Below are 259,199 nucleotides of genomic sequence, written 5' to 3'. Positions count from 1 at the left end.
CACTCACTGCCCACCCACTTCAACTCTAAGCTTAGAGGGACCATGTTTCCAAACCTCAAATCAGGAAAACCAGGCCTGACAGTATTTGAAACCAGGAATTTAGGTTCCAGAAGGATTTGTGCCCTTTGGTCTGCACTTGGGTTTATAATATCCTCCTTCTGCATTTTGCTCAACCCAGTTTGCCCGTTTACAGCTTTCCTTACGGTGATTACATTGATTCCTAAGTACCCCTAGGTATTTAGAAAACTCACCAAAACTCACCGGCAGACCTTCAAGTTAGCTCGCCTGGTGATTTGGTGGTTCTATTCTGAAGCTTGCCCATGTCTCCATTTCCCTGTTCTGTTGTCCTTTCTGGAGTCTGCTAGACTAGGAGCACAGGAGGGGTGGATAGCTGAGTAAGGTCAGGATTGTCCCCAAGGGGAGAGCCTTCGGGTGCTGGGCAGGGCAGGGGAAGCCTGGATTCTAACTGCAGATCTGCTTCTCATCAATGGTGTGTCCTTGGGCAGGTCACTTCTCTCTGGTCTCACTTTAAATGAAGGAGTGTGGGGGATGGCACAGGCCCAAGTGATTGACATCTTGCGACTCAAGCGCTCCGTGAGTCGTGGAATGTGAGAATTTACCCGCATACTCTGCTTCTCCTGCAGTTTGGGGATAAACTGTCTGGCTCCTATCTAAGGCAGACACCTTCACTGGCCTCTAGATCCCATCCCCTCCCTCCAGCAAAGCTCTCTCCTCTCTCCTGTATCATCTGTATTTCCCTGTTTGCTAAATCACCACAGCATATAAATGTATTTAAACATGCTACAATTCCACCCATCTTGAAAAGAGTCTCTCCTGGGACGCCTGGGTGATTCAGTTGGTTGAGCATCCAGCTCTTGATTTCAGCACAGGAGAAACCCTCCGTGGGTCATGAGTTCGAGCCCCTGCACCATCACGTTGATAGTGCAGAGCCTGCTTGGAATTCTCGCTCTCCTTTCTGCCCCTCCTCTGCTCTCCCCTACACGCACACTCTCTCTCAAAATAAATAAATACACATTAAAAAAAAAAAGTTTCTTCTGACTCTACTTCCCCTCTAGCTTATCTCTCTCAAACTCTTTTTTTTCTTTTTTCTTAAGTTTATTTATTTTGACAGACAGAGAGCATGAGCAGGGAAGGGCAGAGAGAGAGAGAGAATCCCAAGCAGGCTCCGCACTCGAACTCCCAAACGGTGAGATCATGACCTGAGCCAAAACCAAGAGTTGGCAGCTAACCGACCGAGCCACCCAGGCACCCCTCTCAAACTCATTTCGATCACTGCACACCTCTACCCAAACTGCTCTTTGTTAAGGTCAGCAATCCTCCCCACCCCCGCCCTTGTGGTTAATCCTAAAGGTCATCGTTAGTCTTCATCTTACTTGACCCACCGAGGATCAGCTGACCACTTCTTCTCCTTTTAACACTTGTTTCTCTTGGCTTCCGAGACACTGCATTTTCTTGGCCATTCTTTAGGGTGGGTTCTTTCCATCTCTTTCACCTCTACACGTTGGAGGGTCCTGGGGCTCAATCCTTGTATCTGTACCCAATCTTCACCAATCCATTTGGTGATCTCATTCAGTCTCATGTTAAATGCCATGGGGCTTAGCCTAGGTTCCTCTAGAAGCAGAACCTTCATAAAAGGTTTGCATGCAGGTAGTTTATATGGGAATGAAATTCCAGAGAGCAGAAATGAGGGACAGGGTGACAGAAACAGAGAAGAAAGGATAAACCAATTCAAGTGCATTATTGAGCACTAATGAGTGACAACCACTATGGGATACTGACGCTTTTCTCCACACAACCTTCTAAGGAGATTCAGAACCGGCTGTTAAGGGATAAAAAGGGATCCACATTTATCCACCAGCTTCTCTTCAACATTGGTTGAGGGCGGCCCCATGAGTGTCAACTCCCCCATCAACTCAACTCTCTGGGTTATACATAATATGGCGGTGCTGAGTGAGTTTCCATGATTGTCCTACAGCCAACTTTGTACCGGAAGCAAGAAATACACAGAGAGGCAGGGGTGAGGCACGGTCAGTTTGTACCCATTGCAAATCTGGCCAATACCAACTGCACGACATCAAGCTGGGAGAAGAAGATAAGGCCAAGAGAATTTAAGGAAGTGTCTGATACATCATCTATACCTAGACGGCCCTCACCTTTATCTCTCTAGCCTGGACCTCCCCCTTAAACTCCAGACTCATGTCTCCACTGCTTACTCCAAACTTGCACTTGATTGTCTCCTCAAAACCTGCTCCAGTTGTAGTCTCCGCCATCTTCATTAATGGCAACTCTTATCTTCACAGATGTTCCTTCCTTCCAAGGCAAAGACCTTGGAGACATGCTTGAGTCAGCACTACATACAATCCATCAGTAAATTATGCTGGCTTTACGTTCAAGATATATTCAAAATCTGACCACTTCTTATTTATTTATTCACTTATTTACTTATTTATTTAAATGTTTACTTATTTCTGACAGAGAGAGAGAGAGACACAGAGAGAGAATGAGCAGGGGAGGGGCAGAGAGAGAGAGGGAGACAACAGAATCCAAAGCAGGCTCCAGGCTCTGAGCCGTCAGCACAGAGTCTGATGTGGGACTCCAGCTCATGAACTGTGAGATCGTGACCTGAGCCGGAAGTCAGATGTTTAACCGACCGAGCTACCCGGGCGCCCCCAAACTCTGACCACTTCTAACCTCTGCTCCTTGTCCAAGCCACACCACCAGCCCTGGACTGGACTGCTAGCAACTATCTGCTAACCAGTCTCCCTGATTACTCGCTTATCCGCTTATTGTCTATTCTCCACCCCAGCTAGTGAGCCTTTTTAAATACAAGTCAGATAATGTCCCTTCTGGGCATTTCCTTTCCCCCTCCCTGCTTTATATTTCTCCTTCACCCTTATCGCTATCTGACATAATATATATACTTCATGTATTTACGTATTTACTTTGTCTATTGTTTCTCCTTTTACTAGAATAACAGCAAGAATTTTTGTCTATTTCATCCCCAGTACCTAGAACGGTGCCTGGTGCCTGGGGGGAACACGATAAATATTTGTTGACTAGAGACCATCTAGTTCAAGTCCATGCACTTTACAGATGAGAAAACTGTAGCCCAGAGATATGACCGTGCTAATTATACTGCTCACCTTTTTTGTTTTTGGTTTTGTTTTTTTGCAAGGCTTTCTTGACACCTTGCAAGTTCGGAATACTTTGTCTCCATTTTCAGCAACATTACCTGTTAGTTATTATTATGGATGTTGGCCCTCTAGCCAGTCTGAATAGCAGTTTGTAGTCAGGCTCAAATGTACCTCCACAAAATCACTAGAGAACAATTCCAGGGCATTGGAAGCTTAAGTAATCCAAGATCATACAGTATAAAGACAGCAAGCAACAATGCAGGGAATTCAAGGTGAGGAAAGTCTCTGGGGTGTTTTCAGAAGTGCAACATTGAGATCCCTGAAGCAGAAAGTGCGTATTTCAGGTTGGGTAGCAGCAGAAGTAAGGAGACAAAATTACTCATTCCAAGGTGCCTGGGTGGCTCCTTCAGTTAAGCATCAGACTTCGGCTCAGGTCATGATCTCACAGTTGGTGAGTTTGAGTCCTGTGTGGGGCTCTGTGCTTACAGCTCAGAGCCTGGAGCCTGCTTTGGATTCTGTCTCCCTCTTTCTGCCTTTCCCCTACCCTCACTCTGTCTCTCTCTCTCTCTCTCAAAAATAAACATTAAACATGAAAAAAAAATTACTATCCCTAATTCACAGCATTCTCTGCCCTCATTTCAGCAGAGTGGGATGGCAAGTGTGGGATGACTTTGGGTTTGACCTAGGCGGTTAGTTCTACTCAGCTATGTTCTAGCTGTGTGACTTGGGCAAGTTACTTAACCTCTCTGAACCAAGGTTCTTTCATGAGGAAGATGATACCTACCCCCATTGAGATGGGAGCATTGCATGAAATAACATTAAAAAGTGCTTAGTAGAGAGACACAGACAAGCAATTAGTAGTATTAAGGTTATCACTGTGACTCTTTGACCAGAATCATAAGAATACGTGTCTGGACCAATCAGGAATAAAGTTGTGACCAGTTTAGAGGGCTGTAGTAAGGAAAGTTAAGATTCAGGGGCAGATAATGGAGGACGTGGCACATGTTGGGAGTCTTGGCACTGTGACATTACTAGAGGATCTTGACCAGGGAACACACAGCACTCGGTGCCTGTGATGAAGAAAACCTGACATCCAGAAGACCGATGGGAAGGAACAGCCTTCCATCACCTAGCCCTGTCGCAGGTGCCTGTACATCTTGCATCACTGCTCTTTCCTCGTCCTGTTGCAGTGACCTGTTTCAGGTCTCTGTGTCTCCTGGAAGGTCAGGACAAAGTCATCCCTACCCTCAGAGCTTGGCACAGGGCCTGGCACATAGTAGGGCTCCATGAGCATTTGTTCTAGTCTTAATAATCTAGACTGACTGCTCTGGTGATAATTCCAGTGTGTGATGATGGCAGCCTGGGTAGGGACCGTGACAGTGAGAATGGGCAGGGTCAAATCATAGAAAGCTGGGGGAGAGGCAGCAATTGTTACAATTCTTTGTATTTTATTTTTTAATATTTTATTTATGAGAGAGAGAGAGAGAGAGAGAGAGAGAGCTAGCACAAGCAGGAGAGAGGCAGAGAAAGGGAGACACAGAATCCGAAGCAGGCTCCAGGCTCCGAGCTGTCAGCACAAAACCTGACGTGGGGCTCGAACCCACGAACTACGAGATCACAACCGGAGCCGAAGTCAGATGCTTAACCAACTGAGCCACCCAGGCGCACTGCAATTCTTTTTACATAGAAAATCAAGAAGACATGCAATCCAGGCTAAGAGGGTGTTTATTTTTTTTAATATTAAAAAAAATGTTTATCAGGGGACGTCTGGGTGGCTCAGTCGGTTAAGCATCTGACTTCGGCTCAGGTCGTGATATCGCACTTTGTGCGTTTGAGCCTCGCATCAGGCTCTGTGCTGACAGCTCGGAGCCTGGAGCCTGCTTTGGATTCTGTGTCTCCCTCTCTCTCTGCCCCTCCCCTGCTCTCTCTTGCTCTCCCTCTCTCTCTCGCTCTCAAAAATAAATAAACATTAAGAAATATAAAAATAAATAAATAAAACGTTTATTTATTTATTTTTTTTTTGAAAGGGCAGGGAAGGGGCAAGAGGGAGACAGAGAATCCCAAGCAGGCTCCGTGCTGACAGCACAGAGCCTGATGCGTGCCTCAAACTCAAGAACCGTGAGATAATGACCTGAGCCAAAGTCAACTGAGCCACCCAGGTGCCCCGGAGCTAAGAAGGCATTTATAAGTTGAACCCAAGTTCCACCATCCAGTAGCTGGTTGCGACTGGATCTGTCATTTGCCCTCTGTGAGACTCCTTTTATCTAGTAAATAGGGATAATGCCTGCCCCACCTGCCAGCATTGTAAGGATCCAAAGATTGTGGATATCTAAATGATCTGTAAACTGTCAAGTGTTTTTAGAAGGTAAAGCGGTGTGAGTAACATGCTTATGATTAACTCCCCATCCTATTCTGTTCAATTCTTCATTTAAAATTATGAGGAGACTGTCTTTGAAGGTTCAAGCTAAGTCACTTCACAAACAGAAGAAGCAAAGACCTCAGGTGAGGAGGTTTTCCGGCTTTAGGTAAAGTAAAGGATGGGTGAGTGGTTGGTCTACAGCTCCCAGGCAACAGAGAATAGCAGGAAAGAATATCTGAGCCAGTCCTCCAGCCCCCAGGTGAGGAAGGTCCCACCTCCTCAGAGATCTCCCCTTGCCGCTTTAGGAAGCCACCACCACTGTTCCACCCCCCTACCAGGTACTGGGACTGCCCATCCGAATATTAAATTAGAAATTACTATCATCACAACTAGAGCAGAGATAAGAAAGACATCCATTTGGTTTTAAGAGATTATTTTTAAGTAATCTGTACACCCAACGTGGGGCTCGAACTCACCATTCCGAGATCAAGAGTCACACGCTGCACCAACTGACTCAGCCAGGACCCCCAAGAAAGGCATTCTCTTAAAGGGCTCAGTGGCTCCAGGAGACGAGGTCGTACTAGATTGAAGGAATTTCGGCATACATTAAAACTGCAAGTTCTCAGGCCCCACCCCAAACCTACTGAATCCCGATCTGTATTTAACAAGATTCCCAGGTGATTCCTGTGCAGAATGCAATTGTAAAGCATCTGTGAAAGGGAGGGTCAAAGGCAAGGAAAAGGAAGAGTTACAAAGGCTCAAGCTGACCATGCATATCGGAACACTGGGCAGAGAGAAGGGGGTCTTGGCCAACAGACTGGGAATATTAAGGTCCCACGGGCAAGGTCATCCCTACCGTGGAGGTGGGTGAGCCTGGGTACCCAGCCTAATGCCCTTAAGCTTTCAAGTCATCTGACCCCTCCTTGCAATAAACCCGTACTCCCCAAACGCTACTCCAGTTACCACTTGGCTTCTGCTTATAGCACATGACGCACCAGGCATATTGACGCAAAGATTCACATCCACCCGACAGACATTTTTCTAGTTGAAAGTAAACACCTGGCATTTTTACTTGATACACGAATCAAAAAGTCAGATGAGGGCCAACGTCTGGATTCGGATAAAGGAACATGGGTCATAATTAGAAAGCCCTGTCCTGAAACAGCCCAGCCAGCCAGGAGGCCTTCAGCAAGAACTCTCATCTCCATCCCTCCTCAACCCCAGAACGTCTACCTGTGTCACATCATTTGGCTCAGCTATTCCTCTAGCATCACATTTCTCAATTTTGCACTACCAACTGGTAAGTTCCCTGAGGGCAACCAAAGGCCGCAATTGAAAACAAACTTGAAAGGATCAGTAGCATGGGTGCCTTAAGCTTTAGCCCAGAAAGGAAAGGAAGTGCCTGTGATGAAACCACAATGTCTCGTTGGGGGGGGGGGGGGGCGGGGGGGAGGACTTCACGGAGGTTTTGATACTGGGGGAAAAAAACAAAAAACAAAAAAACCTAAAAAACCCAAAACCCAAAACCAAAAACAAACACACACCAAAAAACAGGAAGCAGAGTACATGTGGACGGATTAGGGAATGGCTAGGCACACGACGGCATTTGTATACACTGTATGCGTGTATTCAACGCTGTGCTTTGCAACCACCGTGCGCTTAGATTGTGTGTAGTAATCTGGAAAATACTCATGATATACATTCTGGGACCATCAGGGTCCCAGCAGGAAACAGATGGCACAATCAAAATTGGGAACTTTGAAGAGAGTTTAATAAAGGAACTGTTTGCAACAGTGTGAGCAGCATTTGGAAAAGCAACAGAGAAGAGGGCTGTTTCCACTTGCAGGCTGGGCCTGAAGGGCTAAGTGGGGCCCTATCGGAACATGGAGAGAGAACTACATGGAGGAAGGCCTAGAGGGTCACCAACCAGGACCTGCGGCCTTTAATGGAGGGACTCAGCTAGTCTGCAGTGACCTGGAAGGGAGGGAGGTGGGGTAGAAATATCTCTCAAACCCAACCGGAAGCCAAGGAGGCAAAGGAGCACATGGCAGCCTGCGGGAGTCCAGAGCAGGGTGAAGGCAGTTGGTGCGAAAACCTGTAGGAGCAAACAGAAGATACCCAGCACCATGAATTTACCGGGGAGGGAAAACAATCCACAAGGCTGAATTGTAGGTACAGTACAGAGATGTTAAAACTGTGTATACGGACGAGGGGCGCCTGGGGGACTTAGTTGGTTAAGCACCTGACTCTTGATTTCAGCTCAGGTCATGATCTCAGGCGTGGTGAGATCGAGCCCCGTGTTGAGCTCCAAGCTCCAATCCGTGCTTAAGAGTCTTTCTCTGCCCCTCCCCCATTTGCTCCCCCTCCCTCTCTTTCTCAAAATAAATAAATAAACACTGAAAAAATGTTTAAGGGGGCACCTGGGTGGCTCAGTCAGTTGAGCATCCAGCTTCAGCTCAGGTCACGATCTCACAATTTGTGAGATCGAGTCCCGCGTGGGGCTGGCTGCCCTCAGCACAGAGCCTGCTTCAGATCCTCTGTCCCTCTCTCTCTGCCCTTTCTCTGCTTGAGCTCTCTCTCTCTCTCAAAAATAAGTAAGTCTTGGGACGCTGGGTGGCTCAGTCGGTTGAGTGTCCGACTTCAGCTCAGGTCACCATCTCGTGGTTTGTGAGTTTGAGCCCCGCGTCAGGCTCTGTGCAGACAGCTTGGAGCCTGGAGCCTGCTTTGGATTCTGTGTCTACCTCTCTCTCTGCCCCTCCCCTGCTCATACTGTCTCTGTCTCTCAGAAATGAATAAACTTAAATAAATAAATAAATAAATAAATAAATAAATCTTTAAAAATGCATAAATAAAAATTAAAAAAATTTTAAAGACTATATACATACATATGAAAAGAGCTCAAAGGGAAGTCTACCCAAAAGGCAGTCGTTCTTGTACGAAGGCACTAGGGACTGGACTGGGATTTTGGTAAAATGGAGGGTTGTTGACTTTCAATTATTGATAACGTGGCCACGCTACTTTTCTAATAAAACACAATCAATGAAGCGAGTTGAAGAAAAGCATATGGGGGGGGGGGGGTGAGCGGAGCAGGCAGCCTCTTGAGGCACCTTCTTGTATCCTTCCAATCGCTTCATTGTACAAAAGGGAGAAATGACTTGTTCAAAGTCATAAAGCAGGTTCACGCCGAGCTGGGAGTTTGGATTCCACTCCCCGTAAACCCCGTTTCCAAACTGTCCTTACCTCTCCATTCATCTCCATGCCGCCCCTCCCCACTCCCCCCTCCTCAATTCTCCCCTCCCCCTTCTCTTCGGCAAATCCTGGAGCTACTCCGACTTGAAGCCGCTAAACACCCTCACACCCTTAATCTCACTGTCTGAATGATAAATCCTGCAGGACAGCTCATTCCATTCAAGCCCTTCACACTCCCCTTTGAGTAGCTGGGTGGTCTCTTCCGCCGAAGCAGGGGCGGCTTGCTCTTCCTTCCACTTAGCATTCCCCCAGGAGTCGAGGACTTCCCGGGAGCCAGGCCTTCGCCTCCAAAACAATATCCAGATACGCCTCGGCCCTCCCAACCCCCTTTCAGGGCCAGACCATAAAATAAAGCCGCGTGGGCCTTGCACCCCTGGACAGAATCCTTTGTCTGGGTTGGAAACAGCCTGAAAAGATGAAAGAGACTTCCACTCTGACCTCTTCACCTCTTGTTATCTTGTGCCCACTCCCTTTAGACTCTCTGAAGCAGACGGCAGCCTTTTCCCATGGTCGCTGGGGTTAACAACGTCTTAGCAGCTAGCGGAGAAAGGAATGTGAGGAATGTACCTGCCTAAGGGGCGATTATTTTCATCAAGGACAGGCTGAAATGGATAATGAGGTCAAAAACAAACGCCATCTCTTTCTCAAAGGACTCTGTAAAGAGAGGCTATTAGATATAGTTCATTAGTTAGGGGGGTGGGGGGGGGGGTTAGAGAGCTACTTTTTAGACCTGCTACTTGAAGAGAGAGGAAGGCATTTTGCCAAGTTTAGATTCTTTCCAAGTCAGCAGGGGGCTAAGTTTAGAGGCAGATTCAAGCCTTTATACACCCGTGTTTGCGTTTCATTCAGGTACAGGCAACAAGTGACAGCCTGGACTCAAAGGAAAGATCTGCAAAAAAGAATGTATCATAAGGATACAAGTGGGGTCCACGGTAAAAAAAAAAAAAAAAACAACAACAAAAAAACAAAAACAAAAACCGAATCCCCCCCAAATCCAATTTGGAAAACTGGATGAGCCAGGGTTTATATATAAAAATATATTTACCATGTGTTAGCGTCCTTTTACAACATCCCCTTTTCACGATCATCAAGCGTCACCGGAATTCAGGCCCTAACTCCCCACCCTGCACCCCTAGACTTGTTCATGACTTGTAAACCGGAAACTTCTCAAGCCCTTTCCCTTCCGACCAATCCTGCATCCAACAGACTCCTCTTCAACTGCGTGGATCTGTGCCCTCAAAAACTTTCGCTGCTCACCAAGGCGCAACGTGAAAAGGTATGTGCTAGCCTAGAGTCCCGGCAGAAGACACTCTCCCTTCTCTTTTTCTTGAGTATCACCTAAAATCAAGTTTAAGCTCCAGATGGCATCTAAAGCTCTCCAAAATCGGAGCCTACTTAACTTTCAATTTGTAACACACACACTCCCCCCCATGACACCCCCACCACACACATATTTAAAGGACCACTTTCCAGTAATATTCCCATCTTTGTGAGCATGATCTCAGGGCAAATGCCTTGGGCAGCAACAGTGTGTTCGATAAAGTCTCCGTATGTTTCAGTTCTTCTTTGGGGTTAATTCTCTCATGGAAAAAAAAAAAACCAATAAACGGAACTTCAGGCTTGGTTCAATTCACACACACGATCACTTGCTGGAACACTGTGGGGAGGTAAAGGCCAAGGCCAAATGGGTGACCTCCCAGAGTGCCCCGTCAGACAGGAGGAGGCCTGAACACGAACGTACAAACACACACGTGAGAAAAAGGCTCATGCCTCCAAAACAAAAATCTGCAAAGAAAAGGAGAAAGAAGCAATTGGGAAAAGAACAGCACAGGTGCTCTTTAACCTGGGGTAGTATCTTCCCAGCTCCCTAGGCCTCAGTTTTCTCACCTATAAAAGGTGTTAAGACCTACCTCTTAGGGTTGTTGTACTTAAAACACGAGATGTGAGTAAAGCACTTAGAGTGCCTGGCACAGTTCTATAAATGTTAGGTCTGATGGTGATGATGATGATGATGATGATATAGACTGACACCTGCCAAAGTTCTTCTTTGCATTAAAAAAAAAAAAAAAAAAAAAGACTGCTTTCTGTGGAATGTTCTGGACTCCAAGTTCCCTGATCAGGCTGTGCTCACTCAGGCTTTGTACCTTTGCCCCAGCTCTTCTCTGGGTTTGGAATGTACTCTCCCCTCCTCCTATCTCTGGTTCAAAGGACACCTACCCAGCCCAGCAGAACGAATTCTTCCTTCCACTAAGGGACCATAGCTCTCTGATGGCATGTCTCACATTGTAGAATGGCTTGCTTCTACGTTGGTCTCCAGAGTTAGAATATTAACTTCTAACCCCATTATTAGCTTTGGAATTCTCAGTGTCCAACACAATCCCAGATCTAACTCGCCCATATGGGTGTTCAGTAAGTACCTTTGGAAGGAATGAGTAAAGAATGAACAAAGGAATGGCTGTACCTGCATGGTTTCATGCCAGATCCCGCCCCCCCCCCCCAGCCTCTCCATCGTCAGACCCTCGCCGACACCTGTTTGAGAAAGTCGCTACTTCCAGAGGCTCCCTGGAACCTACCAGGGTATTATTACATTTTCAGCTGTGGCCTCCACCCACCTTGTGTGACCTGCTGACCAGCTGGAGATGCCACAGGGAGCATGACTCAGGGTGGCCAAAAGATAGTTTACTCCCCAAACTACAGAATTCAGTTACAGGATAGTGCCCAAACTGCTGCTTTAGGAAATGTGTGCAAATCGATCTGTGTAACGTACTTTATCAACACTGACAATTTGGTGGGCTTGCATTCTCTTTAGCTCCTAGGAAGCTCAGAGGAACAAAATGATAACTGATTACTTTCTACTTTTGTCCAGTAGTCATGAAAGACACAGACGATCCCGGTTTTTCTCCTTAATTCCAAGTTTTCATCAAATTCGAGGGTACGTAGAGTCTGTGGTCTTGGAATAGGACAAAGATATTGGGTCCTCACAGGGATAAAGCCAGTGACCTCCATCTCCTTGGCACCTCTTACGTCCAAGTGAACTTAATGGGCGACAGCCACAGCTTCAGGCCTGCTGGAGGCGTAATGCAGGGCGGTGATACTAAGGTGATATAAGAAATGAAGCCTGGTCTCCAGTTAGATTTCAGTCACTGTAGGAATTTACCCCTTATAAACTATGGGAATATGCAGGTATGGACATTTCTGAACCTTGGCTTTCTTCATCTACCTAACAGGGATGATCACCTAAATCAGAGGACAAAGGTAGGAGGATTAAATGTGACGGTGAGTGATATATCACGCAGTGAGTGACTCCTTAATAAAAGGTAGTGGAGGGGCGCCTGGGTGGCTCAGCCAGTTGAGTGTCCGACTTCAGCTCAGGTCATGATCTCATGGCTTGTGAGTTCGAGCCCCGAGTCAGGCTCTGTGCTGACAGCACGGAGCCTGGGGCCCGCTTCGGATTCTGTGTCTCCCTCTCTCTCTGCCCCTACCCTGCTCATGCTGTCTCTCTCTGTCTCAAAATAAATAAACTTAAAAAAAAAAAATTTTAAAGGTAGTGGAAAGCTAGGCATATAAGCTGGAGTGACAGAGGTCCAGTAAACAAGCAGAAATTAGGGAACGTGTACACGTGTGGGTGGGAAGGGAAGGGAAAGGGGAAATGGCTGCTCTAGGGTAAATGTTAGTGTCCGGGACAAGGGCGGGGGAAGGGACTGAAGTGAACAGGTGGGTATCAAAGGTAATGCAATCATCTATCCCAAAGTCTGGAAGTTACCTGGTCATCTAATGGCCCCCATCTACCTAGCCATGTATCCTGTCTTGTCCTGGGCCCTGCTCTGCTGGATTCACTAGGATCCCTCAGGGAGCCTCAGAGAGCCGCTCAATTATGATTTTACATCTTAAGTTCTTTTTTTTTTTAATGTTTATTTATTTATTTTGAGAGAAAGAGTGTGTATGTGCGGGCAAGAGAGAGTGGGGGAGGGGCAGAGAGAGAGGGAGAGAGAGAATCCCAAGTGGGCTCCACGCTGTCAGTGCAGAGCCCGATGCAGGGCTCAATCTCATGAACCACGAGGTCATGACCTAAGCCGAAACCAAGTCGGACGCTTAATTAGCTGAGCCCCCCAGGCGCCCCTTACATTTTAAGATCTTGAAGGAAATCTTGGACATCATTAAATCCCACCACACCATTCTATCAGTGAGGGAACCAAGGCCCAAGGTCATCATTCTGGTCCTACCTATGCCACCCATGCGCTGTGAGGTCTTTGGGCAGGTCCCTTTCTGAGCCTGCAGTAAATGTAGGCTCTGTAGGGGCGCCTGGGTGGCGCAGTCGGTTAAGCGTCCGACTTCAGCCAGGTCACAATCTCGCGGTCCGTGAGTTCGAGCCCCGCGTCAGGCTCTGGGCTGATGGCTCAGAGCCTGGAGCCTGTTTCCGATTCTGTGTCTCCCTCTCTCTCTGCCCCTCCCCCGTTCATGCTCTGTCTCTCTCTGTCCCAAAAATAAATAAAAACGTTGAAAAAAATTAAAAAAAAAAATGTAGGCTCTGTAAAATGAGGGGTCTGGAGTATTTAGAGATCTAAGTTCCCTCCAAGTGACTTCTGCTGTATTAAAATAATGGTTCTTTCTACCACTCTCAAGTTTAGGCATTAGATTCCTCACTCCCTGAGCGCCCCCCTCCCCCAAACACACACCCAGCTCACACACAAAGTCAAGCAAAGACATGTTTGGATACCTTTTGAGCTCCCTTAATTCTAATCGAGGGCTAGTTTTCACCGAGGGTGAGGACAAGAAGAGAGTGGTCACATAGAAGAAAGTGCTGGAGGCTGATGGCTCCTGGGCGCCCGCCCAGTGTGCCCAGCCCCTGAGATCCTGCCCCTGCAGGCTAAGAGCTGGCAGCGCAGCGGGGATAAATAAGGCCAGCGGTCACCCTTACATGGCCGTCCCCAAGGCTGCCCGGAATCCCTGGGATTACGCAGACTTCTGGAGGGCTTGGAGCAGGTGCCCATCACCTGTTGCGGCCACAAGTGTGCCTGGGCTTCTGCAGCCTCCGTCTTGTGACTGAGGGATTTTTACGTGGAAGCTCCGAGCTCACAAAAAAAGAAAATGCCTCCCTGATGTCACACAGTTGCTGCCAATTCATCAGCTCGAGCTAAAGGTCAGAGAGGGGGAAGCCACTGCTCCAGGGTCCTGTGGCTGCTCCCTCAGATGGGGCTTCCCTTCCAGCAGGCTTCCCGCCAGCCTCCCAGGCTGGGCCAGCGGGGGAAGCCAAGCCGAGAGCTGTTTGCATTTCCAGGGCGTGCACAGAGGCAGTCCTCCCGAGGCTTAGCTGCTCCTGCCCTTTGCAGACATGAACCAGTTCACCCTCCCGGCCCTCGCCTGCCACCGCTCTCTTCTGCAGTCAGGGCACACCTCGGACCCTTCCTTGAAACAGTGCTGTCCCAAGGGTCCTTCCCTGGGATGGCTTCAAGAGTAAAACCAGATCGCACAGAACCTCTTTTGGTATTTTAATGACTAAATGCAGGGCTCAAAGAGCAAAGAGGAGGAGTCCCACTGCTTAGGATGGCAGGCTGCTTCCGCGGCCTCCCAGGAGTGGTATATTTGCAACTTATTTAACCTCTCTGAGCCTGCTTCCTGACCTGGAAAATAAGAATACTTAGCTCATAGTGTTTTCCTGAGAATTCAACGTGGAGCTCTGGTCTGGGGCCTGGCATGTTGTAAGTGCTCAATAAACATCAGCTTGGAACCAACACACACAGCAGTAACTGGACAAGTTACTTAATCCCTGAGTCTCCGTTTCCTCATCCAATGGGGATAAGCATATGTAACTGACAGGGTCGCTGCGAAGATTCAGTGAGAACAAATATTAAGCAATTCACACAGCACCTAGCACCGGAAAAATAAATGGCAGCTGCTGGGACTGACCTGTCCATCAATCAAACTGTGATCTGTAGGGAAGGCCTGATGTATTAACACCTTCTCAAAGCCTGACACAGTCCTTGGACCCCTACAAACCATAATACAGAGTTAAAAATGGGACACGTAAAAAAAAATACATATTTGGGGCGCCTAGGTGGCTCAGTCAGTTGAACATCAGACTCTTGGTTTCGACTCAGGCCATGATCTCACGGTTCGTGGGATGGAGCCCTGCGTAGGGCTCTGTGCTGACAGCGCTGAGCCTGCTTGGGGTTCTCTCTCACCCCCTCTCGCTGCCTCTCCCCTGCCTGTTTGTGTGTGCACGCTCTCTCTCAAAAGTAAATAAACAAAAACTTTGGGTTAAAAAAAAGAAAGTAAAACTACGAAAAAATAAATAATAAATTTAAAAACATGTATATGGTTCAAACATGGGCGCAGGAAAAAAAAAAAAAAAACGGGTAGTGTTTAGAGTTTTGCCTCTTCGGGAAAACTGTTTTCAGTTGCGGCCTACGTTTCCAGGAGAAGAGACAGATGATAAGCTTTGACGGGCAGAAGAGAGGACCAAGTGGGAGACAATAGATGGAAAGTGAAGGGGCATCAGGGAGGAGGAGGAGGCTAACTTATTACTGAGTCATAAGGGAGCAGTGGACTTCTCTAGAATTGGAAGGGACGACAGGCTGGCTCTCTACTTCAAATGTAAAGAACACACCGGGCAAGACAATGACAACAACCATCACCTGCGCAGAGTGGCTCACGTGCTCGCCCAGCGCCGACTGCGTTTCTCCCTCCCCGGCACCCTTGGTGCCCCCCACACTCAGACTTCTGTGTCAGCGACTGACTGAAGGCCGCCTCCTTCTAACCACTCTGCGGCCAACCCTGCCTCTCCTTCCTCCCTGGCCTCTCCCATCCTTCACTTCTGGCACAGGGATATACTTGATGAGGCTTCTCTTCTGGGTTCCTCGTTCCCTCTCTGTATGCTCTCACAGTGACCCAAACAGGGGAGCCCTGGCAGCCTCTTCCCACGGTCCTTCCTCTTACCCTTAAGACAAAGGCGTTCAAGGCTCTTTGTTTTAGATTTCCAAGGGGTATTAGTATTTTAATGACAAGCCCGAGAGAGTCGACATAAATATATCACATTCTGTAAACATTTCTTAAGCCTATGCCCAATTACCAGGCACTACTCTAAGCCCCTTCCACTTTCTCACAACTACCCTAGCAGCTTCCCAGAGGCTTTAGCTGTGAAACCTCGGAGAGTCACCGTGTGTGACCCGCCACGGCCTCTTGCCCTTCAAATCCGGGCAATGACCAAGTGTCGTGAGATTTTTCTTCTGTCTCCCACACATGCTTCTCCCTTGTGGTTTCCACTGGGCACCTCACCTCAGCCCTTCCTAGTCTGTCATTTGTACCTTATTCATGGAGGCCCCTGCCTCCAGAGCCTGAATCTTCCTCCTTCCTCACATTATCCAACCCCCCAACTTCAAGTTCTTCCATGGCTTCCCCCCAGATTTCATTCAGTGTCCTTTGTAACCCCGCCCTAACTCTCCGGAGTGAGATGTATTCATAGAGCCTCCCCCCTTATCATGACAGGGGGTTCGGGGAAGGAAGGAGAAGGGGGTCCCAGTGTCGGTCTGACGAGAGGGCCGTGCACCCAGGAGGGATTAGTGCAATGTGGCTGGGGCAAAAATCTGAATCATAGTCAATGAGGGCAGCCAAATTCCTATCTGGGAAATCAGGGCAGTCTGAAGGGTGAGGCCAAGCCGTAAACAGAATGAGTAATGAGGTCAGAAGCTGGAGGGGACCAGAATCATGTCTAGATGCAGTTCAAGGAAACGGAAATGGTACAGGACTGAGGCTGTGAATTGAATTATAAGAAGGTATGCTGCTCCACACGGGGATGGGGGTGGGAGGAGCAGCCCTCGAAATCTCCCTTCCCTCTGGCTTTGCTCTTTGGGTTTTCGTGCGCGTGTAAACACCCTGCCCTCCCTGCGGCGGCAGTTTCACACGCTTCCCCTGCCCCCAGCACTGCCAAGTTGTCCAAGGTTGTGTGGCAGCGGATGTGGAAACGGAGCCACATCTCCCACCTGACAGGGGATGGGCTGGGGAAGTAAGCTTAAAGTTGTGTTCGTCGGTTGGCAAATTCCCTCACATCTCCCTGTCTCAGATTCCTCATCTGTAAAGCAAGGACAATAATAACACCACTTCATAATAGCGTTACATAATAATAACACTCGTATGAGGATTAGCCAAGCAAATATTTGTAAAACGCTTAGAACAGTGCTTGGCACATGGTAAATGCTGTCTAAGTGTTAGTTAAATAAAAATAAGGTGTGCAGCTGGTAAATAGGGCCAGTACTCAAAGTCAGTTCTAATTTTAACATTCGAGTCCTTAGATCCTCCACTAAGGTCAACAGCAGGTTATGATGGACTAAGCTGACTATAGGACTTTCAAAAATTAATTTTCATGTCAACTAAGAATAGAAAACATGCTGTTGGCTTATTTTACTTGGGCACAAAGGAAATATTGCTTGATTTATCTCCCTTACCTGTTCTTAGGAAGCCACTAAGAAATCCAGAAGGGCCAGTTTCAAATAGTAGTTCCTATTCCCAAATGTCATAAACCTTAAAAAAAAAAAAAAAAAAAAGTCAAACTTGGGGAATCACTGTGAATGTCAGGAAGGAATAGCAGAGGGATGCCTGGCTGGCTCAGTCAGTGGAGCGTGCGACTCTTGTTCTCGGGGTTGTGAGTTCTGGCCCCACGCTGGGTGCAGAGATTACTTAAAAATACAATCTTGGGGCACCTAGCTGGCTCAGTCGGTTAAGCTTGTGAGTTCGGCTCAGGTCATGATCTCACGGTTTGTGAGTTCGAGCTCCACATCAGGCTCTGTGCGGCTCTGTGCGGACAGCTCAGGGCCTAGAGCCTTTTTTGGATTCTGCGTCTTCCTCTCTCCCTACCCCTCCCCCACTCGTGCTCTGTCTCTCTCTCTCTCTAAAGTAAATAAAACATTAAAGAAAAATTTTTTCAATTCTTAAAAAAAAAAAAGGAACAGTATAGATTAGGGAAGCTCAGTTTGGTCTGGCAAGGGTCAAGGCTAAAGAGAGCAGGTAACACAGAGGAAGACACACCATATTTATTTTCCAAAACTGTTGAGGGAGGTGTTTGGAAAAGAGGGAGAATGTGTGTTCGGTTTGTAAAATGATAAAAAAATGGACTGAGTGTAGTGTTCTTTTTTTTTTTTTTCAACGTTTATTTATTTTTGGGACAGAGAGAGACAGAGCATGAACGGGGGAGGGGCAGAGAGAGAGGGAGACACAGAATCGGAAACAGGCTTCAGGCTCTGAGCCATCAGCCCAGAGCCTGACGCGGGGCTCGAACTCACAGAATCGGAAACAGGCTTCAGGCTCTGAGCCATCAGCCCAGAGCCTGACGCGGGGCTCGAACTCACGGACCGCGAGATCGTGACCTGGGGAAATCGGACGCTTAACCGACTGTGCCACCCAGGCGCCCCGGTGTTCTTTAGCTCAGTAGCAATTCAAAAAAGATAGTGCCCAAGCCTGCTTGCTCTTAGCAGTCTATCAACCAGAAATCTTTATTAACTGAGCCTCTCATGCGACTGCAATATGGCACTAATAGATGTCTGAAAATGGTGACCCCAGTAGGCTGCAAAATCCTAAACAGCTTTCTGAAACAAGAGAAAAAAAAAGATTAAATGAAGCTTGCTTTGTGACAAGTGTATTTTATTATATTCTAATTCTTCCCAAACATGCAATGTTTTTGTCATCTGTAGTACGGGGTGATTTATAGGCCATCTAATAACTTTCTACTCGTCGTATTATCAGAACAATACGTTGCCTGATTAAGGTTGGTAGCAGGCTTTCATAAATATTCTTTTTCTCTAAACGCGCTTTCCAAATTGCTTGCTTCCGGGTTCCCACCCCCTTGTCCTTCCTGCCTGTCTCGACTAGCACTTGATCCGACGGTCCTCCACTTTCTCGATTCTTCCCTGAAAGAGGTATCCCTGGCCTCGGTAACCACCTACCCTGCCTTGCACACTTTCACACTGGGGTGGAGGGTTTGGGGTGGGTGCTCTCTTTCAACAAGGAGGGACACCAGCCTGGGGAGGATTTAAGAAATAAGCCCAACTCTTGGGAGGTAAGGCCTCGGAAAGCGAGGCAGCGACAGCTGGGTGGCGTGGAGCACGTGGCTAGACTAGCCCAGAAACCGAGCTGCAAGGGACCGCCCCGGGGACGCCCGAGAGCCAAAGCAGAGCCCGGCTCGTGGCCGCAGGGCCCCGGATCCCTCACCCACGTAGGAGGTTCTCCCGCCTTTTCTAACGACCTTCCCATTCCTCTTGCCCCCCTCCGGAGCCCGCAGTCCAGGCTCTGCATACCACCGGGGTTAGACGCAAATAAAAACCCCATACATGGACTCCCCTCTCAGGTCACACAGCATTTGCTTACCGACCCAGACCGAAGATGGCCCCGGCTCCCACCTCCCTTCCCCACCACCGAATCTCTGCTTGTAAACACCGGTCACTTAGTAACACCCTCAATCAGACGCCTCTGGGCTATTATGCATCACCGACTAACCTTAAACCAACTGCATCTTCACAGGCCTCCCCCCAGAAGAGAGGAAATTCCACAGCTCTGAGGTGATGTGAAACGTGTTCAGCACGCCCCGGCTCTCTTTCTTTCTCACTCGCCCCAGCCAGTTCCCAAACTGGGTTTCCCTGGCCCCCCTGGAAGCGGCCTTCCCCAGGCCCCCTCTCCACCCCCCCACTTCTTTCCCTCGCCATTTAACACCCTGTAACCTGATAGGCTGGAAATGCAGCCTCTTTGATCTCCCATTTCCCACATCCTGAAAGTCCTTAGAGAAGGAGCCCACCCAGATAAAGGAATTCCAAGTATGTCCATCCCCCTCCCCCTTTAGCTCCATTCACAAAGCAGATTACTAAAGGCTCGGGGCTCCGGGGAGGCCCCGCTCCCCTCCCCACCCCAGGGCCCCAGCACCGCCCCTCCCCCTCCAAGAGTTTATTCATTCCAAGCCCTCACTCTTCACCCCCGCAAAAACCTAAGTCCACATGCCTGGAACCAAAAATTAACTTTTCCCTGGACTCTGATCCTAAGGGAAGCTTTCAAACTTCGCTCTGATTGGGACTGTCAGGACTGGTGCCTACCATTCATCTGTCCCCTCGCATTTCTAGATAAGAAGGCTTAGGGAAAATGTGTCATTGGACCAGGGGGAAAAGATACAAATGTTACATGTGATGTTTCAAGAGGACAGGCTCCTGTCTTTGAGAAAGATCACAGACTGTTCTAACCCAGACACATTTCCTTCCAACAGAAATTGTTTGGAGGCCAGAGGAAAAGACGCTTTATTTTATTTGAGGGGATAGGCAGAGAATGGGTGTGTGTGTGTGTGTGTGTGTGTGTGTGTGTGTGTGTGTGTCTGGGGAGGGAGGTTCTGGTAACATTTTTGTTAAGGAATTTCTTGAGTCCAAATATCCTATGCTAGTTTCCTTACCCAGAAATCAGTGGTTATAAAACATGCCCTCACCTCCGTTCTTTAGCGGCCCTGTCCTGAGTTGTCACAGACAGGGAAACAGAGGGCAGGGACAGCCTCTCTGACCTCAACCTCAAAGGTTAGGAAGTACCCCCCAAGCATCTCTTTTCCTTAAGGATGATAAACTATCTTATCCGTCCTTCAGGGAGGGTGGGAAAGATATTTGAATCTGTACCAGGTCTGGGATAATCAGGTTTCTCAGTTTACCAGCCACGGTGTGAAACAGGATTCCTGGGTCCGAGAATGCTCCCCAGTCCTGATACAACAGAGTATATTTAATAGATTCTAAACCACATGGTCTTTGCGACTCAGGATAGCTAACTCGCTCAGTGCACTAGCATTGCACCGAAACTATGTTAAAATCTAGGCACAGGCGTTGGGTCATGCATTCTAGTAGATCTAATTATTACCCAAGGAGTCTCATGGAATCGCAAGAAGAATTCAAGAGTCTGACCTGGGAGTTGCAGTAATGATGATAAGACCTAACAACAGACTGTGGCAGAACAGCCACATGGCGGCTCCTCAGATCACCCCTATGGTGCCGAGGAGAAATCTGTACTGTAACTCAGCTCCAGCACTGGCCCACGTTTGCAGTCCTGAAATAAGGCAGCGTGCTGCCGGTATCCAGCTGGTAACGGGCTCCTACACGGGCTCGGCTTCCTTAGACAACAGCAGCACAAAGGGATGCGCCTGATGCCTGCAGCTAGGAGCAAGTATTACTCTGTGAGTCTCGGTTTCCTTATCTGTGAAGTACTAATCCAAGGCTGCACCTGGGAGCTGGCTAGAAATGCAGACTCTCAGGTCCCACCCCAACCTACTTCGTTTGAACGAGATCCCCAGGTGATTCCCAGGCACGTGACAATTTGAGATGCTCTGGCCTAGACTCAGGATCTCTAAGGTCCTCTTTCTAGTTCTGAAATTGTCCAGACTCATTAAGTGGTTTCCAGGGAAGTTTTTCTTCTCTGCTAAATGGTTTTTCTTCTTTCTTACGCCTCCTCTTGCTGTCTCCCCTGCCAAGGAACTCAAGTTTCAGTAGGCATCCGATTTGCATGAGGAGCTTATTCAAAATGCAGATTCCTGAACCCCATCAACAAACCGTGACTAGGAATGGGGCGGGGCCAGAGAATATGCATTTCAGCCAGTTTCCTCCAGGTGGTTCTACAGATTATGGTTCCCAGATTACATTCGTTTCTTCAACTTAAAAAAAAAATTTTTTTTTTAATGTTTATTTATTTTGAGAGAGGGAAAGAGAGAGAGAGAAGGATGGATGGCAAGTGAAGGAAGGGCAGGGAGAGAGGCGAGAGAGAATCCTAAGCAGGCTCTGTGCCATGAGCACAAGAGCGCGATGCAGGGCTTGACCCCACGAACCGTGAGATCACGACCTAAGCCAATATCAGGAGTCGGATGCTTAATCGACTGAGCCACCCAGGTGCCCCTCTTCAACTTCTTATTATGGAAAATTTCAAACACAAAACATAGCCAAAATAGTAATAATGAGCCATCATGTTTCAAAATTATCAACTCAAGGTCAATTTTGTTTCACTCGGATAGTATTTTTGAAGAATGTTTGTTTGCATCTCGACCTTCCCAGTCATCTCAGTTTGTTTGCTTGTCTATTTATTTATTTGTTTGCTTTTAAATAAACTCTACGCCCAACATGGGACTCAAACTCACGACCCTGACCGCAAGGTCAAGAGTCATATACTCTACCTGCTAAGCCAGCCAGGTGCCCCTGCTTGCAGTCTTTTATTTATTTATTTATTATTTATTTTTTAACCTTTATTTATTTTTGAGACAGAGAGAGACAGAGCATGAACGGGGGAGGGTCAGAGAGAGGGAGACACAGAATCCGAAACAGGCTCCAGGCTCCGAGCTGTCAGCACAGAGCCCGACGCGGGGCTCGAACTCACGGACCTGAGCCGAAGTCGGCCGCTTAACCGACTGAGCCACCCAGGCGTCCCATGCTTGCAGTCTTTTAAACCTCAGCTTGTTCTTGAGGGCAAGAGTTATGTCATACTGTCTTGGAGTCCCCAGTATCTGCCACTGTGCGGGGCACATACAGGCACTCAGATAATGTGTACAATAGTACATTAAAAAGAACTTCCAAGTAAAACCTAAATTATCATCTACCTGGATGGTTTCAGATGGAGGTAAACGGGATTATCCGATCCCCCATTTTTTCAATGTTTTTGCCTGTGATGTCTTCTTCAGTTAGAGAAATTAAGGCATCACAATGCATCTTACCAAGGGAAATAAGTGGTGGAGAGTTTCCAAAAGTCCTTGTTTACATCTCTTTCCTTTTGGTTTCAACATTTTGTAAATGGTTTTGTGTTTGTGTGTGTGCGCGGTAAGAGCAAAGGTAGGAAAATAGCTCTGGGGAATGAGGATATCATCTCAGGGCCTGTTTTACTCTTTAACCTGGTAATAAATCTCTTAAAGTTCCTGAGGTATTCAGAATATCCTGTACACGGCGAGGTCTTCCCACAGTGGTGAAAGGAATTCAGGTTTACTAAGTGGACACAGCGATGAGATCCCAAAGGCACAATCTTGCCCTTTTCGACTGTTTGCTAATTATGAAGGCTAAATCTGAGAACTCTCGGATGGGTATGCTAAATAATAGGAGGGAGAGTGCGGGAAGAGGCAGGACCCAACTGAGAAAAGAACTCTGCAGTTCCAAAACTCAGCACAACAATCAAGGGATAAAGCGGTAATTAGGCCTGATTATCATGCAAGGCAGCCCCGGTTAAATTGGAATGTAGCCGGAGAGACGAAAGGCTGGATGGAGAGTTTGCTATGCTGGAGACATGCTTTGATGTCTGCAGGGAAGGTTGTGTTTCATTCAGCCATCCAACCAACCAAAAAAATGTTGCAGGAGCCCCATGAAACCTTCTGAAATGCAGCATACGGCAAGCTGAAGTGCAGAGCAAGTGGCCGGGTCTGAGTTCTCCTCGCGAGTGTGTGTGTGTGTGTGTGTGTGTGTGTGTGTGCGCGCGCGCGCGCGCGTGTGTGTACTTACATCCTGCTTTTCTCAGATTTACTGCTCCAGCCTCTTGGATATGTCATTAGACAGGAAAAGAGAGGAGGAGGACACGCTCCAACTATTAACTCACCATCCTTGGCTTGGCACATTCTCATGACAAGGGAGAATGTGTCTAAGCTTGGGACAGCCGTTTCACCTGCTGTGGGGAGAAAGCAAAGGAAATAGAGGTAAATTATTCTGTGTGTCCTGGAGAGACCCTGAACTATAGCGATAGATGCAGATAGAGTCGTCTGAGGCTGCCGGCTACCGCAGCTTTTACACCAATTGATGTAGGAAGAAGAAAATGAGCCAAGAAAGTAGGTTAATCTCCCAGAGAAACACAAAATAGGTAGCGAGTACCATTTTTACACCTTTCACTTTTTAATTGCTTCCAACCCAGAGCTGTGAAGCACAAGGAATTCCTTTTGTGTCCTTACTTTACCTTCTAGGGGTATCCCCGATGTAATGTATTGGTTTTGTTCCGGAGCGAATTGCTCTGCTAGGCGCACTCCCCAAACCAACCCCACGATTTCCATTTCCAGGCAGAGGATTTTCAGTACCACTTGGTATCAGGAGACAATCAACTTTTTATTAAATCACTGACAGGACAACAATAGTCAGGTTTGGGGCACCTGGGTGGCTCAGTGGGTTAAGCGTCTGACTCCGTTTCAACTCAGGTCATGATCTGACTGTTCCGTGGGTTGGAGCCCTGTGTTGGGTTCTGAGCTGGTGGTGCGGAGCCTGCTGGGGATTCTCTCTCTCCCTCTCTCCCTGCCCCTCTCATTCTCCCGCTGCCTCTCTCTCCCTCTCAAAATAAGTAAATAAACTTTTAACAACAAACAAAAAAACAATAGGTTTGTGGTAAGATGTCATCATGTCATTGTTTTACTTAAACACTGGGTGTTCACCAGAGGAAGCAGGATAATGCAGCCTTGATTTTGTATTAAGACAGTCCTTGAAAATACAATCTTCCATGGGAGACCAAATGCAATTTCTAGTTGTCAGAGATTACCAGAATAAGACCCTCTCACCACTATGCGATACCGTCCGGACACACACTTCAGTACTTTTCAAAGGGATGAAGTAGCTTCAAAGCTGATCCAGTTATCCTGAAGGGAACCCAAAGAGCATGTGTTATATATCCAACACATTGCTTCTTGGGTTTGCCTCAAATTTTTCCTCTGCTTTTGCAATAGACGATCCACGGAATCAGCAATTTTGGCTGTTTCTTCTGTACCCTAGCTTATTCTTAAAAATTGTATAAAATAATAATGATGTGTATTTACCATATAGGAAAGAAACCACGGAATAACTACAGGTGCAAACCTATTACATCTATCGCTACTGCTATTGCTGCTATACTATAGAAATTATGTGAGTGAGGAATGATACTTTGTTGTAACAGGCTGTTCCTTCCCCCCCACCCTCAACCCCCCGAACAGTCACTTGATTTAGGAGAAACTCTACTGCCGCCCCCTCTATAAAATTCCCTGAAATTACTCTTGTAGTGTGCAGCATAAATTTAGGATAAATAAATTGCACAAGAATGAAAATACCCTTTCAGCTATCTTATTTCGTATAATAAATGAGAATGAATTGTGGAGTTTTGTTTTTACTCAGCATAAAAAAAAGAGGGTACAGGGAGGAAGAAAGAGTCTTAGCAGCTGTTTTTTTTTTTTTTTTTTAAATAAGAAAATAGCATTCCCCAGAATTTCCAGTAAAACCCTTAAGATTTAGGCAGTTCATCCCTAAAGTATGTGTGGGATGCTGGGAGCTCCCTGGCTTTTCCAGACAACCCCCCCTCCCCCCCCCCAAAAAAACACCCCACAAAAAAACAAAAGCAGATGGGCTGCATCTGAACGAATCAAACTCCCCAGGGGCCGGAGCTCTCTGCTCTAAATGCTAATAGAGTGAGTAATCAGAAACCTACATTTGGTAAATTATTTATCTTATCTCTGGAACTCTGCAAAGCTTAGAAGACAGCAACTTCTGTAGAAAGATGTTGTTGGTCCAGAACTGCAGCTGAAATTTGTACTTTTACTAGAAAAGGGAAAAGTTCAGAGTCCAGTGTGGCTCATGAAGCAATACTTTTTTTTTTTTTTTTTTTTTTTTTTTTAATGACCAAAGGCAAAGCCAAGGAAAACTGACATCACAGTTCTGTGGAACAGGTCTGGTTCATGTTTTGTCTAATGGGTCTTACGTTCCATCTGTATTAGGGTAATGGCAAAGCAACCCAATAGATAATAAGGATCCCTGAAGAGCCGGGAGTAGGTTCCCGCACTCCCCATCTCCACCTTTCCTCGCAGAGGGCAGCCAGCCAGAGTAACTAACTCGAAGCAGCGGGTCTGAGAAACTTGAGCTTCCTGCATCAGAATCACCTGGAGGGCTTTTCAAACTGATTGCCAGGCCTGCCCACCCCCCCACCAGAATCTCTGATTCCGTTGGCTTTGCTGGGGTGGGGCCTGATTATTTGCATTTCCGCATTTCTGAACACTTCTCCGGGTGCTGCTGTTGGAGGCTCAGAGCTCATACTTGGAGGAGCAGTGGCCTGAAGGGGAGCGGGGGTCTTTCTGCCATCTGGTTTGCTTTCTGTAGAATCTAAGCTCCCTTCCTCAAGTGAGATACATAGACTTGCAAGTGTAAAGGCCTGTATGTAACTGGGATTTTGACAGTGGAATTAGCCCCAGTAAACTATCTTAGCCCGTTCACTTATTTTACAAAATAGATTAACTTGATCAATCAATTCCATCCACAATTAACATTATACTGATGGCATATATACTCGCTTTGTGTCCGATGGTCCCAAGCACTGTGGGATTCAATACAATTGAGCAAATAAAAAAGGCTTCACTTGAATACATATGGTTGTATAATTCACATTCATATTTATAAACACATTAAATGTTTTCTTTTGTCTCTGTATACAACTTCAATAGTTCGTCCACATTGTGAACTGGATTCCGATGGACTGAACTGTGCAATCAGAAAAACGCAAAGGATTCCTCTGCTTTTGCTTCTTTCCTTCAACAACAAATATATTTGGAGCACATATTATATGTATGGATAACATGTAACAAAAATATAATACAGGGTGTTGCCCCTAAGGGGAGAGGAGACCAAATGCTACAAACCACATGGGTTAAAGGAATTCCCCACCAAGCGTGGTGGCCAGGTAATGCTTTTACAGAAGGAGGCACTTGAGCTGGGTCTGTTCAAAATCCTTCTGTGGCTTTCAATCACCCTTCAGATAAAATTCATACAGAACAGCACACACAACCCTGTGATCCCCTATGGTTACCTGTACAATTGGATTTGCCTCTACTTCTGTTACATCCCAGGGGCCATACTCTGCAGCAAGGTAGAAGTTTGTGATAATGTGGGGCACCCAGCTGGCTCAGGCAGAAGATCACACCACTCTTGCTCTTGGGGTCATGAGTTGGAGACCTCTGTTGGGTGTAAAAAGCCTGTGATGATTTGAATGTCAGATGAGACAATTAACCCTCTCCCAAGCACTCTACTGCTTTGTAAAAATTAGGGGCAGACCAAAGAGCTCTTTGGGTGGAGTGTTTCATTTTATTTTATTTTTTATTTCTAACATGTCTTTATTCTCGAGAGACAGAGTGCGGATGGGGGAGGGGCAGAGAGAGAGGGAGACCCAGGATCCGAAGCAGGCTCCAGGCTCTGAGCCATCAGCACAGAGCCCGATGCAGGGCTCGAACCCATGAACCACGAGATCATGACCTGAGCTGAAGTCGGACACTTAACAGACTGAGCCGCCAAGCGCCCCTGGGTGGAGCGTTTTAGGGGGTGACTGGAAATGACTGTCTCAGGACCCTTTGTACTTCGCTTCAATCAGCAATCAGTCGTGTACACAATGAGTTTCACCACCCTTACTTTGTGCGCTTTTTGTGACAGCACAGATCCAACTGAAAAATAACCATTTTTCTTTAACCTTGTAATGCAACCTTTACTTCTGTTTTAGGCTTGTAAAATTTTGGACCCTACTTACAGGGATACGGTGGGGTTTTTTCCTCTCATGCAAATTAGTGACTCTAGGTGTTTACACATGCTGTTCCTTCTTGCTGAAATTTGAATTTCCCTATCCTGTCCTTTGACTGGTTGATTCCTGTCTTCCTATTTATGTTTCAAAACCCACATCAGGTGCTACCTCCTCTCTGAAGATCCTTGACCCTGGAGATCGGATTTAGAGGGTACCATAACTTTCTTTGCACACTATGTCCTAACTCCAGTCACTGTAGATTAAGTGTTTGACTATGTGAGAGGTGTTTATTAAATGTTTGCGAAGAAACGAGCCCAAATGGAGAGAGGCGGTGTGTAAGCAAAGAGAGATGGGAAAAGGCAAGTCTCACTCTGGGGACAGCAAGTTCTATCCTGCCCTTACCGTCTCCTCACATCATAGAGGAAAAAAAAGACACGCAATTATGAGAAGAAGACCTCAGGACAGTTGGGTCTTAGTTTCCTCATCTGTAACACTGGGGTCATGACAGGACCTGTCTCATGGAGTGCTTGGGTCGGGAGTGGGGAAAGTATTTATAAAGCACTTAGCACTGTTCTTGGCACGTAGAAAGGCTTCAGCTCAGGTCACGGTCTCGCAGTTTGTGAGTTCAAGCCCCGTGTCGGGCTCTCTGCAGACAGCTCAGAGCCTGGAGCCTGTTTCAGATTCTGTGTGTGTGTGTGTGTGTGTGTGTGTGTGTGTGTCTCTCTGCCCCTCCCCCAGTCATGCTCTGTCTCTCTCTGTCTCAGAAATAAATAAACATTAAAAAAAAAAAAGATTCTTGATTCAGAAACATCAAAGGCTGTTAAATTTCTGTTCCAACCATGAACTTGGGAGTTCAAAGACTTGGCTTCTGATCTCATTTCCCATTGGACTGTGGGGTAGTTGCTTAGCCTATCTTTGCCTCGGTTTCCTTATCTGAAATGGGGATAATGACCACTATTTTCCTCAATACCAGAGGGTTAGATCTTTTCAAGTGTGCAAGTACAGTTAATATAGTTAACACCTGATAAAAGGCAGCGATTTTTATTATTAGGCTCAATGTTCTTTATATGTGAGCTCACATAAATTCTGATCAATGTCTAGGATCTTTTTACCTGTGAAACTGTCTATTACCAGTCCTTTCTCAGTGTTTGCATGACCCAGCTCACTCATTTTGGTGAATCTAGGCACTAGTCATTCAGCCATCCCTAGAGATCAGGTAGAGAAGTTTACCTCTAAGCCCACAGAATGTGTGCTTTCTGGGTCGGTTCCAGAGTAAATGCCCTTTTCCTTTAAGTGACATAAATAGTCCAGTCACTGCTTCCAAGCTCTGTTAAGAAGAGGAACAGACCTGTTTCCTCTTAGTGTCCCCTGAGTGCTGATAGTTGGATGCCAAGGAGTTGGCCAGATCATGTGGGATAGGCAGCTGTCTACATGGTGTAATTTGAGGGGTTTGAGGAAATCCCCCTGCTTAAAATATCTTCCCCCAATGGCTGGGACACATGCCTGAAACGTATGACTTACTCTTCAGAATAAGGTGCTGCTGAAATCAATTGTTATCCAGGAGTAGACTCACATTCAGCCACTATCATTCATTAGCACCTCAGTTTAAATGAAGTTATCAGGTTAGTTGGTTGAGGATCCCAAAGATAAGCAGGTGCAAGACTAGTTAAGTTTCAAAGAGGGAAGCTGGTCCCAAAGGGTCAGAAGTATGGGGCGCCGGGCCATTCAGATGGGGGGCTGTGAGGATGGTCGGAACAGTTTGGGGGCAGCAAGGGAGGGCTGAGATGAAAGGCGGAGAGGTGAAGTACAGATCGGGGTTGGAGAGGCTCCGAACACTGTCTCTCTATTTTGAATAAAACTTCAATTGAAGACATTTAAAAAGTTTTTTTTAAGCTTATTTATTTATTTTGGGGAGACAGAGAGATTGAGCACAAGTGGAGGAGGAACAGAGAGAGAGGGACTGTCAGCACAGAGCCCGAAGAGGAGCTTGACCTGGGGCTTGAACTCACGAACTGTGAGATCATGACCTGAGCCAAAATCAAGAGTCAGATGTTTAACCAGCTGAACCACCCAGGTGTCCCAACATTTTTATTTTTTATGTTTTATGTTTTTAAAAAATATGTTTTTAATGTTTCTTTTTGAGAGAGGCAGAATGCAAGCAGGGGAGGGGCAGAGAGATAAGGAGACACAGAAGTCCAAGCAGGCTCCAGGCTCTGAGCTGTCAGCACAGAGCCCGACACGGGGCTCCATCTCACAAACGGTGAGATCGTGACCTGAGCCGGGACGCTTAACCAGCTGAGCCACCCAAGCACCCTATTTTTTATGTTTTTAAAAGATTTTATTTTTAAGTAATCTCCACATCCAACATGGGGGCTTGAACTTAGGACCCTGAGTCAAGAGTCGGCTGCTCCACCGACTGAGCCAGCCAGGCACCCCAAAAGAAGTGTCATATTTTGAAAATGTCTTTGGGGAGCCTGGCTGGCTCAGTCGGTGGAGCAGCCGACTCTTGATTTCAGCTCAGGTCATGATTCATGGATTGTGGAATCAAGCCCCGTGTGGAGCTCTGTGATGAGCGTGGAATCTGCTTAAGGTTCTCAATCTCTCTCTCTCTCCCTCTCTCTCTAAAATAAAAAATAATAACGAAATTAATATTAAAATTTTGATTGCACGATGCCAAAAAGCTAGGAATTGTCAGTTCTGTGTACGTGTACTTGGGCTGAAATGTCTTTGTATAATCTATATAATCGTCCTTGCAGAAGGCCATTCATTCATTCATTCATTCAACCAAAAGTTGTTGAGTTTATAGTAGATGCCAGGTGCCATAGTAGGCACTGGGGACGCAAAACAAAATCAGCAATCTCTATCTTCATGCAGTCTAATTACTCATCAATTTCAGACAATTTAACTATTCTTGGGTGTTGCCTCTTTCTACCACATTCCAAGCATTCTTATTCTTTTATTCCTCATGACTCTTCAAGTTGTTTCTCTTGAGAAATCTTTTTTTAATTGTTTTTAATGTTTATTTATTTTTGAGAGAGACAGAGACAGAGCGCGAGTGGGGGAGGGGCAGAGAGAGAAGGAGGCACAGAATCCGAAGCAGGCTCCAGGTTCTGAGCTGTCAGCACAGAGCCTGATGCGGGGCTCGAAAATCATGAACCGTGAGATCATGACCTGAGCCGAAGTCAGACGCTTGACTGACTGAGCCACCCAGGTGCCCCTCTCTTGAAAAATCTTAATCTGTCATTTTATACAGTCTTTTCAAAAGGCACCACCGTACTATGTTTGTTAAACTGATTCAAGCATTACGGTAAAATTTTTGTTGCAATTCTATCTCTCAGAGGCCAATCTGAATAATTTGGTTAATTATCATTTCTAAGTCACCATAAACTGAGTGCCTACGATATACTTGCCAATTATTGAGTTATGTCTAGGACGGAGCTATTATTAGCCCCAAATTACAGACAAGGAAACTGAGTCTTTAGAGGATAAGATTACATAACTTCTAAGTGGCTGAGTCAGGATTGAAACCTATCTCTGTCTGACTCCAAAATCTGTGCTCATATTGAGCATGAAAGAGTAATTTCTTAAACAAACACTTTAATGGTTAACATCCAAAGATGGTTATAGAGTCATCTAAAAATAAGATTGTCTTGTCAGAGGCTTGGATGAGAATTCCTGGATTTCAGAGCCAGTGATTTTGTAAATTTTTTACAAAGCATATTAGTTCAGAGGCAACTGGCTGGCTCAGTCGATAGAGCATGTAACTCTTGATCTTGGGGTTTTGAGTTCAAGCCCCATGTTGGGGGTAGAGTTTAATTGAAAAATAAATTTTTTTTTTAATTTTTTTTTTCAACGTTTATTTATTTTTGGGACAGAGAGAGACAGAGCATGAACGGGGGAGGGTCAGAGAGAGAGGGAGACACAGAATCGGAAGCAGGCTCCAGGCTCCGAGCCGTCAGCCCAGAGCCCGACACGGGGCTCGAACTCCCGGACCGCGAGATCGTGACCTGGCTGAAGTCGGACGCTTAACCGACTGCGCCACCCAGGCGCCCCTAATTGAAAAATAAATTAAAAAAAAAGTGAATTAGTTGTCTAAGGTCGTCATAACAAAGTACCATAATCTGGTGGTTTAAGCAACAAAAATTTCTTTTTCTCACAATTCTGGAGACTAGAAGTCAGAGATCAAGGTGTTGACAGGGTTGGTTTCTTCTGAAGCCTCTCTTTCTCTCTCTCTCTCTCTCTCTCTCTCTCTCTTTTTTGGGAGTGAGGGGCAGGGGAGAGAGAAAGAAGACAGAGAGAGAATGAATCCTAAGCAGGCTCCATGGTGAGCATTGCGGGGCTCAATCCCATGACCATGAGATCATGAGCTGAGCTGAAATCAAGAGTTGACACATAACTGACTCACACAGGTGCCCCTGAAGCCTCACTTTTTGGCTTGTAGATGGCACTCTTCCCTTCTTTGTCTTCGTGTGGTCTTCCTTCTATGCCTATGTCCCTATCTCCTCTTCTTATAAGGACACGAGTCCTGTTGGATTAGGGCTCACCTATATGACCTCATTTTACCTTCATTACCTCTTGGAAGGTCCTATCTCCAAATACACATTCTGAGGTGCTGGGAGGTTAGGAGCTCAACATATGAATTTTGAAGTGGAGGAAACACAATTTAGCCTATAACAGAAGGTGAAACTAAAGGTGCTAATCGTTACATGAAGAGAGTTGGATAATAGTATCCTTATCATGCCTTTTATCTTACCTTAGCACGTTCACTCCTATAGTTGTTTCAGAAAAAAAAAATTTTTAACGTTTATTTATTTTTGACACAGGGAGAGACAGCATGAATGGGGGAGGGTCAGAGAGAGAGGGAGACACAGAATCTGAAACAGGCTCCAGGCTCTGAGCTGTCAGCACGGAGCCCGATGCGGGGCTCGAACTCACGAACCGTGAGATCATGACCTGAGCCGAAGTTGGACACTTAACCGACTGAGCCACATGTGCTGTGCTCAAAAATTGTTACTAAGCTAAGAAAACAAAAACTGTGGAGGACATGGTGCCTGCCTTCAAGGAGCTTACAATCTCTCTGGAGAGCCATTCAGAGAAACCAGAGGGTTTTGTTTTGTTTTGGTTTGTTTAATGTTTTATTTATTTTTGAGAGAAAGAATGCGAGCAGGGGAGGGACAGAGAGAGGGAGACATAGAATCAGAAGTGGGCTCCAGGCTCTGAGCTGTCAGCAAAGAGCCCAATGCGGGGCTAGAATCCACGAACTGTGAGATCATGACCTGAGCCAAAGTCAGACGCTTGACCAACTGAGTCACTAGGAGGTCTTGTTAAAATACAGATCCCTGGGGGTATCTGGGCAGCTCAGTTGGTTAAAAGTCAGACTCTTAATCTCTGCTCAGGTCGTGATCTCATGGTTCGTGAGTTCAAGGCCTACATTGGGCTCTGCGCTGATGGCACAGAACCTGCTTGGGATTCTATCTCTCCTTCTCTCTGCCCTTCACCTGCTTGTGCCCTCTCTCTCTCAAAAATAAATAAATAAACTTAAAAAAAAAAAAGGCTTGGGGCACCTGGGTGGCTCAATCGGTTGACCATCTGACTTTGATTCAGGTCATGAGCTTGTGGTTTGTGAGTTCAAGCCCCACATCAGGCTCGCTGCTGTCAGTGCAGAACCCGCTTCGGGTCCTCTGTTCCCCACCCCCCCTCCCTCACTAATGCGTGCTCACACGCAGGCTTTCTCTCTCTCTCTCAAAAATAAATAAACATTAAAAAAAATTTTTTTTCAAGACTTTAAAAAAACAGATCACTGGACCCCGCCCCTAGGGTTTCTGATTCAGTGGGTCTGGAGTGGGCCCAAGAATTTGCATTTCTACCAAGTTTCCAGGTGCTGCTGGTTTGGAGAGACCACATACTTTCAGAACTACGGAGTTAGACATATCAAGATCACATGTGACGTATATGATTGAGGTGGCACAGGTGTTCAGGGAGCACAGAAGAGGGGCCATTTTCTGTTTTCATGCTAAAACAGCTGAGGAGACAACTGGGAAAGTCCCTTTGCACCTGAAAATTACCCAGAAAAAGTTTTAGCTTTTAGACCTTGACCTTGGAAACATATTATGGTAAGAAGCAACGCATTGTCTATACCAGTAATTAGCTGCTTGGTAAATACTACCTTTTATTACTAATTATATCTGTATAAGAAAATAGAAAATGCTTGGGGTAGCAACCCAGTCTGGGTTCTATCTTTGCTCCGAAAATGCTGTGGGAACTTTCGCAAAGTCCCTGTCTCTGAGGTTTGGTTCTGGTCATCTGTAAAACTAAAAGGATTAGTTGGGAAGATTTTTAAGTTTCCCAACAGCTCAATCTTCATGATTCTATATCTTGCTTTAACAGGAAACAAATATCCTTAAACAGAACTAGGACCATATCCTTTGTCTCCATGCATCTCGGTAGTACTTAACACAGTACCTTGAACCTAGTAGCTCTTCAGGAAATATTTGACCAATTGACTGAATCACTCAAGACCGATACAAGACACAAGAGGTTCTTGCCTCACTGTTGTAAAGATTATAGCTTCCCCTTACCCTCAGGCTAACCCTTACCACACAAGCTTAGCTGCCAGGAGCTCTGGTTTTCAGCAGCCGTTCCTCTTGGCCACCACTCATGCACACGGTTAACTTTCAACATTGTTTCAATCCCCATTCATTTCTCTTGGGCACAATATTGAAGGAAATTATCCATGGATCCCATTGTCTTTCCATTCATTACCTTGCTTCCTGATTTTATTTAATCTGGCTCATGGCACTCTGTGCTCTGGGTATCACCTCTAACACACAAAGAACTACCCCATGGGAATGGAAACTGGTGCAGTCACTCTGGAAAACAGTATGGAGGCTCCTCAGAAAATTAAAAATAGAACTACCCTATGACCCAGCAATTGCACTACTAGGTATTTATCCAAAGGATACAAAAATGCTTACTTGAAGGGGCACATGCAACCCAATATTTATAGCAGCACTATTGACAATGGACAAAGTATGGAAAGACCCAATTGTCCATCAACTGACAAAAGGATAAAGAAGATGTCGTTTATATATACAATGGAATATTATTACTCGGTGATCAAAAAGAATGAAATCTTACCAGTTGCAACAATGTGGATGGAACTAGAATTCCATATTATGCTAAGTGAAATAAGTCAGTGAGAGAAAGACAAATATCCTATAATTTTATTCATATGTGGAATTTAAGAAACAAAATAGATGAACATAGGGGAAGGGAAGGAAAAATAAGATAAAAAGAGAGAGGGGGAGGTAAACCACAAGAGACTCTTAGATACAGAGAACAAACTGAGGGCTGCTGGTGGGGTGTTGGGTGGGGGGATGGGCTAAATGGATGATGGGTGTTAAGGAGGGGACTTGTTGGGATGAGCACTGGGTGTTATATGTAAGTGATGAATCACTAAATTCTACTCCCGAAACAATAACAACAATAACAAAGACAACAACAATGACAACAAAAAGAGCTACCTGAAACATTGTTTATTCTCTTAATCAGTTTATGATCCATGAATCATGGCTCGTGCCTCTCTCACCTGTGGACTTTGGACAAGTTATTTAACTTCCTAGGTATAATAATAATAGAGAGGGGGCGCCTGTATGGCTCAATTGGTTAAGCGTCCAACTTCTACTCAGGTCACATGATCGCATGGTTTGTGAGTTTGACCCCTGCAATGGGCTCTGTGCTGACAGCTCAGAGCCTGGAGCCTGCTTCAGATTCTGTGTCTCCCTCTCTCACCCTGCCCCTCCCCCGCTCATGCTCTGTCTCTCTCTCTCTCTCTCTCTCTCATTCTCTCTCTCTCAAGAATAAATAAACATTAAAAATTTTTTAAAAAAATAATAGAGGATTAAAGGAAAAGTATAAATATATGTGCCACATGAATATCTATTATATATATACTATATAAGTACCATATATTAGGTATATGAAGTGATTAATTAGAATAGTGCTTAGCACATAGTAAATTGTCAATTAATATTAGATGTTATCTCTATAAATTTGACTATAAGTATTTCTCTAAGCCTTTGGCTTGGGAATATGGCAATCTTAATTTATAAAGGTGCTTTTCTGAGAAAGGCAAAAATTTTCTCTGAAGTCCATATTCTCCAAAGAGCAGTCACCTGTCTTTTCGTTATAACACATAGTAAATAGTGGCAGGGGCAAAGGTTAAGGCAGGGGAAATTCACAGGGTCTTATGTGCTCTCTTTAGGGTTTCATTCAATTTATTATTTAAAAAAATTTTTTTTTAGTGTTTATTTATTTTTGAGAGAGAGGGAGACAGAGCATGAGCAGGGGAGGGGCAGAGAGAGAGGGAGACACAGAATCTGAAACAGGTTCCAGGCTCTGAGCTGTCAGCGCAGAGCCCGACACAGGGCCCAAACCCACAAACTGCGAGATCATGACCTGAGCCAATGTTGGACGCTTAACCAACTGAGCCACCCAGGTGCCCCTTATTTTATTATTTGTTAATGTTTGCTTTTTTATTTTGAGAGAGAGGGAGGGAGCACTAGGGCAAGTGGGGGAAGGGCAGAGAAAGGGAGAGAGAATCCCAAACAGGTTCCTTGCTGTCAGCACTGAGCCCAACATGGGGCTCAATCCCATGAACCATGAGATCATGACCTGAGCCAAAATCAAGAATCAGATGCTCAACTAACTGAGCCACTCAGGCACCTTTCAATTTGGGTTTTGTTTTGTTTTGTTTTTTAAAAAATTTTTTAATGTTTATTTTTGAGAGAGAGAGACAGAGCATGAGTGGGGAAGGGCCAGAGAGAGAAGGAGAGAGACAGAATCTGAAGCCGGCTCCAGGCTTCCAGCTGTCAGCACAGAGCCCGACGTGGGGCCTGTGCTGAACCGCAAGATCATAACCTGAGCCTAAGTTGGATGCTTAACCGATTGAGCCACCCAGGCTCCTCTCAATTTAGTTTTTTAAAAAATTATCTGTTTGGGGGCGCCTGGGTGGCTCGGTCGGTTGAGTGTCCGACTTCGGCTCAGGTCATGATCTCGCAGTCTGTGAGTTCGAGCCCCGCGTGGGGCTCTGTGCTGACAGCTCAGAGCCTGAAGCCTGCTTTGGATTCTGTGTCCCCCTCTCTCTCTGCCCCTCCCCCACTCATGCTCTGTCTCTCTCTGTCTCAGAAATAAATAAACATTAAAAAAAATATATCTGTTTAGTATCTCCCAAAGGGAGCTATGTGGTCTTAAAATTTTTACAATATAGTCTCTGCACATGAAGAGCTTATGGTTCCATTGGGGAAACATGGGTTCTTTCACCACAGACGCTCAATGCTCGCTGCTCTTAAAGATGATGCCGTGAAAACAACCAACGCTCAGGTAGAAGAATATGAGTGTGTCAGATCACCGGCACAAATCATTGCTGTGACTTTCCAAACTACTTCCTGGAATGATCAGGAAAAGCCACAAGAAGTCCAAACGGACCCGAGTTGGTCAGACACGGTGGACTGAAATTGGGGATGTGTGTGTAATTTGGGCAAAGTATGCAATCTGTGTTGCCTTTATAGCCCTACCCAAGAGGACTGGCTATTTGCCAGTATAACTCCCCTTCATAAGAATGACTGGGAGACAGCGCCAATGAGAAGTTTGATTCTCATTTAGTGAGTGGGTATCTAACAAAGTAGCATCACTGAACCCAGAAGTGAGCTTAACCTATCCAGGGGAAAGTAACATCACTTCTATAAAGAGGACAACACAGCTCACCCTAGAGTGAGCAAGACTGTACGTTAAAAAGAATCTTTGACAAAGTGATACATTGAAGGCTGTAAAAAATGACTCCATGTTTGTAGTACGGTTGTTTTACTTCTGGCTGTGGGGACCTGTCTATGTTTGTTTTAGCAGCACCCAGACTGAAAAAGAGCACTAAAACAGAGCTGGAAAATAGGATGTATGTGTTGAAAATGTTTCTCCAGGGGCACCTGGGTGGCTCAGTCGGTTAAGCGTCCGACTTCGGACCAGGTCATGATCTCATGGTTTGTGAGTTCGAGTCCCGCGTTGGTCTCTGTGTTGACAGCTCGGAGCCTGGAGCCCGCTTCGGATTCTGTGTCTCCTTCTCTCTCTGCCCCTCCCCTACTTGTGCTCTGTCCTTCTCTGTCTCTCAAAAATAACTAAATGTAAAAATATATGTGTATGTGTGTGTGTGTGTGTGTGTGTGTGTGTGTGTGTATACACATATATAAAAGAAAATGTTTCTCCAAATTATCGAGTGGATTTTATCCAATCATGTTAATGCATATCGTCTTTGACATTTGGATCTTGAACACTCTATGTGTTAACCACAGAGTAAACTATTATTCTTAGACCTTAAGCTTTAAGAGATTATTTGAATAGAGAATCTTCCTAGTTTGTTCTTCAATAAAGACTGAAATAAAGTCCCCATCTTTTTTTATCTTTCACCTTTTGCATCATGACATCAGGAGGTCCTACTGATTTCTTCCTCTGGCTCTCTGCTTTTGATTTATTTAAAGAAACTTGTACTCATTCATTTCTCATGTTATAGGGAATGCAAAGAACATAATACAAAGCAACTTTTGCTTCAATTCCTGATGTTACTCAGCCCATTCCCTCTCTCCTTTCTACCTATTTATATCTTACGCATCCTTTAAGATCCACATTAAGCTCAGGGACACCTGGATGGCTTAGGTGGTTAAGGGTCCGACTTTGGTTCAGGTCATGATCTCACATTTTGTGAGTTCCAGCCCTGCATTGGGCTCTCTGCTGTCAGGGTAGAGCAGAGAAAGCCTGCTTTGGATCCTCTCTCTCCCTCTCTCTCTGCCCGCCCCCCCTCCTCTCTCTAAAAAATAAATAAACATTAAAAAAAAAAAACTTCGTAAAAAAAATCCACATTAAGTTTCTACATCCTCATGGAGACTTTCTTGACTTCGGCCTCCTCTGAACCCTGCCCTTGTGGATGATATCCTCAGAACTTAATCATAGAATACTCGCCAGATCCCTTAAACTCATCTTGTGTTCCTTGGAAAAGTGGAATGTCATGGTGGGTAGCAGATAGCTCTTCCATATAGGCTTGGGCAAATTACTTCTCTCAGTTTCTGTTTATCTGGAAACCAGTGAAGGCAGTAAAACTGCCCCAAAACCCTAAGATTTATATGAGGATCCACATAAAGTGCTTAGAAATATGCCTAGGACATTTTTGATGCTCAGCTAATGTTGACTGCTATTACAATGTCTTTTGCCCCTTTCACCAGACCCATTTTTAGCACTTAGCCTTTATGTTCAATGAAAGGATGATTTCTGCCCTTAGTATGTTTATAATCTAGTTGTAGAGACGAAACACGTACAGAAAGGTAAGGCTGCTTACTATTAAATGACAAATGAGATATACAATAAACACGTTTTTCAGTAGCATCTGTTTAAGTGCCTTAGCAAGATACCTTATGAAATATTTTTGAGAAATTTTCTTTTTCACTTACCTAGATGCTTTCTGTGGCTTTTCCAAGTTTCACATCAGCAATTTTATTTTATGTTTTTAATGTTTATTTATTTATTTTTGAGAAAGAGGAAGTGAGCAAGAGAGGGGCAGAGGGAGAGTGAGAGAGAATCCCAAGCTTGCTCAGCGCTGTCAATGCAGAACCCTATGCAGGGCTCAAACCCATGAACAGTGAGATCATGACCTGAGCCAAAACCAAGAGTCAAATGCTTAATGGACCGAGCCACCCAGGTGCCCAACAGTTCTATACTTTTTAAAACATGGCAGACAATCCCCTCACCAACTTCCAAATGTATGACATTCTCTCTCTCTCATGCCTGCTTCCTCTCTCTCTCTCTCCCTTGTACACACACACACACACATACATGATGGCCCCTTTTCTTTTTTCTTTTTAAAATGTATTTTATTTATTAAAATAGTTTTTAACATTTTTATTTATTTTTGAGAGACAGAGACTGAGCGAAAGAGTGTGAGCGAAAGAGGCAGAGAGAGAAAGAGACACAGAATCAGAAGCAGGTTCCAGGGTCTGAGCTGTCAGCACAGAGCCCCACACGGGGCTTGAACTCACCACCTGTGAGATCATGACCTGAGCTGAAGTTGGAAGCTTAACCGACTGAGCCACCCAGGTGCCCCTATTTTTAAAATTTATTTATTTATTCTTGAGAGAGAATGAGAGTAAGAGAGGGAGGGGCAGGGAGAGAGAGGGAGAGAGAGTACCCTAAGCAGTCTCTGCACTATCAGTGTGGAGCCCGACTCGGGGCTTGAACTCACAAACTGTGAGATCATGTCCTGAGCGGAAACCAAGACTCAGATGTTTAACTGACTAAGACACCCAGGTGCCTGGGCCCCTTTTCTTTATCAGTTAGACATGCAGGGTTTTTATTCATGTGCCTGGTCTTTTTCATCTGAGGCATATATTTTCGTAGTCTAATAAGGTACCTTATAACAGTCTCCAAGCTCTCTGTAGCCTTTATATTCTTAACTACTCTTTTTTGTTTTTAACCTATCCAATAAATACTCAGGAACTGTAAAATCTTTGTATACAGTGCCTTCAATAAATATTGACTATTTTTGCTCAAATTTTCAGTGCTGAATGTGTAAAATTCCAAAAATAAATCTAGGTTATTTTTATTTCTTTGTGCGTGTGTGTGTGTAAACAAATTATATCTCCTTTATTAGTAGGGTACTGATTGAGCGGTTTTTTTTCCTTTCTTTTTTAATTTAATTTTTTATTTTTTAAAATTTACTTCCAAATTAGTTAACATCTAGTGCAACAGTGATTTCAGTAGATTCCTTAGTGCCCCTTACCCATTTAGCCCATCCCTCCTCCCACAACCCCTCCAGCAACCCTCAGTTTGTTCTCCGTATTTATGAGTCTCTTATGCTTTGTCCCCCTCCCTGTTTTTATATTATTTTTGTTTCCCTTCCCTTACGTTCATCTGTTTCGTCTCTTAAAGTCCTCATATGAGTGAAGTCATATGATTTTTGTCTTTCTTGGACTGACTAATTTCAGTAAGCATAATACCCTCCAGTTCCATCCACGTAGTTGCAAATGGCAAGATTTCATTCTTTTTGATTGCCGAGTAATACTCCATTGTGTGTGTGTGTGCACGCGTGTGTATATGCACACATATATACACATATACACATATGTATATATACACATATGTGTATATACATATACACATATGTATATATACACATATACACATATGTATATATGTGTATATATATTCTTTATTCATTCATTCATCCATTGATGGACATTTGGGCTCTTTCCATACTTTGCCTATTGTTGATAGTGCTGCTATAAACATGGGGGTGCATGTGTCTCTTCAAAACAGCACACCTGTATCCCTTGGATAAATGACTAGTAGTGCAATTGCTGGGTCATAGGGTAGTTCTATTTTTAGTTTTTGGAGAAACCTCCATACTGTTTTCCAGAGTGGCTGCACCAGCTTGCATTCCCATAGGTTATTTTTAATTTCTTAAAAAAAAGATGAATTGGTAATGAAGTTAAATTACTTCGCCAGATAATAAAAACACTTTCTTTCTCCAACTTTGCTGAGGAAACTGAAAACCAAGTGATTTATACACTTGAAACAAATGTCACATCTTATCAAGGACAAGAACCAGTTCTAGCTTGACAACATAGATTCCCTGAGCTTTCTGAATTTGGGACACTGTGGATGTCTTAGCTGTCCACTACTATCATGATTATGACAACTTAAAAAAGAGGCTTTGCTTCAATCTTTTAAAATTTACGGTTCCATGACTTAGTTTGTAGTGGATTTTTACATATATTCCATACATAGGAAATATATGTGAAATTTAGATTTTTCTAAATAATCTTACAACTGTTGAGGCGATTGGAGTTGTTTTTAAATTGTTGAGGTGGCTGGCGTTCTCCAAATTTTCTCCTTTCTTTTTATTTCCCCAAACAAGGAAGAGTAAAATAAAAGATAGTGGTGTTTCACCATTAAACATTTAAAAAATACAGTAATTCGTACACCTGAAACTGATGTAACATTGTGTGCCAACCAAACTTCAATTAAAAAAATACAGTATGGGGCGCCTGGGTGGCGCAGTCGGTTAAGCGTCCGGCTTCAGCCAGGTCACGATCTCGCGCTCCGTGAGTTCGAGCCCCGCGTCCGGCTCTGGGCTGATGGCTCAGAGCCTGGAGCCTGTTTCCAATTCTGTGTCTCCCTCTCTCTCTGCCCCTCGCCCGTTCATGCTCTGTCTCTCTCTGTCCCAAAAATAAATAAAAAACGTTGAAAGAAAAATACAGTAATTCTTTTTTTAGGAAAGAAATAGATCCCAATGATTTCCACCCGATTAATTGCAAATAGCTTATAGAGAAAACGCTATACAGACCTACTTATTATATGAGTGCATCAACTAGACTCAGAGGTACTTTAAAAAAGTGTACAGGCATCCCTTTCAAACTTACTTCTAAGCTTCTGGTATTACAGAAATTGCTTAAGTAATTCCTTTTTTTTTTTTTTAAAGTCATTCCTTTTGACAATGACTTGATTAACTCTGTATCAGGTGGAATATGGAAACTACCAAAGAATTAATGTGGCTATTGTTCAAATTAACATTAACAAATTCTTCCCTTTACAGAGAATTGTAAGCATAATTATGGCCTTTATCTTTCCAAAAGCTCTTGTTATTTAATTATTAGCACAATTTTTCTGATTCTTTGTTAGATTCTTTGAAACAGCACAGACCGCGATTGTTTTTATTATTAAAACTACATTTTGATGAATAAACACATCAAGTTCCCTACCCTCCCTGGAAGAGTAACTTTTAATGCAATCATACTTGAATGTTTAATAATTATCTTTAAAAGCAGTTTTAAGTAAATAAAAGCTCTTTGCCAAGCAAGGTCCATGTTTTGTAACTTCCAGCTGTGAAGCAGCCACCATACGAAGCAGCATATTAAATGTTAATCGCTTTAGCTCTACCTAATTAAATATTTAGCCCTGCAAAGATCTAGAGAAAGTGAAAAAGGTTGAACTTGATTTAATGTATACAATTCTTTTGAATCACATTCTGTCCCTGGATGATTACAATCAGATGTATCTAGTATTTCACCTTTGGAACCTCCAAGGTACAAGACCATTCCAAGATCATTATTGTCATAATCACAATCGTCATTATTGTCATCACGGCTAACATTTATTAGAAGTTTACTCTGTGCTAGGGTACGTGCTTTACATGTAGAATTTTATTTGCGCCTTACAACAGCCCTATGAGGTAGGTGCTATTATTATCTCCATCCACAGTCTAAAGCTTAGAAAGGTTAAGTAACGTGACGAATGTCACATAACTAGTAGGTGCCAAATCCCATATTTTTAAGCCCCTTGCTCCTCACCTTCCCTTTATCTTACCCAAGCCCGCTTAATTCACTTAAATTTAGTATCAGTTGACTTTTCTCATGACCTTTTTGTTGAGACTCATTTTGGTCTTCTCCTTCTCCTCAACGACACATGTTGTCCAACAGATGTTGCACAACAAAAACGTATACGTTTGGGGCGCCTGGGTGGCTCAGGGCATTGAGCATCCATCTTTGGCTCAGGTCATGATCCCGCAGTTCAGGAGTTCAAGCCCGGCATCAGGCTCTGTGCTGACACCTCAGAGCCTAGAGTCTGCTTCCGATTCTGTGTCTCCCTCTCTCTCTCTGCCCCTTCCCCTCTCACACTCTTGTCTCTCTCTCAAAAATAAATAATAAATAAACATTAAAAAAAATAATAAAATACTTTAAAAATATATAAATATATATAATGGTCAAAGAATAGGGAAACAAGGTATAACTAACTAATTGAGGAGTTAATCAACAAGGAGATCTAAAAAAATAAAAAGCCAAACACATGATTGTCAGATGAGTGGAGTGGACAGTGAAGAAGGCTTGGCGTTGTTTAACAGTCTGGTGTCCTGGAGGCTGGAAAGGCTTTAAATAAAAGTGAAGAGGTGAGGGCGTCCCTAGGATGCCCTCGGAAATAGGTTGGACGCCTCTGGAAAGGCAGAAAGTCTGGCAAGTGCTGGGTGAGTGGGAGCATGTCGGGGTTGTCCTGTAGGGCTTGAAAAAGGAGAACAGGGTAAAGGGGATGGGAAGAGTTGGGTCACTTACATTTACACTGGATGTCTTAGTACCAAGGACAGTCGTAGACCCTGATGAAAGGCAATCTTTGAACACTCCCACGTTGCATTTGGGTCATTGTTGTATGACCCTGTGTCATCCTATTTATGTTTCATTTTCCTGTCTGAACAAAAGGGAGCAATTCTTGTTCTCTTGGGTTTTCTCCTAGTCACCAACCATAAGAGTTAGGCCACAGAACACAAACAAGAGGAGAATGGAATATTTTATAAGATAGATTTGTAAAAGCTGAACTCTCGGGGCACATCTTTCTAAAACAAGCGCCGGCGAAAACTTTTAACGAAACACCTAAATTCACCAGTGACTGCCGCTACAGCTAAGATCCTCGAACTTCCATTTCTCCTTTAAGTGACAGGCACTTGAAAAATATTAAAACGGGAGGCAGTTAGCTTTCGATGACTTAGGCCACCGACGATTCGATGTATGGATTACACAGAATTTTAATGGACTCATTTCACACGTCGTTATCAACTCTACGTGAAGTTTAAAAGGACAAAGGCTGAAAGTGGATTTGGCCAGTTTTCCGCGTTATTTCCACGGTGGGGCAGCGAGTGGGGGGGATTTCCTTTGAGACAAGACTCGGTGCAGCCAATAATTGCTAGTATTGCCAGACTGGTAATAACAGGCTGATGAAAAGGTGAACACAACGCGAAAACTCTGATTAAATCAAGCGCGCCCTCCCACCCTCGTTTTCGGCGAGGAATTTTCCTCTTTCTCCCGCCCTCACAGGAGGGGCTGAGACAGCATCTGGCATCATAATACCAACATTTGTTTCGTGATTCCTCTTTGCCGGGCACGCTAACACACATCACTTCTCAGGAATCAGGATTCACTGGTACTTGTCTGCATTTTTAAAATAAACGCCGGCTCGAGAATCTGGGGGCTGATTTTTTTTCCACCAGCTGGAACAACCGCGATCTGGACCCCTCCCCCGAATAAGCCGAGCTCTCCCCCGGTTTTATTCCAGGCCTGTGACACCTCCACTCCCTCGGTGAAACCGCCGTGACTCACATCTTGCAGCTCCTTCGCCCCCCACGCGCCCCCAACACACAACCCCCGAGGACCCAACCCGAGCCCACAGCGCCTCGTGAAGCCGCCCAAGCCGACTTGGAGGTCTCGGGTCTGAGTCACACAGGAGGACCACCCTCGTCGGCACCCCGCCCCCCCCCCCCCACACACACAGTCCCTCACTCCCCGGCGCGCCGGCCTCCCCGCCTGACACACCGACGCCCGTCGTCCCCGCGCAACTTGTTATGCTCCAGCTCGAGCCCTTGACCCAAAAACCTCCGAGAAACAGAGAGCCGCAGAGCCGGCCTCCGGCGGCCTTTGATGGCTTTGTTATTGTTTGGGTTTGAATCGATACGCCCCTCCCCATCCTTCCTCCCTCGCGGCTCGACACCCAGCTCCCGCCTCCCCTCACGCCCCGCGCCCCTCCCCCTCCATTTTGGCGCCTTTTCCTTCCCGCCACGTCGTGGCGGCGTAGAGACCATTCTGACCGCGAGAGCGGGGCGGGGCGTGGGCGGGGCGCGCCGCGTTATGCAGATCAGTCAGCTTCTGGTTGGCTGGAGACGCGCCGGCGGGGGCGGGGCCGGGGCGCGGCGAAGGAGCGCGCGGGGCGGGGGCCGAGGGGAGTCGCCCTGTCCCGCCGCTTCCCCACCCCCTCTCCTCCCTCAGCCGGCCCGGCAGCCCGGCTCCCCGCCTAGGCCTCCCGGAGAGGCCCCGCCCCATCCCCGCCCGCCCGCGACCCCCCCCGCCACCGCCGGCGCGCTCCGCCCCTTTACTCCTGGCGGCTGGGCGAGCCGGGCGTCTGCTGCAGCGGCCGCGGTGGCGGAGGAGGCCCGACAGGACTTGGCGGCGGCGGCGGCGGCGGCGGTGGCGGGACCGGCAGCAGCAGCAGCAGCTACAAGCTCCCAGTGCCGCGGCGCTGCCGCACGAGCCCCACGAGCCGCCCACCCCGCCGCCCTCGGCGCTGACTGACCCCGCCGGCGTGTCCGCCAGCCGCCAGCCCCGGCAGCGCCCCCAGTCGTCCTCCGACTCGCCCTCGGCCTTCCGCGCCAGCCGCAGCCGCAGCCGCAACGCCAGCCGCAGCCTCAGCTCCAGCCATCGGCACAGCCACCGGCATAACCCCAGCCCCAGCTCCTGCTGCAGCTCCTCCAGACACAGTCCGTACGCCGACACCCTGGAGGTTGGGATGCTCTTGTCCAAAATCAACTCGCTTGCCCACCTGCGCACCGCGCCCTGCAACGACCTGCACGCCACCAAGCTGGCGCCCGGTGAGCGTCCACCCCCCACCCCCCATCCCGGGATGGGGAGGCGGCTAGACCCGTAGGGTTGGGAGCTGGAGGGGGGGGCCCTCACGGGCCGGCACTGAGTCCCCTTTGCCTCCCCCTTTCCTAGGCAAGGAGAAGGAGCCCCTGGAGTCGCAGTACCAGGTGGGCCCGCTACTGGGCAGCGGCGGCTTCGGCTCGGTCTACTCAGGCATCCGGGTCGCCGACAACTTGCCGGTGAGTGGGCGCCCCGCCGTGGGGAGGGCGCGCCGGGCGGGAGACTCTCGGGTGTGCTTTGGCCCTGGCGAGAGGACCTAATGGAGCCTCTTTGGGGGGGTTTCCAGGTGGCCATCAAGCACGTGGAGAAGGACCGGATTTCCGATTGGGGAGAGCTGGTGAGTGCCTTGGAGTGAGCGACCCTGAAGGATAGGGTGGGGTGAGGGGTCCCCTCCGACTCCCGCCCTGACGTAGCCCCCTCGCCCCTGCAGCCCAATGGCACCCGAGTGCCCATGGAAGTGGTCCTGCTGAAGAAGGTGAGCTCGGGCTTCTCCGGCGTCATTCGGCTCCTGGACTGGTTTGAGAGGCCCGACAGTTTCGTCTTGATCCTGGAGAGGCCCGAGCCGGTGCAAGACCTCTTCGACTTTATCACGGAAAGGGGGGCTCTGCAGGAGGAGCTGGCCCGCAGCTTCTTCTGGCAGGTGCTGGAGGCTGTGCGGCACTGCCACAACTGCGGGGTGCTCCACCGCGACATCAAGGACGAGAACATCCTCATCGACCTCAATCGCGGCGAGCTCAAGCTCATCGACTTCGGGTCGGGGGCGCTGCTCAAGGACACCGTCTACACGGACTTCGATGGTGAGCCAGGCCTGGGAGGGAGCTGCCGGGGAGGGAGCTGCCCAGGTGACTTGGCCTTGCCTGGAGGCCTCGGCCGGCTTCCCTCTTCGGCCCTTTGTAAAGGTCATCGGGCCGTCTGGCTCGATGCTAGCAGGGGTGGGGCGAAGAAGAGCTTCCCAGCGTAGTAAAGCCGGAGATTTCCAGCCAGCTGAACCTGTCATGTTTCTGGCATGATTTTATTTTTTAAGTGGAATTCAGTGGGTTCCAAGCTTTTCCGATGAATAAGAGGTTGTGGGCAACCGGCCGTAGCCCAGATTTCTGAAGTCTGACCCAGTTTCCCCGCCAGTAAAGGGATGGGGTGGGGGGGGGGAGGGAGGAGAGAGCGGGAGAGATGAAAATTGACGCCGGCTTTGTAATTTTTGTTTTGTTTTATAAAGGAGTTTTCTGTGATGTAGTTTTTAGAGCTGCAGTTTCTCTCCCCTTTGATCTAGGGACGGATAAAGGGATAGAAACGGTAGTTTCACTAAATAACTCATTTTATTGTGCTTCCTCCTCATTTATTTATTTATTTTTTTTGGCATTGTGGGGTGAGGGAGTCGGGAATGAATGTTGTGAAATAAGATCTCTTGCTGGTTTGAAAATTAGTTGGGTGTCTCCGCAGAGAGGATGAAAACCTACCCTAGGGAGGGGCTTGGAGCGGGTTCTTTCAGAAAAGATGGAATAGAGAGCCTGAGATCAAAGCAAAGGAGGGTGGGTCATCATCTGAGCGGCTTAACCTAACCAACTACAGCCTTTCAAAACTTGTGACTGGGGCTTGTGGTTTGTGTTTGTTTGCCCTTGGAGGACGCTGGGTTGGGCAGCATTTTTTTGTATTTAACAGTTAATGGCTGGCCGGGTCCTCCCTTGTTTTTTCCTCCGAGTCTTTGCTGCCCCCTGGTGAGCACAAGCGGAATGGCCCCCACCTTTTTTTTTTTTTTTTTTTTTTTTACAACCCAAAGTTTGTAAACAGGAATCACGTGGTCTGAAACCGGCTCTGCCGCGCTGTCTACCTTTGCAGTGGGGGGAAGACAGGGTGTGGATGTCTGTCGAGGCGCTCAGAGCCGGGGGAGGAAGGCCTCTCAAAGGGCACCCTGTCTTTTAGGATGCAGTATGTTGTATAAGGGCCCTGGACTGGATGGCAGCTGAGAAGAGAATCACCCAGGCTCCCGGGACACCTTCATGCAGTTTCAGGATATTCTGGGATACCTCCCTGGGTTGTGCAGACTTTCATCCCTTCGTCCCATTGTGGGTGGTCCTAGCGCATGCGGGCCTCAGGCTTTGGGTTTGTGGCCAGCGCCGTTTGTCTGTAGGAGCAGTTTGTAAAGAATTTTGGTGTATGGTCCGGGCTGGTAGAGAGGTGGGTAAGGCCTTGTGTTGGAAAGATGCCACTCATCCGCTCCTTTTAGCCTAGGGGGGAGATAGAGTTAGCCCAGCTCCTGTCCCGGGAGAAGTGGAGTGGTGCTGTTATTTTGTAAGAGTCATTCGCTGTATGCGTTGCTTTGTTTCTTTTTGCTAAAAGTGTGTTTTCCTTTCTATTCCCCCGGCTCGCAGGGACCCGAGTGTATAGTCCCCCGGAGTGGATCCGCTACCATCGCTACCATGGCAGGTCGGCCGCCGTCTGGTCTCTGGGGATCCTGCTGTATGATATGGTCTGTGGAGATATTCCTTTTGAGCATGATGAAGAGATCATCAGGGGCCAAGTTTTCTTCAGGCAGAGGGTCTCTTCAGGTAACTTTTGGGAAGCCCCTTGTTGAAGAGAAGCAGGCATCACAAGGCGGTTAGGCCTCAGGGGACAGTCTTTGCATTCTGGAGAGCTTCCCCTCTCCAGGGGATGCCTTGACCCTTGGCTTAGCAGAGTCCTAGGCCAGTGATTCCGGAGAGCTAGCGCTCAGGAATTGAATGGTTTGTGTTGAGCATTCCCTGGGAGGCCATAGGAAGACCATGTGTGAGAATATTGTGAAGAAAAGACCATCTAGTTTGGCCGAAAGCTGTTTTTTTTTTTTTTTTGTTATTTTGTTTTTTGTTTTTGTGCCAGCAGTCCCGATCCCTCGGCTCCTGGCTATTTTGCCACAGAGTGGAAAGTTGAGGGTTCTTTGAGCCTTCTCCCCTTAAGGCAGACTCTCTAAATATTGTGGTTCCAGTGACCTCATTGTGGGTGGTGTTCATATTTGTAAGTTGTAGGTGAATTGAATCACCTCATCATGCTCACTGATGTCTCATCAAAATATCCCTTGTCATCATTCTTCCTATTTCTAGTGAGTGGGTGTCGTGGGAAAGGCCCCAGCTATTGAAGTTTGAAAACCACAGGTTTAAGAGGGGAGCTGTTTTTTAGCTGAAAGCAAGTTGGAAGATCCAGCTCTTATGGTTAATACTTTCCCATGGAAAACTAGCTCTAGGAGGTTCATGGTCTCTGTTGGACCCCAGACTGTCGTGGGCCCCGGGGAAGCAAATGAGCAAGACCTTTGCATCGCAGAAACAGGTTGAGTCATTTGTAACCTCTGTCTGTCTTGCTTTCTGCAGAGTGTCAGCATCTCATTAGATGGTGCTTGGCCCTGAGACCGTCAGATCGGCCATCCTTCGAAGAAATCCAGAACCATCCCTGGATGCAAGATGTCCTCCTGCCCCAGGAAACAGCCGAGATCCATCTGCACAGCCTGTCGCCAGGGCCCAGCAAATAGCTTTTCTGGCAGGTCTTCCCCTCCCCCTCAGATGCTCGAGGGAGGGGAAGCTTCTGTTTCCAGCTTCCCAGAGTACCAGTGACACTTCTCGCCAAGCAGGACAGTGCTTGATAACAGGAACAACATTTACAACTCATTCCAGACCCCAGGCCCCTGGAGGTTGCCTCCCAACAGTGGGGGAAGAGACTCCTCTCCAGGCGTCCTAGGCCTCCACTCCTCCCGTAGATGCTCTCTCCTATTCAAAGAGGTCCGGCTTGGCTGGACTCTGCAAAATCCTGGGGGGTGGGGGGGGGTGGGGGAGGGGGGAGGGTCAGAACCCTGCCATGGAACTGTTCCCTTCATCACGAGTTCTGCTGAATGCCGCGATGGGTCGGGTAGGGGGGGAAACGGGTTGGGGTAGGATAGGACTAGCAACATTTGAAGTCCCTGTCACCTCTTCCGACTCTTCTGAGTGCCTTCTGTGGGGACTCCGGCTGTGCTGGGAGAAATACTTGAACTTGCCTCTTTTACCTGCTGCTTCTCCAAAAATCTGCCTGGGTTTGGTTCCCTATTTTTCTCTCCTGTCCCCCTCCCCCCATCCTTCCTATGAAAGGTGCCATGGAAGAGGCTACAGGGCCAAACGCTGAGCCACCTGCCCTTTTTCTGCCTCCTTTAGTAAAACTCCGAGTGAACTGGTCTTCCTTTTTGGTTTTTACTTAACTGTTTCAAAGCCAAGACCTCACACACACAAAAATGCACAAACAATGCAAATCAACAGAAAAACTGTAAATGTGTGTACAGTCGGCATGGGTAGTGTACAAAAGGATTGTAGTTGATTGAATTTTTTTTTTAATTTTGCCTTTAAGTTATTTTACCTGTTTTTGTTTTCTTTCTTTTTTCTTTTTTTTTTTTGGAAAAGATGCGCATTCTAACCTGGAGGCCAACGTTATGTATTTATTTATTTATTTATTTGGTTCCCTTCCCTGCTCCAAGCTTCCACGGCTGCTGCCATAGTTTCTTTCCTCCTTTCCTCCTCTGACTTGGGGACCTTTAGGGGAGGGCTCGCTCTGTTCGTAGGGTGACGGGACTCAGGCGGGACAGCTGCTGCGGCTCCCTGACTGCTGCGGGGCCCCCTCACCTACTCGCCCAAGTGGGTATGGGTTCCGTGGGGGAGGGGAAGGGGCATTGCTGACTGGTGTACATAGGATAGATCTATGAAAAGCAGTTCTGGATGGTGTGCCTTCCGGATCCTCTCTGGGGCTGTGTTTTGAGCAGTATGTAGCCTGCTGGTTTTATCTGAGTGAAATACTGTACAGGGGAATAAAAGAGATCTTATTATTATTATTTTTTTTTATACTTGGCGTTTTTTGAATAAAAACCTTTGTCTTAACTTGTGGCTTTTAAAGTGTTGTCCGTGCTGAGGGGAGGCTCATTTCTTGAATTCCTGGCGGGTGCCTCAATCTGGGAGGAAAGAGAGCGATAAGCCTAAATTGGGTTTCCTTCAACAGGACACGTGGGCTAGTAGCCTTTCTGAAATAAATATGCGGCCAAAGGCTTGGTGGGGGGCAGCCTTCGGTGGGCAAATTCGGCCTGAGGGGTCCAACCTCTATTTCTAATGCAGATTCTAGAGCCCTCAACACACTATACGGCCTAGTCGGTTGGTGTCAGTCACATTTCCTGGGATAGCTCCTCCTGACTAGTGGCGGTGGAATTACAGAACATTTTCATCGCTGCAGAAAGTTCTATTGGACAGGCTGACCTAGGGAGAGCAAACCGCTCTATTGCTAAACTGACAGTGGAAGCTTCTTTTTCAGCCGTCGTTCCCACCCGCCAAACATTCTGAGCACGCATACCTGACATGTGTTCAGCTTCCTGAAAACCTACATACCTGTATTGCTCTCAGTTCCCGATTCAAGGTCCCTTCACCTTTCGTGTGGGCTTGAGTCATTAATAGCGGGTGGGTGGAAATGTTTTTGACTTAAGCAGACCGGGTTTTCCCCTCCGATGTGCTTTACACAGAGCTTATAATGGGAGTAGATGAAAAGTTAGCTCTGCCATTTTCCTGCTTGTTCTGGGATTAGTATTTTTAGTCTATGATTTCTTTGCAGGAATCTGCTCAAGCCCCTCGCTCTTTTTGTGAGTTTCTTTCGTCTTTTTCTTTTTTTGTTTTTCAGGTAAACTCTACCCCCAGCGTGGGGCTCGAACTCACAAGACCTCGAGTCGCAGGCTCTACCAATGAGCCAGCCAAGCGCCCCTGTCAGAGTTTAGTGTGAACTGGATGGTACAACCTATGAATCCACTTAGTGCACGTGGCCTGAATACACCCTGATAGGCAGCAAGCACGTTTCGGAGCGTGTACTGCTGTTCATTTGCATATTAAGTATTAGTAAGTGTTGGTTTCTTTTTCTGGATAAGCATCAGCAAGCGCCTCTAATATTCTCTCCCCCTGGGTCATCTTGCTCCCTCCCCTCGGTGCACGCAAACACCCTTTGGAAGCTGGCCAGATGTCTTGTCAGGTTGCTTGAAGGTCCGGGGTCACGATACTTTTCATTGTCTGCCCTTAAGCTTGGACTAGACCCCAAGCCCTAGCTCAGCCCCACTGTGGCTGTGGGAAAGGAAGTATTTTTCGGTTTTGGGGGCTGATGTTTTGAGTTCCTCTTTCCTCCCCACCCCTACCCAAGCACACACACAAACTCCCAATCTCTTGGAGCACGAATGTTGTATGCCTCATCCTTTCCAGTAAAGTTGACACTTGAATGCTCAAAAGTTGCTCCCAACTTCTAACGAAATCTTGCAAAACCCCACCCATCCCTCCCTTGAAGTGAATTTCTGGCAGTTTCCCCTACTGGGACTGCTAGGGGTGACGGAAGACAGTGTCTCTTTAAAGAAATACAATATCGTGCTCCTATTACAGGGTGCAGGATATTAGGGGTTGTATGGGAAGGGAGAAACATTTAGTCTCTTCTCACTGGCAGTTGACAATCTAGTGTGGAAACGGAGTCCATGTCTAGTAAGACTGTGGCCACAGGAATATTGGGGGAGTGATGGTTAGAAGCACTAGCTTGGGACTCACTCTTGAGCTTTGATTCCATCACCATTACCTGGATGCCTTGGGCAAGTTCTAATCTGCAAATAGAGATATTTCTCGATTGGATCGGAAGGAAGAAGGAATTAAATAAGGGGTGTACTACTTGCAAACAAACACTAGGGATTATGCTTAGGGATGCCTAATAGATGTGATAAAAGTATGGAGGTGGGGAGGGCAATAGAGTCAGGATAGTGGTCCTTACTTCTGGGGAGGAGGAAGGGAATCTATGGTTTGGGGAGGAGTATCTGGGGCCTTTGACTGGGCAATGCTTTCTTTCAGAGGCTAGATGATAAAGACGAAGGTATTTGCATGATCCCCCCCCCCCCCACCTTTTAAAGTAGGGTCTAAGCCCAACATGGGGCTTGAACTCATGACTCCAAGATCAAGAATGGTATGCTCTACTGACTGAGCCAGCCAGGTGCCCTTGCGTTGTTCCATTAAAAAGTTTTCTTAATGTTTATTTATTTTTGAGAAAGACAGAGACAGAATGCGAGTGGGTTAGAGGCAGAGAGAGAGGGAGACACAGAGGCAGAAGCAGGCTCCAGGCTCTGAGCTGTCCGCACAGAGCCCGATGCGAGGGCTCGAACTCACGAGCTATGAGATCATGACCTGAGCCAAAGCCGGACACTCAACCGACTGAGCCACCCAGGCACCCCCCCCTGTGTTGTTCTTTATAGCTTTTGGTTGGTCTTAAATATTGCATGATAAATTTTAAATTTTGATTTAATTTTTTAAAGTTTATTTATTTTGAGAGAGAGAGAGAGAGAGAAAGGGAGTGTGAGTGAATGGGGAAGGGGGAGAGAGAGGAAGAGAGAGACTCCCAAACAGGCTCTGTGCTGACAGCACATCTCCATCTCATGAACCGTGAGATCATGACCTGAGTGGAAATCGAGAGTCCGATGCTTAATGGACTGAACCACCCAAGCATTTCAATTAATTAATTAATTTTATTTTATTTTTTATTTTTTAAAATTTACATCCAAATTAGTTAGCATATAGTGAAACAATGATTTCAGGAGTAGATTCCTTAGTGCCCCTTACCCATTTAGCCCATCCCCCCCTCCCACAAGCCCTCCAGCAACCCTCAGTTTGTTCTCCGTATTTATGAGTCTCTTATGCTTTGTCCCCCTCCCTGTTTTTATATTATTTTTGTTTCCCTTCCCTTATGTTCATCTGTTTTGTCTCTTAAAGTCCTCATATGAGTGAAGTCATATGATTTTTGTCTTTCTCTGACTGACTAATTTCAGTTAGCATCATACCCTCCAGTTCCATTCACATAGTTGCAAATGGCAAGATTTCATTCTTTTTGATTGCTGAGTAAGACTCCATTGTATATATATATACCACATCTTCTTTTTTTTAAAATTTTTTTTAATGTTTATTTATTTTTTTGAGACAGCGAGAGACAAAGCATGAACGGGGGAGGGTCAGAGAGAGGGAGACACAGAATCTGGAACAGGCTCCAGGCTCTGAGCCATCAGCACAGAGCCCGACGCGGGGCTCGAACTCATGGACCGTGAGATCGTGACCTGAGCCAAAGTCAGCCGCTTAACCGACTGAGCCACCCAGGCGCCCCTACCACATCTTCTTTATCCATTCATCCATGGCTGGACATTTGGGCTCTTTCCATACTTCGCTTATTGTTGATAGTGCTGCTATAAACATGGGGGTGCATGTGTCCCTTCAAAACAGCACACCCGTATCCCTTGGATAAATGCCTAGTAGTGCAATTGCTGGGTCATAGGGTAGTTCTATTTTCAGTTTTTTGAGGAACTTCCCCACTGTTTTCCCAATTAATTAATTTTTTTAAAGTAAACTCTACACCCAATGTGGGTCCTGAACTCACAACCCTGAGATCAAGAGTCTCGTGTTCTACCCACTGAGCCAGCCAGGGGCCCCCATGATAGATTTTAAAAAGTAACAAACAAATTTGTGTTTATCACATAGGAGGCAGAAGGTGGAGTTATTACTGCCCTTGACTGAGGTGATCTGGGAAAGCTTCAAAGAGGAAGCAGCATTTCAACTGGCTTTGAAGGATGAGCCTCAGTTTGTTCATCTGTAAAGTAAGGCATTGAACGTGCAGACTGAGCTAAGAAATCCAGAGGCTAATTTTTTTCCTCATTAAACAAAGGATCAGTAAACTACGGCCTACTGACCAAGTCTGGCACAGCACCTGGGTTTATATAACCTGCAAGCCAAGGCTGGGTTTTATATATATATAAATATATTTTATATATCATTTTATTATATATATATAATTTATATGTCACATAAATTATAACATTATATATATATATATATATATATATATATATATATATAAATGTTTATTTTTGAGAGAGAACACAAGCAGGGGAGGCACAGAGAGACAGAGGGGGACAGAGGATCAGAGGCGAGCTCTGCACCTACAGCAGAGAGCCTGATGTGGGACCCAAACTCACCAACCGAGAGATCACAACCTGAGCCAGAGTTCGACGCCCAACCGACTGAGCCACCCGGGCACCCCGGGTTTTATGTTTTTAAATGGTTGAAAAAAGATCAAAGGAAGAATAATATTTTGTAACGTGTAAGGATTATATGAAATTTAATAGTGTTCATAAATAAAGCTCGTCCATTTAGGTATTGTCTAAGGCTGCTTTCATGCTACAATGGAAGAGTTGAGTAGTTTCAACAAAGACCTTATGGCTGGCAAAGCGAAAAATATTTATTACCTGGCACTTACAAAAAAAGTTTGCTAACCCTTGCACTAGACCTACATTTTTCATAGCACTTAGGGAAGAATAGCTAACATTCATCCAGTACCTACTGTGTGCCCGACACTGTTCTGCATGCTTTGCATATATTAACTTATTTAATCTTTCAACGCTCCATGAGGTAGATACTATTTATTCCCATTTTACAGATGGGGAAAACTGAGGGACAGAGCAGTTGAGTACCGTGTCAAAGGTCACCTGCCTAAGAAGTGGCCAGGTCAGAGTTTGGACCCAGGCAGTCCATGTTCATTACCACTCTGTCATACTGCCACTTAAAAAAACTGTTTGTATGAATTAGTCAACTCAAGGTTCTTTCAGGGCCCAGGATCTGGAGGTCAAGAAAGTTCTTCCCCAGACTTCAGAGAATCGGGTAAGCAGTTCTGTTCTGTGGAAATATTCATTGTTGGCTCTAGTGAGCTGCCCTTTGCTTGAGCCTGGGTGGGGAGGAAGAGTTGGAGGCGGTAAAGGGAGGAGAAGGAGGATGGGGTGGGGAGGAGCAGGGAGCGGGGGTTAGGGGTGGGGCAGGGGCACATTTCTTGTAAATGTTGCTCAGCTCCTTCAACTGCTCTGCTGGTTCTTGGAAACCCTCACCACAAAGGACCTATCGACAACAGTGTTAAAGCAGATATGGCCTCATCCCCCAGTTCATTTCCTGCCCAGCCTTGCGCTAGTAACCCCGATTGCCAAGAGCAAGGTTGCAGTGACCCCTCAGCGTCGCTGTGGGAGGAAGTGCAAAAATAAGCAGAACTAGGGTCAAGTTGAGGGGACAGTCCTTATTTTTATTTATCGTAACAGGATATCCGATGTACAGAATTTTTATTAATCGTAATCCTTGGTTCATGATACAGTCTCAAGCTCCCAGCATGACCTACTGTATTATTATATTTTATTATACTAGGTGAACTCACCATCCAACTCGAGAAGCAGACGTTAACAATGACATCCAGCTACCTAGATGATCCTCTCTTGGCCCGCCCTTTGCCTTTCCCAGATGCAGTTCACTGTCCTAAATTTTGTATTTAGCAGTCTCTTACATCTCTCTAAAATTTTTCTATTTATTTTTTTTTTAATTTTTTTTTTCAACGTTTATTTATTTTTGGGACAGAGAGAGACAGAGCATGAACGGGGGAGGGGCAGAGAGAGAGGGAGACACAGAATCGGAAACAGGCTCCAGGCTCTGAGCCATCAGCCCAGAGCCCGACGCGGGGCTCGAACTCACGGACCGTGAGATCGTGACCTGGCTGAAGTCGGACGCTTAACTGACTGTGCCACCCAGGCGCCCCTAAAATTTTTCTATTTAATGGGCACATGTTCCTGAATTATGTAATGCCTAGTTTTCGTTGTTCTTGAACGTTATTAAAAGAGTATCACGTATGTAGGTAGTGATCTGGAACTTGTTCTTTTCACCCAACATCATGTTGTAAAGATTCATGCAGTTGTAGCACGTGGTTCCCTTTCACGCTAGAATATTCCACCGTATGGACAGGCATTTGGATCGTGGTTAGCGAAGGCCACTCTTTAGGGGAGGCCTAGGTTAAATTACTTAGGAGGTCAGCGCGTGCGGCCAGGGGTAGCCCTTGCCCAATACCCCAGGATGAAAGCTAGTGACTGCGTGGCTATTCCAGATTTATCCGCGGAGCACCTACCATTGTTCCAGAGGTCGCGCTGTAAACACTGAGAACTCCTTATGCATCAGGAGACAGAACCAGGCTTCTCTCATCTGTCCCCTTCCGCGTTCAGCGTGATGCCAGCAAATAGACGAGTGTCAGGGCAAAGCGAAGATCTGAGGTCGTGTGGGCTCCCAGGAAGCTCTACAGATCAGCCAGTGACTGGTGGTGTGTGAGTGGTGTGTGTGTGTGCGAGGTAGCGTGTGGGGTGCAGGAGGTAGGTGTGTATGTGGTGTGTGTGGACATGTGTGTGCCTCTGTACATGCATACTCATTCCTGGAGCGACTGCCTGCTCACCCCATGTGGACGAGAGTTCTGTGTCTTCACCGCGTGGCCTGGCTGCCTCTCTGCCCCACTCTCTGCCCCATTCTCTTCTCTCACCTCTTTTCATCTCTTATCTTCCGCCAGGTCTCCAAATCTCCAACTCAGTCCCCTCCTCCATAACCGCCCTCCCGATTCTCTTCATTTTGTCCCCTGCTCCCTCCTCCAGGTGGCCCACCTCAATACACCTTTGAGAGCCACCTTTGCAACCTCCAAGAGCTGTTGGCCCCTCCCTCCTTCTGGAGACTCCCTCCTCTGGTTTCATAACCCCTGCTTTGCCTTAGACGTCTTTGCCCCTTAGGCCCAGTTTCCTTTCCCTCTCCTTGCCTTTATTTATTTACTTATTATTTATTTATTTATTTATATTTTAAAATTTACATCCAAGGTAGTTAGCATATAGTGCAATAAGGATCTCAGGAGTAGGATCCAGGGATTCATCCCCTACGTAGACTACCCAGTGCTCATCCCAACTCCGCCTTGCCTTTAAGTTGGGGTGTTCTCGGGACACCTGGGTGGCTCAGTCCGTTAGGCGTCCGACTTCAGCTCAGGTCATGATCTCACAGTGTGTGAGTTCGGCCCAATTATCGGGCTCTGTGCTGACAGCTCAGAGCCTGGAACCTGGTTCGGATTCTGTGTGTGTGTGTGTGTGTGTGTGTGTGTGTGTGTCTGCCTCTCCCCTCCTCGTGCTCTCTCCGTCTCTGTCTCTCTCTCTCAAAGATAATAAACATTTTTAAAAATTTCAAAAAAAAAATTAAAATAAAGATATAAAAAAAAGAAAGAAAAAAAATAAGTTGGGGTGTTCTTTCCCTTCCTCACCCCCAAGTGCCCTGTGTGGGTAGAACCCCTGCAGGGAACAGATGGCATGCCGTGGGCAGATGGGGTCATGTGAGGAGAGTGTGAAAAAGAGCGATTTACAAAGGTGTGTGGGGCAGGTGTTGGGAAACCCTGAGGTGCAGTGCTATACCCTGGGGCTAGCAACAGTGGGAGAATTACCTGGCTCAGGCCTGAGGAATAGAGAAGGGGGCAGGGACTGGGACCGGATCAGTGTGGAGAAGCCTGCCTGACAGGAGCTGTGACCTTCGTGGGAGAGAAGCAGTCTGGCCTGTGATCACCCCACGTGGAGGGAGCCAGAGGACTAAGTGCCCTGGAAGCTCTCTCTTTCCCACCCTCGGATCTGAACCCCTTGGCTGAACCCAATGCGGAGCCAGAAGGCAGGGAGTCTGAAGTGATGCAGTCCTCGAGGATCAGCGTCTGGGGGCGCAGAGCAAGATGGAGAATCTTGGGGAGTGGCGCTGGGGAGGCAGAGGAAGGCGCCCGCACCGTCATGGCAGGACTGTGCCTTGTCCCCTAGCTTCACTGACCATCTTCTCCGTGATGATGCCCATGAAGCCAGTAGAGACTGCGCTCTGAGCTCCAGGCCAGGGGATCCATAGCCTTCCAGATATACTCCCAGGGTCTCCCAGGAGCCCAGGAGCTGAATATCACTCGTGTGACCGCAGGAAAATGACTGTGACCTTTCCAGCCTCTGAATCCCACCCGGCCATAGCCCTCCTCCCAGATCCACTCACGGAGTTTCCAAGAGACACAGATGCCCACATATTTCCCAGGTAAAAATAGTTTTTTTTTTCCCGCTTATAAAAATGACACATGCTTTTTAGTAAAAATAATGGTATAAAGGGGATTAAAAGCTATGTGATGAAATCTTTTTTTTTTTTAATTTTTTTTTCAACGTTTATTTATTTTTGGGACAGAGAGAGACAGAGCATGAACGGGCGAGGGGCAGAGAGAGAGGGAGACACAGAATCGGAAACAGGCTCCAGGCTCCGAGCCATCAGCCCAGAGCCTGACGCGGGGCTCAAACTCACGGACCGCGAGATCGTGACCTGGCTGAAGTCGGACGCTCAACCGACTGGGCCACCCAGGCGCCCCTGTGATGAAATCTTTTTAGTACATCCAGACATCATACATATATATCCATCCATACATATATGTATATTTTTATACATACACGTGTATTACTATATATGCTTTTACGGAACAGAGGTTAATTTTTGGTAACTTGTTCCGCCCGCCCCCCCTTAACAACATACTAATGAAAAGTTTCCAGAGCTCCTGGGTGGCTCAGTAGGTTAAACATCCAACTCTTGGTTTTGGCTTAGGTCATGATCTCACAGTTCCTGGGTTCAAGTCCCGCATCAGGCTCTGCACTGACAGTGAGGAGCCTACTTGGGATTCTCTCTCTCTCTCTCTCTCTCTCTCTCTCTCTCCCTCTCCCTCTCCCTCTCCCTCTCCCCCTCCTGCGCTCTCTCTCTCTTGCTCAAAGTAAGTAAACTTAAAAAAAAAAAAAGAACTATAGGGGCACCTGGGTAGCTTAGTTGGTTGGGTGTCCAACTTCAGCTCAGGTCATGATCTCACATCCTGTGAGTTCAAGCCCTGCATTGGGCTCTGTGCTGACAGCTCAGAGCCTGGAGCCTGGTTCAGATTTTGTGTCTCCTCCTCTCTCTGCCCCTCCCCCACTCACACTCTGTCTCTGTCTCTCAAAAATGAATAAATGTTTAAAAAAAACTATAGATAAATATAATCATTTTGATATGGCCATAATATGGATGTACATTATTAATTTGTGTAATTTCCAATTTTCTACCGTTATATATGAAATATTCTGTTACCAGATAAGGCTTTGGGCAGAGATTAAAGGTTGCCTAGGCCAAGATCCATTATTCTTTCTTTCTTGGTAACAGAACCCCTGATTTTTAGCTTGTCACATGACCTTCCTTAATATAGATGTATCTTTAATTTTAATTAAAAGTTATTATTATTATTTTAAGTAAGCTCTATGCCCAACATGGGGCTTGAACTCATCACCCCAAGATTGAGAGTTGCGTGCCCCACCGACTGAGCCACCCAGGAGGTGCCCCTCTTTTTTTTTTAAACCAACTTTATTGAAGGATCGTTTACATACACTAAATAGTACCCATTTTAAGTGCATGATTGGATGTATTTTCACAAACATGCACACCCCATGTAACCACCATCTCAATCAAGGTATAGAACACTTCCACTACCCCCAAAGGTTCGCCTGGTCCTTTGCAGTCAATCTGTCCATCCCACCCCCACCAGCCCCAGGCAACCACTGATCCACTTTCCATCACTATAGATTAGTCTTGCCTGTTCTAGAATTGCATTTAAATGGTGTCAAACAGCATGGGCTCATTTGTGAGGATGACCATTTATTGGGCGACAGACACTTTACAAATGTATAATCATTTCTCTTTCAGAAGTGAGAAAACCAAGCTCAGGAATGAAATAAAATTTACCAAGGTCACAGGGCTAGTAAAGGGCAGAGAGTAGAATTCTGGTTAAGTTTATCTGTCTGCAAGTTTAGGGCCTTTCCTTATACACCACACTGCCACTGTCGTTGGTTTTGCAGACGTCTTAAAAGATTAATATGTTAGGGGCAGATGGAAAGTCAAAGTTTACAGTCACGAAAAAGCGGGGCGCGCCTGAGTGGCTCCGTTGGTTTAAGTGTCTGACTTCTGCTCAGGTCATGATCTCACAGTTCGTGAGTTCAAACCCTGAATCAGGCCCACTGCTGTCAGCACAGAGCCGCCTTCAGATCCTCCCTCCCCCTCTTTCTCTGCCCCTCCCCCGCTCTTGTACACGCGAGCACACACACACACACACACTCTCTCTCTCTCTCTCTCTCTCTCTCTCTCCCTCTCTCTCTTTCAAAATAAATAAACATTAAAAAAAATATTTACAGGGGCACCTGGGTGACTCAGTCGGTTAAGCATCCGACTTTGGCTCAGGTCATGGTCTCACGGTTTGTGGGTTCGAGCCCCACATGGGGCTCTGCTCTGGAGCCTGCTTTGGATTCTGTGTCTCTTCTCTCTCTGCCCCTCCCCTGCTCACACTCTGTCTCTGTCTCTGTCTCTCTCTCTCTCACTCAAAAATAAATAAACATTAAAGAAAATTTAAAAAAATATTTACAATCATGAAGAAGCAAGAGTAAGGCACATGGAACACCTGGAGAACAGACAAGAGGCTACAGTAATCAAATGTTAAAATGCATTGTAACCAAGCGTCACAAATATGTTGTCTGCACTGTACAGATACAAACAACTGCTGGAGGTCTAAGGAGAGAGGGTTGGCTAAACTGTCAGGGCAGGTTCTTAGTGAGGTTATCCATCTATCACCCTCGACATTTACTTTGGACAAAATCACGAAGCCGAGCTGGGAAAATCTGACTCGTGCGGGCGGGGGCAGGGGTGGATCTCAGGTCTTCTTCCTTCCTGTCTGGTCAAACCCATGTTGGAATCATAATTTAATAAGGCAAACATAGACCTAGTCCCCAAATCCCAGAACAGTGGCAGGAGGAGGGCAGCCGGGACACTTCAAGGAGTTTAAGGACAAGTGAAAAGAAGAGACAATTCTCCAGCTTCTACAGGGGCATGTTTCAGAAGTTTGTTTGTATATCCTTTGTTTGAGATTCAACACATCTTCCCAGAGAAACCGCATTACAAATGGATGTTGGGCACTCAGATCCTCCCTCAAATGCTGAGTTAACACATGAGGTGGCTGAAATGCTATACAACCGCTATGAAAACAGTGCAGGGGCAGTTCTAGAACTCAGACAAAACAGTGGCTTGTGGACTCGTAGACAACTTAAGCTGTCGTCTAGACCTCCGTCCTACACGGTATGGGGATCTGCTCCACCGCGTCCCTGTCCACACGCATTCTGCGTTGACCGGGTCCCATCCCTCTTGCTAGATAGAAAATTCTTCCTGGTTTCAAGCCGAAGTTTGTCTTCTGCTACCTTCCCCTCCTTGGCCCTAGCTCCATTCTTAGACTCCATACGAACCTGATTGCTTTCTCATGTGACCAGTCTTCAAAGAGTTTATGAATGTTCATTTTTCTATTTTTTCACCTTTCCTGTGTGTTTGACATTTTTCATAACAAAAAGTTGTAGGAGATTTTGGGAAAAATTTCAAATGAGTCAGTATTTTCTCTGTGAAATTGGCAAGGACAGAATATAGTCATCGGGAAAAATTATTGGCCTTCTTGACAAAAACGTGACCACGACGTACCCAGCTCGTCAGACATTTATCAGGGGCAAGAGCATGAGAGAAGAGCCAGCCAACTGCAACACTTACATGACTGGTAGGAGCCTAAGACATAAACCCTTTCTCTAGGTTGTTGTAAGGAGTATTTGAGACCATGTCAAAGAAAGCGCAGGCTGGGCCAGACATACAGAAGGTGCTACTGAATACCATCAATTCTCATTATTCGTGGTAGCTGTGTTCTAGAAAGTGGCTGTGAACCCTGGACCACCTTTCTTCTAGGGGAATACGGGTTCCTACAAGCCTCTGGTTACAAATATTCCATGTGTTTTTCTGTTCAAAGACATCTATTTTTTTTTAATGTTTATATATTAATTTTGAGAGAGAGAACGAGAGAGAGAGAGAGAGAGAGAGCAGGGGAGGGACAGGGAGAGAATCCCAAGCACTCTCCTTGCTCAGCATGGAGTTCCATGCAGGGCTTGATCCCACAAACTGTAAGATCATGACCTGAGGTGAAACCGGGAGTCAGATCTTAACGGACTGAGCCACCCAGGTGCCCCAAGACATCTCCTCCCCCCCCCAAGACATCTTTTTTTTTTTTTTAATTTTTTAAACGTTTATTTATTTTTGAGACAGAGAGAGACAGAGCATGAACGCGGAAGGGTCAGAGAGAGGGAGACACAGAATCTGAAACAGGCTCCAGGCTCTGAGCTGTCAGCACAGAGCCCGACACGGGGCTCGAACTTATGGACCACGAGATCATGACCTGAGCCGAAGTCAGACGTTTAACTGACAGAGCCACCCAGACGCCCCCCAAGACATCTTATTCAATGTATATATTAACTCATTCACATTGAGCTCATGGCCAACAGTCCTGTAACTCACACCTGAGGGAAGCTTATCTAACACATGTGTTTTCTCCATGAGGCATGGTCACTTAGGGACACTAGACAGCACCTCATCACCACATTTGGGGCAGTTTTAAACAACAATGTCACCAACAAAAAGCACAAAAATGGCAACACCTAAGCAGCTTGGTTGGTTGAGCATCGACTTCGGCTCAGGTCATGGTCTCACGGTTCGTGAGTTTGAGCCCCACATCAGGCTCTGTGCTATCTGTGCAGAGCCTGCTTCAGATCCTCTGTCCCTCTCTCTCTGCCTCTCCTCTGCTCATGTTCTCTCAATCAAAAATAAATAAATATTTTTTTTGAAAAGCACAAAAATGTGAAAAACACAGCACTAAATATATCACAAATACTGATTCATTTTGTTTTGTTTTGCATTTAAACTTTCTTTCATATATTTTGTTTCTTTGGAGAAACATGAGGTAGGCAAGGGAAATGATATCTCCCCCTTTGTGTTTTGTTTCTTTTCTTTTTCTTTTTAAAATAATTTCTACACCCAACCTGGGGCTCGAACTCGATCCTGAGATCAAGAGTCACATGCTCCCCTGATTGAGCCAGCCTGGTGCCCCAAGGGCAATGGTCGTCTCCCCACTTTATAAATGTTTAGAGTGACAAGGCTTGAGTGTCAGAGATAAGACTGGTGCCAGGATTTTACCCTTCTGTCCCAGGACTTGTCCACCACAAGTGTGTTTTGGTTTCGGTACCACAAAGTGTCATTATTCAAGCCTACTCAACTGAATTTTGAAATCTTTATATTTCCAGTCATCTAGATACTCAGTGAAGGAAGTCATTTGTTTCTGCAATGATTTATTTATAGCAGCATGGACTCATGGGTATTTATTTTGTGGGTTACAAAATCCAATATGATTGTTACTTATTTTGTGGCTCAAACCTTGACCCCGCCTTGGCCATTGAGAGTGCTTTCAGGTTGGTTCTCGTGTCCTTTCCAGGAACTCAGGTGCTCCAGGCTCATCTGGTGCTTTCCCTTCCCATCCCTGGAATCAACCACTTCTCCAAGGAACCTTGGTTTCTTTCCCTGAAGAAAGGCCTTGAAAAAATAAATCTGGACGCCTGGGTGGCTCGGTCGGTTGAGTGCCCAGCTTTCAATTTTGGCTCAGGTCATGACCCTAGGCTTGTGGGACTGAGCCCTGAGTCGAGTTCCATATTCAGCATGAAGCCTGATAGAGATTCTCTCTCTCTCTCTCTCTCTCTTTCTCTCCTCCACTCCTCTCCCCTGCTCATGCTCTCTCTCTCTCAAATAAAAAACAAAATCTTTATGGGGTATCTGGGTGGTGCAGTTGGTTAAGCGTCCGACTCTTGATTTTGTCTCAGGTCATGATCTCAAGGTTTGTGAGACTGAGCCCTGCACCTTGTTCTTCTACTGACAGTGTGGAGCCTACTTGGGATTCTCTCTCTCCCTCTCTCTCTGCCTCTCCCTTACTTTCTCTCTCTCTCCCTCAAAATAAATAAGTAAACTTAAAAAAATCTTTAAAAGCAAAATCTGGGCCCTAGATGTGCTCAGTTGCTACTGGGGTGTTACTGCTTCTACACCTTCTCAGGGGTCAGAGCTAGGAAATACATGTATACATACTCATCCATGCATGAGCACAGATCTGTGTTTACTTCTGTATCTATCCGTGATACCGATTAAGGAGCACTTTTTTTTTTTTAACGCTTATTTATTTTTGAGAGAGAGTGAGACAGAATACAAGCAGGAGAGGGGCAGAGAGAGAGGGAGACACAGAATCCGAAGCAGGCTCCAGGCTCTGAGCTGTCAGCACGGAGCCCAAGGCGGGGCTCGAACTCAAGAACTGAGAGATCACGACCCGAGTGAAGTCAGACGCTTAACCGACTGAGCCATGCAGGTGCCACTTAAGGAGATTTTCATGAAGGTCGTTCCTGTCTTTACAGTGTAGTATATAGTAGGTTTACAATAAATATTTTCTGATTTGAATTGCATTAATTAGATAATTAGAGAACAATGTGATGCAGAAAAGTGTTTGAAGATTGAAAGAAAGCAAGATAAAGGAATTTTTGTCGACGGTGACATTGAGGGGGCCCAGGCTTGGGGGTGCCTGGCTGGCTCAGTCTATAGAGCATGTGACTCTGTCAGGGTCATGAGTTCAAGCCCCACATTGGGTGTAGAGCTCACTTAAAAAAAAAAAGTCTGAAGGGGCCCAGTCTTGGATTCAGAGATCTGAGTTCTAGGACCAACGCTTGCCATGTATAGCCCCAGGACCTTGAGTCAGTTACCTAACCTCTATGAGTCTAAGTTTCCCCATCAATTAGAAGGGGGAGCAAGTGGGCTAAATGATCTTTAAGATTTTTTTTCAGCTTGGGAACACAAAACATCACATTGCTCATTTGCTTAAAACCTCTCGTAAGGACAGGAAGTTTCTCTCTCTCTCGCTCCCTCTTTTTAATACAATCCATCATAATGAGTGTCATTTACAATATGGCCTGGGGTGTGTGTATAAGCACATGTACACATAGGAACACATACCCATGCAGATATACATACACACACGTATGTGTATTAGGGATTGGTCTGAGATAACGTACTAGAAATGTTAGCGTGCCTTCAATAAGATAGATGTTAACTTCTCTTTCACATAACTTGACTTCTCTTTCATAATCTGGGGGTATGCTTTTCAGGGCACTGACACACTGAACACATACATAGCTTCTACTTCTGGGCCTAAAGTGGCTGCTCCAGTTCCTGCCATCATGTCTGTATCCCAGCCAGCGAGAAAAGGGAAAGACAAAGAAGTCCATTCTTTTTTAGGAGCATGACTCAGAGGTGGCACTCACTACCATGCTCGCACTGCACTGGCCAGAACTTACTAACATGGACCCACCTGACTGCAAAAGAGGCTGAAAAATGTAAATTTTTCAAAATGTTTATTTAATTTTGAGAGAGAGAGAGAGAGCAAGAGCGGAGGAGGTGCGGACACAGAGGGAGACAGAGGATCCAAAGTAGGCTCTGTGCTGACAGCAGAGCCCCACGTGGGGCTCGAACTCACAAACCACGAGATCGTGACCTGAGCCAAAGTTGGATGCTCAACCGACTGAGCCTCCCAGGTGCCCCAAGGCTGGAAACTGTGGCTTTTAGCTCGGCAGCCATGTGCCAACACTTGGGGATCCGATATTATAACAAAGAGGTGAATGGGTTGATGGAAAACTTGTGGCATCTGGGTCAATGTATATAAATGAGATAACAGTTTCACAAAACAGTACTTACACTTTTTAAACAACTTTTTTAGATGTCCCCTTTATTTATTTTTCTAAGTAGTCTCCACCCCCAACGTGCGCCTCGAACTCACGACCCCCAAGACCAAGAGTTGCGTGCTCTACTGACTGAATCAGCCAGGCACCCCTAGAAGGCTGCTTACTCTTCATGCAAAGAGTATTGTGTCTGTTTATTCTCGTCTATTCCACTCAATTTTCTTTTCATTTTTTTTTAAATTTTTTTAAATTAAAAAAAAAATTTTTTTTAACGTTTATTTATTTTTGAGACAGAGAGAAACACAGCATGAACGGGGGAGGGGCAGAGAGAGAGGGAGACACAGAATCGTAAGCAGGCTCCAGGCTCTGAGCCATCAGCCCAGAGCCCGATGCGGGGCTCGAACTCGCGAACCGCGAGATCGTGACCTGAGCTGAAGTCGGACGCCCAACCGACTGAGCCACCCAGGCGCCCCAATTTTCTTTTCATTTTTAAAAGCACTGGTCTTGACCTACCTACCTGATTTCACATACTCAAAATGGGTTACAACCCTCAGCGTGAGCAACACTTTCCCAGAGCACAGTGCAAATGCCTTGGCACAGTGCGGTGGTCTCTTCAAGACACGGCTGCCACTCGCTCTGCCACCTCCCTTCTGGCTGTTGCCACCAGCACAGTGGCAGCCCCGCGGAGCTCCCACACCCTCAGACACATCATCATGTTCCCCACCTCCTTGTCTTTGCACTTGGCTGTTCCCTCCATCTGGGATGCCTTCTGCCCTTCCCTCAATCTTCGCCTACGCCAACCCCCTCCCTCCCCCAGACTATCAGCCTGGCAAACCGTCTTCATTGTTAAAAGCCCAACTCGTATGTCTCCTCCTCTAAGAAGCCTTTTCTTACCTGTAAGTCCCCTGCAGGGCTGGTACCTCCTTTGGTGGTATCTCTGCTTCCCCCCTGCGTAGAAGCCACTTCTTGTCCCGCTTCACAATTAACGTTCTCCGCTGTCAGCTTCCCCTCCTGCCTGTGAGCCCCTCAAGGGCAGGAGGGCAGGTCTCATTCATTCTTCTACAACCAGTACCCTTCTCAAGGACCAGCACAAAGTCCAGGTCCAATGCACATTTGCCAAACTGACCAGAAGATCTTCCGATCTCTTTTGGAGGAAGGGAAGCCTGACCTGCTCCCCTTAGGCTGAGTTACTTGTGTCTTTGCTTTGCACTCGGAACGCCTTCACGGAGCCTCACACGCTGCCTGGATGGGATCAGTTGCAGACACTCGGGAGCCAGGTTGCCTGGGCTCAAATCCCAGCAGTGTACTCTATGCGTTAATCCAGAAGAGAGACTTAACCTTCCCGGGCCTTGGTTTTCTCATCTGTGAGGTGGGGAGAACAACGTGATTTATTTCATAGCATTACTGTGAGAATCAAACGGGTTCGTTCATTTGGAGCACTGCCTAGGAGACACTCACCTAGCCTTAGTTATTTGGTCTATCCGTGCATTTCTCTCCGCTGGACATTCGGCACCTGGAGGGAAGCCCTCTATCTCCCTTGGTGCTTTCTGTACAGGCTTGCTTAGAGTCGCACTCCTTAAATGTGCACTTTAATTGGCAAATCACCTGGAAGTTCAGACCAGTGTCGTTTCCAGGTCTGGTTAGCCTGTGGGAATTGTGATAAAGGGCAGGTTAATGAATATCTTGCCAAGTATAACCTAACTCAGGGAAAGATGGCCAGAGGAAACCAAGCCTGCAACATCTACTCACATTTTTAGCCATTCAACAAGCGTGGCAGACAAAGGAAAACTTGTGGACTTATTAAGACTGCCAACAATTTTTTAATGTTTACTTATTTTTGAGAGACAGAGTGTGAGCAGGAAAGGGACAGAGACAGAGGGAGACACAGAATCCGAAGCAGGCTCCAGGCTCTGAGCCGTCTGCACAGAACCCGACGCGGGGCTCGAACCCACGAACCGAGAGATCATGATCTGAGCCCAAGCCGGATGCTTAACCAACTGAGCCCCCCAGACGCCCCTAGACTGCAACAATTCTTTGACCAAGTCTGAACTACCCTGGGGGAGTGAGGGGAAATGTTTTGTTACAAGCGTAGAGTTGACTGGGAAACAGTGGGCAGAGGTAGACAGGTGCTTGTCTGTGTAACAGAGGGGTCTCCTGAGGGGCAGAGCTGGGCCTCCCAAGGATCAGGATCAGCTGCAGGAAACTGGAGACCCTCACGGGTATTTGAGGCAGGAAGGGATTGAATATAAGGAATCGGTTCCTTCACAATCTTTGGAAGGGTGCAAGAGGTTTCGGGCTGGGCCTCTGGGATGACCTCTGGAATAACAGTGCTGAACCGCCCCACTGGGAGAGCGGTTGCCGTTGCCCCCTCGTTAAAGTGGGAAACAGGGGCCACCCTTGGCACTGTTGATTTTCAGGAAACACCACAGCTGTAGCTCAGGGATCAGGAAGTTACAGCAGATACCAAGGCTACTGACCAAACCCTGGAAGGTGGCTGCAGAGAGAGAGGGTTTCCACACATTACCCCGTTGCCAGTGGCAAATCAATGGCGGCAGGAGCACGGCCTCTGCCTCACTTCTGGTATATTTGAGTACAGTTGACACGGCACGTTTAGTTTCAAGTGTACAACGTCGTGATTCGGCAAGTTGATACACTATGCTGTGCTCATCACAACATAGCTGCCGTCTGCCATCATAGATCGCTATTACAGTATCGTTGGTTCTAGTCCATGGGCTTTTTGTTCACGTGACTTATCCATTCCATAACTGGAAGCCTGTATCTCCCACTCCCCTTCACCCATTTTGCCTGACCCCACACCCTCTGCCACACTCCTACCTTCTCAAGTTCACACTCCGTGGCCAGTCTCCAGGACTGTAGCTGCAAGGGAGTCTGGAACGTTGGGTGTTAGGTTTCCGCTCTGAGACACAGGGAGGCACGCCAGAGCAGTTGAAAGGAGCACAGGACCCGTTGAGCCACCATATCCTCCAGGCTGTCACCCGCTGTGCTCTAGTCACTGGTCTTTGCACACATTAAATTTGCTCCCCCTGCTTAGAACTTTGCATTTGCTGTTCCCTCTGCTTGGAACGCCCTCCCCACTGATTGTCCAAGTCCTGTTAAGCATCACTTCTGCAGAGAGACATTCCTTACTCGGAGGCCTCCTAGATGCCCCCCTCCACTGGGTCTTGGACCTGTTCTGAAACGTTCAATCATAAGAGGCTGCAATGCTAGGACTGGCTAAGTCTCACTATCTGGGATGAAGCTCTATCACGTCACCTCATTTCATTTTCTTAGCACCCATCACTAGCGGAAATTGTTATCGTTATTTTTTTATTCTTTATTATTATTTTTTTAAATTTATTTTGGGGACAGAGAGAGACAGAGCATGAACGGGGGAGGGGCAGAGAGAGAGGGAGACACAGAATCGGAAGCAGGCTCCAGGCTCCGAGCCATCAGCCCAGAGCCCGACGCGGGGCTCGAACTCGCGGACCGCGAGATCGTGACCTGGCTGAAGTTGGACGCTTAACCGACTGCGCCACCCAGGCGCCACTATTTTTTTATTTTTAAAGATTTTATTTGTAAATAATCTCTACACATAACGTAGGGCTTGAACTCAAAACCCTGGGATCAAGAATCGCATGTGCATCCGACTGAGCCGGCCGGGTGCCCCTGAAATTATTGTTCACTTGCTTATCCCTTGTCTTCCCTCCTTAGAACGTAAGTTTCATGAGGAGAGGAACTTTATCTGTTTTCTTCTCCCCGAAGCTCCAACATCTCGAACAGAGCCTGATGTGTAGCATAGCATGTGCTTAATAAACATTTGTTGAACGAACCACTGAGAAACAGAGATAACATAGCACTTTGCACTTACCTCCATTACCCAATTTATCATATAATGTTGTAATAACTTCCTCACGTGTCCTTCTTCTTTTTGTTTTTAATTTTTTTAATGTTTATTTATTTTAGAGAGAGATCGAGAGCGTGAGCAGGGGAAGGGCAGAGAGAGAGGGAGACACAGAATCCGAAGCAGGTTCCAGGCTCCTAGCTGTCGGCACAGAGCCCGACACGGGGCTCAAACTCACAGACCTCGAGATCATGACCTGAGCTGAAGTCGGACGCTCAACCAACTGAGCCACCCAGGCGCCCCATCTTTTTTGTTGTAGTTGTTAGTGTTTATTTTTAAGAGAGAGAGACAGAGTGTGAGCAGGGGAGGGGCAGAGAAAGAGAGAGAGAGACAGAGACACAGAGTCCGAAGCAGGCTCCAGGCTCCGAGCTGTCAGCACAGAGCCCAACGTGGGGCTCAGAACCACGGACTGTGAGATCAGGACCTGGGTCCAAGTCGGACGCTTAACTGACTGAGTCACCCAGGTGCCCCAACATGTCTCTCCTTGATTAACAGCCAGGACTGCGTCTCATTTTTCGTTTTTGCCTCACTTCTCACACAATGCCCCAGCATGTAGTTGGCAAACCGTGCATTTTGGTGACTGAATAAATGAAATGAAAGAAAGAAAGAAAGAAAGAAAGAAAGAACCCAGCAATTGCACTACTAGGCATTTATCCAAGGGATATGGGTGTGCTGTTTTGAAGGGACACATGCACCCCCATGTTTATAGCAGCACTATCAACAGTAGCCAAAGTATGGAGAGAGCCCAAATGTCCAGCGATGGATGAATGGATAAAGAAAATGTGGTATATACACACAATGGAGTATTACTCGGCGATCAGAAAGAATGACATCTTGCCATTCGCAACTACGTGGATAGAACTGGAGGGTATGATGCTAAGTGAAATTAGTCAGAGAAAGACAAAAATCATATGACTTCACTCATATGAGGACTTTAAGAGACGAAACAGATGAACATAAGGGAAGGGAAACAAAAATAATATAAAAACAGGGAGGGGGACAAAGCATAAGAGACTCATAAATATGGAGAACAAACTGAGGGTTACTGGAGGGGTTGTGGCAGGGGGCATGGGCTAAGTGGGTAAGGGGCACTAAGGAATCTACTCCTGAAATCATTGTTGCACTAGATGCTAACTAATTTGGATGTAAATTTAAAAAAATAAAAAAATAAGGAAGAAAGAAAGAAAGAAAGAAAAGAGAGTGTTTAGGAACCATAGGTGTGTTCCAGGATGGCAAAGGTAGGGAAAGAGGGTGGTTAGTTATTTATTTTTTATGGTAGGCCCCATGCCCAATATGTGGCTTGAGCACAGGAACCTGAGATTAAGAGTTGCATGCTCTGGGGCACCTGGGAGGCTTGGGCAAGCGTCCAACTTCGGCTCAGGTAACGATCTCACAATTCGTGAGTTTGAGCCCCGCATCGGGTTTTCTACTCTCCGCACAGAGCCTGCTTCGGCTCCTCTGTCCCCCTCTCTGTCTGCCCCTCCCCTGCTCATGCACTCTCTCTCAAAAATAAAGAAACATTAAAAAGAAAAGAAGAGTTGCATGGTCTACCGACTGAGCCAGCCGGGCGCCCCAAGAGGGTGGTGACTGTACAAGGGTGACACAATGCTAGAAAAAATCGCCTCAGTTCGTCCAGAAAACGCAAGCTATCCCTGGGTCAGAGGGTAGAGCAGGTGGGGTGGGGCCGAGTTCAGGGTGGCTGGCGGGAGCTCAGCCTGGGCAGAGGAAGAGGCAAAGAGCTAGGGAAGCTTTGGAGCTGCAAAGGTTACTTTCAGAATTGAGAGGCTTTCTAGTTGCTTGGGCAGTTTTTATAATTGCTTCCTCCCAATCCCTCTGAAAAGGATCATCTGTTCCCCTAAAACTCTGAGAAGCAGGACTGCTCAAGTTTCATTCTCCGCATCATTCATAGACTATGTCTTGTCAGTGTCATGCTGTTGGGGCAAGAGAAAAACCAAGTATCCTATTTTTATTTTATTTTAAGATTGTGTTTATTTGTTTAAAGATTTTGTCTTATTTATTCTTTTATTTGAGAGAGAGAGAGAGAGAGTGGGGCAGAGGGGCAGGGAAAGAGAGAGAATCTTAAGCAGGTTCCATGCTCAACATGGAACCCGACAAGGGGCTCGATCCCAGGACCCTGGGATCATGACCTGAGCCAAAATCAAGAGTCAGATGCTCAACCAACTGAGCCACCCAGGCATCCCTAAAGATTTTATTATGAAGTAATCTCTACACCCAATGTGGGGCTCGAACTCACAAACCTAAGGTCAAGAGTCTCATGCTCCACTGACTGAGCCAACTAGGTGCCCCCAAACATCTTTTAAACAAGATGCCCTCTAGTATTGCCCCTTTGGGGATGTATTTCTGAAGAGGAAAGGCAGTGTTGGTAAGAGTCAGAAGCAAATTTTAGAAGAGCATAAAGCCTGGGCATTTCTTTGACCTTTTTATATCTTTAACATGTAAGTTATTTTTTTATTATTATTTATTATTATTTTTTAATGTTTATTTATTTTTGAGAGACAGAGAGAGATAGAGCATGGGTGGGGGAGGAGCAGAGAGAGGGAGACACAGAATCTGAAGCAGGCTACACGCTCCGAGCTGTCAGCACAGAGCCTGATGCAGGGCTTGAACCCATGAACCGTGAGATCATGCCCTGAGTCGAAGTTGGATGCTTAACCAACTGAGCCACCCAGGAGCCCCAATATGCAAGTTATTTTTGACCACCAGCAAATAATTGTTTGACTCAGCCGTTACATGTTCACAAACATGAAGACCACACATTACAAATACAGATACATAAATACACACACACAGAAACACAACATACACAAACACACACGAACATTCACATACACAAACACAGATACACAAACACACACAATCACACACACAAACACATACACAGAAGGCATTTGTGAAAACTATTTCCCAGGGAAGAAAATCATAATTCGCTTACGAAAATAAGAAAGTAAGCATTTTTTAAAAGTTTCATTTATTTAAGTGATCTCTGTATTCTACATGGGGCTTGAACTCACAACCCTGAGAGCAAGAATTGCATGGTCTTCCAACTGAGCCAGCGAGGTGCCCCAATTTTTTATTTTTTTAATGTCTATTTATTTTTGAGAAAGAGAGAGAGAGAGAGAGCATAAGTGAGGGAGGGGCAGAGAGGGAGACACAGACTCCGAAGCAGGCTCCAGGCTCCGAGCTGTCAGCACAGAGCCCGACGTGGGGCTCGAACTCACGAACCGTGAGATCATGACCTGAGCTGAAGTCGGACTCTCAAATACTGAGCCACCCAGGCGCCCCCAGGTGCCCCAATTTAAGGATTTAAACAAGTTATTTTACTAACAACTGGTGAGGGGATGGAAGAGAAGAGAAAGGAAGCTGAGGCGAGTTTCGCCGAGCCGCTCACCCACGGGAAAGGCTGTCTTGAGAGTCAGGGCCTGGCTCTCAGAGGCCTTCATTAACCTCTTGTCCGGTGGGCAAATGAGTTGGAAAAAACAGCAAAGCATCAGACGATACGTAGAGACTGGTTGTCAGGAGAGACCAAAGAAAGGGAAAAAAGAGCTTTGAAGGCGGAGGACAGTAGCAATCAATGTGGGCAGTTCTAGGGGAAAGGAGGCAAACGAAATGGAAACCTAGATCCTGGGGAAAAAAGAAGTCAAACAGATGGAAACACTGACACATCTCGAAACAGATGGGGAGAAGTGGACGCAGAATGAAGTCTGTAGGACATGGCCGCTAGGGGAAACTTGGAGTTATAGGTGACAGCAATGAGGTGGGAATGGTGCTCAGAAATATTCAGTGGTTGTGTACTTAAGAGCAAACGCCTTCTGGGAGCAGCCAGCAGAGGCCGTGGGAAAAGGGGAGACCCTCTTCTCTCTGGGGAAGTTCATGTCTGCTTGCTTCCTCCTGACACCATCATCTCCCACACAGAGTAGCTTCCTCACCCTGGGGTAGCTCTACTATCCCAGGGTGTCTGCACCTTCTCAGGCTGCCACCTTTCCTTTTCCTCCCCTCCCTTCTCAGGGCTCTCTTCCAGCTGCGGCTTAAATGTCTCCTCCTCCAGGAAGACTTCCCTGATTCTCCAGTCTCCAAGAATTAGGCCTCGTCCGACGGTCCCCCCCAGTGCTTCCCTCAGCACCCATCTTATGGATCCAAATGGCCCTGGGTGACTCAGCCCTCCCGAGGCTGTCAGCCTCTTGAAATGTGGGCTGTATCTTACTTTCTAGGGGATTCCCCAGTTCCTAGCTCAGGGCCTGCTACAGCAGTAGGCACTCAGCAAACCTAGTGAAGCAGTGGGGGATGGAAGGCCAGAGATCTTCATGGGGGCGGGGGCCGAGGGGAGATAAGGAGGTGATGGTGACAGCTCTCAGAATATACCCTTCCCAGGGACACCTGCACCGTTCAAAAGGCTTGTGGTGGGCTTGGTGAGGTGAGCTGGAAGATGGGGTGGTGTTTCTAGGATCAGCAGCTGGTGCAAAGGAAAAGAGGGAAGAAGGAGAGGGACAAGGAAGCTGAAATCATATCCCTTGTGAGTATTTCCCACCTGCAACTATCTGCAGACTCCAGAAGGGAGTGAGAGAAGAAAGGAGAAGGAAGAGCAGGCTGAAGGGCATAAGAATTTGCTCCTCACTGGCCTGCCTGCTATAACCACCAGGGGGGAAGCTGGCAAGAGTTGCTCATTCCATGCTGCTGAGGGTCTGTGTCCACTCATTCACAATGCTTTTTTAGAGTGAGAGAGAGTGTGCGCGCGCACAAGGGAGGGGGTGTGGAGGGAGAGAGGGAGAGAGAGGGAGAATCTTAAGCAGTCTCCATGCCTAGTGCAGAGCCTGATGTGGGGTTCGATCCCACGACCGTGAGATCACGACCTGAGCTGAAATCAAGAGTCGGATGCTTAACCGACTGAGTCCCCCAGGTGCCCCCATTTCACAAATATTTGTGGAGCACATGCTATGCGCCAGGTGTCGTTCTAGGTGTTGGGAAAACAGCGATGAAGAAAATATGGCGCTCATATTTTGGGGGGCAGTGGAGGTAACTATAGTAAGTCAGGTGATGTGTTATGGAAAAAATAAACCAGGGTAAGTGGGTTACAGAGGGAGGGAGTGGGGAGGGGCTGGGTTCCTAGGTCAGTAGGGAAAGCACCTCTGATGACTTTAGAGCAGACACCTGAAAGAAACAAGAGAGGAAACTATTGGATACCTGGAGCGAGAACATTCCAGACTGAAGGAACAAGGGGTGCAAAGGCCCTGAGGCTAGAGCGTGCTGGGTGTGTAGGAGGAACTGCAAGGAGGCCAGTGTGGCTGGAGCAGAGGGAGGGAGGACAATGGTGAGAAAGGAAATCAGAAGGATGACAGGAAGCATTTCCAATGTTTGAAGGTCAGGGAGATGAAGGCCAGTGAGGCAGGTGGTGAGTGGAGAGTGATGGTCCTGGTGAGAAAAAGCTGTTTGCAGGTCCGGGAGGTATCAGTTTGTCAAAAGCCATGGAGAGGTCTAGCAAGAGAAGGCTGAGCTCAGAACTGGGCAGTGTGGAGACCACCTTAACAGGAACAGACTCGGTGGAGTGGAGGGGGTTCTAGAGAGAATGGGAAGCTGGGACGGGGGAAGCGGGAGGCGACAGAACGGCGCTTCCGAGGAGTCCTGGTGTGGAGGGGCGCACAGCCTTGTATCTGAGCATCTTAAGCTTTCCTGCACCAGGTAACTCTGAGTTGAGCTGATTCTTGGAACTTGGCTTCCCTCTCCACCTCTTCTGCACACCGTCGCGGGTCTCCCAACCTCCCCACCGCCACCCCAGCTGGGAAGGGGGGATTAGAGCCTGTTGTCAGCCCATGTTTTATTTTTTATTATCTGGTACCAGTCAAGACGTGCTTTGTGAGACTAGGGCGGGGATGCACACTGTTAGTCCTCAGTTATCAGGTTGAGGCTCCCCAAATCCCTCATCATCCACCCTTAGAGGACTGGCTGGGAAGGCGAACAGCGCGAAGCAAAAGCTGATGACTGACTGCCATCTGGTGGACATTTTGGGAACTGGTTTGGATCCAAGTCTGTGACGGGGTAGGGTGGTGGGAAGAATTTAATGAGTTCTCCCAGTAGCACCAGGCATTTATTAAGTGTTTGGTAAAAGTGGGCTACTGTCGTTATGCTCCTGGTTTGGAGGAGTGTGGTTAAAATAAATGTGTCCCTTGGGCGCTGGGTGGCTCAGTCGTTCAGCATCTGACTTCAGCTCAGGTCATGATCTCACAGTTTGTGAGTTCGAGTCCCACTTCAGGTAAACAAGAACCCCCTCCTCCGGTAGCCCCCTTCTCTCTCTCTCTCTCTCTCTCTCTGCCCCACCCCCCACTTGTGCCCTCTCAAAAAAAAAAAGTGTCCCTTGATTTCACTTACAACATTTTTCTCAATGTTTATTTATTTATTTTGAGAGAAAGAGATTGCAAGTGAGAGAGGGGCTGAGAGGGGGAGAGAGAGAATCCCTAGTAGGCTCAGCATCGTCAGTGCAGAGCCCTACTTGGGGCTTGATCTCAGAACTGTGAAGTCATGACCTGAGCTGAAATCAAAAGTTGGACGCTTAACCAACTGAGCTACCCAGGTACTCCTCACTCCCAACATTTTTTTGAACGAAAAGCAAATGCTCTAAAAGGAGGTCCCTCTTTTTTATCTTGGTGAAGATAAGACTGCTTCAGGGAACCAAGTAGGACATTGTGTATACGGTCAGATGATCTAGATTCAAATCCAGCTTTAGCCACTGTGTGACCTTGATCACATCCCTTAAGCACCCCGAGTCTCAGTTTCATCAAACCATAAAATGGGAGCGTTAGCGTTAAAGGTACACCAGGCAGTGAATGTAAAGGGCTCTCAGTAAAAGAGAGTTAATAGTAGTGACATAGCAGCTCTCAACGCTGGGGTGTATTGTAAAACAGTGGTTCTCAGGACACCTGGCTGGCTCAGTTAGAAGAGTGTGGGACTCTTGATCTTGGGGTTTCGGGTTCAAGCCCCATGTTAGCTGTAGAGATTACCCAAAAAGATAAACTTGAAAAAAATATAAAATAAGATAGTGGTTCTCAACGGGGGGGGGGGGGGGCGATTTTGCTCCCCAGGGAACATTTGTCAATGTCTAGAGATATTTTTGGTTGTCACAAGGATAGGGGGGATGCTCCTGGCATCTAATGGGTAGAGGTCACAGATGCTAAACATCCACCAATGCATAGAACAGCCCCTACAGGATAGAATTATTCTGTCCAAAATGTCAATAGTGCTTAAAATGAAAAAATCCTGGAGCTTTTAAAAATGAGGATTCTTCTTGCCATGTATGGCCCAACACGAGGAATTTCTTTCTGAAAAGTAAGAGAAAAGCAGAGTGATGCATGAAGCTGGAAAGGGATTCTTTTTTTTTTTTTTAATTTTTTTAATGTTTTTATTTTTACTTTTGAGACAGAGAGAGACAGAGCATGAGCAGGGGAGGGGCAGAGAGAGGGGGAGACACAGAATCTGAAGCAGGCTCCAGGCTCTGAGCTGTCAGCACAGAGCCCGACATGGGGCTTGAACTCATAGAGTGTGAAATCATGACCTGAGCTGAAGTCAGACACTTAACCGACTGAGTCACCCAGGCGCCCCGGAAAGGGATTCTTTCTACGATTATATGCAGGAGAAAAATGAGGGTTCGGATTATTGTGCTCTCCAGTATGGTAGCCAGGCGCCAGCCACGTGTGGCTATTGAAGTTGAAATTACTTAAAATGGGAAAAAAAAAATTTTTTAATTGATCCCTGGGTTGAAATAGCCACGTTCCCAGTGTTTAGTAACTTTGTGACTAGCGGACAGCGCAGATATAGAACATTTCCATCGGCACAGAAAGTTCTACAGGATAAGCACTACTCAAAACAAAACAAAACAAAAAAACAAAAAAAAACCTCAGCAGAACCAGGCATGGGTGAGACAATCTGCAAGAGAAAAATTAGAAACTAGGGACACGCAGGGAGGAGGGGACCATGAGAAGTAACGGCATATACCGAGACGGCTAAGTAAGAACAAAGGCAGAATATAATTAAAGGCTAAAACAAGTCACAAATACACACATGCACAATAATTGATCCATGCAAACGTCCCTCCCCCAAGAATACTCTTAGGTGCATAAAACTCAAGGACCCTGAAAAGGTAAGCAGAAGCAACAGAAGGCAAGCAGGGAAAAGGGGGAGCTATCGCTGGGGAGCACTGTTTATTTATTTCTCTCCTTCCTGGCACAGTTCAGTTTAACTTGCGGTACAAGGTTCTCAGCCCGACAGGCGGCCACGAATCGACAGTACTGATGGAAGAGTGCCTGTGGCGGCCTATTTTAACTGAAATCTTGGGGTCCTTGTAAAGGACGTAGGTATACTTGGTGACAAAAGGCAGAGAGAAGTAGTGCAGGAGCATACGGGAGATTTGGAAGATCAGGTGGAGGTACATCACCTCCTTGAACTCATCTTTGATGATGCTGTTGACGATCACGATCACGGAGACACTGATGAGCTCATACGCGATGATCCACAGGGCATAGCACAGCAGCCCCACGTAGTTGTTCACGCGGATGCAATAGAGAAGCAACACGCTGAACACGAGGGTGATGGTGGATGAGACGACGTTGATGCTCCTCCTGTGGATCATGACCCAAGATACCAGCTCAGATTTTGTGTCCGTGTAGATACTGACTTTGTCCTCGTAGCCAAAGTACGTAGTGTGGTTCAACTCAAAGATGAGGAACTGGAAGGTGTTAAGGAGAGAGAAGATGCCCACCACGAGGGAGAGCGTCTTGTTGTTCATTTTATGCATGTTTTATCACAGCACCTGCTGCAGGGGAAAAAAAAATGGAGATAAATGATACGGTGGTAGAGCTAACCCTAGACAAATTCCTTGAGCCCCCGGATGTAAATGGGAGGGAGCCAAGAGTAAAATTGGTATATGGATAGGCAACGGGCCAGAGGTCAAGGAACATGGGCGTCTGGCCCCTGCTCTGACGTGACTAGCTACAGGAGACCAAGTCACTGGGAATTGAGGGCGTCGTTGGCCCAGGATACCCCTGGGATAGCTCACAGCTCTGCTGTTTCAGAGGCAGCTATGCTTGAAGGGGGCCAAAAGCACACTCCTGTCAGTGCCAGGCTTGTGGGAATTAGGAGGCTCCTGTATCTGGAATGATGATGAAGGCAGCTCTGGGCTCTTCTCTGGGATATTTGTTTCTGTGGAGTCAGAAAACTGGCATGGCTCCTGGAATGGGGGCCTGGAGTGACCCCTGATTTTTTTTTTTGCTTTTGTTTGTTTGGTCAGTGCAATTGTTCTATTGTAGTGAAATATACATAACATAATTTTTACCACTTTAGCCCTTTGCAGGTGTGCAGTTCAATGGCATTAAGTACATTCACATTGTTGTGCGACCATCACCACCATCCCTCTTCAGGCTTTTATATATTCCCCAAGAAAAAGTCTTGTACGTAGAAAATGCTAACTCCCGATTCCCCTACCCTCAGCCCCTGCTAACCACCAATCTACTTTCTGTCTCTGTGAATTATGACTACTCCAGGCACCTCATAGAAGTGCAATCATACGCTTTTGTGCCCGGCTTATTTCATTTAGCATATTTTGCTTCTTTTTTAAAATTAATTAATTAATTAATTATTTTTAACATTTTAATTTTTTTTTAATGTTTATTTATTATTGAGAGACAGAGAAACAGAGCATGAGCATGGGAGGGGTGGAGAGAGGGAGAGACACAGAATCTGAAGCAGGCTCCAGGCTCCGAGCTGTCAGCCACAGAGCCCCATGCGGGGCTCAAACTCACAAACCCCGAGATCATGACCTGAGCTGAAGTCGGACACCCAACCGACTGAGCCACCCAGGCACCCCTTTAATTAGTTTTTTTTTTTTAATTTTTTTTTCAACGTTTTTTATTTATTTTTGGGACAGAGAGAGACAGAGCATGAACGGGGGAGGGGCAGAGAGAGAGGGAGACACAGAATCGGAAACAGGCTCCAGGCTCTGAGCCATCAGCCCAGAGCCCGACGCGGGGCTCAAACTCACGGACCGCGAGATCGTGACCCGGCTGAAGTCGGACGCTTAACCGACTGCGCCACCCAGGCGCCCCTTTAATTAGTTTTTTAAATGTTTATATTTGAGAGAGACAGACAGTGTGCAAGTGGGGGAGGGGCAGAGAGACAGAGACAGAATCCAAAGCCGCTCCAGGCTCCGAGCTTGGAGTTGTCCGCACAGAGCCTGACGCAGGGCTCAAACTCACGAACCGTGAGATCGTGGCTTGAGCCGAAGTCGGACTCTTAGCCGACTGAGCCACACAGGCAACCCTAGCATGATGTTTTTCAAGTTCATCCCAAATATTCTTGTACCTTATTCCCCACTATCCTCCCAACTCCGTGTGTCTCCAGAGTTTAGTCCTTGGTATACAAACCTCTTGCCGCACTCCAGGCCCCCCAGCAGTTTCCCAGGTAGGGTGGGAGAAGCTTTGTGCTGCCTGGTGGAGAACTGGGCTGATCCTTCCCTGCCCCCCCCCCCCCCCAAGCAAACCTCCCATTGTCCCTGCCCACAGAACAGCTTCCAGAGGGGTACTCTCCTGCGTCATTCAAAAAGAAGACCCCAAGCCACACAGGTGTCTTCCCTTGGTTTAAGACTGTTTTGCAGATTTCAAGGCTTGTCTTTGTAAATCCCCTTGGTTCTTTGTCCGTGCTGCCCCAGCCTTGGGCTTAGCCTTTAACGCTGTCCACGGTCACCATAAAAACTGCCTGACTTCCCTTTCTGCCTCCTGTCCTGTTCCTCTGGCCCATTTTAGTCATTCACCATTCACTCAGCAAACACGTACTGAGCATTAACCATGTGCTGGATACTGAGCTTGGCACAGGTAAACATTCTAGTGAGGAAGCTAGACAAAAACAGAACAAAATGTGAATAAAATGTTTTTGATGTTTTTAAGGAAAACTTACGATGCGTTGTGATGAATGCCACAGAGGAGGTGCTCCAACGTCCTCAACATGTAGCAAGATCTAATCCAGAATCACTCTATTGTACACCAGAAACAAATATAACACAGGGTGTTATATTTAACTGCAGTTATAATTAACTGCAATTAAAATAAACTTAAAAAAAAAAAAGATCTAATCCAGAATGAAAATCAGGGGAGGCTTTCTTTCTTCTTTTTTTTTTAATTTTTTTTGAGAGCACAAGTGGGGGAGGGGTGGAGAGAGAGGGGACAGAGGATCTGAAGAGGGCTCTGTGCTGGCAACAGCAAGCCTCATGAGGGACTAAAACCCATGAACCATCGTGACCTGAGCCGAAGTCGGAAGCTTAACCGACTGAGCCACCCAGGTGCTCCAGGGGAGGCTTTCTGAAGGAGGCAATCGTGGAACTTGTGTCTTAGAGGATATGGCCAATAACTGGATGGAAAAGGGAGGGACTTCGCCTCTGGCAAAGTGGACAAGATCCAGGTAGGCATGACAGGCAAAAACCATTTGGGAAATAGCAAGTCTGATGTGGCTTGAGTAGAGAGGTAGGTTACAGGAGATGGTAGGGTCAGAAAAGGAGAGGACTTACCTGCCACGTCCAAGTTTCTCTGGAAGGCAATGAAGGAGACTCGGAAGGGCCTTAAGGATGCGTGTGTGAGTGAGTGTGTGTGTGTGTGTGTGTGTGTGTGTGTGTGTTGATCTGATTTGCATTTTAGAAAAACATTTCTTGGGGCACCTGGGTGGCTCAGTCAGTTGAGCATCTGACTTTGGCTCAGGTCATGATCTCGTGGTTCATGGGTTTGAGGCCCACATCGTGCTCACTGCTATCAGCCTGTCAGTGCAGAGCCTGCTTCAGATCCTCTGTCCCCCTCTCTCTGCACACACCCTCCCCCTGCTTGCACCTCCCAACAAATAAATAAATATTAAAAAAAAAAGAAAAACCTTTCTTGCTGGTATGCGGACCGTGGGTCAGAAAGGAGGCAAGAGTAGAGGCAGGCAGAGAAGTTGACAGGTTTAAAGGCAATGGTGAAGCAAGGCAACATGAGGTGTTAGGGGGTTGCATTTGGGGTCTGGGGCTGTGGGAGGAGTCTGGGATTAGCACCGGGGTCAAGGGTGGCCCATTCACTGAGGTGGGAAGCACACTTAGAATGGGGGTGGGAAAGATGAAGAGAACAGCTTGGGAAATGGTGGGTTTGAGCTCCCCTGGGATATCCAAATAGATATGTCTGTTATGAAGTCACCTCCATCAACCTGGAACTCAGAAAGAATCTGAGTGTTTCTGAAATACAGCGTTGCTGGATACAGGATTCTTGGTTAATAGTGTTTAGAAGGGGGTGTATTCTGAATACATTATCACCACCAGTTGGCCTCCATTGTTTCTGCTAAGAAATCAGCTGTTAATCTTGAGATTCCTTATTAGTGTTGAGTCATTCTTCTCTTGTTGTTTTCAAGATTTTCTTCTTGGGGTGCCTGGGTGGCTCAGTCAGTTGAGCATCTGACTTTGGCTCAAGTCATGATCTCATGGTTTGGGAATTCAAGCCCCACATGGGGCTTTCTCCTGTCAGCACAGAGCCTGCTTTGGATCCTGGATCCTCTGTCGTCCTCTCTCTCTGCCCCTCCCCAGCTCATTCTCTCTCTCTCAAAAATAAACATTAAAAAAAAAAAAAAGATTTTCTTCTTGTCTTTGACTTGAGCATTTACTATGAAGGGTCTATGGATCTCTTTGAATTTATTCTAATTGGAATTTTTTGAGCTTCCCAGATGTGTACGTTAGTGTTTTCCAATAAATTTTGGAAGTTTTCAGGCATTATTTCTTCAGATATTTTTTTCTGTTCTTTTCCCTCTCTTCTCTCCTTCTAATACCCCCACTATGCATACGTTGCTTCTCGTTAGTATGCTTCTCATGTTTCTCTGAGGCTCTGTTTATTTTTCTTCACATTTTTCCTCTCAGTTCTTCAGATTGCATAATCTCTAGCATCTATCTTCAAGCTCATTAATTTTTTTTTCTTCTGCCAGTTAAAATCTGCTGAACCTCTCTAGTGATTTTTTTCACTTCAGTTATTGGACTTGTCAGCTTTAGAATTTCCATTCAGTTCTTTTTTTTTTTATAACTTATTTCTCTTTTATTCATATTTATTGATATTCTGTGTTTGATGTGACATTGCCATCATATTTTCCTTTACTCCTTTTATCACTGTTTCCTTTAGTTCTTTAACTATATATATGTTTAATGTTTATTTTTGAGAGACAGAGAGAGAGAGAGAGAGAGAGAGAGAGTAAGCAGGGTAGGGGCAGAGAGAGAGGGAGACACAAATAAATTTGGCTATTGTTGAAAGTACTGCTATAAACATCGGGGTACCTGTGCCCCTATGAATCAGCACTCCTGTATCCCTTGGATAAATTCCTAGTAGTGCTATTGCTAGGTCATAGGGTAGTTCTATTTTTAATTTTTTGAGGAACCTCCACACTGTTTTCCAAAGCAGCTGCACCAGTTTGCACTCCTACAAACAGTATGAGAAGGTTCCCGTTTCTCCACATCTTCGCCAACATCTGTTGTTTCCTGACTTGTTAATATTAGCCACTCTGACCGGTGTGAGGTGGCATCTCAGTGTGGTTTTGATTTGTATTTCCCTGATGATGATGGACGTGGAGCGTAGTTTCACATGTCTGTTGGCCATCTGGAAGTCTTCTTTGGAAAAGTGTCTATTTATGTCTTCTGCCCATTTCTTTACTGGATTATTTGTTTCTCAGATATTGAGTTTGGTAAATTATTATTATTATTTTTAATGTTTAACAGTGGCTTTATTAGGTGAACGCTTGAAAGCATTGAACGTTAAATTCAATGTACTTCACGTTAAATTTTTTTTCTTAACGTTTATTTATTTTCGAGACAGAGAGAGGCAGAGCATGAATGGGGGAGGGGCAGAGAGAGAGAGGGAGACACAGAATCTGAAACGGGCTCCAGGCTCTGAGCTGTGGGCACAGAGCCCGACGCGGGGCTCGAACTCACGGACTTCGAGATCATGACCTGAGCCAAAGTCGGATGCTTAACCGACTGAGCCACCCAGGCGCCCCAATTTACTTCATGTTAATGTTTGCAAATACATTATTAGCAATTCTTAAATATTTCAAATCAACTCACTTAAGTATAGAAGGCTTGCTCGTAGGTCTTCTGAGGTGACAAGACGACTGAAAGGAGCCTTGGACTTGAGTCCAGATCTCTAACCAACAATCACCATGTCATCACTGGTGAACCCATATGAGGGAACTTCAAGACTGAGAGGTGCAGGCCCCTTCCTGATCCCGCCAGAAGCATCATAGTGTGACCCATGGCAAGGGCAGTAATAACCACCAAAATCTCCTGCATTTGCAATGGGTACACAACCAAGATGAACGCAAACACCTAACAGGATAACCTGTTCAGGTTCTTCTTTACTCGATCTAAATCATGCTGCGGGTCCCCCAACTGGGACACTTCAACTGCGGCTTCCTGCTCAATTTCCTTCCTGGTTCTATGACGCACAAACAGCGGTTTTCCTCTCCATTGGGAAGCCACGTTCTTGCCTTCTGGAATATCGGAGAGCTTGATTTCGATTTTCGACACGGCCAACACGTGAGCAGAAGCCCTCATGCTGGAAACAAACTGGGAGACGACATTCTTGACAGCATATGCGACACCTATACTCGTTGCGGTTATCAAATAGGAGAAACCTTTTCTAGCCTCACTGCTCTCTTTTGAAGACTTTGTACCATCTAACACTTCGGTGCGTCGATAGTCAGACAAGTCAGGCACTCTGATGTCTGTGTGGGGATAACGGACAGAAGCAGGGACATTGAGGCCCACGGAGGCGACTCCTGGCACAGGAAGGGCCGCCTCATGTCCGGCACTGGCGGCTCCAGGGTGGCGGGCACCGAAGCCTGCACCAGAGGCCGCAACGTGCTCGCCACCCCGCGGGACGTGGCCCATAGGAGGCGCGAACAGGCCCGAACGGGCGGCCACCGACAACATGGCGACCGCTGCTCCGAACGCCGAGCCGGTCGGTCGCAGGCGAGTTTGGTAAATTCTTTATAGATTTTGGATACTAACCCTTTGTACGATAGATCATTTGCAAATTATTTTCTCTCATTCCGTTGGCTGCCTTTTAGTTTTGTTGTTTCTTTTTTAATTTTTTTTAACGTTTTATTTATTTTTGAGGCAGTGAGAGACAGAGCATGAACGGGGAGGGTCAGAGAGAGAGGGAGACAGAATCTGAAGCAGGCTCCAGGCTCTGGACTGACAGCAGAGCCCGACGCGGGGCTCGAACTCACAGACCGCGAGATCATGACCTGAACCGAAGTCAGACGCTTAACTGACTGAACCACCCAGGCACCCCCAGTTTTGTTGTTTCTTTGCAGTGCAGAAGTTGTTTATATTGATGAGGTCCCAATAGTTCACTTTTGCTTTTACTTCCCTTGCCTTCAGAGACGTGTTGAGCAAGAAATTGCTGCGGCTGAGGTCAAAGAGGTGGTTGCCTGTTTTCTTCTCTTGGGTTTTGATGGTTTCCTGTCTCACATTTAGGTCTTTCATCCATTTTGACTTTATTTTTGTGTGCAGTGTAAGACATGGTGGAAAGTGGACATTGTAGACACTATGCTGTAGCAACTCTGGGTAATGGGATACCCCACCCCTCCCCTAGGCTTGTTATTTGCTTGTTTACTTGTTTAGTGACTGGCTGGATTACTTTGGTAAACTGTATTCTCCCCTGCACCCCAATATCCCACAGTGTGAAGCTTCTGATATTGTTTGTCAGGGAGGTGCAGCTTAGGGTATGCCCACAGTCACTCTAGGATGACAATGGTTTTGGAAGTGCTGTCTTTCCTCTTTCTCCAACCATGCCTTAGTTGTTAAAATTCACTAATCTCTGGCTGATTGCTCTATTGTTTTCAATAATGCCCTAGGGCATAAATTGCTCTACAGACTAATCCAATAAAATTTGGGCTCCTTTGAAGGAATAGTTTCAGAAGTCAGTGTTTGAGGGTGTGTGTGGGGGGGGAAAAGAAGCCGGTGTTTGATATTTTTTCTGACCCTAGGAGGGTTTCTCTTAGTTCTTTCTTTCTTTCTTTTTTTTTTTCTAATTGGGTTGCTTGTTTTATTTTTTAAAGTTTATTCATTTATTTTGAGAGAGACAGAGAGAGAGCGTGCTCTCTCTCTGTCTCTCTCTCTCTCTCTCACACACACACACACACACACACACACACACACACACACACATGCATGCGTGCACAGTGAAGGGGGAGGGGCAGAGAGAGTCCTAAGCAGGCTCCAGCTGTCAGCACAGAGCCTGAGCCCAATGCAGGGCTTATCTCATGAACTGAGATAATGACCTGAGCTGAAATCAAACATCGGACGTTTAACCAACTGACCCACCCAGGTGTCCCCTCCTAGTTATTTCTTTCTCCGGTTCTCTCCTGAAAACTAGCTGGCCTAAAGTTTAGCCTCTATCTTCATTGGAGCTACACATCTATCAATTGCCTTTTGCCACAAACTTCACTGTTTTTTTGGGGTTTTTTTAAATTGTTTTTTTAATGTTTACTTTTGAGAGAGAGACAGAGTGTGAGCAGGGAGTGGCAGAGAGAGAGGGAGGCACAGAATCCAAAGCAGGCTCCAGGCTCTGAGCTGTCAGCACAGAGCCCGACGCGGAGCTCGAACTCACAGACTGTGAGATCATGACCTGAGCCAAAGTCGGACGCTTAACCGACGGAGCCACCCAGGTGCCCCCAACCTTCACTGTTTTAAAGAATGTCTTTAGGTTTGAACTTCTCTATGCTCTATTGGAAATGAATCCAGTTCCTTTGGGAAGAGATTGTGAACAATCTGTTTTATGGCTTACTTCTCTCCTGTCCCAGCCAAAATCTCTGAGCCACGGCTTTGGAACTGTGAGTGAGGACAATTATATGTTTCTGTCTTAGGGACACTCCTGCATTAGGAAGGAACTGAATGCTCTGTTGGGGGGTGGGGGGAAGAGAGCTGGATAAACAACATGTATACACATACAGTGGGATATTACTCAGCCTTAAAAAGGAAGAAAATTTTGATCCATGCTACAACATGGGTGAACCTTGAGGATGGTATACTAAGTGAAATTAACCACTCAAAAAAAAAGACAAAGGCTTTTTTATTCCATTTACATGAGATAGCTAGAGTCGTCAATTCATAGAGACAGAAAACAGAATGTTGGTTGCCAGGGGGCGAGGGGAGAGGCCGAGGAGCTGTTGTTTAATGGTTATAGAGTTTCCGTTTTGCAAGATAAAAAGAGTGCTGGAGATCTGTTGTACAACAATGTGAATGTACTTAACGTTATTAAACTCGGCACTTAAAAATGGTTATGATGGGAGGTGCCTGGGTGGCTCAGTTGGTTTAACATTTGACTCTTGATTTCAGCTCAGGTCATGATCTCACAGTTCATGAGTTCAAGCCCCACATCAGTCTCTGTGCTGATGGTGTGGACCCTGCTTGGGATTCTCTTTCTCTCCCTCTCTATCTGCCTGCCCCCACCCCCCACTTGTGTGCGTGCATTTCTTTCTCTATCAAGATAAATAAATAAACATTTCAAAAAATGTTTTTTTACTTTTGAGAGAGAGAGAGAGAGAGAGCTTGAGTGGGGGAGAAGGAGAGAGGAGAACAGAGGATTCGAAGTGGGCTCTGGCCGACAGCAATGAGCCTGATGTGGGTCTCGAACCCATGAACCATGAGATGATGACCTAAGCTGAAGTTGGATGCTCAACTGATTGAGCCACCCAGGAACCTCTAAATAAATAAACTTTTAACAAATGGTTATGATGGCAAATTTTATGTTATGTGTATTTCACTATAATTTAAAATTTTTACATGATTTAAATTTTTAAAAATGAAAGTGAAATAATCTTTTTCAGACATAAAAAAAGCTGAAAGGATTAATCATCAGCAGACCTGCACTACAAGAAATGTTAAAGGAAGTCCTTCTGGCAGAAGAAAAATGATACCCAGTAGAAATCTGGATCTATACAAAGGAACAAATAACCCTGGGAATGGTAACAACATAGGCAAATATAAAAATAAAAAAAAGATATTTTTCTTGTTATTTAAAGCTCTTTGAAAGATAATTTAAGGAAAGATAATAACAATATATGAGGAGGTTTATAAAAGTCAAATGTATGGTAACAATAGCACAAATAGGAGAGGAAAATTGGAAGTATACTGTTATAAGATTCTTATACTACATGTGAAGTAGCATAATATCACCTGAAGGAGTTGTGCTAAGTTAAAGCTGTATACCATAAACTCTAAAACAGCCACTAAAATACACAACAAAGAATTACATATCTATAATAAGTTGGCAAAGGAGACAAAATGAAACCATAGAAATATCAAATTAATCCAAAAGGAGGTTAAAAAAAAAGAGGAAAAAGAAAAGAGAAAAGGTGTGATGAATAGAAAACAAATAACAAGATGGCTACTAAATGTAAATGATCTACATACTCCAACAAAAAAGCAGAAGTTGTTAGATTGGATAAAAAAGGAAGACACAGGAACACCTGGCTGGTTCACTCACTAGAACATGCAACTCTTGATTGCAGGGCCGTGAGTCCAAGCCTTATGTTGAGGGTAGAGTTTACTTAAAAAAATTAAAAAAAATTTTTTTGGTGGGGGGCACCTGGGTGGCTCAGTCTATTAAGCAGCTGACTTCAGCTCAGGTCATGATCTCACGGTTTGTGAGTTCAAGCCCCACGTCGGGCTCTGTGCTGACAACTCAGGGCCTGAGACCTGCTTCAGATTCTGTGTCTCCCTCTCTCTCTCTCTGCCTGCTCCCTGCTCACATTCTGTCTCTCTCTCAAAAATAAATAAATATTTAAAAAAATTAAAAAAAATGTTTATTTATTTTTGAGAGAGAGTGTGAGCAGGGGAGGAGCAGAGAGAGAGGGAGACACGGAATCTAAAGCAGGTTCCAGGCCCTGAGCTGTCAGCACAGAGCCCGACACGGGCCTCAAACTCACAGACCGTGAGATCGTGACCTGAGCTGAAGTCAGACACTCAACCGATTGAGCCACCAAGCGCCCCCCAAAATTTTTTTTTAAAAAAGGAAGACCCAACTAGTTACTTCCTATAATAAACATACTTCATACGTAAAGACATAAATTGACTAAAAATAAAAAGATGGGAAAAGATATACCATGTCAACACAAATTAAAAGAATATTAGAGTGGCTGCATTAATATCAAGTAAAGAAAACTTCAGGGCAAAGAGTAATCTCAGGGATAAAGAAAGTCATTTCATAATGATAAAAGGGTCAATTCATCAGAAGGATATAACAATTCTAAACATTTATGTACCCACTAATAGAATTTCAAGATACATGAAGCAAAAACTGGTAGAATTATAAAGAGAAATGGACAAATCCACAATTATAATCAGAGATTTCAATGCATCACTTTCAGTAATTGATAGAACAAGTAGACAGAAAATCAGAAAATATATTAAAAGATTTGAATAATACTATCAACCAACTTGATCTACTTGACGTTTGGAGAACAGTGCACCCAACAATAGCAGAATAAATATTCTTTCCAAAAGCACATGGAACATATATCAAGATATAACATATTCTGGACCATAAAACTATTTTCAATAAATTTAAAATGATTCATATAAATTTATGTTCTCTAATTATACTGAAATAAGTTAGAAATTAATAACGGAAAGCTTTCTGGAAAATCCCCAAGTATTGAAACAAAGTAGCACATTTATAAATAACCCATAGATCAAAGAAAAAATCAAAAGGATATTAGAGAGTGTTTTTAACTGATTAAAAGTGAAACACAACATATCAAAATTTGTATGAAGCCATTCAAGTAGCACTTAGGGGAAACTTTATAGTACTAAGTGGCTATATTAGAAAATAAGTAAAGTTGGGGCACCTGGGTAGCTCAGTCGGTTGAGTGTCCGACTTGATTTTGGCTCAGGTCATGATCTCATGGTTTGTGGGATTTAGCCCTGTGTCAGGTTCTGTGCAGACAATGCAGGGCTTGCTTGAGATTCTTTCTCCTCTCTCCCTGCCCCTCCAGTGCGCGCACACACACACACACACACACACACTTTCTCTCTCTCTCAAAATAAATAAGTAAACTTTAAATCTTAAAAAAAAAAAAAAAGAAAACCATATGGTCTTCAATCAATGACCTCAGCTTCTACCTTAAGAAGATATAGTAAGAGGAACAAATTAAACTCAAAGTAGAAGAAAGAAAATAATAAAGATCAGAGTGGAAATCAATGGGACATAAGACAGGAAAAAGAAGAGAAAAAATCAATGAAACCAAAAGCTGATTTTATTAAAAACTTAAAAATGTCTAGTCGGGCTGATCAGAAAAAGAAAAAGAGAGAAAACACAGATTAACAATATCAGGAATGAGATCAATGACCTCACTACACATTCTACAGATGTTACAAGGATAATAAGGGGATATTGTGAATAGCTTTATGGTAATAAACTTTACAGTTTAGATAAAAGAGACAAATTTCTTAAAAGACACAAACTACTAAGGCTTACTCAAGAAGAAATAGATAACCTCAGTAGTCCTATATCTGTTTTTTTTGTTTGTTTGTTTTTCTTTTAGTTGAATTTGTAGTTTAATAATTCCCACAAAGAAAATTTCAGGTCCTGGGTAACCTGGGTGGTTCAGTTGGTTAAGCATCTGACTTCAGCTCAGGTCATGATCTCACAGTTCATGAGTTTGAGCCCTGCGTCAGGTGAGCTTGAGCCCCACTTTGGTGGAGCCCTGCTTTGGGTGAGCCCCGCTTCTCTCTCTCTCTTTCTCTCTCTCTTTCTCTCTGCCCCTCATGGGATTTTCTCTCTTTCCCTCTCTCGCTGCCCCTTGCTCATTTGCACCCTCTCTCTAAAAGAAAGAAGGAAAGAAAGAAAGAAAGAAAAAGAAAATTCTAGGTCCAGATAACTTCATTGCTGAATCCCACCAAACATTTAAGAAAGAAATAAATACCAGTGTACATAAACTCTTAAGGAAAATTGAAAAGGAAGAAATACTTCTTTCTATGAAGCAAGTATTATTCTAATATCAAAACCTGATGAAGACGTTATAAGAAAACTACAAACATCTCCTATGAACATAGATGCAAAAATTCTAAACAAAATTGAACAAATCTAATCCCACAGTATATAAAAAAGGTGATACACCATGACGAAGTAGAGTTTATTCCAGGAATATCATGTTTGGCTTAATGTTTGAAAATAATATGAAAGTAATTTACCATATTAACAATCTAAAAAATAAAGACCATATGATCATGTCATGTAGAAAGAAACATTTGACAACATGAAGCGTTTGTTACTGATTTTAAAAAAACCTAAGCAAACCTGGAATAGAAGGGAACTTCCTCAACATGATATAGGACATCTATGAAGAATCTCCAACTAACACCATTATTAACAGAGAAAGACTGAGTGCTTTCCCTCTAAAATCAGGAACAAGACAATAATGTCCTTTCTCAGGGTGCCTGGCTGGCTCAGTTGGTGGAACATGCAACTCTTGATCTCAGGGTTGTGGGTTCAAGCCTCATGTCTGGTGTAGAGATTACTTAAAAAATAAAATCTTAAAGAAAATAACGTCCCGTCTCTGCTTCTACTCAACATTGCCCTGGAAGTGCTAGCCAGCCCTGTAAGGCAAGAAGAGGGAGAAGTAGGGGCACCTGGGTGGCGCAGTCGGTTAAGCGTCCGACTTCAGCTCAGGTCACGATCTCACGGTCCGCGAGTTCGAGCCCCGCGTCGGGCTCTGGGCTGATGGCTCGGAGCCTGGAGCCTGCTTCCGATTCTGTGTCTCCCTCTCTCTCTGCCCCTCCCCCGTTCATGCTCTGTCTCTCTCTGTCCCAAAAATAAATAAACGTTAAAAAAAAATTTAAAAAAGAAGAGGGAGAAGTAAAACTGTCATTATTTGCAGACCATATGATCGAGTATACAGAAGATCCACAAAAACATTACTTTACCTAATACGTGAGTTTAACAGTGTTGCAGGATAAAAAAAATCAATAGGCAAAAAAATTATTTTTATATCCTAACCACGAGCAACCGGAAATGAAATTTAAGAAATAATACCATTTACAACAGCATGAAATATACACAATTCTTAGAGATAAATCTAACAAAAGATGTGAAAGCCTCGTGCGTTGAAACCACAAAGCATTGCTGAGAGAAATTAAAGAAAAGTGAATGAAGAGAGATACTGTTCTCAGGGGTTAGAAGACTCAATATTATTAAGATGTAAGTTCTCCCCAATTTGATGTATAGATTTAATGTAATCCCAATCAAATCCCCAGCAGGCATTTTTTAAAATAAAAATTTTAGGCTGATTCTAAGTTCATGGAAATGCCAAGGACCTAGAACGGCCAAAACAATTTTGCAAAATAAGACAGATGGAGGAATGTGATTTAAAGACTTATAAAACTGCCATAATCAAGGCAGGATGACATTGGCATAAAGATAGACAAATAGATGAATGGAATAAAATAGGGTCCAGAAATAGGTGTGTGTGTATATATAAAGTCAATTCAGTAGAGAGAGGACAACCTATTCAACAATTAGTATTAGAACAATTAGACATCCAGGAGCAAAAAAGGGAAGTTTGATCTATATCTCTTGCCATATATAAAAAAATATATCTCAAAAGAGATTATAGGGGCGCCTGGCTGGCTCAGTTGGTAGAGTCTGCAGATCTCAGGGTTATAATTTTGAGTCCTGCGTTGAGTGTAGAGATTGCTTAAAAATAAAATCTTTAAAAGAGAGAGAGAGAGATTATATATCTAAGTGTGAAAGCTAAAATTTCTAGAGGAAAACATAAGAGAAAACCATTACGATCCTGAGGGAAGCAAAGATTTCCTATATATGATAACCAAAAATGTGAGCCATAAAGGAACAAATTGATAAATTGGACTTCTTTGAAATTAAAAATCTCTGCTCTTTAGGGCACCTGGGTGGCTCAGTCAGTTGAGCATCAGAATCTTGGTTTTGGCTCAGGTCATGATCCCAGGGTTGTGGGATCAAGCCCCGCCCTGGGCTCCATGCTGAGTGTAGACCCTGTTTGAGATTCCCTCTCTCTCTCCCTCTCTCTCTCTCTCTCCCTCCCTCCCTCCCTCCCTCCCTCTTTCTTTCTCTCTCTCCCTCTGCACCCCCCCATATTTGTGCTTGCTCTCTCTCTCTCTCTCAAATTCAATTCAATTCAGTTAAAAAATTGAAAATCTCTGCTCTTTAAAAGACACTAAGTGAATGAAAAGACAAGGCACAAACTGGAGAAAAATGATAAAGGACTTGTATCCAGAAAATATAAAGAACTTCTAAAACTCAGTAATAAAAAAACAAAACAAAGCAAAACAAAACAAAAACCCCTCCATAATAAAAAAACAAACAACCTCATTTTTTTTTTTAAGTAGGCTCTATGTCCAACACGAGACTTGACCTCATGACCTTGAGATCAAGAGTTACATGCTCAGGGTGTCTGGGTGGCTCAGTTGGTTAAGCATCTAAATCCTGATTTCAGCTCAGGTCATGATCTCACAGTTTGTGAGTTCAAGCCCTGCATCAGGCTCCACTATGACTGTGTGGATTCTGCTTGGGATTCTCTCTCTCTTTCTTTCTATCTCTCTCTCTCTACCCTGCCCATGCTCACACTCTCTCTCTCAAAAAACGAAAAAAAAGTTGCATGCTCTAGCAACTGAGCCAGCCAGGCGCTCAATAACCTCAATTTTTTTTTAAGTTTTTTTTAATGTTTGTTTATTTTTGAGAGACAAAGAGACAGAGTGAGAGTGGGGGAGGGGCAGAGAGAGAGGGAGACAGAATCTGAAGCAGGCTCCAGGCCTGCTTCATGGGGCTCGAACCCACAAACTGTGAGGTCATGACCTGAGCTGAAGTCAGACGCTTAAACGACTGGGCCACCCCGGTGCCCCAATAACCTCAATTTTTAACATAGACGAAAGATTTGAGTAGACACCGTACCAAAAAAAATATAAGGATGCTAAATAAGCACATAAAAAGATGTTCAACATCATTTGTCATGAGAGAAATGCAAGCAAAAACCACAATGGGAACCACTCTATACCCATTAGAAAGGCTAAAATGAAAAATTTATTGTTTGTGTTAAGTGCTTGCAAGGATATGGAGGGACTAGAATTCTCATACCCTGCTAGTGGGAATATAAAAAGGGACAACCACTCTGGGAAAACATCTGCTAGTTTCTTAAGAAGTTAAAATTGTATTTATCCACGACAAATGAAATCATAGGTCTATACAAAGTCTTATCCACAAATGTTTATAATGTTCCTATTTGTAATTGCCCCAAACTGCAAATCCCTAGATGTCCTTCAAAGGGCAAATGGATTAAAAAACTGTGGTATATTCATGCCATGGCATACTACTCAGTGATAGAGAATGAACTTTGAACACACATAACGTGGATGAATCTTAAAGAATGAACTCTTGATACACATAACAACATGGATGAATTAGGCTGAGTGAAAGAAGACAAAAAAATAGTGCATACTATATGATTCTATATATATAAAATTCTGGAAAATGCAAACCGAGTAGGTAATGATGGCAAATCCGTGCCTTGTGATGGTAGGGGGTGCTGCAGGAAGGGGAGGGAGCAGGGGTTAAGAGGAAACTTTTGGGAGTGATATGTTCAGGAATTCAGTTGTGATGATGTCACCGGGATATACTTAGGTCAAAACTTATCAAATTATGTACTTTAAACATGTGCAGTTATTATATGTCAATTATACCTCAAGAAAGCTATTAAGCTTATTAAGCCATAAGCGGTGGTTTTGTTTCTCTCACTCACTAAACTGCAAAATCCTCAAGGTCAGGCCTTGTATCTTGTGCTTTTTTTGTATCCTTCTACTAAGTCCAGCATAGTGATGGACACAGAAAAGTTTAGCAAATACCTTTTGGCTAACTGAGTGCATTTTGCACTCTTTGACAAATCTCGGGGAGGGGGGTACTCAAGACAGAAAATGGAAAATGGTTTTCTCTACTTTTATTCTTTTATTTATCTGGAATATAACACAGAGGACAGAGGGGGAAAGACCATGGCACAAAGCTACCCCAAGACACCACCAGTCTCCCTTACACTACAGCTACCTGAGGTATAAATACAGATATGCCCGTGTCCCAGGGTTGAATTAGAGAGCTGTGGGTTGAAGGCTGATGAAGGTATATAACAAGGTGAAAGGATTGCCAGACTGCAACTCAGCTTCATTTCATTCCCTTACCCTCTTTATTTTGACCTCTAAGGTGGCACTGACCGGAAAACGAAGGAGGCACCCAAGAAGTGCTTGGCAAGTAACAATGGCCTTTCACTAAATGCCCTTATGGATTGAGCAGGTGGTCCCCATTGGGATTATAATTACATTTCTCTCCACTTCTCCCAAAAAGATGGCAGTAGGGCCTCTATTCTGAACAGATCAGCAAAAGTGAAAGAGATGGAACTAGAATCACCATCAGTGGAGAGAAGGGCAAACATCATCCATGATAGTGTCGGGTAAAGCTGACGATCTTTGATTTCCGTCGTAGGAACTCTCCATTGCCTGTCGAAATACGTCTGTTGTAGGAAATTATATTCCCTGGGCTTTGACTTTTATAGATTATATGGGCATAGGAGATGACATAGAATATCCAGAAGCAGTGCATGAAAATACGGGACATCAGGCCAAACCAGCGCACGACTCTGACCTCTTCAATGACAGAGTCATTGTTGGTAAAGATTTGTACTATAATGTTTACAGCTTCATAGAAAAGGATCCAGATGATGTAGGTCACCAAGCCCCTGTGTATTTGAGCATATACTGAGTACAGTAGGAAGCAGCTGATGATGAGGGTAATGAAAGACAGGAAGAAGACCATATTGAAAGCCCAGCAGATGATGAACTGGCTTATCAGGACATTTGCACTCTTGTTCAGTAGGTGGTTATCAGTGCAATTGTTGTTCCTTATGTATCTGTGTTCGAAGATGAGGTACATGTTGGTGGCCACGATGGTAAAGACCCCTGATAACACGGTGCCCATTTTGGCAGTCATCCCAAACCAGTGCTGCTGTCTCATGCTGAGACTTCCTGTGAAGACGAACAAGATACAGGAGAATTCTGGTTCCTGCCAATGTGATAAATGGTCACAGTTTCTGCCTCCTGCCCCAAATGCACCCTGGAAAAACAATAGAGAGAAATATGGAAACAAGGAAATAACAGCTTTGGGAAGACAGAAGGCTTTAAAATTGCTTGTGAATGACATATCTGATAAAGGCTCAGTGCCCAGAATCTGTAAAGAAATTATCAAGCTCAGCACCCCAAAAATGAATAATCCAGTTAAGAGATGGGCAGAAGATAGGAGTAGACATTTTCCCAAAGAAAACATCCAGATGGCTAACAGACATGAAGAGGTGCTCGACAGCACTCATCATCAGGGAAATACAAATCGAAATCATGATGAGATACCACCTCACACCTGTTGGACTGGCTAAAGTTAACAACACAAGAAACAACAGATGTTGGTCAGGGTGTGGAGAAAGGGGAACCCTCTTGCACAGTTTCTGGGAATGCGAACCGGGGCAGCCACTGTGGAGAACAGTATGGAGGTTCCTCGAAAAGTTAAAAATAGCCCTACAACCCAGCAATTGCACTACTAGGTATTTACCCCAAGTTTATAAAAATACCAAATCAAAGGGGTACATGCACCCCAATGTTTACAGCAGCAGTGTCAACAGTAGCCAAACTATGGAAGGAGCCCAAATGTCCATCGACCGATGAACGGAAAGAAGATGTGGTATTGATACCATGGAATATCCCTCAGCCATCAAAAGGATGCAGTGTTGCCATTTGTGGTGATGTGGATGGAGCCAGATTGTATTATGCTAAGCGAAATAAGTCAGAAAAAGACAAATACCGTATGATTTCACTCATGTGGAATTTCGCAAACAAAACAGATGAACATATGGGGGGGGGAAGTGAAGGAAACAAATCATAAGAGGCTTTTTTTTTTTTTAAGTTTTTATTTATTTTGAGAGAGAGAGGGAGTGCGTGTGTGCACACAAGCGATGGAGGGGCAGAGAGCGAGAATCCCAAGCAGGCTTCACACTGTCAGCGCAGGGCCAGATGTGGGGCTCGAACCCATGAACTGTGAGATCATGACCTGAACGGAAATCAAGAGTTGGATATTCAACCGACTGAGCCACCCAGGGGCCCTCCATAAGAGACTCTTAACCATGGAGAACAAGCTGAGGGTTGATGGAGGGAGGTGGGTGAGGGACGGATTGAATGAGTGATTGGTATTAAGGAGGGCACTTGTGATGAGCACTGGGTGTTGTATGTAAGTGAGGAATCACTGAATTCTAGTCCTGAAAACAATATTGCACCATATGTTAACCACTAGAATTTATTTATTTATTTATTTATTTATTTATTTATTTATTTATTTATTTTTAAATGTTTATTTTTGAGAGAGAGAGAGAGAGAGAGCGCACATGAGTGCGAGTAGGAGAGGGGCAGAGAGAGAGAGGGAGACAGAGCATCCAAAGCAGGCTCCATGCTGACAGTAGAGAGCCCGATGTGGAGCTTGAATCCACAAACCGGGGGATTATGACCTGAGCCGAAGTCGGACACTTCATGGACTGAGCCACCCAGGTGCCCCAACTAACTAGAATTTAAATAAAATTTTGGAAAGAAAAAAAAATAAAATCGCTTGGGAGTGTGAGTGGGGAGGAGGGAGGATGCAGTCTGGGGCGGGTGGCAAGGAGCAGGTGATTGGAGAAGCGGTTCTCAGCCCTGGCTTTACATTAGAATCAATGAAGTACCCAGGCCCAGGCTCCACCCCGGACCAGTTAGAACATCCTGCGTGTGCTACTCAGAAATCGGTATTTTTCACGACTTCCTGGTGATTTTCACAGGTAGCCAGTAGTAGGAAACACTGGGTAGAGAAGGTAGTTTAAATTATGCCCTTCTCTTCTCCCAGCACTGCTGCACCCTGGTAGGGAAAATTGGCGGCACTTGCCAGACCTTGAGTGCAGGTGTCTCAGGAGAAAAATCAGTACAGTATCGCCGCTGGCATGAGGCGTTGACGAAAACAGGCGGACACCAACTGGCTTTCCCCAATCACTCCTGCACTACGTATCAAAACTGAAAGAATACAAAGAAAGTGGGAGGGACGAGAGGGCGGGTGATGGGCACTGAGGAGGGCACCTGTTGGGATGAGCACTGGGTGTTGTATGGAAACCAATTTGACAATAAAGTTCATATTTAAAAAATAAAATAAAATAAAATAATACACAAGAAAGGTATACTTTAAGGGAAATTTGGAGCCTCCAGGAGAGGATTGCCTAACAATAGAAAAGAAAAAGCAACGATGAGCTGGGTGTTCAACTAAAAAACTTAAGGGGAAAAAAACCCCAATAATAAGAACAACAAAAAAATAGGAGGAAGAAAATAAACAGAAGAGCAGAAATCAGTGAAAAGGAAATAAAGATAGAGGGATCTCTGATTGGTTAGGTTGTCGGGGCCAACTTGCTGCTTAAAGCAACTAAAAAATGCTAGACACCGTAGTTTTAAAATATTCTTAAAAGCACAGAAGAGCTGACAAAGTAGGAGGTGGGAAGACAGTCTATGGGAGAGGTAAGAAAGCATGGAAGTCGATTTTGCTCTGAGGGTATTTACCAGTCTGAGCAAATGTGAATTACATTATGTGCTGTAGGCTAGGGGTGAATGAAATCAAAGCTCAGGATCCACCAAGGTGGGGAGTCTATTAGAAAGCCTTCCTTGTATTTGTCATGCCCCTTCCCCAGAGGGCTATGATTAAATGTGAATCAGAAGTAAACCTGACCCCACATCTTTCTCTCAAGAGCTCCAAGGAAGATAACTTAGTACTACACTGCACAAAAGGGGAGAAAACTCCCCTTGAGACATTGTAACCATAGCTAATCTTTTTGTGGATTTGTAGCCCAAATTTTATGAAGTATTCAAAAAAGCTTTTCATTTACCAGGAGTCTAGTTTAAAGCAGTCCTGAGGGGCGCTTGGGTGGCTCAGTCAGCTAAGTGTCGGACTTCAGCTCAGGTCATGATCTTGCAGTTCGTGGGTTAGAGCCCCACATCGGGCTCTGTGCTGACAGCTCAGAGCCTGGAACCTGCTTCAGATTCTGTGTCTCCCTCTGTCTCTGCCCCTCCCCTGCTTGCACTCTGTATGTGTCTCTCTCTCAAAAATAAATAAACATTAAAAAATAAATAAAATAAAGTAGTCCTGAACTGGAATTCTCTTAAGTTCCTGGTAGCAGCAAATTCACATCTTCTCTGGAGGAATACATCTTTGTGTTGGTCCTCAAAGAATCTCCAGCAGTTAATCACTGCATAGACGATGGGTACCACACAGTAAAAAAGAACCCAGCATGCAAGGAACAAGGCACTGCAAGTGAGAACCAGCAGAAATAACAGCAGAAACAGAACTGTGAAAAATATCAACTTATGAAACAATTATAGTTACTACATTTTTTGCATTAAAACTTTTATTTTCTTAAATTTTATTTTATTTATATTGTATTTTTAATGTGTAAAGTACACATAAAAGGTACCACCTTAATCATTTTTTAAAGTTTATTTATTTTAGTAATCTCCACACCCACTGTGGGGCCCAAACTCATGACCAAGAGTTGCATGCTCTTCCAACAGAACCTGCCAAGTTCCTCACCAACTTAACCATTTTTAAAGCGTACAGTTCAATGTTAACTATATTCACATTGTTTTGCAGCCATTCTCTAGAACTTTTTCATCCTACAAAACTGAAACTGGATGCCCATTGAACAACTATTTCCCCTCCCCCACAACCTCTGATGAGCATCATTCTACAATTTTTTTTTTTCAGTAGGCTCTATGCCCAATGAGGGACTTGAACTCATGACTCTGAGATTAAGAGTTGCATGCTCTCCCAACTGAGCCAGCCAGGCGCCCCATCTACTTTTTTTTCCTATGAATTTTACTATTCTGGATATAATACATAATATACTTGGATGATATATATTCAGAGTAGTAAAGTGGAATGATACAGTATCTATCTTTTTGTTTCTGGCTTATTTTACTTAGTGTAATTTACTCAAAGCTCATCTATGTTATAGCTTGTATCAGAATTCCCTTTGATTACACATTTATGTAAATAAAAGACAATATTGAAAATATATGTAAAAACAGGAATCCATAGAAAATAACCTAGCAGACCTGAATGAGAAGCAAATAGAATTTCTAGAGAGGAAAACCTCAAGACCTGAAATTAAAATTTTGGTGGCTGTATTTGGTAGCAGATTGGACACAGACAAAGTGATGATTAGTTAACCAGAGACAGGTCAAAGGAAATTATCCAGATCGTAGCACAGAGAGGTGGTAAGATGGAAAATATGGATGAGAAGTTAAGAGACATGAAGAATATAATAAGATGGTCTGACGAGAGAGGGAGAGAGGGAGGGAGAAAGAAAGATGGAGAGAGAAAGAAAGATGGAGAGAGAAAGAAGAAGGAGTAGAAGGAGGAAGAGAAGAAAGAGGAGGAGGAGGAGGAGGAGGAGGAGGAGGAGGAGGAAGAGGGAGGAAAGAGGAGGTGGAAGGAGAAGGAAGGGAGGAGACAGAAGAACAGGGTAGCATATTTGGAGAGGTAATAGCTGAGTGTGATATTGTGATTTATTATAAGAAATATATATTTGGGGGGCACCTGGGTGGCTCAGTCGGTTAAGCGTCCGACTTCGGCTCAGGTCATGATCTCACAGTTCGTGAGTTCGAGCCCCACGTCGGGCTCTGTGCTGACGGCTCGGAGCCTGGAGCCTGTTTCAGATTCTGTGTCTCCCTCTCTCTCTGCCCCTCCCCTGCTCATGCTCTGTCTCTCTCTGTCTCAAAAATAAATAAACATTAAAAAAATTAAAAAAAAAAAAGAAATATATATTTGGTCTTTATCCCTGGTTCTGGTTCACAGCTCCCCAAACCCTTGGAACTTCCTAAGTGTAGAGAACAATAGAGGTGTCCTTTGTTATGTTAATGAGGCGACTCTTGTACCTTCCCTCTCTCTCCTATCCTACATCCCCAAATACTAAGTTCCATCTCCTCTCCCTCCCACATATCTCTTGAATCAGTCATTGTTTTTCCCACCTCCACTGCCACCACCATAGTCCAATCACCATCATGTTCTTCTCTGGACTACTGTGACTGATACCACTTGTGAAGTTACAGTCTTTTTTTTTTTTTTTTAATGCTTATTTATTATTTTTGAGCGAGGGAGAGAGAGGGAGAGAGAGTATGAGTTGGGGAGGAGCAGAGAGAGAAGGAGACACAGAATCCGAAGCAGGCTCTAGGCTCTGAGCTGTCAGCACGGAGCCTCATGGGGGGCCCCAACTCACAAACTACCAGATCATGACCTGAGCAGAAACCGGCCACTTAACCAACGGAGCCACCCAGGCATCCCAGTTATAGTCTTGATACAGTCATGAATGATGCTACAGGGAGTGGGGAGGAAGACAGTGGATATGTGTGCAGGGGTAAGAAGTCCTCATCTATCAGGGTGGGAAGCCAATAGATACTGTCTAAAAATGATTAAGCAAGAAGTATCAATACAAGTGTATCGTTTAGAGATAATGAGGTCAGTAGGAGGGGAAGTAGAAGAATGAAGGTGGATGCCTGTGGGAACTATGACTAGGAGTGGGGGGCGGAGGACTGCTGTGTTTACTATAAGCCTTTCAATATTAATTAGTGCTACACATACACAATTTTAATAAAAATGGGTTTATGAAATATAATTATTTTATTAAGCCTAATAAATCAGATCATTAAGTATATCCCATTGGCTCCCTTTATGTTGTCGGGGTAGCTTTCTTTAATACAGTATCTTTGTAGCCCCCCAAATGGTTAAGCCAGCATTGTGGAAGGATAGCCAGATAATTGTCGTCGTCTAAACCAAGAGCTACAAATGTTACCATGAAAAGTAGTTGGTAATAGTGCGATGAGGTGCCTGAGTGACTCAGTCAGTTAAGCATTCCGGTCTTTATCTCAGAGTCGTAAATTCAATCCTGGACTGGGCTCTGTGCTGAGCCTGAAGCCTACTTAAAAAAAAAAAAAAAAAAAAAGTGATCCCAACAGTCTTTTTTGTTTATTTGTGAAATGTTCTGAAAATGAGACATTACTTCAACAAGTACACCACTAGAAGTGATTCTGATTCCATCTTTGAATATTGACTTTTTTTTTTTTAAAGTAGGCTCCATGCCCAACGTGGGGCTTCAACTCACAACCCTAAGATCAAGAGTCACATGCTCCATCAACTGAGCCAGCCTGGTGCCTCGAATATTGATATTTTAAATGCTGAAAAATATTTAGGGGCGCCTAGGTGGCTTATTTGGTTAAGCGTCTGACTTCAGCTCGGGTCATGATTTCGAGGTCTGTGAGTCGAGCCCCGTGTTGGGCTCTGTGCTGACAGCTCAGAGCCTGGAGCCTGCTTCGGATTCTGTGTCTCCCTTCCTCTCTGCCCCTCCCCTGCTCATGCTTTGTCTCTCAAAAACAAATAAATGTTAAAAAAAAAAAAACACAACTATAGATATATATCATACACACATTTTATGACTATATGTATAGGTGCAATAAAACTATAAAACTGTTGGTGTGCCTGGGTTCAGTCAGTGGAGCATGCGACTCTTGATATCAGGGTTGTAAATTCGAGTTCCATATTGGGTGTTGAGATTACTTTTCAAAAAATCTCTCTCTTTTTTTTTTTTACATTTATTTATTTATTTATTTAATTTTTTAATGTTTTATTTATTTTTTAAGACAGAGAGAGACAGAGCATGAATGGCCAATGCGGGGCTTGAACTCACGAACCATGAGGTCATGACCTGAGCTGAAGTCGGGCGCTTACCGACTGAGCCACCCAGGCACCCCAACATTTATTTATTTTTTGAGAGACAGAGTGGAACAGAGCACAAGCAGGGGAGGGGTAGAGAGAGGAGACACAGAATCCGAAGCAGCCTCCAGGCTCTGAGCAAGCAGTCAGCACAGAGCCTGACGTGGGGCTTGAACCCAGGAACCTTGAGATCATGACCTGAGCCGAAGTTGGATGCTCAACCGACTGAGCCACCCAGGTGCCCCTGGATTACTTTTTTAAAAATCTTAAAAAGACCCCTACAGGGGCGCCTGAGTGGCTGAGTCGGTTAAGCGTCTGGCTTCAGCTCAGATCATGATCTCCCAGTTCATGGATTTAAGCCCTGCTTTGGGCTCTGTGCTGACAGCTCAGAGCCTGGAGCCTGCTTCAGATTCTGTGTCTCCCTCTCTCTCTGCTCCTCCCCTGCTTGTGCTCTGTCTCTCTCTGTCTTTCAAAAATAAATAAATGATAAAAAACAAAAAACAAACTTACAAACCTCTATGAGGAAACCATATAAGGAAAGCAGAGGAATGATGAATTTAGGATTCTAGATGATGGTCACCTCAGACCAGGGGAGGAAGTGAAATGGCTTGAGCAGACCAGACAATAAGGTATGAATTACTGACAAGATCCTAATTTTATTTTGGGTGGAGGATTTGAAGGTACCTATTACATTACTAAAAATAACTAATACTTAAAAAATAAATAAAAGAGCCATGAATGGACCAGTGAGGAATATGTCATGCCCCAAGGATTATGGTTAAGTCTAACTGTGAGTATATGAAGTACAATAAAAAATACATAAAATAAAGATAACAATAGCACTTACCTCCAAGTCGTTGTGAAGATTAAATGAGTTAATATATGTGTTAATATATTTAAAACACTCAGAACAGTGCCCGGAAACTAGTAAGCATTCCACTGTGTAAGTATTTTTGCCACCATTGTTTTTGCTTTATGCCAAGGGGTAACTATTTATTATGCATGCAAAACTACTCCTCATTAAGCTGTGTTGTAGCAGACGCCATAAGCTTTGTTCTCAATACTCATTTCCTTCCCTTTTTTTTAAGTTTATTTTATTTATTTATTTATTTATTTATTTATTTATTTATTTATTTAAGTTTATTTCTTTATGGAGAGAGAGAGAGAGCATGAGCTGGGCAGGGGCAGAGAGAGGGGGAGAGAGAATCCCAAGCAGGCTCTGTGGTGTCAGTGCAGAGCCCAACTTGGGGCTGGAACTCACGAACCATGCCTATCTTGAGCCAACATCAGGAGTGGGATGCCAACAAGGAACCCCTGCTTTTCTTGATAAAAGAGGGAAATGTGGCCGACACCATCCCTACATCTTCCTCTTTTCTTTCTTCTTTAAATGTTTTATTTTTTTAAGTAATCTCTACACCCACGGTGGGGCTTGAACTCATGACCCCAAGATCAAGAGTTGCATGCTCTTCCGACTGAGCCATTATTTTGGGGGGATGCGCCTGGGTGGCTCTGTCGGTTAAACGTCTGACTCTTGATTCCGGCTTGGGTCATGATTTCACAGTTTGTAACCTCAGGCCCCACGTTGGTCTCTGCGCTGACAGTGCAGAGCCTGCTTGGGATTCTCTCTCACTCCCTCTCTCAAAAGAAATAAACTTAAAAAAACACTAATTTTTTAGATGTATTCTTTCTACTCAATCTATACAGTAAGTGAAAATTCATGTTCTGATTTGTGCATCTTTTTTTTTTTAATTTTTTTTAGCGTTTATTTATTTTTGAGACAGAGAGAGACAGAGCATGAACAGGGGAGGGTCAGAGAGAGAGGGAGACACAGAACCTGAAAGAGGCTCCAGGCTGTGAGCTGTCAGCACAGAGCCCGACGTGGGGCTCGAACTCACGGACTGAGAGATCATGACCTGAGCCGAAGTCGGACGCTGAACCGACTGAGCCACCCAGGCACCCCTGATTTGTGCATCTTATTGATGACTCTTTAGGTTGAATATTTTAAAAGTATTTGTTAACTACTTTTATTACTTCTTACGAGTTATTTATGTCCTTTACCTAATACATTTGTGCATTAAGATGTTAGTTATCTTTTTCCAATTTGTATGAGTTTCTTATATGATAAAGGTATTACTCTTTGTTAAGAAATAAAATACAGAGGTGGCCGTGTAGGTGATGGGTGGTGTTGAGACCCTGCAGTCCTCTCAAGGCCATTCAAATCCTCAGAAAGGTGTCGGGCTGCAGGATGGCATCCGTAATTCTCTTGGCCTTTCCTTTGCGGTCGAAGCCGACGGCCGCAGTGCCTCGCACCAATATCCCGAGCAGGAGTGTGCCAGTAAGCTCTCCCCCGTGTCCGTCTCTTTCATAGGAAGGAAAGCACTTTCCAGAACCCCTCAGTAGCCTTCCTCTCATGGCTTGTCGGTCAGAACTGGTTCACGTGGCTACCCATAGTTTCAAGAGAGGCTGGGGAAGCCAGTTCCTGGCAAAGCTGAGTAGAATTGCCATAACTGGTTTAGTCATATTGTGATTTATGCCCAGAATACAGCTGCCCCCTCCCCCACCCCAGAGTCTCCTTAACAAGGAGAAGCAAGGAAGTGGCTGATAAAGTCTGCCATACATATCTCGCTCCGTTAATTACTCTTTTTCTCCTCTGACATAGAAGGAACCAGGGCTACCTGTTCGCCCCTTCTTTCACAGAAGCAGAATGTTTAGGTATATACACGGATGGCCAGGATAAGGTTTGCTTTTCCCTAACTTTCCTTGCAGCTGAATGTGGTCATGTGACCAATTCCTAAGAAGGAGTTGAAAGGGGACAAAATGAACCTAAGTACCAGAGAGTGGGGCACATGGGTGGCTCCGTCGGTTAAGCGTCTGACTCTTGATTTCAGCGCAGGTCACGATCTCATGGTTGTGAGATCAAGTGCTGCATGGGTTGTGCTGGCCATGAGGCTCCCTTAAGATTCTCTCCCTCCCTCTTCCTCTGCCCCTTAGCTGCTCACATGGGCATGCTCTCTCTCTCTCTCTCTCTCTCAAAAAAAAAAAAAAAAAAAGCACACCAGATAGTAAGGAAAAAGTCCTGTTCTCCCTTTCCTTCTTCTCAGTGGTTGGAACATTGATGTGGTTGGGAGTCGTTTTGGACTCGCCGGGCAAGGGCATAGTAGAGCATAGACAGAAGGAGCCTAGGTCTCTGAAGATTTCACGGAGCAGAGATACCCACACTAGCTTACGCGTTTACATGAGAGAGAAAAACTAGAAACTTTTGTCATCTTTAAATTTTTCTTAATGTTTATTTATTTTTGAAAGCGAGAGAGACAGAGTGCAAGCAGGGGAGGACAGAGGGAGAGGGAGATACAGAATCCGAAGCAGGCTCCAGGCTTTGAGCTGTCAGCACGGAGCCTGATGTGGGGCTCGAACCCACGAACCATGAGATCATGACCTGGGCCAAAGTCAGATGCCCGACTGACTGAGCCACCCAGCACCCCAACTTTTATCATCTTTAAAGCACTGTTATTTTGGGGACGCCTGGGTGGTTCATTCGTTTGAGCATTCGATTTCAGCTCAGGTCATGATCTCATGGTTCATGAGTTCGAGCCCTGCATCTGGCTCTCAGCTGTCAGCACAGAGCCCACTTTGGATCCTCTGTCTCCCTCTCTCTCTTCCCACCCCCTGCTCAAGCTCCTTCTCTCAAAAATTAAAAAGAAAAAAACATTAAAAAAATAAATAAAGCACTGTTATTTTGCAGGCACACGTACATCCTAACAAATACAACTGCCTCCAATCCTCTGTCTGAGAGCATGCTAAAATCTCTCCCACCTTGATCTCTCCCTTGATCCTGTGTTTCTAATTTACATTCAGTCTTTCTCTGGGTTAGTCGGAGAGGGCAAAAGATACCGATCGTTTGCCTGATTTAAGCAGAAAAGGGCATAGCTCATAGATTGTGGAGAGGGCTAGAGAACTGTCAGTTATCTATTGCTACAATAACACCACACAAACAACTCCAAAACCCCGGTGGCATGTAGCAATGAACAGTACTTCGTTCATAAGTCCATGGAGCTCAGTTTATCTGGGGCTGAGCTGAGCTGGGCTCAGGTGAATTCACCGAAGTGTCTGGGGGTCAACTGTTGGCTGGCAAGAGAGTTGTGTTGATTTTGGCTGAGCTCATTCATATTCTGAGGCTCAACTGGTTGCTGGCTGATCTAGGATGGGCTCAGTTGGGATGACTTGGGGAGACTAGGCCTAATGTCGCGCGTCTCTCGTCAGTCAACAGGCTAGCCTAGACATATTCTTTTTCTTTTTTTTATTAAATTTTTTTTTTCAACGTTTACTTATTTTTGGGACAGACAGGCTCCAGGCTCTGAGCTCTCAGCACAGAGCCCGACGCGGGGCTCGAACTCACGGACCGTGAGATCGTGACCTGAGCCGAAGTCAGACGCTCAACCGACTGAGCCACCCAGGCGCCCCCGCAGCTAAATTTCTTGAAAGAGTACCCCTGGCTCGCTTTTCTCATGGCCCACTTCACTTCTGTCGTAATCAGTTACTACCACACGAATGAGGCAAAATCCAGTGGTTTACAACCACGAGCACCTATTTTTTCTCACTCATGCTTCAGGCTGCATGTTGGCTGGGTTTAGTTCCGGGCTCCAGTCGGGGTTTCTGTCTGCTACACACGTCTCTTCTCCACCTGGGACCAGCAGCAGGAGTGCAGCGGAGTGAGCAAAAATATATGATGCCTCTTCAGGTACATTGGCATTTTTGCTCACATTCCATTGGCCGGAAGAAGTCTAGCAGGGAACTATATATTCCATCCACCCTCATGCCTGCAAGGTCACACAGAAAGATGGAAAGAACTGAGGACAATAATCCAGTCTACCGTAACTCTTCATCTGGCTCTGCCCAGCTGAGCCATTTGGGTCCATAATAACTCTACAATTGCCAAATCAAACAGTTTTCAGAGGATGGGGGAGCAGGCAGGTGCCGGGCCAGCAGTACCTTTTCGGGCATGGTTAAGGAGTTTGGGTTTTATTCTAAGTGTAGTGAAAGCCATTTAGTGGTTGAATATGTGGTCTTTCTGCAATGCAAATCTGGTCATGCTATGCCCCTACTTAAACTTTCAGTGAATGTCCACTTGTCTACAGGAAAAGGTACCACAACTCTCACGTGGCGTTGGAAGTCCACCATGAGGGGCGCCTGGCTGGCGCAGTCGGTTAAGCGTCCGACTTCAGCCAGGTCACGATCTCGCCGTCCGGGAGTTCGAGCCCCGCGTCAGGCTCTGGGCTGATGGCTCAGAGCCTGGAGCCTGTTTCCGATTCTGTGTCTCCCTCTCTCTCTGCCCCTCCCCCGTTCATGCTCTGTCTCTCTCTGTCCCAAAAATAAATAAACGTTGAAAAAAAAGAAGTCCACCACGATGGTTCCCTGCTCCACTATCTACCATCACTGCACCCCATTCTGTGCACTCTTTGCTGTTCCCATGTAGTGCTACTTAGATTTTATTTTAGTTTGGACTCTCCTAGGAGCAATCTGTAAGACAAGGACTTGAGAGCCAGTAGTTTATTTGGGAGGTGATGGAAACACCAGTGGAGAAGAGGTGGAAAGTGATACAGGGGAGGAATGTAGCCCATAAAGGATGAGCTATTAAGCTAACTACCACAGTGAATAAGAGGAGCTTAATCCTGTTAGGAAACTGGGCAACACATGCCTCAGAATTATCCCATCTGAGGGGTGAAGGAGCTGATGAATTTACACACCAACTCCTGAGAGTTGTTGGTTGAGGGCTGCTCCCGGGAGGAGTTAACTCCTAGGCACTAATAGTACACTAGGAGTTTGTGCACTGCTTTTTTTTTTCCTTTCCAGTTTTGGGGAGTTGGAAGAAGAGCCTTTGGGCAAAGAGAGCATACATAGAGGTCGAGGGATGTGGGTGAGGCACTGACAGCGTCTCCTATGTGGTTTTTCAAATGCAACTTCTCTTGTAGACCACAATTCCATAAATGTGTCATCCTTCTGCCTAGGATGCTTTTCCTGCCCTCTCTACCTGAAAAACTCCTACTCATCCTTTCAGACTTTTCCCAGCTTCCTAAACAGAGAGGACCACACTTCACTCTGGTTTTTTTTTTTTTGGATATAGTGCACACTTCTTATTTTTATTACTTATCACACTGCTTTACTTATGAGCCCGACTCTCGTACTAGATTATACGTTTGTTAAGGGCAGGAGCTGTACTTCACAGCTCTTAATATAGTTTGGTGCCTGGAATATAGTACATGCTAAGGAAAAGCTAGTTGGATGGAAGGATTAATTTCTGTCTACAGAGTCTGGCGATGATCTGCTGGAGTGCTACATTGAACTGTGGCCAACCTGAGGGTAAATAATAACAGTTTTTACGCTCCTTTTCATCTCGATGACATTACCTACCCTTCCTTCGCCCAATATCCTCCTTTTCTCTCTCCCTATCCTTACATCAAAATCTGCTCCTAGATAACTTCTTTTACATCAAAGGAGGATCAAACCAAGAGACAGGAAATGTGAGTTCCTGTTCGTCTTCACCAGGTCCTTGAGCAATTTCTTCTTCTGAACTTCAGATTCCTCACTTGTAAAGTGATCTTGAATGTCCCTGCCCCTACTAAGGGGCTCTGTAAGAATATCTCTAGAAGGGGGGCACAGAAGGAACTGGCAACGGTTGCCGCTGAAGGATATATGGGTGGCTCTGGGACAAAGATGAGAGGGAGACCAACTTTTTCTTTACATCCTGGGTTAATTTCCTAGGACTATTGCATCAAATTGCCATTTGGTGACATAAAACAACACAAGTTTGTACTCTCACTGTTCTGAAGGCTGGGAGAGCACAATCAAAGTGCTGGCAGGGCCGTGCTCCCTTTGAGGATTTCAGGAGGAATGCTTTCTTGCCCCTTCTGGGTTCTGGTAGCTCCAGGCATTCCTTGACTCGTGACTGCATCACTCCAATCTCTGCTGCCATAGTCGCACCACCTCCTCCTCTTCTGTCTGTGTCTTCTCTCTTGTAAGGACATTTGTCATTGGGTTTAGGACCCAACCAAGTAAAACAGGACAATCTCGTTTCAAAATTCTTAACGTTATTATTCCCACAAAGACCCCCTTTTCCAAATATGGTAACATTCATAGGTTTCAGAAATTTGGATGCGGACATGTCTTTTGGGAGGCCACCATTCAACCTATTACATACCTATTTGGATGTCTTGAATTGGTATCATGTGCAAGTTTAAGAAAGGAAGATAGGAAAGAGGAAAGAAGGGAAGGAAAAAAGGAAGGACCTGCTTGACAGAATCGTAGGAAATTTTTTTTCTAGGATTCCTAATAGTTCAAACAAAGGTGGTCCACTCCTGCTATTGATTACAAGCCCAATACCTCCCATCTCCACGATTTTCTCTTCAAGATATCCCCATAATTTTGAACAACAAAACATTTGCTTTCAGTACAGAGCACTCACACAAGAGAGTGGCGAGAAAAAGGAAGGAAAGAAGAGAGACTTGGATGTGACTGAACAGACACTAAGATTTCTATTTTTCTGCTTCCCGTTCAACCCAACTTTGACGGATCTGGCTTTGAACCAGCTTTCTCTCCTCAATTTTTATTTACTGTTGAAACCACGTTGTAGGTGATGAAAATGGAACTCTCATCCCATGCAGGTAGAAGAATAAAGTAGTACAACCACTCTGAAACATGATTGAGGGGTGCATGGGTGGCTCAGTTGGTTGAGTATCCAACTTCAGCTCAAGTCATGATTTCACAGTTCCTGAGTTTGAGCCCTACTTTGGGCTCACTACTGTTAGTGTAGAGCCTACTTCAGATGCTCTGTCCTTCTCTCCCTCTGCCCCCTGCCTCTGCTTGCAGGGCAAAAAAAAAAAAAACATTTTTCAAAAGAAACACAACTGAACACTATTTTGCAAAGTTGAACACATGCACACAGACCAGCAATTGCACTCTTACATTGATGTCCTAGAGAAACCCTTCCCCCTGTCCACTTATCCAGGAGGCATGGATGAGAGTGTTCATAGCAGCAGAGTTCACACTAGCACAAAATGTGAAGCAATTGAGTGCTGATCAGTAGTCACGCAGATAAACTGTGCTATTTATAAAATTTTTTAAATGTTTATTTATTTTTGAGAGACACAGAGACAGAATATGAGTGGGTTAGGGGCAGAGAGAGAGGGAGACACAGAATCTGAAGCAGGCTCCAGGCTCCGAGCTGTCAGCACAGAGCCTGACGCGGGGCTCGAACTCATGAACCGTGAGATCATGACCTGAGCCGAAGTCGGATGCTCAACGGACTGAGCCACCCAGTCTCCCTGAACCTGTACTGTTTATAAAATGGAATACTGTACAGCAGTGAAAATGAGCTAACTACACTCATCAATGTGAACTAAAGCTAAATCTCAAAACCCCAGTGTTGTCTAAAAGCAGCAAGCACAGGGGCTCCTGGGTGGCTCAGTCAGTTAAGCGTCTGACTTCAGCTCAGGTCATGGTCTCACAGTCCGTGAGTTCAAGCCCCACATCAGGCTCTGTGCTGACAGCTCAGAGTCTGAAGCCTGCTTCCAATTCTGTGTCTCTCTCACTCTCTGCCCCTCCCCCACTCATGCTCTGTCTCTCTCTCTCAAAAATGAATAAACGTTAAAAATCTTTTTTTTTTTAAAGCAGCAAGAAACAGAATAGGTACAATACAATGTCATTACTATAAAGAATACATTATTTAAGGTTATGAACATAGGTGGAAAAGTATAAAGAAAGACAAGAGGACAATACAAAACCCTGCACAGTGGTTGTACCTAAAGTGAGGAGGAAGGGGAATGTTAACTGAACACTGTTCAAAATTAAACAAAAATTAGAGACAACAATTGAGGAATATTCACAGAGTGGAACACAATATTAGAGCTACTATGAATCAACTAAAGCTCCATTTATCAACAGAATACTGAATGAAAAAAGCGAGTGGCTGAAGTTTATGTGTAGTGTGGTGCTATTTATAAAGTTTCAAAATGTGAAAAACATGATTATGGACATTCATACGTAAAGTAAAAGTTTGCAACATGCATAGAAAGCTGAACACATAACTCAGGATTGTGGTTTCCACGGAGAAGGGGAGGGGAACAGGACCAAGGAGGAACAAAAAGGGGACTTCAGGTTTACTGTAAATTTTTTGTTTCTTAACCTTGTTCTTATGTGTTCTTTATTCTTTTTTTATGTTTATTTTATCTAAAAAAATTTTTTTTAATGTTTATTTATTGTTGAGAGACAAAGAGTCACAGAAAGTGAGCAGGGGAGGGGCAGAGAGAGAGGGAGACACAGAATCCCAAGCAGGCTCCAGGCTCTGAGCTGTCAGCACAGAGCCCAACGTGGGGCTCGAACTCACAAACTGTGAGATCATGACCTGAGCCGAAGTCAGACACTTAACTGACTGAGCCACCCAGGCGCCCCTATTATTTATTCTTTATTGCAGGGGTTGGCAAACTACCACACATGAACCAAATCTGTCATGCTTTTTTTGGTATGGCCTGTGAGCTAGGAATGGTTTCTACATTATTATTATTATTATTATTATTATTATTATTATTATTATAATATTTAAAAATTTTTTAAATGTTTATTTACTTTTGAGAGAGAGAGAAACAGAGTGTGAGTGGCGGAGGGGCAGAGAGAGACACACACACAGAATCTGAACCTGGCTCCAAGCTCTGAGCTGTCATCACAGAGCCTGACATGGGGCTCAAACTCACAAACTGTCAGATCACGACCTGAGCCAAAGTCGGACGCCTAACTGACTGAGCCACCCAGATGCCCCTATTTTTTTAATTATTATTATATCATTATTGTTATTTAGTCTTTACATCTTTAAATAGTTGAAAAAAACGGAAAAACTAATATTTTATGATGTGAAAATTACATAACATTCACATTTCTGCATCCAAAAATAAAGTTTTGTGGGAACACAGCTACACTAGTTTATTTTCATATTGTTTGTGGCAGCTTTCATGCTACAGGGCAGAGTTGAGCAGTTTCAACAGAGCCCGTATGGCTGGGAAAGTGGAAAATATTTACAGTCTGGCCCTTTATAGAAAAAGTTTACCTACCCCAGGTTAAATATCTGACATATATTTCAAAATAGCAAAAAAGAAAAATTCTGGAAATAGAAAGATATATAATTCCACCACCTAACAAAATTTCCTTAATTTTCCTATGTTTTCTTCAGTCTGACAAAACCCATCTATTTTTTAAAAAAATTTTAAATATTTATCCATTTTTGAGAGATGGAGAGAGACAGAGTGCAAGCAGGGGAGGAGCAGAGAGAGAGGGAGATAGAATCCCAAGCAGGCTCCACACTGTTAGCACAGAGTCTGATGCAGGGCTCAAACTCACAAACTGTGAGATCATGGCCTGAGCCGAAACCAAGTCGAACACTTAACCGACTGAGCCACCCAGGCTCCCCTGTGACCACTCTAACTCCCTTTACTCCAACAACCTCTTGTTCCTTCAGTCTTTTTCCTTATCGCTTTGCCTTCTCTAATATAACTGATTTCTCTCATTTTGCTCTTTCTAGAGGTTGTTCAGATATCGAGAAAGCTCTGTTGCCTTTAGATCCCAGGTTGACCTCACCATCCCTTTGGTAACTCAACAGAACGTTCTGTGGTGCATTGTGAGGGCTGCTCCTTGCTCTCCTGTCTTAACCCTTCTTCTCATCACAGGGTCCACTCCACTCCTTTGCAGAGGTTAAAGTCTGCCAGTGATCTCCTGGTAACTAAGTCCAAAGGCTTTTTCCTCGATTTTTATCTTCCCCAATCAGGCTCCTTTTTACTATTCTTCAAGTCTCTCTCCCCCTCTCTCCCTCTCTTTCTTTTTCCTATGGTGTCTCTACTCAGGGCTTATCTCTTCACAGAACTTTCTCTAAGGATTGGGATACACCCACCTCTTTTGAATCCTCCTGCAACCCACACATGGATCATTCCCTTAACTCTACTTTGCCCCCAACTGAGTTGTTTTACTCTCCTTTGAATGAAGATGCAGTTAAGGAGGGAAAGGTTTAAACCTTGCAGGCAGATTACGTTGAGAGTCTTCTATTCATACTTTTAAAATAATCAAACCTGGGGTACCTGGCTGGCTCAGTCCGTAGAGCATGGGACTCTTGGCCTCGGTGCTGTGACTTTGAGCCCCACATTGGGTGTAGAGATTACTTTAAAAAATACATTAAAAAATAATCAAATCCTTGAGATAAACTCAAGGGTCAAAGGCCATAAGGTGCTTGAAACAGATCTATGAAGGGAGGTCCACAGATAAGCAGCATCAGTGTCACAGGGGGGCTTATCAGAAATGCAGAATTGTAGGGGCTCTGGGTGGCTCAATCGGTTAAGCAACTGACTTCGGCTCAGGTCATGATCTCGTGGTTCATGGGTTTGAGCCCCGTGTCGGGCTCTGTGCTGACATCTCGGAGCCTGGAGCTTCGTTCAGATTCTGTGTGTCTCTCTCTCTCTGTTCCTCCCCTGCTCATGCTCTGTCTCTCTCTGTCTCTCAAAAATAAATAAACATTAAAAAAAAAACCCAAAAAGAAATGCAGAATCATAGGCTTTAGCCCAGACACGCTGAGTCAGAATCTGGGCTTTTAACGTGATCTCTATGTGATCCACATGTATATTAAAGTATGAGAAGACTGGCCTAGAAGGTGCAAAAGAGTTTGAAGAGGACAGTCTTTCCAAGATAGGAAGGGAGACTGTTCTTCAACGAAGAGTAGAGGCAAGCTTGTAGTCTTTGGTAAAGTGGACGCATCCTAGTAGGTGTTAGAAAACATGGTTTGTAACATGTTTTCCAACAACAGCAAAATGTTTATGAACAACATAGAGCCAAAGGACAAGAACAGTTTATACTTTTCATTTTCCTACTTAGTCAATATTAAGCACCGACTATGTGCCAAGTGCTATCCCAGGTGAGAACAGCAGAAAACAAAACAGGCAAAATCCCTGCCCCAGAGGAGCTTACATTCTAGGGATGGAGATGGGCAATGAAGAAGTGCATAATAGGCCAGGTGGTGATCACGTCTTTTTTTTTTTTTTAATGTTTTTATTTATTTTTGAGACAGAGAGAGACAGAGCATGAGCAGGGGAGGGGCACAGAGAGAAGGAGACACAGAATCTGAAGCAGGATCCAGGCTCTGAGCACAGAGCCTAACGCAGGGCTCGAACTCACGGACTGTGAGATCTCATGACCGGAGTGAAGTCGGCCGCTTAACCGACTGAGCTAACCAGGTGCCCCGAGAGGGTTTTAAAGAAAAATAGAGTGGTGGGGACCGCTATTTAAGATGAGTGGTCAGGGATGGCATCCCCAATGTGAAGACACTGAGGGAGCAAGCCATCCAGATCTTTGTGGCGAGAGAATTCCAAGCAGAGGAAATGGCTAATACAAAGGCCTGGAAGTAGGAACATGCTTGGAGGATTCAAGGAACAGGGAAACTGCCAGTAAGTGCTGTTGGAGCAGATTAAGCAAGAAAGAGAGTGGAGAGGTCTTTAAGGAGCTTGGATTTTATGCCAAGTGTGTTGGAGCCATTGCAAGGTATTGAGCAGAGGAGTGACATAAGGTGACTGACATTTTATTTTATTTTTCTTCCCCTGAAATATACATGTTTATTATTTTTTAAAATTTAAATCCAAGTGAGTTAACATATAGTGTAATGATGATTTCAGGAATAGAATTTAGTGATTCATCATTTACATATGACACGCAGTGCGCATCCCGACGACGAGTGCCCTTCTTAATGCCCATTGTTCATTTAGCCCATCCCTCCACCCAACACCCCATCAGCAACCCTCAGTTTGTTCTCTGTTTTTAAGAGTCTCTTATGGTTTGTCTCCTTCTCTGTTTTCATCTTAGTTTTGCTTCCTTTCTCTTATGCTCATCTGTTTTTTTTTCTTAAATTCCACATATGAGTGAAATCATATATTTGTCTTTCTTTGACTGACTTATTTTGCTTAGCATAATACCCTCCATTTCCATCCACATTGTTGCAAATGGCAAGATATTATTCTTTTTGATCGCCGAGTAATACTCCATTGTATATATACCACATCTTTATCCATTCATCAATCAATGGACACATGGGCTCTTTACATACTTTGGCTGTTGTCAGTTGTGACTAACATTTTAGAAGGCTCTCTCTGGATGCTCTCTGGGGAAGAGACTCTAAGGGGGAAAGAGTGTAAGCAGGGAGGACCAATAGGAGGCTGCTGTATAGATGTGGTTGGTTTAGATTTTGATAATGATGGTGGTGGTGGTGAGAAAGGGCCCAACAATCTCAACTATCTTAATAGAGACTATTTGGGTTGAGGTGGCTGAGTGCTTAACAAAGACTATTTAAAGGGCCACGTGGGTGGCTCAGTTGGTTAAAGGCTTGACTTCAGCCCAGGTCATGATCTCACGGTTTGTGAGTTCAAGTCCCGCATTGGGCTCTCTGCTGTCAGCACAGAAACCCCCCTCTTATCCCTCCCCCCAAAAAATAAACACTGGGGTGCCTGGGTGGCTCAGTAGGTTAAGTGTCTGACTCGTGATCTCAGCTCAGGTAATAATCTATAGGTTCATGAGTTCGAGCTCTGCACTGGGCTCTGTGCTAACAGAATGGAGCCTGCTTGGAATTCTCTCTCCCTCTCTCTCTGCCCCCACCCCACTCCTGATCACTCTCTCTCTCTCAAAATAAATAAACTTAAAAAAATAAACATAAAAAAAGACTATTTAAAAAGTTTTTGCCAGATGACAAGAGTGATTTTTTTTCCCCTTTGGATGAGAAACTGGCTTAGATGTAGAAAGCAAAGAGTAGGAATAACAGCACGTCTCTGGATTGAACGATGTTAACAGCATCCCCTGGGAATCAGTGTTATTTAACATCTCATAAACAATTAAGAAAAAGGAATACTTTAAGACATTTTTTGGTGTACACATTATAGTCTGCTTTCCACATAGTGAAATGTCAAGTCAATAGGGAGCATCTTCTGGAATATTTCTAAAGCTATGTGAGTAGGCTGGAAAGTGGCAGGTGACTTGCCACATGGACAGTATAAGGCAGCTAACACAGGGGACACAATTCTGAACTGCCAATCACCACCAAAGAAAGGGATCTAGAAGTTGCTGTACATTATTCCTTTGAGATGCCAGCTCTTGTAAAGTCCAAAATGCCAGCAAAAGTTCTGGCTGTCCAGAATAAAGACAAAGCATCAGTTTCAACAAAAACCTCAGGAAACTCCTCGTGGAGCCCAGTATGCAGTGCTGGTCACTGCATTCGAAGAAAAAGAAAAGCCAAAGAAAGGCAGCTAAAATGATTTAAAGGCTAGAAGGGCTTTTGTTTGTTGGATTAAATGCCCATAAAGGTGACTATCTGAGACTATGAAAGTCTATGAAAGCTTGAAAAATTCATAGAAAGTAAAATAGCCTGTTTCATACAGTATCATGGTTGCAAAATTTACAAAAGAAGCTTGAAAATGGGGGTAATGTCTATATAGAAAAAGGCCATTGGAGGGCATATGTTCTTTTTTAGACAGGGGGTCCTTAAATGTTCTCCAATATGTGGGAGTATGTGTTGTAACAGCAAACAGAAGCCGGGATGGAGGACAAGCAGCCCACCTCAACAGTTCTTTTTTAGGACAAAAATTACTTTGGACTAGGGTGTGCTCTCTGCCCACCCCCTCATTCTCCCTGCCCACCCCAATCACTGTAGTATACAACCACAGAAACTCACAAAGAGCAAAAAACACTGACAAGACATTCAAAGGATTCAAAACGCTGTATCAAATCTCATTCCAAGTGAAAACTAGATTGAAAATGAATTCAAGGGTGATAGATTTATAACAGATTAATAAAGGGGATTAAAGATGTTTGGGGGTATATCCTTAATCTTTGTGATTCACCCCTTGGAGATATGCTATGTCCCGGCAGGAAATGTTACTTAGTGGTCTGAATTGGATGGAAAAAATAAGGGCATGTCCTAAACAGTCAGTATCTGGCTTCTCATAGTCAGAAAGTGGCAGTTAATGATAGAAACACGGATTAAATCATTTGAATTTTACCCCCAGAACAAATCCTTTACTAGTGATCAATTACCAGACGAATGGAAGACTCTTACGAACCAACCGTTACTCACGTGTTGAACAGTTAGCAACCCTGGGCTATTGGATACGTATTGATCTTCCTTCATAGATTTAACAAAAAAAAAAAAAAAAAAAAGACTCCAAACGGAACAGGGAAGGGTAAGGAGGATAATAACCAGAGTGACATTGATTTGGGAGATGTTAAAAATGGGCTGCAACCACCACATGGCCGTTATTTTTAGGTCAAAGATTTATATATATAAATACATACGCTCTGTCTTTCCAAAAAGTATTAGGCTCAGGAACCTCATTCCCTCCCGAAAGAAAACAGTACTCTTTCTTCCTTCCCCATAGGTCCCTTTCTTTACCTGCTTCTTCCACTCCCAGGGTTAAGGAACTTTCAGCCCCGCCTTCCTGCTCTTCCAAGCTCCGCCTTCCCGGTCCACCTGTGTGCCCAGTGCCTGATGTCACTTTTCGGCTTCAGCGGCCTGCAGGATTCCGGCTCCCTATTGGTCTGTCTGACCACGGCCTGCGCAACCCACCAATGGCAGCGGCGCTGGGTGGGGGGGTGCCCACATCCAAGATGGCGCCCCCAGGAGCTGGGAGCGGGTGACCGGCGGCGGGGAAGCGGCCTGGGTTGGCCCTCCGATTACGGGGTCCTGGGGGCATCTCGCCGGGTACCCCCTAGCCCGCCTGCAAGGCCTTCCCCGGCCAGAGCAATGGCCGCCGAGAACAGCAAGCAGTTTTGGAAGAGGAGCGCCAAGCTGCCGGGGAGGTAAGCCCAGGACGCCGAGAGGAAGAGATTGGACCAAACCCTTCCAGATCCTAAGCCCTAAATCCCGCGGCCCTGGGGCGCCACCGACCTCGAAAGGCTGGTTTGGGGGAACCTGGGCTGGGGGAGCTGGGACTGCCTGGTGGCGGCGGGGCAGCTGTCGAGCAAAGGTAGCGGGCAGCGAGCTTTGGGAATGGCTGGGTGTGGGAGCACACCAGGGTCTGGGGGCGGAGGGCTCCGAAGCCGGTGCCCTCCGCCGGAGGTGGCCGGAGTCTGGGTGTAAAGGACAGTGGAGTTGGGTGAATAGCCAGTGTCGGTCCTGGATTTGGAGGGTCATCCCCAAAGCTGTCTCTCACTTTAAATATAACTCCTTCTTGGGGGTCTCTATCACGCACAGGTGGTTGCTTGCATAAGGGCTGGCCCCTTCCCTTGCTTCCCCAGATCTTTACGTATGAATCTTTTCTTGGACTCTCAAAAGATTCTGGTGGGAGCTTGGGATCGTATGCAGGGGGACAGAAAAAGTGAGGAAAATTCTCCAGCTCGACCTTGCTTTATCTTGAGTTGGCTACTTCCCATTAGGAATTATTACAGAGTGACTCAAGGATCGAGGTTATTTCTTTAGCATTTTCTATGGATTTGTTTAACCCCAAGTGACCTCTTCCCTCTGCGTTGTAATGTTCTTGTGCAAATGCACGAGATTCTTTCATTCTTCAGTAGTTTAGTTGGAGAGCAGACCTTTTAAGCTACTCGACTCCCCTCCCCTTTTTGATGTATGTTGAGAGCTTAGCATTTGTACATCCATCAATCTGCTGTTGGTTTATAGTTTCAATTTGTTTTGGGCAGAGCCCTGAGAAGCATAAGGAATGTATATCTCAGTCAGGAATTTAAGATTTCCACCAGCCATAGGCCACTGGGTGATGAAATACATGTTTGCTTGTGCCCCACATGCTACTTTTCTTAATGGATAAAAGGTCTTTTCCTTCAGGGACAATCCTTTGAATTTGCGTGTATATGTGGGTTTTTTTTTTTAATAGCAAAACGGAAATTAGGGTCAGTGATGGCTATGTAGCAGTCTTATTTAGGATCCTATTAGACATATGGAGAATGGGAATCAGCTTTTAGTAACACATTATTAGAATAATGCAAGAGAATGCAGAAATAGCTTCAGATTAAAGTGCTGTGGAATTACAATGTTAATACTAATGCTAAAGACTTCTATGTTTTTAGATAGGCACCGTTTCCTGCCAGCTGATTTGTTTTCCTTCCTGGTCTAGGGAGCTCTCCAGTGTCACAACTGCTGTTTTCTGGGGTTTTCCATGGTGAGATCATTCAATTTTGACATCCTAAGGTTATAGTCAGAATCAGTGGGAAAACTGTTAAGTCAGGAAGCAGTATTTGAGATGTGGGATATGGCGGGGTCTTTTACGCCTGCTGACGGCTGATTGTTATGAACAATTTTTTGTTTTCCATATTTCCTCTTTTGGACTATAGGAGCAGTCAACTTTTTTCAGAGCATTGCTTTTGTGCTCTGTAAGTAAGAGGAGTCTTTTCTGTTTCTTCAAGTTTCTGGCTTCCTTTTTCATTTCGAAGAGGAATAGAGGAGAGAACATTTGAGTTCAGAAAGGCCTGAGTTATTACTTGGACTCTTACCTGTGTGATCAATGACAAATGATTTACTCAATCTCTCTAGACCTCAATTTTCTTATCTATGAAATGAGGATAAAAATACTTCCTCGGGGTTACTATCAGGACTAAATTAAACATCCTATTTGTAAAGAACCTAGAACGATGTTTATTTAGCACATTATAGTTGCTTAATAAATACTAGTTATGAGGATTCTTGTTATTAGAGCAAGTAAACATTTAAAAGAATGTTTCTCAGCTCCTTACTCCAGTACTAGGTATTTATGTTTATTGTTTATCTTAAGGTATTAAAACGTTGGCACAGCTCATAACAGTGTTTAGTACCTTGCTGGTTGAAGAGAACTATTGTTTAGCTGTGTTCTTTCAGTGGGGAGCCCTAGCAGCTGTTGGTTATGGGAGAAAATTAAAGTTTTTTTAGATAGAAGGTGCTTTGATTTAAGGAAAAGACTAGGGCGTTTTCCCAAGAATAGAAGTTTTGCATTTGTACTCTTTCAGTGTTTGTGAAGAACTTTCTCCTGGGTGGGGAAATGACATCAGTAACTTTCTAGGTCCATGGCAGCCTAGAAGTGAAACTAGTTTTCTCTGCAAATTGAAAGGTAAAAATTCAAAGTGATGGCAGTTACTTTCAGTTTCTTTGATCATGGTCTAGCAACCTTAATGACAACAAATAGGAATTTTATTTCGTAAATTAGCCTAAGTTCAAAATGAATGAAACATCCTTTTTAAAAATAACATCCTTTGTTAACAATAGCTTTATTGAGATGTAATTCACATACTATGAACACACATCCTTTTAAAGTGTACAGTTCAGTGGTATTTGGTATATTCATCCAAAGTATAGATGGTTTTGTGCAACCAGCACCACCAATTTCAGTACATTTTCATCACCCCACAAAGAAGCCTTGTATTCGTCCCCTCACCTCGGCCCTTGGCAACCACTAATCCTTCTATTTGAATGGATTTACCTTTTCTGGACATTCCATGTAAATGGAATAATATGAGGGGCGCCTGGTGGCTCAGTTGGTTAAGCGTCCAGCTCTCGATTTCAGCTCAGGTCCTGATCTCACAGTTTGTGAGTTCGAACCCTGTGTCTGGCTCTGTTTTTGAAGGCTCGCTCATGTTGTAGCATGTATCAGTGTGTTGTTCCTTTTTATGGCTAGATAACATTCCACCGATTATACTTCATTTTGTGTATCCATTCATCAGTTGATGACGTTTGGGTTGTTTCCACTTTTGGGCTATTGTAAACAATGTTATGAAATTCACGTGCAGGTTTTTGTGTGGATGTGTGTTTTCCATTTTTTTGAGTTTATGTAGAAGTGCTGAGTTATATGGTAACTGGATAGAATTAAACATCTTTTAAAATTTTATTTATTTATTTAAGTTTATTTTATTTAGAGAGAGAGAGAGATTACAAGTTGGGCGGGAGAGAGAGAGAGAGAGAGAGAGAGAGAGAGAGAGAGAGAGAGAGAATCCTAAGCAGGCTCCCCACTGTCAGCACAGAGCCCGATGCAGGGCTTGAAGTCACAAACCATGAGATCATGACCTGAGCCAAAATCAGGAGTCAGACACTTCACCAACTGAGCCACCCAGGAGCCCCTGTTTTTTATTTCTTGAGAGAGAGAGAGAGAGAGAGAGAGAGAGAGAGAGAGAGAGAGAGAGAGAGAACGCTTGAGCAGGGGAGAGGGGCAGAGGGAGAGAGAGGGTAACTCTTAAGTAGGTTTCATGCTCAGTGCAGAGCATGACTGGGGGCTTGATCCCATCATCCTGGGATCATGACCCGGGCTGAAATCAAGAGTTGGATGCTCAACCCGACTGAGCCACCCAGCCACTCCTTAAACATCTTTTAAGATTCTCTCAGTTATTTATAAGAGCCTTATGTACTTACTACATCAAATGGTTCTTCTCTAGATGCCTAGAAAGATAGGCAACACTCTATACCGTGTGGTTAAGAGTTTAGGCTCTGGAAACTTGCAACTAGGATAAATAACTTCTGGAGATCTCATGTACAGCACAGTGATTATAGTCAACAACACCGTATTATAAACTTCAAAGTTGCTAAGAGACTGGGTCTTAATTGTTCTCACCACAAAAAAGAAATGATAATTATGTGACTTGATAGAGGTGTTAGCTAATGCTAAGGTGGTAAACACTCTGTACACTTTAAATTTTTTTTAAAATTTATATTAGAGAGACAGAGCACGAGCGGGAAAGGGACAGAGAGAGAGGGAGATGGAGACAGAATCTGAAGCAGGCTCCAGGCTCTGAGCTGTCAGCACAGAGCCCAACCGGGGCTTGAACGCACAAACTGAGATCATGACTTGAGTTGAAGTCGGATGCTTAAATGGCTGAGCGACCCAGGTGCCCCTGCACTCTGTACACTTTAAACTTATGCAATGTTTTATGTCAATTATATCTCAAAAAAAAAAATGCAGATTCTGGAACCTGACTGCTTGGGTTCAAATCCCAGCTCTGCCACTTTCTAGCTGTGTGACCCTTGGCAAGATACATAACTTCTCTGTGCCTCAATTTCCTTATCTATAAAATGGGAGCAGAGTACCTATCTCATAAGGCTGTTAGGAGGATTAATGAGATAATACACAGAAAGTGCATAAGAAGGACTCAGTAACATTAGCTATTATGAAAATGATAGTTATGGTTGTAGTAGCTCCTTTTTAATTTGTTTCTCCCCCTTGCTCTAGTTTCTGAAACTGGGATTCAAATTGGTGGCTGGGTGGCTCAGTCGGTCAAGTGTCCGACTTCGGCTTGGTTCATGATCTCACGGTTCGCGAGTTTGAGCCCCGCGTCGGGCTCTGTGCTGACAGCTCAGAGCCTGGAGCCTGCTTCGGATTCTGTCTCTCCCTCTTTCTCTGCTCCTCCCCCTCTCACACTCTGTCTCCCTTTCTCAAAAATAAATAAACATTGAGACTAGAATTCAAAAACTTTGATCAGTGGTATGAGCCCCCAGTGAGTCCTGGGTAAAGAAGAAAACCCCAAACAAAGCACCCCCTATTGCTAATCAGGCAGAAGATTTACAGAGACGCAAACAAGCCTAATGCAGGGCAGCTGTGGCTATCAGGTGTTCATTATCACCGAGGAGTATGATTGTGAGCAGCGGTCCTAAAACTTTAGACTTTGGTGAGTCACCTGCAGGGCTTGTTGAAACATAGATTGCCAGGTTTCTGATCCAAGGTAGCCCTAGGCAGCCAAGGTTTCTGATCCAGTAGTTCTGAGATGGGACCTGAGAAGTAGACTTTCTCAGAAGTTCCCAAGTGATTACTGCTGCTGCTAATCTGGGGGCTGCACTTTGAGAACCACTGGGGTAAGAGCCCTGAATCAAACTGAAAGCAGCCTGAGTTCCAGCGTTGGGAGCCTTTGCCATGTGGATTTTGAACATTTAACACATCTCCGCTTGGCTGTCCGATAGGTGTCTTATGCTGAACACACCCACACAGGACTCCTGATTTCCACATGTGCCCTCTCCTGCCAAGCCACTCATTCCATCTCATTTAATGGTCGCGCCATTCACCAAAATCCTAACGTCTGATCCTTCTCTTTCCTTTCCTGCCTCATTCAGTTCATCAGCAAGTCCTGTTGGCTCGTCGCAATATACTCTGGGTCTGAGCCCTTCTCTCCTCTCTCTTGCCTGGACTACTGCGTTAGCCTTCTAACTGGTGTTCCCATTTCTCTTCTTGCCCCTCTCTCTCATTTGTAATTAGAACGAAATCCAAACTCTCTGTCTTCCAGGCCCTTCGTGTTGGAAAGCTAGGCTGAGTTAAGGACTTTGATATTTATCCCAAGAGCAGTGGGATGCCGTTAGAAGGTTGGTGGGGGCTGTGGCACGATCAGATTCGCATGTATAAAAAAATATTCTGGCTGCCCTGAGGAAAATGGCTTGGACCAGCATTTTCAACAGTTAGGGATGCGAGACACACAGTTGGTGTTTTGGGTGGGTTAAATCTGGGCTGTACTGGACTGTGGGATGTTTAACACCCCTGGCCCTTGCCCACTAAGTGCCAGGAAGACCCACCATTTATTGGGACAAACACCTTTCCCACATACAAGTTTCCAAACACTCCAGTCACCACCCACCCCTGCCCCCCACTGGGGATTAGGATGAGTATAGTTAGGTGGCCACTGCAGTCAGTGGAAGGAGAGGTGATGATGGCTTGGACTAGGGCAATGGCACATAGAGGTCAAGTTTGAGAATATCAAAAGGACTTGGTAAACCACTGGATTTAGGGAGTGAGGGAGAAGGAGATGCCATTCCCAGGTTTCTGACTTAGCTGGTCAGGTAAGAGTGTGATGTCATACACTTAGAGAAAAAGCCAAGTTTCAGGACCAAGTACTTAAATACTCTATGCTCAGTTTCCATATCTATGAAATGAGAGTTTTGGATTGAGTGACCTCTAAGGCTGAAGCTGAGGATTAAGTTTAAAGTTCAACTAGTATTCAACGAGCTTCAACTCATGTCAATGGGTATTTCTCTTTTGCTTTGTCACTCACACCCGGCATGACTGATAGGTAAGAGTAGATGGTGTGGGGGCCACTGAAGGTGGGCTTTTCTATCTCGTGCTTTTGGAAGTAGCAAATTGCTGGCCCCATGAGCATCTGAGTGTCGTGAAACTGTAGAATGTCTAAGGCCACTGCAGGTAAGGAAACTGAGGCCAGAGAGGGAAAGTGACTTGCCCCAAATCACGCTGTATAGCTGCAGATTTCTTGACTCTGGGTCCGGTGCTTTTTCTGCTACTTCTTCCCTCAGTCAGTCTCTGCCAAGATTAGGACACCTGTCGAGGCACCTCATCCAGGCCAGGGGTGTAGACGCTTCCAGTGAAAAGATGTAGATAAGACCTGGAATAGGAGAGACCAATGTGAGCCAAAGCCCAGCTAGTTTCCCACATTCTTATTTCCAGTCCTTCTGGGAAGGGCTTCTCCCTCTGTTTAAGCAAATGTGTTTATTGTTAAAATTAGGGAGGGGCGCCTGGGTAGCTCAGTCGGTTAAGCGTCCGACTTTGGTTCAGGTCATGATCTCACTGTTCATGAGTTCGAGCCCCGTGTCAGACTCTGTGCTGACAGCTCAGAGCCTGGAGCCTGCTTTGGATTCTGTGTCTCCTTCTCTCTCTGTCCTTTCCCTGCTCATACTGTCTCTCTCTGCCTCTCAAAAAATGAATAAATACTAAAAAAAAAATTAAATCAGGGAGTGCTTTTTAGCATTAAATGAAGTTGAGAGAAGTGTCTAATCACTCAAATTATTTAGGAGCTTGCAGATTTGCAACTAAAAACCTCTGTCATTTGGTTATTTTCCATAACATTTATGAATCTGATAGTGGACTCAGTGTTATGGTCCCAGCCTGTCTGGGCACGTACACTGTATTACAACCTATTCTTAGTTTCGAAATGTGTGACTGATAAAATTAAGTGGCTAGAAGATACTAAATTATCACAGAGACAGCATAGAACCCCAGTTCTGGAAGACTTCCATCAAATGAGTGTGTGAACCTGAATCAGTTGCCAACATGTTTGGCTTTAAATCACATAGGTCTGTTCCCATATTTGCTTTTGCTCCTTTGTCAGCACTCAGCAAACACCTGTTGATTTTTCCTACCAACGGTTTTGCACTATGGCGACGATGCAGACCAGCTATATGCCAATACACCCTGTGGTGTTGGTTTTATTAAAGAGAACGTCGGAGGTTGACCAGGAGTTTTGCTCACTTTTGTCTCCATTGCGGTACGTGCTATGGCATTCATTTCTCTGCATGTGCAGTGTGATTTCTCCCAAGATGCCGGGTTTGCCTCTAGTGTTGAGGTTTAATGAGCCACTAGTCTGCCTAAGCAGAGGCCTTGGGTTTGTAGAGTTCCAGTCCTCGCTCATTAAATTGTGTGTGTGTGTGTGTGTTTTGAAGTTTATTTTTTGTTTATTTAGAGAGAGAGAGTGAGTGCACACACGTGCACAACCAGGGGAGGGGCAGAGAGAGAGAGAGGAAGAGGGAGAGAATCCCAAGCAGGCGCTGAGTGCGGACCTGATGCTGGGCTCGAACTCACAAACCGCGAGATCGTGGCCTGAGCCGAAGTCGGACGCTTAACCGACTGAGCCACCCAGGTGCCCCTCGTTAAGTATTGTTAGTAAGTCCCTGCTGGAGTGTGTTGCACTCTGCCGGGTGGTGAGGGGACTGCAAAACAAGACATGGCGTCACCACTGCTCCCTAGAAGCGGGAAGTCTGCTTGGCACCGTGGCTTCCCCCGTGAGGACGCTGTGTATCATTGACTCTTGGGTTTCTCCACCACATATGTTACTCTGCAATCAGAAAAACTGAAAAGTGCAGCGGGGTGAAAACACACTGTTGAGTGAGAAAAGCAAGACGTGGAAAGATAAGTGGCGTGTGGTCTTTTGTGTACGGTTTTAACACAAAACAGTATTTTATGAATGCATGTGTGTGTAGAAGTATAAAAACAGATGGAACGGATTTCGTACCCACTTCAGGAGAGTGGTTATCTCTTGGGGACAAAGGGGAACAGGACGGGGGACTGCACTTGGGACTTCAGTAGTCTTCCCCAATTTTATTTTCTTAAAAAAAGAAATGTGACACGTATTAACATTTGTTAAATCAGAGTGATGGGCTCATGGATGTTTGTTAATTTTTCTCTGTACTTGTCTTTTTGTTTGAAAATGTGAATAAAGTACTTTCTGCACTGTGTGGAGCAAATGCTTTTTAAATTTTGTGTTGGAGAGACCAGTTAGCCAGCCATGAAATTAAGTAATATTTAAAGTAGCATTTATGACTTACGGTCAAAATAAGTCATATGTATAGTGTGCCATTTATATAAAGTTTTAAAACACATGGAAAAAATACTATAATACTATAATATTCTTTAGAATATTGTTTGGAAAATAAAAACATGAAGACAAAAATAAGGGTGAAAAATGCCAGATGCAATAAAGTGGCTTCTGAGGACGGGAGGGAGGAAGAGGTTGGCAGGGTTTGAAACCCATGATGTCTTCTTTCTTTCTTTCTTTCTTTTTTATTAACTTGTTTTATTTTTTATTATTATTTTTAATTATTTTTAATGTTTATTTATTTTTGAGACAGAGAGAGACAGAGCATGAACAGGGGAGGGTCAGAGAGAGAGGGAGACACAGAATCTGAAGCAGGCTCCAGGCTCTGAGCTGTCAGCACAGAGCCTGACGTGGGGCTCAAACTTACGGACCATGAGATCGTGACCTGAGCCGAAGTTGGACGCTTAACCGACTGAGCCACCCAGGCGCCCCAATTTTTTATTGTTTTAAATTTACATCCAAATTAGTTAGCATATAGTGAAACTGATTTCAGGAGTAGATTCCTTAGTGCCCCTTACCCATTTACCCATCCTCCCCTCCTACAACCCCTCCAGCAACCCTCAGTTTGTTCTCCATATTTATGAGTCTCTTATGCTTTGTCCCCCTCCCTGTTTTTATGTTATTTTTGCTTCCCTTCCCTTATGTTCATCTGTTTTGTCTCTTAAAGTCTTCATATGAGTGAAGTCATATGATTTTTGTCTTTCTCTAATTTCACTTAGCACAATACCCTCCAGTTCCATCCACATAATTGCAAATGGCAAGATTTCATTCTTTTTGATTGCTGAGTAATAATCCATTGTATATAAATATACTACATCTTCTTTATCCATTCATCCATCGATGGACATTTGGGCTCTCTCCATACTTTGGCTACTGTTGATAGTGCTGCTATAAACATGGGGGTGCATGTGTCCCTTTGAAACAGCACACCTGTATCCTGTGGATAAATGCCTAGTAGTGCAATTGCTGGGTTGTAGGGTAGTTTTATTTTTAGTTTTTTGAGGAACCTCCATACTTCCAGAGTGGCTGCACCAGCTTGCATTCCCAATGATGTCTTATTTCTTATGTACGAGTGGAGCACTGACCTCGGTATGCCTTATATTATGATCTAAATCGAATTCATTTAAAAAAGTTATTTACTTATGGGGTGCCTGTGTGACTCAGTCAGTTAAGCGTCTGACTTTGGCTCAGGTCATGATCTCATGGTTTGTGAGTTCGAGCCCCGTGTCGGGCTCTGTGCTGACAGCTCAGAGCCTGGAGCCTGCTTCGGATTCTGTGTCTCCCTCTCTCTGCCCTTCCCCTGCTCGCACTCTGTTTGTGTGTGTGTGTCTCTCTTTCTCCAAAATAAATAATAAAAAATTTAAAAAAAAGTTATTTACTTATTAGAAGTAGTATAAGCCCTAATTTATATATTTTAGGGAATCAGAGAAGGCATGGGTAATGGATGCTGTGGGGTAGCGTCCGGGAGGATCTCATGGCGGGAAGTATAGAATTTGAAGGGAATGTTTCAGATTGGATATGATATTGAAATGGGAGAAGAGCCTGATTCAGTAGCTAAGAAATATTTGGAAGGCAGTGTGGAGACCAGCCCGCTCTAGAGTTGAGTGTGGTTTGGGAGGAGTAGGGATGGTCCACGCTGACAGGTGAATTATAAATGCTGGGAAATTGAGCACCTTAATCACCAGGCTTTCAGTCAGTCTGCATTTAGTCTCTGTTTCATCTTCGTTTCTCTTTCTTTTCAAATGTCTTGGCTACTTTTTGAGATTCCGTAAACTGATTAATTAAAGTGTTTTAGGTACAGATGCATCATGGGTTTTTAGTTCAAGAGTACGTTAACAAATTCAACATGGGCTCTGATACCTTTGCTGAAGAAGTCCATCACTTACCTTGGCCTTTCTGGCTGTGCCGACACCTTGAGGCTGACATACACAAAACAGCCTACCAGGGCACCTGGGTGACTCGGCTGGTTAGGTGTCCAACTTGGGTCGTGATCTCATGGTTCGTGGGTTCGAGTTCCACACTGGGCTCTGTGCTGGTGGTGCAGAGCCTGCTTGGGATTCATTTTCTCTGCCCCCCCTCTCTACCCCTCCCTCACTTGCTGTCTGTCTCTCTCAAAATAAGTACACTTTTAAAAAATTAAAAATATGGGGGAGAGGGGAAAATGGGTGATGGGCATTGAGGAGGGCGCTTGTTGGGATGAGCACTGGGTGTTGTATGGAAGTGATGAACCATGGGAATCTACCCCAAAACCAAAAGCACACTGTACACACTATATGTTAGCCAATTTGACAATAAATTATACTAAAACAAACAAAAACAAATAAGAATAAAACACAGCCTACCATGATTTTAAGATCTCCTTCCTGGATGGTAATTAATAGACCTGCACAATTAGGATTGCTTGTTTTTCTGCGTGGACTACTGGCAGGTGGTATTACTCTTTTAAAAGGGAGACTCTAAGGACCGTCTCTTATTTTTCTATCCATTCACCCAGTCTAACCAGCCTGTTGAAATCTTCCTGCAGGGTTTATCCTCTGGTCTTTATATTTTACTGTAAAGAGGCTTGTGGAGTTGGAGAACTCAAGTGTACTCACCTGCGAGTGTTTGCAAATATTAAAATACAAAGAAGTGGCCCTTAAAAAAAGTTTTTATTTTAATTCCAGTTAGTTAACTGTTGTATTAGTTTCAGGTGTACAGCATAGTGATTCAGCAGTTTTGTACATTACTCATCATGCCAAGTGCACTCCTTAATCCCCTTAAACCATCACTTAACTCAGCACCCCCCCCCCCCCCAGCCTTTCCCTCTGGTAACCATCAGTTCTCTATAATTAAGATTCTGGGGCGTCTGACTTCAGCTCAGGTCATGGTCTCGCTGTTCGTGGGTTTGAGCCCCACAGCGGGCTCTCTGCTGTCAGCGCCGAGCCCACTTCAGACCCCTTGTCTCCCTTTCTCTCTGCCCCTCCCCTGTTCGTGTTCTCTCTCTTTCTCTCTCTCTCCCCCCAAATAAACATTAACAAAAAGTTTTTAAAAAAGATTCTGTTTCTGGATTTGTCTCTCTCTTTTTTCCCTTTGCTCGTTTGTTTTGTTTCTTAAATTCTACGTATGAGGGAAATCATATGCTATTGATCTCTCTCTGATTGACTTATTTTGCTTAGCATTATATTCTCTAGCTCCATCCATGATGTTGCAAATGGCAAGGTTTAATTCTTTTTTATGGTTGGATAATATTCCATTGTGTGTGTGTGTGTGTGTGTGTGTGTGTGTGTGTGTGTGTGTGTGTGTGTCTTCTTCTTTATCCACTCATCAATTGATAGACACTTGGGCTATTTCTATATCTTGGCTATTGTAAATAATGCTGTTATAAATATAGGGGTGCATGTATCCCTTTGAAATAGTGTTTTTGTAGTCTTTGGGTAAATATCCAGCAATATGAATCCTGGGTCATATGGTAATGTTATTCGTAACTTTTTTTAAGTTTATATTTACTTTTTAGTAATCTGTACACCCAACATAGGGCTTGGACTCACGACTCTGAGATCAAGAGTCACATGCTCTTCCAGCTGAGCCAGTCAGGTGCCCCTATTTTTAACTTTTTCAAGAGCCTCCATAGTCATTTCCACAATGGTTGCACCAGTTTGCATTCCCACCTACAGTGCAAGAGGGTTCTCTTTTCTCCACATCTTCACCAACACCTATCATTTCTTGTGTTCTTGATTTTAGCCATTCTGACAGGTATGAGGTGATATCTCATTATAGTTTTGATTTGTATTTCCCTGATAATCAGTGTTGATGAGTATCTTTTCGTGTGTCTATTGGTCATCTGTGTGTCTTCTTGGAGAAATGTCTGTTCATGTCGTCTGCCCATTTTTAAATTGGATTATTTGGTTTTTGGGTGTTGAGTTTTATAAGTTCTTTCTATATTTTAGATACTAACCCTTTCTCAAATAGGTCATTTGCAAATATCTTTTCCCATTCAGTAGATTGTCTTTTAGTCCTGTTGATTGTTTCCTTCGCTGTGCAGAAACTTATTGTTTTGATGTAGTCCCAATAGTTTGTTTTTGCCTTTGTTTCCCTTACCTCATAAGACATATCTAGGAAAGATTTGCTATGTCTGATGTCCAAGAGGTTGCTACCTATGTTCTCTTCTAGGATTTTTTGGTTTCAGGTCTCACATTTAGGTCTTTAATCCATTTTGAGTTTATTTTTGTATATGGTGTAAGAAAGTGGTCTAGTTTCTTTCTTTTGCACATTGCTGTCCAGTTTTCCCAACACCATTTGTTGAAGAGACAGTCCTTTTCCCATTGGATATACTTTCCTGCTTTGTTGAAGATTAATTGACCATATAGTTGTGGGTTTATTTCTGGGTGTTCTAGTCTGTTCCATTGGTCTATGCCTTTTGGCTTTTTTGCTTGTGTTTTCATTTTTGTTTTGTGTCAGCCTTCTCTCTGTATGCCAGACTTTCCCGTTATTCTTTGATCCCTCTTATTTTCTTTCTCCTTTTTCTCTGCCTAGGAATCTCTGTAAACATGTTAAAATTGTATTTGTATCTCTATAGTAGTATAGGTAATGGTTTGTTTACAAATTACTGAATAACCTTTCAGAAAAGTTTGGGGAGTTAGAGATTCTTAATAGCTAAAAAGGTCAGAGCTATATCCATAAAGATTGTACATAAGAACATTCCCGCTGGAATCTTAGTAGAAATCAATATGAAAATGATTGAATTGGCTGCATTTTTATTTAAAAGCAACTTTGGGATCACACTGGTTATGTCAAACAAGGTAGTTGGTAAACTTGTTCTACTTTCTAAATGTTGGTAAGGAATAAATTACCAAAATGGGAGGGAGGAAGAAAGCCAACATTTCTTGGGCAATGAGCATGTGCCAGGTGGCATTCTGGATGTTTGCAAATCTACCTCATTACCTGCTAGTATTACTACCCACCAGGAATTGTGCTAAAGGGCTTTTTACACGTTGACTCATTTAAACCTCCTAACTCTCTTAAGATTGCTTCATTTATTTCCTAAAAAGGTGATACATGTCCATGATACCAATTCAGAAAGTTTGTAGTAAAAACTCAGCCTCTCTGCTGCCGGGTTCTCCAGTTCCTCTTCTAACCCCCTGCTGCTGGTGTCGTGTGTATTCTCTCAGAGATCTCTAATCATAGAGAAGTATGCGGATTTGTTTTATTTTAAAGGTTTTCCACAGAAATGACAGCATGTTATGCATACAGTTCTGCATGTTTTTTTTTAATGTTTTGTTTATTCTTGACAGAGCACAAGTGGGAGGGGGCAGAGAGAGGGGGGGACACGGACAGCAGCGTGCCCCTGCGTATGTTTTTAATTAAAACATTTAATTGATGTTTTAGAGTTTGTTTCGTGCCAATGGGTATAGAATTGCCCCATTCTTTTTTACAGATGTACCATCATTTATTTAATCAGTCCCTCTTAATAATAATTTTCTTTTAATAGGTAAGTTCAGCCCTTTTATATTTGCTGGAATGACTGATATATTTTATTGTAGCTCTGTTTTTAATGTTTTCTTAAAAAAAATCTTTCACTGTAAGGACTACTTGCTTTGGGAGAGGGTGTGCATGTGTACATTCTTATAATTGGGAAAGTTTGTGTTTTTATTCTAGTTATATTGCATTTATAACTCTATACTGTATTTCTTGAGACATCTATTGACCGCCTACCATGATCAATGATGAAATTGGTAGTTGCATTTCTTGCCCTTTCCTCATTTGCTTTTACTTGATTATTTTTTCTCAAAGTTTTTTTTTTATTTTTTTAAATGTTTATTTATGTGTGTGTGTGTGTGTGTGTGTGTGAGAGAGAGAGAGAGAGAGAGAGAGAGAGAGAGAGAGAGACCGGGCATGAGCAGGGGAGGGTCAGAGAGGGAGGAAACACAGAATCTGAAGCAGGCTCCAGGCTGTGAGCTGTCAGCACAGAGCCTGATGCAGGGCTCGAACCCACAAACTGCAAGATCATGACCTGAGCCAAAGTCTGACATCTGACCAACTGAGCCACCCAGGCACCCCTCAATTAAAGTTTTTTTTTTTTAATTTATGTATTTATTTTTGAGAGCAGGAGAGAGAGAGCACGAGAGCAAAGGAAGGGCAGAGAAAGGAGGAGAGAGAGAATCCCAAGCAGGCTCTGCGCTGTTAGCACAGAGCCCAGTGTGGGGCTTGAACTCACAAACTGTGAGATCATGGCCTGAGCCGAAACTAAGAGTCAGGCACTGAACCAACTGAGCCACCCAGATGCCCCTATTTTTCTCAGTTTATCTCCTGTCCTAAAACATACTTATGCCTCTATGACTTGAGCTATCACCTTTAAATATCTTTTGAGCCTTGTCCGTGAAAGATGAAGAAACCAACATACTTTTTTAAAAAAAATTTTTAATGTATATTTATTTTTTGAGAGAGACAGAATGTGAGCTGGGGGGTGGGGGCAGAGAGGAGGGAGACACAGATTCTGAAGGAGGCTCCAGGCTCTGAGCTGTCAGCACAGAGCCTGACGCGGGGCTCAGACTCACAAACCGTGACATCATGACCTGAGCCAGGGTTGGACGTTTCACCGACTGAGCTGCCCAGGTGCCCCAGCCAACATACTTATTTGTCCACTCCATCCTCTGTTCCATTTTAACCTATGCCACTTACATTGTTTTTACCTTCTCTCCTCTAATCATGAAGCCTCAAATTTAAGACTTAGTCTTAAGGCTAAATTCATTAAATTCTTTACACGAGTCCTTTCACTGTAGTTTCTCTATCTCATTGTTCATTGAAGTTTTTCTTCTAGTAGTTTCTTCAGGAAGGAGTCAAGGAAACTATATTTCCTGGGTTCTTGCATCTTGCAACATGTTCTGTCACCTTTGTATTTGAACAACAGTTTGGCTGGATATATAATTATTCTCAAGTCACTCTTTTAATGTTTATTTCAAGAGTGAGTGTGAGTGGGGGAGGGGCAGAGAGAGAGGAGTGAGAGAGAATCCCAAGCAGGCTCTGCACCATCAGCACAAAGCCCCATGTGGGGCTCAACCCTACTAAACGTGAGGTCATGACCTGGGTTGAAACCAGGAGTTGGTCTCTCAACTAACTGAGCCACCCAGGCACCTGGCCCCTCAAGTCACTCTTTTTTATTGTGACCTATTCCATAAAACAGTTGTGTGGTATGATAACTTGACGAATAATCACAAAGTGAACACCCCAGAAGTGAGCAGGTCAGAAGCCCCTGGATCTATTCTCGACCACAACTCTCTCCTTCCCTCTGAAGTAACCACATCCTTTTGTGTTAATCCCTCCTTCCTTTATGGGGTTATTGCTATGGATGCATCCCTAAATATATAAATCCTTTTTGCTGTTTTTGAAGTGTATATAAATAGAACAATACAGTATTTACCCTTTTATTTTTTGCTTGTTTTGCTCAGCACATTTGGAAGACTCATGCACATTATTACTTGTGTGCCCCATTTTGTATGTTTATGTTGCTATATAATATTCTATTATACGAACACATTACAGTTTATTTTCTGTTGGACACTTGGGTTATTTCTAGTTTTAGGCTAAAAGGAACTATAATGCTATGAATAGTCTTATATATGTCTTCTGATACACATATGTATGTATTTATATTAAGATACAGATTTGAGAAGAATATGCTAGGCTTTAGGGTATGCATATTTCGTTCCTCCTGGATATTGCCAACCTGTTTTTTTGAAGTGGGCTGTATCACTTTATGCGCCCACCAGCCACCAGTGAGTCACTTGGGTCACCCTTCCCTTGGTACCTAGTGTTGCTTCACTGTTGTTTAGCCCAGGTGATCTTTTGGGGTAGGTGATCCTCTCATTTTACAGACGAGAAAACTGGCTCAAAGTGGTCCAGTAATTTCGCGCAAGTTTACAGAGGTGGCGGATGCCAGAATGCGAGTTCTGGTTCAAACCATGCTGTCTCCGGCTGAAAAGCCTGTTATCTTTCTGTGCTGCCGTCTTTACCGATAGGACTTCCAGTCTGTCAGGTATATAAGGTGCTGAAGCCCCAGTGGAAAATGAACATTCTCCAGAGACTTAATTTTTTTTATGTTTATTTAATCTGTACACCCAACGTCCGGCTTGAACTCATGACCCCGAAATCAAGAATCACACACTCTGCCAACTGAGCCAGCCAGGTGCCCCCAGGCTGAAAGGCTTGGATGTGGTTGTCTTGGAGGAGACCTTCCAATTTTGTGATGCAGATGATACTTACCTGACATATTTAGCTTCCTGACAATTTTCTTCTTTCTTTTTTTCTTGGTTCCAGCATCCAGCCTGTGTACGGAGCACAACACCCCCCTCTGGACCCTCGGCTCACCAAAAAGTAAGTCAAGATAGTTTTCCTTTCATGCATGTACTTCTTTTAAAAGTCTCAAACCTTCCCCTACTTTGTTGAAATGACAGTTTCTACTTTGATCTTTTCTAGCTTCTCCCCTGCTCTATTTTGGATCAAGAGATGAGCAATCTTCTTACCTCTAAATGATCTATTATTAAGTGGGAAATTAACTCACACCAGAGATTTATTTTCCTGCATTGGAAGCTGGTATATGCAGGGTTTGGTGTTGGACGCTAAGGGTCTTTATTGGTTAAATATCGTCTCCAAATTGGATGACTGATGACCTTCTTGTAGGAGCCTCCTTTCTGGGGTTCATTGCTTCTGAATATATATAGGTCTGCCATCTTGTCTTCACTTATGCTATGAGGACTGGGGCGAATAGAATATAACTGTAGGGCTGGCATTCTTCAGGTCCTCTTTCTCCAGCCTCAAAGAAATCTAGCCATACAGTAGAGTTAAAAGCTCCCTGGAGATTATTTCTCTAGTAAAATTCTAATAAGTTATTTTCGAACACAATAGAAACCCTGGTCAAACCCAAGATGTGTGCGTGTGTATTCATACCCCCAATTATCACTTCATCGCTCCTTTCTCTCATGGGCCATCAATCAGCCACAGTGAATTTAAATGAAGAGATGCATCATCATCTCAGATTTTCTAAGAATTTTGGGCTCTGTCTCTGGGCACGCTTCATCTTAAGACTTATTTCCAGGAAAGCTGTAGTTTGTGGTGAAAGCCGAATGATTTGAGAGGTACAGGAGACCTAAGCTGTCATCTTTCTGGGGCCCGTGTAATAATATCTACCCTTTCTTTCCTTAACAGTCAAGGAAGGAGTAAAGATAATGTATATTAAAGTATTTTGAATACCTACAAAAATGCCATAACAGATGTACATTATCAATGTTTTAATATTTAAAGTTTTTTTTTAATGTTTCTTTTGAGGGAGAGAGTGCATGTGTGTGCACGCAAGCGGGGGTAGGGGCAGAGAGAGAGAGAGAGAGAGAGAGAATCCCAAGCAGGCACTGCACTGTCAGCACAGAGCCCAGTGTGGGGCTTGATCTCACAAACTGCGAGATCATGACCTGAGCCGAAATCAAGAGTCAAATGCTTAATTGACTGAGCCACCTAGGCACCCCGGCATTTTAATATTAAAAAAAAATAATAACTTGGGGCGCCTGGGTGGCGCAGTCGGTTAAGCGTCCGACTTCAGCCAGGTCACGATCTCGCGGTCCGTGAGTTCGAGCCCCGTGTCAGGCTCTGGGCTGATGGCTCAGAGCCTGGAGCCTGTTTCCGATTCTGTGTCTCCCTCTCTCTCTGCCCCTCCCCCGTTCATGCTCTGTCTCTCTCTGTCCCAAAAAAAAAAAAAAAAAAAAAAAGTTGAAAAAAAAAATAATAACCTAGCTGAATATGTGGTGAACTTTCTGTAATTCTACCAACTCATTGCAAAAAGATGGCAATTTGGCCGGTATGTGGAAGGTACGGTCTTCTGAATCACTTTGGAAGCGCGACTGCTATTCTTTTCTGTAATGCACAGTTTTTACACCAGAAGCCACAGTATAAGCTCTTTGAGGGCAGGGATTTTGCTTTATTCACTGCTGTACCCTTAGTACCTAGAAGAGCACGCAGCGCGTACTAGGCACTTAGTAAACATTTATGGGTTGAAGGAATGAAATCATTGCATGCACTTAGACAGTGAGCTGTACTTTAGTGCTTCTTAGTTTGTACCTTGCTCTTCATAGGGGAGCATGTTTTCTGTGACAATTGTGTGGCATTCACATTAAGTAGAATGGATACTCTTTCCTGGTTTTACCAATAGCAGACTATCTGGTCTGTCGGTTGGTACAGCAGGTGCTACTTAACTAACAGTCTTCCCTGCCCCTGCCTCTTCCTTGCTCAAGAACCATAATTTTATTCAGCTCTTGAGCAGGTATCTGTATTAGTTTAAGCCTTTTATAATAATCTTTTGGTAATCACAGTGACTGGCCTGCAGTGGGCTTATGTCATTGGTTCTGGCCCATGAGATGTAAAAGTCTCCTGAGGGAGGGTACCTGGAAAGATGTTCCTGTTCCATCAGAGAGAGATCATTTTGTGAAGAGAGCCTCTTTTTGTCTCTACTCACCTTTCCTGCTTTTGAATGTGGTGGTGTGAAAACAGATGCTGAAAGCTGTAGCAGGTAACTTGTAAACTGAGGGAATGGGTAAGAGACCCTCAGACACCTGCCGAGTAGTGCCTTGTCATCATGGGTCTTTACAATTTAAGCATCAGAGGTTGAGGATTCTTTTTTTTTTTTTTAGTGTTTTTATTTATTTATTTATTTATTTATTTATTTATTAAAAAAATTTTTTTTTTCAACGTTTATTTATTTTTGGGACAGAGAGAGACAGAGCATGAACGGGAGAGGGGCAGAGAGAGAGGGAGACACAGAATCGGAAACAGGCTCCAGGCTCTGAGCCATCAGCCCAGAGCCTGACGCGGGGCTCGAACTCCTGGACCGCGAGATTGTGACCTGGCTGAAGTCGGACGCTTAACCGACTGCGCCACCCAGGCGCCCCGTGTTTTTATTTATTTTTGAGAGAGAGAGAGAGAGAGAGCGAGCACAAGCCAGGGAGAAGCAGAGAGAGAGGGAGACACAGAATCTGAAGCAGGCTCCAGACTCTGAGGTGTCAGCACAAAGCCGGACATGGGGCTCAAACTCACGAACTGCAAGATCATGACCTGAGCCTAAGTTGGAAGCCCAACCAACTGAGCCACCGAGGTGCTCCCAGTGGTTGAGGATTCTGTTCCTTGTAGCCAGTTCTGTTCACAGGTAGGATTTGTTGATTGGTAGATCCATTCCAGCGTATTTTATAATTGCCTTTGATGAATACATGGCTAACACAGAAATCACTCAGTCCACCCATGCATAAGGCAGTTGAGGGTACTGTCCTATTTTATGTTCATGTCAGAGTCACCACACCTTGTCTGCATCTGTTATCGAGTGCATTTTCCCTGGCTCTGTATTGAGGACAGGTCTTGAGGAACATTCCCATATCCCAAACTGCCAAGACAAATTTTATATACTTTTGTTTTCCCAGCTATTAGTTATATAAAACCACAAAAGTTTTCACTGATCATTCAGGAGAGTTGGAATCAACTTTATTTTCTTTTTTTTTATAGGTTTAATTTTTTCTTCGTGTATCTTACTTAAATATCATTCTCCTTTTATTTATTTTTAAAATTTTGTTTTAGAGAGAGTGAGAGCTAGGGGAGAGGGCAGAGGGAGAGAGAGAGAATATCCCAAGCAGGCTCCACGTTCAGCGTGGAGCCTGATGCAGGGCTCAATCCCACAGCCCTGGGATCATGACCTGAGCTGAAATCAAGAGTTGGACACTCAACCGACTGGGCCACCCAGGCGCCCCTGCAATCATACTTTCAATAGAAGTAATTACTTAGCTCTGCAGTTTGGGAGGAATGGAATTGTCACTGAATAAATTGCCGCCTCTTTTCATGCACTTGGTGGTTTGTTAGCACTCTGCAACATGGGACAACCTCTAGGTCTGCACTGGACCATTTTACAGTTCCAGATTGTTACTATAAAACATTTATCGCCCTTATTTTAGTACCTTTGTTGGGACATTTTTATTACTTTCTCCTCTGTGTGATTATCATTCCACTTCAGACTGCCATTAATTACCGGTGGTTAAGCCCCATCACAGCAGAAGCCTTTACACTGGGTCTTCAATCATCTAAACTGCATGAGCACAGTACATCGTTCCCTGTCTGTATATACTGACTTCAATTTGCCAAATTATTACCATTACTGATAATATTGCCAGCAATAATTTTTACAGCTCGGATGAAGCTAGCCTTACTGCAGAGTGGCCCCATTGTCCACTTGATGGTATGACAAGCCTCTAAATTTATTGTTTTCTGAATTGCACTAAAGTACGATCCTGCTTGCGCGTTACGAAGCTGGTTCACACGCAGCCACACTAGTTATCGGGATGATTGGATTTATTTGAATGTCACTGAATTCCCCGCTTGTTTCACACCCCTCACCAGTGTCAGACATTATTTTTCTGAGTAAATTTGTGTACTGTTTCTGTTAAGCGAGCAGCCATGTCAGTAAAACGGTGTAGCCTCAATCAGATTACAGAATGATTGATCTTTTGTTTCCTAACCAGTAGAACCTGTAGCCACTCTTGTTCAAAACATCCTTTGGGGCTCGTGTCAGCATTCAACAAGTTACCATTCACCAAACAACTGATTTCTCTCAAATGTGCCACTTAATTACGTTTTCAGGAGTTTTAGGGTCGTGTGCCCTCCTTGAATCTCTTTTTCTTCACCACTTTCTAGCTCCATGATCTTGGGCAAATTACTTAACCTCTCTGAGTCTCCTCATCCGTGAAATAGAAGTAATAAGACTCAGGTCAGAGTTACTGGGAGAATTAAGAGGTCTCTGTGAAAGTGCTGTTGAAGCTATAATTTGGCATTAAGTCGTAAGGAGGCGCGATGGAGGTGTCTGTGACAGGCCAGTTTGGTTGTAAGTCTGACACAGATCAGTTTGAATAACCTTGGCTGAACTTCAAGCCACACTGTGGTTGTTAGGATATCTCAGGTTGGCTATCAATTAGTTGGGGCCATGTTAAAATGAGGCAGCCTATAAACCAGAGGTACCCCCAGCTGGGATAACCTGGATTGGTTTTTTCACTGGGCCTCCTGATGTCAAAAGAGAAGAGCGGTGTGTCTCCTCCAGGGGCCATATTCCTGAATTCAGCCTCTTCCCATTCCGGCTACCGTCGCACACAGCCCGTTCCGTGTAGACAGGAGACCATTGGCACAAGGCTAGAGAGTTATGGCTGTCAGCTGTGCACACGTGGGGGCACTACGGCTGTGGTGGTATGTGCTCCGTTTGCCTGGCAACTCCTCTTCCTGGGCTGCAGATCTTACTAGACCTCCTTTTCTAGGTAGATGAGTTAAAGAGTGTATGCAGGCCGTCAGGTCAGGTAGACCTAGATTTGAGCCCAGACTTTGCTGCCTGCTCATGACCTCAGTAAGCCTCAGTTTCCTGATCTGCAAATAGGAATAATAATAATAATAATAATACCTCAAAAAGTAATAGTACCTTATAGCCTTATGAATGAGCATTGATCAGAAAATGGGTATATATAAATATTAGCACAGAACCTGGCACCTAGTAAATAGCCAATACATTCACACTTTAACGTATGTATAAATTTATATTCTCTCCTTTGGAGAGAACAAAATGAGTAAACATGGAAATGCTTCAACTTTAAATCATCCCACCGTTGTTGCTGGTCTGTAGATTTTCTTGTTTCCTCTCAGTGGCAACCCAGGAACCTTTTCACTCTGACCTGCCTCTTTCATTCTGTAACTGGTTCTCACCAACCCTCAGTCCTCACACTCCTACCCCTCCTGGTGGTACCAGCCCCTTCCTCCATGAAGGCCTCTTTCCAGAAGACGGAGCTGACTTTTTTTGACTGGTTGGTTGCGTTCTGGGTTTTGTGGAATAGGCATCTCTAAAATAATTTCCAGTGGCCTCAAGATGGTCTGCTTTGAGTCTCTTGTCTTCCTGTCACAGGGAATGACAGCCTTTCCTCCTTTCTTTGTTCTTCAGTGTGTTGTGATATGTCCTTCCAGTTTCTATTTGCAGAAGTCTTCACCTGAGTAATTCCAATTCTTAATCTCAACAGTTGACTTATATTGAATCTTCATCTCCTTCAAAAAATGTAATGAAATACCTGAATGCTTAAAAAGATGTAAAGAAAAATATAACAAATCCTCATGTACCCACCACTCGGCTGATTTACCTCCTTTGTTTGTACGGATGTGTTAGAGCCTGAGTCTTAGCATGTCCCATCTCTTGGTGCAATGTTTCCATCCAGTGCAGGGTGTATGTGTGCTTCACCCAGTGTTAAACTATCAGCATCCAGTCACTTCTTTGGCCTGAGTTAAAATTTAGCTTCTTGGGGCGCCTGGATGGCTCAGTCGGTTGAGCGTCCGACTTCAGCTCGGGTCACGCTCTCACAGTCTGTGAGTTCGAGCCCCGCGTCGGGCTCTGTGCTGACAGCTCAGAGCCCGGGGCCTGTTTCAGATTCTGTGTCTGCCTCTCTCTCTGACCCTCCCCCGTTCATGCTCTGTCTCTCTCTGTCTCAAAAATAAATAAATGTTAAAAAAAATTTTTTTTTAAATAAAAAAAAATAAAAAAAAATTTAGCTTCTTGATTTGATGGCTTATTTTAAAAATCTTAAAAATATCAAGAGAGTATTTAAGAGGGGCGCCTGGCTGACTTAGTTGGTAGAGCATGTGACTCTTGATTACTGGGTCGTGAGTTCAAGCCCCATGTTGGGTGTGGAGCCTACTTTAAAAAAAAAAAGAAAAAGAGAGAGAGAGTATTTAGGAAACATCAACCAGAAAAACACAGTGGTTAATCTTGGTATCCAAGGTACTCCATATCAATCAGTTGGGTTCATTGTGTGCAATCTTGAGGTACACATAGCCTCCAAAGAGGAAAACGACAGTAACCACGAACTTGTATGCAGTATTTTATTGGTGGCAGAGCTTTCTTACACATCTGCCTATTTGTTCTTGACAGTGGACCCTCTGAGGGTCCCTTTCTACATCCCCCTTTACAAAAGAGAAACAGTCATAGTGATGGGTCCAGAACCTGCAGCCTCAGCAGGTCCACAGACGAGTACTTTGCCTCTTCTGGCTCGTGGATGGATTTTTGACAGCAGATATTCACAATGTGTTGTCCCAGTTTTATTTTCTTTGATTTGAGCTCTTGCTCGTTTCTGATCATTTGTTTAGTAAGTTTATAAGTACTCTTACTTTGGGGATTGATGAAAGCCAACAACCTTATCCACTGGTTAATGATATGCTCGCTGTAGAAGACACAAATAATTCAGAGACCTATAGAAATGAAATGAAATATCCCCTATAATTCCACAGCCTAGCGATAAGCACTGTTAACATTTTGATGTATTTTCTTTCTGGTCTTTTCTATGCATATACTTTTTTTTTTAATATAGAGATTATAAAAATATATTTTTTTGGCTCCAGTTTTCACTTTATTGAGATCGTTTTCTAGTGTTACTTAATAGCCTGTGAGATGTGATTTTCAGTGGCATTATAACATTTCATCTGGTGGCTGAACAAATTTCATCATTCCAATTTCTAGATGTTTATGCTCTTTTCAGTTTTTAACCAAAATAACACCATGATAAACTGTCTTAGATCCTTTGACCCTCTGGTTATTTTGTTAGGGTCAGAAATTATAAACCATTTTCGGGCTTATGGTATGTATGTTGCCAGATTGTTTTCCAGAAGGCTGTACAACATACACCCTCACCTGCACCATTAGATGGCGGTCCCACTGCACCCTTGGCAACACTGAAGAGAATGTTGTTTAGATCTTTGCTAACTTGGCGGGTAGAAAATGGTATTTTGTTTCTATCACATTTGAACTGCTGCATCTTGTAATCTAGTTTTCTCCCTTGTATTTTGTGTGATGTCTTCTCTTCCTTTACTCTGTGTAAGACCAGCTTTGAAAACAATGCCTGAGTTAAAATCTTACTCCTTTTCTGATGCTAATGGTAAGGACATATCGATGAGCTGAGCCGTATGAGCTCCCAGACTGTATTTATCAGTGTTAATAACAATTATCTTTTAGGATAAGCATTGCACTCATCGAGGGAGACGAGATGGGTTGTTAGACCACCCACCTCTACCCAAAGGGAAGAAACAGCTCCTGGAAATGGGGAAATTCAGCTCTTCTGGCAGAACCTTGTTTCCCCTCTAGTATCACTGTGCTTTGCTGGAGGAAACAGGGAGGCAATTAGTGATGTCTTTTTTTTTTTTTAAACATAATACTTAATTTTATTTTTTTAATTTACATCCAAATTAGTTAGCATATAGTGCAACAATGATTTCAGGAGTAGATTCCTTAATGCCCCTTACCCATTTAGCCCATCCCCCCTCCCACAACCCCTCCAGTAACCCTCTGTTTGTTCTCCATATTTATGAGTCTCTTATGCTTTGCCCCCTCCCTTTTAAAAAAATTTTTTTTAACGCTTATTTATTTTTGAGACAGAGAGAGACAGAGCATGAACAGGGGAGGGGCAGAGAGAGAGGGAGACACAGAATCTGAAACAGGCTCCAGGCTCTGAGCTGTCAGCACAGAGCCTGACGCGGGCTCGAACTCACGGACCGTGAGATCATGACCTGAGCCGAAGTTGGACGCTTAACCGACCAAGCCATCCAGGCGCCCCCCCCCCCACCCTGTTTTTATATTATTTTTCTTTCCCTTCCCTTATGTTCATTTGTTTTGTCTCTTAAAGTCCTTATATGGGTGAAGTCATATCATATTTGTCTTTCTCTGACTGATTTCACTTAGCATCATACCCTTCAGTTCCATCCACGTAGTTGCAAATGGCAAGATTTCATTCTTTTTGATTGCTGAGGATTACTCCCTAGTATATATATACCACTCTTTCTTTATCCATTCATCCATCGCTGGACATTTGGGCTCTTTCCATACTTTGGCTATTGTTGATAGTGCTGCTATAAACATGGGGGTGCATGTGCCCTTTGAAACAGCACACCTGTATCTCTTGGATAAATACCTAGTAGTGCAATTGCTGGGTCATAGGGTAGTTCTATTTTTAGTTTTTCGAGGAACCTCCATACTGTTCTCTAGAGTGGCTGCACCAGCTTGCATTCCCAAGTGATGTCTTTACTCCAGTGCATTCAGGCTCCAGGTGTAAATGTACACAAGGTTTGGGATTTGAGGGATGTTAGACAAGACTGAGTTAGAAATGTCCCAACCACATGGTCCCCAGGATCCAGAATAAGGGCCCACAGATGTTAAAGGGGAGACCTAAAGAGGAAAAGGTCAGGAAAGTAGGAATGATTCGCATGACTCCTAGGACTAAGCTCTCTTTCCTCAGTGAGTCAATCTAGTTTTCCCAAACTGTCGTCATGTACCATCTTCACGTTTTTTTGCCAAAGTCTGTTCTGTTATTTTACTGAATGCATTTTTAAAAAATAACGTCTTAAAAAACCTCAGTTAGATTTGTGTGTGTGTGTGTGTGTGTGTGTGTATTTAAGATTTTATTTTTAAGTAATTGCTACACCCAATGTGGGGCTCAAACTCACAACCCTGAGGTCAAGATTCACATGCTCTACCGACTGATCCAGCCAGGCGACCCACATTGATATATATATATATATATATTTTTTCTTAATATGAAATTTATTGTCAAATTGGTTTCCATACAACACCCAGTGCTCATCCCAACAGGTGCCCTCTTCAATACCCATCACCCACCCTCCCCTCCCTCCCTCCCCCCCATCAACCCTCATATTGTTCTCAGTTTTTAAGAGTCTCTTATGGTTTGGCTCCCTCCCTCTCTAACCATTTTTTTTCCTTCCTCTCCCCCATGGTCTTCTGTTAAGTTTCTCAGGATCCACATAAGAGTGAAAACATATGGTATCTGTCTCTCTCTGTATGACTTATTTCTCTTAGCATAGCACTCTCCAGTTCCATCCACGTTGCTACAAAAGGCCATATTTCATTCTTTCTCATTGCCACATAGTATTCCATTGTGTATATAAACCACAATTTCTTTATCCATTCATCAGATGATGGACATTTAGCCTCTTTCCATAATTCCACATTGATATTTTATGTTTTTTTTAATTTTTTTTAATGTTTATTTATTTTTGAGAGGGAGAGAGAGACAGAGCATGAGTGGGGGAGGGGCAGAGAGAGAGAGGAAGACATAGAATCCGACGCAGGCTCCAGGCTCTGAGCCGGCAGCACAGAGCCCGACGCGGGGCTCGAACCCACGAACCGTGAGATCATGACCTGAGCTGAAGTCGGACACTTAACCGACTGAGCTACCCAGGCTCCCCACATTGATATTTTAAAGTAAACCTCATCACTTCTGTAAATTAGAAGTGGAAAGCTAATTATCATTTGCCAAAAATAGAAGAAGTAACCTTAAAAGTAAACATAGTGAAAAAAACAAAACTCTCTTATTAAGAAAATTCTAAACCAGCTGATGTTGCTTGCAAACATGTTGATCTGAGGCTGTCCTCTCTTTGTTAAAAAATAGTCTTAAAGACAGAGTAGCACCATACTGAGACTGTCTCCTTTAGGCTAGCTGAAGGACTTTAACAGAATGAAAAAGGAACATCTCATTCATTCTGGAACTTGATGTTTCATGCTACATATGGACTGCCTAAAATTATCTCTGGTTCTGCCAGGAGTTCATGTCCTACTCTAAGGAATAGTTTAGGTTATGTTACCGTAGCAGATTAACTCTAGAATCTCAGTGGATTGTCACAACAAAGGTTCATTTATTCCTTTCTCATGCTACGTGTCCAGAATGGAGTTGAGTGGGAGTGGAGAGCAGGCTCTACCCTACGCAGTCACTCTGCTTCCCAGGTGAGGGAGGCCCCTGGCCAGTTACCACAGTAGAAGAAAGCTTATAGAGAGAGAACTCATCCCTGTGCTTGTCTGCTTTGGCTTTGGAGTGATTTCCTCACTTCTCTCTTCAGCTTATTGGCCAGAACTAGTCTTCTAGCCTTGTCTGAATACGGGGCGGGGGTGGGGGGGCTGGGAAGTATAGGGGAGCACATGGGATATTTGGTGAGCATTTTTGTCTCTGCTCCATCAGTCTCTGCAGTATAGTGCTGGTCTAGATGCCTCTAGATGAGGAATGGATACAGCTGTTTTTATTTGTAGAAGGTAAAGATTATATATCAACTAGTTTGTCATACTGTTCATATTAAGCCAGTGAAGGTGGTCAGAAGTGTCAGATCATTCCCTGGTAACGATGTCTCCTTTCTTAAAGCTTCATCAAAGAACGGTCAAAAGTCAACACAGTTCCTTTGAAGAATAAGAAGGCCTCCAGTTTCCATGAGTTTGCCCGGAATACCAGTGATGCTTGGGACATTGGCGATGATGAGGAAGAGGACTTTTCCTCCCCTTCTTTCCAAACTCTGAACTCAAAAGTTGCTCTGGCGACCGCAGCCCAAGTCCTAGAAAACCACAGCAAGCTGAGGGTGAAACCAGAACGCTCCCAGTCAACAACATCCGATGTTCCTGCCAGCTACAAGGTCATAAAGTCCAGCAGTGACGCTCAGCTGTCCAGAAATTCCAGTAAGTCCATCCTGCTCCCTTCCACAGCCTCACCCTTTTCAGCAGAGTGCACCTCAAATGAACAGTTTTTCTCTAGGGCATTACTCAGATCTTCCATTGAATGGTAAATGTGAAAGCTCAAGCCTGAGCCCAATGGGTCATAGACTCTGCTTGTTCCGCCCCCACACCTTGATGGCTACTTGGGGCTTCACTTGCTGACACCCCATTTTTGCCTGCCGTTTTGTTCTTCCTTTCCCTGTGATGGGGTCTAGAACTTTTGCTCTTTGGTTGCTTCACATTTCTTTGGGCCTGGTCAGGTTTAAGATTATTGACTCATGTATGTAAAGTTGTTAGTGGCTGAATTTCACAAACGTGTGGCACTGTTGTTTGGCCTGTTCGGCCCTGGGGAGCAGTCACTAGTAAGGTTGTTCCTTTCCTGTTCCTAAGGAATGGAGCAACATGTGCCTGGAGGCTCTGTGTCACAGCCTCAGGTTGAGGGCGGCGTGGGAGGAGACACGCCTTCTGTTTCTTTTTGGGAAACTGGCTTCTGCAAGTGGTTGAGGTAATGGTGGTTTTATCAGATGTTTGGGGTCTCTCAGTGTACCCTCTTAACTATCCATTGCTGTATGTAATTTTGCTCTAGAGGGTTTTATGGAAGCCAGTTATTCTGAGTCAGAGAGGGAAGTGTCATTAGTCCAGTGAAAGTTAGAATGGCTGACTGGTAAAGGGCGAAGGGAAGTGGAAGAATGTCAGAGCCTGGCGTGTGTCCCGACTCGTGCTCTAAGAGAACAACTTCTGCAGTTTCAGAATAAGCACGTGGTCATGAACTTAGGCTGTGAGGCTGTTAAAATGCCACAGTCACTTTCCATCGCCGATCGGGCTCCAGGTTCCACCTTCAGTGCCGTGCCCACGTGGGTGTTCGGTGTTGATTGACTGGCCGTAGCTATAGGCTGTTGGAAGTGTCTGTGTGCTGTGATTGAGGGTCTTAAAGGATCTCAAGTGTGAGGAAGCACCCCCCTCCCCGCCCCCATCCCTAGTAAAGGTGCAGCCCTCATACAGCCAGGACCGTCCAGAACATTCCCTTTATGAGGTCCCCTCCTGTGAACATCATGTGTTAATCTGTGATATCAGAGGTGCACATCACTCTCAGGCCGCCAGTGTGTGGTCTGTGTTTCCTAGGCCCCATGTTACACTAGGCATCCCAGCCAAATACCCTGTGACTGTTGCTTCTGTAAACCTTCTAGTTGTGCATGTTGTTGAGTGCTCATCTTTTTTTTTTTTTTCCAAGAGAGGATTTCTTTATTTTTTATTTAAAAAAAAATTTTTTTTAAGTTCATTTATTTTTGAGAGAGAGACAGAGCATGAACAGGGGAGGGGCAGAGAGAGAGGGAGACACAGAATCCAAAGCAGGCTCCAGGCTCTGAGCTGTCAGCACAGAGCCCAACGCGGGGCTTGAACTCACAAACCACGAGATCATGACCTGAGCCGACATTGGACACTTAACCAACTGAGCCACCCAGGCGCCCTGTCTTTCTTTATTTTTTGAAAAATGTTTATTTATTTTGAGAGAGAGAGAGAGAGAGAGAGAGAGAGAGAGCATGCATGCATGCAAGCAGGGGAGGGGCAGAGAGAGAGGGAGAGAGAATCCCAAGCAGACTCCATGCTGTTAACACAGAGCCTGACATGAGGCTTGATCTCACAAACTGTGAGATCATGACCCGAACCAAATGCTTAACCCGCTGAGCCACCCAGGAACCCCTCATCATTTAATTCTTGTTGTGAGTCCTGCCTTTTTTTTTAATTTTATTTTTTATTTTTAAAAATTTACATCCAAATTAGTTAGCATATAGTGAAACAATAATTTCAGGAGTAGATTCCTTAATGCCCCTTACCCATTTAGCCCATTTTTTTTTTTTTTAATGTTTATTTTTGAGAGAAGAGAGAACATGAGCGGGGAAGGGGCAGAGACAGTGGGATAAGATCTGAAGCAGGATCCGTGCTGACAGCACAGAGCCAGATGTGGGGCTTGAACACATGAATTTCGAGATCATGACCTGAGCCGAAGTCAGATGCTTAATTGACTGAGCCACTCAGGTTCCTTGTGACTCCTGCTTTTTAAGGCCCAGATAGATAAAAGAACATGAAATAGTTATGGAAGGACAGTCAGAATTTAAAACTGACTTTACTTTGGGGTAGTAAAATAAATAAGGATTTTGGAATCAGACAGACCTAAGGTGGCATCTCAGGTCTCACTAGCAAATCACTTTTAACCTCTCTGAGCTGTGGTTTCTTCATCTGTAAAGTAATAATTCCTACCATATGTTGCAAGAATCAAATGAGAGATCCTATGTAAATGTGACCAGCATGATGCCTTATACATAGTAGGAGCTCAGGAAATGTCAGTCCTATACTGCTCGTTTCTCCTTCCTATCATCTGGGTTAGAAATGTCAAGAACCAGCCATGTGGTTCTGCTGGGGTCTGTGTTCTTGTTATTTCAGTCATATCCCAGCAGAATTAAAAGCTGGCTCACCTTGGTGGGAAATGTAGGAGCACAGAGGAACCCAAAACAGGGTTGCCTGGGGCCAGAGCCTCTCACCTGCTGTGCAGGGCACATTGATGGGCCAAGAACAGCTTCGGGTTGTGCCGTGGATATTGATCCTCTCAGCCCTTGGGCCAGCTGCATGGGGCCTGGGGCTTCAGGCAAGCAGCCACCTGTTTTTATTACATGTGCCCTACTTACATGCCTAACCGACTGAGCCACTCAGGTTCCCTGTGACTCCTGCTTTTTAAGGCCCAGATAGATAGAGAATATGAAACAGTTATGAAAGGACAGTCAGAATTTAACTCACTGCTTACGTGCTCTGTGATGTGGAAAGGGAAGGCAAACACTACCTTAGACCGTGTTGCCCCCACATTCAATATTAGGCATGAAGACACATCCCAGGTTGGGGTAGAAAGAAAACATTTGATTTCCATCCAGAGTTGCCAAAAAAGTTGTCACAGTTGCTATGGCCTCTGGAGTCTGTTAGCACATAAGATGCCTTGGGAGCCTGTGATAAAAATGCAGCCCTTCCCCCGGGCAGACGGTTTCCGTCCCCTGGCTGCCCTCAGCGGGCACCTTGGGGCAGCGCGCCAGCTGCTCGGACCCGATTCTGGCGGAGGGGCCAGTACTGAACAGCCAGCTCAGGGTCCCTCCACGTCCATGCTCTACATTGCCGCCTGTTCTCTTTCTCTTTCATTATCACAGGTGACACATGCCTGAGGAATCCACTCCACAAACAGCAGTCACTCCCTCTCCGACCCATCATCCCCCTGGTTGCCCGCATCTCGGACCAGAATGCTTCCGGGGCGCCCCCGATGACTGTCCGGGAGAAAACCCGCCTAGAAAAATTCCGTCAGCTTCTCTCCAGCCACAACACTGACTTAGGTGAGTCCCCATGAGCCCCGGGCAAGGTAGGACCTCTTGGTGACTGGAATTCTCAGAGACCTGGAAGCTATTGCTCTTTATTCTTCCTTCTTTTACTTTTCCAGCATCTCCTGATCTGGTGCCCATTGCAGTGACATGCAGGTATTAAGTCAGAAGTATGTTACTAGAAATTAGGGACCAAATTAGGTGGGACTGGATTCTGCGGCCCGTAGACCATAGTGTAGCTGTTCTGGCTTTGGTCTCCTCTGCCTCGAGGCAACTCTGACTCAAATCCACACCCACGGGTCTCTCTTTGCCCCCCTGAGTCTGATCTCCGAGCTGACTGCATCACTACTGCAGAGCCGTGTCTTCGCCACTTTGCTGCTCAGGGCTGTTGTCTGGGGCTTTCTCCCCGTGCTTGTCGGTAGCCGCTGCTGCTGCTGGTGGTGGTGGTCTTTCTTGAATGGTGGGAGGAATCAGGCAGTGCTGGCTCAGGGTTGTCTTAGGGCATTTGTGGGAAGGGCTAATCCAATCAAGCCGTTGTCCGTTTGCAGATGAACTGAGGAAGTGTAGCTGGCCGGGGGTTCCCAGGGAGGTTCGACCCATAACCTGGAGACTCCTGTCGGTGAGTTCTGCCCGCTGTGTAGAGAAGCGTGAGCCTCACACAGCCCTTCTTACCTGCTGAGGTTAGTGTGGGCACATTCGTCTTACTGCATAGACTCCTCCAGTCCCACTGGGTGTGGCAGATCTGTGGGACTGTCATCTTATTTCTGCGCCTAAATAAACACATCCCTGCGAGTTATTCACGCACGTATAGAAGAGCACAGCTTTTCCCTGTTGGTGTATCCCCCCTTGCTCAACGCCAGGGAGAAAGAGCGTAGTGAGGTAGGGATCTCAGCACTTGTTTGGACAGGCTCCCACACTCCCCAGACTTCACTCTTTCCTCAGTAGGAATAACCAGAGTGGTGGGAAGCGACTCTGGCACTGTGAGGAGGTGAGACATGGGCCTCCCCCAGGAGCCTGCACCAGTCCCGCTCTCCCTGAGGGCAGAGCACTGTGCCAGCCTCTGTGATAGGGACGCTCGGACTTCCTGAGCCTGTCACGTTCGTTCATTCATTCATTCATCTAGCAAGGAATTATTGAGGGCCTGCTGTCTGCCAGGCATGGTGCCAGCAGCTGCGGGGATACACGACAATGAATGAAGCCTGGTCCCTGCTCTGCAGGCCCTGCCTGGGGAATGTATTACATAAATGTCTGCGAGAGGAAGTGACTCTTTCCTCGGTGTTCCCCAGGAGTCCCGATCCTGCAGCCATGTAATCACTGCCTCCGCCACTTCTAATAAGTTTGAATGCCAATAAGTGTAGATTTGGTCGTGGTTTCGGGAACGGGAGCCGCACGAATTGGGAGTGGGCTCTAGACCAGGAGGGAGAAGGAAAGTTGGCCTGAAGCTTTGGCTAGGCGGGAGGCTGCTGCCAGAAGTTCCGTGTCTGCACGTCGTGGCTGCCCGTGTCACAGATTCCATTCAGCTTTCTAAGCTGGCAGTTCTGAATATTAGCGTGGAGAAGAATGTGTGACTGGCACAGACTTCCAAGGCACACCCCTGGGATGTGCCGTAGAGGTGGCCGTAGGGCTGGGATTCCCGGAAGTATCGCCTTGCACACACGCAGCCCTCCAGAGGCCCCCACTCAGGTCCAGTTCCCTCCCGCTGACCTAGATTCATTGCTCTGCTGAGCCAGCTCCGGGGCGCTCACCAGCAGCACGCACTGCAACTACAGTGCAGGGCTGCGGGAGTGTGCACGTAACCCTGGGAAAGCTGGCCTGGCTTCGTCTGCCCACATGCGAGTCTCATTGAAGAAGGAGAGAGCAGACACTGGGCGGCCGGGCCCAAAAAGGGAGGATTCTCGTGCTCTTGGCAGCTGTCCTTCCGCCCCTTTGACGGTTGCCAAGCCAATCCTTAGGCTAAAGTGAAAATTAAGGACTCGTGCAACCAACGTGTGTCCCCATCTAACCGCGGTCCTGTCTGTAGGGCTATCTCCCAGCAAACACCGAGAGGAGGAAGTTGACCCTGCAGCGGAAGCGGGAGGAATATTTTGGCTTCATTGAGCAGTATTATGACTCTCGAAATGAGGAACATCACCAGGATACCTACCGACAGGTACAGTCATCACCTTTTGGGTTACGAATCCTAGTTGTCAGATGTCTCTCCTGGGAGAACTGTCATAGTGCAGGATTTCCGAGTCTTCAGGCTATGGTGTGCTGGTTAGGAATTAAATTTATTCCCAGAACTGCTTCCCCTGTTTCTAATGAGTAGCTCTGATTTTAGCCATTTTAAATAGAGTTTTTGTTGTTTTTTTTTTTTTTTTTTTTTTTTTTTTGCACTGATCAGTGGCATTGCTTCTCCACCTTCCACATGCATACAAGTCATCCAGGGTCTTGATAAAATCCCACCCAAGCGTTATGATAAGATGCAGATTCTGATTCAGTGGGTCTGGGTTGAGACCTTCACTTCTGACAGCCTCCCAGCCGGTGTCAACACTACTGGTCCCAGGCCGCAAGTAGTAAGGGTCCCGGGGCACAGAGTGAACGAGAAGCTCACTCAGGAGTGGTCCAGTCCCTCTAGACTGTGTGACATTAGTGTGTCCACCTGGCAGCTAGTGCCGTTTCAGCACCCATGTCTGCCCGTGTGTCTGCAGGAGCAGTAGTTACCAGCAGGCTCGGCAGGCAGTGTTCCATCACCCTCACCGTGGTCCCCACCGCCTGCCAAAAGAGGAGGGGAGGAAGAAGAGGGGCGAGGGGAAAAGCCCAGGTTGCTGGCAGCTGTCTTCAGGAAGCCTCAAGAGCCAAAGTAGCTTCTGCTGCTGTCGCCGCCACGGTCCTCGGGATCGATCGTTAAGGCTCGGAGAAATCCTGAAGCTGAAACCAGCTGTCGTGACCTCTTTGGTAACAGACGTGAGGACTTGGCAGTGACAGTTACTGAATGCCGGCTCCCTCTGGTTCTCAAGCCAGTCACATGTCTGCCACTTTCAGAGCTCTCTCCGCTCTTGGGAGCTATTGATGAGTAAGACTCTGAAAGAGGGACGCACATTTTGATCATTTCTGTTGAGTAAGCACCAGCCCAGAGTGAAACAGACTCCAGGGCGATTCTCTTAGGCCGTGGGTTCTTTAGGTCGTGAAGCCCATTGCTGTTCGACATAAGTGGTTTCCTCAGTTTCAGTAAGCTATTGCTGTCATGGAAACGTATTCCAGATGAACAGGCGGGCTTAATTAGACTCTTCTGGTATGTCCGTCAGTTCTTTCTGAAGATACTGTGCTGTCACTCTTACCCCCTTGATTCGCAGATCTTAAGAAAATAACTTCTCAAAAGAACAAACTGGCATTTGTGTTTTTAGACATGACTTCTCTTTTTCAGATTCACATCGACATTCCAAGGACAAATCCTCTCATTCCATTGTTCCAGCAGCCGCTTGTACAGGAGGTAAGGGAAGTACTTAACATTCTCGGCCCTTCTCTGCTCCATACCTCCACAGCACCTGTTCTGCATGTATGTGTCCTAGACCTCCCTCCGGCCGTGGGCAGGTGTGTGGCTAATCATGAGGGTACCTTCTGTTCGGATACGGAGCTGTGGTCCCTGCAGAGCTCTTTCTTGTGCATTCTCATTTGTTCTCCTCGACAAATCTATGGGCCAGGTCACACTCTGAGAAGTTAAGGGACTTATCTGGGGCTTTAAAGCCACACTGTAACAGGATGAAGGCTAGAACTCATACCTCAGAATTCCTAGTCCTGTGTTTGCTCTACTTTATCAAGCTGGGCTAATGATGGTTTTTTTTATTGTGGTAAGTGTGTGTAACACGAAATGTCCCATTTTAACCCTTTTTAAGTGCACAGTTCAGCGGCATCAAGTACATTCACACTGTGGTATGACCACCACCTGTCTTTATGACTTTTTTCGTCTGCCCAAACTGAAACTTTGTATCCATTAAATAATAATTCTGGGGGCGCCTGGTGGCTCAGTCAGTTGAGCGTCTGACTCTTGGTTTCAGCTCAGATCGTGATTCCAGGGTCATGGGATCAAGCCCCACGTTGGGCTCCATGCTGACATCAGGGAGCCTGTTGGGGATTTTCTCTCTCCTTCTGTCTCTGCCCCTCCCCTCCTCTCTCAAAATGAATAAACATTAAAAAAGTAATAATAATTCTCCATCCCCAACAACCCACCATCCTACTTTCTGTCTCTATGAGTTTGAATATTTCAGGTACTTCAAACAAGTAAGACCATATATTGTCGGTCCTTGCGTTACTGGCTTATTTCACTTGGCATGATAATATCTTCAGGGTTCATCTATGTTGTAACGTGTGTCAGAATTTCCTTCCTCTTAAAACTGAATAATATTCGTTATATGTGTGTAACACAAATTGTCCGTCTACTCTATCCTCTGTGGACAGTTGGATTGCTTCCACTTTGGGTATTATGTCTGTTTGAGTCCCTGTTTTTAAATCCTTCTGAGAATATACCCAGAAGTTGAAGTAGTCATGATATTGTGAAACCTGACAAGTGCACGAAACGCATAGAAGGTCTCAGTGGGACTGTTATCTTTTGACCCAAGCAGTAATTATAACCTCCTTGAGACTAGGGATTTCCTTAGCAGCTTCACGGTAGCTAGGACGCCGGGTGTAAGTCCTCTCTGAATCCTGTTTTCAGTTTTCCTCGGAATAGAGAGGGATGGTGGTAAAAATGCTCAAAATAATTTCTATTTGACTTTAGATTATATTCATAATTCTATTTAAATGCAGATCTCCACTGGTGGGATCCCTCATGACTTACCAGTAGCATTAAGAAGATTTGAAGGGGGTGGTGACAGCATTATTTTAACTCTAAGATTCAGCTCAAAGGAAGCGGAAGATCCATTGAGGGTCCCTTTGTGCCTCCCATTGTTTCCCACGGCTCAGCCCTGCTTATGCTTTAACTTGGAGATGTTCAGATACTTCTCTTTTACCTGTGCGTGCTTACTGTAAACTTGGAGACAGGGAACGCAGTTTGTTTAACATGCTTCTAGTAGTAGAATCTGAATACAAAGAAGGGAACTCAAACTACATTCTTTCCATTTTGTCTTGAATCATCTTTGCTTCTAGCTGGCTATAGTCCTCTCACAGAGTATTACTTAAAATGCCGACCAAGGAGCAGAGAACTAAGCAACACAGAATACTGAAAGGCTTGCTTTGCATATCTGAAAGGTAACTTGAGAATTGACTACAGTAAGGCAGAATTACCCAAGTACAAGAGGTGCAAGAAAAATCTTCAGGGATTATCCCTTCCACTCTTCTCCACAAGGCAAGATTATCCCAGGTTGTTTTCTGTCATGAAGGTTCCACGGTCTCCCCTGGTAACCAGGCCTGGTGCCAGGCCATGTCTGTGGCATCTTCACTTGTACAGTGTGTGAGCACCTGCATTGTCCCATCCTTACCAAGCAGGGATTGTCACAGGTCTCCTGATTGTGAGCTGCTGGCCTCCATGCCCTTGGCCACTGTTGAAACCAGTCAGCGAGGATCTGTGTTTTCACGAGGAGCTGACAGTGTGGAGCAGAAGCCCTGGGATTCTCTCTCTCTTTCTGTCTCTGCTCCTCCCCTCCTCTCTCAGAACTAACAGAGACGTCCAGACAGACACAGGCCACAGGAGGCAGGCAGGAGCCCCTTGCGATCTTCCTGAACATGGTGGGTCTAGCCTGAGCTTGGGCTTGTGTTTCAAGGGAGGGAGGAGAGAATGTAAGAGGGCCCCCGTTAAAGTGTTGGGCCTAACCCACGTGAGGATGTCACACCCTTCCCTCAGCCCCAGAGAGCAAGTGGGCAAGTCTAGTGGAGGCAGAGAGGCCAGCTTGCTTCCTGGTAGGGCTTGTTCTCACTGCCTGTAAGGGCAAGAGTGTTGACAATGGGCGTGTGTCTCATTTCCCTCTGCAGCTGGAAGGCAGACTCAACACGGGGGCTGGGACACATCCTTTATTGTGTCTCTAGATTCTCTACTCCTCTCCTGCGCTAGCTTACCAACTCCAAAGCCATAAAAGCATTTTCTTCCCGTTGTTCTCCCTGGGGGGCTTTCTTCCTTGCACCTGACCTCTAAGAAGGCCTCTTCAGTCTGCCCCCAGAGCCCGTGTGTGTGCGGTGGAGGCCCTCTCATCTCCCGTGCCCCCTACACGTGGTCACCATCAGCTCTGCCGTCCCTCTGGTGTGGCTCACAGAGACACGAGGCAGCCCAGTCAAAGCCAGTGTAAGGAATGTGTCGGACTGGTAGTTTTGGCCACCAGGATGAAGCCCAGGGATGAATAGTATCAGAGAAGATGGGGGGATAGCTGAGAGCCTAATGAAGGCAGAGGGAGTGTAGCTGAATGGGGCAGGGCCAGACTCTGAAAAGGGACCCTAAAAAATCTTTTCCTTCTCCCCAGTCTAGGTCTCTGGTCTCTTGTGGCTAATATACTTAACCCCGGTGGCTTCCCCATGGAGGCCCAGGCTGATTTCTCTGTTCTCAAATTCCCAGCTGTAGGATTTGGTTTATTTGCTTTCCTTTCCCCAGCAAATGTCTGGGTTGCATCCTGATACACACAATGACTTCCTGTGTTGACAGTTCTCAGTCAGGCTGGGCTAGGAGTAAGTCTAGGTATAAGTTTTCCTCCGTCTCAGCGGGGAGAAAGGGGAGCGTGGTGGGGAAGGCGTTTCTACTCCACATCCTATGATGATAAAAAAAGGTGTGAAAAAGGTATCAGAACTTAGATGTTTTACCATCTTGCTTCTGGAAATCAAGAAATCGTTGTCTACAAATGAGAGTGGGGTGGCCTGGGTCAGGGACATCGATAAACAGACCTTTTCCTAAGCCCTTTGTGTCCCTGCCCTTCCCATTTTCCTCATTTTATTTTATTTTTTAACATCCATTTATTTTAGAGAGAGCGCGCGTGTGCACAAGTGGGGGAGGGGCAGAGAGAGAGGGAGACACAGAACCCGTAGCAGGCTTTAGGCTCTGAGCTGTCAGCACAGAGCCCGACATGGGACTCGAACCCCCAAACCGTGAGATCATGACCTGGGCTGAAATCAGATGCTTAACTGACTGAGCCCCCCAGGCACCCCCCCGTTTTCCCCATTTTATATCACAGTGGCTGGATACTGGAAAGAGAAACAAAGGCAAGAACTGTCTATCTACCCCTGCTTAAAAACAACCAGCATCTTAGAAACTTTCTGCATTTATAAACTTCCTTTGTCCCAGAGTAGCTTTAGAATTTTCCTAAAAATTTGGCAGCATCCCTGGGGCAAATTGTGACATAGGTAAATGGAGGGAGGGAGGGTATCCCTATGATTTAACAGTCCTGTCTTCTCTCTCCTTTTCCTAGATCTTCGAAAGAATTCTATTTATTTGGGCCATCCGACACCCTGCCAGTGGGTACGTCCAGGGAATTAATGACCTGGTCACTCCGTTCTTTGTCGTCTTCCTCTCAGAATATGTGGGTAAGAAGCATGAGTACCAAGCTGAACAAACTATTGCTCTTTCTTATCTGCGGTCTGTTTGTTTCTCCCAAGAGTGCAGCCAGTAGGCAAGTCTTGCTAAAAAAGAGGTAGTGGCCTCTGAATACACAGCTAAACCTGTCTGACAGCAGAAGCAGCCTGGAATTTATCTCTAGAGATGGCCACAGACGTCACCCAAAAAGGACCCACTTGGTCCCAGAATGACCAAATGGATACCTTTTTTGCTCTACCGTAAGCAGATGGTTTGATGCTTTATTTGAGGTCCTTTTAGGATTATTTTGAACTCGTCTCAGACACAGGCCCTCACCCGTGGAAGCTGGAGTTTTAGATTGTACACCAGGCCTCCACACTCCAGTTCACATGCTGTATGTTGGCAGCATGAAACAAAATCAGAATCGAGCGCACGTTGGAGGTCCTGGAACAGGCCAAGGAGAGCTCCAGGACCTTGATTTCTCCCCTCCTCCTGCTCCTCTAATCCCACTGGGTTCTTGTCACTTTGGATAGGGTGATTGGATACCGTGGTGGCAGTTAGGTTTTCTTACAGCTCCAGCCTCCTCCTCTGGCCAGGCCTGAATTGGGCAGAGTCTTTAAAGGGGTTGAGGATCCTCCCCTTCTCCTTTTGATTTCTTTATCCGCTTGTGCTTAGAGACTCGCAAGAAAACCCATGTGTCATGTGTGTTCGCTCAGGCAGTTAAGGAGAAGCTCATGTGGAAATCAGAATGTTGGAGGGGGTCTCAGAACATCATCCATCTATCCTCTCATGTCACCAATGGGTTGTGAGATGCCCTGTCTCCTTGTTGGTGGCAGAGCAAAGACTAGAAGCCTTTCTGTAGGCGCTGGAGGTGGTGGGTTATTGCGGGTGTTGGAGGAAGCCGGTGTGGGAGAGGAAGAGGGTAATGAGAAGTAGACCAGAGTGGAGCCCCTTGGAGGGTAAGGGCATGAAACTATCTCACTCGATCCATCCCATTCATTGTTTTCTCATAGGGCTCAATGGATGGTGTTTTGGTCTTTTATGAGGCAGTTTCCGAAAAGTAAGACGACTAAATGACACCATCTCCCATTCCCTTTATTGGCAGCAAGCTGGGCAGGACTGGGAGGAAGGTCTCTCTTGCCCACTCTATCAGGCGGTCCTAAGCAAAAGAAAGATTTGTTAAAATGTAGCTACGAAAAGCAGATAGGTAATGCTTTTGCTAGAGGACTTTTCATTTTCCCTTTCACATTAATGGGTCAGCTTTCGGAGGCAGCTTAATTCTGTGTGTTTAACTTTATTAAGAGCAGTGCAGCTGATCTGTTGGGATTTGGGGGTTGCTTCCTTGCAATAGTACTCTTCTAAAACACTGTTAAAGGATGAGCCTAGGAAGGTAGTAATCCGTTCACTAATCTACATTTGAAGTGTAAATGCTGGCATGGAATCTCGGTAACAGTATCATGCCAGTTACAAATAACCCTCAGCAGCTGCAGTCTCTAATTGGATATTTAATTATCTCGTTAGCTGCCATTTATATTGTATGCCAGATTTTCCTTTCCTTTCTGTAGGCACAGCTCTGTTGGTCCCACCAAGCACTGTGCCTTTCTTTGATAGATATGCCAGCATTCTGATCTTGGTATTGGCAGCCGCATCTGCTGACCCACGGCGTTTATGCAGTAAAGCGTGGGCTTCTCCACCCTTCCTTGGAGGCAGTCTTGGCAAGGCCATGCCCAGTTTTACTGCTGCAACAGACTTCAGAAAGGTCTTGGTACCTCCTCCTAGACTGAGGAAGGTGGGGCCCATTCTTTTTTTTTTTTTTTTTTTTTTTTTATGGAAACTTTTGTTAGGTTAAGTTTCAAACAGATGTAAAAGTAGAAAAAATAATGCCATAAATCTCCATATAGCTCTCACCCAGCTTTCCCAGCCAGGCTTGTTTTATCTATCCCTCTATCCGTTCTCTTCATCCTTTCCTCTTTGTGAATTATTGGGAAGCAATTAGACATCATATCATTTCATCCATAGATATTTCTATGTGTAGCTCTAGAGGATAGTGATTAAAGAAACTCACAGCCATCATGCAGTTATTACATCTAAAAAGTTGTAATAGCTCCGTAGTATAATCTCATATATAATCAACATACACGTTTTTCTGATTCTTGTAAATATATTTAATAGTTTGTTTGAATCGGGGTACAGATTGGGTCCACACATTCTAATTGGTTGATGTGTCTCTTAAATCTCTCTTATTCCATCTGTTCCCATCCCTCTTTTTTCCCTTAGGAGTTTGTAGCTTTAGCCCTTGTTTTTCTGGTTTTCAGCTTAGGGCTTTACCACGCCAACCAGGGATAACACCCTGATTCTTAAAGCACTTTACCATTTTGCAAAGAACTGTGGCCTACCAGATTTCATTTAGTAGGCCCCAGTATCTCTTTAAGGTAGATGCACAACTCACTTTACAGGGAGAAATCCCAGGCTCAAGGATTTAATAAGCTTTCCAGACTCAGACCTAGGTCTTTTGACCTTAATACCTGTCCTCTTAATATGACTTGCTGCTGTTTCAACTTAGATCCCTGTTTTCAGACTTCTAATGGCTCCCTCTACTCCATTCTCTGTTCCAAAGCAGGCAGTATATTTCTTACTGCTCCTTGCCTTTAAAAAAAAAAAAAAAAATTGCAGTACAAAATACATACTCATTGAAAAAAATCAAAACAGTATAGAAATGCGGTTACCTCCCTTACCTCCCACCCTGATCTGGTGTATATTCTTCTAGACCTTTCCCTGTGTGTACTGCACATACTATTTTTCTTTATTGTGTTGAGAAAAAAATGGGTTTAAACTATTCATACTTTTCTTTCTTTTAAAGATTTTATTTGGGGGGTGGCGCCTGGCTGGTTCAACAATAGAGTGTATGACTCTTGGTCTTAGGGTCAGGAGTTTGGGCCCCGTGTTGGGCATGGAGCCTACTTAAAATTTAAAAAAATTGCTTGTAAAGATTTTATTTTTAAGTAATCTCTACACCCAGTGGGCTCGAACTCACAGCCCTGCGATCAAGAGTTGCATGCTCTACCAACTGAGCCAGCCCAGTGCTTCAACTATCCATAGTTTTCTTTTCTTTTTTTATTTTTTATTTAAAAAATTTTTTTTAATATTTATTTATTTTTGAGAGAGCGAAAGAGAGAAACAAAGCATGACCAGGAAAGAGGCAGAGAGAGAGAGGGGGAAGAGAATCCGAAGCAGGCTCCAGGCTCTGAGCTGTCAGTACAGAGTTGCAAGATCATGACCTGAGCTGAAGCTGGACGCTTAACCAGCTAAGCCACCCAGGTGCCCAACTATCCATAGTTTTCTATATCTTGTTTGTCTTCATTAAAAAAAAAAAAAAAATCACGGCCAGCTTTCCAAGTCTGGACATACAGATCTACCTCATCATTTTCAGCAATGACATTTGTTCCCCTAATAAGGCTTTACTACAGTTTGTTTATTTAACGATTCCTCTATTGAAGGACATTTAAGTTGTCTACAGTTTTTAGGTATTATAAATAATATTGTACCTATTTTGAATATCCTTATATATACTTTCTTGTGCATTTGTGTTAAACTACGTATTTCTCCTGGGGTGCCTGGCTGGCTCAGTTAGATGAGTGTGCAGCTCTTTATCTCAGGGTTGTGAGTTCCAGCTCCACGTTGGATATAGAGATTACTTAAAAATCTTAAAAATAAATAAATAAACAAGCAAAAAACAAACCTTATTTCTCTGAAAGAGAGCCCCAGAAGTGAAATTGCTAGTCCTAACAGCATGCCAAATAGGTACTTCTTTTTTTTATTTTTTACTTATTTATTTTTAATATTTATTTATCTTTGAGAGACAGAGAGAGCATGAGGCGGGGAGGGGCAGAGAGCGGAGACACGGAGTCGGAAGCAGGCTCCAGGCCCCGAGCTGTCAGTACAAAGCCCAACCAACATGGGGCTTGAACTCACGAACTGTTGAGATCATGACCTGAGCCGAAATTGGATGCTTAATCAACTGGGCCACCCAGGCGTCCCTAGGTACTTTTAAATTACACGTCTAAATTCTAAGTTTGTACCAGTTTATACTCTAGCCTCTAGCGTGGGGGTGCACTTTTCTTCATATCCTTAGCAGAACTAGATATCCTAATCTAATTCTATTTCACCAATCTGGCAAATAAACCACGGTTTGTGTTCGTTTTTGTTCCGCTTGTTCGTGAGTGAGGTTGTTTATCTTTTCTTCTGTGTACATATTAGCATTTGTTTCTTGGGGATCTGCTTGTTCAGATCCTTTGCCACTTTTTTCTGTTGGATTGTTGGTCTTGTTGTGTAAAAACTTTTTGTAGATTAGATATATTCCTCCTTTACCTGGTATGTGTTAAAAATAGTAGGCTATACCACACAAAATTGCTAATATTCAACCATTTTTGACCCCCCCACTGCCAGATGAGAATTTTATATGGTTCAGCCTAATATTGTTTTTCTCCCAGACTATCATTTGTCTTTTAACTTTGTTGATTGTGTCTCCTTATATAGAACATCCTGATTTTTATGTAGTCAAATCTGCCCATTTGACAGGTGTTTATTGAGCTCCTGCTGCCTGCCAGGGGATAGAGAGGCTAAAATGACAGAGGTGGGCCCTGCCCTCTAGTGGAGGGGCTCACAAACAACAAGTAAACCAGTCCTGGCAAATGGTGCTGAGGTCGCGAAGGAGACCACTCCTCCTTCATGGTTTAGGGGTTTGGTATCTTGCTTAGGAAATCTTTCCTTCCTCACCTCAAAATTATGAAAATACTCTCTCCTGTTTTCTTCTAATACTCTTGTGGGTTTGTTTTTACATTTAGCTCTTTAAATTTCATTATTAATTTGTTTTCCTGAATGGTGAGGGTTGAGATTAAAGTTCCTGTGCAACTGAATGGTTCATTGTTTCAAACACCATTTATAAATAATGCATCCTTTCTTCACTGGTGTGAAATCCCTCTTGGTAATACAACATAAATTCCTTTATTTACATGGCTCTCCTTCTTTATTCTGTTCCACTTATTTCCATTTCGATGCCAACAGCACACAGTTGGGGTTTTGAGCTTTGTAGTGTGTTTTGTCATTATTCCAGGGCCAGTCCCTTTCACCATCTTTCTTAAAAACTTGGTTTGGCTCTTCTCATGTGAACTTTAATTTATTTTTATGTTTCTACCTTCCTTTCTAAATTTTATTTTAATTTTTATTATTTTTAAAAAATGTTTATTTATTTTTGAGACACAGAGAGCACGAGAGCAGGGGAGGAGCAGAGAGAGAAAGGGAGAGAGAGAATCCCAAGCAGGCTCCGTGATGTTGGCACAGAGCCTGATGTGGGGCTCGATCTCATGAACCATGAGATCATGACCTGAGCCGAAACCAAGAACGGGACATTCCATCAACTGAGCCACCCAGGTGCCCCTCTAAATTTTATTTTAAATTCCAGTATAGGGTCGCCTGGGTGGCTCAGTTGGTTAAGCATCTGACTTCGGCTCAGGTCATGATCTCGCGATTTGTGAGTTTGAGGCCCATGGCGGGCTCTGTGCTGACCGCTCAGAGCCTGGAGCCTCCTTCGGATTCTGTGTCTCCCCCTCTCTCTGCCCCTCCTATGCTCATGCTCTGCCTCTCTCTGTCTCTCAATCATAAATAAATGTTAAAAAATACATTAAAAAATTCCAGTATAGGTAACAGTTGTATTAGTTTCAGGTGTACAATATAGTGATTCAACACTTCCATACAACACCTGGTACTCATCGTGACAAGTGCTCCCTTAATCCCCGTCACCTGTCTCGCCCATCCTCCCCACCATGTCTCCTCTGGTAACCATCAGTTTGTTCTCTACAGTTAAGAGTCTGTTTCTTGGTTTGCCTTTCTCTCTTTTTTTCCCTTTGCTCATTTGTTTTGTTTCTTAAAGTCCACGTACAAGTGAAATCATACAGTGTTTGTTTTTTCCTGACTGACTTAGTTCCCTTAGCATAATCACACTCTAGCTCCATCCGTGTCATTGCAAATGGCAAGATTTCATTCTTTTTTTTTTTTATGGCTGAACAATATTCCATTGTGTGTATACACCACTTCTTTATTCATTCATCAGTTGATGGACACTTGGGCTTCCATATCTTGGCTATTGTAAATAATGCTGCTATAAACATGATGATGCACGTATCCCTTTGAATTAGTGTTTTTGTATTTTTTTGGTGAATACCGAGTAGTCCCAATTGCTGGATCATAGGGTAGTTCTATTTTTTTATTTTTATTTTTATTTTTTTTAACGTTTATTTATTTTTGAGACAGAGAGAGACAGAGCACGAACGGGGGAGGGGCAGAGAGAGAGGGAGACACAGAATCGGAAGCAGGCTCCAGGCTCTGAGCCATCAGCCCAGAGCCCGATGTGGGGCTCGAACTCACGGACTGTGAGATCGTGACCTGAGCTGAAGTCAGACGCTTAACCGACTGAGCCACCCAGGTGCCCCAGGGTAGTTCTATTTTTAACCTTTTGGGGAACCTTCATACTGTCTTCCATGGTGGCTACATCAGTTTGCATCCCCACCAACAGAGTGCGAGGGTTCCTTTTTCTCCACATCCTCGCCGACACTTGCTGTCTCTTGTGTTTTCGGTTTTAGCCATTCTGACAGGTGTGAGGTGGTATCTCATTGCAGTTTTGATTTGCATTTTCCTGGTGGTGAATGATGTAGAGCATTTTTCATGTGTTTATTGGCCATTTGGATGTCTTCTTTGGTGAAATGTCCACTCATTTCTTCTGTCCACTACATGAACTTTAGAATCAACCTGCCAAATTCAGGCAGTGGGAACCTTTTAGAATCTTTACTGGAGTTATAGTGAGTTTATAAATTAAGTTTTGTGGGCTTTTTTATTGTAGTGGCTTTATTGAGATGTAATTCATATACCATACAATTCACCCACTAAAATGTGCAGTTCAGTAGTTTTTAGTATACAGAGTCGTGTAACCATCACTACAATCGAGAACATTTTCATAACCCCCCAAAAGAGAGCCTGTATCCCTTAGCCATCACCCTCAAGCTTCCCATCCCCTCTACCCCTAATTAGTTACTAATCGACTTTCTGTCTTTATGGGTTTGCCTTTTCTGGACATTTCATGTAAATGGAATCTTACAGTGTGTGGTCTTTTGTGCCTAGTTTCTTTCACTTAGCATGTTTTCGAGATTCATCCATGTTGTAGCATCTGTCTGTACTTCATTCTTTTTTTTGGTCAAATACAAATATCCATTGTGTGGATATACCACGTTTTATTTATGTATTCACCACTTGATGGAAATAAGTTACGTTTTAAAGAAATGAGGCGTTCAGACTTCTCCCCAGCCTCAAGGTCGTCTTGAACAGAGATACAATATTGTTTATGACCTTTAAGAATAATTCTTGGGGTGCCTAGCTGGCTCAGTCAGTAGAGCAAGTGACTCTTTGGGGTGGTGAGTTCAAGCCCCATGTTGGGCATAGAGCATAACTTATATTAAAAAAAAAAGGGGGGGGGCGCCTGGGTGGCTCGGTCGTTTAAGCGTCCGACTTCGGCTCAGGTCATGATTTCACGGCCCGTGAGTTCGAGCCCCACGTCGGGCTCTGTGCTGACCGCTCAGAGCCTGGAGCCTGTTTCAGATTCTGTGTCTCCCTCTCTCTCTGCCCCTCCCCTGTTTATGCTCTGTCTCTCTCTGTCTCAAAAATAAACATTAAAAAAAATTTTTTTTAAAAAAAGAATAATTCTCTTGTTTAGGTAATAATGCTTCTTTCCTCCCCTTCTCTAATGGTGTTGTATCCTAATAAGGCAGCTACTGTAAATGTCTTTTGCTCTGACACCCCTGCTTCAGGAGGCCTCAGGTATCTTTCACCTGTGGGATAAGCCAGATTCTTGCCTTTGTCATCCTGGGCAGGTGCCACCAGGCAGCCTTGGCCCACTGCCCCATCTCCCTGAACCATAGCTTGAAGGGTCTGCTCTATCAGAGCCTCTCTCCTTTCTCGTCCCCTATTTGCACTGTACCACCTCCGTCATGTCTATAAAGTAGCACCTGAGCTTGCTTCGTGGTATGTCATGTTTGTTGTAAAAAGAGTTAAAAACGGAAATCCAGTCACTCCCTCTGAGTCAATAGAGAAGCTGTCTATAGCTAGCCTGGCCCCCACGCAGCTTCTTTATCTGCTGAAGACAGCTGCTCACATAGAAGCTTATCTCTGGATAAGCCAGCTGTGTCTGGGCCCAGGGTGACAGTGCTAAAGGAGATCTAGTCTCTGGCCTGTGATCCCTGAGACTGCAGAATACCTGTAAACTCTCATCCACAAGAACGTTTGCGCTTACACAGTATTATTGATCTAGCCCCAAACATATTAAGGTCCACCATACCTGATAGTGTGGTCCTCATCAAAACAAACTGCTTATTGGCAACTTTTGAGTGATGCATATGAAAAAATCCTGTAGAAGAGCTGAGCTCATGACCCGTCTTGTTTCCAAAGGCAGAGTGGTATCTATCTGGTGGTTTCCATCAGTACAAAATGAAACCCTCAGTATCGAATAGCTCTCCCTCTTCTTGTCTGCATGAAGCAACATAGTAGGATTTTCATTTCAAGTTCTACTTGAAGCGTGATGTTTTCAGAAGCGTCATGGCGATGGAACTCCCAGAAGCGAAGTCTTTCCCAGACCTCTGACTTACGAGTCCCGGCCCCTCTGTGACATTTCCACTTGGATGCGTCGTAGATGATCAGTTAGGGCTAGCTTGGCTACGTGTGACTGGGAACCCCAAATAATAGGATCTTAAGCAAGATAGAAAAGCTTATTTAATTTCTCTCATATAAAAAGATGAGAGGTCGGGTGCCTGGGTGGCTCAGTCGGTTGAGCGTCTGGCTTCTGCTTAGTTCGTGATCTCACAGTTTGTGGGTTCGAGCCCCGCATTGGGCTCTATGCTGACAGCTTAGAGCCTGGAGCTCGCTTTGAATTCTGCGTCTCCCTCTGTCTCTGCTTCCCTTGCTCATGCTCTGTCTCTCTCTCTCTCCTTCAAAAATAAATAAAAACATTTAAAAAAATTAAAAAAAAAAAAAAAGACAGGTAAGTAGTCCAGGGCTTGTATCTTAGGGCTTAGCCTGCTCTAAGATATCAGGGACCCAGGCTCCTCACTCTTGTTCTTCTGTTTTCAGCATGTGGTTTCTTCTTGTGATCCAAGATAGCTACTTGTGCTCTAGCCATCACGTCTGTATTCCATCCAGTACGGAGAAGGAAGGGAAGAAAGGAATACTCTTTCCATTTAAGGACACTTCCCAAAGTTGTATATGGTGCTTAGGTTTGAATCTCTTTTGTCTACACTTGGTCATGTGAGCATAGCTGGCCACAAAACAGTCTATATCCCAGGTGGCCAGTACTCTTTAGGGGTCCCTTCACCAAGACATAAAAGGGAACAGTTATTTGGGGACAGCCTGCAATTTTTGCTACCCCTAGGCTCCTCATACTCCGTGTTTTACCGACTCCTTCTCTCCCTGGACCCAGCCACTCTTTTCTCACAGTTGGCAGAGTTTTTTGACTCTTCAGTCAGAAATGCTAAGAATTGTGCGTGAGTGTCACCCTTCTATATCTAATCATTTACAAGCCTCTGATGATTTTATGTCCTAAACGTTTCTTGCGTGTGCCTTGCTCTCTCTTCTTCTGTGACTGCCCTGGGTCAGACCTGGGTTGCTGAAATGGCCACGTGTGTTTCCTCTTTATCCCCTTTCAAGCCCATCTTACACACCATTCAAATGCAGACTTGCCCATGCAGCTCCTCTACTTAAAGCTCTCCAGTAACATCCCCTCACGTACAGGTTCAAGTGTGTCCAGGTTGCCTAGCTTGTGCAGGGTCCTGTGGGATCTGCTCCCTCCCACATCCCTTAAACTCAGCCGCCCCAAATTGACATTTTTAATCTAAAGCCTGTCCTGCACCATGTCCTTCTTCTCCCCTGGGCTAATCTTTGTGCCTCCTTTACAAAGGAAGCCTGCCCTCACCCTCGCCGTGCCCCCGCCCCCACAACAGTGCTGTGTCCCTAACCCCCGTCCGTTTCCTCTATAGCACTTCATCATGCCGGTTGTTGTTTGTATTGTCCTCCTGCCCTCTGCCACCAGATTATATGATTCTTTAAGACTAGAGGCTATTTTCAATATCTTAGATTCCTAGTGCTTTCATTTTGATGTCCGAAATAGGCACTCCATACATGTCTAGGTAAATGAGAGAATGAAGAGTTCACGATTAACTTTGTAAGATATTTAGGAATTAGTATGGCATTGCTAGGATTGGCCGCCAGGGGGCAGTGAATTACAATATTTTGATACTGTGCTGAATTAGCCAGAAGTTTTATCTCTTCTAAGAGATGGAGACAGGAGTAGCACTACTCACTCAGCGAGTATTCATTGAGCATCTGTACTGTGCCGGGCACTGCTCTGGGCACTAGGGATACAAACATAAGTAAATAAAGTAGAGAAAAAGCACAGTCTTTTACTGCTAGGTATTTATTCAAGGAAAACGAAAGCTTACAGTATCCAAAAGACTGTACAAGAATATTCATAGCAACTATATTCATATAGACAAAAATTGGAAACAACCCAAATATCTGTTAACAGGAAAATTCAGTGGATTAGTATTTAGCAATAAAAAGAATGAACTATCAATAAATACAACAACATGGAAGAAACCATCCCCAAACCACTGTGTTGAACAAGTCAGATACCAAAAAAGGACACATTGTATCATTCCACGCAAATGGGGTTCAAAAATAATCCATGGCAGTAGGAATCAAAGCAGTGGTTGACTATGGTGGGAGATTGGGAAGAGACATAAGGAAATTTCTGGGGTGCTGGAAATGTTCTCTATTTGGACCGAGATCTTTAAAAAAATTTTTTAGTGTTTATTTAATTTTTAGAGAGAGAGAGACAGTGAGAGAGAGTGAGTGGGGGAGGGGCAGAGAGAGAGGGAGGCACAGAATCTGAAGCAGGATCCAGTCTCCGAGCTGTCAGCACAGAGCCCAATGCAGGGCTCAAACCCACAAACTGTGAGATCATGACCTGAGCTGAAGTTGGATGCTTAACTGACTGGGCCATCCAGGTGCCCAAGGACTGAGGCATCTTTTACACAGGTGTATACGTGGGTCGAGACAGAACTGTGCACTTATGTGTTGTCTACTGTAAGTAAATCATACATAAAGATGGGGTGCCTGGGTGGCTCAGTCGGTTAAGCGTCTGACTTCGGCTCAGGTCATGATCTCACAGTTTGTGCGTTCAAGCCCCACATTGGGCTCTGTGCTGGCAGCTCCGAGCCCGGAGCCTGCTTCAGGTTCTGTGCCTCCCTCTCTCTCTGACCCTCCCCTGCTCACACTCTGTCTCTGTCTCTGTCTCTCTCTCTCTCTCTCAAAAATGAAAAAAACATTAAAAAAAAAATTTTTTTTTAGAGTCCTATCCTTGGTCGTCTGAGCCACCTAGGTGCCCTGATGTTGAATTTTTTAGTGCCCACCGTCTTTGGATGCTTTCCTCAAGGTGCCTCCTGGCCCTGTCTTCCTGGATGAAGCAGCCTTGTACATGATAGGCGGTTGAGGAATACTTGAGGCTCTTCCCGGCCACACACACGTATGTGGGTGTAGCCCTGCCAGAGTGTTGAGCTGAGCCACCTCCAGCTGACACTTGAGAGCAGTGTGTGCATTTGGTGGGACGTCCAGTGCTGGATTTCCTCTCATGTCAGAGGGAAGTTCTCCAAGGGCAGGTTGTGGCTTATCGCCTCGGGAACCTTGAGACCTAGCCTGCTCTCTCGCGGGCGGTGAGCTGAGTGGCACGTGCTTGCTTGCTCGCTCTGTCTGCCTGGCATCTGACCCAGGAATCAGTGAGCAATGGTAACAGAGGAGAGATGGTGACAGCTAACATACTCGAGGTGTTTGAGCCCAGATGAAGAGCCTCAGAGCAGCTGACGTGGGGGACCCTGGACTCCCCAAGCCTGTTCGCATCCACAGTGTCTTGGGGACATGCTGCCTGTCTCTGTGGGTGATCTTTGGACAGGTCCTAGAAGGCTAGGTGTTTGCTGGACCTGGCCCTTCTTTGGCCCATTAACCCAAATACATAGTCTGGGTTTATGTAATCTGGGCTCCCACAGCCAGTGCCAAGAGGCTGGGGTAACCCCGAGTCAGTAACGTTTGCTAAGTAAACATTCTACTTTCCTGGAGAAAGTAGAAAAAATGGTGTGGTATGTGATTTTTAAAACTAATTTTAACCAGGGTCTCATGATGCACGTATGCTCAGGCTGCTCCACGCTAAGAAGTGAACAGCCAGAGATCGTGTGTCGTTCCGAGTTAACAGTTACCTTTTAGTCACTGCACCGTCAGGCACAGTGTCAGGAAGGGCTCGCTGGTCAGCTGCTTCCCCGCACCTCTGAGACAGCGCACCACCTCTCTCACGGTCTGCGGCGTGGTCCTCACGAACCAGAATCGACTCCCTGCGGGTCTCTGCTCTGTCGGAGCCTCAGAAGAAGTCTTCCGTCTGACCTCCTCCTTGCAGGAGACCAATTCTCTTTACCCTCCGTGCTCTGCCAGGTCGTCTGACCCTCCAGGAATTAGCCGGGAGCCCCTCCACCGTCCCCGTACTAGAGTTTGCAGTGACATCCTCACCTTGGCTGCTGCCATCGTGTACCTGCCTGAAAATGCCAGATGAATAGTGCCCAGTAATACGTTTATGTCGCGTTTTGAACCACTTAAAAATAATTACGTGCAAGTGACACCTTGAATCCCTTGACACTTTTCTTAAAGCGGTGTTTTTCTGGATGTAGTATTTACGTTCTTATTTTATGAGCTGCTTTAGATGGGTGACCAAAATTTTATTTGTCCCTTTCCTCAGTTTACTTTTGTGTTCAGAAAATATTATGTAAGGTATTCATATGTGTCTAGTTTTAAAACTATAAAGACAGGAATCAGGCAAACCAAAGGCTTTAGGAAGTAGAAAGGCTATCTGCAGTCTGATGCCTTGAATCTTCTCCTGCCCGCCAGTCGGGCCGAATCGTTCTGCCCCAACAGATCACAGAATCTAGAAATTGCCCTGCAATCACAGATGGCTCCTGGGAAATGCCTAGAGCGGCAAAGAGACGAGTTACTCGTGTCAGTTTAAGCACAACTAGTTCTTCCCAAAGCTGTCTTTGAGTATTTGAGGCATACACGAGCCTGATGTCGGGCCCAGGACTTGGGGTTCTCAGAAAAATAAACACTCGACTAGAGTCACCGCTCAAGTACGTTTTATCAGCTAATAAATGGACATGTTCTCGTCGAGCCCAGAGTGGGCAATTTGATTCTTATCAAGAGCTTTTGGGTTTCCTCTTTTTGGATGCTTTGCCTTTTAAAATAGCCAGAAAATATCCTTCAAATCTCATTGCCTCCAGTCGGAGTCCTGGCTGTTGTACGCTCTGTAATGACAACCAAAGACGCTGCCCCCATTCGAGACTACATTGCTGGCATGGGTTCCCGTTCCAGCTTCAATTATATGTTGAATTTTCTCAAGTGGAATGTTTAATGATCCTCCTGAACAGACTGTTTATGCTGAATGAAGCTCTTCAGAGAGCATTTGGGCCTTCCTTTCTCTGCTGCTTTTTTGCTGGTGCACTCAGCTCACAGTTTTTGACTGAATGTGTGAATTTTATCCTCCCAGCAGGCAGAACACTAGAACAAAACTCTCCTCCCACTCCCTGAAAGGCTGGTGAACTGTCCCACCGTCTGTGAAAACAAAAGGTCTAATGCGCAGGCCAGGCACACGGGGAGACAGAGCCCCTGACTCGAGGCCCCCAAAGAGGGCTCAGCATCTTGTGTGTTGGTCCCTCTGCTCCTGGACAGCTAATGGTTTGGAATCGGTTCAGCTCCTGAGAGTGGCATCTTGCCAACTTAAGACCTTACGTTGTTAGATTTTTCCTCCTTTAGACCAAATGGGGGAAACGGAAGGCTTTGAAAATTAGCTAATCTTTAAGGTACATATTGGAGTTAGGTTAGGGGTGGCTGCGAATAACAGAGATCCCAAATAACAGAGGCTCCAAAGAGATGGAAGTTTGCTTGGGCCTCTTTTAATAACGATAATACCAGCTAACATTTACGTCACGCTGCTCGTGCCAGGCACTGTTGTTAGCACATTTCATGTATTAATCCTTGCAGTATGCTGTGACACTGGTAGGGTATTACCACCTTAACAGAGAAGGAATTGAGGCACCAAAGTAAAGTCCTTTCCCAAAGCCACACACCTAGCGAGTGACGGAGCCAGGACTTGAGTCTGGCTCCAGAGTCGGTACTCTCAGCCACGTGCCGTTCAGTCTGACAAAAACGCCACAGGCTGCCAGGGCTGATACGGTAGCTGTGCTCCCCGTTCTCGGGGACCCGGGCTCTTTTCCCCCCGTTGCTACTCTGCGGTGGATAGTTCCCACTCCCAGTTACATTTCCACTGTGGTGTTCTGGAATTGCAGAGTGCCCCGGTTGGAGAGGACTCCTCGAATGATCATGGAGTTCTGGATCCTCATTTGGGAAATGCGCGGGAGCAGCAGGAGTGGTTTCGGTCTTGAGCCTTCCTTGCGGGTCTTAGGGTTTTCTTCCAGCCCCGTTCTGAAAGGGGGGCTCCTGCCTAGGACAGTTAGTGTGAGCAGCCGCGCTCGGTCCAGGAGGCGGCACTCTCCTCGTCGCTGCTGGGCTGGCCCCGGGGAGCGCGCTGCCTGTACCTGTGGCTCAGAGCACTTCCTGTACAGGGTCAGAGGGGGTCGTCTCTCAGGGCCTTGTCTGTGGTAGCGGGAGTCAGAGCCACGTGCTATCTGTCCCTAGGGGGGTGGACATGTAAAGTGGTGGAAGGCGTGTGGAGCAGCGAGCTGCAGGTACGGGATGGTCTCAGAAATGTAATAGGAAGCAAAAAGAAAGAGGAAGGTTCTGAACTGGGTCTTAGAGCTCAGTATTCTTTAATAGTATGTATGTGGCACATAGTAGGTGTTTAAGTTGGTGGGGGGGGGGATGCTATTTAGAAGGTTGTGTTGTTTTTTTTTTTTTTCATGTGATTTCTCAAGCGGACCTTTATATGTTATCTGAAGTCTTAGTTTCTGCAAGCTTAGTGTTAGTTTACAAAGCCTTTATTCCTTTTTGGTGATAAAAGACAGGTGTAGTCAATTGTAGCCCTTTCTTTTCTAAAATAATGTACGTTTTTTCCCCCGACTGTAAAAATTATGCTTATTGTAGAAATTTTGAGAAGTCGAGTAAAGCTTAAAGAAAATAAAACTCTTTTATCTCTACTACCTAGGGAATAAACACTGTAAACCTTGTGGTATATTTTGTCTTTCCTCTGTGCTTATATAAGCACACATAAATCTTGTATGTAGAGTAGTTGAGAGTATACCATAAATAATTTTGTATCTTGCTCTTTTCCCTTAACACTGTGACACACTTTCCTTTGTCGTTACAAATTCTTGATAAGCTTCATCTGAAATAGACTATATTGTACCCACTGTGTGCCAGGCCCGATAGTTAGCACTTTACATGTATTAACTGTGGCTGTACTTGGAGTTGAGCTTGTAGGTTGTTCCCAGGGTTATAGCTTTTCCTTTTTTCTTTAAAAAAAAATTTTTTTTAATGTTTATTTATTTTTGAAAGGGAGAGAGACCGCGCGCGAGTGGGAGAGGGGCAGAAAGAGCGGGAGACGCGGAATGCGAAGCGGTCTCCAGGCTCTGAACTGTCGGCACAGAGCCCGACTCAGGGCTCGAACTCCCGAACTGTGAGATCGTGACCTGAGCCAAAGTCGGATGCTCAACTGACTGAACCACCCAGGTGCCCCAGGATTATAGTTTTTCTAACAAAGCACCCTAACCCCCTCAAAAGGGTTTTTACAGTCTTTGATGTCCATTAAAAAATGCTGTTTATACAGAATGAAATTCTGAAAATTGTTACATGTTGTCCCAAGGGGGGTTAGTTGTAGGTCGTAGTAATAATTCTCATAAATGAAAGGGCTGGATTCTGAATATATGTTGTCAGATGCCTCTGTCTTTGCAGCACATGGGACTGCAGCGAACATCCTGTTTTCAAAATAAGGCTGTGGGTCTAAGGAGAAAAGCCGCCTTTGGCACAGAACTCCAGCCTGAACATTTGCACGTGTGGCCTCTGCCAGGCATGCTGGGGCCTGTGGGTTGAGGTGGCCTGTCATGTTGGCAAGCAGAGCCTTCTTAGTACTCCCACCTCTGTGGCAGGAAGGACACATCCCATGGCCTTTTCCTTCTTCAGGTTTCTAGAGCACTTCTGATGTTCTCCCCACTTGGATCTCAGAGACAGGCTAGTTCTCACTACTATTACTTAGTGTGGGGTTTCCACGAGAAGCTAAAAGAGGTCTCTAAAAGAGGTCCCTGGGTGCCTGGGTGGTTCAGTCGGTTAAGTGTTCAACTTCAGCTCAGGTCATGATCTCATGGTTCCTGAGTTAGAGTCCCACATCTGTGCTGACAGCACAGAGCCTGCTTCAGATTCTCTGTCCCCTTCTCTTTCTGCCCCTCCCCCACTTGCATGCACACATGCACTCTCGCTCTCTCAAAAAGAAAAACAAAAACATTTAAAAAAATAGAATAAATAAAAGAGGTCCTGTGGCTAAAGAAGCCTGGGAAGTCCTGGATAAAAAAGGTTGAATAGATTCACTTAATGCAAAATTTGTTATAATTTCTCAAATCCATTTGTTCGCTATGATCTTTGTGAATCTCCAAGATGAGACTGCCATTTCTCAACCGTACTTGTCTACGGAACGCCCTTCTTCTGGAGTACCCTATAGGTTTGATGTTTTACGGAACCCAGCTTAGGTCCTACCAGCCTGGTGAAATTGAGTCCCAGAAGCCCTGTCAGGCTTGAGCCATCTGCCTTCACACCCTCATCTTCATTTCTGAGTGGTCTCAGCAGTGGGTCTGTCAGACTATGGAGATTCTGTCTTTAAAATGAACTATGGGGGGGCCAAAGGAAAAAAAAAATGAACCACAGGGTCCATCTGATCCCACCTTTCTCAGTCCGTGCAGGTGTGCGTATGCTAGACAGGTTACTGAATTTCTGAAATCAAGAATTTTTCCAGACCACCTCCAAGGGTCTGGGTATGTAGCTCACTGAGCATGAGGCCTGAAATATCTTTTCCTAAAGCCGAATGAACAAATACAGCCGAGAAAGATATGTTGGACCCGGTGGAACCAGTGTGAGGAGTGGCCTGTTCAGTGTTGTAACGAGATCCTCAAGAGCTCTCCTGGGACCCGCTTGCCCACCTGACCAGGGGAGGAGGAGGAGGAGGACAGGCCCTTACTCCTCGCATCACTTTAGCCTGGCTGTCCCCTGGCCTGAAGGACCCCGTAGAAGATCCCAGTCTCTAGCTTTCTCCATGTTTTAGAGAAGACCTCTGGACTTTCTTCACCTTTTGTTTTACAGAAGAGGACGTGGAGAACTTTGACGTGACCAATTTGTCTCAGGACGTGCTTCGAAGCATTGAAGCCGACAGCTTTTGGTGTATGAGCAAGCTGTTAGATGGGATCCAGGTGAGCCGGCTCTGCCCATGCGGGCTGCCCGGGTCCAGGGACTCCCTGCAGGCCTTTGAGCTCCTTACTGCTCCTCAGCGTCAGCCAGGAGCGCCCCCCCCCCCCCCCCCCCCCCCCCACTGCCCAGCACGGCTCTTCCTCGTTCCTCCACAGTGCAGGGCTCCATCAGGATTTGCCCACCCTCTGCTGTTCTGTAGATTCCTTTGTTCTCCAGAACCCGGGCACCAGCTGTGGAAAACAGCTTGTGCTTTTAAACGTGTTTCAGTGAACTCGAGAGCGGTAGCACGACTTTGGAGTCCCTGTTCATCCCGGGCTCTGTGTCATTTGCAGGATAACTACACCTTTGCACAACCAGGGATCCAGAAGAAGGTCAAGGCGCTGGAAGAGCTCGTCAGCCGAATTGATGGTAGGTTGGAAGAAGAGGGATTCTCTGGTAGCAGCACGGTATGGTTCCGACACAGCCAGTTGTGCTGGTGGGGGCCTCTCCTCTGCCCGCTTCTTTGCCACCACCCTCTCCAGTTCCGTTCAGGCTGTTGGCGCGCCCGCGTCCTTCCACGCATCGGCAGGAAGGGGAGGCGAGAGGTCTGCGGGCCCCTCGAGTTCTTTTTTCCCCTTTGTTTTTTGTCACCAAGTTCTGTCCATTCTCTTTAGCATCTCTCTTCACATTCACCCTTTTTTTTTCTTTTTTCCAACCCTTCCTCCCTTTTTCTTCTTTTCAAATTTGCCCTTTCTTCTCCATTTCCCTGGCCACAGCTCTGATCCAGCCATGCCTGGATTTCTGCAGCTTCCTCCTATAAGGACTTGCCTCCTCTGTACTCTTTCCTCTTCTAAACCTTCTGTGATACAACTGCATCTTTCCAGAGCACCATCCTGGTTCCGTCCCTCTCCTGCTCTGAAGCCGCCTGTGGCTCTCCCTTGCTTCTAGCGTCAAGCTGTACTCTGACCTTGTCCTTCAGGTGGTGATGTCATTCAGAATTCCTGGGCTTGACGCAGAGTCCTCTAGTCTGGCTGATATCCGGCAGGCCTTTCCGCAGCTCTCTGCGACTAGTTTGGGCTGGGGTGGGGGTGGGGGTGTGGTGGGGGCAAGAAGTGAGACATGACTCTTCCTGGCACAGAAGGTCTCTGAGGGGCGAGAGCCCTCCAGTAATTCCTTGGCTCTGGCTTGGAATCATGGAATGTTAGAACTAAAAGGCAAGCTGGGAAGCCCTGCTCTTGACTGATGAGGAAACTGAGGCCCAGAAAGAGAAAGTCAGAATTAAGTTTCATAAAGATAGCCTAGAACCTCACAGCAAGGTCTTCTGTTAAGTGGGCTCCGTAGCACCATTTACATTGTAGAGCTTTTTTAGGACTCTACCAGACATGATACAACTAATAAACCTCATTTCCTGGCTTTCTGTGTGGATTTTGTGCCTCATCAAGGCATCGCCTTTCACCCCGCCCCCATACAAAAACCGCGTATCTTTCTCTCTCCTTCCCCAGCTTCTCTCTTCTTGAAAACCTTCCCTGGTTTGTGCCACTCACTCCAGCTTCCTTTCATGACAAGATTTCCGTCTTCCTGTCTTGTTTGCTGATTTACGGTTGTTTCCGACACATCGTCCGGAGGTGGTTTTTCCCCTTCTTGCCCTGACCTAGCCGTGAGCTTCAGCGTGGGCCCGGAGGGCAGAGGGCTGTGGTTTCTGCCACCGTCTGCCCTCTCCTTGTTTTTTCTGCCCTCGCGAGTACCTGATAAGTAAAGGCATAGTACTTTAGGATATTGGATTGGTAAATATATATATCTTTATTGTTTCATTGAATCATAGAAGTAATAGACATTATAAAAATTAAGACAATTCGGAGAAGCACAAAATGAAAAGTAAACATCCTCCCCCCTCCTTAAATCCTATTCCCCAGAAATAACTAGTGTTATTATTCTTTCAAAAAATGTATGTCTTACGTATTTACCACATGCCAGGTGCTGCTGTGAGCACTTTTGTTTTCTCATTTTCTCCTCCCCCGAATCTTCTGAGGTACGAATAATTATTTGCATTTTCTAGATTAGGAAACTGAGGAGGATAATAATTTTTTTTTTTTTTTTTAATGCTGTTAAGCACTATTTAAAGGGCTGTCATGTAGAACAGGGATCAGGTTTGTTTGGGGTTGTTCCAGAACACCACACAAACACCAAGGGTGGGAGTCAGGAAGGAGCTAGTTTCTGTTGAATACAGCGAAGCACTTTCTGGCGAATCACTTAATACATCAGTGGGAGAGGCTGCCCTTGATGGAGTCAGTGAACCTCTTTCTCTGGCAGTGTTTAAGTCCCTGCTGGCTGCCATCTGTCAGGGATGCTGAGGAGGAAGTCCTCACTGGCAGGAGGATGGCCAAGGTGACCCCCATGGTTCTGTTCCATTCTGCCTCCTCCTCTGAAGAGTAATGGGGTCAAGCAGCCAAGTGAACCTCACGTCTGCCGCTTTATGGCCAGAGGAGCCCTGTGAAGGAGGAAAGGTACCCAGAGCGTCACCATGGGTGTTAAAATAGTTTTGCCGAGTGTGGGACTGGGTTACCCATGTGGTGTGGCTGTGAGATGGCAGAATCCAACATAAAGGACAGTCGGATGCCAGTTCGGCCCTTCTGTGCCTGTATTCCCCAGGAGAAGGGGGGAGAAGGAGATGGAAACTGCCTTTTTGGCTCATGCGACCCTTTCAGGGTCCAGTCAGTCCCCTAGGTTGTGGTCTTGGGGCCAATGACACTTTCTGTTTCAGAGCAGGTACATAATCACTTCAGGAGGTACGAGGTCGAATACCTACAGTTTGCCTTTCGTTGGATGAACAACCTGCTCATGCGGGAGCTTCCCCTTCGCTGCACCATCCGCCTATGGGACACATACCAGGTATGAGGGGACCCCTGCCCTCTCCATGCCAGGCTGTCCCTGAGGCCCCCAGCTCCCTGCCCTGGTGGAGAGTAGCTGCTCAGAATCCCCTACCTCCTTTCTATTTCTGTGTCTGCCTCGGCCTCATGGGCAGGGCCTCTACAGAGTCTGTTCAGGCCTCTGTGTGCCCAGCCGTGAAAGGAGTGCCTTGCTGTGCTCCTACCTTGCAGGAGGACCAGGACCGAGAGGACTAGAGCCGGCTCCTTGTCAGGGCCTGGAGACCTAACTGTTCTTTCCCTTCCCAGTCTGAACCGGAAGGGTTCTCCCACTTTCATCTCTACGTGTGTGCAGCCTTCTTGATCAAGTGGAGAAAAGAGATCTTGGATGAGGAGGACTTTCAGGTGAGTGGCCAAGAGCTTAGCCTGGGCTGGGATGAGCATCAGAGAGGGAGCCATTCCGTTAGTGGGGCTGCACAGGGAGAAGGTGCAATGGCAGGTACCTGGCCGAGAGGAGGAAAGGAGACAGGGTGCTCAGAAGGCCGATGGGCCAAGTCAGTGAGCCCCAGAGTTCTTCAGTACGAAAAGGGTTTTAGGGCAACTGGATGGCTCAGTCAGTTAAGCATCTGACTCTTGATCTCAGCTCAGGTTATGATCTCACGGTCCATGGGATCAAGCCTGGAGTTGGGCTCTGTACTGGCAGCACCAAGCCTGCTTGGGATTCTCTCTCTCTCTCTCTCTCTCTCTCTCTCCCTCTCTCTCTCTCTCTCTCTCTCTCTCTCTGTCAAAATAAATAAATAAATAAGCTTAAAAAATATATATGTATACGTATAGATGTATGTATATACGTGTGTGTGTGTGTGTGTGTGTGTATATATTTTTTTAATAGGTATTAGTGCTAGAAAGGTTGCAGAGCAGCTAGGCAGGCCTAAGAGATGTCTCATTCATTCATTGACAAGCATTTGCTGAATGCCTGCCATGTGCTAGGCACTGGTGAAGGCATAGGATATACTGGAAAGCAAAATAGACAGATCCCTGTTCCCATAGAGCTTACATGCTGGTTGGGAAGAGACTTAACAATAAACAAGAGCATAGGAAATTTTATTTTAAGTAGAGCAGGATAAAGGGATTATTAGGTGGTAGGGAAGAGATAGTTTACAATTTCAAATACAATAGGATAGGCTCACTGAGAAGGAGATGCTTGAGCAAAGGCTCAGGGAAGGTGAGAGAGTGAGTCATGGACATCTGGGGGACGAGTGTCCAAGCAGAGGGGACGGTGGGGTTCCCTGGGCTACTTAAGGAATCATGGTGGTGGCCTGGAACAGAGTGGTCCAGGGGAAGAGTAGGAAGAGGTGAGGCCAGAGAAGTCACAAGGGACCTAGGTCACAGAGGACTTCGTAGCCACTGTAAGCTTTGGCTTTACTCTGAGTGGAAGGGGAGCCATAAGAGGGTCGTAAGCAGAGGAGGGCCGTGATCTGACTTACATTTTCAAAGGATCGCTCTGGCTTCTATGTAGACCGTAGGTGTGGACGAAGGTGGAGGCAGGGAGACTGCCCAGCAGGCTGTTGGAGTCCTCCAGGTGAGACACGAGGATGGCTTGGACCTGGATGGTGGCAGTGGAGGTGTGACAAGTGGGCAGATCTTGCCTATATTTTGTGAATAGAGCCAACAGGATCTCCTGATGTGTCGAGTGTAGAGTAGGACAGAGAGGGATGAGTCAGGATGACTCAGTTTATGAGAAGGGTCTAGGAGGAACAGGCTTATGGAGGAATTTCAGGAGTTCAGTTTTGGGCATGCCAAATCGGAAGTGCTTTTAGACACCCAAATGGAGATCTAGAGTAGGCAAATAAATCTTAGGAGTCTGGAGCTGGAGAAGGAGAGAGCTTGGACACACGTTTAGGAGCCTTTGGCTAGATGGTCCTTAAAACCGGGACAGTAGATGAGGAGTGAGTGTGGACGGAGGAGGGAAGAGCCCCGGGCCTGAGCCCTGGCACACCTTCCCGAGGAGGCTGGTGGGGAGAGGTGGACAGAGCAAAGGAGGCAGAGGGGACGGCCGGGGAGAGTGAGGCGTCCGGGAAGCCTTGGCTGGGGAACGTGAAGAAGACTGGAGGGGCACACGTTGGGTGGTGGAAAGCCAGGCAACTGCTCCAGGAGGCCCAGGAAAGGGGGAATGGGGAATTGGGGGTCGAGGGGACAGATTGCGAGGCTCTGCAGTCCGCAGACACAGAGGCCTGGAGGTTGTTCGGTGGTCGTTATCTCTGGGGGGCAGCGATGGGCTTTTCTTTTTCTGCTTTGCACATTTCTGGACTAAGCAGTTTCCTTTCTCTTTCTTTCTCCCTTTCTTTTTTAATGGGCATAAAGCTCTTTTAAAAGCAGGGGTGGGGGGGGGGTGGAAAGCCAAAGAAGGTTGAATGTTCTTCTGAGTTCTAACTAATAACGTAGGTGTTCTCAAGAGCAGCAACATCTCTCTGTGACCCCTGGGCTGGACCTCTCCGTAATTGGTGTTAGGTGGTTAAAGAACAGAAGTCTCTTTAGCAGATAGACGGAAAGACGGGACCCAGCCTGCCCACGTAAGGGCTTTGGAAGGAAAAGGAGAGAGTGGGCTTCTGTGAGCAGATGCTGGCTGTGGTGCCGAGAGGCTGCGGCAGCTGACCGCGAGCCACGGCTTCTGCCAACGAGCGGCATATGCGACGTCCTAGGATGAATGAGCACAAGGGGGCCGGATTGGCCGCGTGCTGGGGTGAGCTATCAATTCTGATAATGTGGTTGAGGTGGAGCAGGACATCAAGAGCACAAGGTCTAATTTAGTTATCATGAGCCAGGCTCAGTGGGCCTTGTCATATGTGATAAAAGTGCTTCCCAGATTAGCTCTGAGAGGTGGAGGTGATTCCTGGAATGGCTTTCAGCAATTCACAATCCTGGCAGAACATAGGGCCATAATAGTCTGTGACTTTAAAACTAGAGATGTTCTTCTTTACCGGGTTGCATATTCGATTATCTGGTGGATTTGAGGTCTTTCTTCAGTAACCCACAGAATGACAATGAGGATTTGTGTCTGTTGCTGTATTAACACCTCGATGAGACTACTCGAGGACTGTCACCTCTCTCTTATAGACGAAGTAGAATGGGCAATTAAAGTGGACAGTCCTCAAAGTTCCTCCCAGCCCCACTGTTCCATAATTTTATGGCCAAGAAGAGAAAACCTGTGCCCAGCTGTGTTAAGATCGATGGGCAGGGTCCCTTAGGAGACGGAAGCGTGGTGCAGGTGCAAGAGCGTTGTGCGAGATTGTGAGCTACTGGCCCGTGACATGTGCAGAGAAAGAAGGCATGCGCAGCCTGACTGCTGAAGGGCCACGTGTGGTTAAGTGGCTGCAAAGGAAGCTCTGTAAATGAACACAGGTACCCCAGAAAGCCACACTGGCCCAGCCTGGATGAGAGAAGTTTGAGGGCTGAACAGCTGCAGCGACTCGAAGAAAAATTAGGCGAAGCCACTGCAGAAATAAAAGAGAGTTGTGGTGGTTTCAGCAGACCGGCCATTGGTCACCCTTAGTGACAGGGAAGAAGAGCCCCCGGTTAGGGGAGCCAGTGGAGGGGCATCAGGGGGAAGCAGAGACCCTCCTTCGAAAGTTGAGGACTATGTAGAATAGTGCAGTGGTAAAGCCACGGTCTGTGGAGCCAGACTGCCCGGGGTCAGATCCGAGCTTTGCTACCTTTCTAGGTGTGCAGTCAGAAGCAAGTAACTTGGCTCTGTAGGCCTCGGTTTTCTTGCCTGTAAAATGGGGGTGAGTACCTACCTCCAGGGCTACCGTGAGGATTAAATCGTTAATATGTGTGAAGCAGTTAGAATGGTATACGTGGCCTACGGCCTCAGAACAGGGTGCTTATTATCATTAATATTGTTTCCTGAAATGTACTCCCGAGTCTGAGAAGCAGTGAAGACAAAGCTTTAGGAACCCAAGTCTCTAAGTGGTGTGTAACTTACCAGAGGAAACCATGCTAGGCTAATCGTGGGCGAAGCTGCCAAGCTAGATGGGCAAACAGGACTGGAGAGGGGGTGTCAAAGTTTGCGGGGGTAAAAGGCAGTGTCCCAGCTGTGGCAGAAGCCCCCAGAAGGAAGGGCGCCTGCTTCTCCTTGGCTGAGCAGATATCTGGGCTCATACTGCCTGGGAGAGGGGCCCCAGAACTGACGACAGGAGGATCACTTGAAGATGTTTCCTTCCTGAGGCCTCTGAGCAAGGGAACCTGAGGCAATGTGTGCACAGGTGCTGCAGGGACAGAGTGGCCCGTCCTGTGAGCCTTGGGCCACTTGAAGTGAGAGCTTCTAATAGTGCTGGGCCAAGGCTCTGCCCTGGTCTGAGGGGCCCTCAGCCTGGCTTGGTGTAGTGGAACAATGATGATTATATTAGGGTGAAGTTTCCAACATTGTTTTCATAGGTCCAAATGTCAGATATTGGCAGTTTCATAAGGTTCGACCTAATAATAACTAATTCTTAGCACTTTTAATGTAGCAGGCACTAATCTAAACGCTTATTTGTGTTGGGGCGCCTGGGTGGCTCAGTCAGTTAAGTGTCTGACTTTAGCTCAAGTCATGATCTCACAGTTCGTGAGTTTGAGCCCCGAATCAGGCTCAGTGCCGATGGTGCAGAGCCTGCTTGGGATATTCATTCTCTCTCTCTCTCTCTTCCCCCCTCTCCGCGCCCCCTGCCCCTTCCCTGTGCATGCTCACTCTGCCTCTCTCTCTCTCTCAAAATAAATATATAAACTTTAAAAAATAAATTTAAAAAAATCTTAAAATAAATAATAAACAAATAAATGCTTATTTGTGTTTAATTCATTTAATCCTTGCAATAGTCCCACAGAGTAGGTCATAATCACTACCCCCATTTTACAAATGAGCAAACTGAGTCACAGCGAGATTAAGTAACTGGCTCAAGGTCACCCAGGGAGTTAGACACCCAGCATCGTGCCCCACACATGGATTGTGCTCTGTTGCCTCTACCTTGGGGCCTGGCCAGACACCTCCTGGGGCATTTGAGCTGAATTCACATAGCAGTACTCCAGGATCCTGGGCAAGGATCTTCGTCCTCCCCCTCCTCCCCCTTTCCCCTCCTCCTTCCAGGGCTTCCTCTGCCCTCTACCACCCCTCACCTTTCATTGATGATTGCTCACAGGCTTTCTTCTCATGAAGTAAATGTTTAACAAAAGATTGGTTGTTTTAAAACTGAGAAAGAAGTCCTCTAAGGTCCTCCTTTTGGTCTATTCTGGCTCCTGGGTTTTTCTCCTTCCACTGCCAGAAGGGCCTTCAGCCTCCTTCCTTTCCATGCCCTCCTTCCCAGGAGGAAACTAAGGCACTTGCCTCTGTGGGAAAGTGGAGTCCGAAAGACCACCACACCTGGAGGCAACAGGGAGTTCTGGGCACTTGTACACATTGCTGGAGCCCGGTTGGGGGGTGGGGGGGGGTCTGGGCCTCTGTCTGGGAAGTCCTGGAGCTCCGTCCAGGCCCTGAGAGAGCCCCCAGGCTTAGGAGCCACTGGCGCTCTAGGGGCTGAATGTCAGACTCTGGAGGGGCTGGGGAGGAGGGACTCCACTCAAACCAGTTTTTTAAAAAAGTATCCTCTCTCTTTTACTTTGCAATAATTTTTATACTTACAAAATGTTGCAGAAATAGTAGAGTTCCCAAATAGCCTACCCATATCCACTTAATGTTTACATCTTATATTCCGTACTGTGATGAACCAACCAGGATGTTCAGGTTGATAAAATATTAGCAATCTACAGACTTTATTTGAATTTGACCAGTCTTCCCATTAATGTCCTTTTCTGGATGAGGATCCAATTCAGGATCCTAATCTGGGACAATTCCTCAGTCTTTGTCTTCCAGGACAAAATTTTCAAAACTCTTGGAGAGTATGGATTCGTTATTTTGTAGACTGTCCTTCAACTTGGGGTTGTCTAATGTTTTCTTATGACGAAACTGAGGGTCATGCCTTTTGGGGAAGAAACCACAGAGGCGATGTCTGTGTATGAGGAGGTAGCTGGTGTTGGCAGGTCTCATTCCTGCCACCTTCGATCGCTTGACTCAGGGGGGTCTCCTGAGTCTCTCCCCTGTGAAGTTACTATTTTCCCTTTGGTAATTGGTAAGTATCTTTTGTAGAGACAGTCTGAGACTATGCAATTCTGATGTTTCTCGTCAGTCTTTCACCCACTTTTTAACATTCATGAATGGCTCTTGCCTGGAACAGTCATTACTGTGATGTTTGCCTAATTGTGATTTTCTATTTTCACTGCTTCTATATTTATTAATTGCTATTCTAACCTAAGGGAGAGCTGTCCCTTCTCTCCCATTTATGTATTCGTGTATCTATTTATATCAGTATAGATTCACAGGTATTTATTTCATGGGTTATCTGACATTGTCATTATTTTGCTGTTCAGGTTGTCCCAGCCTTGGGCCTTGGGTTCTCCTTCAAGTTGTCTCCTATGTCTTTTTGATCCCATCATGTTTACCTTTTTATTTTATTTTTTTATTTTTTTTATTTTTTTAAAATTTTTTTTTTTCGACGTTTATTTATTTTTGGGACAGAGAGAGACAGAACATGAACGGGGGAGGGGCAGAGAGAGAGGGAGACACAGAATCGGAAACAGGCTCCAGGCTCTGAGCCATCAGCCCAGAGCCCGACGCGGGGCTCGAACTCACGGACCGCGAGATCGTGACCTGGCTGAAGTCGGACGCTTAACCGACTGCGCCACCCAGGCGCCCCATGTTTACCTTTTTAAAAAATGTTTGTTTGTTTGTTTGTTTTGAGAGAGCACGAGCCAGAGAGGGGCAGGGGACAAAGAGAGAGAGAGGGAGAGAGAGGGAGAGTGAGGGAGAGAAAACTTGAGCAGAGAAGGACCAGAGAGAGAGGGAGAGAGAGAGAATCCCAAGCAGGCTCTGAGCTGTCAGCACAGAGCCCAACACAGGGCTGAAACTCATGAACCGTGAGATCACGACCTGAGCCGAAATTAAGAGTTGGAGGCTTAACTGACAGAGCTACCCAGGCACCCCTGATCCCATCATTTTTAAAGCACTTCCTTACTTTCTGGTGCCATGAGATGCTCCCAGCTTATATTTTCTTTGCCTTACCTTGGAATCAACCATTCTCCAAGGAGCCCTGGTTAAGCCAGTTTTTTGCCACTAAAAAATATTCAGAAGTATCATGATAACTTTGGAAATAAGATTGTAAGGAAAGCATTTATGTGAAGTTCAAACTTCTGATGTCAGGTCACTGGTTGTAGACGCAGTGTTGACTGAGAAGGAACATGAATCTTCGGGATGGTGGTTACATATGTAAAAATTGTCCAGCGGTACACTTAAGATTTGCGTAGTTACTGTGTACAAGTTATACCTCACTGAAAAAAACAAAAAAGATTGACAACAGAGTGCATGATAGGACAGAGCACATGGTTCAGTTTGCTGCAAGGTCACCATTGAAAGGTGAAAGTGCAATAACACTAAATACAACTAAATACAACCAATACACTAAAATCTCCATACTAAGTAGACAGTTGACTGTGTAAAAATCACCCAAAACAAAATGGGTAAATGAGTCCTTTCTCACATAGGAATCTTGGTATTGAGTGAGGATCTTGATGTTATTTGCATCGTGGGGGCTAAAAGGGCAAAGGGTGACCCTAGGATTCAGGGCTGCTGGCTGTAGGGGTAGTGGCCGTGCTAGAGGCTGTGCGATGCCGACCGACGGTGTTGGGGATGGGAGCAGTGACGGTGGGAAACTGTGGCAAAGGGGAAGCTTCAGTGGTGGTCAGAGAGAGCGAGATCTGCCTTGGATGTGAGCGCCCTAATCAGAACCGGCAGGTCTCCTATGTGGCTGTGCACCTGCTGAGGGAGGGATTGGGGCTTCTCTCCCCAGCCGTGAGCCTAGAGAGAGTTCTGTCTGCCCAAGAGTTCTGTCTGCCTGTCCGCATCTCTTGTAGCTGCCATAGGCACTTGAAGGAGAAGGTGAGCAGAGGGGACTGTCTGGGGACCTAGGCTGAGCAGGTAAGAGCTGGGAGGCCTGCTGTCCCACTCAGCCCTTCCCAGCGCCTGCCCCTGGCCCGCACTTTGCTGGATGCCATCTCCCTGGCGGTGAGGAGCAGCCCTGCCAGGGTAAGAGGTTGAGGGGCGGGGGGAGGGAAGAGGCAGAGAGAAGGCAGTGTGGCCGGAGTGTCACAGGGTGAGGGGTGGTGCCACAAGACCTGATTGTGGAGAAGCCTGTGGAGAGATTGGGCTTGACCCTAAATTGGGGAGGAACTTTCACCCCCATCCCTTGTTGGACCAACAGCCTCCGTCCTAAAGCCTGGCCAGGGATGTCTGGGCCTTGACCCGTGCTGCTAGCTCTTTGGAGATGGAATGAAGAGGGGTGCCTTGGTCCCACCCCACAAGGCCGGCAGAGTGAACTAGGGAGTCACAGGGGTGTACACGCCACTGTGAAGTGACAGAATCATAGCAGTGACAGTGGACTCTCCCGCCCTCTGGCCAAGGCTGAACCTGGCACGTTAAGTGAGCCTGGAGAGCCACAGAATTTGGTCGCTGGAAGACATCTTTATTCCTGACACCCAGTGGCAGAAACACCGTCAGGGCAGGCTGTGGGCGTCAGACTCTGGGGGAGACTTCCCAGAGCAGGCGCGTGTCAAACCCAGAAGGGCAGGAGATCGTTGAGTGAGTTCTGTGCGTGAGGGAACGTGGGCCGGTGCACCATCCCATAATCACAACCAAAACCAAAGGAGTTGCCAGGGCGAAGGAGTGGAGCACCTCAAAAATCAGAACTTCAGTGCGCATTGGAAGGATATGAGCTATGCTGAAATGTGGGTATTCAGGAAAAAACGTGTGCAGAGCACTTGTACAGGCCCGCAGTGGTTCCCAGTGGTGGGGGCAGCTCCCTGGAGAACCGGAAGTGAGTAATGTCGTCTCTGAGCACTCTGGGGACACCTGGTAACTATGGACAAAGAGGACAAGTAGGTTCCCAGCAGCGGTGGCGTGCATGGGACCTTTGATCTGATTTGCTCCGTCAGCGTCAGTGACCTGGAGCAGCCAGCGACGCTAGAAGAAGTGAATGTAGTAGAGCAAGTCCAGGTTCAGGGGAGCGACCCTGAGGACACAGTGGCCGTGGCCTTCACACCCCCCCTCCATACTGCAGCACGGCCACCCTTACTGGCCTGTCCATCACGGTCAAGCTTTTGTGATCCCTACCCCAGCTTTTCACAATGGACGTACACTTTACACCGGGGTTTCGTGCCTTGGAGCTCACGGTGTGCAAGCGACAAGAACTGGGTGGCAGCTACCCTGGAGAACACCCATCTGCCGGGGGGTTGTAAACCGGTGACTTGTGGCCAGCTCCTGAGCCTGGCGGCGTCTGGCCTCCAGCCCCACCCAGGGTGAGCTCCTGGCTTTGTTTTCTTGAATTACTGATGATGAGAAACTAACATTTTGTATTTTGTAATAAACTCGTAATTTATATTAAAAAAAGAAAGAAAATTTGTACTGAATGAAGTAACCCACAGGAAGCCTGAAAACTGTTCCACTATGAATAACATATCTGGGAAAAGTGTATGTGCCTTAGTCAGAGAGAACAGGCACCTGGGTGAATGCCTGCTCCCTTGTCCCACAGTCTAAACAGTCATCTCAGGAAAAGCAGCATCTATGAGAGCCCAGAAGGGCATGGGACCCCACAAGATGTGAGGGCCAACAAGGCCTCAGAGGTCTCAGAACTGATTTTGAGAAGCACCCCGCAGAGGACTCTGAGGACTAATGATCAAAATTCCTTTACATAAAATGGGGACCAGCAAGGGAGTCCGTGGGGCCAGCTGATGCCTCTAAAGCAAGGTGGCAGCTGATCCCAGAATCCCGTGCCTCCATCCTACAGAAGAACACCTTGGAGAGACTCCTGTTCTGAAAGCGTCTTTTGTAGGAGGTAGGTCAGAGTTGTTCCATTCAGTAGCGCTAAGCCTATAAGATGCTTGCGGCCTAAATAGAAACTAAATGCGAATAAATCCCTTGAATCAGATGGCATCCACCCACCACTTCTGCAGGAACTCAAGCGTAGGATTTTGGAGCATTGGCCAGTGCAGGCCTCATCTTTACAGACATCCAGTGAATTGTCGGTGTGAATCCTGCCCAGAAGAAGGGTTCAGAGGGAGCCCTGGGAACTGAAGATCTTTCACCCACAGCAAGCTGGCATGAGAAAGGGCACGATCCCTAGATATAACACAAGCCATTGAAGAACTCAGCCCGGCCTTCTCTGATGGGAAAGTTGCTAAACACACTTTGGGAGGAAACCAGTGAATAAGTTTGACTCTCAGAAAGTTTACATACAAGGACATGGTTTTGAAAATTTTTATTGTAACCAGGGGAATTGGTTTGCTAACTCACTGATTCTCAGAATGGGGGATTTGTTTTAAAGAACTGCTTATTTGACTAGGAAGATATTTTTACATGCCTGAGTACACTTTACATTTGCAAAGGATGTTCCAATATTGCTAAGTGATTCTACACACAGTATCTTATTTAATAGTGTATGTTTTATGGGGTCTTTAAGTTCTTTTGCTGTTAATTACTACACATCCTATCTTTGGTTGTGCTTGGCTCTTATCACTGAGTAAAATCAAGCAACTGTACCACATTTCCTTCAAACAGCGTCTGCCATGACTTCCTTTCTTTTGGTTCCTTCTACGTTATGCCCCATTTCTCTTCTTACTCCAGGGCAAGCGCTGAAATATATAGTGGTTATGAGCACAGGCTCTAGAGCCAGATTGCCTGGGTTCAAATTCCAGCCCAGTACCACTCTGTGCCCCTGGGCAAATTCCTTAATCCCTGTGCCTCAATTTCCTCATCTGTAAGGTGGAGATAATATTATGTATCTCATGGAGTTGGTGGGAAGATTAAATGAGTTAATACAGAGTACACGTAAAGCGTGTAGAGCCCCATCTGGTGTGTATAAGTGCTCAATAAATGGTAGCTGTCGCTATAATGATTATTCTTGATGTTCTTGCTCTCCACTTCTTCCATCTATTGGACCTCCTCTAAGAGGTTTCCCCTATACCTTTTCCTTACAGGGTCTCTTTGGCTATAACCTCTATCCCTTCTCCTTTGACCCCCTTATCTAATTGTTGCCTCCCCCCTACCTACCATGGCACTAATTTCTTTTCTGCCATATTCCTTTTCCTTTAGGATCTGTGGCTTCTCAGCTGGTATCTAGGTCAGGTTGTTTTCTGCTATTTTAGCCACTTCCAGCTTTTCTTTGGTCCCTTCCCATTAATTTGGAACTCCTCACTGCTGCTTGCCTCATAAGCTGTCTTCTCATGGCTGCAGTGTTTCATCTGACTGCCTGTCATGCTTAGTGCTCCCATGGGCTGGCTTTGTAACAAATCTTCAGTTACTCCCTGCTCCAACTTTGTCTCTTCCCTATCATTAGATAAAAGCCCCTGACTTGTGATTAACACCTTCTTCCCCCAGCCATTTGGTTTCTGCTTCTTTTCTATTAGCCCAGATTTATCAATGCGTTGGGCAGGGTTTCCCAGTGTTGCAGCACTGTGCGAAGGAATGCAGTTCCTAGACATAGCCACTAGGTGGCAGAGTGCTCCCTCGCGATGCCTTACTGCCCAGGGGGCATCCGGGGACGTTAACTTGTGCAGTGTTAGAATTATTTCAAGGTTTGCCGGAGGTTTCTAGCAAGGTTAGAGGCATTGGAAATTATGGGTAGATTCTATCCCAGCAAGGAATATTCCCATCTAGAGATATTACTCTTTCGTTGTTTATCAATTGTGCACGGGTTGTAATCATTATAAAAAAAATTAGAAACACCAATAAGCAAAAAGAAAAAAGAACTAGATACCTGAAGTTGTGCCACACAACGGTGCTTTATTTTCTTCCAGATGTTTCCCCACACAGATCTCCACAAATACGTACTGTGTGTATATAGCCATTAATGCAACCATTTTATAACTTGTTTTGTAACCTCTTTTTATCACTTTACAAAATATGGTGGATGTCCTATCATGTCAAAAACTGTAAATTCCGCCATGTTTATATCTTTTACACATCACATGAGTACATGCTCATACACAAACTGCGAAAACATTAAAATAAATTGGCTACAAGCTATTTTTATTTTATAGATTTCTCTTAGTTTATGTAATGAAAGGTCTCTCTCTGTGTAACATCTAGGGGTTTCCTTCCGTAGGATCTCACCATGAGGCCGGCATCCCAAATATGCTTTTATTCCTGTAGAGCTTTTTAATCCCCCTAGAGGTAAGCCCACACCTGATTGCCCACTGGAATCATTGGGAAAGTGTGGTTACCAGGTCCCATCCCAGGGCTTTAGAATAAAAAAACTCCAGGGATGAGGCTTGGGCTCAGGTTTTTCTAAGAGGTCTTGCAGTTGATTCAGCTTTTGCAGCCTGGTTGGAACCGCCTGGCTGTGATGACAGGACGAACCCAAGGGTTTTTGTTGAGGCTCCCAAGTTCCCAGAGTCTGCTTGCTAATATTCCGGATGAGGCGAACCAAGTACCATTCCTTCAGCTCCCCTTCCATGGAAGGCAGGGGTTGGTTCTGAGTCAGTGAAATGTGTCCTCAAGAAAAAGGATAACAATTTGACCTCACCCAGCAAGCTGATTGAAAATGGGACTGAAATTCTATAATGACAAAAGCAATTTGAACCAAGGAGAAGAAGGGAAGGAAGGAAGGAAGGAAGGAAGGAAGGAAGGAAGGAAGGAAGGAAAAGGAAAGCAAGAAAAAAGTTTTCCAATGAATAAATTAAGTTAAAAATTTAATGTTAATATTAATATGGATACTTGGGTGTTAAACTTACCTCTGAAGGAAAGTATAGTAAGAATTCTTGTTGACTGTGGTGTGAATCAAGAGAAGGGCAAGCTACAAGAGTAAACACTTTCATTTAGGGTCTAAGTTTAGAAGTCAGGAGATCCCAGGGCGCCTGGGTGGCTTAGTCAGTTAGGCGTCTGATTGTTGATCTCAGCTCACGGCTTGTGAGTTCAAGCCCTGCCTCTGGCTCTGTGCTGATGCTGTGGAGCCTGCTTGGAATTCTGTCTCTCCTTCTCTCTGACCGTCACCTACTTGTGTGTTCTCTCTCTCTCTCAAAATAAATAAAATTTAAATACACACACACACACACACACACACACACACGAATTTAAAAGAAAGAAAAAAGAAAAAAAAGTCGGGACCCCTAGACATGAATGGAAAAAAATTTTCAGTTTTATTTTCGGTAACCCCAAATTCAAAGTTGGCATTTCCTACATTAAAAAATGTAACCAGGAAAGCACAGTAATATTAGCGGTACCTTCCTTTGTCACTAACTGCAGGTATTTTCCTATCATATTAAGTTGTTACAGATGTCTGAAAACATTATGTTCATTGCTACTTTGAAATAGTGATAATTATTTAATCTGCCATTAGATCCTGTTACAGAATATATTAATAAAGTGCATATACAGCAGTATCATAAATTTGTTTAAAAATATTTTGATAACTTTCAATTTAACGGGCCTCCTTCATGGTACTATGTATTTAATTTTATGTATTTAAAAAATCATAATTCTAAGAAGGGGTCCATAGGCTTCTCCAGATAGCCAAAGAGTCTGAGGTGTAGAAAAGGTGAGGACCTCTATAGTAGAGAATCTGCCCAAATTAGAATAAAAGTAGACTCCGTGAGGGGCACTTGGGTGGCTCAGTTGGTTAAGCGTTGACTTTGGCTCAGGTCATGATCCCACAGTTTGCGAGTTTGAGCCCTGCTTTGGGCTCTGTGCTGACAATTCAGAGCCTGGAGCCTGCTTCAGATTCTGTGTCTCCCCCTCTCTCTGCCCCTCTCCTTCTTGTGCTCTCTTCCTGTCTCTCAAAAATAAATAAACATTAAAAAAAAATAAAAAGAAAGAAAGAAAGAAAACAAGGTAGACCTAGAAGAGAGGCCAAGACATCCCAGGGAGAATTGTTAACCACGAGAAAAGCGCACTCCAGAGACATTAGGTCAGCTAATAGTGTATTTAAACGCAACATTAGCATCTGGGTGGGTTGAGTGAAAATCATTAACTGGTTGAGTAAGCTGTCTGGTTGAATGAATTTCGGTAACAACGATGGGATAGTAGAGGGTGGCTAACCTACAGGGTTTGGGGAAGAGAGAAGGAGGTTGATGGCAACCAGGATGGGGGTTGGGGAGGAGGGTTGAACATATGTAAAGAAGCATATAGGCTGATTCCTTTCTCAGTGTGTTCATCCTGTGCATTCACCACCATGTTGACACTTAAGGCTTTGAGCTCTCTTCTCAGGCTTGGAAATCTCAGGGAAAAGGGTTATGATTAGAGAACTTTGTTTAGTAAGAGTACTCAGTGCTGGTGGAGATCTACAGAAATGAGCATTTTTCTGGAATGCATTTTCTGAATGAGCGTTAAATACCTTTTAAATGTTCATGTTCTTTGACAGTAATTTCAATCCTAGGAAGTCAGCCCATGGAAATAATCTAAAATATGGCTCTATGCACAAGGCTATTCATTGTAATTTCATTATAGTGAAAAACCAGAAATAATTAAGTACTCAGAACAGGAAGATGTAAAGTAAATTTGGTGCATCTGCATCGTGAGAAGTTCTTTAGCCATGAAAATATTTACAAGGAGTTTTTAATATCAAAGGAAATGCTTATGACAAATGCTAAGTAGATTCAAAATTATGTAGATAAAATGTTTCAACTATGGAAAGTGTGCAGAAAAAGGAGTGGAAGGAAATATGCCAAAGTGTTTAAAAGTGACGTCCTTTTGGGGCTCTTGGCTGGCTCAGCCAGTGGAGCATATGACTCTTGATCTTGGCGAGAGAGAGAGAGAGAGAGAGAGAGAGAGACAGAGAGAGAGAGAGAGAGAGAGAGAGAGAGATTGGGGTCATGAGTTCAAGCCCCACATTGGGTGTAGAGTTTACTTAAAATCTGTTTTAAGTTTATTTATTTATTTTGAGAGAGAGAGAGCACGAGCAGAGGAGGGGCATAGAGAGAGAGGGAGAGAGAGAATCCCAAGCAGGCTCCTCACTGTCAGCGCAGAGCCTGATGCGGGGCTCGAACTCACAAACTGTGAAATCATGACCTGAGCCTAAACCAAGAGTCAGACACTTAACTGACTGAGCCACCCAGATGCCCCAATAAATAAGTATTTTATTTATTTTATTTTATTTTAATTTATGTTTATTATTTTGAGAGAGAGAGAGAGAGACAGGGCATGAATGGGGGAGAGAGAGCAGAAAGAGAGGGAGACACAGAATCTGAAGCAGGCTCCAGGCTTCGAGCTGTCAGCACAGAGCCTGATGCAGGACTTGAACCCACGAACCGGGAGATCATGACCTGAGTCAAAGTCAATACTTAACCGACTGAGCCACCCAGGCGCCCCCACCCCCATAAATAAATATTTTAACAAAAAAAGTGGCTTCGTCTTGGTTATGAAATTACGGGTGATTTATTTTCTGCTTTTTTACTTTTTACTAAACAACACTACCACAGAACACGTATTACTAAAGAGAAAAAGTTCTATCACCCGAGTAATGCATCAACACTTTATTGTAAAAATTGAAAACACAGAGCCCAAAAGATACAGAAGTGTAACGGGAAAAAAGTGAAGGTCTCTCATCCCTGAAGGTAACTACTGTTAACAGTTTACCACCTCACCTTCTAAATTTTTTGTATACATATGTGCACATACAAATATATTGTGTTTTCTCATTTACTTAAGTGGGATCATCCTGTATTTTTCTACAACTTACTTTTCTCTGGTACTTGTAAAATTGTCTTTGTTATCTTTCCACCTCGGTGCACCTAGTGCGACTTCATTTGTCCCATGTGCTGCCGTGTGTTTCACGATGTGGATGACCACTGTTTATCCAGCGATTGATTCCCCACTGTTTGAAGCAGTGGTGCATTCCAGGAAGACCCTCCTGCCGGACTGCGAATATTTCCCTAGGACAGGATACCAGGATACAGGGGTGGAGTTGCTGGATCAAAGACCATGTGCATTTCTGATTTTGATAGCTACAGCCTGTCAAGATGATATAAACTTGTCCCCTGTAACCAAGACCCTAGAATAGCAGTGGCTTAAAACCAGACCGTTGTTTACTTCTCCACTGTTCACAGTCTTTCAGCATAAGCAGTCGAGGGCTGACATCCCGGCTCCAGTGTGGCAGGGACTCAGATGTCTTCTGTCTTCTCGCTCTGCCGTCTTCAACACATGGCTGTAATCTTATGGTCTGAGATGACTGTTCCCCTCCTGTACTCACACCCACTTTCTGGGAAGTGGGGAGGGAGAGGTTTAGGGCAGAACCAAGAACATACACTGTCCCAGAACGGGGCTCTTAAACAATGATGTACCACAGGCAGCTTTGTGCACAGCTAAGTTTCTGTTTCTGAAGGAAGAAATCTCGTAAAAGATATGCAAGACCTTTCCACTAAAAACTACAAAACATTGCTGGGTGTTCAGAGCAGCTAAAAGCAAGAGTACTCACCGCCTGTGTGTTGGGCCATAGGCACTCTGCCTGTTACCTATTCATATTACTCACCTGTTTCTCTATTTGGTGGTTTTCTTATTTCTCAGTGATTTGTAGGCACCCTTTTTGATTATAGATATTAACCTTTTGTCTTTTATAGGTGTTACAAATATTTTCTTACAGTCAGTTTGTTTGTTTTTTATTAATTTTATTTTTTTTAGTTTATATCCAAATTAGTTAGCATATAACTTACAGTCAGTCTCTTAGATTTTAACTTGGTTTTTGGCACCTTTTGACATTTTGAAGTTGTATGTAATCGAGTCTGCCAGTCTTCTTGTGTCTCTGGGTTTTGTCTTGCTACTATTACTTTTATAATCAGAAAAATAAGACTATGCAGTTGATGGGGCACCGAGGTGGTTCATTGGGTTAAATGTCTGACTCTTGATTTCAACTCAGGTCACGATCTCACAGTTTATGAGAGTAAGCCCTGAATCTGGCTCTGTACTGACAGCATGGAGCCTGCTTAGGATTCTCTGTCCTTCTCTCTCTTTGCCCCTCCCACTGTCTGTCTGTCTGTCTGTCTCTCTCTCTCAAAATAAATAAATAAAATTTTAAAAAAGAAGAAGAAGAATATCCAGTTCAAAAAGAGACACAGGGGTGCCTGGCTGGCCTGGTTGGAAGACCATGTGACTCTTGATCTCGGGGTTGTGGGTTCGAGCCCCACATTGGGTGTAGAGATTATTTAAGAATAAATAAGTAAATAAACTTAAAAAAAAGAGAAAGAAAAACAACATGAAGCAGCAGCAACAACATGGGTAAATAAATTACAGAGAAAACCTCACATTCGCTTTTTATTCTGTTATCCTCTTTAATAGGGTGTCTCTATGGGAACTGTTAGAGGGACCTGGGCTTTGAGAACTGAATAGGATTGAGGTAGGCAGAGGGGAAAAGGAAAGGTATTCCAAGTGAAAGGAACCAAGTAAACTAAACCACGGAGGCACAGATAAATCTGGCTGAAATGGGACTAGCTGGAGGAGGCATGTATACTGGGATAGTAGGAAATGAGCTGGACCGGTAGGTTGAGGACAGGACAGTCTTTGGAGAACAAGGAAGAAGCTAAATATAGTGATTACAAGTGAACACTCGATTAGGAGAAATATGTCAAATGCATAAGGTTATGCATTTATGAATATGAATAAATAAGGGTTTTTTTAATAAATGTTATTTTTAAAGGAAGCAAATTAAGTATCTAACAAAAGATAAATGGTTGAGTACATTTGGGTATAGCTACATACTAACCCTGAGAATAGTCAGTTTTGAAGGCTGCATGGAAAGACACTAAAATTCTAGAGAAAGAAGATGACTAAAAAGCATAAAATCATAATTATGATTACAGCTGTTTAAAGAAATATGCGTGTGAGAAAAAGACTGAAAAGCAGTACTTGGAAATGAAGAGAGTATGTTTGGATGATGAGGGAGATTATTTTTCTCTTTTAAACGTCCTGATTTGTCGGTGTCGTTCTCTGTTTATAATATTGTTCAAAGAGGCAGGTGCTAGTGGATATCGGAAAATTAGCAGAGGCTTTTCAGGGCTTTCTGAAGGTGAACTGGGGGCCGGGAGATGTGTGCTGCTCTGGAGGGGGGAGCCCGACCTTGTGGGATGTGTGTGATCCAGGAGGAAGGGACCCCGTCCCAGGGCCTGCTGGTCCCCTGGTCTGTAGTCCTGGGATGATAAAAACGTCTTTCTTGCATTCCAGGGTCTCCTGATGCTGCTACAAAACCTACCTACGATCCATTGGGGCAACGAAGAGATTGGGCTACTGCTCGCCGAGGCGTACAGACTGAAGTACATGTTTGCCGATGCCCCCAATCACTACCGCCGATAGGTGCTGTCTCCCCAGGGGGGACCCAGACTGTCCCCATCTCTGATGGCAATCTGATCACTGTGGCCACTGTGCGAGCCGTGGACTCAGGCCAGGAACCACTCCTGCTGTAAAAAGCTCACATCCGCCGCCCAGGTCTTAACTCTGGCGTGCCTGTCCACCACTCCATGTCTCTGGATATGTTTCTTGGACCACTATCAGTATTCCATGACATGTGGATGGGCCCAGCTCTGGGAGAGGACAGGAAAGGAGGTACAGGGTTGTCTGCCCCTTTAAAAGAAACTGGACAGAAGAAGGGGAAGGCTCAGGGTCTCAACTCACATTGTCCCGACATGGACGGACTGTCTCTTGCCTCCCGGCCCCAACTGATGCCGTTGCTTTTTGTGACATGGTTTCATTTGATCACAGGTCAAAAAACGCCTTATGTTTTCAAAAGACTCCTGGCCCCTCCCTCCCTCCCTGGTTCCTAGCCCTTTCCCCTCTGCCCTCGTGTGAGCCGGTGAGGGGCAGTTTTAGACTGTTGTTCTCAGATGGAGGAGGCACTGATGCTTATAAGTCTGGGAAGAGGCCTACACCCAAGGGCTAGGAATTTTAGTTTTCCTTTTCTCACCAGATGTCTGTATGTGTGCCTGCGTTCGTGTGTGTACGTGGGTCTCCACACCCCTCGGCATTTAGGTACGTGTCCGAATTCATGTGTCCAGACCAGCCCTGTCACGACCCGCTGGGAAGGGCCCCCCGGTGACCAAGTATATAAGCATCCCTTGAGAAGGATCAGGGCAGGGGGAGGGAGAAGGGGCTTTTTACCTCTCCAAACCCTTTTTCCATGATGACCCACTCCAAGATATTATGTGTAAATTGTGTTATTATGTATATGGGTAAAGATGTACAAATATACGTCCTCTTTGTAGCAGATATGATTTTATATTTATAATGTGCATCAACATGTGAAAGCAATCTAGGTCACTAGCACAGATGACGTCGCCAGGCAGGTGGGCCCAGCGCCTCCAGGTCGGTTTCTGGGCGCCCCCCTGTGAGGAAGCGGGTGGGCGTCTGCCAGGGCAAGTGGCGCTGAGCAGATGGAGCTGCTCTGACAACCAGCGGTGGCCGTCCCAAGCGTCAGCGGCTGAGTTTTTCTGTCTCCCCCTCTCCCCACCCCTCCCCGGGTCTTTGTGGAGCGTCAGCCCCACTCCCTCCCCCTGTTGGGCAGACAGAGCCCCCCTGCCCCCCACCCCTCACCCCTAGCCCACCTCCCAGAGAGCATGTTTTCAGCCCTTCCCTTTCCCCAGGATGCTGGGGGAGAGCTTTTGTTTTTCCGTTTTAAGTCAGCGTTGTATTCAAGACAGAAGCTGTGACTGACTCATCAGTGCCAAGGAAAGGGGTTTCCTGTGTCTCCCTGGGGTTGAGGGCTCTTCTCCGAGAGAAGCATCCAGCGTCCCCCACTGTCACCACCATACCCCACACCGCTCATGAGATGCGTGAGGCGTGTTTGATTTCTAGAGTTCCGTAGTGGAGAGGCGGGGGGGATGGTGGCAAGGAGCCGTCGTCCTCTTGGGAAGCCGGTCAGTGTCCCCAGTGGGTGACGCCCCTGAGTCTCCGCCAGTGAAGCTCCACCACGCTGGCGTGTTACATTTCTCATCTGGAGCTGTTTCTCAGGCATTCTTCCCAACCTTCTCCTGTTCCCCTTCAGTGTGCCTCAATAGTCTCCTTCACAGAGCAAGAGGGCGGTGACCCTCCCTCAACCGGACTAATTAAAGAAAGACACTTGTGTTCCCAAGTGGTGGTTTTATTTTTTTAGTTTTTATGTTTGTATGGAAATTGTGGATAAAGTGAAAGAATTGTAAATAAATAGTGTATTTCCTCCTCCACTGCTGATTTTTCTCCCATGGATTTGTGTAACCTGGAACCTAAGGCGTGCCCTTTGGTCAGGTTTTTCTTGCTGACGCCAGCAAGGATGGGGGACACATTTTCCGTAGGGCAAGCCGGGGATCGACAGAGAGTCAGAAGGCGGTCTCGGAGGATGGCGCATCGACTCTGTGCTGGATACTGTGGAAAATACAAAACTGAGCCACATGGTACCTAACCACTGACATTTACAGAGCACCTCGCCATACGCCAAGTGCTGTGAGAAACACTTGGATGGTTTCCTCACCCAGAACTTCTCCCTGGATTCATTCGAGAGTGTTGCTTGGTTTCAGCAATTAGGAGCTGTCTTAGGGTCAAATGCAGCAACACGCTACAGGAACCCAGACGTAACGGTGGCTTACACACCAAGGGAGCATACCTTCTGCCTCACATCAAAGTCCAAAAGTAGACCACCCAGGGCTAGGATGATGGGTCTGTTTCACAGAGTCTTTAGGAATCTGGACTCTGCCTCACGGTCTTCACCGGGGAAGATGGGGCTGCCACGCCAGCCGCTGCATCCACTTTCCAAGCAACAGGATGGATAAAGAAGGGACAGAGAAAAAAGAATGAAAAAAAAAATGTGTCAGCAGTATCTTAAGGAATGTTCCAGAAAGCTGCCCCTTAATACCTCCTTTTACAACTCAGGGAGCAGAACTTAGTCCCACAGTAGGTCACACCTCGTTGTAAGGGAGGTTGGAGGAATAGTCTGTTCCAGGCGGCCATATGCCTGGCTCAAAATCAACAATTTTTGCCCTCAGTAGATACACATATCTTAAAGAACCTGAGAGGAGACACTTACCATTTACGTCCCTCCTTCATTCCTCCACTTGATCTTAGCCAAAAGGCCGAGAAGCGATTCCTCCTTCATTCCTTAACCTTCAACAACCCCTCTGAAACTGTGATTTCCCTTCTGCCTGAAAAACTTTCTCGAGAAATTCTCTTAGTGTTCCTTCATCTGAGAATGGTCTTTATTTTGCCTTCAGTCCTGAATATATTTTCTCTAGGTATAGTTATTCTGGCGCTTTAAAGATGTCGTTCCACTGTCTCTTCCACAGTTTCTGATGAGAAATCCACAGTCATTGAGATCGCTGTTCTATATTTAATTCCACTATTTTTCTCAATTTTTAAAAATTGTGGCAATATGCACAGAACATAGCTTGCCATCTTAGTCATTTTTAAGTGTACAGGTCAGTAGGGATAAGTCCATTTGCATCGTTGTGCGACCATCACCACAACTCGTTTCATCTTGCAAAACTAGAACTCCGTCTCCATTAAACGACAGCTCCCCATTTCCTCCTCCTTACAGCCGGCAACCGCCATTCCACTTTCTGTCTCTCTGAATTTGCCGACTCTAGGTAAGTTATGTAAGTGAACAATACAGTATATGGGGTTTTTTGATTGGCTTATTTTACTTCGTAATGTCCTCAAGGTTCACCTATGTTGTAGCATGTATCAGAATATCCTTCCTTTTTAAAAAAAAAATTGTTTATTTTTAAGAATGAGAGTGTGAGCATAGGAGGGGCAGAAGGAGAGGGAGACACAGAATCCGAAGGAGGCTCCAAGCTCTGAGCTGCTAGCACAGAGCCCCATATGGGGCTCAGACCCACAGAATGTGAGATCATGACCTGAGCCGAAGTCAGACACTTAACCGACTGAGCCACCCAGGCGCCCCATCCTTCCTTTTTTTTTTAAGGCTGAATAATATTCCAACACGCGCGTGGGCACACACACACACCATATTTTGTTTCCATCCGTCAGTGGTCTTACATTTTTTGGCCATTGAGAATAATGCTGCTGTGAACACAGTTGTGTAAATACTTAAAGACCTTGCTTTCAGTTCTTTGGGGTACATACCCATAAGCAGAATTACTGGACCATATGGTAATTCTATTTTTGATATCCTGAGGAATATGTTTTTTCTCAGACTGCTTCTAAGATTTTTTTTTCCCTTTGGGTTTCAGAAGTTTGATAGTGTATCTGAATTGTGGATTGTTTGGGGGGTTATTTTTGGTTTTGGAGCTTTGGGTTTTTTGTGTGTTTTTTGGTTGTTTGGTTTTGCTTTGTTTTGTTGCATTTATCCTACTTGGGATTTGAGTTCCTTGAATCTATAGTTGTATGTCTTTCACCAAGTTTGAGAAGCCTTCAGCTATTATTCTTCAAATATATATGTATTTTTCTGCACCAGTCTCAATCCTCCCTTGGGACTCTAATGATGTGAATGTTAGACCCATACTTCCTCAGGTTCTGTTTTATTTTTTCACTTTTTCTCCTTTCTGTTCTTCAGATTAAGAACTTTCTTTTTGTCTATCTTTAAGTCCATCGACTCCTTTTCTGTCATCTCCATTCTATATTAAGCCCACACAGTGAATTTTTTTTTAAAGTTTATTCAATTTTGAGAGAGCATGAGTGGGGGAGGGGCAAAGGGAGGGGAACAGAGGATATCCAAAGCAAGCCCTGCACTGACAACAGTGAGCCTGATGCGAGGCTTGAACCCACAAACTGGGAGATCATGACCTGAGCTGAAGTCAGACAATCAACCAACTGAGCCACCCAGGCATCCCAAGCCCATACAGTGAATTTTATTTATTTATTTATTTATTTATTTATTTATTTATTTACGTACTTACTTAATTTGTGAGAGAGAGGGAGAGACAGCGCATGAGTGGGGGAGGGGCAAAGATAGAGAATCCCATCAGGTTCTGCTCGATCAGCACAGATCCCGATGCGGGGCTTGAACTCACAAACTGTGAGATCATGACCTGAGCCGAAATCAGGAGTCAGACGTTTAATGGACTGAGCCACCCAGGTGCCCCATGAATTTTTACTTCAGATATTGCAGGCTTTGGTCCTAATATTTCCATTTGATTTTGTGTGTGTGTGTGTGTGTGTGTGTGTGTGTGTGTGTGTGTGTGTGGTTCCTGTTTCTCTCCTAAGTTTTCCCTTCACTTCAAGTGTGTTTACTTTTACCTCATGAAGCATAGCTGTAATACCTGTTTTACATTTTTGTCTGGCATTTTTAACATCTGTCTCATCTTGGGGTTGACATCTTTCAATTGGCTTTCCTCATAAAAATTGACCACCTTTTCCTACATCTTGGAATGTTGAGTAATTTTGGACTGTATCCTGGACATTTTGAATGTTATATGTGAGAGTCTTGGTCTTACTAAAATCCCCTAGAGCAAGGGTCAGCAACCTATGGCCTGTGGGCCAAATCCAACCCTCTTCCTCTTTTTATAAATAAAGTTTTATTGAAACACAGCAATACTTATTCATTACCTCTTGTTTTTGGCTTCTTTGACACTCCAGTAGCAGAGCTGAGTAGTTGTGATAGACTGTATGGCCCACAAAGCTTAAAAATATTTTACTTGCTGGTCTTTTATGGAGAAAGTTTGCTGATCTCTGCTCTAGAAAGCACTGATTTCATTTTGCTTTGTTTTAGTAGGCAACCCAGTTAGGTTTTTTTTTTTTTTTTAATTGACAAATGATTGACATACAAAAAACTATACATATTTAATGTGCACAACTTGGTAAGTTTAAGATGTGGCTGTTTTTTTGTTTTTGTTTTTGTTTTTTAATTTACATCCAAGTTAGCGTATAGTGCAACAATGATTTCAGGAGTAGATTCTTTAATGCCTCTTACCCATGTAGCCCATCCCCCCTCCCACAACCCCTCCAGCAACCCTCTGTTTGTTCTCCATATTTAAGAGTCTCTTATGTTTTGTCCCCCTCCCTGTTTCTATATTATTTTTGCTTTTCTTCTGTCGATGGACATTTGGGCTCTTTCATACTTTGGCTATTGTTGACAGTACTGCTATAAACATTGGGGTACATGTGCCCCTTCAAAACAGCGTACCTGTATCCTTTGGATAAATACCTAGTAGTGCAATTGCTGGGTCATAGGGTAGTTCTATTTTTAATTTTTTGAGGAACCTCCATACTGTTTTCAGAATGGCTGCACCGGTTTGCATTCCCACCAGCAGTGCGAAAGAGACTCTCTTTCTCCGCACCCTCACCAACATCTGTTGTTACCTGAGTTGTTAATGTTAGCCATTCTGACAGGTGAGAGGTGGTATCTCATTGTGGTTTTTATTTGTATTTCCCTGATGATGAGTGATGTTGAGCATTTCTTCATGTGTCGGTTGGCCATCTGGATGTCTTCTTTGGAGACGTGCCTATTCATGTCTTTTGCCTATTTCTTCACTGGATTATTTGTTTTGGGGGTGTTAAGTCTGATAAGTTCTTTATAGATTTTGGATACTAACCTTTAATCTGATGTGTCATTTGCAAATATCTTCTCCCTTTCCATCGGTTGCCTTTTAGTTTTGCTGATTGTTTCCTTCACTGTGCAGAGCTTTTTATTTTGATGAGGTCCCGATAGTTCATTTTTGCTTTTGTTTCCCTTGCCTCTGGAGACGCGTTGAGTAAGAAGTTTCTGCGGCCAACATCAAGGAGGTTTTTGCCTGCTTTCTCCTCAAGGATTTTGATGGCTTCCTGTCTTACATTGAGGTCTTTCATCCATTTTGAGTTTATTTTTGTGTATGGTGTAAGAAAGTGGCCCATGTTCATTTTTCTGCATGTCACTGTCCAGTTTTCCCAGCACCACTTGCTGAAGAGACTGCTCTATTCCATTGGATATTCTTTCCTGCTGTGTCAAAGATTAGTTGGCCATACATTTGTGGGTCCATTTCTGGGTTCTCTATTCTGTTCCATTGATCTGAATGTCTGTTTTTGTGCCAGTACCGTACTGTCTTGATGATTACAGCTTTGTGATACAGCTTGAAGACCGGGCAACCCAGTTAGGTTTAAACGGCAAGTTCTCTCTCATCTTCTGAGGGCCATTGTTCTAGTGTCATTTCAGTTTTTTCAGAGGCTTTGCTATGCTACTTTGGGTTCGTTTTCACCATGCAAAACTTGTGCCAGTTCATACACAGAATTGGGATCCCCTCTCTAGCTGGCTTCTTTCTGGGATTCCCCCTTGTACTCTTTGGTTCACCGGTGCCCTGTTTCCTAGTCAGCCGGAATGACAGTGTTTCTCTTGAATTTTCTGCTGCCTACACGAGTGCCACCACTGCTGCACGATTTAGTCCTGCCCTTGTGACAGGTCCAGAAGAGAAAAAATTAATTGTAGTTCCCCCCACACTCTCTGGCTCGCAGAGACCCTTTAACCAAATCACCGCGTCAGGGAGATGTGGTTTGTGACATAATAAGAAATACATGTTTGGTCTCTTCCCCCAGTCCCTGACACAGAGCTCCTAAAACCCTTGGAATTGCCTGAGTGATAGAAGCGTCTTTTGTTCACCTTATATTTTGAGGTGACTCATGGTGAGCTCCTGGATAACTTCAAAATGGGTGGCTGGTCATCAGAAAGATCAAGCCATGATTGTAAGCTTGGAACTTTCAGCCCATCCTCATCCTTTGGGGAAGGGAGAGGGGCTGGAGATTGAGTTATTAATCAGTTATGGCTACGTGATGAAACCTGCTTTAAAAACCCTTACCAAAGAGGTTCACCGAGCTTCTGGGCTGGTGAACACATCCATGTGCTAGGAAGAGTGATGCATCCCGACTCCACAGGGACAGAAACACCTGTGCTCAGGACCCTTCCAGACCTCACCTTGTGTACTTTATCTGGCTGTTCCTTTGTGATAGACCAGTAAGTGTAAGTAAGGACTTCTCTGAGTTCTGTGAGCCATTGTAGCAAATTATCAAACCTGAGGAAGGGGTATGGGAACCCCCTAATTTGTAGCCACTTGGAAAAGACACAAGTGACAACCTGGGGCATATGACTGGCATCTGAAGTAGGGGCAGTCTTTTGGGATGGAGCCCATAACCTGTGGGGCCTGTGCTAGCTCCGGGTAGTGTCAGAATTGAGTTGTAGGACATCCTGTTGCCATCCAGAGAGCTGGAGAATTGGTTGATGTGGGGGAAAAAAAAAACCCACACATATGGTGTCAAAAGTGTGAATAGAGTAGAAGAAACAAGAGTTGTTTTCTTTTGGGTTTCTCTCATTTTTTGTTGCCAGTGCTACTGGGAAGCCACTTAACTGGGACCTAATCTCAAGTCAAAGCTGTGAGAGTAAAGATGGAAAAAAAAACTTTTTTTTTAATGTTTATTTTTAAGAGAGAGGGAAACAGAGCATGAGGGGGGAGGGGCAGAGAGAGAGGGAGACACAGAATCCCAAGCAGGCTGCAAGCTCCAAGCTGTCAGCACAGAGCCCAACGTGGGGCCTGAACTCACGAACCATGAGATCATGACCTGAGCCGAAGTCAGTAGCTTAACCTACTGAGCCCCCAGGCGCCCCAAGATGGAAAATTTTTTAGAAACTCACCCCCTACAGATAGCTTCTTCAAGCTTTGACTCCCTCCCTAATTTCCCTGCTTGTTTACTTCACAGAGTTCTCAGTGTTAGTTTGTCCAGAACTTTTAGTCATAATAAGCAGCAGAGAGAGACTGCAGTGGGCTTACTCCTTCTTGTCTGGCACCAGAAATCCTCCAACCGTCTTTGACCACAACCTACAGTAAAAAACACACTTTACATTGAGCCCAGGGCACAGACACACACACACACAAATATGAACAACAAACATTTCACAACAGTACATACTGTTCCTATACATGGTGGCCTGTGACCTGTTTTATTCCATTTTTTTTTTTTAATGCTAGGGGCGCCTTGTGGCTTAGTTGATTAAGCGTCCAACTCCGGCTCAGGTCATGATGTCACAGTTTGTGAGTTTGAGCCCTGCATCAGGCTCTGTGCTGATAGCTTAGAGCCTGGAGCCTGCTTTGGATTCTGTGTCTCCCTCTCTCTCTGCCTCTCTCTCTCTCTCTCTTTCTCAAAAATGAATAAACATGGGGGCGCCTGGGTGACTCAGTCAGTTGAGCATCAGACTTGGACTCAGGTCGTGATCTCGGGGTTCTTGGGTTCAAGCCCCACATCGGGCTCTGTGCTGACAGCTTGGAGCCTGAAGCCTGCTTTGGATTCTGTGTGTGTGTGTGTGTGTGTGTGTGTGTGTGTGTGTGTCTCTGTCCCTCCCCCACCCACGTCTGTCTCTCAAAAATAAATAAATGTTAAAAAATTTTTTTAAAAATGAATAAACCAACAAAAATTTTTTAATGCTGGTTAAGACTCATTACTGAGTGTTAACTTGAGTTTGAAAAACACAACTCTGCATGTTATTACTGAAATGGAAGAAATAAACCTGCTGCTGGCTAAAATAAGCACATTTCCACAAGTCCTGAATAATAAATGCCACAGCTGATAATGCAGTGAATTTGTTAAGTCGAAAAAGTGTGATGAGAATTGCATTATAACCTTGGATTATAGAACTCAAGGTTCTCCATGTGAGAAACATTTCCACTCTCTCCCCCCCTTTCCCCAACCCTAGACAAAGATGAGTTGAATTAGGGATTTTTGCTTTTTGGGTTTTTCTGTAGTCCAAATATAGCCAACTCAGAGTGATAGGATTCAGTTGTAAGTCACCCCAAGCCTATTTTATATTAGTTACCTAATCCCATGTATTACTTGCAAAATAAACAGCCTGAAGCCAACTCTGTCAGAAGAAGAAAACGAGGTAGTAATTATTGATACCTGATTCCTGCTGCCTCTTTCCCTCCCTCTTATCTACCTCCTCTTTTCCTCTCTCCCTCTCCCCTTCAGTAAAATCAGATGGGTAATAAATATTTGAAATGGATACTGATCCTTGGCAAGTTAAAGGATGCTTAAAGAAACAGCCAGAGCCGCAACCAGAAAGGAAGGTGGTGGTTTCCCACAGCACTACTTTTCAAGAACCTCTAAAACATCCACCTTCATTCCTGATCACAATACCTCCAGAATACAGTAAACTCGATGAGTCATTATAAGCACTTCCAAAATATAATAAACTTGATTAAAGGTATCAGAAATATCTTACAAACCCTATACTTAAAACCCTGTTTACATAAAATAGCAGTTAATACACAAGCTGTCCAAAGCAGATGGTGCCTTTTTCCTTCCTCACCTACTTCTGGTTTTCTAAAACATTCCCTTTCAAAAATAAGAGACATAGTTCCCTGATCCCTTCAGCACAGAGTCTTACATTTGGGGGTGGGCAGAGAAGAAATAGTAGAATAAATGAGTAAAAGAAAAGGTAGAGTGAATGAGACTGTGGAGCCATTAACCCTACCTCCCCATCATATGCACACGCGCATGCACACACACACACACACACACACACACACACACACACACACACACACTAAGGCTGGATCACTCCATCTGGGATTTTACCTCCCCTCAGTCACCCTGAATTCCTCCAAGTCTAGAGAACCCATCTGTGTAATCACGGCCCACCCCACCCCCAGGATGACTAAATGTAGCAGTCTATTGAAAAGTTGGCCTGTGATCTCAGGATTAGAGAGACTGAAGGAGAAACACAGGACTTTGCTTGAGATGCTATATCAAGACCCTTTTCTTCTCTGCTCAATCTTTTGAAATCATAATAAAAAAGTTCCACTTCACCTTTATTGAACCTCACACAGGGGAACCACGCTTTAAATCAACCGGCAGAGCTGTGCCCCAAAATGGACAACGCTTGCTCACATTGGGAACTATTTGCTTTGGACGTTTAAAAAAAAACAAAACACAAAACCATCTTGCTTGGAGATGGGTAATAAAAGTCTAAAACTGATTCAAGGGACTTCTAACTTTATAATAAGCCAATTTAAAGAGGGGGAAACATTTTGTTTCCATGTCTCTTAGACAAGAAAACATAGAGAAGGCACAGGGAGATAGACTTTATACCTATAGGAGGTGGCTTCTGCAGAAGCTGAAGCTCCATTCTTCTATAAAATAGTAGCTAACAATTATAGGGTACTTACTCGGTACCAAGCAAAACTATCTTATAGGAATTCACCAGATTAATCCTCGTAACAATCCTATAAGTTGAGTGTTATCCTTAACATCACCCTTGTCTTATAAATAGGGAAATGGAGGCTTGAAGAAGTCAAATAACTTGCCTGAGGTCTCATATCTAATAAGCAGCTGAGCCAGGATTAGAACTTGGGCAACTTGGCTCCAACCTCCACACATGTCACTGTCATGCCACAATAGCATCTAATTTCCCACCAAATTAAGGGCTGACCTTTCACAAAATCCACAGTGGCCAAAATGTGATCACTGATACTCCATCCTTCTATTCCACCTCTATTCCAGGGAGATAAAAAGAAAGGAGATGGGAGAGAAGAAGAGGAAGAGAAAGCTTTGTTAGGATCATCATTTCAATGCATAAACTTGAATGCTAAAGTCTGCCAGAGTCAGCTAGCTGCCCATCAGAATTCATGTTCCTCTTTCCACGGTGTAGAATAGTTTCTGTGAACTGGCTGATCAACCAGGGATTACATTTCCCAACATTTCTTAGGTCTAAGTAGGATCATGTGACCAATTCTCTTCAATAAAATATGAGCAGAGAGAATGTAACTTTGGGGACAAGACAGTTAAGAAGCAGGTGTGCCTTCTTCATTCTGTCTTTCCCCTGTGTTGCTTTGTAGATACAGAACACTCCAAGCTCTTGGAAGTAGAGAAGCCACAGGATGAAAGAGGTCTGGGTTCCTGAATGATTTTTAAAAAAAATTTTTAATGTTTATTTTTGAGAAAGAGAGAGACAGAGCACAAGCAGGGGAGAGACAGAGAGAGGGGGAGACGCAGAATCTGAAACAGGCTCCAGGGTCCGAGCTGTCAGCACAGAGCCCGATGTGGGGCTTGAACTCATGAACTGCCAGATCATGACCTGAGCCGAAGTTGGACACTTAGCTGACTGAGCCACCTAGGCGCCCCATCCTGAATGATTTAATGACAGGCTGTCCATAAACCAGGAACACTGCACTGAACACTTATGTGAGTAAGAAATAACTTCTATTGTACTAAACCACTGAAACTCTGGGTTTGTATGTTACAGTTGCTAGTATTACCCTAATATATAAACAGATAACTAACGACTGGCCAGCAGCACCCCCCTCCCACCTTTCCTGTTCTAGTTCTGTATTGCTGTATAACAAACCACCCCAAAACTAAGTGATTTAACACAACCATTGTGTTATGCTCACAGACTCTGGGGCAGGAACTCAGGTGTGGTACAACAGGGATGACAATTCAGGAACCACTATACCATGAGGTCTGGGGCCTCAGCTGGAAAGACTCAAAGGCTAGGGTTCATTCACCGTTGGGGTCTGGTGTCATCTAGGGGTGCCTTAATACCCATGTGTAGCAGTTGATGCTGGTTATCAGCTGGGACCTCAATTGGAGCTACTGGCCAGAACATCTACACATGGCCTCTTCATGTGTTTGTTCTCTCCACTTCCTTTTGGTGACTGGGTTCCAAGAGCATCCCAGAAAAGGTCATGTGGAAACTGTATTATCTTTTATGGCATAACATCACTTCTGCTGGTGTCACATGCCCACCTAGATTCCAGGGGAGGAAATATTGATGCCATCTCCCAAGTTAGGAGTGTCGATATCACATTGTTAAGAGTATGTGGGATGGGAGATCTTATAATCATCTTGGAAAACAGTCTGCCCCACTTCCTTTCCATATTTTTAAAATATTTTAATGCTTGTGTTTTGAGAGAGAGGGACAGAGCGTGAGCAGGAGATGGACAGAGTGAGAGAGGGAGACACAGAATCCAAGGCAGGATCCAGGCTCTGGGCTGTCAGCACAGACCGATGCGGGGCTCAAACTCACAAGCTGTGAGATCATGACCTGATCTGAAGTCGGACGCTTAACCAACTGAGCCACCCAGGTACCCCTCCTTTCCGTATTTCTTTCCTCCCTTTTCCTTCCTTCTTCTTGCCTTGTGCTTCCTCCTCTTCTTGTTTTCCTTTCTTACTTCCCAAGCCTCTCCACTATCAACTCTTTCTAACACTCCTCAGCTCAGTGTGATTCACAAAAATTGAGCGTATGTAATGAGACAAGTGTCAGATCCACGGATACAGATAACACCCTAGTTCCTTTTCTGCATCCTGCTCTTTCTTTCCTCTCCATTATTCCCTCTTGAGGTGGGTATAATGCAAGTCTTCTCAACCTTATCACTATTGGCATTTTGGACTGGATGATGCTTGTTGTGGGACTGTCCTGTGATTTGTAGGATGTTTTGCAGCATCCCTGGCTTCTACTCACTGTATGCCAGTAACCCCTGCCCCGGTCATGACAATAAAAAGTGCTCCCAGATATTGCTAAATGTCCTGTGGGGGGCAAAATTGCCCCCAGTTGAGATTCACTGTTATAAGGGAATAAACAGGGGAGGTAGAGTTAATAAAATCCCCAAATCTTAGAAGGCTGTATCTCCAAACCATTTTGACCATGCATTCTTAGCAGCAAAAGAAGGTCTGAGCAAAAAGCCCAATATATGTGTATTTATTTATTTGTATAAAGTCTGTATCCTCTATGTTGTCTTTTTATGTGAATATAGAATATTCACAAAAATGAACTTTTTTTTAAAGGATGGGATAATAACCTAGACATCCTAACATATTCTTCCCACAAGCAAATGGGTCATCTTGTGTACTCCCTGGGGGACCATTCCACCTTAGAGATCACTGCTAGACTGTAAGGTGTTCAGCCTTTGGGGTAGATAAGTCCAAGCTCAAGCCATGGCTTCAGTTCCCAGCACTGCCATTTACTAGTTGAGTTTCATTTATTTAGTCAATTAAAATGTCAGGAATACAACTGAAAACCAGACATGACTCTCAAGAAATTCACGGATGGGGCGCCTGAGTGGCTCAGTCGGTTAGGCATCCAACTTCGGCTCAGGTCATGATCTCGCGGTCTGTGAGTTTGAGCCCCGCGTCGGGCTCTGTGCTGACAGCTCAGAGCTTGGAGCCTGCTTCGGATTCTGTGTCTGCCTCTCTCTCTGACCCTCCCCCGTTCAGGCTCTGTCTCTCTCTGTCTCAAAAATAAATAAATGTTTAAAAAAAAAAAAAAAGAAGTTCATGGTGAGAAGACCTTGGGCAACCTAGTAGTCTTAGGTTTCTCATAGGTAAGTGGAGCTATGTTGTAGGATGGTGATGAGGATTAAGTAAGATAATATGTGAAAAGCATCTAATACTCGTAAGTGGTACCTACTAATTCATTGCCGGGCTGTTTACGATAACGAAAGACTAGAAAGAGGCAAACTGTATGTCATTCAAGGACTGGTGGAAGAAGCAATGGTACATCTGTACAATGGAGTGATCCACGGCCATAAAGGGGAAGAAGGAATATAGGTCCATACTGCTATGGAGTGATCTCCAGGATATGTTGTTAAATAAAACAAACAAGGTACAGGGGTGGAGAAGGGCCAAATAGGTGAGCACAGGAGACTTTTTAGGGTGATGAAACTATTCTCTATGATACTATAAAACATGACACTATGCATGTGCCAAAAACTCATGGAACTTTACATTATGAAAGTGAACCTTAATGTATATGAATTTTATTTTGTTTTTTAAATGTGTTTATCTTTGAGAGAGAGAGAGCATGAGTGAGGGAGGGGCGGGGGGGGGACAGAGGATCTGAAGCGGGCTCTGCACTGACAGCAGGGAGCCAGATGTGGGGCTCAGACTCACAAACCGTGAGATCATGACCTGAGCCAAAGCTGGAAGCTCAACTGACTGAGCCACCAGGGCACCCTCGATGTATATGAATTTTAAAAGATCATTGTGGGAGGTCAGGGGATCCCAGATAGAATTCAGACTGTGACAAAAGAATCTAACTAGGAAACAACCTCTTTGAAAGGGGTGGGGAATAGGGTGCTGACCTAAGTAACTTTGGAAATGAGTGAAGTCTTTAAGACTAAAAGCTAAAGACTTGTTCATGGGTCGTGTACTCTAGTTAATAGAGTGTTTCCCAAGGGTGTATTGGTTAGCAATTCTGAAAATACTATACATGTATACAGGAAATGACATGCTTAATGGAAATTAAGTAAATGGATGGCATTTTTGGAGTGGAAGGTTGCAGATAAACAAGGGTGGGGGATGACTAGAATGATTTAGGTGCCAGGTGGTAATGCATTAGAGTTGTAAGACATAAGTATGCACACCTTTAACTTACAGATGGAGATATATGTATTACTACATATATACATAAATGCATATAACATAATATGAATAAATGCATACATATATAGTAAACATTCATAGATATGTGGATATAGAGGAGTTAGTATTCATACAAATATTTACTTCCCTGTCAGCTGAGACAAACTAGAAGTAATAACATTCCAATGGCAACAAGCACACCTAGTGTCCAGATCTTGGTTTATAGCACCATTTCCCAATAAAAGGAAGCAGGCCTCCTTGGAGAAATGGCCGATTCTAGGTCTAGAGCATCTTGCGCTAGAAAGTAAGGATGTGCTCAATCAAAATGAAACACAGTGATGGAAGTATGTCAAAGGGACAATGTAGCCAAAGTAGGAACAATCTGAGTAACAAAATAAATAAAGTGGTATTGGATTATAACACAAAGTATAAAATAAGCATCCATGGGTCCATACCAATATGAATAAATGATTCAATAAATAAATGGGGGAGAAGAGGCAAATCTCCCATGCAGAATTATAAGCAATTTATGTAGATACCCTGCTCTTCAGGAAGTAGAGCATAAATCCCCACTCCTTTTTATTTTAAATATTTATTTATTTTTTATTTTAAAAAATTTAATGTTTATTTATTTTTGTGAGAGAGAGAAAGAGAGAAAGTGTGTGCGTGCGTGAGTGAGCAGGGGAGGGGCAGAGACCGAGGGAGACACAGAATCCAAAGCAGGCTCCAGGTTCTGAGCTGTCAGCACAGAGCCCTACGTGGGGCTGGAACTCATGAACTGTGAGATCATGATCTGAGCTGAAGTCAGACGCTTAACAGACTGAACCACTCAGGAGCCCCATTTATTTATTTTTGAGACAGAGAGAGAGAGAGGGTGAGGGAGGGAGAGAACAAGTGGAGGAGGGGCAGAGAAAGAGAAACACAGATTCTAAAGCAGGCTCCAGGCTCTGAGCTGTCAGCACAGAGCCTGATGCAGGGCTTGAACCCACAAACTGTGAGATCAAGACCTGAGCTGAAGAAGCTGGATGCTTAACTGATTGGGCCACCCACTCCTTAGTGTGGGCTGTGTGTAGTGACTTCCAAAAAGCACAGTATTAGAAGAGGGGAGAGACAGTAACTTTACAGAAGAGAAACCTGACAAACATTATCTCAGCCAGATGATCATGATTAACACCTATAGTGATAATTCATGTTGATAGCATGCAGCCCCAGTATGATGTGATGAGAATGGCATTGAACCTCTGTGGTCTTCTTCCCTAAACCTATATCCTCAGTCTAGGCTTCTCATGCCAGACAAACAAACACCAGACAAATCTCAATTGAGGGACATTCTACAAAACACCTGGCCAGGTAAGTCTCAAAAACTGTCAAGGTCATCAAAAACAAAGTAAGTCTGAGAAACTGTCACAGCCAAGAAGAGCTTAAGGAGACATGCCAACTAAATGTCAGGATGGCCTCTAGATGCACGTGCTGTCCCTGGGACAGAATGCTAAGCTGGAATGGAGGCACCAACAGACATGGAATCCAGAGCCTAGGGGAGCATCTGCACGAGTGCAGTTGTGGCTCCTACCAATTTTCCTGGCCCTCTGTGACCTCACAGGCGAAACGTTCTCGACAATGCCACCCAGATAAAACTCCACGCTGGGTTTGCAACCATGGTTAGAAAATTAGGTCCTGGAAACGGAACTGAATTGGCATTCTACTCTACCGTGTAACTTGTTACTTCGAGACGGTTGCTAAACTTCTCTGTGCCTCTTTTCTCATGAACCTTAAAATAAGAACTATAATTGTAACCATTATACTGTTTGTGAGGAGCATGTTAAGATATGGTGTGTAGGGTGCGTGGTTCAGTACTTGGCACTTGGTTCTCCACAAATGTTAGCCTTTTACTGTTGTGCTTTGTGTGATTCAAATGGAGAAGACAAAAGGGGGTTATCACAGAGGTACTCATTACAGGGAAGAGCTACCACACTATACTGGAGAATCAAAGGAAAGAATTTGAGGTGTGTGTGTGTGTGTGTGTGTGTGTGTGTGTGTTTTAACATAGTTTTATTGAGGATAATCTAAATACCATAAAATTCGTCGATTGGGAGTGTATGTAATGCTTCTGTGACTCTTCACTAAATGTATACAACTGTGCAATCACGACAATCGTTTTGGAACATTTCTATCACCCCTCAAATTCTCTCAGGTCTCAGTAACTGATTTCTGCCTCATTGATTTGTTTACTATAAGTTTTGAAAAATTCAGTAGTAAAAGGAGGTCATGCAACACAAATGCTACTTCGGAAACAGACTCGACTCAATGTGGTTCTTTCTTCTTTCTTTCTTTCTCTCTCTTTTTGTAAGCTCTGCAACCAACGGGGGGCTTGAACTCACCGCGGAGATCAAGAGTCGCACCCTGTACACACTGAGCCAGCCAGGTGCCCCCAGACTTAACATATTTTAAAATGATCACAAGTTGTTTAAAAGTTGGTTACAGCTTTAGAGATCATGAAAACTCGTCATAAAGCAAAATAAAAATTTTAAAGAGGAGCGGGTAAGAGACTCCGGTCACCGGCAGCTACTAATGGGGTGGTGGGGCTGCAGCGGGACAGGCGCGCGTGGCGCGAGAGACGCAGTCCACCGCGACCCCGCCCCACCTGGGGCTAGATAGCTTTCACACCTGCGCGGTCCTGGCGCAGGCGCAGTGACTCGGCCTTGCTGGCTGGGCGGGCGGGGGCGCTGAGCCCTAGCGGGTGTTCGCATCGATCGCGAGCGCGTAGCGATTGCTTCTGTCTGTTGTTTAGGTATGGCGCCGGCGCCGAAGCCGAGAGGCGGCGGGAACCCGGGTGGGGGTCTCGCTCTGTGCTGACCGCGATCCCGGGGCCGAGTGGGCTATGGGGGAGCCCGGCTCGTTGGTCACGGGAGACCGCGCCGGTGGCCGGAGTTGGTGCTTGCGACGAGTGGGGATGGACGCTGAGTGGCTGCTGCTCGAGGACGGAAACGAGGTGAGGAGGAGGGGGTCCTTGAGGGAGCCTTAGGGGGTTGAGGAAGCAGGGCCGGGAGGCAGCCGGGGCGTCCGGGTGGGAGAGATGAATGGAGAAGGGGAGGTGGGAGCGGGTTAGAGGGAAGGGATATGAGGAGGGGGGGGTCCTGGGGGAGGGGAGAAAGGGGTTCTGGGGCGGGCGGTTGAGGGGGGCGAGGTGTTTGTGTGGAGGTAGGACCGCGCGGAAGAAAAGATGGCCCCTTTGAGGGAAGCCGGGGCCTGCGGGCGAGCCGGGGCTGAAGTCGGGGTTGCCGGAAGGAGCTGGTGGAGGGGCTTGGCGTGAGGTGGGCGTGGAGGACGTGTGGACCGGGTGGGGGTTCGAGGGGGAGGGCCCTGGGACAGCCCCCGTGTGGATTGCACGGAGCGGTGTCCCGGGAGGCGGTGGGGGGCAGCGGGAGAGCAGGAACTTTGTTAAGTTTTGCGTCGAAAAAGACCCGAGCTGCAGGTCACGTCCCTTACGCTGCCTCGACTTTAACGTAAAAATGCCCGCGTTCCCATCTCTTGAGGTAAATTGACCCCGTGGGCGGGTCTGCAATCGTCCCGTCCGTCTCCGTGCTGCGAGCGGCGCCCCCTCAGACGGGTTGGGGGTGGGGATTCGGAAACACCGGATCTGTCCTCGCCAGAGGCCGCCCGTGGTGTTCTCTAGGGCGCTCCTCCGTGCACACCGGAGAAACAAAGAGGACGGACGAGGCGCGCTTCCACTTGGGGGCTTGTTGGGGTGGGGGCTTAGGGTGTTCGGAGAGGGGGCTGAGCGGATTAGGGTTCAGTCAGCTTGGGAAGCAGAGCTGGATCAGGGACGAGCTTGTGACTGGCGACGATTTGGATGCGGGGAATAGTTTGTATGAAAGATAAGTCTTTTGACGGTGATGTGTGTTTGATTAGGCTTTTTTCTCTAAGGAATATAGTCTGAGTTCAGTCTTCCACGTATTTATTATTTGTGGTTTTTCGTGTATCGTGAGACGGACAGATAATAGCGACTTTGCCCTCAAGAGTTTATTCCTTGAATGGGGAAGCACAGTTTTACGCTGGGAAGGCGGAGAACATCCACGCAGGCTGTCCAATCAAGTACCAAGATATGGATTACTTAGTACTATCCTAGAACAGTGGTTCCTCCGGTCGGAGGAGGGGTTCAGGTCCAGCCTTAACTTGCTGGATTAGGAGGTTTTAAAGGGTTCCTTGTGTGCTGTGATTTGAAGAACACCAGAAAGACACCCCTGCCCTCTTTTTCTATCCAGGTATCAGTACCTAAAGTCCATATTAATCATACTAATCAACCCCTCCACCAGCTGCTTCCTTCTTTTAGCTTGAGCATTGACCTTCCCCTGCATGCCTTTTTCCAAAAGCATTTTCCCTTTGGGAAGGTTAACAAATGAAGTTAACAAATGAAGACGCCAACACCTGGATAATGGGAGCTGCACCTTATTTTGTACTGGGTTTGGGCTTTTACATGGGTTACTTAACGTGAGCCTTGCAAGTGTACCACGCTCACGCTCAGCCTTGTAAAGTTAGTCAAATGTTAACATTCAGATTCAATTGATGAGGATTAATTCATTACTTGTCAATAGCTTGGTAGCCCCAGGAGGGGGAGTAGGAGTAGGAGTTGGGGGCAGAAAGAATGAAAGCTGCTGCAGCAAAGACAAGAGGAATTGTAAGGTACTCCTACACATATTTTAAACTCTTGGTTAATTTTGTGTAGGGCCACTGCTATGGGAAGAGACCCATACAAACCATCGTGAAAGGTAAAGACATAGTGGGAAGACCGACTTGCTCTAGGGGCATGTGTGAGCGACCTGCCAGGCCTGGCTGTCTGCAAGATCAGGTGTTAAGAAGTCGTTGGAGCGTAGCCTGCAGTGTGTATGAAGAGAAGTCTGAATCTAGGCGAGAGATGAAGTCTTACTTATCGTAGTGGCCCCCAAACCATAACACAAAGTAGTGTGCGGTGTGCACAAGATTTAAGTGTGCCGATAGCATTTAGTTATAACGGAGTTAGTTTCCTGCCTTTCCAGTTCCCTTTAAAGTCTTAGATTTCCCAGATAAAACAATAAAACAAGATTCCTCTCATTTCACTGAATGGAACATAGTAGTAAATTGACTGAAGTCAACTGAAGAAGTCCTTAAACTTCTTTTTTTCAAAGAAGGCTTTTGTTTGTTTTGTTTTTTAATGTTTATTTATTTTTTGGGAGAGAAAGGGAGAGAATCCCAAGCAGGCTCTGAGCTGTCAGAGCAGAGACCGATGCGGGGCTTTAGCTTACAAACCAGGAGATCATGACCTGAGCAGAAATCAAGAGTTGGAAGTTAACCGACTGAGCTACCCAGGTGCCCCTGTTTTTGTTTTTTTAAGTAATCTCTACACCTAACATGGGGCACAAACTCATGACCCGGAGATCAAGAGTTGCATCTTCCACCAACTGAGCTAGCCAAGCACTGTCCTTAAACTTCTTAAATCAATCCAGAGAGTTTGGTGGAAAAACAAATTAGGTTTTCATGAAGCTTTTTGGGCTAAAGGGGTTGAAAACAGGGAAAGGATGGTTCTACAGTATTTGCTGGCCATTTGGGAAACAATAGGAATCATCCCCGGGAGGAATGGGATAGCAGCAAAAGTGGGTAGGGATAGCAAAATTGTTGTAAATAGAAACAACCCCCAACATATGCATTGGTGGTTTATTGGCACTCAGTTCCCTTGCAAAGTTTACTTTCATGTGCAAATGGTGCTGGAATATCCGGATAAACTCACCACAGACTCTTTAACCTTGGTGTACGAAGGTAAATTCTACGACCAGACAGTAAAGGGAAGGACAAAAAAGAATGATTCCTTACGTTCATGGATTCAGAGTCTGCAGGAGGCAATTTCAAAAAAAATAGCCATTCATCTCCCTTTTCTGTAATGCTTTACCCAGGCAGTTGTCAAGGGCTGTCTGGCTGTCTCTCCATAAGTATTAAAATAGGCTATGGAATACTTCCTTTATTAGAAATAAAGCTACCTACATGAAAATTCTTACTGAATATGGATGACAGATAAACCCTTAAACGTTTCATTTAAAAAAAAAATTAATTAACTTCTAAAAATAAGCTACATGCCCAGCATGGGGCTTGAACTCATGACCCTGAGATCAAGAGTCACGTGCTCTACTGACTGAGGGGTGCCTAAGTGGCTCAGTTAGTTAAGTGTCTGACTCTTGATTGTGGCTCAGGTCATGATCTCATGGTTTGATTATGAGATCAAGCTCCACACCTGGCTCTGTGCTGTCACCAAGCCTGCTTGGGATTCTCTCTCCCTTTCCCTCTGCCCCTCCCCCACTCATGCGTGCTTGTTTTTTTTGCTGTCTCTCAAAATAAATAAATAAACTTTAAAAAGTCACATGCTCTACTGATTGAGCCAGCCAGGTGCCCCTAAACATTCCATTTTTGAAGGATATATATGTTAATTCTGAGGAACTTGGATAACAAATGGGATTTCTGGCAAACTGTTCGAAGAACTAAAGAACTTAAGTCAGATTGTAAGCGTTCCTGGCTGCTGCTCCATAGTTTTCAGAGGTAATAACTGAGTTTCCAACTTCTGAGCTAAAAAATGCTCATCCTAGAATCTGGGAGGATGCATAAGCTCTTTATTCTTCCACTCACAAACTCTTACTAAGTGCTGTCCCAGGTACAGAAACAGTGGTACACGAGACAGATAAGGTCCCTGCTCACGAAATTTATGTTCTAGTAAGGGGGGAGGAATAAATAGGTAAAGCAAACAAGGTAATTTTGGATTGTGACAAGTGCATGCTAACAACATGAAGGAATGCAGTGGTCGGGGAGGGAGCAGGCAACAACTCTAGGGTAATCGGGGTAGGCCCTTGGGGAGCTGAAACTTGAAAGATGAGAAGGAGCCTGTGCAGATGTCTCAGACAAGAGTGTTCCAAGTAGAGGGGACTTGTGAAAAGACCCTCAGGCAGTGGTGAGTGTTTCTGTCTGTGGTGTGAGGTAAGACTAAAGAGGTGGAGGGGGTTAGGACATTCAGGCCTTATAGGCTATGGAAGGGAGTTTGGATCATGAATGTAGTTTGAAAAGAAGGGAAATGATCTGATTTAGAGTTTGTATGATACCACTGCAGCTGCTGTGTGAAGAACGAAGTTGGTCTGAGTCAGGGAGTGCAGGGCAGGAACAAGAACAGCCTAACTGGTGGAGGTCAGGTTGTTTGGACCAAGGTATTGGCCATAGAGAGAAATGAACAGATTTAGGATATATTTGAATTACAACCAGCAGACTTTGCTGATGATTTTAATGTCAGGATGAGGGACAGAGAAGAATCAAAGATGGCTCCTTGGTTTTGGGCTAGGCAATTGCTTGGATGGTGGTGTCAGTTACTGAGATGAGAGTTTGAGGGGAAGAATAGATTGGGGCAAGGAGAGTCATGGTGGTCCTTGAGGGACTGAGGAGGACAGGCATGATTCTGAAAGATTTTCAAAAGGAGCAAAATGGGTAGCTTATACCAAACCACAGACCATTTGGCTTAATGTTCTCAGCTATGGTTGTGGTATGGGTCATTAAAGAGGTGGCTTGTGCACCAAGAAGAATAAGCAGGGGATTCTAACATCTAAATCTCGGGAGAATTTCATTTTCTTCCTTGACAGAGTTATTATAAACTAAACTGGTCTATCAGGAAAGTGTGATGGATGGGAATTGAGGCTTCTTTGCAACCTTTTCCAGAGGCTTTCATGATGTCTTCTCATGGATAAGATAGAAAATATGAACTTGATGCAAAGACTCTTGGTTGAATTACAAATGGTTAAAGGTATACCCAGATTGTTTGGTATAATGTTTACTAGGCTTTCCTGGGAGCTTTGCCTTTGGCTACATCCTGTTTCGATATATATATATTTAAAAAAAAAATTTTTTTTTTCAACGTTTATTTATTTTTGGGACAGAGAGAGACAGAGCATGAACGGGGGAGGGGCAGAGAGAGAGGGAGACACAGAATCGGAAACAGGCTCCAGGCTCTGAGCCATCAGCCCAGAGCCTGACGCGGGGCTCGAACTCACGGACCGTGAGATCGTGACCTGGCTGAAGTGGGACGCTTAACCGACTGCGCCACCCAGGCGCCCCATGTTTCAATATTTTTATCTGTGCCCTAAATGAATGTAGAGAGGGTCTCATATCAGTTTGGTAGATGAGTCAAAGCTGGAAGGGATATTGAGTATGTCTGATGGCAGATTAAAAATTCAGAAAGGTCTTGACAAGCTCATGTGATAGGCTGAACTAACAAGATGGAATTTAATAGGAATCAATGTAAGGTCCTGCACTCGAATCCAAATTTACCAACTAGTCAAGTATAGGACAGAAGAGACATGACTTAGCATAGCAATTCTTGGGGGAGGGTTAGACCAAGAAATTTAATCATTCCTAAGCCTGAGGATACATTGGCAGTGTGATAGATCTGCCGTGAAAGCTAATGCAATTTATATGCTCCAGTGATAATATCTAGAACTGGGAAAGTGATACTTGCATTTGACTGTGTTACAAAAATTATTTTTTTAATATGGCATCCAGGAATAAAAATAAACCAGGAGTCTCTTCACAGATCTATTAGGATAGCAAAGAGGCTCAAACATATGCCATGGGAGTTAGGTTGAAGTAACTGGGAACATAGGGCCAAGAAAAGACTAGGTAGATACTTTATAGCTGTCAAGTGGAAGGAGGATGGGAGATTTTTTCATGGTGCTCAGGGCAGAGCCAGGGCCAAAGGATGGAATTTATAGGGAGAAGGATGCCAAGTCAGGACCATTAAAAAATTGGAGCAGTGGTCTTGTATAGATGTTATAGTTATTGGCAGTGTTTAAGACTAATTGATTGGGGTGTGTGGAAAGGTTTTCCTCCATCTCATGACATTTCAGGGTCCTCCCAACCCTGACATTCCATGATTAACTTCATTCAGCTGTTTCTTCATGTCAGAACTTGCTTTTTTCTACCTGGTGGCTCCCATGGTAGCTGAAGGAGATAGCTGATGAGATTGGGTTTCATGAGAGTCTGGTTTCATAAGTCAGGACATGTTTATATTGCTGGTTGACAAGATTGTAAAGGACCTCCCTGTTCAGCAGAATGACTGATTATGTCTCTTACATTTTTGTCTTCCTAGGTGACTATAGGGCGAGGATTTGGTGTCACATACCAACTGGTATCAAAAATCTGCCCTCTGATGATTTCCCGAAACCACTGTGTTTTGAAGCAGAATGTCGAGGGCCAGTGGACAATTATGGACAACAAGGTACAGGAATACATAGATGCCTGTTGACTTTACTAAATTTTTGTTTATTTTTAAATTCCTTTTTTTTTTTTTTTTTTGGCATAGGTAGTACATGATACAAAGTTAAAAGGCTCAAAAGTAATATCTTCTCCCCAGCCACCCAGTTTTCTTCTTTGGAGACAGACATTTCTGTATGCTGCCAGGGATTAGATTATACCAAAATAATTTCTAATGACTTGAATGAAAGTATTTTACTTTGAAGGGAATACCTGAATTGGAGCAGTAGGTCCTGCTCCAGAAACTAGACTAAGTTACTGGGGGAATTGGCCTTTGTGAGTCATAGGTCCAGAGACCTTGGAAATCTGATGAATATTCTGGAGTATACCTATGGTTCAGAGCACTGGGAGGAGGAGGGAGCTGAGCTGACTGGACTTAGCTCCTTCCCTTCCCTATTCCTTTCAATCAGAGCAAATACTTCCCACCCCCTTTTTAATCTGTTTTACATATTCATGTTTTGAGGAAGATTTCCTTTGAATAACTTTGAAAATCACTGGTCTGGTGTGAATACTAAGGGAGGTGAAATAGTGTGTAAAGCCCAGCACTTAGGAAGTGCCTAATGTGCAGATAGATATACAAGCACTCAGGGATATGGTGAAAATAGAGATTGTGCCGTGAGAGAAATTCTCATGTTGATAGCTAAAAATTAGGAAGTATGAAATGTCTTCAGATGCCATCTTACATTGCTCTGGTTGAAAGGAGTGTAAAGACACCTGTTAGAAAGAAGGGTATTAAATGGTTCTGAGACCAATTCTGAGGTGGGTGCAGTTACCCTCACACCACCAAGCAGTGCTTGGGACACCAGCTTGGAGTCCTACTTACTATTCAACTCAGTTCTGATAGCATCAGATTCCATGGGTTAACCCCTATGCTCCTGACCAACAGCTGTAGATTGGAGGCTTCAGGGACCCCTTCCTTGGACTTCAGATGCCAGTCACAAGTCCAAGTTGTTTACTTGTACTTCTAACCAACTGGAACCAACTGGTTCTAATGACCTCCTTCCCCTTTGGATTTGATTAGTTAGCTAGAGTGGCTCACAGAACTCAGGGAAACATTTACTTAAGTTTACCAGTTTATTATGAAAGGATATGGTAAGGAATTCAGATGAACATCCAGACAGAGGGGATGTGTAGGGCAAGGTATACAGGAAAGGGCACAAAGCTTTCATGTCCTATATGGGTATTCCACTCCCTCAACACCTCCATATAGTCACCAACCCAGAAGCTCCCCGAACCCATCCTTTTGAGTTTTTGTGGAGGCTCTATAACACAGCATGATTGATTAAATCATTGGCTGTTGGTAATCACTTCAACGACCAGTCCCTCTCCCTTCCCAGGAAGTTGAGGGGTGGGACTGAAAGTTTCAACCCTCCGGTTACTTAGTTGGTTCCCCTAGCAATTAGACCCCCATCCTTAGGTGACCTGGGATGGTCCCAAAGTTGCCTCATTAGCATAACAAAAGACACCTTTCCGTCTCACCACTTAGGAAATTCCAAGAGTTTTTAGGAGCTCTGTGCTTAGAAACAGGGATAAAGGCCAAATGTATATTTCTTATTATAATTCACAGTCTCACAGGTATCCTGCAGGCCTGCCTCATTTTGCATGCTTAAAACTGCTAGATTTAAGCTGTTGAGAAAGTACCTTCCTGACTAGAATTAAGTTGAGTTGGCACTATATTGAAGAAGAGAGTATAAGTGCTAAGTAAATTGGTTTGGCACTCTTGGCAAGACATTATGAGCAGAATAGAAATTGGCACTGAAAGGGGGCCTTAGAGATGATCAAGGTTAATCTCTTCTGGGAACAGATGAATCTGAGGCCCAGGGAGATAAATTGACTTGCCCAGGGGCCTTCTAACTGACTGTTGAAGTGAATGAATGAACCAGGGCTGGAACTCAAATAAGTCTCTACTATGTCCTGTTGTCAAACACCAAGGAGGTATGCAGTGATTTGCTATACAGATATGTCCTGCTTTTGGAAAGTTCACATTATCTATCCTACATTTTGCTTTTACAAGAGACCTACATTGGTACCTGTATTTGCTAACTAAAAGAAATCAGAAGAGGATTTTCACTTTTACAAAATAAGGCGAAAATAGTGCTTAGCATTTGTTTTGCAGCGAGCTGTTATAGAGGCAGCACGCACCAGAGCATTGAGAGTGGCACCGGGGAGCTCTTTCACAGGGAGCTACACTCAGCATCTCAGCTTCACGGTGCCATAGTTGTGGGGGTTTTTTTGTTTTGTTTTTTTGTTTTTAGTTTATTTTGAGAGAGAGAGAACTTGTGCATGAGCGGAGGAGGGGCAGAGAGAGGGAGAGAGAGAATCGCCAAGTAGGCTCTGTGCTGTCAGCGCGGAGGCTGACATGGTGCTCAATTGCACAAACCTCGAGATCCTGACCTGAGCTGAAACCGAGAGTTGGGTGTTTAACCTACTGAGCCACCCAAGCGCCCAAGGTTCCATAGTTTTGAACTGTGTCTGTGAGCATCAGTGTTTTAATCTTGATTTATTTTGTGTTTCCATTAGCAGGTGATGTCCTAAGGTATCAGAAAAGCCTAAAAGAGGCTATATTATGTGTCTGAGAACAATAAAAATATTTTCCCATATAAGTTAATGGTAGTTGCATCTTTACTTTGCACCAGCGGCTTATGAAGAAGGGCTTCATGGGAGCACTCTCCTTTTGGATAGCAGGGGAAACCTGTACTGGTTGCATGATTTTAAAAAATTAATTATACATATCTAAGTCATAGACGTCAGGTTTTAAAGCCCCTGCAATAGCTTATATCGAACCACTTTAGGAAAAGACATTTTCCTTATCAGAGTTGGCTATCTGAGAAATGGGATTACAGTATTATAGAGGTAAGTTCTCCGGTGCTCTTCTCTTTGATGATGTGTAGTATGGGTATACACCATTTATGGGATAGCAGATTTTGAAAGGTTGGGAAGCCACCAACTGACTGATTTTACTGTTCCTTGAACATTAGCTTCAGGGACAGAGGTGGCCCATGCCAGCGACAGATCATGACTGTGCTTCTGGGCTGCTCTCCAGTGTTAGCTGTGTATGTTTTCTTCCAGGGCTGTTGTTACCATGAGATTCCTCTCTGAGGTCTCAGACAGATAATACAGAGGAAAGGTAGGCTCCTGATTCTTCCAAGCCTTTTCTGGTTTAAGCCTCTTAGCTTTGATTCCATTTGTGAGGTAACTGATTTTTAAGAGAAGCTGTGAGTCAAGTGTTTTGATGGAGCAACTACTCTTACAGGTAAAAGCACTCCCCCCACATTTTTTTTTCCTTAACAAACGCTCCTTTCCTTTGTGGCTTTTTTCTGGCACCATGCCTCGGCAGTCCTCTTCTTCTGATGAAGGATTTGAATTTCACGTGCAGGATGTTATTGTTATGGTCATATTTGAAGTCATTTGCCAAGTCTTTTCAAGGGGTAGATACTTCTAAGAATTCAAAACTCAGAACTGCATTCTCTCTTCATTAAATGGTCTCTCTTATATGCTGGAATGGCCAGAAAATGAAAGCTTAAGTACAGATACAAAAATTGCAACAAATGCAATTTTAGTTTAAATTGGCTTAAAAAAAAGAAAAACTGTGGAGGACTGCTGACTCTGCACACAAAATATTGTAGTTGTGTGCATTTCAGTTGGAAACCTCTTCAGATGGCTCATTGTAGGTATTCATATCCAGCTGTTTCAGAAAATTGGTTGTTTGAGGGTCCATCTGAAATGCCTTGGTGGGTTTTCTTGCCTTCAGTCCTAGAGATTTGGGCATGGAGTTTGAACCTTTCTCCTCCTATCGTGTTGTTATTCATCTGCTCCCTGGGGAGTCCCACCTTCATGCTTCTGTACACTATGGCATTTCATGTCTCTGGTGAATTATACTGTCCGTGAACACACCTTGTTGCTTGGGACAGTTCAACTTCTGGTCTTCCAGCAGCTGGAGCAGTGATTGTCAACCCTGTTTCCAGTTTTTGTGCTTACCTGGGGTTCTTTTAAAACATACTCGTGGTATCATATTAAAATTGAGAACTTCCATTCATCAAAAGACACCATTAAGAAAGTGAAAGGCAAACTCAGAGTGGAAGATATTTGCTGCACATAACCAATGAAGGACTTTATATTTGAATATGTACATAACTCCAAATCAGTAAGAAAAAGAAAGATAATCCAGTTTTAAAAATGGGCAAGAGCCAGACACTTCACAAAAGATTATATCCAAATGTTCAGTGTTCATGAGAAGTTGTTCAGCCTCATTAATGATAAGGGAAATGCAAATTAAAACCACAGTGGAATACCACCACATATCCACCAGAGTGGCTAAAATTAAATACTGATGATGCCAGGTATTGTCAAGTTGTCTTTTGGTAGAGGTATAGATTGGCGTAACAAATTTGGAAAATTATTTGGCATTATTTATTAAAGTTGCATACACACACACACACACACACACACACACACACACACCTCACAATATTTTCACTCCCAAGGAAACAACCCAAGTGTTTATCAATGGTAGAATCTTAAAATGAAACACTATACTAGAATGAATGTGAATGAGCTACCACTATATCCAGCAGCATGGATAAATGTCACAAACAATATTGAGTTAGAGAAGACAGACACAAAAGAATACATATTATATGATGCCATTTATATAATTGTCAAAACCAGGCAAAACTAATATGTGACATCAAGCCAGGCTGACAGTCTCCTTATGTATGGAGGGGGAGGGGCTTAGTGACTAGAAGAAAGCCCAGGGGGTCTCTGGGATGCTGAGAATGTGTAATTTTTTTTTTTTTTTAAACCTTGTGGTAGTTACACTGAGATGTTCACTTTGTGATTATTCATCTAGTTATATATTTATGATTTGTGCACTTTTATGTTTGTATGTTATATTTTAGTGAAGAATTTCTAATGCCAAGTGCTGGTAAGGATGCAGAGTAACTGGAACTCTTAACCATTGCAAGTGAGAATACAAAATGATATCAGCACTTTGAAAACCAGTTTGGCAGTTTCTTCCAGTTAAACATGTATTTATCCAACATTCCTTTTCCTGTCCCAAATTAATAAAAACTTATGTTCTTACAGAAACTTGTATGTGAATGTTCTTGTGGCTTTATTCATAGTCACCAGAAACTGGAAGAAACAACTAGGGACTGGATAAACAAACTGGTAACACCCATGACCTAGGATGTATTCAGCATTACTGTATTCAGCAGTAAAAATGTCAAACTGCTGTTAATGCAACAAAGTAGATAAATCTTAAAGTCATTATGCTAGGTGAAAGAAGCCAGATTCAAAAGGATACATACTGGTGTGGTTCCATTTATACAACATTCTGGAAAAGGCAAACCTATGTAGGGCAGAGAATAGATGAGTAGTTGCCTGGGAATGAGGGAAGGGTCGACTGCAAAGGGGCACTGTGTCTTGATACAAATTGCATATTCTGTGTTTGTATATAAACTGGATTTTTAAAATTCTGATGTCTAGTCCCCATCTCAGACCATTTAACCTAGTCACTATTTCTTGTAAACATTTTCAGGTGATTTCACTGTACATCAGGGCTGAGAACCACTGGGTTACATAAATCATTTGATGAACTGCATGAAAACATTGCCCGTTGGCTTTGGGTTTCCACTCAAAGGGATTAAAAATGCTGGACAGAGATTGAGCATCAAGTGAAGTAATTGGTGTTGAAGGGGGTGCAGGTGATCCCACTTTTTTCCCATTGATGGCTGAGAGTCACTGGGCAGGCTTTTCTTTGGTTATCACTTTGCTGCTGCTGACAGTGCTCAAACTGGTGATTGTGAAAACTATCAAGAAAGGCTTGGCGGCGTCTGGGTGGCACAGTTGCTTAAACGTTTAACTTTGGCTCAGGCCATGATCTCATGGTTTGTGGATTCAAGCCCCGCATTGGACTCTGTGCTGACAGGTGAGAGCCTGGAGCCTACTTCAGATTCTGTGTCTCCTTCTGTCTCTGCTTCTCCCCTTCTCACACTCTATCTCTCTCAAAAATGAACATTAAAAAAAAAAAAAAGGCTTAAACACAGTTTGAGATAGATATATTTAAATGTTTATTCTTAAGAGAGGGGCAGAGTGCGAGTGGGGGAGGGGCAGAGAGAGACGGGGAGACACAGAATCTGAAGCAGGCTCCAGGCTCTGAGCTGTTAGCACAGAGCCCGAGGCGGGGCTTGAACTCACAAACCAGGGAGATCGTGACCTGAGCTGAAGTTGGATGGTCAACTGACAGCCACCCAAGTGCCCCCAGTTTGATTTATTTAAGCTGTTGCATTTGAGATCATATCCTGGGCAGTACATGATTGTTCTTATACTGCCGTGGTAATTTCATCCTTTTCTACCGTCGCCCTGTGAACAGACCTGAGTTGGGGCTGTGGTCCAAAGTATACCACTAGATGTCACCAAGGAGTGATGAATGGATAAACAGAGGGATCCAGGGATAAAAAGTGATGGGAAAATTTTGAGAGTTTATTTTCCAGATCTCAAAGGGCTCTCAAGGAGGCAGGTTACTGCAGAGGATCTCGCGGAGGGTTGCAATATGTCTTGAAAGTTCACCCTGGCTTTTTAGGGTTTTGTTCACTCTAGTCTTAGGTTGCTTCTATAGCCTTCTTAACCTTCTCTTTGTCTTTGAGATTCTTCTTAAATGTCTATACCTTGGCAGTAAGTGGCCTTCTGTGTCATACTACTTTTCCTGAAACCTTTTTCCTATGTATAATCTATAATTGACTATTCTGCTATAGAACTGTTCTCAAATACATTCTTTTGGCCTCCCTCCCTCTCCTTTTTATTCCTGCATATGTTGTTTCACGAATCAGAACTGATCACTCTCCATAATTTCTCAGACTGAATATGAGTAGAAAAGTTGGGAGAAGGTTGGTCAGATAAGCCAGGTTAGGGCCAAGGCAGTGAGTTAAAGCCAGTCTTTCTGTATGTATCTATGCTCGTCTTTCTCTCCCTCTCCCCACTCTGGCCAGATAACACAAAACCAGAAACAAGGGCCTAAAACCAATCCAGAGCTGAGATCCAATCTCTATTCTTCATCCTTTGTGGCTTGTGGTCAAGCCTCCCATCCCTCATATTTGGGCTGATCAGGTATTTTTTCTAGCCGCGAGGAGGTAGCTATTGTTACCAACTTGAATATAGTCTTAGTCCCAGTTCATATGTGACCTTCATCTCTGGCCTGTGTCCCAAAGATACGTTCTTATTATGGGTTAAATTGTCCACTTGTCTCTTTCCTTCTCTTCCCTCTCCTCTTTCTTCCCTTCCCCTTCCTTCCTTCCTTCCTTCCTTCCTTCCTTCCTTCCTTCCTTCCTTCCTTCCTTCCTTCCTTCCTGTGGGTTAAAATACCCACTTGTCTCTTTTCTTTTTTCTCTTTCCTTCCTCCCTCCCTCCTCTCCCTCCCTCCCTTCCTTCCATCCAAGTTTATTTATTTAAGTGATCTCTACCCCCAGCATGGGGCTTGAACTCATGCTCCAAAATCAAGAGTCACATGCTCTTCTGACCAAGCCAACCAGGCACACTCCCACTTGTCTCTTTAAACTTTAAATCCTACATTTGTTTCAAGTCTGTTTTTGAATGCGTCATCTCTGTTTAGCATCTCTTCCCTAGCCCAGCTCTATATGATACTCCTTTGCATTTATAGGCTGTGCTGTGTAATCCCACATTTACTTATGTGTGCCCTCATGTTTTCCTTTCCATAGTCAGCTGCTAAAAGTTGTTTTCATATCTTCTACTTTTGTGCTCAGTATATTTACCTTGCAAGATGCTGAGCATAGAATTGAAATAACTGTTGATAAGTCAATTGAGCCAGAACATAATAATAGTAGTGAACACTTATATAATACTTACCATGTGCCAGGCACTTTTCTGAGTACATTACATATGTCATCTCATTAAATCCACACAGACTCCATGAGGGAGAGACTATTATTATCCTCCATTTTATAGATGTGATAACTGGAGCATGGAGAGGTTAAGAAAGTCACCCAAAGTTACACAGCTATTAAGTGATGGAGCCAGATTATAAATCCAGGCAGTCCGACTCCTGGGTCCATGCTCTTAACCCCTACACTATGGCTTAATTTAAGTCATTAAAGTAAATATATATTGAGCATTTATTATATGTGAGTCACTGTGCTTAGTGTTTTACATGTATTATTTCATTCTTCACAGAACAGTATGAGTTAGGAACTGTACTATCCCTATTTTACAGGTAAAACTGAGATACAGAGGTTAAGTAAATTGCTGAAGGCCATGCAACTAATAAACCCAAGGTGGTGCATTTGGGCTATGAACTCAAGTCTGTCTGAGCCAAAGCTCCAGCTCTTAACCACTGTGCTGTATTACCCCCTGGACCTTTGGTGCTATTAATTGGGTCAGATCCCACCTGCAGGTTGACCCCAGTACAAGGTATTGATACACTCTTTTTAGGTTTATGTATGTGTGCTGGGAAATGCTTTGCTCATTCACCAATGGGTTCAGGGACCACATTTAGAGATAGTGCTTGTGTGATTTTCCTGGCTAAGCCTATCTTTTGAACCTCATCATTAGATACTACTTCCTTCGCTAATAGCCATTTTTCCAGTCTTGGGCCATTGCCCCCAGTTTAGGTCAATAGGAGCTATTCAGTTGCAGTTTCTTTTAATGCTGCTGCATTTATTTGAGTAATTCATCTGCCAGTAATAAGGTAATTCCTGCCTGTTACACAGGCAGTTCTCTGTGGAGGCATGGATGTGAAATATAGGTAAAAAGCCAAAGCTGTTTCAGGAATGCTATTTCTAAGGGTGATGGTTTATCAACCTTTTCTGTTTGTTCTCGGGTTTTCCTTCTGAAAAGGCAGAAGTTTTTGTAGCATCAGGAGAAACGTTCCATTAAGAGGAGGAAAATCATGAAGCTTATTTTGTCTTTATTTCCCTTTCTCTAGAGTCTGAATGGTGTTTGGCTGAACAGACAACGTCTAGAACCTTTAAATGTCTATTCTATCCATAAGGGAGACCACATCCAGCTTGGGGTACCTCTGGAAAATAAGGAGAATGCAGAGTATGAATATGAAGTTACTGAAGAAGAGTGGGACAGGATGTATCCTTGTCTTGCCCCAAAGAATGACCAGATAACAGGAAAAAATAAGGGATTGAGAACTAAAAGGAAATTTAGTTTGGATGAATTAGAGGGCCCTGGAGCTGAAGGCCCCTCAAATTTGAAATCCAAAATAAGTAAAGTATCTTGTGAATCTGGTCAACCAGTGAAGTCTCATGGGAAAGGTGAAGTGGCCAGTCAGCCCTCTGAATATTTGGATCCTAAGTTGACTTCTCTTGAGCCAAGTGAGAAGGCCACAGAGGTTCATGTTTACCCTGGCTCCACAAAAGTCATAGAGCTTCATCATAAGAAGCAGAAAGCCTCAAACCCTTCAGCATCTCACAGCAGCTTAGCACTGTTCAGGGTGACCATGTCCAGGATTCTGAAGCTGAAAACACAAATGCAGGAAAAACAGGTAGCTGTACTGAATGTGAAAAAACAGACCCAAAAAGGGAACTCAAAGAAAATCGTAAAAATGGAGCAGGAGCTGCAGGACTTACAGTCCCAGCTATGTGCAGAGCAGGCCCAGCAACAGGCCAGAGTGGAACAGCTAGAGAAGACTTTCCAGGAAGAGGAACAGCATCTCCAGGTATGACATAGGAGGAAGGGACACCAGTGCTCCTCAGGGGTGGGTAGGCCTTTGGTGGGCCTCTGGCCATAGCTCTCTGTTTCTGGGTCAGGGACCACATGCTGAGTGCCAGGAACAGGAGGTAGAATGGGAGAAGAAGACTTAGATGGGAGAAGGGAGTTGAGTGCAGGGTTAAGGCTTCAGCACGATGACCAAGAGCCAGAGTTTGGGTGCTGTGTTGGCTGAAGGGGGCTGGGAGAGCCAGCCAGGATGCAATTGATCTCAGGATATAAAGCTGAGGCACCTGAGAACTGAGGCAGATTCAGAGAGGGGTTGGATGAAGGTCAGGATGCCACAGAACCACAGTACACTCCAACTAAACCAGTAGTTGTCCCTAGGAATTATCTTTCTTTGGTGTGTCAAAGCCAACCCAGTTAGCCTCAAGGCAGCTATGAGTCAGGTGGTTACTCTGCCCTTGTTGTACCTGGCAACTTACTAGCTCTGATGGTTAGTTAACTCTAGCTAACCTAGGAAGTGGGAGCCTAGAAAGGCAGAAAATGTTTTTGTTTCTATCCTGAGCAACTAGCATTGGAGGGGACAAGTATACTGTGACTCAGTTGTTGGGTTGAATGGTAAGCCACTTTCCACAGTGCCTTTAGCGGGGAGGCAGAATGATTGTCTTAGCTGTATCAAGGTAAGACCAAATGTGTCCCCATCCCTGAGTCATTTGCTTAGATGACAAGCTCTTGCACAAAGCCTCTAGGCTAGAGCTGATTTCTGGTCCTGCTGAAAATGTCACTTCCAATCTGGCTAGAAGCATACATTTTACTCCCATCTCGTTGCTCAGGTAATATTGAATGTCAAGAATTCCCCATTGTTGACTTAGAAATAAAAAGGACCAATCAGGATTGAAGTGAATAAGCTTTTCTGTTTTGTTTACTTTGCTCAGGGCGAGGAACAACCAGTAGTGTTGACTAAATTTGGAACAATTTAAAAATTTCATTCTAATCTCTGCTTTCCACTTGAACTGGTAGCATTAGCAAAGGCCATGGATTAAATAGGTCTTTCTCAGGATATTCATTGCTTGTTTATGTGTACCTTTTTGCTTCCCTTACCCAGCCTGGACTAGTTCTTGAAGCTAATAGAGGGAGGCTTATCTCTACATATTTAGTGTATGACACCTTCACCAGAGCAGAAGCCTCTTTAAAGGCTAATGTGTTCAGGAACAAGAGTTATTATTAATTAATATTTGTGGCTGCTCTGGGTATGCTTCAGGATATAGTTATAAAATCTTTTTCTATATCAGAATGGTAGAGAAAGGCAAAAAGGACTGGCTTAGAGAATTTCTGTGGGTATTAGAGGGTCATATAGAAATGGCTCATGGTGAAATGTATCTAGTCCTTTGTTTATTAGCTGCATTTCCCTTTGCCACCAAGCCCTAGGGATTTATTCTTCTCCTACTACTTCACACAGATTTTTTTTTAGCACCTATGGCAGTATACTTAGACATCAGGTGGTTATTAAGAGGCTTAATAGGGGCGCCTGGGTGGCGCAGTCGGTTAAGCGTCCAACTTCAGCCAGGTCAGGATCTCACGGTCCGTGAGTTCGAGCCCCGCATCAGGCTCTGGGCTGATGGCTCAGAGCCTGGAGCCTGTTTCCGATTCTGTGTCTCCCTCTCTCTCTGCTCCTCCCCCGTTCATGCTCTGTCTCTCTCTGTCCCAGAAATAAATAAACGTTGAAAAAAAAAAATTAAAAAAAAAAAAGAGGCTTAATAAATGGTTCTTGCCATTAAGAAATATAATAATCAGAACAGTTTTAAGTTAATATATTTAAATTAGAGAACAATTTCTTTTTTTTAACTTTTTTTTTTTTTTTTAGCGTTTATTTATTTTTGAGACAAGAGACAGAGCATGAACAGGGGAGGGGCAGAGAGAGAGGGAGACACAGAATCTGAAACAGGCTCCAGGCTCTGAGCGGTCAGCACAGAGCCCGACACGGGGCTCGAACTCACGGAGCGTGAGATCATGACCTGAGCCAAAGTCGGATGCTTAACCAACCAAGCCACCCAGGCGCCCCTAGAGAACAATTTCCAGTTGGCATATTAAATGGGTAGGCAGTTCTTAACGAGGGAAAGCTTCTTGTAGAAGGTGCTGAATGTAGGGCAATGATGATGTGGAAGACATCCACATCACAGGGGGCTGACAGAGAAAACAGCATAAGCTCAGGCAAGGAAGAGAAGCAGTCTAGAAGAGATACTCACACTAAGAGACAGCGTGGCCAGAATTGAGTGAAGAAACATGGTGGAGCTTGTGAGTGTCAACCTGGGGGATTATATCCCGAGTTTAGATATTTGGTGGCTTAGAATCTCTCAGTTTACATCTTTCTGGGGGTCATGACATTAGCCAGTGAAGGACACTTGGAGTATTACCCCAGGGTTTCTCTCCAGAACAACCTGAGTGGCAGCTTGAAGGTGACAGCCCTCAGGTGTGCAGTGTTTGAGCAGTTAATTCTGCTCAGATCCCTTCCTGCCAAGAGCCTGAAGTGAAACGGGAGGTTTTCCACCTGCTCCCTGCCCCCTATCGTTTCCAGATGCTCTCAGGAGCCAGTCTGCTCTGCTTGTTGCTAGATTTTGTTTCTTTTCCTCCCCATCCCTGCAGGGAAATTTTCCATTTTGTTTTTGGCTTTGCAGGATTTGGAGAAGGAACAAGGAGAAGAGGACCTGAAGCAACAGCTGGCCCAGGCTCTACAGGAGGTAACTTACCTCTTGCCACTGTACTGAGATTGTAGTGGGCTGGGGAGTGGGGGGCAGCCAGACCTCACATGGCCACTGGCTGCCTCTTCTACTTAGCACACACCCTCTGTGGCATCTCCAGTCTGCAGACAACAGCTGCTCATACCATCAGGTCGGAGATTTGGCCTCACAGACATGCCAGACCTCAGCATGAAAACGTACATCTTCATCTGAGCAGAAGTTGCTCTAGTGAAGATGGAACTGAGCCTGTAGCAATTAGGAGGCTCTCTGGGGAAGTGTCTGCACTTCCAGAAAGGTGAGGGCAGCAGAGGGGAATTTCAAGCTATGACTTGGCCACCAGAGCCTGCAAGGGCCTTTATTACCTCACTGTTCCTGAGCTGAAGCCATCCAGAAACCATTCAAGAATGTTCCAATTAAGCGTTTTAGGTCAGGTTGAGAATGTAGTTTAACAGTCAGCAGAACATACCGATTTACTGAAAGGGCAAGGCTCACAGGAATAAAATTCCCCTAAAAGGTTGCCTGTAATTTATTTCATGTAACTTGACTATCATCTGATTATTTTTTTACAAGCTCTTTTGCATCTTTTAAACCCACTTTATCTTCTAAACTTTATGTGTTTATGATTAGTAGTTTAATGCAAGTTTTGTCAGGAGGTTAGTGAGATGGTTCAAATCTCCTTGATCAATTGCATTAGAATTTGTTTAGATGAATTTATCCTTATGGTCTTTTATTGCATATCTACTTCACAACCTTCATAGAGTGCCAACAGCCCTGTATTATTGTAATCTTTGTGGGGATGTCTGCCTTGATTTCCTTGAGGGGTGCACAAATAGTCTTGAAAAGAATTAGATGAAAATTTATTCAGTCTTTTTGAATTTTATTTTCTAAGCTTGTTTATTTTCTAGGGTGGGAAGGTAGGTATATTTCTCATTTAGAGCTTTATTAAATTGTATTGAGATACCGTTTTGAAATTGGCTGGAAAAGAGTAAGGTTCTGCTGCTTGGAAATCGCCAAGTGATCATTGAGTACCTTGTACCCACGACTCCTCACCCTTTCCCCAGAGACAGGAAAATATTTAGCATGAGGTGCTTGGCCAGTCTCCATTCATTAGCCTAGAATGGGAAACTTTTAGGTCATGGTTTTTAACAACATGCCTGGGGGACATACCACTTTCTCAACTGAAACAGTGGTTGTTTCTTGGTCCACCTTGTTGGTCCCTCTGTGACAATTCTTTTTTACTTACTAGGCAATTTTTAAAACTTCTGAATGCTTTCATATCTGTTATTTTCTTATCAACACTGATGTAGGAGGGGGCACCTGTTTTCCCATTTTATAGATGAGAAAGTTGGGCACATACATCTAATCAGTGGTCAAGATGAATACCCAGGCCATCTGATACAACTTTTTTTGGGAGACCACACATTTTAAAATTTGTTTCTTGAGTAATATCTTTTCAGAAATACTTACCTTTATTCTACCTTCTTTAAAAAAGGATTGGAGGTGAGATTTAAAGTGTAAGCTATACTTAAGCGTGAGGGTGCTCAGAAATTCTCATAGGTGTGGAATCTCTTGACATGCATTGTAGGCAGTAAGTCACAATAAATGAACTGTCAGCTTCCAGAAGACATAGGCAGGGTTTAGGCAGTACTGCCTCACAAGTATGTAGTATGTGGTTTGTAGAATAAATAGGTTAAAGGTCTTTTTTATTTCAATGAAAATGATGATCTAGAAATCCCATTTCTCCCTGATTATTAAAAGCCACTCCCATTGCTGGGTAGCCTCAGATTTACTTACTTGTTCTTGAGTTCCTGAGTTCCTAGAATCACTCGGGTGGCTTTAGAAAAAATGCACATTCCTGAGCCCCCAGCCAAACCTACAGAATCTGGAAGGCAGTGTAAAGTTCCTTAGTTGATTCGGATGGCCATTGAGGTTGGGTTATTTTCAGAGGGGTTAATGGATTTGATGACCTTCCTCCCTACCTACCCCCCTTCTCTAAAAAAAAGCAGCAGGTAAGTGGGATGTCCTGAAGGAAAAAAGGCTATCTTGAAATTGCCAATCCCTTGGTCCCTTGAACCAAGGCTACTGATGGAAGGAGCAGGCTCATGTATGGAGAAAAGGAAATATGCAGTGTAGCCCATTTGAATACATATCTGCTATGTTTCTGCAGCATCGGGCTCTAATGGAAGAGCTAAACCGCAGCAAGAAGGACTTTGAAGCAATTATTCAAGCCAAGAACAAAGAATTGGAACAGACCAAGGTACTAGAAAGAAGATAAAGGTTTAGAATTTGGTCAATACATGCAACTCAGCATTTCCAATGGTGCAAGGGTTGCTGTGGTGCATAAAGAGAGAGATTATGGCTGTTCCCTGCCTTAGGGGAAATAATCTGTAAAATGATTCAGGCCTATGGAAGGGTCTGCCTCTAAGACAATATTTTTTTCCTTCCCTCATTAAGAAGTGAAATGCTGGGAATGAGACTCACGTCCTGCAGTCTAGTCCATTGGCTGTGGTAGATGCTCCTTCAGAGTAGTCCACTGACACAAGCTAAGGGGTAGTGTAGTCAAAACACAGTTCATCCTGATGCATTTAGGTAATTATTTCTCCCATCAAATCAGTGGAATGCTTAAATTAGGGGTTATAAACTCAGGTGTCCCCCAGGGTTAGAGTGGTAATAGAAGTGAGTGAAGTGGCCTGGATACAAGATCACAGTAGGAAGGGGTGCCTGGGTGGCTCAGTCGGTTGAGCATCTGACTTTGGCTCAGGTCATGATCTCGCGGTCTGTGAGTTCGAGCCCTGTGTTGGGTCTGTGCTGGCAGCTCAGAGCCTGGAGCCTGCTTTGGATTCTGTGTCTCCCTCTCTTTCTGCCCCTTCCCCGCTCATGCTCTGTCTCTCTGTCTCTCTCTGTGTCAAAAATAAATAAACATTAAAAAAATTTTTTTAATTAAAAAAAAAAAAAGATCACAGTAGGAAGCTGCAGGGACAGAGACACACCAGAAAGGGGCACTTGCTACCCCTCCCCAACCCCACCCCGAAGAGGCAGCCCTTCTTTGCTGAGCCACTTGTTGCTGCCCAGAAATGCAAGCTCAGTGTTGTCAGATCCTTTGACTTTTCCACAGAAGATAGAAATCCAAATGTTTGTGTGAACTATCCCAATTTTCAAATATTAGCAATAAGTTCAATTTTATTCTATTTTGTTTTTTAATACCTGAGGGCCAAACTAAACAAATCTGCCAGGTAGACCCAGTCCACAGGCCACCAGTTTGGAACCTCTGACCTGAAATTGATGTCCAAGACTGTCTGTATCTCTCAGCCCACCCTTCCCCACAGACAGACCTGCAGCAGAATACAGAAAGGAGAAGACTCAGTTTTCATTTGGTTTGCTATCCTTATCCTTGGTTTAAATCATATAGTACCTTTCTTAACTTCCAAAAAGCCACCATATCTTTTTAAACCTAGCAATTTGTAGGTTTTCAGGGAACTGGACTTTAATGAAAATGGGTACATACATACTCTCTTCACTGCCCTAAGCAGTGTTATAGTCTTTGCTTTGATTAGAAGGGGCAATAAAAGATGAAAAATTAGCCACTCCAATATGCCCTAAATAGCTTTTCTTTCCCCTCAGGGGCTCCTGGCACTTTCAGTTTTAGGGATGAGAGCTAATTTAAACAAATGTCTTCAAGAGAGCACACCTAGGGTCCTCCCCAAAATGTATGTCTACAAATGGTCTGACCTCTTGGGGAAAGCACAGGGAAATTGGACTGCAGACCTCTGCAGGAGTAGGAGGTGGCAAGCATCATAGAGTTTGGATCCTGAAGGTACTTGAAGAGGCCATCTCTCAGCCTCCCATCTCCAGGGAGTAGAAGTATTATCCTTATTTTATAGAAGAGGCAGCTGCAAGGAACACAGGGGACCTTATAAACTAATTCAGCCTTCCTGCCCCTATGGATTGTTTTCTTTCATGTCTAGTGAGTCCTTGGTTGCTTGGGATGATTTTATATCACCCCTAAACTGCTGTTAATTATAGGATACTTAATGCCTCATTCTGGTTTTGGGTGGCTGCTGGGGTTAGTACGCTGCCTTCAGTTTTTCTCATTTGGTTAGCTCTGGGAAAGGAGACAGAAGCTACGGTGCAAATACAGAAAAAGTGGAGAGAGGAAAGAAAGGAAGACCATGCCCTATATTAGAAAGCGGTTCTGAGGAACAGTCACCCTTAGAGAAAGGGTTTTTATTCTCAAGACACTGTGCCAGGTTGAATTTTTAATTTAGAATCTTGAATCCTATTTCAGACAATTAACCCTGTTCCCTGTCCTGTTTTGCATTCTTGTTGGGTCATCCACATGACAGGTGGGGTTATGTGTCTTTGCAGGAGGAGAAGGAGAAGGTGCAAGCACAGAAGGAGGAAGTTCTTAGCCACGTGAATGATGTGCTGGAGAATGAGCTCCAATGTATTATTTGCTCAGAATACTTCATTGAGGTAATTATCAGCAGTGGCTTATGTCTTCTTGATCTCTCAACCCTCAATGGAGCCTTGGCTACGCCAGTTCTGTTATAGGGAAACATTCTGAAGAGATTTTTATTCTAGGAACCTATTGTAGTTATTTGACTTCAAAGTGACCTCTAGAGATGGCCATGTCTCATTTGTTTTTGTAGTCATCTTTACCTTCACTGATCCTTTTTCTTATTTCATGTGGTGTTGAGTGTTTATTTGGTACAATCACTATTTTTAGCTGCAGTGAAGCCTTTATTTCTTTGCTGTTCAGAGAAAACAGGGCCACATGGCATTAGATTTTTGAAGTATCGGTAAAGCTGCTCACTAAAGCTTCTCTTTCTTTACTCTGAATGGACGCAGTTCTGAGAGTGGGCGTATAGTGCGGCCTTTAACAGGGTGGTAAATGTCACTGATGTGTGGTCACTTGGGGAATTCAGCAGCCAAGTGGAACATATTTCAGGGACTCTGAGGCTCCCTATGGAAATGAAACATCTCCTAGGTTACCATTTGTTATCCTGTCATATTTTTGCATAGACCTTATTTTTCACAAATTCTACCATTTGTGACTAGTTCATCTTACACTGATCTTAAACTCAAGTTTTGTTAAATGACTGTGCTTTTCGGATTTCGTTAAAAAGGAAAATGCATGCACACACTCGTTCCTTCTTTCTGGTAGTCTTTTGGGAGGTTGAGCCTATTAGCCTCCCGAGAAATCCCTCTCAAGCAGATCTGTTTCTTTTGCTCTGGATCCAATTTGACTTCAGGTCATAATTTCCCTCCATAGTTTCTAGTCATTTGATTCCCTAGAGTGGAGAAACTCCGTGTTGCTTTGACAGGATTCTGCTAGAGGAAGGCAAGGAAAGTGGGGTTGGGATTGGAGATGAGTTAGCCAACCTAGGGCATCTGCACAGACATCTAAGAGACCACCTGACCTGTGCTTTGTTTACAGCACACTGCCTGACTTTTTCTACGGTCACCTCTTAAAGTCAGCATTGGAAAGAGGTTTTACTTTAATTAGACAGGTTTTTAGTCCTATTTGTGAGGCTTTATCTCATACAGTTAACAAAATATCTCCTAGTTGGCTTTCTGTGCTCAACTTAGCATTTGAAAACTGCATAATTTCTGTTATTTTCCGCTGCCATCCTAAAAGCAGGAATGAAGACTTTTGAGCCTCAGAAAAACTTGTATCTTAGGAGATGTACCCAAACAAGACTATTGAAGAGGATGGTTTATATTTTTAGAAGTGAAAAGGACCCTAGAAGAAATCTGACCATTGGAATTACTCCTTCTGCTTTCCCTCTTCTGACAGGTTTATTTACTTAAGAGTTCAGTCACTGTCAGTGAACCCATTACATTTTTTCTATTATCTTGGTTCCTTTCTCCCCACACTTTTTAGTCATTTTTTACATATATTTTACTTTTTTAAGTTTCTTTTGAGTAGAGATATGCCTCCTACCATTCTATGTACCATTCTATTTAGAATGTGCTTCCCTTCGTATATTAAAATTGAAGTTCTGATTCACCATTAGCAGGATATATATTTATTTTCCATGAGGGAATTAGTGGTGTATTTGTATATTCACTCGCTTCCTAGTCCTACTTGTGTCCAGTGACATTTGTTTGCAAGGTAGCTAATCTGCGTTGACAGTGTCATCTGAATTGGTGGAACGAGATAGACAAATCAGCCTGTGTCTACGAACTTACCTTTGAGAAAGAAAATGAATCATCTAACTTAAACCTTAAAATTTCTCATCCCCAGGAATGACTCTGATACCCTCCATAAGCCCTGTAGATGGGATTATTGTTAAATTTCCATTTGGCCTTGGGAATGAACTCCTGTCTTAGTATTGAGATCACAACTGCCCTGGGAAAGTAAGCATGACGGTTCTGTTATGTGTGTTCACATTCCCATTGTAGGCTGTCACCTTGAACTGTGCCCACAGTTTCTGCTCCTACTGTATCAGTGAATGGATGAAGCGAAAGGTAGAATGTCCCATTTGTCGGAAGGACATCAAATCCCAAACCCACTCCCTGGTTCTGGACAATTGCATTAATAAGATGGTAGATAATCTGAGCTCAGAAGTGAAAGAACGACGAATTGTCCTCATTAGGGAACGAAAAGGTGAGTCAGTGTGAACAAGAAGGTGAGTCCCCTCAACAAAAGACTTACAAACTTAAGCAGATTTTTTTGGCTGGGTGAGAGAGTCAGATAAATGATTCTTAGGCCAAAGAAGAGGAGGGAAAAATGGGAAAAAATAAAGAGAGTTAAAGGTAATGAGTATGTGATTAAGAGTTGAGGGAGAATGAGTGCATGTATTTGAGCAGTGGGGAAGGGGGAGGCTTAAGTATATGGATGTGCATAGAAAACACAAGGTCAGATGGTTTGTTGTGCTGATAACTAGATGGTGCTGTTGTTCAAGACAGTTCAATTGCTGTCCGAGTGTTGGAAAAACCTTGGGTTGGGTACACTATCAGTTATAAATAGGAGGTAAACAGAGATTCACAAATTGGAGAATGCTTGAAGAAAACACATACAGGTTTTATAATAAGTCACAGCTTAATTACACAAAGTGGACATAATGTTAAACTAGAGAGATAAATTTAATCTTTGGGGATCCTAATATGTTTACCAACTAGTCTCCTAGTTGGAAAGAATTGGGATAAAGAGATTGGGGAAGTGGGGGTGGGTGAGTTCCCCTAATGAACCATTCTTCCTTGGTGAATATCTGTTCATTCAAACGAGTGATCTCCTCATGCTTGGAGCTTGCTGTGTTGGGGGTTATAGAGCCTCTCCGCTTGAGACTCGAATATCCTTGTGGCAAAAGGTGTGTCCTGAGGCCGGGCACAAGGAAACCAATGATAGGAGGAAGGATTGGTTGGTTATTGGCCAATGACGACAGTGCATAGAAGCAGGGTGGATCTGGTTATCATGTTCAGTACCTCTAAGAATCCAGCACAGCACTACCTTCTGGGAAGTCACCAGAGCCAAAGTGCCATGAAGTCAGTTGGCTGCACAAAAAGGCTGAGCAGGGAAGACAACCAAGAAGCTCACTGCCTTTACACGTGCTTCCCACCAGCTGGCCATTGATAACCCATATTCATATGTTATGGGTTTGGATATACCTTTCTCTAAGTCCAGAGGAACAGAAGGCCTAACAGCTACACTGCTAAGAGTAGGATCTTCTGTCCACTGCTTTCTTTTCTTCTAGCCCTTCCACAGATGTCAGCCACTTTGAGTAGGGCCAGGAATCTGATGCTGATATACAAGCAGCTGTGGTGTGAAACTGGACCTCAGCTGGTCAGCCAGAGTGGAGGCAGCAAGCCTGTTGCAGAGCCAGGCAAAGCGGGTGCTGAGCAGGAAGTATGCTTGAGCCTGTTCTGCCGAAGGAAGGCTTTGTGACCTGTGGGAGAGTGGGACAGCCCTCAGGTGGTTCTTTGGAACCAGGATGTTTTCCACTGTTCTGACAGCTGTGTGCTAATAGATTTTGTGGCCAGTCTGAGCTCTCATAGATCTTTTACCTCCCAGGAGCCGCTTGATTCTGGCAGAGTCCTGTTGTTCTTCTCCTCACTTTTTACTTCATCAACTTTTACAGGAACAGTACCTCCATACCAAGATAAAGAGATACATAAGGCATCGTCTCAGTTCTCACAGCACTCAGTCTATGGAGGAGGCAGAAAGGCAGGTCGGTAGTGTGACAATTTCCCCACGAGGGTGCTAGGACACTGCAGAGGAGCAGACAGTTTGGCCTGGGCAGGTAGAGGTACAGTAGAAAGCCGCATGGAAGTAGTGTCATTTGAACTGAGTCTTAGAGGTTCCCAGGGCTGTAGCTTTCCAAGCAGAGGCTTCAGCACAAACAAAGCACAGGCCTGAGAAGCAGTGACATGTTCATAGCAGTGCCCCCCTGGTGGCCCATACATGACAGAATATCTACATGGTGCTGGAGCAGCATGAGGACAGCGAAGACCTCAGAAGTGTCTGCCGAGGCGTCGTGGATGCCTTCGGTTTTCTTTTTTCTTCCCTTTCTGAGAGGAGCAGTGACCTAGGACCCAGATTTAACCAAGGTCAGCCTTTGGCTTGGGTCTGTGTCAGGGTGGGGACACCCATGTACTTTCTTCCCCCAAACCAATGATTGGGTTTCTTCTCACAAGTGCAAGCACAGTAGATGGCTTCATGTAGTACTAGAAAGGGAAAGAAGAGCCCTATGTCCTAAGTTCACCTCTGGCTCCCCTCACAGAGAGTTAATTATGCACATTAAATTATATCACACACCCTTTTCCCTCCAAAGGCTAAAGAGGGTGCCTGTCTGCCTTTTTGGTAAACCTAGGAGGTTACACAGTAAACTGAAGCAGCCTCCCTGTTGCACTCGATGGCACTAGGCTCAGTTTCCACAGGGAGTGCAGCTTTGAGGTTTTCTCCAGAGACCGACAGAAGGCCCTGAGTACCGATTTAGGGGAATATGTGCCAGAGCCATCAGTGGCTTCACTGGTCTGCAGTGTAGGGGTTAGAGGAAATTCTTAGTTCAAATACCAACCTTCCTTACCAACTGAAAACTGCTTTAATCCCCAGTGCATGGGAATTTTGAAAAGGACCAAACTAAGGATCTGGGAACCAGGACTGGCAAGCCTATAATTGTCAGAGTTCTGACACTGTGGTAGGGCTATTTTTCTCCTGGACAAGGGTTGCTCTTATCACAAATTCAGGGAGGGAAACCTGTCTGTCTTGTGGCAGCGTAGTATGCTGATTCCAGCAAGGCAGCCCCACTCCAGGCCTCCCTGGCTGCTTGTTGTCTTCTAGTTCCATATCCCCATGGGAGAAGTGATGCCTCATGACTGATGAGCCATTGATCCCTTGTAAACTCTGTGAGGCCAGATTATACAGAGGACATGAGGAGAGTATTAGGATACTAGATCCTCTCTTAGAGAAAGGATGCTCTGAAGCTGGGGCAGATAACCAACATCTAGTAAGTGCTTGTCACATGAGTAATTGTGGCTCTCTGGGATATTGACATGAGATTTTCTGAAAGGAAGACATTTTTTTGACATTCCCTATGGAGGATCTCCCTCTGGAGCTGGTGAGGAGCTAGAGCAGAGTCTTCTGTCGGCTCCTCCTCTTCCTCCATTTGTTCTGTTCTCGTTAAATGTTGGTTGACCGAGTGTTAACGTTCTCACTCTTAGCTTTCCCTTGCAGTTTCTTTGGGTTGTGCTCAGAAAAGAAGAAACCAAATTATCTAGAAATAAAATCTTGTTGGTCCTTTAAAATAGTGATTTTCAGGCTAGGGGCTTTTTCAGACTACAATTCCCTGACTCCCTTGATGCTGTTGTATTGAACCAAGGCTACTGGTGGGAGTGCGCCATGGCCTTCAGGTATGTTGAGGTGGGGAGAAAGGTGTGTAGGCCACAGCTTTCCTGAATCTGTGAGACAGAGGCCCCTCCAGAGGTTAAGGGTCTCTAGGAAGATAGACTCGGGTCACACCACTTGGCCTGTGGCTCTTGCCAGTTTCCCGTAGGCTATGTGGAGGGTGATCCAGACCCAGGACAGGAGAAACTGGCAGCCGCTTAAGATAGTATCTGCCTGCCCATTTGGAACGCTTTCCTTGATATTGCCCATCACCCGTTGCTGAAAAGCCTTACACAGGAGTATGTGGGAATGGCCGTAACAGTGTCTGGCAAGTTGACCTCATCCAGAGAGAATACTTGTTAGCAAGTACTTTTAGTCCACCCAGTCCTGCCACTAGAGACTCGTGTGCATGTCGTCAGCATGCCTGGCTGGCTTTACAACAGTTTGTCTAGGGGAAACGGCTCTCAACAAGGTTGGCATGGGGTGGGGTGTCCACATGCATGCACTCAAATAGTGTGTAACACTGAACTCTTAAAATTTTTGACTTTTAAAAATTCTCCCTTTGCAAAATTGTCATGGGATACAAAATTAGAATGATTACTAGAAGCTTTTTTCTTATTTCTCCATCACCACCCCCCGTTTTTGCCCCTTATTTTTCCTTTTCTTCCCTTCTTTTGTCTGTTGTCTTTCCTTTCCTTGTCCTTTGATGGGTGTCTCCCCCATCACCCTTATTGGCATCTCTGAATGCATAGTTGGAAACAACAAGGGCAGCACAGGAACTGTCCGCCCAGTTGGGGAAGGGAATGTGATCTTAGTAGAAGTCAGCTATGGGGTTAATAGGAATATGTGGAATAGCAGCCCATGAAGTCCTAGAACCTTAGATTTTTTGCTGACTATATAGTCCTTTAGACTTCTGAGTGTCCTTCCCTCTAGAGGTCAAAAGCCTGTTGCTGACGTTAGTGCTCTGTCATGGAGTGTCTTCTCCCCTTCACCAAAAGCACCTTACTGTAGGAACCTTGGGAAAGTTTAGGAGAGTGGCCTTCCTGGATGCAATTAAAGATCCTTCACTGTACCCCAAATGTATAGATGACTGGTTTGAGAGAACCATACCATACCAGAGCAAAGAGACCTTGACTACCTGCCCACTGAGTTAGGAACTCTGGTGAGCCCCTGACATGTTTACTGGCCAGGGCTTGTCCACCTGGGGAAAAGGGTCTGGGGGAAGAACATGAGCCCACGCTATAGCATCAAAAGAAGTAAGTATTGAGCAGCTCTGGCCATCTCTAGAGGTGTAGCAGGAGGTACTTTAGATCATTCATTGCTGTTTTCCTCAGCAGAAGTTTCTCCTGGGCTTTTTTGTCTTCTTAATGATAAAATAGAGTTATTTTGGTTTTCTGACAAAATGGATCTTCCCTCCCCGTGAACATGTAACTTAATGATTTGCTTTATATAGAAATACTTTCAGGAACTTCTTATTATAGACCACCTGTGTAAATACAGAGTAGTGTCATTAACCAAAACAGATTTTCCTTTAGCGTTTCTTGGTTCCTACACTTAACTCTAGATGAACACAGAGCGTGTTGGTTGGTTGGTTGGTTGGTTGGTTGGTTGGTTTTTAAGTAGGCTTCACACCCAGCGCAGAGCCCAACATGAGGCTTGAACTCATGACCTGAGATCAAGACCTGAGATCAAGACCTGAGCTGAGATCAAGAGTCAGTCAGCCCCAGCTGACTGAGCTGCCCAGGAGCCCCAGACACAGAACATGTTTAGATTTCAGTGAACCGATCTTGGAGAGTGACTGGGGTCACTGAATATGCCTCTTCCTCCCGCTCCCATAGAATATCATAGAATCAGGTATATCACCATTGAAGCTTCTCTGCACTAGCTGGATATATATGTTGCCCAACTGCCTACTACTGCGTTCTTAAGAAATCTGATAAGACCAGGGACACCTGGGTGACTCAGCTGGCTAAGCGTCCAACTTTGACTCAGGTTATGATCTCATGATTCTTGAGTTTGAGCCCCGCACCAGACTGTCTGCTGTCAGCACAGAGCCTGCTTCCAATCCTCTGTCCCCGTCTCTCACACTGCCCCTTCCTCACTCTCTCTCTCAAAAATAATAAACATTAAAAAAAAAAAAAATCTGATAAGACCTGTCATGTCCTATTCCTGGCTAGGGCTTCTGCTTTAACTGCTTTCTGCTTTCCTACTCTGGAGAGTTTGGACCTCTTTTACCTTTGTCTCATGAAACCTGAACCAGAACCAACCCCCAAAAAACATCTCTTCCTTGCTTCTTTTCTTCTCGGCCTTTCCTTCTTAGTTTCTACTAAGTGCCAGGTGCTGAGGCTAAAAGTGAGCAGGCATAAGGATGAAAAATTGCCCTTTGGATGCAGCAGGAATGTAGGACATTGATGACTTTATTTAGTACAAGTTTGAGGAATGGTGGGGTCAGAGCTAGTTTTCAGTGAATTGGAGAATGAATGTGAGATTAAGGAGTAGAGAAAACAGAAAAGTAAGATAGACCAGGTCTTCTAAGAAATTTGGCTACGACTAAGACCATAGGGGCAGCATGAAGAGAAGGCTGTAGTTGGAGGAGGAAGGTTTTGTTTTGTTTTGTTTTGTTTTGTTTTGTTTTGTTTTGTTTTGTTTTGTTTTAAAGAAATGAGAGCTCTGTGTGGTGTTCAGTTGCTGAGCCTGTGAAGGAGATGCTGGGAACCTGGGATGGTGGGTAGGGCCAGATTCTTTGGAAGGCAGGGTAGGGAATGCAGAGCACAGATGGGGGGATTAGCCTTTAAAAGTGGGAGGGTGGGGTGCCTGGGTGGCTCGGTCTATTAAGCTTCCGACTTTGGCTCAGGTCATGTTCTCACGGTTCATGGGTTTGAGCCCCATGTTGGTCTCTGTGCTGACAGCTTGAAGCCTGGAACCTGCTTCGGATTCTGTGTCCGTCTCTCGGCCCCCACCCCCTGCTTGCGCTCTTTCTCTCTCAAAAATAAATAAAACATTAAAAAAAGGTTTTTTTAAGTGAAAGGGTACATCCTGTCTTCTAGAGAGAAGGGCTTCACGTGGGAGGGTGGGCAAGGAAATTTGCTTGAGAGAATTTCTTTTTTGTGGCTTCTGTATTTTTCTGTGAGCTACTAGGTGAGGCCATTAGCTGCACGCAAGAGAGTCTTGCTTGGCTCTCAGCTCTCTAAGGCTGCCCACAAGTGGAGAAAAGGAACTTTTACAATCCTTTCAGTCCTCCTACCAAGTCTTTAGGACCTCAGTCTCAGGGAAGGGGACAGTCTCCTTGGTGGCTTTGTTGTGTCCTTAGGCCAGGATCCCTGCTTCCCCGAATTGAGGAAGCAGAAACAGTAAATAGCAGTAAATTGTCCCTCCCACCCCACTGTCCCCACCTCTCCCTGCCTAGTGCTGTGTATATAATTCCTTCATTCTCCAACACATGTTCATTGAGGGCCAGCTTTGTGCCAAGCTGCTCTAGGTTCCAGAAATAGAAAGAGAAGTGAAAATCTAATAAGTTTGATGTGATTAGTGCTATGGAGAAAAACAAAGCAAGGGATCAGGGAGTGATGGGAAGAGCATTGCCATTTTTGATAAGGTAGCCTAGGAAGGCATCACCAATAAGGCAGTACTAGAGTAAAGCCCTGAAGGCAGCAGCCGTGTTGCCACGTGGGGAAGAGTGTCACGTGGGGAGTGCACTTGGGGAGGTGGAGGGGCAGCAAAGCTGTCGGTGTGGCTGGAATGGAGCGTGTGTTGGGGGAGGACTAGGAGGTGGGGCAGCACAGATTTTGTAGGACCTCAGGGGCCTTTGGAAGGAATGGGACTTGAACTCTTACTCTTGGGACGAATGAGGATCAGGCTCTGAACAGAGTGATGTACTCTGAGGTCTGTTTTCTTGGTTCACTGTGTGGGGAAGAGGTGGAGCGTGGCAGCAGGGAGGCCAGGCCAGGGAAATGCAGGCTCCTCCTTTAATTCTCTTTTCTTTCTCTTCAAAGCAAAAAGACTGTCCTGAAGACCATGCTCCAGGGGCATTCGAAGGACTGCCACGCAGTGGGAGCTTGGAGCTTGGGATGGTCTAGAGGATTCTCTGTGGACAGGTCTTGGGCCGCTCCTAGATAGAGCATGGGATGGAGCCACGTGGGACAGAGACTGAGTTAGGAAGTCCTCCTGAGCCTCCATGTCGGCCAGCCTTGCGGCCACCATTGTCTGAAGAGCCACTGGTCCTCACCGCACTGACTGCTTCAGGGTACTCAATAGACTCGGCTTCACTGCGTGTTGAATGGGTTATGTATTTCTGTTCTGCTTTTTAAATTTATTGTTGTTGTTACTGTTTCGGTACCTCGGAAGCACCTCTGTCGACATTTGTTTTGGACGGGTTGGGTGTACCCTGACGGCTGCCCCTAAAAGCTAAGACAGCTTCTCTTGGAGAAGATGGCATACCTCTTTGTGAAAACAAGATGTCATTTCCTGGAAATAAAATGTAAAGCCTATCAGTTGTGCAGCTGGGCTTTGGTGTATTTATCTTCTTCCCTTCCAGCTCCCACACAGTCTCACAAGTAAACACTGGCAGCTCATAAATTGCAACCAAGAAAGTGACTGTATCAGATGATAGACTCAAGTGAATGTCAGCATAAGAAGCCAAGCCCAAGATCATGACCATCGCAGACGGGCTCTGTTAAGGCCCTGACTGTTGTTTTTCCTTTTCATTCCAGAGGTGGGTCACTGTTTACCTGGTTTTGAAACAGGGTTGGTTTCCTCTTTCAGCTGAGGTTTAGAAGTGGTTCCCAAACTATTTTATTTATTAATTATTATTATTATATATATTTTTTAAGTAAACCCCACACCCAACATGGGGCTCAAACTTATGACCCTGAGTTCAAGAATGACATGTTCCACCAACTGAGCCAGCCAGGCACTTCCCAAATCTATTTTACCCGGTGTCAGAAAACAAGGGCAATGGTTTTATGAGAACATGGTATTATTTTATTTATTTATTTATTTATTTATTTACTTACTTACTTACTTACTTATTTACTTATTTATTATTAAAAATCATTTATCTTTTACTGCTTCTCCTTTTTAAACAGAAAGAAAACTAGTTTGATGTTTGGGAGATAGAAGCTTAGGAAAACCTGTGGTCTCCTTGGTTACCAGTGAGGAGAATGAGGGAAGATGCAGGAAGCTGAAGAGTAGTCATTTGAAACGAGGAGCTCTCTAGTAAGATTATGAAACTGCGCATTATGTCGTTCAGCAATTTACTTCCAGATGGAAAGGTATTTTCCTCTCCCTTTTTACTGTCTACCTAGAGAATCATACTTTGTATGCTTTATTTATACCCCTGTGTTTTCATTAAGGATTGGTAACTGTTGACTCACCAGCTTTCTAGGGGTGGTAGATTTGCAACACTGACTTTCCCGTGTACATGTGTTCTGTTTATATGATGGCGTGAGCATGTATAAATTTTTGTATATTTGGTTTTTTAAGCTCACACATTCACTTTTAGAAGAGTGCACATATACATTTTTTGAATAGGTAATATGGTCACATACCTTAAAATCAGAAGGCACAGAAGGACCTAAAGTGAGAAGCCTGTCACCCTTGCCCCCCAGTGACCACTTCCCTGCACTGAGGTGATGGGTGTTACTAGTTCTTTGGGTACCTTTCGAGACATCTCTGACTGTACAAGCAAACATACACATAGTCTTTTCCCTTCTTTCACATGAATTATGAGAGACTCTACACTCTGTATACCTTGCTTCTTTCAGATATATCTTTGTGATGGTTCCATATCAGAACATGAGGAACTTGCTGTTTCTTAGTTATATATTCCCATTATTCCATTGTGTGTTTGTACCATAGTTTGTTTTTCCAGTCTGTTTTTGGTCTAGGTTGCTTTAAACCTTTTACTTCCTTTTTTTTCACACAGCTCTCAAAATCGTATTAAATAAATCTCGGACTATATACTTTAAAACAACAAAGCAAAAATAACAAAAAATTCCATAGAACCCATAAGATGTTATGCAAGGAAGGAAAAAAGGAAAGTTTGGAAATCCACATACTGGGAGTTCTCTTTTAAAATCAAAGCGGTTGGGGGCCTCTGGGTGGCTCAGTCGGTTCAGGATCTGACTTCAGCTCAAGTCATGATCCCCCAGTTAGTGAGTTCAAGCCCCACATCAGGCTCTCCACTCTCAGTGCAGAGCCCGCTTCAGATCCTCTGTCTCCCTCTCTGTCCCTTCCTTGCTTGTGCTCACTCTCTCTCTGTCAAAAATAAACATTTTTTTTTAATTTAAAAAATTTAAAAATCAAGGAAGGTCAGTGTTTCTTTTTTAAAAATTTATGGTTAAATAAATAAGTAAATAAATTTATGGTTGTAACTATTTTCCTAAATGTTTCATTAGTGATAGTCTTTTAAGTCTGGTTCCATAAGAATCTATAACATAACTACTTCCATCTGAAGTTCCTACAATCTGCGCTGAAATAAGAATGAAATCAATTAGGCTCTCAATTCCACAAAACACTACAGCACAAAAGTAAACCTAAGGCAGACTATCTAAGATAAAATTGGTCTCCCAACCATTCAAGGAGAAGACAGTGCAACTATTACTTTGAATGAATAGCCATTTACATTTACATTTGGGAGCTTGAGAAAATCAACCTCATTTCCAGTAAAATATGTTTCACATTGCCACAGAAATCCTTATAAGTTGTCTTGGGCGCTAGAAAACAGAGCATGAACTGTGTAGTTTGTACAGTTATCTGGTTCTTGCCACAGCATTGTTGGTTGGTTGGTTGGTTTAGGTATTTACAAATACGTTGTCTCATTTTGAGGTTCTCACACTTTTGTATCTCCTTGCCCCCAGTGGTGGTGGTGGCAACCTTCCAAGGTTCCATGGTAACCGACATGAGCCGTAGGACTGCCAAGAGCTGTTGGGCTTGTTATGGATCAGTGCATCCCACTTTTTACTCTTAAAAAAACAATGCTAAAAAATATAAAAACAACAACAATGCTGCAGTGAACACTCTTATCATTAGAGCAAAGATCCTTGAAGAAGAAACATCTTGACTGGAAGAGCCTGAAAGCCATCTGCCAAAGACTAATCTCACAGACTGACCATTCCCTCCTCCGCCTGCACACAGGGTGACTTACAGCCTCTCCCTTCAGAACACCATGTTCTTCTCAAGAACCATGTTCTTAACACAGGTTAAGAAAGTAAGCTCTTAAATACAGACCTAAGAAAAAGAAAACTTAACATTTGGAAGTCAGACTAGCTGGGTTTGAATCCCAGTCCTGCCATTTGTAACTAACTATGTGACCTTGAGCAAGTTAGTCAATCTCTCTGGGCCTCCGTTTCTTCATCCCTTGAATGTCCTGATGTGCTATTGTGAGGCCTAAATAATTATCCCAGTTATTGCACTGCTCACAAACAAAAATCTGAATGTTCTATTTTTAAAAGACAAACCAAAAACTAACCCAAACTTTTGCATTATTTCTCTGAGCTACAGTATGTTCTTCCCCTGGAGAGATATCTGATACTAAACATCATCTACATTTTGCTTGCCTAGAAAAACACATGGTAACTTTTCTGCCTGCAGCACCAAACCACAGTATAGCTGAGCCCCATTACTGTGTAGTCTAGCTCTAATTAAAGGCATGTTCTCAACAACAGGGCTCTGAGAAACTGGGTAAAGGGTTTGTTTCAGATTCTGGCTTTATTACACAGATGAATGCAGCCAGCTAGCTCTGCGAAGCACTTTGCAATGAGTGGCAGGTGTCCCATATACATCTGATTACGTTAACCTAGAAAGGGCTTACTCTACCTCTAAGCATGCTTCATCTCAGCAATCCGACTGCCCAGGCAGGGTTAGGTAGCTGGATACTCGTCATCTGTTTCTCTGATTGGAAGCTGCTGTTTTTACAGAAAGACATAAATCCTCTCGTTATCTCCAGCCCTTCTCTCTCACTGCTTTTTTCCTCTGGACTATCCAGGTAGTCATCATAGCTGCAAGAGTGCCTGGAATGGACAGTTCTCTCCAGCCACCCATTAGCTTTTAACATCCTGACTCTGGATAAAATCTCCCCACTTGACATCTAAAGATAACCTAGAAATTTAGGGATGCCCTAAGTATGTTCTTTGTAACAACACATTCTAAGCCTCTAAAGAATCCTACAATTAACTCTGTTCGACACAAAAATTAAGAGAAGGAACATCTAATTTGCATTGTGGTCCTAACCTAAGAATTAAGAAAGTTAAGAGAATCTTGTAATCACTGTCCCTAATCTAAGAGATGCAGTGTTGTTAACAGGTGCAGGGCCTGATTTGAGCAGAATGCTGCCACTGGTAACAGTAGGCCAAGGGCTTGTTCTGAACTTCCCACTTGGTCAATTCTTTTAGCTTTTTTGATAAATGAGAGTTGAGGCCGTAAGAATAGGGGCTTCTGGGGAGAAGATTGGTGTATTGTATTGAGCTTGTATTGATGAAAAGTAATGAACTGTCTTGTTCAACTGATTTTATTGCGTTTTTAAAATTTTTTTCTTTTTTCTTTTAGAGAGAGAGCATGAGTGGGGGTGAGGGGCAGAAGGGGAGAGAGAGAGACAGAGACAGAGAGAGAGAAAATCCATGCTCAGTGTGGAGCCCAATGTGGGGCTTGATCCCATGACCCTGGAATCATGACCTGAGCCGAAATCAAGAGTCAGATGCTCAACTGACTGAGCCTATTTTTTTATTTTTTTGTCATGTTTAGAAGAGCATATGAATCCCAGGAAAGGGCTGAATCTGTAGTAGGTGCTCAATAAATACATGGCTCTAATTCTTTTGTCTGCAGCATCCCCAAGCAATGTACCCATTGTGGGTTGCCAGAGCTCACTAATGTAATCTCCAGGCGTTATTTTCTGTTTGTGGTTGCTTTACCAAAGTCTAACCCAGATCCCCACCTCAGATCTAATTTCCAGACCTACTGTCTCTGCTACCCACTTCCCTTTGGGTTCTGTGAATACTTAAATCTGATGTAACTTTTTTGTCATAGAGTGGCCATTTGAATTCTGGATGTTTTCAGTAAGTTCAGCAATAGTTACTGAATGCCCATTTTTTTACTAGGCACAGTTCTAGGTGTTTGGGGTATGGCACTGAAAAAGCAAAAAAGCTCTGCTGTGAGCCTATAGTCTGTTCTGGGAGGGGTCAAAAGGTCAAAACCTTCCCACAAAGGTTTTGCCAGATTTAGCAATGCTGCCCGTGGAGCTAGTATGTTGGATGTGTTTTCATATTCCTCAAACAAAGAGCCTGTAGGCTGGGACTGGATCGACTGCAAGATATTAAGCTGGAATTTCACACCTTGAGGACCTGGGGTCTGGGAGGACCAGAGGGTCCTCCATCTATTTACCACCCCTTAGGATGTAGGGACCAGCTCTTTCGAGGGGCCTTCAAGGGCATCTCTAGGCAAGTTTGGGCCCTCACAGCATGGAAGGCAGGCCCTGAAGAACCCCCTCTGAACTACCTAAGACGACCACAGTTCTATGCAGGCAGTCACCTGGGTGACCACTGAGGGAGCTTCAGGTGACACTACTTCAGCCCGGGTAGGCACAGCCAAATGTTTCTGAAGTGAGCATTGACACCAAACTTAACCTAGTTGGTGGGTGATAGTGGGCAGATTTTCAGGACATGTGCCTTTGTGAGTTTATGCCTAGCTGTGAGGACTCTCCTGACCTTGTAGCTCTTCTTGGTTCCTCCCCTCCTTACACAGGCTTCTCCCTGTGCTGCCCTGGCTCTCAGGAGCTGATTGTGCGTGTCTGTTCCTAATTCTACATTCAGCGACGTCATGTTTGGTAGTCTGAAATCAGTCACGGTGGGATTATTTGTACCATGGAAATTGGCAGAATGCCACAAATCAGAGCCCTCGCCCCCGCTGGGATAGCCAGTTAAAATATTTACCAAAACATCACTGGCACCTCCCAACATGGTTGATTCCGAAGGCCTTCTCACTCCAGGTCTTCCCAGTTTCTGGTGAAAAAGGCACTGGTCAGGCCAAGGGTGCTGTCTCCTTCCTGGTTCTCTAGAATTGCTCCAGGATGGTAGTGGTGTGCGTGCAGAGGCAGAACGGCCCTCCCCACTACTCTAGGCCACACTTAGTCATCTTTGGAATCACTGACACTTTAAGAATCTCCAGTTTCTCAACAAAATGGCTGCTGACCATCAGTCCCGTAGCCATAGGGGCCTAGGCCTAATCCCAGAGGTCCAGGGAGAAGACAGAGGCTACACCACCCGCTGCATCCCCACTTCTTTAATGACCTACGTTCTCATAGCCATTGAATGCAGTTGGATGCTTGGTGGAGGACAGGGATATAATCAACAGCAGCAGAGTCTCAGTTCTCAGCAGGGCCATCAGTCAGTATGCCCCATCATGCTTACTCAAGCCATCTTCCTACAGGAGTCCTTTAACAGTGATTGGGAATAGGCACTGTGACTGGGGTACTGGGCATCTCTCCAGGGGTGGAGCCTTGTTGCTGGGTGGTGTGAACTGCACTTCATCCTGAGCCACACTAATCTGGATATTAGTCCTCCCTCTTGGGATTATAAACCAGCTTTGGTTTCTTGCAGCACGGGCACAGGTTGTCCTAGGTAGCATCCTAATGATTTTTGGAAGAATCCTTCCCAGGCATGGTGTGACTTTGGAGATGGCAGTGCCCTTGACTCAGGCCACCAGGTACGACTTAAGGCCTGACCTTGTGAGCGGGCTGATTTCCCAATGAACGTCTCTAGTCATGAGATCTTGTCTCCAAGTGTGCAACCCTCACAGAGCAGCAACGGCTATCTTCCTACTTCCATCTGAAGAACCTCCTCACCCTTCTGCAACAGGTCCTGAAATTTGGGAAATGGAAAACAGAATCTCTATTACCTCCCCTTCAGTTGCCTAAATATGAGGGGGCCAGATTTTTCATTTTCCCCTGCCCTTTTGGAGTTATCTAACCCCTTCTAAGAAGTTAGCCTCTGAACCCCTGGCATAGTTCTCAGCATTCATTCGTTCCACAAGTATTTACTGAATACCTACTACGTGCCAGGCACTGTGCTAGATTCTAGCATTACCACAGTCTCTGACTTTATAGGACTTGTCCTAGAGAACAGACAGTAACAGGTGGTTAAGGTTTAAGTAGAAATAGTACTGGGAACCAAGAGAACACAGAAAGGGGGCAGCCAGCTCAGACTAAGGACATAGAATGCTTTCTAGAGCATTAGATATCTAAGCTAAGACCTGAAGGACAACTAGGGATCACCAGGTTACGGATGAGGAGAGGAGAGGACTGGGGGTTGGGTGGAGAAGGAAGTATTATGGGTAGACAAGAGTGGGAAGCCAGGGAGGTGAGAGAGAGCATGGCCTTCTTGCGGAAGTGAAACGCATTCTGTGTGGTTGGATTGTAGAGTTCCTAAAGAGATGTAATAATATAAGCTAACAATATCTCAATAACATGTGTTGAACATTGTTACTATCACTTTAGAGGAATTAACTCTTGTAACAAATCTGTTATGATTCCATGTTATAGATGAGAAAATGGAAGCAATAAGAAGTTAACTCGCTTGCTCAAGGGCACACAAATTAGTGGAAAGGAGAAAATGCGGCTGAAGTGATCAGCCCCTATTATGGAGTTTTATCCTAAGAACAGTGAGCAATCATTGGAGGTTATAGTTGGGGGGAGTGACATTTTCCTCTGTCTTGGGAAGATCAGTTTGGTTGCTGTGTGGAGGGTAGGTTAGAGTGGGGAAGACAGAGGGTATCCAGGGAGGCCATTTAAGCAATTCCAATAATCCACACAAGAGGTTAGATGGCCTGAATTAAGTAAGGCATTGGTAGTGTGGGTGGGGAGAAGTGGAAGATTTCACAGATATTTAGCAGGTGTATTGAGCAAGACTTCTGATTGATTGGATGTGGGGATGAGGGAGATCCTGGAGTTAAGGGTGATGACTGGGTTTCTGCCTTGGAAATAACTCAGGAAGAGGAAAATATTTGGGGGAAGATATTAGTCAAGCATGAATTTATTTTTGGGGGATTGTTGAATTTGAAAATGCTGAAAAGAAAATTGCATGGAGTGACTACAGAGTCCCTACACATGCTAATTATATACTCCCCTCCATGGACCACACACATTTAAATTTTTCTGCCACATAATCTTCTGGACATTATCTTCCAGAGCAATGGTTGGAAGTCATTAAAGTAGGCCTCGATAGCTGCTTTGAGGAATTCAACTGTTATCAGGCGGATTTGAGAATTTATCATGATACCCAAAGGCAAGAAGCATACTACATGATATCAGAGCTACAGCCATTCCAACATCCACTAAATTGGCTGTCAAGATAAATATTTACAAACTGGGAAACCATAAGTGCTGGAGCAGAAGAGCTGTTGATTTAAGACCTTTCACACACAGTTGTGGAAAAATCCATGTGTTAAGTGTACTCAAGTAAGCATTGTGGTTGACACTTGTGACAAAAATGCCCCATCAAATGATCTTATGAAATTGCTACCCACATCAGGACATGAGACAGCTATTGCTCTGGGATGGACAACATGATGTGACTCATGAGGACTTCAAGGCTTCTCAACATAGAGCTGAGAGCTCAGAGGTGAGACCTGGCTAGTAATACAAATGTGTACAGATGGTTACTGGGATCATAAGAGAGAATAAAATCCCCCAGGGAGAGTAGGCTGAAGGGGAAAATACCCCAAACAGAACGCTGAGGACCACTGACATACAAGGGGAGCCACCTACAGAGACCAAGAAAGGGTAGTAGGCAAAAGGTAGGAGAAGTAAATGGTGACGTATCTCAGAGGGCAAATGTGATGGTTCATTTTGTGTGTCAACTTGATTGGGCCACGAGGTACCAGACATTCAGTCAAACACTATTCTGAGTGCCTGTGAGAGTGCTTCTGGATGAAGTTAACATTTGAATCAGTGCACTGAGTAAAGCAGATTGCCCTGTCCAATGTGGGAATCCTCATCAAATCAGCTGAATAGAACAAAACGCTGACCTGGTAAGTGAGAAGGACTTTCCTCCTGCTGTACTTCCTTGAGCTGGGACATGGGTTTTCTTTTCCTGCCTTTGGACTCAGACTGAAACATCAGCCCTTCCTGGGTCTCTAGCCTGCAGGCCTTCAGACTGAAATTACACCGTCAGCTGTCTTGAGTCTCCAGCTTGCCAACAGCAGACCTTGGGATTTGTCAGCCTCCATAATCACATGAGCTACTTCCTTATACTCAGTCAATCAATCAATCAATTTATCTATCTGCCTGCCTGCCTACCTACCTACCTATATCCTATTGTTGGCTCTGTTACTCTGGAGAACACTGACTAGTACAGCAAGGCAACATTTCAGGAATTTGGGAGTGGTTAACAGGGCTAAAGGTTGCTGTTGGTCAAGTAAGATAAGAACTGAAAATATCAATGGGTTTAGCAACTAGGAGGTCATTGGAAGAGCAGTTTTAGTGACGCGGTGGGGGCAAAACAACCATTTGCTCTGCATTAGGAAGTGAGTGAGAAATATTTCAAGGGAAGAAGAAGAAAAAAGGATGCAGTTGAAGAGAAAAGTCTGAAAATATGGTAGAGAGAAGTTGAGGGCTTTTTCTAATGACGGTTTTGATATATTTCATGAAGTTGGAAAGGATCTTCTCTGACTAGAGTGAAGGAAAGGGGAAGTGTTGAGATTGGATATTGGAAGAAGATGGAGAAGATTTGAAATAACTGCTGGGCTGTGTGTGGACAAGGCATGTGCCTGGATGTCTTGTGGCACCAGTAGGTACTTTTGTGTGGTTTTAGCCTGGCATGGCTCAGCTTCCTCTGTCTGGAGAAAATGGAGCTGCATGGATTCAGGGTTGGGATTTTGATAAGAGGGTGTCATGGGGATGAAGAGGGGATGACCTTGGATTCAAGACTGATTGGAGTGGAAAATGAAGAAAGCAGGGAGGTGGCATGTAGAAAGTAGATGAGTTTAGAGCCTGGAGTAGGTATCTGCAAAGTCAAGGAATTGGATGTGAAGGAAAGAGCTAAAAGTGAGAGAATTGATGTGTGGATTTAATATTTAAAGGCGGGAACAGTTCTACAACCAAACATGAATGTCCTTATCCCAAAATAAAATGATGGGCTTTGCCCTATGAGCACTCTCCTTTATGGAAATAATCTTGAACGCTTTTCTTAAATATAATATTTTTATTTATAAAATAGTTTATTGCCATTATATGTGTACAATAAATTTAATAATTAAGAAATTTATAATTTATGACATAGAAATTCATTTAAGAACAGATAACCCTAAAATTTGTATAGGACCACAAAAGACCCCAAATAGCCATAGCAATCTTGAAAAACAAGAGCAAAATTGGAGGTATCACAGCCCCAGATTTCAAGTTACACTACAAAGCTGTAGTAATCAAAGCCAGTATGGTACTGGCACAAAAACAGATGCATAGATCAATGGGACAGAATAGAAAGCCCAGAAATAAACCCAGAATTATATGGTCAATTAATCTTCGACAAAGGAGGCAAGAATATGCAATGGGAAAAAGTCTCTTCAACAAATGGTATTGGGAAAACTGGACCACTTTCTTACAGCATACACAAAAATACATTCAATGGATTAAGGGCCTAAATGTGAGAGACCTGAAACCATAAAAATCCTAGAAAAGAGTGCAAGCAGTAATTTCTCTGACATCAGCCATAGCAACATTTTTCTAGATATATCTTCTGAGGTAAAGGAAACAAAAGCAAAAATAAACTGTTGGGACTGCATCAAAATAAGCTGCACAGCAGGAAACAGTCAACAAAACTAGAAGACAGCCTACTGAATGGGAGAAGATATTTGCAAATAACAAATCCAATAAAGGGTTAGTATCCAAAATATATAAAGAGCTTATACAAGTCAACACCAACCCCCCCCCGACAAGTAATCCAATTTAAAAATGGGCAGAAGACATGAACAGATATTTCTCCAAAGAAGAGATACCGATGGCCAAATGTGAAATACCAAATACCGATGTGAAAAGATGCTCAACATCACTCACCATCAGGGAAATGCAAATTGAAACCACAGTGAGATATCACCTCACACCTGTCAGAATGGCTAAAATTAAAAACAAGAAACAAGTGTTGGCAAGGATGTAGAAAAAAGGGAACCGTCATGCACTGTTGGTGGCAATGCAAACTGTGGAAGTTTGCAGCCACTGTGGAAAACAGCATGGAGGTCCTCAAAAAGTTAAAAATAGAATTACCATATGATCCAATAATTTCACTACTGGGTATTTACCCAAAGAATACAAAAACGCTAATTCAAAAAGATATATGTACCCCTATGTTTATTGCAGCATTATTTACAATAGCCAAATTATGGAAGCAGCCCAAGTAGCCGTTGACAGATGAATGGATAAAGAAGATGTGGTGTATATGAATATATGTGGTGTAAAATATTACTCAGCAATAGAATATTACTCAGCCATAAAAAAGAATGAAATCTTGTCATTGGCAACAACATGGGTGGATCTAGAGAGTATAATGCTAAGTGAAATAAGTCAGAGAAAGACAAATAGGATATGATTTCATTCATCTGTGGAATTTAAGAAACAAAAAGAACAAAGGAAAAAAAAGAGACAAACCAAAAAATGGACCCTTAACTACAGAGAACAAACTGATCATTACCAGAGGGGAAGTGGATGGGGGATTGATACAGATAAAGGGGATTAAGAGTATGCTTACCATGATGAGCACTGAGTATAACATTGTATGTTAATTGAAAAAAAATGATGTGTATTAATATATATGTATAAATGTTCTGTTCTTATGTGTATATTCTCAGCATATTAATTTAAAGTGTTATTAAATAATATATTTATAAGAACTGTTCATTTTTGAGTATATCTTTATGGACCCCTAATCTCCCATTCTTTCTCTCTTAATCTCCAGCTGCAACAGTAGGAACAAATTAAGCATTATTTTATTTAAAACAAAATTTTTTTTAACATTCATTTATTTTTGAGAGACAGAGATTGACAGAGCACGAGCTGGGGAGGAACAGAGAGAGAGGGAGACACAGAATCAGAAGCGGGTCCAGGCTTTGAGCTGTCAGCACAGAGCGAACTCATGGACTGTGAGATCACGATCTGAGCTGAAGTCAGACACTTAACCAACTGAACCACCCAGGTGCCCCAAGCATTATTTTAAAATGCTGTTACAAA

At 44.8% G+C, this 259,199-nt stretch overlaps 5 protein-coding genes, 2 long non-coding RNA genes and 2 pseudogenes across 14 annotated transcripts; 3 read left to right on the top strand and 6 right to left on the bottom strand.

Moving 5' to 3' along the window:
* Positions 1-10,582: 10,582 nt before the first annotated feature.
* On the bottom strand, positions 10,583-19,387 carry LOC113598884 (uncharacterized). Of its 2 annotated transcripts, none has more exons than XR_008298630.1 (4): positions 19,249-19,387; positions 17,205-17,280; positions 11,613-12,000; positions 10,583-11,180 (listed from the first exon to the last, which is right to left on the bottom strand). It is a non-coding gene; the product is annotated as an uncharacterized LOC113598884 (long non-coding RNA). The 2 variants fall into 2 exon arrangements; XR_008298631.1 differs by lacking the exon at positions 19,249-19,387 and adding an exon at positions 19,120-19,233.
* Positions 19,388-45,187: 25,800 nt separating this feature from the next.
* Positions 45,188-50,596, top strand: PIM1 (Pim-1 proto-oncogene, serine/threonine kinase). Its single transcript, XM_027057850.2, has 6 exons — positions 45,188-45,682; positions 45,807-45,913; positions 46,021-46,071; positions 46,165-46,531; positions 48,101-48,277; positions 49,070-50,596. Exons 1-6 carry the CDS (start codon positions 45,601-45,603, stop codon positions 49,225-49,227), a joined length of 942 nt encoding a protein of 313 aa, XP_026913651.1. The 5' UTR covers positions 45,188-45,600; the 3' UTR covers positions 49,228-50,596.
* Positions 50,597-78,140: 27,544 nt separating this feature from the next.
* Positions 78,141-118,587, bottom strand: TMEM217B (transmembrane protein 217B). Of its 2 annotated transcripts, none has more exons than XM_015069798.3 (2): positions 118,469-118,587; positions 78,141-78,944 (listed from the first exon to the last, which is right to left on the bottom strand). In XM_015069798.3, exon 2 carries the CDS (start codon positions 78,924-78,926, stop codon positions 78,363-78,365), a length of 564 nt encoding a protein of 187 aa, XP_014925284.1. In that variant the 5' UTR covers positions 78,927-78,944; positions 118,469-118,587; the 3' UTR covers positions 78,141-78,362. The 2 variants fall into 2 exon arrangements, with proteins under 2 accessions (XP_014925284.1, XP_053078844.1); XM_053222869.1 differs by having other exon boundaries at positions 78,141-78,941; positions 118,469-118,551.
* On the bottom strand, positions 83,464-85,106 carry LOC106972791 (cytochrome b-c1 complex subunit Rieske, mitochondrial-like; annotated as a pseudogene).
* Positions 95,135-118,601, bottom strand: TMEM217 (transmembrane protein 217). The gene is made up of 2 exons (XM_015069797.3): positions 118,469-118,601; positions 95,135-96,312 (listed from the first exon to the last, which is right to left on the bottom strand). Exon 2 carries the CDS (start codon positions 96,211-96,213, stop codon positions 95,635-95,637), a length of 579 nt encoding a protein of 192 aa, XP_014925283.1. The 5' UTR covers positions 96,214-96,312; positions 118,469-118,601; the 3' UTR covers positions 95,135-95,634.
* Positions 118,602-118,658: 57 nt separating this feature from the next.
* On the top strand, positions 118,659-198,366 carry TBC1D22B (TBC1 domain family member 22B). Of its 2 annotated transcripts, none has more exons than XM_053222868.1 (13): positions 118,659-118,875; positions 135,646-135,702; positions 146,571-146,878; positions 150,106-150,285; positions 150,819-150,889; positions 152,291-152,419; positions 153,674-153,739; positions 157,632-157,746; positions 175,166-175,272; positions 175,603-175,678; positions 178,011-178,138; positions 178,423-178,518; positions 179,630-180,278. In XM_053222868.1, the coding sequence occupies exons 1-13, from the start codon at positions 118,820-118,822 to the stop codon at positions 179,774-179,776; spliced, it is 1,536 nt and encodes a 511-aa protein (XP_053078843.1). In that variant the 5' UTR covers positions 118,659-118,819; the 3' UTR covers positions 179,777-180,278. The 2 variants fall into 2 exon arrangements, with proteins under 2 accessions (XP_053078843.1, XP_014925282.1); XM_015069796.3 differs by lacking the exon at positions 179,630-180,278 and adding an exon at positions 196,376-198,366 and having other exon boundaries at positions 118,660-118,875.
* LOC113598883 (uncharacterized) lies at positions 198,356-199,963 on the bottom strand. The gene is made up of 3 exons (XR_008298628.1): positions 199,203-199,963; positions 198,783-198,924; positions 198,356-198,544 (listed from the first exon to the last, which is right to left on the bottom strand). It is a non-coding gene; the product is annotated as an uncharacterized LOC113598883 (long non-coding RNA).
* Positions 199,964-214,214: 14,251 nt separating this feature from the next.
* Positions 214,215-247,490, top strand: RNF8 (ring finger protein 8). Of its 5 annotated transcripts, none has more exons than XM_053222866.1 (8): positions 214,215-214,235; positions 220,593-220,721; positions 229,695-230,435; positions 233,104-233,166; positions 235,334-235,423; positions 237,532-237,639; positions 239,572-239,776; positions 246,985-247,490. In XM_053222866.1, exons 2-8 carry the CDS (start codon positions 220,653-220,655, stop codon positions 246,999-247,001), a joined length of 1,293 nt encoding a protein of 430 aa, XP_053078841.1. In that variant the 5' UTR covers positions 214,215-214,235; positions 220,593-220,652; the 3' UTR covers positions 247,002-247,490. The 5 variants fall into 5 exon arrangements, with proteins under 5 accessions (XP_053078841.1, XP_026913648.1, XP_026913649.1 ...); XM_027057847.2 differs by having other exon boundaries at positions 214,217-214,436; XM_027057848.2 differs by lacking the exons at positions 214,215-214,235; positions 220,593-220,721 and adding an exon at positions 214,242-214,436.
* Positions 247,491-247,692: 202 nt separating this feature from the next.
* On the bottom strand, positions 247,693-250,330 carry LOC106972747 (TM2 domain-containing protein 1-like; annotated as a pseudogene).
* Positions 250,331-259,199: the final 8,869 nt, after the last annotated feature.

Source organism: Acinonyx jubatus, chromosome B2 (genome assembly GCF_027475565.1).
Source record: "Acinonyx jubatus isolate Ajub_Pintada_27869175 chromosome B2, VMU_Ajub_asm_v1.0, whole genome shotgun sequence".
NCBI lineage: Eukaryota > Metazoa > Chordata > Mammalia > Carnivora > Felidae > Acinonyx > Acinonyx jubatus.
The sequence above is the reverse complement of the archived record's forward strand: the minus strand, read 5'-3'. Positions and strand labels throughout refer to the sequence as shown.

Bases quoted from the DNA above. Each gene is read 5' to 3' on its own strand.
- PIM1 (XM_027057850.2), top strand. From the start codon at position 45,601: ATGCTCTTGTCCAAAATCAACTCGCTTGCCCACCTGCGCACCGCGCCC. The intron at 45,683-45,806 runs GTGAGCGTCCAC...CCCCTTTCCTAG, and splicing joins CGCCACCAAGCTGGCGCCCG to GCAAGGAGAAGGAGCCCCTG. The intron at 45,914-46,020 runs GTGAGTGGGCGC...GGGGGTTTCCAG, and splicing joins GGGTCGCCGACAACTTGCCG to GTGGCCATCAAGCACGTGGA.
- RNF8 (XM_027057847.2), top strand. From the start codon at position 214,326: ATGGGGGAGCCCGGCTCGTTGGTCACGGGAGACCGCGCCGGTGGCCGG. The intron at 214,437-220,592 runs GTGAGGAGGAGG...TTGTCTTCCTAG, and splicing joins TGCTCGAGGACGGAAACGAG to GTGACTATAGGGCGAGGATT. The intron at 220,722-229,694 runs GTACAGGAATAC...CCCTTTCTCTAG, and splicing joins GGACAATTATGGACAACAAG to AGTCTGAATGGTGTTTGGCT.
- TMEM217B (XM_015069798.3), bottom strand. From the start codon at position 78,926: ATGCATAAAATGAACAACAAGACGCTCTCCCTCGTGGTGGGCATCTTC.
- TMEM217 (XM_015069797.3), bottom strand. From the start codon at position 96,213: ATGAGACAGCAGCACTGGTTTGGGATGACTGCCAAAATGGGCACCGTG.
- TBC1D22B (XM_053222868.1), top strand. From the start codon at position 118,820: ATGGCCGCCGAGAACAGCAAGCAGTTTTGGAAGAGGAGCGCCAAGCTG. The intron at 150,890-152,290 runs GTGAGTTCTGCC...TCCTGTCTGTAG, and splicing joins TAACCTGGAGACTCCTGTCG to GGCTATCTCCCAGCAAACAC. The intron at 153,740-157,631 runs GTAAGGGAAGTA...TCCTTTTCCTAG, and splicing joins AGCAGCCGCTTGTACAGGAG to ATCTTCGAAAGAATTCTATT.